The 288,358-nt window shown below is 39.0% G+C and overlaps 2 protein-coding genes across 4 annotated transcripts; one reads left to right on the plus strand and one right to left on the minus strand.

Moving 5' to 3' along the window:
- The first annotated feature begins 1,213 nt into the window (after window positions 1-1,213).
- Window positions 1,214-221,876, plus strand: Capr (Caprin). 3 transcript variants are annotated; one of them, XM_067145615.2, is made up of 12 exons: window positions 1,214-1,593; window positions 2,070-2,312; window positions 31,028-31,189; window positions 48,338-48,505; window positions 85,921-86,032; window positions 96,019-96,227; window positions 135,616-135,813; window positions 139,250-139,552; window positions 152,740-152,929; window positions 181,969-182,112; window positions 207,110-207,277; window positions 220,088-221,876. In XM_067145615.2, the coding sequence occupies exons 1-12, from the start codon at window positions 1,483-1,485 to the stop codon at window positions 220,177-220,179; spliced, it is 2,100 nt and encodes a 699-aa protein (XP_067001716.2). In that variant the 5' UTR covers window positions 1,214-1,482; the 3' UTR covers window positions 220,180-221,876. The 3 variants fall into 3 exon arrangements, with proteins under 3 accessions (XP_067001716.2, XP_067001717.2, XP_067001718.2); XM_067145616.2 differs by having other exon boundaries at window positions 1,215-1,593; window positions 135,628-135,813; XM_067145617.2 differs by lacking the exon at window positions 139,250-139,552 and having other exon boundaries at window positions 1,215-1,593.
- LOC137500440 (putative nuclease HARBI1) lies at window positions 11,637-12,989 on the minus strand. Its single transcript, XM_068227336.1, has 2 exons — window positions 12,689-12,989; window positions 11,637-12,520 (listed from the first exon to the last, which is right to left on the minus strand). Exons 1-2 carry the CDS (start codon window positions 12,987-12,989, stop codon window positions 11,637-11,639), a joined length of 1,185 nt encoding a protein of 394 aa, XP_068083437.1.
- Window positions 221,877-288,358: the final 66,482 nt, after the last annotated feature.

Genomic DNA, 288,358 nt, shown 5'->3' on the forward strand with positions numbered 1-288,358 from the left:
TGAACTTGAACATGATTATGGTGGTGATTACTGTTTTAAAAGGAAGTACAACTAGCCAATCATCCTCTGCAAGTTCACACTTATAAGAAGGAAAATTATCGAGGTCCGACACTTATCGGTAAAAAGGAAAGTGAAGGGCCATATAGGTCATGAAAATGAAAGACTTCCTAGGCCTCACAAACCTTTTACCGTCAGGGAGGGGGAGTGTAGTGGTAGTGGTGATCACTGTTTTAAGAGGAAGTACAACTAGGCAATCATCCTCTATATAACATTAATCAGAGAGAAAAATGGAAGGGATCCGACACTTCAAAAGATGAAGGTATCGGCCAAAGATAGGCAAGTGCCATGAAGGGCATGAAAATGAAAGACTCCCTAGCCATTGCAAACCTAATAGCATCGGGGTCAGAAAAGAACAAGAGTTGACCACGGGAGGTCGGATAGGATAGATGAAAGTGAGGAGCCTGGCACAAGTGAGTGGAAGCAATGCCATGACTCAGCTGAGAGCCCCGGGGTCGCCAGCCCACGCTCCAAAGTTCAGAGCTCCTGGGGCCCCTTTTAGTCGCCTCTTACGACAGGCAGGGGATACCGTCGGTGTTATTCTACCACCCCCACCCACAGGGGGGAGGGGTGCATCGGAAAAGTACAAGAGTTGAGCAAGGGAGGTCAGACAGCAAAGTTGAAAGTGAAGAGCCTGATACAAGTGGAAGCAATGCCAAACTCAGCTAGGGGATCTGTGGTTGCCAACACACGGTCCCACACACACTGAGGGCTAAAAAAACAACACTGACAGGTCTCTTCTAGCATATCCTCTGTATATTATTTGAACTGGTTAGGACCTGATCATAGAATGAAATACGATCCAAGCCACCTTTGGTTAACGCCCACGCTCGAAGAATAACCTACTCAAATAACAACTGAGGGCCAATTCTAATATGACAGTCAGTGTCACAAACGTAGTATTTCTCTAGATTGCTGTAAAGTAATATATATATAATACTTTTCTTCCCTCATGAGATGTTCAGTGGCAAATTACAATCGATACGCAGTTTGTCTGAAAGAATAGATTAACTGAAGATAAATTACGTGAAAGCGAACTCTGAACAGAGAAATTTACTGAGGCTCAATCGGTGTTAGAAGAAAACATGAGACGAACGGTTGCGAAAAAATGTTTCTAATGTTGGTTACCATGTTCGTTTCCTCTGTCTAAGGAAGGTGATGAACAGGATATTAAGGAGGAAGGTTTGAATGAAAACGCTGTTGTAGAAAAGTACTTCTAAGGTTACAGTTTATTAGATACAAGCATTGAAAACTATTGGCACGATAATTTGTTCAGATAACCTATAATATTCATGCTATAGCATTAGAGAATTGAATACTGTATGTCGCAATATCGCGCATTATGCTGAGTCTTTGTTTCGAGTGAGGGCCTCTACTGGTAAAAGCAAGTAACTATCACTTCAGCCGAGTTGTTGCCCGTGAAGGATGCCTTCTGCCGCTAAACTAGAAAAACAAGCCTCTACGGAGGCTGTTGATCCTATTAGACAAGCTATCGTAATTATTGAGCACAAAATACGAAATTTGGAGAAGAGGAAGGTAAGATACAAATAAATCATATCTCTGTGCTACTTGCACTACAGTGTCGAATAGTAACTGACATTTCGATTTTACATGAAGTCGCCATGTCTGATTTTACCATGTGGTCTCGATTATTAATCGCTTCTAATTGTTATTTCCTGAGCCTTACTGTGCTCTTGTGTGTTTCACTTAATAGTTTAATCTTTAATTTTGGTTGTGTTAGTCGCAGTTGCGTTATTGTTCCCGACAACCGTGTTTTATGGCATATTTGAAACATGGCCGTTGTTTCTCTTGAAAGGAATACTGTCTCGCCTTGTACGTCAAATTAGAGATCCTTCTTAAAGCTAATTACGTTGGAGTTGAAGTAGATCTGGGTAGTGATACGTAACCAGAAGAGCTAAGTGTGTTACGGCATCGTGCAATTTTAGCGATTGTTTTATATGATAGCTATAAATATTTCAGTTGATTTCATATGACATTCTCTTTTCTTTTAGCGAAAGATCGAGTCGTATCGTGAATTGCAGAAGGATGGGAAGGAACTGAATAGTGATCAGTTAAATGCAGTGTCAAAATATGAAGAGGTATTGCAGACTCTCGATTTCGCCCGTGAATTATGCAAACAGTTTAATGGCATTGCAGCTGATGCTGCTAAACAGCATAAAAAGCAGGCAAGGAAAGAGGCACAAGAACGAGCTCAACAAGAGATGGCTAAAGTCAAGGAAATCCTAATGGTGCAGGTGAGAATTAAACTCTGGAGACATATCTGAATCCATTAATCTTTATTTTTATGGAGTGAGTACATTTTGAATTTATAAATTAGGATTAACATTTGGGTTCATGTGAAGTAGTAAAGTAGCAATTAAATTACTGCTGTTGTGTATTTCACATTGTTTCCTTTATATGGTGTTTTTTTGTGCTTTTATTCAGCCAGGGTTGGTAACACAATGTATCTATCAGCATTGATGGCAATGACGTCTCATTCCATTCATGTTGACCAATAAGAATGCGAGTAGTTACTCTAGCCATAGCCGATGGCGGCTACTGCTGTTATTAGGTTATAAAAGTAAATGTACTTCTGGGGGCGGTATGGTGGCTTCCTAGACATCGCAATGAACACATCTGTCCTCTACAAGGTATTCCAAGTAAGACCAATCGTGTTTCCTCACAAAACTAGGTGCCTAAGGTCGCTTCGCGGCTTCTAACCTTCCAGACCAATGGTCTTGTCCATGGCAAGAATTCTAACCATCCAGACCAATTGTTTCCTCACGAAACTAGGTGCCAAGGCCACTTCGCGGCTTCTAACCATCCAGACCAATGGTCTTGTCCACGGCAAGAATTCTAAATGTCCAGACCAAGGGTCTTGTCCACGGCAAGAATCCTAACCGTCTAGACCAATCGTCTTGTCCACGGCAATAATCCTGCTACTTCCTCTTTCCTGAATTGGCTTACTTAACAACTTTATTCCAGCCTGTGGCCATGATATTTACAACTCATCTAATAGTAATATGAAAAAAGCACATGATAATATTTACAACTCATCTAATAGTAATATGAAAAAAAGCACATGATGTGCAGAATGTTGAGTCTTTACTCCTCATTAGTGCAGAACTTCAATAGTGATCTTAAGTTTTACATTTCATCACATATCTCCCACATAGTAAACACTGGCACTCTTTGTTTGGGTTATGAACGTTGCTACATATCTTGAGAAGGAAGCCGTGTGGTACTGCTAATGTGGTCACATCCCTGATCATGGTATGTAAAAGTCTTAACCATATTTCTGCCTTTTTCCTTCCTATTAAGTTTAAAGAAGGGGGCGCAGCCATATTAGAAGAACTAAGAAGAAACCATCATATAGCCATTGAAGGCATAAAATTCATTAAACCCTTACTTACTAGTATTCTTCGTCTCCCTAAGCGCTCATATGTAATATTTGCTAAAGCAAATAAACCAGAAGGGGGTGGTTGAGAATGGTAGCCGTAAGCATAGGTCTTCCAGCGGTAAAAATTGACACCTTGTCACAAGATTTTTCTAACGTTATAAGTGGAAATTGATGAATGTAATGTGTCTCAGAGGAGAGATGTTTTCATTGCGATGTCCAGGAACCAACCATCCTGCCCCCAAATGTACATTTACTTTTATAGCCTAATGAATAGCATTACACGCCATTTTCATTGCTAAAGTAGCTACTTGCATTCCTATTGGCCAACGTAAAGTGGCACATGACGTCATTCCCGTCAATTATGAGATTCTGTTCACAAACCCCTGCACAATAAAAGCACAAGTATACATGGGGGGCGTAGCTTGTCCCTATGTGACTGGTCTTCTCTAGGTCCTATCCTAACCACCCGCACAGCAAGAACCAGACCAGCCCAGTGATGTTCCTGGTAGAAATATAGAATATTATTACATAATGTGTTTGTTTTAATGCTGCTATTCTAATCTAGAAATGATTCTGGACTAGAGATGTGTTTAATACGCCTGCCAGGGTCCAACCGCCCCGCCCCTAGAAGTATAGACTGTGTCTTATTATCAAGGCTAGCATTTTAGTGCAGTGTACATTTTACATAGTATCATCATTATCTAAAGGCTTTGCCTTGTCGCTGCAATCCTTCATCTCTCCATAACCTTGGCATCCCATCATGTCATCTACCTTTTCAATGGTCTTCCGTGGTTTCTATCTGCCTGTCTTTTCCATCACCTTGCCTTCGAACAAGTTCTGTATGAAGTCATTATGCCTTTACATTACTCATAAAATGTAATTTCAGATTTTTCTCGAAAATTGGTAATGCAATTTTTCCAGTTCTAGTATTAACTCAGCAAAATTGGAAAATGCTTTGAAAAGTTAATATTTGAATTGAAGTACAACAGGTGTTACCAGCACCCTTCAAAATTATATTGTTTATTATTTTTTGGATTCTTAAAATAATAATGATACATTCTTCTTAGTTTCCTTCTCATTAAAGTGGATGGGCTTCAATTTTTGGAATTTTGGACAAAACGTGAAATGTTTGAAATTAAGGATCACGAACTGTGGTTAGAATACCTAAGATTTTGTTTTTGCTTCGGGTTTCAGTAAAAAGAGGTTCCAAAAGTTTAAAGGCGCTCGAAACGACTAGCTGGTATCTTAAATTGTGTCAACGCTTATGGCAGGGTCGGAACTATTCCCTTCTTTAAGTATACAAAATACTCTTAGGTATATCTCCTATCCTCACCCGGATTTGAACCCAGAATGTTGAGCAGGCCAGTCAAAGTTCCATTCTACTGTTGAAATGTACCTAAAAATGAAATCAGTCATCTGGAAATAGACTGACAAAAGCCTGTGGAGGGGAAATATATCTTACGATATTTGAGCTGATAAAATTATTGCTGAGCCACCTTGGAATAGTAGGAGTGATATTTGTTATTCTAACGCTTTCATGATCCCCATATAAGGATATTATTTTCTGCAACGGCTAGCACAGAGCGAGAGGCTTTCATTGTAGTTGTAACGGGTATAGTGCGCATTGGTATCACCTAAATATCACTATAAAATTTGTCACAAATGGAACATAATAATTACTTTTACACATATCAAGTGAAAAATCCCTGGCAAATTAAGAAATATATGTTTTTTGGAGAATATTAATACGTACTTTACTACTTTGCAAGTACATTTGGTGTTGCGCTCACAGTGACACACGTATGTCTTTTGTCTTACACTTTGAACAATTTCGTGTGTGATATCTGTGTTCACTGAAGTTCTTTGCTTTCGTTTCATTCTTCACTTGTTAATGACATCATTTCATGAATTGTATCGCGATATGCAATATTTAATAGGCGACAAAATGATATGGCCAATGTACATAAGAAAAATTCAGTGGACTAGTGATTTATTGGTCCAGGGATCGAGCTACTTTCGTTCGAACAGAAATAAAAATATTTATTGGCCCAGGGATCATGCTATTTTTCTTTTGACCTCCATTTTGCTGCTTGTACTGGCCAAAGATAATGAGAATCTACAGACATAGCACTCCCATTCCACGGTGCTAGCCCTGGACCTGAATAAAGTAACAAAAGACGGCACCAGCAGCGAATGGACAAAGATAATGAGAATCCACATACATAGCCCTCCCATTCCACGGTGCTAGCCCTGGACCCGAAGAAAGTGACAAAAGACGGCACCAGCAGCATAGTACGACATAAACCAGTCCTGTCTACAAGCCTTAAGTATGTTTTCATATTTCTCAAATAACGACGGTATTTCTTAATTTGCCAGGGATTTTTCACTTTATATGTGTAAAAGCAATTATTATGTTCCATTTGTGACAAATTTTATAGTGATATTTGGGTGATACCTTTGCGCATCATACCCGTTGTAACTGGAGCCGGATTATGTAGCAACGCTGCACTCCCACTTGTTTGCTTGGCGTCACGTGCTGCGAGCTGTCAGAACACGCAGATTTTAATAGTCTATAGTTTAAGGTATTAAAATGCAGATCCACAGAAATTTGTTGATCAAAAGTAAGGATGCACTATTTCACTGCATTTTCTAATACAGTGAAACTTGCTTAAAGCAGTTGCCTATTCTGAAGAAAAAAAAGAAGAAAAAAAAATGGCCGTTTATGCACATGACCTCTTAAGATTATGAAAATTTGGAATTGAGAAAGAGGACTATTTCTTCTCATGGTTATACATTAGGACCTACAGTTTGAATTGTCACATTTTTTATGGAACTTGGTAAGTGGCAGATTCAGTAAATGATTAAACCATTTACTTCCCTTCTTCGGATAATCATGAATATTTCATTGCTTATGTAACTGGGTATTTGGGGTAGGTTTCTATTAACAGGGCATATTTTGACTAATCATTGACAGCATGCTTCAATATATTTTGGATAAAATTGGAAAATAATGCGTTAATAGCAACTCTCACATGTATCGTGATGAATTGTCAGGAAGACAAACTGACCTGGTTATCTCTTAGGAGGGCTTATTGACGGCACAGATGTGCATGCTACCCACCTACAAGGCTGATCTTTCTGCAACACAGTTGCTGATTCCTGGAATTTTAGAGTTGACTTTCCTCCCTGGAGAAAGTAGCACTTCTGTACACCATTGGTTCTTCTGGGTATGTTTGGTTGTGTTGGAGCAGCTTTTTGCTCCATAGCAAAGGTGCTCTGCTGGCCTCCCGATTAGGGTTGGGGAGACCGGAACGTTCAGTTGTTCCGCAACATTAGGAGCTTGAGGCGGTGTGTTTTGGTACAGAGTGTCGGGACACAGGACTGTAACTGCGTCGTAGAGAGAACTTCCGAGAGGCAACATGACATGCTCCGCGTCAGCTGGAATGTGCCTGTACCGAACATGCTGTGTGAAGGCCGCACTAGATGGATTAGTTGGCCTTGGCTGTGTTTGTCGCTACAGGCTGTGTGCCGCCCTGTGCTGGAGTGTAAACATTATTTCATCCAATTATATCTTTAATTCCAAAGCGATGACCTATGTTTTTCTTGGGCTTAAAAGTTTCCTTCAAGTCCAAATTAATTTTTAACGTCAATTCCCAAGAAAGTGTCGAGGGAAATTTTCGAGATATTAAGGAAAGTAAATGGAAGTTGAGAGGGAAGGAATTCGAAGTGCAGAGAGCATAACAGCACGAAAATACGTTTTCATCCAGTTATATTTCTAATTCCAAAGTGATGGCCTATATTTTTCTTGGGCTTAAAATTTCTTTAAAGTCCAAATTAATTTTTAACGTCAATCCCCGAGAAAGTGTTGAGGGAAATTTTCGAGATATTAAAGAAAGTAAATGAAAGTTGAGAGGGAAGGAATTCAAAGTGCAAAGAGCATAACAGCATGAAAGTAATTAAACCGTACGAAAGACTGTAAACTTTGCATAATGTCGCATGGGAGTCCTGTTCAGGACTTTTTTACTAGAAGAAAACTGTACAGAGTGAAATGCAATTTATGTTCTATTTTGTCTGCAAAGGGACCTTCAACCGGCACAATGACAAGACATTACAAACTTAAACATCCCACGGTTTTTATTTTCGTGTTCCGCTTGCATATTGTGTACGTGAATAGAGCACTGACGAATGTTTCTTCAACTGTGGGAGTATACTTTTAGTTGGTGAAAACAACATTGTGACATTTGTAAACACCTGTACTGCCAGTGTAATCGTGACAGGTGTATTTCAGAAATAATGAAAACATTCTTAAGCTAAAAAGAAAATTTAGGCATGAATTTTTGGGTGAGTATTTCATTTAGAGTTCCGACTGGTTTCTCACGTGCCGTGAAGTTTTATCCTGGCCCTAATTACTCACAATACAGGCCAATACATTCAACTTGTGAAAATATTCTTGAATTAGTTACTTTTAAACACCTGCACTGCCATTGTAACAGTGTTATGTGTATTTCATATTGACCGGAAAAATCTTAACCTAAGAGCAGCCTTTAAACATGATTATTGGGCGCGAATTTCAGTGTTCCGACTGTTCGTTCACGTTCCGTGCAGCTTTATGCTGGACATGGCCATAACTACACACAGGCACACACCACACAGCATGTTCCGTACAGGCACATTTCCGCTGGCACGGAGCATGTAATGTTGCCTCTCGAAGTTCTCTCTACATTGCGCAGTTACAGTCCCGTGTGCCCACTGCACAGTTCAGCTAGTAGGCGAAGGGCAGTGCATAGTGCCGCTTCTGACGGGACAGCGAGTCAGTGTCTCCGTCTCGCTTGAGAATGTTTCCGAACAATTGACACTCGGTGTTCTGGAAGAGCGGAACATAACTGTGTGCCAAAACAGGGACATAGTGCCCAACCCTAGTCCCGATGAGGCTAGCCCAGTGCAGCCAGGCTGGCGTGACCTAACTGCCGGGAGCTTACGTAGCAATCATCTGTCGCATTGAAGTGAGAGAGCAAACACATTTTTCAGGGAATGGAACAGTGACGTTCCATTGTCATACCTGCCAACTTTCTCGAATTAGGCTGGAGACTTCCAGTTTTCAACAGTTCTTCCCACCTCCCGATTATTTTATTATTTCTCCTGATTTTAGTTTATTTTTTGGTGTACTTCTAACATTTGTTTTCAAATCCCGCCATTTCAGCTTTTTTACGCTAGTGGCCTTAAGTCCTTTGCTCATTGGCCGTTTTCAAACAAAATATCGATGTTTATTAATGCTAGAAATGTGCGCGAATGTGTGATGTTTATTGAAACCGGTATATCACGACGTGTATATCGATTTTGAAAGTTAGAAACTTCATTTTGTTCCGTATTGAACTGGGATTCCAGTAAAATGAAAATGTTAAAGGTCCACCTTTTCAATGCCATGAATGTTTATTGATGTGAGTATATATCACATAACGTTAAAGACGATTGGTACTAGTTTCTACGCTAATTACGCGTCATCAGCCAACGAATCAATTGTCAATCTCTCGTTCTCGCGTGCTATGTTCGTGTTCGTCACATCAGTCTAGTAGAGTCTAGAGACAGTTGCTGGATATGGAGTCTTTCTTAGTAATTTAGTGACAGAATTTTGATGATAACGACTAGTGACTTTTCTAGAGATTTGGAGAAAATTGTGACTAATTTTAATTAAACTCAGTATAGATAAAATAACAGTTTTGTCTGTACATTGCACAGAGTTTAAAAAGAATATTTCCATACCGGTCGTGACCACAGTAACAAGGCAAAATGTATGTTTTAATTTTCCGTAATTTCTGTATGTATGCACATCACGAGAAAACGGCTGAAGAGAATTTAATGAAAATCAGTGTACAACGTCGCGAATAAGACGCTACAATCTAGGCCATGAATAATTTTATTCGCACTGAGTGAAATGGTAGTTTAGGGGGAGGCCTAAAACTTAATTCTCAAATATTTGTTATTTTTGGCCTTATCGATAAATACTACGTAACTAAAGTTATATATTATTAAATATCCTATCGTTTATGTCTTATACATTTTTACCGTACCGGCTATGATAAGTACTAATGAATTTGGATTTTTGTTGGCAAGTCCATATCAGTGCCGAGGTATGAGAAAATGGGTGAACAGGATTTTATGTTAAGTTGGGGAATAAGGAACTACAGTCTACGCTATAAATAGTTTTATTCACCCTGTTTGAAGTGGTGGTTTAGGGGAAGGTGCCAAAAATGTAATTTTTAATTACATATCTTATTGGTGATGTTGAAAAGTAGTACATAACAAAAGTTATGGAGAATACAATTTCCGATTAGTTATGTCTTAATCAGTTTTACTGTACCAACTATAATAATATTGATGGTGACTAAATTGTGAAGATGATTATAAGAATGAGAAAAATGTCATGAAGGAACAATTGCTTGAATGATAACACAAGAGGGAGTCGTGAAAGAGAGGACGACTCACTTTTTCATTAGATGCTCCAATATCACAGAAGAAAACTAAAGGCCTGTTTTCACATGTAGGACTGTGCTGCGACTGTGCTTCGACCGTGCTGTGTCGTCCGCAATCGCCAAACAGTATAAAGCATTCTATTTGCATTGAACAGCAGTTGAGTATTTGTACATGTAGGACTGTGTCCCTACCGTGTTGGTACCGTGCTGTCATGGATCGCCAAGCAGAGCGATTACGGCCCACACAGTCGTCGCCTGGTCTCAGCACAGTACCACATGTGAAAATTAGAAACGGTCGCCCTAGTGTCGTCAAGCCGGACTTCCGTCTTATTTCGGTGGTAATCGGAAGCACTCGGTCGCACGTTATCCAGAGATAAACGAGGACAGAATAACATAGAGTGCGTAGTACGCTGTCTGAGTACTGTGCTCGTTGGTTGAGATACATTGCGTGATAGTTTGCAGTAATAGGTGTGGCGCAGTTGTCTTCCTTAAAAATGGAAGAACAAGTGATAATTTTAGTTCAACAACATGAATGCCTTTATAATTTGCAGCATAGAGACTATGACAACAACCATTTAAAAGACAAAATATGGAAGGATATTGCAGTGCAACTCAACATCACTGGTAAGTTTCTTTTAGAAGCCTGTTATTGTGCAGGAAGATATCGTTTAGGCCAAACTGAAGTGATTAATTTGTACTTCCCCGCTATTTTCAGCTGAAGAATGCAAAAATAAATGGACTTTGCTGAGATCTTACTATAGAAGAGCCTTGAACAGGAGAAGAAGAACTGTGAGTGGCCAGGCTGCCAAGAAAATTAAAAGATGGAGGTTTGAAATGCAAATGGAATTTCTCAAACCTTTTCTACAGGAGCGAGAGTAAGTTCAAATGTTTCTTAGGTTATCCGTAAAAATTACAAACAATTATTATTATTATTATTATTATTATTATTATTATTATTATTATTATTATTATTTTTCAGAACTCACACAAATTTGGACGAAGAACGGGAGGAAAGTGAGGGCACATACGAGTCTGCTGATAATAATGCTGATAATTCAACACCACGATCTACTCCGTCCCCAGCGGTATCAACGGTGTCAATAAAGCGTAAAAGAGCAGCATCACAGGAGTCATCTACACGTACATCTGATTTAGCGACAACGTTAAATCAGTTTATTTCATCCAGAACCACAACTCAGCAAATGTTGGACCCAGCCAAAAGGAAACTGATGACGTTCTTCGACGACATATCCGAAACAATGCTGAAATTTAATGAACTCGAACAGGCAGAAATTAAACGGGAAATTTTCAACATTGTTAACAACAAGGAATTAGAAATTCTTCGAAAGGAAGCAATGCAGAGAAACAGCAATATAGTGGGATATAATTTAGCTAATATGAATACTGGAAACAGGACCCATCACGTTTCCGCACATGGCAATCTCCCTCATCTCAGCTTGTATGATCCTGGCACAAGTACTCCAGCCATAATACCGAGTCAAGAAACTCATTACCAGTAGCCTAGCATGAAGGACAGAATATAACATTAACATTTTATTTTTTTACTAGTGTCATTTAATAACAGAGCATATGTATCATGTATTGTGCTGAAAATACAGTGAATAAAATACAATGAAGCAAACTGTACACGTACGTCTTTGTGTTATCAGTTATTAATCACACCTTCCTTCCATCACAATGTCCCTTGTCTAGGGACCTAATTTGTCATTCATGAAATATTCTCGAAACGTTTCCCTGACTCTTGTAGCCTCAAAACTTCCATGAACCCCAACATGTGGTAGCGCAGTAAACAATGATTGCTCAGAACGTATTCTGTTGTCTTCGTAATCGTTTACTACTGGCAGATCACTGAGTAAATAGTTGTGTAATACACAGACTGCCAACACTACTTTTTCAGCATTTTCTGGGTGCATATGGAGTCTTCCATAGAGTACCCTATGTCTCTGGACAGCAATGCCAAAGGCATTCTCCACTACTCGTCGTGTTCTCGACTGCCGGAAATTATAATTCGCCTGCCTTTCATCACTGCGAGCTGTGGATCCGGGGTACGGACGCATCAGATACGTTTTTAGTGGGAAAGCTTCATCACCAAGTATTACATAAGGCACAACAGGTTCATTATAATTTGGCAACGGTTTAGGACCTGGTATATTTAACGTTTTGTTTTCCAAAGATCTTCCTAAAACTGATCTTAAGAATAGTCCTCCGTCACTGGACTTGCCATAACCTCCTACATCAACAGCAATGAATCTGTATTTGGCATCCACTAATGCCAAAAGAACGATAGAGAAAGTATGTTTATAGTTATAAAAGAGAGACCCGCTGCTTGGGGGCGCTTGAATAACAACGTGTTTTCCATCTAAAGCTCCTATACAGTTCGGAAAACGCCACAGATCATAGAATTCTTCAGATATTTTCTTCCACATTTCCTCAGTAGGTTGGGGCATTTCTTGTGGAGACAAAATGTCCCAAATAGCCTCACATGTGGAGACTATTATAGAGTGAACAGCTGTCGGGGAAATTCTGTAACTGAAACTCGTGGAGATCTGCGAATTTCCAGATGAGAGATACCAGGAAAATTAGTAAAAATTAATATTAATATCTACTCAGTGTACATTTCAATGTTAATTAACTGCATATATATGCGTATAATGCTAGTGGACATGCAAGTGGCAAATTTACACCAAACGTACACTGATGTACGATCAAAATACTTCAGTACATATGAATATTATTTACCGTAATGTTAATGCTAGTCTCTCTTCTGCACTAATGGATTTCCTCCATTTTGAATTCTTTTTCGTGAGATGTGGTTTCAGTTGTTGAAGCAAATTGTCAAACTTGGAGTAACTCATTCGAAAATATTTTACGAAGTTTTCTTGGTCATTTCGTAGCCGACCGAAAATTGTGTAAAACTCTCCTTCTTCTCTCGTTGTAAACAATTTATGAACCCAGTATCGTTTCTTATTTTTCTTCTTCTTTTGTTGTAAAACAATGTACGCTGCACAGGCGATAACTACGTCTTCTTCGTTCGGATCCATGTCTCCAACCTGTGAGCACAGATGCAATGAACAAGGACCACATGACCACAACACAGTCGCAGCACAGTCCTACATGTGAAAAGACACAGTAGGCGACAGCGCCGTAGCACGGTCGAAGCACAGCCGAAGCACAGTCCTACATGTGAAAACAGGCCTTAAATGTGAAGGCCTCCAATATAGAAAGGTCATAAAATTAATCAACAATAGCATTACATTACATTGACCATAGTTTGTTAAAAGTGAGAAAATGTGCTGTTTTTCATGTTATCAAATATTTCATATGTTGACTTCAGTTGGGAAAACTTAAAGTACAGTCTTTTTGAGAATACCGTAGCGAAGCATGGGTACATCAGCTAATCCAAATAGCATTGCGCTTCACATAATTGCACGGGCGCTTGATGCAATGTATTAACCTATGCATTTGCTAAGTAATGGCATCTTAAGTGCATGACTGATTCACACATGTGGAGCATGAGTTCGTACTATTTTCGGTAGGCTTATCAGAGACCGCATCTCACTCACCTGCTTCCTGTGAGGGAATAGAGACGTGTAATTTTTAGCCTTGTAGCCTCGTATAGCAACAGTCGGGCTTTTAGACAATAAATGTTACAAATATATCATAGTACTGTATTGTGCAAGACATGTAGAATAAGCACTTTTAACCAATTGTATCTCCTGATTTCTGTTGATTTTTCCTGATTGGCAGGTATGCATTGTGCTTTACCTTGTGTCCACTATAAACATTTACCTTCTTTTAAACGAAGACCAGCTTTCTATATCGCCAAAAGCCCTTTGATGTGTTAGTACGACGTTAAACCACTAATAAAGTAAAAAAAGAGAAGAGTTCATTATTTCAATCTGATACACATTTGTATCTACTGAGAAGGATTACCCTATTTAGCCTTAATTAGCTCACGGTATGTAGGTATAATTTATGATACTGCAAAAAGTATTTTCTGATAGACAGCTGAATTAACACTATCCTTTAGAAACTCATTTATGTACTAAAAACTATTAAAAGCCTACAAGGATGTTATTTCATTCCACGGAAAAGACGCATCCTCTTGATTTATAAATTTCATTTTTCCGTATTCATAGTTTCCAATTGTCATAAAAGGAAAAGAAAGTTCCACCTGATCAATACTTTTTATTTACATGTAATGCAGATTATCACATGTCTAGGACTGGTTTCGACCTCTTAACAAGGTCATCCTCAGCTACATTAGAATCTTACTTGCATTTTCACCTTATGCCTGATAAAGATCTTTATGACATAATGAATATAGGTTATTATATATTTATACCAATATTCAGATATATATTAATACTCTATTGTTTAACAATATTATTTAAAATATTTTTTATACTCTTGCTAAAAAATTTTAAAATAATACATCATAACTGAAACTGTGACAAAACAAGCTTATATCTTAATATACACATGCAATTGTAGCGGAATAAATTCGTCTTTAAGCTTATTGAGTGTAAATGTTTATCATAGGCGTTTTGCCTATTTGTTGAAATAAGCCCCATTTTACAGATGTATAGTCATATTTGAGGGGAGCGTTGTTTATATTCGTGAATGTTATAGTATATTCAACTAAAATTTTTAATTCAATTCATTCATTCCGACTTACAGATTTTGCCAACTATATAAAAAGGGAAAGGAACCACCAACATTTACGACATTCAGAGTGAGAAAATTTCAGAACAACAGTCACATCAGACAGGCCAGAATATGTTCAAGTCAATTAAAAAGTGGTTGAGTCATACACAAAGTGTATAAGCATTGCATATTAAAGCTTGTAATTTGAATTTGCATTTATAAAATATAAGGAAGTGCTGTCACTTACTATTTGGACTTAAAAGACATTCATATATAGCATATCTTACAATGTGTCAAATATCTAATGTTTTGTGTAAAAGGCAAATTTGTGCAGTATTTTAATGTAACAACATAATATAATGCAAGAACTAAGGCCAACAGCTATTTTAGACTTTCAGTGTCACAAAGTACATTAGTCACACTTCATAACATTTTAATGTGAATACGTAACATTTTATTGAAGTCAACACGCAATTTAGTCTACTAAGTACATTATCATACTTTAATATTTTAATGTGAACATGTAATATAACATTTTATCAACACACAACTTTGGTTACTTTATTGGTAGCTCATTGCTATAACATTCACGAATATAAACAAAGCTCCCCTGAAATATGACTATACATCTGTAAAATGGGGCTTATTTCAACTAATAGGCAAAACGCCTATGGTAAACATTTACACTCAATAAGCTTAAAGACGAATTCATTCCGCTACAATTGCATGTGTATATTAAGATATAAGCTTGTTTTGTCACAGTTTCAGTTATGATGTAATGTTTTAAAAATTTTTAGCAAGAGTATAAAAAATATTTTAAATAATATTGTTAAACAATAGAGTATGTCATAAAGATCTTTATGAGGCATAAGGTGAAAATGCAAATAAGATTCTAATGTAGCTGAGGATGACCTTGTTAAGAGGTCGAAACCGGTCCTAGATATGTGATTATCTGCATTACATGTAAATAAAATGTATTGATCAGGTGGAACTTTCTTTTCCTTTTAAGACATTGTCCTCGGCGTGGAGCCTGCGCCAAAATTTGGCGGCGCCCCTGGAAACCCCAGCACACATTCGGTGAACAAATGCCCTAAATAACTGCTTGTGGTAAAACTATTTTAATTCACAAGCATAACTTGAATTGGACAAATGCATTTATTTTAAAGGGAAAAACATTATATAAGACTGCAGCATAGGTCAAGGTATATAATATTTGGCCAATTCTTACATAATAGTTTTTGATCACAATTTTTATGTCAAGGAAGGGACACACTAAGAAGTACAGTTATGAGAAACTTTATTGCAGCATCACTAACTTTGAGATATAATCATGTCAACATAGTGGAAAAAACATATAGAGCACAACCTAGACAGGAACAGCCTATCCCATCTGTATGATCTGAATCAAATAAAAGTACAGTAGAAGTCAGTTATAGCGATAATTCACAACGGCGAAAAATTTACTCGCTATAGCGGATTGTTATTATATCCGATTAAAATCTACATGAAGTGGCAATCAGTTTGTTCAAAACTTGCGCTCTCGCAGATTTCCATACTACGGCTTACTCATTAGTTTTCTAATTCTGAGACAACATGAACGTGTATGTTCAATTTCATTCTGAAAAATTGGAGTAGTATCACTCCAGTGGCTTCTGTGGTAAACATTTCATTTTCTTATTCAAACAGTGTCATTTAACCTTACTTAACCTAAGTGTGCATCTCAAAGCTATATTTCAGGCGCCAGAACAGTAATGATAACCTTTTTCCCATAAATTTACAAGGTAATAATCTTTCCAAAATTTAACCAGTCACGAGAAAATACAGTGAAACCTCGTTACGGATTTCCTCATTAAAACGATGTATTGCTTAGCATGGTGTAAATTCGAAATCCCGATTCGGGGCATATTAAATCTATATAAAAATACCTCATTCATCACGTCACAGATTTTCACTATTACCACGTAGTATGATAATTTTTCCTAGCCCTGAAAATGTTCTTTGTCATCTCTTGTGAAAGAAACAGATATCCAGCACAGATTAGAGCCCTCGCCACAGGAGGCCGCTTTGAGACAGTTGCGCGAAAACGAGAAATGGCTTTGAATTCCTGAATTTTACAGAGTAAATTACTCCTTCGGGAAGGAAGCTGTTAGCCTTAGGTGAGTTCAGTTTTGCTGTCCGATTTTCATTGATATTGCTGAATAACCTAGAAATCAAGTTTGTGCTTGTATTGCGTATTCCTTTCAGAAGTTTAAAAATATATTCCGTGTTGAGTCATACAATGAAAAGTAGGGAATATTTGTTGCGTGCAGGGTTGCCACCGGGAAAAATATTTTCGTACTAAGTTTTCCCCTAAGAAGATACCAGATTATGGAAAAAAGTACTAAATCATTTATTTACAATGGAATAGGGTTATTCATAAAGAAAGTAAGTTATAGAAAGCTAAATATACTTACCAAAAATACACATTTATTAAATGAGAACAGAACTGACCGGTTTTGATCTTCATATTTTGCTCTTCTCTTAATCCTTGGAAAACATTGCCAAAGCATTAAACTGTTTTGAAATGTGAAAATTATGGGGACAAATGTTTTAGTTTCTCCTTTGTCAGGAGCAGCCCATTCAACATACAGCATTGGAGTTTGTTTCTCAATTTGGGCTTATTGGTAGTAACAGCAGAAAGAAACCATTCTGTTGCAGCAGAAGAATGTAGTAAACAGAACACTGCCTTCAAAAAATTCATCAAATTTGGAAAGGTGTAGTCGCCTACAGGATTTTTAATTTTAAAAAACAACGGGCGAGTTGGCCATGTAGAGGTGTACAGCTGTGAGCTTGCATCCGGGAGATAGTGGGTTCGAACCCCATTGTCGGCAGCTCTGAAGATGGTTTCCCATTTTCACACTAGACTGAAAAGCTTTTAAGTTTCTGTGGACTTAGCTAACCACTATTTCCTATCTAATTTCATTAACACTTTCTGTAATTACAATAGGGAAATATGTAGGTAATGGGATTATACTGATGAAACTGCCATCTCATTAGTAATTTTCCAGGTTCGCCATGGACAGATTTCTTAAAATAGCATCACGAAAATCCACAGTCTTAAAAATCTGTTCACAAACTTCGACATGGCTCTGAAACATCTTACCAATTTCTTTTGCTGCAGTAAAAGAGTTTATACTCTACCCCCGTAAAAGGTACTAGTTTTCCATAAGAAGAACTAACGTACTAAAAATGATCAATGAAGTACTAGATCAAGTAGGCCTACTAAAGGTGACAACTCTGGTTGCATGATAGCCTACGTACGGATGAGGAACACAGTCATGTTGAGTTGACAAGCGAGGTCATATTATTGTGTAGCCCAGTTATAGATACTGAAAAGGTTGTGATATTCGCTTACTAATGAAGACAAAATTAAAATCCAGGAAGAGGACTAGCATCCACATCTTTCAACAGTGCTGCGTATGTTGAAACTTGCACCTTCGAGTTTCGACTATTCTATCAAAGTGTTGACACATTCGAGATGGTCAAAATAATCCTCTTGTACATGGCCGAGTTTAACCTCCAAATAATTCATGGTCAAAGAGTGTGACTGGAAAACAATGTTTAATAACCTACTGGTCCGAAATATAAGACTTCAACTGACATTTGTTTTAGAAAGAGGGTGATCTGCAAATAATGCGCTCATACTTTTATGGACCCCAGTGGAAATGTTTTATATTTGTTGTCTGGTATTTTACACACTTTATACACAGTCGTTATTTAATACACGCCAGTGAAAAATATTTCCGTGTTTGTTCTTATCTTTTTTACTCCTTTTAATACTCTCATCTTTAGAAACAGTAGATAGCCCTTCTCTTCCACTGTCCCCCTACATACAAGACGTAATATATACTCGCGTCGAAAAAAAGTTATCCCTGTTGGATAGTTCTTATTCGTGTATTCAATAGTAGCCTGTTTTCTCACTTTAACACATTCTCCTTCCTTCTCCCGTGCACAAACGTCCAAACGAGGTTTTACTGAATAAACCAACCTCGCATCGGTCATCCTTTCTGCGCCTTATTTTAAAAAACATTGTTATTGACTTTACGTCTCAATACGGTAACTACTTTTGCGATTTTCGGAGACACTGAAGTGCTGGAATTTATTCCCGCAGGAATTCTACTTCAGCCTTTATTTCTAAAAAGTTAACTACTACTATCAGCCGGGTTAATTATGCATTTATTATGGAAACCCGTTCTCTTTCCTTTTCAAATTTTTACTGAACAGTAAACGAGGATTACTACTCGACTCTTCACATTTCCTTAGAGTTCAAATGTCGGCGAGTGAGCTCGCTAGTGCACATAGTATGAAAACTACACCAAGGTGAACATTCACATTCATTGTGATCGCTGGAGTCCATAAATATTGATTATGGAAATAATAACGCACGCTTAATAGCTCGTAATAACGGATGCATCAGTGATAGGGTTCTCGCTGTAACCGAAGGATAATACTGAGTTTAATATAGTAAGTTTCAAAGGACAGAACAATCTTGTTACAACAGAGTTCTCGTTATTTGCAGTACTCGTAGTGGACTTCTACTGTATTCGTACAATTTTCAGGTAGCTTAACTCATCCAGATTTAACTCTGTCACCGGGATTTATTTACAGCTCTAGTTTCCCATTGGTTTCAGCTGTGTAGCAGTATCAACACTGCTAAGCCATGTTAAATATTATCACAAGGCATATCAGTTAATCATCTAGACTGCTGCCTTTGCAATTTCCTAAAGACTGCTAACCCCCATTCGATGAACCATTCGGTAGTCTGGTCTCTCGACAGATACCCCTCCGATATGGTTGCACCTAAAGTTGAGTTGTCTGCTTCATTGGGACGTTCAGGCATCCCCTCTGCGGCAGGGTCACATGATTCACAGGGGTCTAATTATAGGGGCCCTATTTTATGGTTAATACACATCGCTATTATTGGTCCTAAAATGGGTTAATTTTAAATGTTATTGCATAGAAAAACATGGAGTTGGCATTATTTTGCATAAAAGGAAACCATTTCTCTTCACTATATGAAAGAATTTTGAACAGCCCTATATCGGGGTCTTGGCCGGACGTTTTGACGCAAAATACATGGTGCGTGATTATTGTTGAAGTAAATTGTGTGTTAACATTTATAACTTTCATTTCTATGTTGACGTTTGACTTATATGAGAGTGCACCTCCAGCTTTCCTAGCGGTAGGATTACGAAAGCGAGGAGTATGGGAACGTCCACCTTTTGAGACAACATTGTTCCATACAACCAAGGCCGTACTGTCATGTAACTTTTAATATTAACAGTGTCACTTTCAAATTATAGCAGCTACTACAAGCAACGAAGGATGTTCCAACTCCTCAGCAAACTGCACATAATTCGTAAATAAGCACATCTGTTCTTCAACTTCGACTGCCTTTTCATCGGCGCTCTTACATGATTGTCAGTTTTGACACACTTTTTTTTTTTTACTTATTCGACAGTTCAGTTATGAATAAATGAAAATTTTTAACATATGTTTTTATATCCTTGGTTAGTTACATCTAAAGCATCATAGGAACTTTAAAACATCCTCACTTTCAAGTTTTTACATTCTATTTTAAAACTCTGCTTAATAGTGTGCATACATGCTCAATTAATTGTGACTTAGACTCGAAGGAAGTAACTTAAAATCAATGTGTTTTTATGACATACTAATTTTAATCATTTTAAGTGTATTTTTAAGATAAATTTTATGTAAAATATGTGTTAATCCAGATACCTGTCTGATTTATGGATTTGATTTGTTTATTTATCATCAAGAGAGTTATTAATTCTCCAATTACAGATTTATTTATTCATTTATTTATTTAATTAGCGTATGGCATGCAAATACATTATTACAAATGAACCAAACTACAAACAAACATCTAGACCTTGTATGTACTCAATACATTTTGGGGTTGCTAACAAGTCTTCATATGGACCTCCATAGGCTCTGATGCTGCATTCCTCCCTGTTGTCTTTAATAGTTTGTCGCGGTGCACCACAATCGCATACCGGTGAAGACAACATTCGCCATTTAAAAAGTGAATCCCCACATATTCCGTGTCCCATCCTGAGTCGGTTGACCATTGACCATACCTTGCGAGGTTGATCAAACCCTGGAACTGTATTATCGATGCATGGCATTTCCAGGCATGTAGCTGGAGCATTTTTCATCCATTCTTCCCTCCAGGAATCGGTGATGTTGAACCCAATGTGATTGATGTCGGCGGCAAGAGGTGGATGTCTCAAACGGAGTCGTTTGATTTTGAGGTCCGAGTTGTCAAAGAGTGTACCGGTAGTCCAGGGTTCGCTGGGATCTTGTTATATTCTCTGATCAAAGCTACTTTCCTTCGCAGGTTAGGGGGTGGTATGTTACTTAGGACAGGCAGCCAGATGGTGGGAGTAGACCTGATCGTTCTTGTAATAATGTGCATAGTATAGCTGAGACGGGCAAAGCGTACCCAGCGACATTCAAACAGTTCGGCAAACGTTTGATCTCCCTGACCACTCGCTGGCCTAGCGGGGGGTGATTTATGACGAAAGTTCGCATTGCCCTTCAGAAATCCTTACAGCTCTGTTGCCAATGCACCTCTTGTTAAATAGACGTCAGTCTCTTTTTTTGGCTCGGACAATTCACACTCGCTTTGTTCGCTGTTTGAAAGTTTTGGATTATTTCTTTGCTTCGTTAATTAATATTCGTGAAGTGTGTTGGTTTTCACTTCGCTTCATGCAGTAATGTGGAGGTCGTGGGAATCGCAGCTTGAAATTATTGCATCAGAAAATCCTGAATTAAATCTGCCAGTGCACGCAAGCAATCCTCAACCGAGCACCAGTAGCAGTGATATTTGACCGAGTAGTACTGGTTGTGTGTCCGCGAGTGATACTCAGCCAGGTAGCAGTGGTTCCGTGCCCACGATTGATATTCAGCCGAGCAGCAATGGTTCTGCGCCCGCGAGTGTTACTCAGCCGGGTAGTAGTCGTTCCGCGGAGAAAAGGCGACTAAAACTTTAAGTAAGCAAAGTCAACGGCTGGTATGTAACGCATACGAATACGTTATGAAGAACAACGTTCGCAAGGGTTATATTTCTGAGACAGCTAAAATGTTGAAATTTAACAGGAAAACTATAAGTAAAATAGTAAAGAGGGGACCTACAACTCCGAAAAAGTGTGGTAATAATAGGGTTATCTTTAATAAAATTGATGATTTTTGCTGTGACTTGGTGAGACGCGAGGTATATACATTCTTTTCTAAAGTCACCAACCGTACAGGAACTGTTAAAACATTTGAAAAATGTGTATGGCTTTCCGTAGGAAAAAACTACTCTACGACAGCTGTTGGTAAAACTTGGGTTTTTGTTTCCGTATTCTGAGGAAAAAAACGGATTGTAATGGAATCTGCTACAATAGTAGCTTGGCAATATAAATTCATAGACTATCTCCGGAAGTTTAGTTCCGAGGGGTGCAGAGTCGTCTGTCTAGATGAAACTTGGTACGATACTCATGACACTGTGAAGAAAGGATGGGATGATGGAACTTGTAATTCCATACTGAAGGCACCAACATCGTGAGGCAAGCGTATTATGGTATTGCATGCTGGAGGCAGTGAGGGCTGGGTTGAGAATTGCCTTTTTTTGTCGGCTGAAAACACTGGAGACTGCAAAGCTGATAGTTATGACTAAATGACAGCTCAAGTTTTTGAAAACTGGTTTAGGTCTCATCTTCCAGAAAACCTACCACGTGACCGAAAATGTGTAATCGTGATGGACAACGCAAGCTACCATTCACGGCAGGTGATTAGGATTCCTTCCATGAACAGTAATATTAAGGACATTATTATGTTTATGGAGTACAATAACATTCCCGTGCCAAAACCTGTATCCATCAAGGCATTTATGTTGCAGGAAATCATATCAGCCAATATCAGTAAAAGGTACGCTGTAGAGGAGATCGCAGCCTCATGTGGACACGAAGTTTTGCGACTCCCTCCATATCACTGTATTTTAAACCCCATAGAAATGATCTGGTCTCAGCTGAAGGTGTATGTTAGGAAAAATAATGTTACGCCAACTTAGAGTGCTAGTGTGTGTGTCAACTTCTGCGTGAAGGAGCTGGTACGATCGGTCCTGAAAGGTGGTCTGCTTGTGTTCGAAGCACCATTAAGACAGCAGAGAAGTACATGAAACACGACACGGATAGCAATCAAGATAAATTTGTAATTCACCTAGCAGACAGTGACGAGGACGACGAATAGAGGTAAGGTAAATACTGCATTTGTTTTAAAAATAGCTAAGTTTGCTGGCTATTTTTTGTCCGAACTGCATACTCAGAGATTTATTATTATTATTATTATTATTATTATTATTATTATTATTATTATTTCTTTTTTTCTTAATCTGCTTACCATCCAGGATTGGTTTTTCCCTCGGACTAAGCGAGGGATCCTACCTCTACCGCCTCAAGGGCAGTGTCCTGGAGCATGAGACATTGGGTCGGGGGATACAACTGGGGAGAATGACCAGTACCTCATCCAGGCGGCCTCACCTGTTATGCTGAACAGGGGCCTTGGTGGGGTGTTGGAAGATTGGAAAGAATAGGCAAGGAAGCGGCCGTGGCCTTAAGTTAGGTACCATACCGGCATTTTCCCGGAGAAGAGGGAAACCCCGGAAAACCACTTCCAGGATGGCTGAGGTGGGAATCGAACCCACCTCTACTCAGTTGACCTCAAGAGGCTGAGTGGACCCCGTTCCAGCCCTCGTACCACTTCTCAAATTTCGTAGCAGAGCCAGGAATCGAATCCGGGCCTCCGGAGGTAGCAGCTGATCACACTAACCACTACACCGCAGAGGCGGACTATTATTATTATTATCATCCCAGTCCCTAGTTTGCGATTTTACTTTTCCTTTGCTGGGCGAATTGGCCGTGCGGTTAGAGGCGCGCAGCTGTGAGCTTGCAACGGGGAGATAATGGGTTCAAGCCCCACTGTCAGCAGCTCTGAAAATGGTTTTCCGTGGTTTCCCATTTTCACATCAGGCAAATGCTGGGGAATTACCTTAATTAAGGCCACGGGCACTTCCTTCCCACTCCTAGGCCTTTCCTAGCCCACCGTCGCCATAACACCTGTGTCGATGCGACATAAAACAAATTGTAAAAAATTGTTGTACTTTTCATCTCTTTACTGAAAGCAGGACACTGATATTAGCAGCATAAAATGAATATTTTAATAGTGCACGCTACTCGTGTCCGAACGGGTCGCAAATAACTCCCGACAGCTCGGTGTAATCCCAGGGTAAATCGTTCAATCAGAAAAATCTCAAAATTATTCATATGGTTGGCTTTACGTGGGATCAGATAGAAAATTGTTCAGCCATACGCAATAGTATTTGAACGATCGTCTTCATCCAATGCTAATGTCAAAACTTCATCGCTGTCCGCATTCATATATACGCAGTCTATCAGTGAATCAACTTACAAAGTAATATTAAGAATTAACTGTCACTAAAAATTAACAGTCTCTGAATTATATAAAAAGAACCACATTTATTTTACTAGAGAAGTGCCCTAAAGAAATGAGAACTATTTTGGGAATGAGCTACAATTATCACTACATGGAATAAGTTATTCAAAAGTCGTAAGTTAGTCAGCACTGGCTTATTATAAACAAAGATATAGCATTACGTAACTTGAATTGTTTCTGAAATGAAATCAGAATCACTGTCCATAACTATTCTTGAGACATTGTATGTATCACTGGTATATGTTCTCCAGCTGCAATCATTACATCATTATGAAAATTCTAAGTTTCTTCTCAAAATTACATCACCACTAATCTATAAAATCTGAACTCAATCAAACGGATATCATTTTTGAAAATTAATCAGTAACGATTGACGTGCTAAGGCTTTACACCCCTAGTGCCTGCTAAATTCGGCTCCTAATCTATCATCTTCCTATTTAGTAACCTTTCATAAAATTCTAATTCAACTATTTAATATTTAAAATAATTAATCTTCCTATTCTATCCACATAATTCTTCATTGATATATTTTTGGCTCAATTTGCATTCATACATCATATTCTAATCAAAATCCTACTGTGCGCGTTATTTAATTCGTATCTGCAGTATGAATATCTCAATACTATGCTTTGCGTCTACCTAACCATATATGTATAATATGTCTTTTATCTCGTATTTCATATGTTTCGAGAAAATGTCGCACAACTCACATACTCCCAACATAGCAACTGTCTTGACATTATATCACCTTAGTTAAAATTGAAATAATAAATAAAGAGGTTCAACCTATTCAATACAAAAGAATAAGAAATGCAGTGATTACATTCTTAGTAGTAGTTTTACTTTGGCGTTTGAAACCACAGTGCCTGATGTTGAATATATCGCGCTGATCACCGGGAGCTAGCAAGTTACTTCAGTTGATCTACTCATCTTCAGCTTCAGCACGATTATGGATCTTCATGTGTGTTCGATTGTGTTGTGACTTTGTGCCTGACAGTGTATACAAACTAGCTCATTTAACCGTTCTTCGCTTTTCATAAACATAAGACTTTGCCTAACACTGCGTGTGCCATACTGCCGTTCAGAAAATTACTCAATGTTTCTTTTAAGTGACTTACATTTTACTTCTTCTGAATTTTACAGTGTCTACCCTCGTCATTTTTATATCGCGCCTCTTCTACTGATCCAGAGTGAACTTGATCTTTTATTTTCTTTTTCCTATGCATTGTTTTTCATGTTTTAATCGGCTGATGATGACCTGGACTAGGGTCGAAACAGGTACCACTTCTACTTATTATTAAATAAGAATATAATCACTGCATTTCTTATTCTTTTGTATTGTATAGGTTGAACCTCTTTATTTATTTCAATTTTAACTGTGACACTTTTCAATACGGAACAATGAAAGTTTTATCTTTAAATTATATCACCTTCTAAATCTCGGCTAAATATGAATATTCACAATCCATACCTTATATCTGGTCAATCCCGCGGTGTACTTCCTCTTAATTATTCGCATCGTTTCATTAGATCCATACCTTCCACATATAACGTTTATCTACCTCCTATATATATCTCGTAATTACCACAAAACGCAATATAATGCTTCATATCACTTCATACAACTTCTTGTTACCTTGTCCGACAATCAATTATCATCTCAACTACACAATGTCAATTCTTACTTCACATAACCTTCAACACATACCTTGCAATTACTGATATATAGATGTCTTAAATATGCCAATACATGTTTCCCATATTCTATTCCTTTCAATAAAATCACGATGCATAACCGTACATATGTTACTAGTGCTGCTAATAATAATATCGCTCTTCAAGGAGTACTTGATTTCAATTATTCTCTTCTGACGCGCGGTCCATCTGTGACGTAATCTTTACATACATACACCGCAAGATTTATTAATATCCTTCACTTTATGATAATTCTTTGCAATCAGCTGTTATGTTGTGTCATTCCTAATCGTATTCTCGACTACTTCATTGAATTATTTGCTCAAACACGGTGATCCAAGCGTGTCATATACATATAATTTTACACTGCCTTAATATAGCATTAACACATTGCTGTCCGGCCCATCTGACGTATAACTGGCCCCTGTGGCCGGAAGGTTTTGGCAGAGACATGGAGTTATTGCAGGGCATCATAATTTAATAATTTTGGGTTCATTTACAGTTATATCTGTCCACTTTAATGTTTTTGGTGAGGTTTTATATTTCGGTTCATTCTGGTAATGATATGTTTCATTCCTCCACCATATACACCAACAAATCATTACAAATGAGCAACTTGACGTCATAACCTATATTTTCAGGTTCACTCAGCGAAATATTAACGCCAGGCGTCCTCGAGAAAGACTACAAAAACAGTATAATATCCCGTTAGGCCACTCACTGCCAGAAATAGGGAGAATATTAACAGTATGTATATCTAGGCAATCTTTGCAATCTGAAAGAACAGGTCATTTTTCACATGCTGCAATAAACGTGTCATTCACCACATCATTTTTTGTGGCACTAGAATTATCATTAGACAATTCATATTCACTCTTCTCACAATCACGGGAAACATATGACAAATTATCAGGGTATAATTCATGTATATCACCAGGAGTCAGTCCATTGTTTTTGTTTACCGGCGCTGCCATTTTTGTTTACTGGCATTGATGGATACACGGAAGATATTCAAAGGCAAAAACAAATGCCACTGACGGACTAAAACGGGCAAAACCAGTACTAAAAGAAGCGGAGATTTTCTACCATTTAGGTACATCAACGATAATCTCCAAATAGTTCCTCAATAACCGTTAGATGGCATCAGAAAACAGACTTGCACCAACACGTATTCATACGTGATCGGCTGCAGAGCACCATGCTTGCAAACACGTATTGATACGTGAGCGGATAGCATTGTGTTAATATCTTAAATATCACACACTTCACTGCATAATATCACTTGCACACTTAAATATTATCATTTCTAACATACAGTATATTCAATTCCACTCCATATGCCAAAGAATAATATGAAGAATTATGATACTAATTGTAAGCACTTAGCTCGTCTCTCGTTACTCCGACGTCAGTTGTTCTTCGGCCCGTCACATGGCTAGTTTTGCGGTCTGGATCTGAGGTTGGGCTGGACTCCTCCTCTTATTCAGAATTGGTCTAGGTAGGCAATATCCATCTCTCATCTCGGGTAGGTGATCTGTCCGGATGATACCTCTCTCCAGGTCGGTCCATCTTGAATGCTTAGCAGATTTTGTTCCGAGAAAATCTTTAAATTCAGCTTAATTATTCTTCAGAATTATTTCCTCCTTCTCAGCTTCTCCACCAATAAAATAACTTTTTCTTAATTTTCTCCTTTTGCAGTTCATACAATACTTTCCTGCAGTATTGTTGATCTTGCACCTCAAGTTCCCAATATGCGTATTTGATTCAAACTCTGCTTATCTGGACGTATTTTATCTATTCACAGTGTTTCTATGGGTTGATTATCCCGTTTTCTTCTTGATCAGCCTAGGTTTTTTTTATGAATTTCCGCTGAAATCTCGTCAAACTTCGTCTTTTTTATAGCACGATCGCAATCCATGTTTTGTCTTTGCGGTTCAATTTTTTAAAGTGTATTTTTATAATAATCTATTCTATTTTTTTCTTTAAAACAATCTACTTGACCTTGTACTGTTCCCAGTTAGACATGGCCTATTATATCTCGATATCATGACTTCATTGTGTATTCTTTTTAGCTTGAGTGAGCTGTACCTTCCTCCGGCGCCATTTTTGAAATCGTCTGGAAAATGCAACGGGCACAATAGACCTACTTTGGTATCAATTTAAGTTTAGTCTTTGTCGAGTTTATTTGCCAATTCCTTCTTCCTGTATTTTCTTTCTTTCAACATCTGCGACCAGCGCACGGGTTAAGCATGAAACAAATTATTCTGTGATATTGGTTTGCGCTGTGGTTCATGATCAAATTTTTTTATTTATATTTTGACTTTATAGAATAAATTAAATATTAACATGTTTAAATAATCTACGCAAAATATGACAACCTTGCCTTTGACACCGCTCACTTGCCTTTTAAACGACACACGCCTCTTGTGCCCAGAGGAGAGAAACCGACTGACAACCCTCATTATCACTAGGGCGGGCAGACTGCAACCCTCATTATTACCTGTGTGGGCCAAGTTTTGAGATCAGAAGAATCCGCATGGGTATGCGTTGAGCGTCAGGACTATACTATTAAGTTGGACAGCAATTTTGTTAGTGTGGGCACTGTTCAAACATACTGGTGCGCAGTACTCCGCTGCAGAGTATACCAAGCTCATCGCAGACGTTCGCAGAGTTGTGGCGGATGATCCCCATGGGGTTCCAGAAAGCTTTTGTATGATGTTTCTTGTTCTCAGTTTGGAGCAGTTTTTGTGACGTGATTTAAACGACACGGTCCTGTCTAGAGTGACTCCCAGATGTGTTGGTTCTTTATTGTGGGTAAGTTGTGTACCATCAAATTAGACTTCCAGAGTCGTATTGGATTGTCTGTTGTTGAGATGGAAGCAAGTCACCTCGTGTTTTTGATTCATTCGTTTGAAGCCTCCATTTACGAAAATACTCTGCAAGCACAGACAAATCAGATGTTAGAGTTACTTTCATGGGTTCAAAGTGAGTGTGCCTAGTTGCAATGGCCTGATCATCAGAATATCCAAATTTTTTGCTGACAGTTTCTGGCATTTTTCAGCAATGTAAAGTCTAAAGAGCAGTGAGGCTAGAACAGAACATTGTGGGAGATCATTTTGGAGGAATTTCTGGCTACTGATTTTGTTTCCCATAATAACCTGAAATCCTCTGTTTCCAATCATGTGATCAATAAGCAGAGGGCCTTTAATTAAGATCAGATAAAGATGTGCTGAGAAGTATATGGATTTGTTAAGAACTAATGCCTCAGTTGTCAGCTTTTATGTGTCAGTGTTTATGTGTGATGTCCGTGTGTTATCTTGTGAAAACAATCTGTTGCAAGTGATTAAGTTCATTTTTTACTATATTTGTGTGCCCTAAGTGTCAGACATCTTGTTTTCCTACAATCAATCCATAGTAAACACTAGTTAGAGGGCAGTTTATTATTCATTTTTTTCTATCAATCATACTGCCCTAAATGTCGGCTATTTTGCACAGCCATGGAAACCACGATGCAGATGGGAACTCTACCCTACATTTTATGCGTTGCCTAGGCCACAGAGTTTAAATATTTTATTTACAGCTTCTGTCCTTACTTAGCCATCTGTAGGGCGGGGTCGACGTTGCTTCACGTCCGTTGGTTGAAAGTCCCCTACACGTGTCCACCGGGTGGTGTTAAGAAAGCAGCACAACTGGCTGCCAGACAATCTTTCCCGTTCTCCTGGCTGTACGACAGATACGTGCCAGACTGAATTACAGATGATATAATACATTCAGATAATAACAATATTAACAGCACTTGTTTGAACTACTGATGATTTCAAGAGAATCAAAATTAGTCTTTATTTATTGAAAGTATAAGTGGTGCTCATTTATATAAAGTGTTGAATGGTGGAATGTCGGTAGACTGATTCCTATCATAAATTATGTAGTTGTTACGAGATTCAAATTCTGTTGTTGACGTCCTATTTCTTAGTTCTAAGCAAATTCATACATCTCAATGGAGCGTGGCATTGTATGGAAGTGAAACATGGATGATAACTAGCCCAGAAAGAGATCAGAAGCTTTTGAAATTTGGTGTTACAGAAGATTGCTAAAGGTAGAATGGGTAGATCAAATCACAAATAACGAGATACTGTATTGAATTGCTGTGAGAACAATTTAGCAAAATTTGTCCGTAGAACATATCTGAAGACACCCAGGATTTTTTCAGTTAGTTTTTAGGGAGGTGTAGTTTCCGGAACATTTTTCGCCACTTGGGTGGTAGACATGCTCGGCTGAACTATAATCATGAAATCATGACACTTGGCTGTTGTAACTTTGAGATGCTCTTGATAAGATGTTTTATGCTAGGTGTTGGTGATTTTGGAATTGGGGAATTATGATAAGCCATTCTATTTTGTCAAACTCAGCATCAAAAATTTTGAGACCATTCATTTCCCATATGTTGTAATGTCACACAAAAGAAAGTGTTTTTCCCCACTTTTTTGTGCCACAGTTTTCTGAAATGCTATAATTTACAGCCCCTATTAAAAAATATTAAATTTGCTTTGATAACGCGCTATGCTGTTCTGGTTAACCGACAAGTCAGCAGTCGGTTTGACCATTTCAGAGCCCTAAAAATGTATTCTTCATTATATGCTAAGCAAAAGTTGGAAGTTTCACCAGTATTTTCAACTTAGGGAGGCTTAAAGCCGAATGTACTTGCTTTATGTACAGTATAACTGTTTTGTGAAGATTAATTTACAAACATAAATATACAATTAAATTATTTTCTTCATTCACTTTTATGTCCTTACTGTTACTGAACTTTCTCTACCTAGAGCAGTAATGTATTCGAAAGTAAATTCTAGAATTGAAGTATATCTGACATACGATTGTAACTGCCATGAAGGCATTGCCAGCTCATGATCAACAGCGAAAGGCTCTTTTTGCTTTCAGTCATGCTTGTACTCTGCCTGGATGCACACATAGTTTCAGTGAAGTTAACCAGGCTGTAAAAGACTTCATTTGTATTAGCATGTATATTTGTTACGAAGGTTTTTATGATTTAGTTCTGTTAATGACACAGTAACGAACAGTGTGAACATATAACTTACTACATTACCTCTGGTGGCCTAGCCCTCAGACTTACGAGTATTTCAATTAAGCGATCTTGTCATTCATAATCCTTGTATTTCAGGATGTGCTACAAAACATGGGCCAAGATAATGTACGGGAAGACTTCCTTAATGGGCGAAATGGTGCTGCACAACTCACTGAAGATGACCTGAAATATTTGGATGATCTGTATGGTGAAGTTTCTCCTAAACATTGTACAGAAGATGGGCTCCCTCCTTTTCAGGTATTCAGTTCTGGTACTTTCTTTCACTATTTAAAATTGTTGAATTGGTCTGAGTAGAGATGTTAGATGTAACTAAATACTTAAATGACACTTGGTCATTGGTGTCTTCCCTGGGAAGTTTCTAATTATCTTCTCCAGTTGAAGCCGTGTTCAAATGCAGTTCTTTATAATAGAAGCGTGGGACACGTGTTGTAGTGCATGGCGAGTTATCTTGAATTTGGGAGGGCATTGCTAAGGGTTGAAATTCTTGTATTTTACTTATATACAGTCAAAACTGGTTGGGACGTCTTTGTAGGGACCGAAAAAAGTAACTTCCTAAAGAGGGAACGTGCTGAAAAGTGAAAAACAATTACGCTGTTTAATTTAAGGTTTGGTTTGAACATAAAAATAATTATGATGAAGACAAAGAAACGAAGTGTTTACAGTTATAATTAATGAAATAATACATTTTAAGAACACCCACATAGCAAAACAAAGGAAAAACGTTTTTAGAGAGGCAAACTGTACACGTCGCTTACAATTATGTTCGAAGTTCTCATAGGAATGCCCTACATCTGAGCTATTTGCACACGTTTCATATGTGGATTAGCATCCGCTTTCTCAATAAACTATAATTTTTTATCATTTGTAAAATGTCTAGCTTTCTTCTTCTCCTTAACTGAATGTCCTGGCAAACCACTGTGCGTAAGTACTGGAGGCCTAATTTATGTATGTTACATAATTTTTTCTCTCTCTCTCTCTCTCTCTCTCTCTCTCTCTCTCTCGTCATCATCTGTGATGCTGGTTGGCAACAGCTCTCCATTCTTCATGTTTCAGTTTGTTGTAGGAGTCGCATCTTGTGTCAACTAATATTTGCGTCATGTACTTCAATCTTGATCGTCGTCTATAATTTTTTACCTCTATGGAACAGTCTATTATTTTCTTCAATATCCCATCATATCTAAGCATATGGCCTATTAGATGATCCTGCCATCTTTTTGTGTCATTAGTGACTGACGTTCGCTGCAGCTGTAGGCTGACACGCTAGGGCCGTGAAGTTCTGTACCAAATCCTCACCCAGGCCAGTGGTCACTGGTGCATTGTGTGTGCGATGTGGCCAGGAATGTTAATTTTCATTTCTTATGGTAGGAATATTACGACATACTAAAGAGAGACATGAATGTGCTATCCAGGTATCTTTTGCTTGTATTTAATAGGACATAAATTAAGCACGAACACGTCAGCTGTATTCGTACGTACATTATTACACAATGCACTTGCGATCATAAAATTAAGCACCAACATGTCACATGAGCTCCTGTTGTGCGGTCCAAACAAACATATGCCCACATCAAAGACTGGCTTGAGACTGACGCTCCCTGCAGCTGTAGGCTGACATGCTAGGGCTATAAAATTGTTATCCTCACTCAGGCCAGTTGCAGCTGGCGCATTGTTTGTGCAACGTGGCTAAGAATGCTAATTTAAATTTCTTATGGTGGGAATATTATGAACGTACTAAAGAGTGACGGAAATGTGCTATCCGGGTTTCTTTAACATTAATTTTGTAGGACCTAGACTGGGACTTCGGAATAATGACGTAATAACCAGGGGAACGCGCTAGTGGGATGTCTTAACCGGTTTTGATAGTATATTTTGCCTGTTTAAGATGTATTAATCATGACAATGCAAAGCTAGTCATCGGAGTACAGTGAGACACCCTCAGGGTTGCTCAGTAAGGACCTGACATGGTTAAGATTAAATACTGTATTTGCTCGCTTATAACCTGCCACTGCGTTTATCTCGCACCTCTCATTTTAAACATTTGAAATTGCTGGGGGAAATTCCCGCACATAACTCGAATTAATTTCTGACATCATATGGCTGCTTGCATAACCCGTTTGATCTTAGATCAAAGACGAAGTTGATCTCGGCTCACTCCGATTTGTTTTGTTGTATAAACATTAATCTGAGATCAGTTTGCACTGGACTAGGATTAACTGTGACTGGAGAAATTTCTCTGATCAAACTCTTTGATCTCAGTTCAAGGAGTTGTTTTCTATTCAAGATAGAAGAACAGCTGATTGTGAACATGTTACCTGTCTTGTTACAATAAATCATGAGATATACACAAAAGACTAACCTAATACATTGTTAGCTGTAGCTGTTGTCCATATATAAGGTATATTACGCTTCTTATATTGCAGTGAAACATAATTCTACAACATAACATCTATGAATTGCTTACGGTTATCTCGTTCCTGTTTTACACGTCAGTTTAGTGGGATGTAGAGGGTTTTTCAGCTAAGTTGTCCATCTCAAATAACATTTGGACCATTCAAGATAGAATGGCATCAAATTCCTCTGAGGTAATGCTATTAACTTTGTTTTTAAAATGGTACTACAGTTGAACCTCAATAATTCAAAATCGGTTAATTAAAAATGCCACCTAATTAGAAGTGTATCGTTCCTGGAAATATGAGGTACGGTTTTTCACGTTATTTAAATTGTTTAGTTCAAAGAACAATGTTGGTCCCAGTATTGCAATTCAGACGTTTAATTCAAAACTGTCCTTCATTTTGTTAAAAATAATATTTTACGGCGTAATTTGAATTTAAAATTTTCCACATCATGATAGAACGTTTCTTTCGGAACATGCAGGGGTATCTTTCCAAACTTTGACTTTGTGCCCTCAGTGTGCTTCAGAGTTTCCAAGTTGTAGTGAAATCATAGTTACTCATTTTACCTAAAATTATATTTTATTAATACTGTATTTTAGATTATTACTACAGTATTTTAAGGCGTGTGTGATCCTTTTTTGTGTTGCGATGTGGCTATGTGTCAGCATTCTTCCAAGACACTGAGCGAGAAGAAGAAAATTATAAGGGTGGTTGACAAAGGACAATAAACATAAACTGAAATAGGTAAAGGCTTGGGAATTCCTGTGTCCACGCCTTCAATGCTTTTAAAAAATCGTGAGAGCATAGAAGCTCAAGAAATGCGGGGTGTAAATACAGCAAAGCGAATGCGCATTCGAGAAGTTAAAAACTCAGATTTGGAAATGGCATTGATCGATTGGTTTCAGCATGTTCGAGCGAATAATATCCCTGTTGATGGCGAGACTGTTAATGGGAAGGCAAATTTACTGGCTCTTAAGATGGGGCTTGAGTTTTAGTGTTCAAACGGGTGGCTTCAGCGTTTTAAGGAATGGCACAATATCACGTGGCAGGCAGTGTGCAGAGAAGCAGAATCAGTGAATACTAGCGATATAGACAGTTGGCAAGAAAGTGTGGCTTACATAATCAATTCATATGTACCGAACAGTATCTTCAATGCCAATGAGACTGCATTGTTTTTTAATGCCGTGCTCAGATGGACTTATGGTTTTAAAGGAGAGAAGTGCCATGGCGGGAAGTCGTACAAGCGTAGGGTTACAGTCCTGTGTTGCAGTGCAGACGGAAGCGAGAGACTTCCTCCCCTCGTCATAGGTAAGTTCGAGAAGCCACGGTGTTTTAAGGGCATCAGGAACTTTCTGTGCAAATACGTCATCTAAAAATTACTGGATGATGGGCAAAATTATTGAGGAGTGGCTGGTATGCCTTGAGCGCAAAATGGCACGCCAGGGCAGAAAAGTACTTTTGGTATTGGATCAGTACGCTGCACACAAACATAATTTAAGTTTAAAACATGCGAGTCTCCTTTTTCTGCCGGCCAACACTACGAGCTACTTGTAGCCCCTAGATCAAGGTATACCTTCATCTTTGAAACGTGTCTACAGAAAGCGACTGGTGCGTTACTTTTTCCATGAAGCTGCTAGAAATATTCCGGCGGGAGAAATACGCAAGTGGAACATAATTGTTGCAATGTAGAGTGTGACAGTTGCCTGGGACGCTATTCCTTCATTGACAATCAAGAACTGCTTCGTCAAGCGTGGTTTTGGTTTGTTAAATGTAGTAGAAGACAATGAAGATGAATGGGAGGAGTAACGGCAAAAGTCCGATGTTTGTATAACTTTCGCCTAATACATCGCCATAGACCATGTGGAAACTACTTCAGAGGAGCGGGTTCTCACCATGATGATTGGCTGTGATCACGTGACGCCAGGGGGAGTTGAAGTTACAGCGCAGGGAGCAATTATTCCGTCAAAAATCGATGTACTTGCTGCTCTAGCCATGTTCGATTCTGTGATAAGTGCAAGTGATGCTGACGACATTACAATTAAGGCTATGGCCCATATGGAGCAGCTCGTAATGGATGTTTATGAAAAAAAAAACTTCATTCATGCTTTGTTTAAAGACAATAAGCCTAATGTGTGACCAAAAAAAACATACTGGACCATTAAGCATTTGTGAACTTTTCAGGTACTGTACAAAGTTATTTATCATTCTGGATATTTGTGTAAAATATATGTCTTGGGTTCTTAAAGTTTGTTTTCTTGATGTCATGTGTTTCCTCTTTGGACAGTCTTGTTGGCTCCCCTGTGCAAGTGCTTTATACTGTACTTAAATTGCGTCGTGCGTGTACAGTAGATCACTCTTTGAATCGTGTTTTATTGTCCCGGGTGTGAGGTTACGTTTTACAGTGTATGGCGTTATCCAAGAGCATTATTTCAATAAATGCACTTTGTTTGGTACATTTTTTCCTGCTGCATTTGAAAGGTTTAACTGTGAACCAAGGTGATTGCATGCATTAAAGGATCTTAAGAATGTTTTTTTGTTGCAGCAAGGGTAGGCAGTTGTGAATTTCGAGTTGGCGGTGGTTAATTCAAAATCACATAATTTGAAGTCCGATTTTAACGCCCCAACGACTTTGAATTAACGAGGTTTTCCTGTACACTGTTTTCTACACCTAGTCTTAAATCTACAAGCATTAAAAGTTCAGCACTGTGATTATTCCGAAAATCGAACCTAGTACTTCTCGATAAAATGCAACGTATTAAAACGTGCTTAATTTGCCAGCTGGGGACTGATCTGTTAGATTCGTGCTATGTGCGAAGCGTGAGCTAGCTGTTGACATGCAGATTCACCTAATCTTTACAGCTACCTACGTATTAGCTCTTCTGTGGTTATGAAAGCACTTTGACCAAATGTATGATTTAAAACACCTTTAATATCGCCGTAGGTAACAAAACGGACGTGACGGGATGTATGTGGCAACATTTTTTATGCTGACGTGATATTAAACCACACAAGACTGGACGAGCTAGTGCAACTGGGCAATCACACCTTCCTAACACTAATAGATTTTTCAAAGAATGAATAAAAGAGAACAGCCATGAAGGCCGTGAAAAATCAAGACTCGTTTGGCTCTTCAAACCTAATAGTCAGGGTCAGAAAGAAACAAGGGTTGATTGAGGGAAGTCGGATATCCGTTTTTCCTTTACCTGTGTTCGCTACAAGAAAAGCATATACGTTATGAAGAAACTCCAGTTATACTCGGCTACCTATATCGTTTGATAAAACGGCTGTGATCGTGGTTCAGAATGAACCAAAAACCGTCCGGATGCAGGCTCTTACGACCGACACTGAACACCAATAAACTAGTCTACTTGATAGAAACAATAGATTGAGTCACACGTATTTATTTAGGCACCAATTAATGAAACTAAGGAAAAGAAGTTGAGTAATTCTATTACAAATATATACAAACACATAATTAAAAGATTGCGGTGCAGGGCCCGTTAACACTCGTTAATAACATAGTACACCGTTCCTGCATCCAGGTCGGGTCGCGAAGAAATCCAGACTATTTTGTTTGTCTAATTTCCAATCAAACTTAGCCTTATCATGGATTCAGAGATATTGCCAATGATGAAATGCTTGACGGCTATTTCCTTTATCGATAATGTCGATGGACATCTCCAACATATCAACTAACCATTCTTATAAAAATAGTTCCGTAAATCTTAAACTAAAGATGACTATGTGATTATAATGTTTACACTAACATATGAACATAAATACCAATAACGTTTCATCACATCCATTGTTTAAAAAATCTAGAAGATTGAAGGAAAAGAATGAAATATTCTTTAAAAGAATGACTATGTTAATTTAAAATTAAGTTATCTTTTATCATTTCATCAAAGATCTTTGATTATGTTAAAATATTAATAATTATGTATAATAGAAATATAAAATTAGAATCATTCTGAAAAATTCTACCCATGTAAATTGAAATCACGTAGTTTCATTTTTCATCTGTGTAAAAGATAATATTCCTACTTTAGTTAACCTTCTCCTGCCTATAGTGTAGTAATGCGTAGCGTACTTCTAGTCGCATGTATGAGCCATCTATCAGCCGATAGACAAATGTAACTTGCTGTTACTAGCATATGCACTTCCTAGAGACCAAAGATATTAGTTTTCTTCTTTTAAAACCTTAGCAGGCCTATTAGAACACAAAATACGGAAGGCAGCGACATGTTGTAAACAAACATGTCGACGCTTAATTCGCGTGAAAATATTTTATGCGATAACGACATTGTACGTTTGGTGAACGATATTTCTGTGAAACTGTTAGTAGTGGCTTAAGTGAACTCCATGAAGTGGAAAGTGAAAATGAAAGTGACGATATTTCAGGAAATGACGACGTACACATGCGTGATGACATAGATTGTAGGGCTAACTTTCAGTGTCTTACGTCGAACCGGCAGACTTTACTGAAGAGGTAGGACCTTGCCATTCTCTTCCTGTGGGTAGTATAGCATTAGAGTATTTTTCCCTTATATTTGATGAAAACATTTTCGAATTAATTGCCCAGAAAACGAATGAGCATGCTGCTTATTTGCAGCATAGGAAAGGTATAGTTGATACGAAATGGAGGGATACTTCTATTGAAGAAATAAGATCATATTTTTGAATATTAATCTATATGGGTATTGTTCAGCTTCGTGACACACACATGTATTGGTCAGACGACCTTGTGTCTTGCCCTTTAGTAGTTCAGGCAATGCCGCGAAATCGCTTCAAAGACCAGACAAAAGATGTGTATTTGGTGTCAGAAGAGGAACAAGATAAGGACAATTTGGATTATTTGTACAAAGTGAGACCAATTCTCAACCTTATGGCAGTATTCAGAGAAATCTATAAACCAAAAAAGGAACTTTGTGTTGATGAGGCTATGATTGCTTTCAAGGGTAAGTTAGGTATAAAACAGTATATGTAAAGTCTAAACCTACCAAATGGGGGATGAAAGCTTGGGTTTTGGCAACAAGATCAGGTTATACTTTTGACATTGATTTCTACCTCGGAAAGAAAAGAGGAATAGAGATTTGCTGCTAGGTCAACAAGTTGTTCTCAAATTGAGTAGGAAATACTGGGAAAAGTATCATCACCTATATTTTGATAACTTTTTCACTTCACCAAGACTCCTGTCAATATTGAATGACAATAAGACTTATGGTTGTGGAACAGCGAGAACTAACAGAAAAGATTGGTCCTTACCCCTCAAAAATACCAAAATCCTGAAGATGAAGAGGGGATTCTAAATTTATGCAAGCTGGAGATGTCGTTGCCACAGTCTGGCATGGATAAGAGACATTGCTTTCCTCAGTACAAACAGTAACGCTGCAGTTTTTTTAACCCTGAAGAAAAAAGGTGCATGGCAATGAAAGAATTTTACAATGCTTAGTAAAGCTAAAGGTTCCACCTATTCAATACGTATTCGCAATCGTCTCCACTAGAATGCTAACAGGGTTAGTACAATCGACTTTCAAGAAAGCCTGTGCAATTCTGGTTCATAAAGGTGGTGATGTAAATGATCCCAGTAACTGGCGTCCAATTACTATATGCTGAGTTATTAGGTGATTCATCGAGAAATTTCTTGATAAACAGCTTCGGAACTACATTGTGTTTCATGACAATCGAATGGGTTTCACCAATACACCTGGTACTTACATAAACACCTCAGTTTTGGAAGCCGTTTTACAGAACACTAGGCAAGAAAAGAACGATGCATGAATTATATTTCTTGGCGTTCGCAAAGCTTTTGATAACATCGGACATGCGCTCCTCCAGAGCACACTGGAGTCGGTCAGCGTGCGCGAAAAACTGACGAGGCTGCTATTTGCTCTACAAGAGGGAAACGTAACACAGCTACAGATACGAAAACAGGGAATAAAACTCATCAAGATTAATTGCGGTGTGCTTCAAGCCTCCCCTTTGTCACCGGCATTATTTAACATCGCTACCAATCCTATTGTGAAAGAACTATCTGAAGATTCTTTAGCAGTCTACTGCCGAACTAGCCAGGATCGCCATAGTAAGATTTAAGGAACTCGGCCTGGACATCAGTGCTTCAAAATCAGTTTGTCTTTCTATCAAGAAAGGTCAGCTAACGGAGCAGAATATCATCATAAATGACGACTGTAAAATTAAATCACAGTGCTACGTCAAATCGGGTTCAGAACAACAGTGGAACAACAAACAACCACCGCTCTGATACCACTCTCACCGTTCACCACCCTCTAGGTCCCCGGTACGACCTAGGGATGATGAGGTCAATAACCTTACCCACCAGGGTGAGAGTAGAAGAGAGAGGAAAAGGACAGAGAGGAAGAGAGAGAGAGAGAGAGAGAGAGATAGATAGAGACCCTGGTGAGAAGGTTGCTAGCGTGTCCGCCCCAAAATTGGAGTTAAAGCGAACACGAGGGAGAATGATGGGCACAAGAAGAACGACAACAAAGGTTCAAGCACAATAAAAAACAAGGAACCATAGGAAAAAACCAAAGAATGAAGTTACCACACTTACCGGAAGCAGCGGAGGAAGACGACTTAAGGCCGTGGAAGTTAATACACAAGAAAATCGGTGACAGTGCTCCACCGAATGTGGCGAATGAAAACCAGCACTCAAATGAAGTTAAAGAATTTTAATTGAAGGACAAGTTGTAGGTAACAAACCAAATCATTAAGTTGATAAAACCTATGTTTATTTTAAGAAGTAAAGCCAAAATGTAAATAAATTCAACGTAAAGTTGAAAAGTGGAAAAGTAATTAACAATAAATAAAATAAATCAGAATATACCCAGGTATGCTTTAAAAGAAAAATTAATTCATTAGTAATTAACAATTAATGGTAAATAAATACTCTTTAACAGATAATAAATTGAAATTTTTATGAAAACAACGTCTGATGCTGGTCGTGTGACTGCATTCTTCGTCAACAATGGCCAGGTTTGAAATTCTCACAATTTCTTCACCACCAAAGGTATGTACCAGTGTTTGAAACATTTTAAGCGTCGTCCAGAAGAGGATTTTGATATTTTCGAAGATTTCGGGAAAAATAATAATAATTTGAACTTCGTCGTTAAATTGGTACTTATTTGGCGTGTGCAGTTGTGAAAATCTGAAAAACAGTTTCGGCAACTAATCACAGTAATGTGGAAGGTTCACAGTGAACCAAATTGGGATTTTTAGTTTAAAATTTAAAAGAGTTCTTTTTGGCACTTTAAATTGTAACTTTCCTTGTGAACCAAGGTACAGTCTCCAAGGTAGCGGGCTTTACTTTCTTCGGCTTTCTGTTCGCTTTCCTGTGTTTTGTTTTCCAATTCGTTTGGTATGTTTCCTTCTCCCCTCCCCCTTCTGGGGTTTTTGGTGAATTAAAATTTTCTCTAGCCTGTTTTCCTCCTTGTTTTTGGAGGTGTTGCTTTTGTTTTGTGGTTACCTTGGCAACGGTTTGGTGGGGGTATTGTTGTCGGGTTTTAATGTTGTCTGGCGCATTGAGCCTGTGTGGATCTTGAATTATATATTTCTGAGTTGAGTGTATCGTTTTCTGTTTTGATTGTTAATTAATTAATTTTGACCACCCTTTAAAGTTATGTTACCATTTTCTTGTCCCGGGTGGTGGGGTATTTTTACGTAAAATTCTATATGTCTTGGAAACTGTCCTTGGTGGAAACTGAACGTTTTTAATTTTGGTAATCATGAGAAGCGGCCGCGTTGAAGATCCATTTTATTGAAAACTTGTTAACTGAGTATGATATTTTTTTTTTTTAATTAATCAACTATCTGTGATCGATCACATTTTCATTTCACGGTAGTATTTATGTAAGGAAGTCAATTGGTTTTCCGTTGTTTTCTGATCACATTTTATTAGGTACGGAGGTCATCCTTTCCTTTCTTTGTTGTTTTCATAAAAATTTCAATTTATTATCTGTTAAAGAGTATTTATTTACCATTAATTGTTAATTACTAATGAATTAATTTTTCTTTTAAAGCATACCTGGGTATATTCTGATTTATTTTATTTATTGTTAATTACTTTTCCACTTTTCAACTTTACGTTTAATTTATTTACATTTTGGCTTTACTTCTTAAAATAAACATAGGTTTTATCAACTTAATGATTTGGTTTGTTACCTACAATTTGCCCTTCAATTAAAATTCTTTAACTTCATTTGAGTGCTGGTTTTCATTCGCCACGTTCGGTGGAGCACTGTCACAGATTTTCTTGTGTATTAACTTCCACGGCCTTAAGTCGTCTTCCTCCGCTGCTTCCGGTAAGTGTGGTAACTTCATTCTTTGTTTTTTTCTATGGTTCCTTGTTTTTTATTGTGCTTGAACCTTTGTTGTCGTTCTTTTTGTGCCCATCATTCTCCCTCGTGTTCGCTTTAACTCCCATTTTGGGGCGGACACGCTAGCAACCTTCTCACCAGGGTCTCTATCTATCTCTCTCTCTCTCTCTCTCTCTCTCTCTCTGTCCTTTTCCTCTCTCTTCTACTCTCACCCTGGTGGGTAAGGTTATTGACCTCATCATCCCTAGGTCGTACCGGGGACCTAGAGGGTGGTGAACGGTGAGATACGGAAGTGGGATTCGTTACTTAGATGTGAATTTTACCAATGAACATAAACTGGATCCACAAGCCGTACTTGATAAGATGCGAAACAAGATTGCCCCACTTTGTTGGCTCACCATTGCTGCAGTCTCACCAGAAATTTTCAATTTTAAATAGTTCAATATCACTTACTCTGATTTACCCACTCCGAGTTACTCCCCTAAACAAGATGCTTCAAACTTTTCTATCAGATGCTGATAAAATATTAGAGTGGAACTAAAGAATTATTTACAACTACCAGCAGAAGTTCTGGATCACATGGTGTACACCGAAAGGAAGTGTAAAGGCCTCTGTTTGTTTCGCGCCACTTGGGAAGCCATACGACGGCGTATTAACATCTGTAATAAATTATCGCTTGCAAATAACGGCTACATTAATGCAACTAGGAACTTCGAGCAAGAACGTACAATTTGTTTGCAAGATCTAGGCATAGAAATGAATGATCAAGTTTTGTCCAAAAGTAGCCATCTTCCCAATATAAGGAAGGTCCGACAGATACTACGAGACAGAAGTTCAGTCGTGGACGAAGTTGCCGCACAAAGGAAAGGGTGTTGGACTCTTCCAGGAATACACACCACGGAACACATGGAAAAGAAATCGCTGAGGCTTATCCTGTGCGGAATGGAGAGGGGCCAACAAGATGACAGCGAACGTGTGCGCCGTTCGCTCAAGTGCCGGAAGGTCCCACGACAACACCCTCTGTCAGCGTTGCCACAGAGAGCACGAACCTCTTGCCCATGTCATGGGAGCCTGTCCTCACGGGGAAGTATTGAGAAATTTCCGCCATCATACAATACGACGCATGATTGCGGCCTCTCCAAGGGATCACGGTTTCGCGGTGCACAAAGAGGTCTCTGGCCTAGCTACAGACGGGAGTAACAGGTGTATTGACATGATAGCCTGTCAACCAGCTAGCAAGCAGTGACTAATCTTAGATCCCACAATACGCTTAGAGTTGCTCGTTGGCCAGGCCGAAGAGGTAGAAGCCAAAAAGAAGTCAATTTACCAGCCCATCACCTAGACAATATTTCCGTCCATGGACTCGTGATCGGAGCTTGAGGCACAATCCCTAAATTTCTTGTATAGCTATGGGATTGCCTCGGTCTCACCCGGACACGACATCGCTATCGCCACATTACGAGGTTCAGTAGCCATACTATAACATTTGAAGAACCATGCATCATGCCATATCCCAAATTCATTGCAAACTTATTCCTGAGCCTTGTGGTGGTTATTTCTATCTGGCACACTAGCAAACTCTGCAGCAACTTAGAAGACAAAATACTGTGTAGTCAACATACTTTGTCCTTGTGGCAGCCTCCGCATGGGGGAAGTTGTATTATTAATAATAATAAAAATGTCTCTCACGAAATCTGTTATCAGGTAATTAATTAAATTCCGACACCTCACACACTGTTATTTATAAAAACAGATATAGAGTATTATTTATGAAGATTCTAACAATCGTTACCTTCTACAATGTTATGTGAAAAACTTGTCATGTTTGCGCATATGATTAAAATAAGTGCCATGTACTTGTTTATCAAATAATCATTATGGTAGAGCTCTGGGTTAATTTTTGATTAATATCCTACTCAACTATCCTTACAGTGAGTTATCTTGATTTACAGGTGCCTAAACTCTATATATAATCTTTATAATATATTTTCAATATGTTGGATATGGAATATCTAAGAATAATCACTCATCATGGAATCAAGTACAGTACTAACCCTGAATTGCGTCAACTCTCTTATTTTTATCTTCACAATAAATCATTTTCTTCTTTACCGATGAAACAGTAAATATCACTTTCATTATTCTTCTTCATATTCATTCAATATCATACCTGCCAACCCTTCCGATTTACCCGGAAGCTTTCCAGTTTTTAACTCTTCTTCCTATTTTCAGATTTATTTTTACTTCTTCCTATTTTTGACCAATATAATCTCTAGTATGTCCAATACTCTTCCCCTGGGATAAAAAATAAGCGTATTTATTTGATGCTTTATTTCATGAGCATTTTGTCTGTTGCCTTTGTGTATCGTGTTTCCCGCTCGCCTCAGCAGCATGTGCACTTCATGCAGCTGGGGTTTCGGGGCGGCAATCGTCCTGCGAGAGAGAGAGGGGGGGGCTAGCACGCGCTAGCGACTCACTTAATCGGGACGAAAGAATGAGTTTGTTACTGTATTGTTCGCGTGCTGTTAACATCGTTTCTGTGCGTAGTTTCGTCGGAGTTGTATGCCACGTGGTTTTTTTTTTCTTGCATTTCTATGCTTTCCCCCACTGTCCAAGTCTTATGTTAATAATGTATGGGACATATTCAGTTGTTTTGTATGTGGTACCGGTAGTTTCACGCATTTAAGTGCTTAATTTTAATGAGTTTTTAAGGGGGTTGTGTCGGCGACAGTTTCTGGAATTTTCGTTTCTCGTTATGGCCAAAAAATATAACAAACGTTATCTCGAAGTGTTCAGATGCACCTATAAATTTCCTTTCATTTTATTGTCCGATAAAGGAAACCACTGTATTTTCTCGCGTAATTAAGGCCCTTGCATAATTTACGTATACCAATATTTTTGGGTCCAAAGTGGAGAAAAAGAGGATGTTCACGTATTTGATGCACCCACAACTTCGGACATCCATCACGCAGCTCCGAATGCTTTTCGAAAAAAAGATGCCAAATACTCAAGTAGCAGGATTCCTATTGCGAAAGCGGGCATTCCCTGTTCCAAATATAGGGTAATGCTATTATTAGCCGGCAGGAAATCTCACCACTAGTTTTTCGAGTGTTTCGGGTGCAGGACATTCTGTGATATCAAAATTGTCAGTCCGCAGTGTTCGAGTAATACTTTACAAAGGTGAAAAATGAGAGTATCCTCCTAATTCAATACATCATACTGCATCATACAAACTCGTGATCAATTACGGCGAAACATACGGGAATAGGGCAGCAAGTATTCAGTGTCCAATTCAAACGTGTGTTACCGCCGCAACAGAAGTGCACTTCAAGTAGCCAACAAGTTTCGCATAGCATTTCGCGGACCAAAAAGCGGCAAATTTCTGCAAGTAGAGGAGGATCTGCTTAAGTATAGTCTGATTTTGTTACGCAACGTTGGATAAGCCGTTTCTCACAAAATGCTGTATTTTAAAGAATGAGAAATAACCGCTGCACATGGAATCTGTGTCTGATTTGAAGGTTAGCAGAGGTTTCGTTAATTTTATGAAGGGAAATGGACTTTCTCTTCGCCGAAGAACAACATTATGCCAAGAAATGACGAATGATTTTAACCATTTCCATCGCTTTGTGATTGAGAAGTGTAAAGTGAAGGAATATTTGATCTCCCTTACAGGAACCGTCGGTCAGACGCCAATCAGTTTCCATTGCCACAAAGTCGAACAATCGATAAGAAAGGAACATACAGTGTTATCGTGCACGCTACCGGAAGCAAAAGAACGATGTACTACAATGCTTGCTGTAACAGCTGATGGCAGAAAGCTTGCACCTTACCTTGTTCTAAAACTAAAAATAATGCCTAAAGCAAAATTTCCATGAGTGATCCACATTCGTATTCAAGAAAAGGGTGGATGGACACGCCACTCGTACAAGATTGGATACGAACAATTTGGGGTAATGTAGCAGGATCCCTTCTTCGATGCCCGGCCCTTCTCGTGTTGGACAGTTTTCTTTTTTTTGCCGGTATATCAATGTTATGACATTATATGAATTCTACTTTTATTGGTTCATGTTTATTTCACTTCAGGTCTATTGTCAGCTCGTAATGGGAAGAATATTTTCCAGTGTCGGTACCTCAAATGCACGTGTATAACTTACCTGATGTACCCTATTTGACTTTTCAGAAAAAATCTCACTCCTGAATTTTACGCCAAATGACTATAACCGCAAATGAGTTGAACAATTGTGTTTATATCATATTTGATGTATCTTTTAAATGTGAATGAATTGTTACTCTGTAAATATCTGTATTTCTTGAATAATTTATGCATCCGAAGTTTTCGCCCATATTTTTCGTCAAAAATGCGTTAATTAGTGAGAAAATACGGTATTATGCATTTTGTTGCATGTGTCTGTGTGACATAAGTATTATTATTCGTATGTAAGTGTCATAAATGAGAATGATTAGGTACCTACATTTTCTTGTAACCATTTTTATGTTTTGTTAGTTTAAGATTTTAAATTTAAGTGGTCAGTTCACTACGTAACTGTAGATATGTATGCCTTTTATCCTGACCTTTTTTTTCACCTAGACTGTGGTGGAATATATGTGATGAAATCCAAGAATTAAAAAATCTTCGTATTTTTGGTTTCTAAAAGTTGGCACGTATGCAATGTTCATATACTGTTTCCTTCATATGTCATATTTCTTTTCATTTGCAAATAACCTTCATATACACGTTGACTTGACACATAGAATTCTGTAACCATCATCTATCTACTTGATTATTCCGCTTCTTCTTAATCAATTTCCGTTTCACTTCACATTATTCTTATATCCTCATATAATCCAACTATGATCTATCTCCATCTTACAAGATATTAACCCTTATTCACTCGTAATATTAACCATTATGTCGTTACAGATCTTATAATTCACCTATGATAACCACATCATTTGATTAAATGTCATTGCACACGCACTTACTGGTTATATATATCTATATGTTCTAAATCTGTCTGTACATTGCTCAGAATTTGAAAAGAATGCTATTTCTGTATCGCTTATGCCTACAGTAACAAGGAAATGCACTTCTTACTTTTCCGTAATTTATGTATGTATGTACATACACACATCACGAGAAAATGGCTGAAGAGAATTTAATGAATATCGGTCTATAAAGTTGGGAGATGAGCCACTGGTTTTAGGCTATAAATTATTTTATTCACGCTGAGTGAAATGGTAGTTTAGGGGAGGCCTAAAATTTAATTCTCAAATATTTATATTATTAGTGCGCCTATCAATAAATACTACATAACTAAAGTTATATAGAATTACATTTCCGATCATTTATGTCCTATATATTTTTACCATACCGGCTATGATAACACAGATATTCATGAATTTGTATTTTTGTTGCTAGGTCCATATCAGCGCCGAGCCACGAGAAAATGGGTTAACAAAATTTAAGTCGTGTTCAAATTTAAAAAAATGGAAATTTGGCCTGGACAGTAAGGGAAACTGGGTGTAATTGTATAGTACAGTGGCGTTATTAGACACATATAGTTGTAAAGTACATCATGTTTTTGGCTATTTTTGTTGCAGATAAACTGTTCGTATAATTTAGTTTGAACCACTTTTTGTAATAGCCAACTGTAAATTTTTTGTAAATATTGTTACCTAAATACATTATTAATAATTGCTGCACTTATAGCTGTGTTTTCTCTTCCATGAACGTCATTTTCAGCAGGTACTGGAATTTCTTTGCATGCTCTTCTTGCAGCGAACACAGTCTCATCTCTTTCAGGGACCTCATCTACTGCATTTACAGCTATATTGTGCAAGACGAATGCTGCACCTGTGGTTGCTGGAACACAAGCTAACTACACTCTCAGCCCCGTACTGAGACAAAGAAACCGTATTTTCACAACCCCAAATGTTCTTTCTATTGCTGACCTGTTCCTTTATGGGCTCGATTATAAGCTACTATAGTTAGGGACCTGAGTCTAGCATCACAAATAACTTGGACATTTAACGAAAACCACCCGTGACGATTCCTATAAACCTCTGCGTTAATGCCGCCAGGAGATATTATAGGTATGTGGGTAAAATCCATAGAGCCTATAACAGCAGGGAAGTGTTTCACATCAAAAATCACGCATGATTTTCCTCACGTCATTTTTTTTCAGTAGGCATTTTGATAAACTCGTGTTTCACTGCAGCAATAAGATTAGATACGCGATGAATGGCTATGCAGACTGTTGCTGTGTCTACATGCAGTAAATCACCAATGACTAACTGAAAACTTCCTGTGGCAAAGAATCTCAAACTTAGTAACAACATGTGCATTGGAATTGGTAGGTTTTAAGTAGAATATCACGCAACCTGAGTTCTAGCTGTTCCACGGCATCTTTTCCCAAGTGATCCCTCAGTTTTAACTTATCACTCAATTCTCTCATTGGATTGGTAGTTACCCGTATAATAGGGTACGGTGGGATTATGCACTGTTTTGCTTCCTTGCATTAAAGTACCATTTGAACGTAGAAATTACATTATAGCCTGCTTGTTGTCGGGGTGGATTGTAATTGCCAGATGTAACAGGAAACACAGTAACAGTTATTTAAACACTAGCTTACAGTGAAACTTTTAACATTTGATTTCAGGAGCAACTTCAGCAATCAGCAGAGCATCTTCTGGCGATTGTAGATGCCAAGCCAAAGGAAATCGTCGGTACTACTTATGCTAAGTTAAAAGAGCTGGTCGCAACAATTCAGGGTTGTGGTTATTTTGACCAGACGGCTGATGAGGCTACAGAGGAGCCAGTAAATGAGGTAAGTGCAAAAAATTATCTACTCACTCTATTGTTTACAAGTTCTATTTTTAGTAAAAAGGAAGCAAAGTCATCTCTGTACAGGCCATGAAAGCCCTTGGAGGGGTGGAAGGTAAAGGCTTCCAGTGTCCGTAACCTCGGCACTTGATGGCGTAGAGTGGTTAGCTGTACGCCCGGTCGTCTTTGCCCCCCCCCCCCCAGGAATTAACCTGCTACTCATTTTTGGTGTAGGCTGAGAGAACCTCAGGGCCATATGCACCTCCGGAAGTGGAAATCTCGTTTCTTAAATTTTACAACTTCCTGACAGGGATTCGAACCCACGTCCTTTCGGGCAAACCGAGCACGCCTTTACCACCTCGGCCAGGCAGCCCCTCCATTTTTAGTATGTAGTTTTCCGAAATTTAGGTAGATGTGTATACCTTTTTATGCATGTTAAAGACAAAGAAAAACTATATCACTCTTTCTCCCAAAGAAATTCTATGAAATGCTCAATTGTAAACTTGAAATACACTCGCTGGCAAGAAAATCAAAAACACTATGCGTTTCAGACAAAATTTAGTGTTTGTCCATTTGAAACCTTTTAAAGCCAGAAATTGTGTGCAGCAAGTAGGGGCATGAGCATCAGCATAAGGACGGTAAGTACGAGGTTGTATGAATGGGATTTAAAATCCGAGGGATCACCACAGGTCCTCTGCTTACATTTAGCCCATTGGAGAAGTTTCAGCACAATAATTGATAAACATTAACTAACAGTCTTGCTTCTAAATCTGGTCATAATTGCTCTTTTACCTGAAAACTCAGCAAGGGCCATGGCATTAATGGAGGACGGGTGCAGCAGACGTTATAGGGTCATCTTGTTCTAACATTTGCAGAACTGTTTAAAGGAGCAGAGAGGACAGACAATCTACACCAGGAGGCCCGGTTCTGGTCATACGAGAAGCACTGTTTAGCGCGATGATTGCTTTCTCGTAATGCAAGTTTTTCGTGATCGACACACCAGTTGTTGAAGCCAGAAATTGTGTGCAGCAAGTAGGGGCATGAGCATCAGCAAAAGGACGGTAAGTATGAGGTTGTATGAATGGGATTTAAAGTCCGAGGGACCCACCACAAGTCCTCTGCTTACATTTGAGCACCGTGCCTCTTGTATGAAATTTGCCAACGCCCCTTTCAACTGGATTTTGGAGCTCTGTGCTGTTTATGGATGAATCCATTTTCTGTTTGAGAGCACTGAGTGGAGGGAGGAGTGTATCAAGAAGGTCCAAATAATGTTATTCACCCTGTATTTTCTCTGCGAGGACACCGTTCAGTGGATGTTCTGTGATGGTATGGGCTGGGATTACCACTGATGCGCACTTGGAGCTTGTGTTTGTCGAGACTGGAAGTCTGACAGCCCACTGTTATATCGGAGACTTTAATGGATCACGTGGTGCCTTTTGCACCTGTCATCAGCATGAACTTCATCCTAATACAGGACGGTCACCCACATGTTGTGTTTGTGTATGTGAATACCTGGATGAAGTCTGAAATGAGCGCATGGTGTGGCCTACCCGTAGTCCCGAGCGAAACCAGATAAAGCATATCTATCTGGGATATGCTTGAGAGACTTGCTAGGAGTCGTTCCTCTGACACACTGGCTCAACTTTGGGCTGCGCTCCAGAGAACATTAGAGATTGCATCTTGAGCATGCCTGATCGAATCACATTTGTAATTGCAGCTGGAGGTGGTAATACCCGTTACTCATGAAATGGAATTTTTTTTAAAACATGTGGACAAATGGACTGCATACGAAATGGTGCAGAGCTGTAGATTTGGACATTTCCAAATTTGTGTTTGTGGACTGTTGTGTTTGTCACAATGTTTCTCAATTATTGAGCGGAAACTTTTAAAATGGTCTATTAATTTAAAATACTGTTACAACACAACAGTATAACAACCAGCTCTACCTTGGTGTCTCCAAAACTTCCCAATCGGTAGTAGTTTGGCAACACAGAACCTTCCAAGAAACTACAGAAATGAATTACTTACCACTAGGTCCAAAGACAAGGAAACATGCAAACCAAAACTCGGTCCTAGAGGCTATGTGAATCAAAACCAAGAGAACGTACGGACAAAGGAAAAGACAACTTAAAAATTTAAACTAACTTTAATGAATCAGTATTTCAATTATCAAAGAACAGTAATAACCTTCGGACTTATAATACGATGATTAAAGGAAATGAAGAAAATGATCACACTAAAAGAAAAGGTAACTTGGGTTGACCCTTAAAAATATAAGAAATAATCCTTTGGATCACAATCCTTGAAAACCAAAATTATCAATCAATTAAATTAGTTGAGTAGCGGTGAATTAAATAATGGTAAGCTGAGACTTCTTTCTCGACACTTCTGATATGAATTCAGTGAAATAACCGAAGGGTAAATTAATGTTACCAAGTTTTAGGCGAAAAGAACCAAATCATCAATAAATTAAAACATAGGAAAAGAAGGCGTATTTCAATTTTAGGGTTAGTAAATCGGAGAACAGTACGAGCCCACACACAGGATCAAAGATACAATCGACAGCCATCAGCTGTTTTATCAACACAGGGAATCCAAATTAGTTTACAACAGTTCCCATAGAAACGAATCGCGTGTCACGATTAAAACATGGCTTCCAACCATTATCAGATAGACATCGACCAAACAACTCCAACTTGCCGATTTTCATCTGTGATCCACCGAATAATGCTTAACTAAATGTTACAAGAAGGTTTTGAAATGAAAATTTACACACACATAAGAAATCTGAGTCCCAGTTTTAAGAAAAATTATATCTTATTAACACCAGAGTATGGGCTACCGGGTGATAAAGGGAACTCCTCTTGATAACAGTAGTTTAAAACATACTCGCAATTCGAATCTTTTAACTTGTTCAGTCCAAACCAAAAATCTTGAGCATTGTGGAAGATACCTCGGTGGGAAAGGATATTCATGCAGATTTCATCATGCAGTTTACTTACAATTTCCCCAAAGTAAATATGAGTTGATAAACAAGCCACAAATCCTACTAGAATTTGTGGCCGGTTGGCCAGGGGTCTTAACCGGGGTCGAAAATCCACCACATCTCGCCTGTCTTTCTTCTTATTGATTAGGGTTCTTTTAATAACCAAGTATCTGGGACAAGCTTCCAAGACCTTTGCTTCACGATCTCAAACAACAACTGGAAAAACAAAACAACCACGCACATATTGTCGTACTCGATCGTTAATTGGCCGAGCTACGTTGTACTATTACGCGGCGGTCACAGATGGCAGTAGAATGCAGTTCAGGTGGCACACTCAGTCAGATAACCACTGCTCCTTATGAATAGTCTACAATTCCATCGGGCCTTGAACGACTTTTAAATAATTTTCAAATCCATGCATACTCGAAATGCGTGATACATATGCATACGCCATAAATACATTGCCACGTTGTTGTAATGTCTATTATATTTTTATCAGATTTCAAATAATGGAATGCATTAAATTTTGTCTGAAATACATAGTGTTTTGCTTCTTTTTGTGGTGGGTGTAGCTTGTAAATTTGACTGTTCCGAGGTATCTGTGGAACAGCAGAGGTGAAAGAAGGTGCGGGCTGAAATAAGTCTCAACTACCAAATTAAAGTTAATTTAGAACTTTAACAAAGGTTATATTTTCTTTTTCAAAATTAACAAATGACAACAAATAACAAAAGTGTAACAGGTACCAAGTAGCAAATCAACAAATTAAGAAATTATAGATTACAGTCGTTACAAGTTTTGGGGCTTCGAGCCCCGTTTTACATTCCTTGAGCCCTCAGCTCACAACTAAAGGGCAGAAAACCCCTTCATACCAAGGAGCAATTGCCCCTAATTAGAATGTCAAGCCTCCTAGAGGCACGCAGAGATCAAATTTGGAAAGAGCAGTCCCGCTCTCAAGGTTACAAGCCTATCAAAAGCCACAACAAACTTCACTCCTAACTGCCCTCAAGGCACCCATACAGTGAAACAGGGGTATCTTGTACCCAACCTACAGGGCCTTCACATGAAGAAAACAAAACTTTGAGTTAATTAAATGGCCCCAAAAACCAAATTGACTGGAGGCATAGCTTGCACTCCAACATGAAACTTCTTAAAACCTAGGTGGCACTCGGCCAGTTATACAGGGGCTAATCCCATACTAGGGAGGTGACTAGTTGGCAAATAAGTTTAAGACTTTAAGAAGGAAGAGAAAAATGGTTACGAAAACATAGTCGCCTCAAATTCAAAATGAAGGGGAGTTCGAGAGGGTTACTATCCCAAATTGCGGCTAATTTACATGAATACAGTAAGGTTTACATTAAAAAGGATTCGAAACTTCCCCCGCGGGTTAAAACTGCTGAGCTAGCAAGAAATGAAGATGTTAACAGGCCATTACCTTGTAGATGAACTGCTGCTTGGAGAAAGAGGTGCTTCCCGCCCCCTGCTATATATGTTCACACACTGCGAAAGATGTTACAGAAGTGGCCCCGAGACCAGAAAATCAGCAGTTTTTATACCCTCGTGGAAAATTCGAGACCTTTCAAGAATGAAAAAAACACACCCCTTCAACTTTATTGGTAGACTAGGAATTACACATGGAAACCTGAGGAAGAAAGCTATGATTGGAGGAAAATTAATTAGATAAATTAATGATTGGTTTAATTCAAAACTGGCGGAAAGAGAAGGGTTATACTGCCAACCCAAAAAATGACTAAAAGAAATTTAACAAAGAAAAAACTTATGAATACCTAATTTCTTCAAAAAAACAGTTCCTTCACTTCGCACTAGGGTGCACAATTATAGTTCTTAAGTAGTGCCATCTAGAAGAGAATGTCCACACTTCTTGCTACAGAGTAAACAAATACAAATCAAAATAGACATTATTCAGAACACTTCAAAATTTACAGTAGAGACATCTTCCGAGAAACCTTTGATTTAATACAGATTTTAAAGTTCAGAGTTTCTCCTGTAGAGGGGTTTCAACTGGCGCAATATTTGAATTCGCGGCATGGAGGTGTACTGCCTGGTACATTGACTATCTACAATAACAGGTAGACGGTGCCAGCAGTGGAAAGAGTAAGGCTTGCCGGTCATCACCAAACAAAAACCTTGCACAAATGTAGCTACATGGAATGTTTACATTAAGTTAAGACCTGTTACACTAGAGAATATCAGTGTAAAAATTGAAGCAAGAAAGTACCATGTTAATGTACTTTGCGAGACAGGATGGTTGGGTCAAGGTGAATTGTGTAACAAATGTGGTGTGGTACATTCTGGCTGGCTGAGATGCCAAGGAGGGGTTGCCTTGCTTCTCGGTAGAAAGACCGCCGCAGTTCTTAAAGGATGTAGAGTTAGGAGTCTTAAGATGATGGTAAGACTGGAGGTTTCACCAGTCAACTCGGTCATTGTATAAGTATACATGCCAACCTCCAGTGTTGGTTATAAAAGTAGTGGAAGAAGTATACAAGGAATTCCAGTCCCCTCTTGAACTTAACTGACGACTGAGGAACAGTTTGATTCTCATACGTGCCTGGAATATGAGAATGCTGTAAGCCCCTGTGTGAGCAGTTTTGGTCTAGGTCAGCGAAAGGACAGTGATCAAAGGTTATTAGGTTTGTGGGTAAAATTTGATACTTTATTAATACGGTATTCAATGTTCCTAAACACTGCCTCTATATATTGTGCCCTACAGACTCCAATACACGTCAAGAGAATGCTGAGAACGTATCAGAAGTCCTGGATTCTATTCCACAAAAGTATGGTCTTGTTCATTACAAGTTACTGGTGTGGGTTCTTGTAATGTATGGAGTTGTACATTTCTGTTCCACAAAAGATTGAAAGTCTCTTGTGTATTATCAGTGAATTGTTAAAAGTTTTACAAGTGACGACATATCAGATAAACATACTAGGTCATAGCCTGAATCAGCTGTTGATCTTCGTATCCCATTCGTTGAATTAGATTATGCTTGCCTAATTTATCGTAATATCGTATTTTAAGGTACCTTTCGCGAGCAAAGATTCAAAGAACTAATATTCCTGTGAATTTCTTAATACTACGATGTTGTTCTTCAGTTTATTTCTTTGATATAAAATTACCAGTACTCCGTTATCTTCACCCATTCTGTTCTTCCGTCATCCTCGCATATGTTCCACGATAGTCTGACATACCTCGGTCTGTCATTAGGAATCAGTTGCCGCTAATAACGATGTTCGGCCGCCAAACTTAATTGTTACGAAATTGCAAACTCTGCATGAATTGTTAAAATGATGTCAAGAGAAACTAAGTTATTCATTTTGAAGTAAATAGAAAGAAGGAAATATATTCGTTTTGGTGCATTCAGCAAAAGTCTGAAACAAGACAAAATAAATGGTTGGATGGAAATATTTGACTTGGGAAAAGCTCGTGGAGCTTTTGAGGGGAAAAGTTGGACGTAAGATATTCTGCTCATTAATGATTCCAGGAATGTCCTTGGAACATGTTTGTTCAGTATTTTCAGGCCAACGAACAATTTGAGGAAATTTTATATCATTTATTGCAGATACCACAGACTGTATTGACCTACAGACAGAAGATTTTGCCATCCCATGCATATCTGCAATACCATGGTACTGACCACCATTTCCTAGCCAATGTAGTGTTGTTAGTAACTGTTGTTTGGCAGAGACAAATTTCTGTTCGTAGGATGTTTTAACCTATGCCCAATATCTATCAAAAGTTCTTCCACTTGTATTGTGCTTAACCTAAAACGTTCATTGTATTGAAACAGTGTTAAACTGGAAGTTTATTCTTTCCCTGTACAGATAGTTTTCATTTTCATCACTATCACTACTACTACACCACATATTTACCAAAATGTGTCTATAATAAGCATATTTAAATAGCACTAGTACATTTATGTATGAACATCCTTTCACTGGTAGGGAATACTTCCCAATTCACTAGTAAGTTATAAGTGCTGGTACTTTCGTGGAACACACCCATAAAAATTCGCTGGTAATTTGTAAGTATGGAGTTGTAAAGTACAGCTGTAGAAAATTCTTTTGTGGAACGGAAAATCTGGTATTCGTACTAGTTATTACTGAATATACTTGTAATGTACAAGACCGTACTTTTGTGGAATAAGCCCCTGTAGTATCGTAGAAATAACTATGTTTGTGGGTCGGAAATATTGGCACATAGCTTACCATAATGTCCTGTCCTCTTCGGCATCAGGCTGCACAGTCGATGAGATCCATGGAAAATGTTTGCATGACTTATAAATGAAATTAAGCGGAACTGGAGATATGCCTAGGGCTTTAGTTTACACTTTTGTGAGTATCCAAAAATGACTTAAAACCAAAATAACAATTTATTGCAACATAAAGGTTGATGTGAAATAAAAATAGCAAACATTTACCGTTGAATAGTTATTTACATTAAGACTTGTACAAATAATTCTTCCGTGAAGTTGCAAACTCAATCTTCATTCTGCGTTCACCGGCGAGAATTCTCATTTGAGCTGGAGTGGTGTCTTGGCTTGGACAGACTCGATTGACTCATGAAACTAGACTTGAACAGAATACACATGCGATTAGGGAGGAATCACTTCGCATTACTTACTTTATCAATTCCCCTGTGTAGGGAAATATTTACATTGCACTACAGGACTGAAGTAACCCATTCCACAAAAGACTTAAAATCTACACATGCAGACATCACAGCTCACCCAGCTGATATATGAATACGAGACCCCCTCTCATATCCATGCAATACCTCTAAGAGTAACATTTATGCCGACGAAAGAAAACAAATACAATGACAACACACGGAACACTACCTGCATCTTCAACCACCTGTATTAGATGTACAATAATAAAATGCAGCGGTTCTTGCAGCTTACAAATATAAGAGAGCGCTTTGTGTCAAGCCTCCCTGCTTTGGGCTATTGACCTCCTTCCTGTATGAGGGGAGAGACTCGCAAACCAAAACAAATGACATCACAAACAGCTCTACCCATTCCACTCACCTCTCCAGACGTGGCTACACATCATGGCGGTAGCCATTACGATTGCCATTCAGACCCTCATAAATCACAGACCTGGCCGTCTGATCGTTCACTCTCTGGCCCTTTTCAAATTCTGATTATTTTCTTTCATAGCATACACGCAAACTAAGAGGCTTATCTGCCTGGCCATTTCCATATCATTATGTATCGTGAAGTATAAATTCTCATATATAATAAAAGTCTTCCGGGCTGTTATGCCGTGGTCCACTCCTCTCGCTTCTCCCAGACGTTTAGACTATTGCTGCGGTAGTCTTCTTCTGTGGCGTCGTGTAGATACGCTCTCCTGTATCCCGCTGGCGACTGCGAAAGTTGTTTGGGAAGCAGCTGTATTTATATGTAAGTGTGTGGCCTCCAATTGGTTCGCGTTGTGCAATCAGACATCTGATTGACTATTTGAAAGCACGACCTCCGATTGGGTCGCGCCGAGCAGCCTGACATTTGGTTGGCTATCTGAGCACACGACCTCTGATTGGTTCGCGCCGGGCATGGATTCTGACTGGGTCGCTCCGAGAAGTCTGTCATCTGATTGGATCTCGGAGTGCACGACCTCCGATTGGGTCGTGCCGAGCAATGGATCCTCTGGTTGGTTGACTGTAATGTCCCTGATCTTAGTAAACTTCGGCCGTACGTTATATAAAGGGGTGTACCAGGCCTTGCTGAGTTTCAGTCCTTCCTCCTTTCTATTAAAGTTATCCTGATGTTTATGTATTTAGATTGCTTCCCTGTAGAGACGGGCGTGAAAGTGGGATGTTGTGGCCAGTATGTCAGTATCCTCGTAACGGATCTCATGCTTTCCGTCAAGCAGTGCATGCTCCTCTACTGCTGATTTGTCGTATTGCCCCAAGCGACAATTCCTTTTGTGCTCCGTCAGGCGAGTATTGACACTTCTGCCAGTCGTGCCAATATAAACAGCTCCAGAGCTGCACGGTATCCTATAGACCCCAGTAGATGTTAGAGGGTCACGTGGATCTCTGGCAGAACGTAACATGTTTCGTTGCTGTTGGGTCGGCTGAAAAATGGTTTTAACTTCGTGACGTTCAAGGAGCCTCCCAATGCAATCCGTGACGTCCCGTACATACGGCAAATAAGCGATACCTTTCTTCCTGGGTTCTTCTCGCTTACTATTCGCTGGCTGTCTTCTGGGGTGGAGTGCTCTCCTGACCTCTTGTACCGTGTAGCCATTGGTTTGTAAGGCTAGATCAAGATGCCGTAGTTCCTTCTCGATGTACTCTGGTTCAGAGACACGAAGGGCGCGATCCACCAAAGTCTTCATCATGGCGCGCTTCTGGTCAGGATGGTGATTCGAATTTTTGTTTAAGTATCGGTCTGTGTGTGTTGGTTTTCATTATACTTGATGCCCTAGGGATCCATCATTCTTCCTCTTCACCAGCACGTCCAGGAAAGCTAATTCTCCATCCTTTTCCTTCTCCACAGTGAATTGTATACGAGGATGAATACTGTTCAGATGTGTAAGAAACCCGTCAAGTGCCTCCTGTCCATGTCCCCATATTACAAAAGTGTCATCCACAAAGCGGAACCAACAGCTGGGTCTGCAGGGCTTCCTCTTCAAAGAAGTCCATATAAAAATTAGCAATAACAGGGCTAAGTGGGTTTCCCATGGCAACACCATCTGTCTCTTCATAAAATACATGTTTCCATTGAAAAAATGTCGTCCTAAGTACATGTTCAAATAAAACTATTGTCTCCTCGTCAAAGAGATGTTGAATATGTTCAAGAGTATCCTTGATTGGTACCATAGTGAACAGCGAGACGACGTCAAAACTAACGAGTATATCCCCCGGTTGTACTCGCGAGTGTCGCAATCTGTTTATGAAATGGGCCGAGTCTCTGATGTGTGAGTCCTTAGTCCCTACGTTAGGTTTCAGCAAGTTGCTTAAGTATTTTGCGACTTCATAAGTTGGAGAGCCAGTGGTACTAACGATGTATATTCGCACACAATAAAGCAGTTCTGCTGAGCTCTCTGCAGGCCATTCAATATCATACACTGCATCTTTATCTTTTGCATAACCACGCAACCAAGGCTAACCAGCCAAGCCACCTATGGGCTAATCAGACATTTCTTTATCTGGTCTGGGCACCATCTCTCTGGACTCTGTGGTCCGCAGTTCAAGTCACGCTCATGTCTAAGACAATACTGGAGGAAATTATTGTGATGACCCTTCTGACTACAAAGCTGACATCAAATTGTGATAACTGCATCTGTAATTCATGCTCATGCAAATTTCTCTATAAATAGCTCACCTAACTCGCAAGGTCTGCCTACTGATGTTACTGGACCATACAGGTCTCTTTCCTTTAATGATCTTACACTGCAAGCCCTATCCCCAAAATAAACCACAAATCTATTTACACCAACAACACAAATCCAATCTACGTCTGGGTACAAAATATAATCTAACACTCCCTGAAAGAAAACTACGTTATCTACGCATGCAAGTCCTGAGTGTGAAAAATACATCATTCTTGCCTGAAGGGCTTAAAATAATTATTTAAGAAAACTACGTTATCTACGCATGCAAGTCCTGAGTGTGAAAAATACATCATTCTTGCCTGAAGGGCTTAAAATAATTATTTACAAACATCTACGAAGCTAGCCTATCCCTAAATTATGCATAAAATCGCAATGATCCTTGGCTGCCGGCTCCTTCACGACCATGTTGATCCTCGTTCTTCTTCTCCCGGCAGCACCTTTTGTCTTCTTACACCCTCTCGTACATCTGTGATGCACAGTGGGATATCAGCGCTTACTGATGAGTGTACATACGGTCTAACATTAACTGCAAGGAAACGCTGCATTTGTGTATGTACGTATTCAGTTACTATTGCATAGCACCGTTGTTCTTGTCATTTTCCTGATGGAAAGTTTTTAAGCAAATCACAGTGCTCAAATGCACACGCAACTCTGGTAGCAAATTATAGAGAAAAGTTCTATACTAGTTCATCCTTCCTCCTGCTAAGCTTACTACTGTTAGTGCTATTCACAATCACTGTTCTAGCTTCATCTAGCTTAGCTCCCTGTCCATCTGCACATTAATTTCTGTCCACTGAAAAGCCCAATTAACGAGACAGATACGGAACTCGAATGTGAGTGAGGTAGACTTCTGTAACGAACAGTCTCGCCACTCGCAAAGTACGATATCCCACTAGATTAGTTACAGTGGAACCTCGATTATCCGTTCCCGGAAAATACGTTTTCCCGGAATATGCGTTCAAATTACGTGGTCCCGCGAGCATCGTAATTAAATCACGTTGTAAAAGTCCCGCATTATCCGTTCCTCGAAGAAACGATTTCCCAGATCAACCGTCCAGAAATTCCAGTCCCATCAACGCTAAATCCTCGATCAATCGTATTTTAATAAACTGTATCTCACGAAAGGACGGCTATGGCATATTTACGGATCTTAGCGTTAACGCCCCGTCACTGCGATAATTAAAGCAACTAGCCTACCTTACTGTACTGGTACTGGAAAAGCGATCGGCGGTGAACTTGCATAAGGGACGATCTTAGCATCGCATTCGGGTGGTATTGTTTAGAGAATCTCAGAAAATCATAAAGCAGAGAGTGGCCACAACAACTGCAAGGAGACACGGCAGATTTCGACAGCTCTGCTTGAAGACGGAACGAGTTTCGTCAAATGTTCGCACTTATAAAACGTCCATATTATGTCCAGGGTTAGATGTTTATATTTTAACATTTTTTTCGGTCGTACTGCCGAAGAGGTTTTCGGCACTTTGCTCAGGGCACTGCAGAGTAACTGGGCTTTCAGGCAGGAATCGAAACTGCTCCTTCTTAATACAAATTCAGTATTTTTGATATTATCGTACATGATTTTGTTAGCGAGACCAAAATAGATGTTGCACATTACATTAAAAAAAAGAAAGCCATGGGAGGTCTTGGGATTGCCTATTACTGTTTAGATCCTAATGAAAGACTGGGAATTTTACGTTTTCGTGTTAAAATACCAAAAACCGCAGTCGTTTTATTTGCGCACGTTACATTTTAAATGGTTGGTAGGCCTACCTATCATTTCAAACTCGTACTGACGTGCAGCGAGCGCGCTTTCCAGATGACCTCAAGGTCACAAATAACCGTAATTTCTGAAGTTTTGATATTTCTTTTATCTTTCCTATTTGATTGGATTTGTGACGCGCAGAGTGGAATATAATGCATTCGAGAACTTTTAAGAATCGATACTTACATTCGAAACGGTCTTTGTTCAACATAACCTTTAAAAGTCGATGTAGGCCTAATTTGCGCGGTAACCGGTACGAGATTTCCAGAAACTGACTACGGTACGAACAGTATACCGGAGACCAAATTACAATGAAAGATTAAGAAATGAACGGATTTCGCCATCATTTTGGCTGCTTTTGTATCTAATGTGCTTTATTTCATTAGATGAGAGAATTAAAAACTACTTGTGGTCGATTGTCGTTTGGCTTGGCGTTATTAGATTTTTCGAAGAGTTTGGCTAGCCTAATCAAAGTTGCTGAACTGAAAGAAGTTTTCACGGGAAACTGACGAAGATTCCCCTGTAAAACTGAATATAAAGTATCGAGATTTTGAACTCGCGTACCGGTAATTAATGCGGTTTCGCGGTCTAACATGCCCGCCTCTCATCCAGAGGGCCCGGGTTCAATTGCGACCAGGTCAGGCAATTTTACCTGGATATAAGTCCGGTTCCATTTCCACTCAGCCTACGTGATTACCTTTAATTGTGGAGCTCTCTAATGGTGAGATGACGACCCCGATCTACAGAGCCGGGAATATCGGCCGAGAGGATTCGTGGCACTGATCATGCGCACCTCGTAATCTGCAGGCCTTCGGGCTGAGCAGCGGTCGCTTGGCAGGCAAAGTTCCACTGGGGCTGTAGTTTGGTTTGGTTTAGGGGTTTTTGTAAGATTATAATTATACATATTTCATTTTTGTAATGTTTAGCCAAATTGTTGATGGTTTTCATTCATTCCCGGATTTTCCGTTTTCCCGTGTTGTACGTTTTATTTTCATGGTCCCTCGAAAAACGGAGAATCGAGGTTTCACTGTATTTGCGTACCCAGCATGCAAGCAACACTTTTGAAACAAATAACGATCAAGCATCCGCAGCAGCAGTTTTCATATTTACTGCATATATAACCACATTCTTTGATTTACCATATTTCATTACCTTACATTTGGCGTTAACATGCCACTGTAAACATAGAGAAAAAAATCAATCTTGTTTTCTAGAACGCATCTAAAACACAATAACTTTTAAATGCCCGTTTTCATGTGATGTATTGAGTACAGTAATCGAATTCAAGTCTATTTCAGTACTCCATGTTAATGTAGTAAATATTTACGTGAATGAACGGCTTGAATACGACCCGCACCCAGGATTTGGAACCAATGTTTTGGGGGGAAAAGTGTGGGTGGTATTTGGGATTATACGGTATATGGCTTATTTGTAATTTGGCAACACAATCACATTTATGAGATGTCGTACAATGTATAAATAGATAAAATCGGTATACGTATGATGCATGGATTATCGGTAGTTTGACAATGTGGTCGTGAGACAGCGTACAATTTATACACCAGTGACATTGACTTCTCATTTGAAATACGTAAGGTTGTAAGTTTAAATATAAGAATTTCATCATATATTCGTATTCGCTCAGCAGCAAAGTCACCTGCACTACACACACTTGTTTTCTAGTACGGCTTTTAAAGCCTTGCAACCAGGGGTTCACTGGTATCGGAGCATGCAGGCAAACTGCGACAAAACGAGTCTATGAGAATTTAATTTATGAAAAAGAAAGTTAATATTTGCTCTTATCAATGGTAAAAATCAGATTGAATGCGTTCTTTCTTCGTAACATTGTAGTGTTCTTGTGGTCTATTAGAATACATAATCTAATGTTCCGGTACTGGGAAATTTAAGAGTAGGTACACCCCTCTTTGCAACCCTTATTCTTCACCTCTAGTGGACCTCCATATTGTGGGGGTATGTAGGTGTTCCCTTTTCATATTTACTCTCCTGGAAGTATCAACTGCTCTGGAATGTACAGATGCATGTGTTTGTAAATGCCTTGATTATTGTAGAAATGTGTGCACAAGAATTTGTTTTATTTTGTTTTTGGGGATGTTTGTAGAAATATTGTTTTTGAATACAATAATTCTGAACGGTTAAGGACAGTAATTTACATAGTAACGCATTAACCACTTGACGACTGACATTGTCTCTGAGACGTGATCATTCGCTGAGACCAAACAGCCAAACCACTTCTCTCAGACTTGATGAACTTTTCAGCTTGTGTGAGCTTATAGTTCGACATGTCACTCATAGATGGCACTTGCATGCAATTCCGTAAGCCTTCCTACTAAAATAATATCTATATCTAAGCATTTAGATTGCTGAAGTCTTTGAAAATAAGGTGGAATGTCTTCCACTAGAGTACTTCCATGCCAAGATGGCCACGCACGGCAATAAACATTTGACTCAGCTTCATATAAGTAATTATTAATGTGAAAGTGGTGACAGTGAAGTGTCATGTGAATCACAAAAGTAATGAATCTATGTCGTAAAGTGATGTAGACTCCGGCAAAGAGTTAGATGTAGCTCAGCCAATGCATATCGCAAAGACACAATGTTTCTGCTAAAACACAATCAGTTGAAAGTGACTGGAAGTGGAAGGATGAAGACAGTGTACCAGATATTTGTAAATTTAATGTATTATCTCTCAGTGCCGTAATTACTCGTAATTTAGGCGAGAGACCTTCAGTGCTAGACGTTCTAGTGTGTTCTGATGGACGAATTCTGGGCTATGATTACAACAGAAACAAAAAGATATGCTAGACAGTGCTTAGAAAACCCAGATTGTGAATAGAAACTTTATGATGAGTGGTTCGACACATGCAATGAGGACTTGAAGGCTTATTTCGCGCAAAGATAGAACTGTTGTGGAATTCTTGGAATAGCCGATTCCAGTCCATTTATGTGCCACAAGAAAATGCAGCAATTGAGTCTCTCAGGAAATTCAGAGGACATTTGTCATATATTCATTTCTATCATCCGAAGTGTGCTAGATTTGGGATAGAGTTTTATAAATTATGTGAATCAAATTCAGGTTATTGTGTAAAATTTAAAATTTATTCTGGCAATGTTTTAGTTTGGGAAGTGGGATGATTGCAAGTGAAAGTGTAGTCCTATGTCTTCGTGCAGTACCAAGGAACTTATTTTTTAGCAACTTTGGAGATCGTCGCGTGCGAAGTCGGGGATCACTTATAGAGCTGTTATGCGCGTCATGTCTGTCAAGACTTTCAGTACCTACTGTACAACTGCGAGGTGGCGGGGTGGGTATTGAAACCTTTCACTGTAATGTGGCTTTGGAAGTTCCGGCTACATTTCCAAAGATCTGCTTGTGGGACCGCGGGATTTCTAGTTTTCTATAAAGTAACTCATACCTGCCAACTTTCCCGATTTAGGCGGGAGACTCCCAATTTTCGACAGTTTTTTCCGCCTCCCAGTTATTCTATTATTTCTCCTGATTTTAGCTTTTTGAATTTGTTTTTAAATTCCGCCTTTTCAGCTCTTTTACGCCAGTGGCTGGAAATCCTTCACTCATTGGACACTTTCGAGCGAGATATTGACGTTCATTAATGCGAGAAATGTGCGCGAATGTGCGATATTTATTGAAACCTGTATGTCGTGACACGCATATCCATTGTCAATCTCTCGTTCTCGCACTATGTTCGTGTTCGTTCACATCAGTCTAGTCGATTCCAGAGATTAGTCGCTAGATATGGAGTCTTTTTTAGTAATTTAGGGACAGAATTTCAATGATAATGTCTAGTGACTTTTCTAGAGAATTTAGGAGCCATTTGCTGACAGTTCTGACTAATTTTAATTTATCTCAATATAAATAAAATAGCGTCTGTGATTTAAAAATAATATTTCTGTACCGGTCATGACCACAGTAACAAGGAGAAATGCATGTTTTAATTTTCTGTGATGTCTATGTATGTATGTACGTACGTACCTACCCGCATCACGAGAAAACGGTTGTAGATAATTTAATTAAAATCGTTATATAAAGTCGGGGAATAAGTCACTACAATCTAGGCCATAAATAATTCACGCCGATTGAAATGGTAGTCAGGGGAAGGCCTGAAATGTAATTCTCAAATATTGATGTTATTATTGACCCTTGATTAATAAATTTCATGATGTTCCCTATATTTAACAAGACAATATAAGTTTATAGTGATTGGACTTTAGCAAATAGTGGCCAATAGTGCCCCATTTGAACTTGGCATGTTCACGTGAAGAACAGTACTTCATATGAAGACTTACAAATTTGCAGGACTGCCTCTTACCTTTTAACTTGCATATTGAAATGTACCATTGTCTTATGTTGCATTTAATGTATTTTACACAGTATATATTTGAAGAGGTCATTCAATACAGGTTTTAATTACCTGGCATTTCATTTCTCAACGCAGTCTCAAATTCAGATTCACATTATTTAATTTGACAAAGTTTATATAAAGTATACTACCCCATTTGAAATTGACACATACGCATGAAGAAAGAACAATACTTCATATGAATTTCACAAAACTTATATGATTGTCTTATACCTTTCAACTTTTATATATTGAAGTGTGCTAATGTCTTCTTTGCATGAAATGTACTTTAAATAGCATATAATTGCAGGAGTCATTCAACAGAGGTTACAATTACCTAGCTTACTATTATTTCAAACGCATTTCACTTTGTTATTGTAATTTCAACTTCGAATTCACATCACTCATTTTGACAAAGTCTAAGCCTAATAAAAAATATACTGTATAAGCACATGCGGCTACATTTAAGCATATTTAGTCGACTAAAAACAACGCAATATGAAAGTCCTTTTAAAGAACTTTTACTAGTAAAACTTGAACGTTAATGCTATATTCAAGGTCAGGTGTAAACAACAAATTTTATCATGTGTTATAATTCTTTTAATGTGTTAAAGATAGATATCTTTTTAATATTCTTGATCCTCTAAACTTAGATGTAAGAAGCAGAATTTCACTTTTAGACATACTACCTAATGTCTATCAAACATGACATGTTTATTTGTAAGATACAACTGTTAAAACATGTATTCTAATGTGTATGTAAATGACAGCTGAGGATGACTTGTGATAAGTCGAAACCGGTCCTGTTTTAAAAAACATTATTAAATTTAGTATTGATAAGGTGGATCTCTTTCTTTCTATGACATATTATTGACCCTATCGGTAAATATTACATATTTAAAGTTACATATTATTAAATTTCCTATCATTTGTGTCTGATATATTTCTATTGTACTGGCTATGATAGGAGATATTCATAAATTTGGATTTTTGTTGCTGAGTCTGTATCAGTACCGAGGTATGAGAAAAGGGGTGAACAGAATTTAATGAAAATCGCTACGTAAAGTCAGGGAATAAGGAACTACAGTCTACGCTATAAATAATTTTATTCACCCTGTTCATAATGGTACTTTAGGGGAAGGTGCCAAAAATTCAATTTTTAATTACCTATCTTATTGGTCGTAGCGAAAAGTGCTACATAACAAAAGTTATAGAGGGTACAAGTTCTGATTATTTATGTCTTAATCAGTTTTACTGTAACATCTATAATAATATTGGTGGTGATGGTGATTAAATTGTGAAGATGATTATAAGAATGAGGAAAAAGATATGAAGGAACGATAGTTTGAATAATAACACGAGGGAGTCATGAGAGGAAGGAGAACTCGGTTTACATTAGATGCCCTAATATCACAGAGTTTGAAGAAAACTAAATATGAAGGCCTGCAATATAGAAAGCTTGTAAAATTGATCAACATTACATTAACCTTTGTTTGTTGTGATGTGCTTTGTGTATTCTGCTGCCATTTATCTCCGATTGATGGGATTACTGCTGTGTATCTAGTATAACAGCCTTGCCTGAATATTGGCAGGAAGTAGCTGGGGAGTTACATCTCTCTCTTCTTTAGCATGCCATTCCTCTGGTTCATAAATTTTCTGATACTACTAGTACGTAACACCTGATCATCATAGTTTTCCAGCTATTCGATCCCTATTCTGAGGCAGTGATTGGAATGAGCATTGTACACACACAAATGAAATAACCATGAACCTACTACACTGGTGTAGAAGGGGGAGAGGTGATACTCCCACATGGTGGTTGGGGGGGGGGGTCCTAAGCGGCATGCCGGCAGACTTGAGCGAAATAAAATAGCTCTCGCGGACCAAACACACACACCCTTTGGGTGGGGGACACAGGCGACGAATACACCCACAGTGTCCCCTGCCTGTCATAAGAGACGACTAAAAGGGGCGACCAAGGGATGATCGAATTAGAACCATGAGACTATTTGTAATTAGTTAAACAGAATGTTTTATTCCACCTATTAAATATTATACCTTAATTGCAATGCTTATGTTTACATCATGCGTTGCTAGGAAATTTTTTAAATTTTTATTTAATATTCCCTGCATTCACATATCAGAGAAGATTTAAGTCATTCTTCTAAAAATTGGCTGGTTGGCTTCTAAATGACAGCCTGGTACCGCACGGCGCTTGACGTAGCTTTTGGGTAAAACTTAAAAATTGTTTCTTCTTTAGAATACCATGTAATTTAATGCTTAATATTGTTACGGAATATCACAAATACAAATATCTTTGCAATAAAGTAACAAATGGTGTTTATAGGTTAATTTGCTACATCTCTTTAGGTTTACTGAAAAATAACATTAGCTCAGACATGATAGTAACCTATTTTCACTTTTGACCGGTATGAAATGACGTAAAGCAGTTCACACATACGCCCACACTACATTTGACACATTCATTCTGTGCGGACGCAGGATTCTCATCCGGCGGCTGCACATCGCCTTTGTTGATTTGTTGGAGCTATATATTGAAGTAGGCCATCGAACCTCAAGGTGTCAGATACTCTAAAATAAGAAGTGACAACAACTTTACTTATTGCCCTTCAAAATATCACTCAATTATATATATCGTAATAAATATTTTACACGTACCTTATTCCGATGGTGCTTCCACGTGACGTCAATGGACGTCCACCTGTCTTAGGAGGTTGCAAATAACACCAGGTAAGTCATTACAATATCTCTCCTAAATTTCAACTGCTTAATTTCATTGCCCAATTTCCTCAACAGCATCCACGAACTGTTCACCATGATGTCTAAAAGCCATGTAAATATTGGCCACCACCACTTTTTACCATGGATACCAATCCTATAGAGGGCTACATTTTCGTCCATACGATCGGTGCCACCCATACAGCTGTTGTACTTTCCGAATAGTTTTGGACGTGGGACTGACTTTTTTCTTTTCAGCTTGACTGTACCAAGTAACTTTTGACATAAGTTGCACACCATGGCAGGATGATACCACAGTTACTACTGCGTTGTCAACCCAGTGCGCGACAATTATCCAGTCTTCTTTACTTGTAGCGTATTCGAATGTGCCTCGTTTTTTTTTCTTCATTCTAGTAGGAGTCAGTGGACAGTCTTTCGGAACTCTATTTTCTTGAATGGTCCCAGTAAATCTGTATCCTTGAGAGCGAAGGTGATTCACTAATTTGAAACCGGTGAACAAATTATCACAATACATTCTATAGGGCAATTGTTGAACGGCATCAGGTAGCTGGTTCATCATAGATACTAAGGGAGCTGAAGTTTTACTGAATTTGGTTTCATAGTGTGTATTGGCAAAGGGATTTTTCTCTGATAAACTTGAAAAGACACCAAATATCCAGCAGCTGTGTTTAAACACCATACTTTGAAGCCAAATCTGATCGGCTTCCCCCTTATGAATTGCTTACACCCGTGTTTTCCGTAGTATGGTATCATGCACTCGTCGAAAGCCAAGTCCTTTTCCGCTGTAAAATACTGAAGACATTTTTTCTCTACGATATTTATGAAAGGTCTTAATTCTCCACAATTTGTCATCTGTAACCATAGTGTTATCGGCACAGTGAATGAATCTCATCATTTGAAGAAAGCGATCTCGGCGCATGGCACTGCTGACGAACTCATGGTGAACGTCGACCTCATTCTCCCAATATCGTATTTTCCCAGGCACTCGCACATAGCCACTTAGAAGTAAAATGGCAACAAATACTTTCATTTCTTCGGGGGTTACTTTAGGATTTTCTTCATTTTTAAAAAGGGCATATTTGCTAGCCTCAGAGCACAAGAAATTCACAATTTCATCGTCAAAAAACAACTCAAATGTTTTGGTCGGCATCATATTTCGAAAAGTGGAAAAATTCCTACTAGGGAGGTGGACTGTTGTGGGAACTAGGTCATCCGCCATCCACGCAGCTGGTGGACGAGGTGCTGATTTTGCTCTCTTCGCGGGCCGTGGATCATTATCAGACATGGATTCTCTACTGCTGTGTGGAATTTGCTGCTTCAGCACCACTTCAGCTTGTGCTCGGAGTTGGCTTCCCGTAAGGTTACCTGCGAGACCGCTTTCTTCTTCCCCAGAGCCGAATCTTCATCGGATAATTCGGATGGTTCAATGTATATACAAAGTATGTTACAAGTGTTTATTTATATATCCACCTATTCAATACAAAGAGATCTTTTTAGAAATTAAATATTATTATAAAATGTTAAGGGACATGTTTCGCCCATATTAAGGGCATCATCAGCCTCAAATTCAAACCTGTATGGTGAAAAATCAGGATCCTGATTGCTCTTACAAGCCATAAAAAGAGGATATCATTATAGGTGTCAGTCTAAACATACAAAATATTAGAATGTCCTTGGCTAAAATTGCAGTATCAAGCTGCATGTCATAAGTTCACATGAATATACTTTCTGGAGCGTTGAAAAACTTGTTGGGGTAGGGCAGTAAACAGCTCAGTCTTTATAATGAAACAGAAATGTGCCTCCTTGAAGATGATAAGAAAAAGCAAAGCTGATACACTGTTACAGATGTCAATATCGTATGTTGTGATAAGACAACAGATCTCTTAAATGGCTGTTCAGCTGCCTATAGTCTATTTAACTGGCTGAAGGAGTGAAAGTCGAATGTGTTATGATAAGATAACAGTCTTCCTTACATAATTGTGGGAGTAAGGAAAAAGCATTCAGTTGTCTATCGATGTATTTATCTTATTTGAAGGACGAAAGTTTATCGACGTTGATAGAGCTCTTTGGTGTGAAGTCCTTTCGTCTGTGAAGATGTAAATCAGTTATGGAAAGGTTAGTTGAAGAAAAATAACGTTATGTGTAGGTTCATTTATTTCTTTGACTGTTAATGCAGTTGCTATGGTAGCGTTGAATGACTGACATTTGTACTTCTGGTATTGTATCGATGTGAGATTGGCGGAGGAGGGTGTGGTTGAGGGGAGGGGGTAGGCGGAGCGTTAAATTTATGTGTTGTTGGTTGCGAGAGATTTACATGGTCGGACAGGGAGGGAGTCGTGTTGGGTTGCGGGAGAATTGTGGGGGCGGGCATGAAGGGAGTCAAGTTAGTTAAAGTAGTGGAGGTTCTAGAAGATGTTAACTTAAGATTTTTAAGAATGTAGTTATGTTTTGAATTTAGAGTTTGCAATAATTTGGGTAAACTTTCGTATAATGGATTCTTGACTTCAATTAAATCATTGAGGTTTAGATTTTTGTTGTAGTGTTGGTCCAAAAATATATAGATGGTTTCAAGTTCATTCATCAACTTTCCTTTGTCTACTCTTTTAATAATTGTGAGGTCTCTTTCTATTGTTGTGAAGTGATGTCCTGTTTCTTTCATATGGGAGCTCATTGCTGAAAATTTATTGTGCTTAATGGCATTATAGTGTTCTAAGTACCTAGTTTGAAAACTCCGGCCTGTTTGACCAATATAAGAGGCGTTGCATTGCGTGCATGTGAGCCTGTATATGCCTGATCCTGAGTAAATGTTTTTGCTTGAATTGACTGTGTTGTGATTAAAAAATAATTTTTGGTTAGTGTTTGTTGTTCTAAAAGCTATGCTGGTATTTTTGTTTTTTATTGGGTTCAAGATCTGGTGAACATTTGGATTGTTGTAGGTGAAGGTAACGAATTTGGATTTTTTGGGTTTGTCAGGGATGAGGTTTGTTGTTAATTTGAATTTGACCTTATTTATTAAACGGTTAATCATTTCAGGTTTATATCCATTGATTTTTGCTAAATCCTTTATATAATTTAGTTCTGTTTGAAGGTTCTTGGGTGTGAGAGGGATTTTTAAAGCTCTGTAAATTAAACTGTGAAATGTGGCCAATTTATGGGAGTTAGGATGTAAAGAAGTACTTTTGATTGTTAATGGGGTGTGAGTAGGTTTTCTGTAAATTTTAAAATCGAAGTTGCCATTAATATGAGTTACAGTGAGATCTAGGAAATTTAAGGATCCACTGACTTCATCTTCCTTGGTGAATTTAATATTTTGGTCTAGGTTGTTTAAATAATTTAAAATATTGGTACTGTTATTGAGATCCTTATTGATTATTACGAATGTGTCGTCTACATACCTAAGCCATAAGCTAAGGCCTTTTATTTTATTTATTATTTTATGATGTTCTAAAGAATCTAAATAGATGTCAGCTAAGATGCCTGATAAGGGATCACCCATAGCTAGGCCATCTTAGTGGTAAATTTTACCATTAAAGGTGAAATAGTTGCTTTTTAGCACAAAATTTAGGATTTTTATGAATTCTTCTAACTCAAGCTTGCTGAGGTTGCTGTGTTTTGCGAGGTTGTCTTTGATAATATTTACAGTTTCTTTTGTTGATACTGCAATTTTAGCCAAGGACATTCTAATATTTTGTATGTTTAGACTGACACCTATAATGATATCCTCTTTTTATGGCTTGTAAGAGCAATCAGGATCCTGATTTTTCACCATACAGGTTTGAATTTGAGGCTGATGATGCCCTTAATATGGGCGAAACATGTCCCTTAACATTTTATAATAATATTTAATTTCTAAAAAGATCTCTTTGTATTGAATAGGTGGATATATAAATAAACACTTGTAACATACTTTGTATTTACGTACATTTCAATACGGACCTAACATGAGAATTATAACATGTAATGGTTCAATGTATGTCGCTTCAGCTTCGGTATCCTCCTCTCAAGAATGCACAGAACTTCATCAAGCGTCAAGCCACTGAAAAGACTTTCACGCGTTATTAGGCGTGATACATTGCGCTCTCCACATGCATTATGACATGAACTTTTGAGTAAAATCCACAATTATATAATAACTGGCCCATATAAATCACTAATTGCGACTACAGTATGAATTGTTTTTCTAGAATCACACTTAGGAGTAAGGAGGAAAAAAGAAACAAGAAGGTATGGTGAGCGCCGTGTGGTACCATACTGTACCTACAAAATAATTAGTGTCATAACAGCAAATAGAGAAATTCAGACCAATTGTTTGCTATTTCAAGTCATGCACTGATATTTCTAGATGATAAACCCTGGGATACATAATTGTATCATCAACATTTATAAACAAAATAAAGCAACCTGCCTTAAATGGGCAGTCATCTTTATTCCTCTCGATACGATCTTAAATTCCAAGCCGTTGTCGCCGCCATCAAATAGTCCAATAAAACAGTCTGTTGATTTCAGGCATTGTAGGTAGTATCACCTTGACAGTGTAAAGCAGAGGTGCCAGATATATGGAGCAAGTAACGATCGGTAGGAGAAAATCTGAGATAATGCGCACTGGTACCGTACGGAACCGCACAACGTTCGCGGGTTAAATGAGACTAAAATGTCGTGGTCAATGAAATGTCCAAGTTTATTGTCGTTATGATGTAAACATAAGCATTGCAATTAATGTATAGTATTGAATAGATGGAATGAAACATTCTGTTTAACAAAATATGTAATTTCAGTTCAATACAGAACCAAAAATGTAATTTATAGCCCTTGATACTTGTAATTAGTACCACCACACAGGTCGCTTTTGCTTGCGTGTAGTATCACTTATGTTAGGTACACAATAGGTTTGTGATTAGTAGCAACAGTGTGTGGATCAGGGTGAGTTTTAAAATACGTGTGGTTAGTACCACTCTATGAGCGACACCATTTTTCTGCCTTGCCTATGATAAGTACCCACTACGTGAGGAACACCACAGGGTACCAAGAGTCCCTGTGATTAGTACACCTATGTGAGGGACACCATAGGTTTGCGTTGCCTATAACTGGCGCCGCAGTGTTAGAAACACCATAGGCCTGTATTACATGTGTGCATTACATTATCTGTGAGTAGTACCATAATGTGAGGAATACCGTGAGTTTACTTTACTTTTGATTGGTACTGCAACACAACAAATGCCACGGTAGTACTTTTCTTTAAAAGTGGGAAAATGTGCTGCTTTCATTTTATTGAATATTTCATTACAGCATTACTCTTAATTGTGACATCTGTACTGACGTCATTGTAATGACCTATGTTGACTTCAGTTGGGAAAAGTATAAGGACAGTCTTTCTGAGAATTCCGTAGCGAAGCACGGGTACAACAGCTAGTTATTTGATACAAATAGCATTGCGCTTTGCATAATCGCACGGGTGCTTGATGCAATATATTAATCTATGCATTTCCTAAGTAATGGCATCTAAGTGCATGACCGATTCACACCCGTGGAGGCAAAGAAGAAAGCTTATTATTACATGAACCTAAGAATCAAAGTAGGAGAGCCAATCAAGGACATAGATTTCATTAAAAAGTGCATTGCACATAATCTCACTCCTAACTTCTTAAAGTATAACAACCAATGTATTCTTGCACATCAATATAAAGTCCATAAAAAAACAAATTATGGCTCCAAAACGAACTAAAATTTCTAGATAAGTAAAAATCAATTTGAATAATCGATTATATGAAACTCGCCTTGAGGTTACCACACTGATATCAGATGCACAATGGAACATATTCCAAGAGAAAATTTATACTACTGTACTTGCTCAAAAACAGCCCACTTTTTTCCTTTCTAACACAAGATTTAACGAAGCAGAGATTGATATTTTGGCAAAGGGTCCTAAGTATAACTGGCCCTACTATAACACATCAAGGCCCGGTTTCATCAACACATGTTAAGTATATACTAACAAGTAGTTAGTTAATACGGAGTTAAAATTTTAACATCTTGCTAGGTTTCTTGCATTTCATCAAACTTTTCTTGTGAAATGTAAACTAATCAACTGTTAACTCTCCCAATATTACGAACTGGTGCGAATCAAGGAGGCAGTGGTACGAACATGCTGTTTTACAGCGCGCTCCGATGCTTTTGTTTGCGTACAGCTGTAAAATATGGCGCGAGAAGTGAAACGGAATCGTAGTTCTCATTTTTCCTCCTTCGAAAAAGAGTTGTTAATTGAATTAGTTAGTAAATATATATAAGTTATTGAGTGCAAGCGCACGGATGGCTTGACGATAAAACAAAAGGGCGAGGCGTGGGAGAAAGTCCGCGATGATTTCAATGGGGTTAACAGATACTTTTTTAGCGGGTATCCACTGTCACCTAACAAAATCCCTTCATTAATTGTCCAACTTCAAACTGTGCTCCGATATGGGAGTTATTAAATATTGTATTGTCGTGTGCAGAACCAAACCACCTAGCAAGTATATCCCTGATTTGGAGGTTCGGCTCATTAATCACCTGAACATTAACAGAGAAATATCCCTTCCGATTACGATATATTTCGGCCCAATTGCCTCCAGGTGATTGGATTCTTACATGTGTGTAATCTGTTGCACCTAGAACAAACACTAGGAAAACGGCTTATTTCATAGAAGTCGCGGATAATTTGCTGACGCTCTTCTACTGAAGGGAATGTAATATTGTATGCCTCCTCCTCATGGATGCTATTGCTGCAGACACTCGTTAAACAACTCTACTAACAGTGGCTTTAGAAATCCCAGCATTGACTCCGACCATTATGTGAAAATAACCAGTAGCCAAAAATCGTAATATCAGTACCTGCAACATTGGAGAAAGAGGTTAAGTTTCTCTTCGTAGGATATTCTAACCTCACTCGAATTTCGTCAACAACCTTAGCAACGACTATTTTTTATAACCTGTATCTATGAAGAAATTCCGCATGCGTCAAATTTTCAAAAGTCATTACGTCGCTGAACTCTTCTTCGATCAGGATTGTTTTGTAAAAGATCTAAATAGAGCAATTCCGCATCGAAAGCGAGATTTACAGCAGCCATTTTGGAACAGGTTGCTAAATGCTAATGTTAGCCATTTAACATTGGAAATGGCTGATGTTAACTTTAATACGCAGTTTAGCATTTTTTTAATGTTAACAGTTGTTGATGAAACGCAAATTTTCTTAAATCGTATGTTAAAATGATTTGCGCCTTGTTAAGTACTAACATGTATTGATGAAACCGGGCCCAAACATTACTAAAACTCTCGTAATAGAAACAGGAGCAGCAATTAACAAAATGCCCCACTACACTCAGGATGGACTTAGACACAAAGCTAAAAAACAAATAAAGAAAACCTTCATTTCATTTGCTCCGATCATAGCCAAGTCACAACTCGAAGACAGAAAAAATATTGTTAAACTTAAGAACAAAATAAAACATAACCACATCATTATTTTACAAAGGCAGATAAATGTAACACTACTGTAGCCATTAATCAGACTATGTCTCAAAAACAAAAAAAACTTTTCTCGGACAGTACCTTTACATTAATCAAAGACCCAACCTAAGTTATCGAACGACAGTTTAAGCAGACACTCAAAAACATATCCTTTCTCCTGACTGACACAGAAAAAAATAATCTGATTAACATGAACCCTAGACTACCCACTGTTAAAGCACAACCTAAAATTCATAAAACTGGTGTCTATACACCCAATTGTAAATTTTAGACCAAGCCCCTTGTATAAAGCACCTCACTTCCTAAAAAACCTTATACTTTTCAGGCAAGTAAATCTGTTAAGAACACTAGAACTCAAAAACTGGATGACTTTAAACTTCAACCATACCATTCTCTTCATTCGTTTGATATCACTAACATGTATACAAGCATCAAACCAGAAAAACTTCTGCATATTATCCCTCAAAATCTACACAACCAGTCAACTAAGTCAGCTTGAAATTCTTGATTTTATGTCTGTCTTGAAACACTTAATAATTTCTTTACATTTGACAAGATCTTATTTTATTAACAAAAGATGTGAATGGGCATCTAAAGACTTATGCTTTGATCACATATCAAGAAAACCTTCTTTTGATCTTTGAATAGTAAAAAACTATATACATACTTCAATCTGTCATTATGCCAGTTTTAATTTTTATGCCATTGCTCATTTGTTTGACGGTTTGTTCGACACAGGATGTAAATAGGCAGGTAAAGACTTATACTCTGATAATATGTCGGAACCTTTTATTAATCTTTGATTCGTAAGAAAACATTGTACATATCTCAGTGTGTCACTAAGCCAGTATTAACATAAGGTATCTGTGATCTCGTTCTGGTTGAAATTAGGATTGGCATACTGGTCCATGCTGACATAAAATTCTTCCAATATATTGAGCAATGGGCCCTTGGGATTCACGCTTAAAATGTCCGTATCATTTTCAATACTGGTAAATTTATGTTTATAATCTTCAACATGTTGCCATATGGATGAAAAATGGTTGTTTTATGGCATTGATATGTTCATTATACCTGATTAAAAAAAGCTTCTGCCGGTATGTCCGCATAACTGGCCTCGTAATTATTACATTTTATTCTATATACTCCTGAATGACTATATTTGTTTTCTCTGACGGATATAGTGTACTGCAAAATATTGGCATTATTGTGTGTGGCTTTGTAGGCTATTCTTAAGTTGTCTTCTGAAGATGTTATGAGGTGGATGTAGGTGTTGTTGAAAGTGAAGAGTGTCTTTCTTAGGTTCGTTGTCTCTGGTTAATTTCGATTTCGGCTGATGTTTTATTTTTTGAATGATTTTGTTGATCATATCTTTGTTGTTATTTTATTTATTTATTGACTTTAGCAGTGGTGAAGTTAGGCCTCATGGCCCTCTCTTAAACTTAACCACATAATTAATCTACAGATAATACATATATAAAAGAAATGTACTATTCTATCTTAAGGGGAAGGAGATTGCAGGCTAAGGGCTCTATTCAGGATCAGAATTCAGGACAGGTGTCTGTGCGAAATCGGTACGAGTCACTCCAGGTAGAACAACAGAGGGAAGATGAGGGACAGGGAACTGTTGCTGAGATGTGTGGAAGTAGGAGGAAGGGAAAAGGTAGGAAAGGGAAATGTAGAGTAGAGGACAGGAAAAGACAGGTGGAACAGGGTCATGGGAAGTAGAAAAGGGAGGAGGAAGTAGCTTCTGCAGCTATCAGGAAAGATAGGGCTGACCAGGAGGGGAGGGGATCAAATGAGGTGGGTAGGGTTGAGGCTCTGGTCATGGGGGATTCCATCTTTAGACAGGTGGGGAAAGTGTGTGGAGGAAACGGAACCAGGGTAGAAAGTTATCCAGGAATTAGCTTAAGGCAGATGTTGAGGAAAGTAGAAGAGAGGGAGGAGGGGAAGGAGGAGGTGGTAGTGTTTCACGTTAATACCGTAAGGCAAGCTGATATAAGTACCAATATAGTTGGAGATGTGTGGGATCTGGTAAATGCAGCACGGGTGAAGTTTAAGAAAGCGGAGATTGTTATTAGTGGAATACTGTGTAGGAGGGATACTGACTGGAGAGTGATTGGGGATTTAAATGAGACTATGGAGTGGGTATGTGGGAAACTGGGAGTAAAATTTCTAGATCCTAATGGGTGGGTAGGAGATAGGGATCTGCACTCTGATGGCCTTCACTTAAACCACAGTGGTACATATAAGTTAGGAAATTTGTTTGGAAGGGTAATAGGGAGGTACATTCAGGGAAACAGGGTGGCCTTTGGAGCGGTGATAAGGGAACAGGGAACTGGGGATGACATAAATTTGTTAGTGTTGAACTGTAGAAGTATTGTAAAGAAAGGAATAGAATTAATTTAATAGATACATATTTACCAGATATTGTAATAGGAGTTGAATCATGGCTGAGAAATGATATAATGGATGCAGAAATTTTCTCACGGCACTGGAGTGTGTATCGTAGAGATAGGATAGGAATGGTGGGAGGGGAGTATTCTTTCTGGTGAAAGAAGAAATTGTAAGCTACGAAAAAGTTAAAGATGAGACACATGAAATTCTAGGTGTAAGGCTCATTTCTAAAGATATAAGCAACTTGATATATTTGGAGTGTACAGATCGGGAAAGGGTAGCACTGACGCGGATTCGGAATTATTTGATAGGATAGTCGGCTATGTGGGAAACGACATGGATAGAAATGTGATTGTAGCGGGAGATCTGAATTTGCCAGATGTCAATTGGGAAGGAAATGCGAACGACAGGAAGCATGACCAACAAATGGCAAATAAGTTAATATGGGAAGGACAGCTGATTCAGAAAGTGATGGAACCAACCAGAGGGAAAAATATCCTGGATGTGGTGCTGATAAAACCAGATGAGCTCTATAGGGAAACTGAAGTAATAGATGGTATTAGAGTAGAACACAGCCCGGAAGGCGGTTTGAAGAGGGTTGCGCAGTAACATTCGCGCGCTTTGTAGTATGTCGTGTTTTCCGCTGAACCAATAGAATCATTTCAGTAAGAGGTGCCGGTTTGTGCGGGTCACGAGTGAATGTTTAGAGTTTTATTTGTAAATATCATGATCAACGAATTTAGGGAACTATTTGCATGTGTACAATAGATCCAGGAAGAGCAAAAAGACAAGTATTCCGTCGACAGGCAAGGGAAATAATTTTTAAAATGTATTTGGTAAGCATGCAGCAGCAGGCGTTCATAGGTGGAGAAGGTGAGGAACGCCATGTTGCCACGCTTCAAAAGAAGGCAGCACTCACGTGTGGTATCGGCCTGCAAACAGTACAGAGGATAAAACAAGCTTCGGAAATAAAAATAATGTGGTGTTCAGGTCGCCAGAGAAGAACCCTTAGAGGAAGAAGCCAGTGACGGTCCTCAATGGTTTCAATAAAAATGTTCTGCGTACAACAATATTTGATATTTATAAAAATGGCAAAGATCCTGCGGCATTGAAACTGGACCATCCATTTACCTTCCTTAATATCTCGAAAAATTTCCTCAACACGCTCGCGGGGTTTGATGTTAAAAATTAATTTGGACTTTCACAAAACTTTTAAGCCCACAAAACATATAGGTCATCGCTTTGGAATTCAAGATATAACTGGATGAAAAAATGTTTACACATACATGCTGTTATGAGTAACCACATTGGCATCACCGCACCTCATACTTCTGTCTCTCTCTGCCCAACGAAACCGCCTTCCGGGCTGCGTTCTACTCTAGTGATCATGAAGCTGTTTTTGTCGTCGTCAAAAATAAATGTGATAGAAAGGAAGGCCTTAAAAGTAGGACTATTAGACAGTACCATATGGCTGATCAAGCAGACATGGGGCAGTTTCTAAAAAGTAACTATGATCGGTGGAAAACGGTAAATAAAAATGTAAACAGACTCTGGGATGGCTTTAAAGAAATTGTTGAGGAATGCAAATACAGGTTTGTACCTATAAGGGAGGTAAGGAATGGTAAAAACCCACCTTATTATGTATGTATGTATGTACGTATGTTTAGTCATCAGCCCGAAGGCTGGTTGGATCCTCAACAGTTCCGCCATGAGCTGTCATAGTTGGCCTGGGCATCACTGAAGAGGCGTACTACGGAAATGAGGAGTGAGGTAGTTTCCCGTTGCTTTCCTCACCGAGCCAGAAGTTGCTATTACGTATCAGTCTGCCAAGCCCACTGAAATGCATGCACCAACCGACCCTATGAGCAATATTTTCACACCATTCATAGCAGGGACTGGCTGCGTAAGGAATGGCATTACTAGCATCGCTCATACCTCAGTCACTTTCATTTTGTCAAAGCCAAGGATAAGACAGAGACAGATCAATGAAAGTAACAAAATTGCTCTAGCCCATACCAGAAGACTTAGTGCACTGTAAACACTAGGTCCCACCAGCAAAGGCATCACCTTATTATAATAGAAAAATAAAGACTAAGAAGGAGGTGCAGACTGGAAAGGAATAGTTAGAAATGGCTGTGGAAGTAAGGAGAAATTGAAGGAACTTACTAGAAAAATGAATCTAGCAAAGAAGGCAGCTAAGGATAACATGATGGCAGGCATAATTGGCAGTCATACAAATTTTGGTGAAAAATGGAAGGGTATGTATAGGTATTTTAAGGCAGAAACAGGTTCCAAAAAGGACATTCCAGGAATAATTAATGAACAAGGGGAGTATGTGTGTGAGGATCTTCAAAAGGCAGAAGTATTCAGTCAGCAGTATGTAAAGATTGGTGGTTACAAGGAAAATGTTGAGATAGAGGAGACACTAAGGCAAATGAAATATTAAAATTTACAAATGATAACACTGACATTTACAATAAGATACAAAAGTTGAAAACTAGAAAAGCGGCTGGAATTGATCATATTTCTGGGGATTTATTAAAGACAATGGGTTTGGATATAGTACCATATCTGAGGTACTTATTTGATTATTGTTTGGTCGGAGGAGCTATACCAGATGAATGGAGAGTTGCTATTGTAGCCCCTGTGCATAAAGGAAAGGGTTATAGACATAAAGCTGAAAATTACAGGCCAGTAAGTTTGACATGCATTGTGTGTAAGCTTTGAGAAGGCATTCTTTCTGATTATATTAGACGTGTTTGTGAAATTAATAACTGGTTCAATAGAAGGCAGTTCGGTTTTAGGAAAGGTTATTCCACTGAAGCTCAACTTGTAGGATTCCGGCAAGATATAGCAGATATCATGGATTCTGGAGGTCAAATGGACTGTATCGCGATTTACCTGTCTAAAGCATTTGATAGGGTGCATCATGGGAGACTACTGGCAAAAATGAGTGCAATTGGACTAGACAAAAGAGTGACTGAATGGGTTGGTATATTTCTAGAAAATAGATCTCAGAGAATTAGAGTAGGTGAAGCTTTATCTGACCCTGTAATAATTAAGAGGGGAATTCCTCAAGGCAGTATTATCGGACCTTTGCTTTCTTATATATATAAATGATATGAGTAAAGGAGTGGAATCGGAGGTAAGGCTTTTTGCGGATGATGTAATTCTGTATAGATTAATAAATAATTTACACGATTCTGAGCAACTGCAACGTGACCTCGACAATGTTGTGAGATGGACAGCAGGCAATGGTATGTTGATAAACAGGGTTAAAAGTCAGGTTGTGAGTTTCACAGCTAGAAAAAGTCCTCTTAGTTTCAATTACTGCATTGATGGGGTGAAAGTTCCTTTTGGGGATCATTGTAAGTATCTAGGTGTTAATATGAGGAAAGACCATTGGGGTAATCACATAAATGGGATTGTAAATAAAGGGTACAGATCTCTGCACATGGGTGTTTAGGTGCTGTAGTAAGGATGTAAAGGAGAGGGCATATAAGTCTCTGGTAAGACCCCAACTAGAGTATGGTTCCAGTGTATGGGACCCTCACCAGGATTACCTGATTCAAGAGTTGGAAAAAATCCAAAGAATAGCAGCTCGATTTGTTCTGGGCGATTTCCGACAAAAGAGTAGTGTTACAAAAATGTTGCAATGTTTGAGTTGGGAAGATTTGAGAGAAAGAAGAAGAGCTGCTCGACTAAGTGGTATGTGATATACTAACAATTTGTTGGTTATTTTGATCCACTTTTCAATACAAATTAATAGTTCAATACGGGCCTAATAATGAGATTAGTTACATGTAATAAGTGATATGTTCCGAGCTGTCAGCGGAGAGATGGCGTGGAATGACATTAGTAGACGAATAAGTTTGAGTGGCGTTTATAAAAGTATGAAAGATCACAATATGAAGATAAAGTGGGAATTCAAGAGGACAAACTGGGGCAAATATTTATTTATAGGAAGGGGAGTTAGGGATTGGAATAATTTACCAAAGGAGACGTTTAATATATTTCCAATTTCTTTGAAATCATTTAGGAAAAGGCTAGGAAAACAACAGGTAGGTAATCTGCCACCTGGGCGACTGCCCTAAATGCAGATCAGGATTGATTGATTGATTGATTGACTGATTGATTGATTGATTGATTGATTGATTGAAAATCAAAGATAAGCTAAAAATTACAGATTTGGACAACATGTAATGAAGAAAGAAAGCAGAGTTCAACAAATAAAATAGAATAAAATTCGGAGCATATTGATAATGAGAAAGAGACAAAGTCATAATGAAAAAGTAAGATACAAACTGGTAAAATAAGCAATGCATAAAGAGAACACAATAAGTAATAAAGTAAATGGAAATTTAAGTATGGCCATAGAAGTGATCTATGTACATGAGTAAGAAGCTAAATATTATGTACATTGCACTATAATAATAATAATAATAATAATAATAATAATAATAATAATAGTAATAATACAAGAATAATAATCACAATCACACAACCTATCATACGTCGTCATACACACGAAACAATCAGCAGTATTCAACAGGTAATCTCTACATGCAGTCTTGAAATTTCGATATTGAGTTTGAGTTCCTAACAGCAGCTGGGAGTGAATTCCAAAGTCGTGACCCTGCCACAACAAAGGATCTGTTATATATTGAAGAGTGGTTGACTGGAATAGCGAGGGAAGTGCCAGATCTAGTGTTACAATTATGGAATGAGGATAATAAATGGAATTTTGAAGAGATGTATTTGGGTAGATTTTCTTTGAGTTTGATATATCATCGTAAGTACATGGAATTTCCGTCGCCTCTCGGGTTTCAATCAGGAACGAAATGTGTAGCAAGGGATTATGAGAGCTTCATAACTCAAGTTCAAAACAAATCGAAGACCAGAGTTCAAGGCTCGTTTAAGTTTCATGGTTTGTTCACGGGTTGCATCAATGAGGACAGTGTCGCATTAGTCAAGTATTGGTAGCATCAAAGTTTGGAGTAGTTTTATCTTTACGTCTTGCGGCAAAATGTCCCTATGTCGTTTCAGAGGGCCGGAGGAATAGTATAATTTTTATACATGATGTTTAATAATTTCTGAGAACTGATAATAATTGTTTGAGTTCTTTAGGGGTTGAGGAGGAGGGAGTTTTCACTGGCGTACACACAGAGTTGTTGAAAGAGTTAAAATCGCTTATTGCATTCGATATATCATTTATATTAACGTGGCAGTAAATTTGGAGGTCGTCGGCATAGAGGTGATATCTATTATACTTTATTTTAGAGGAGATGTCATTTATATAGAGGACAAACAAAACGGGACCAAGAACAGAACCTTGGGGGGTTCATGCCTTCCTGAGTCTCCACGGAGAAGCAGTATCTTGTACTGTAACACGTTGCATACGATCTGTAAGATATGCGGTGAAAACTTTTAAAGCAACATTACCAAAGAACGATTTGAGCTTCATCAGCAATTGTGGACGTTGGGATGAGTAGTCTATTTTTATTGTGTTACATGTTTGTGTAGGTTTCCTGTATATTTTATATGTGAAGTGATCATGCTTGGGAACAGATATGTCTAGATAATTTACAGTGTGGTCATCGTCAATTTCCATTGTAAATTTTATGTATGGGTCTATTGTGTTTTAAGATATATTATTTTAAAGTGTATCTATGCTTGGCAATGACAAGATCATAAGACTTCTTCTTCTCTGCCACAACAACACTATGCATATGTGCCCATTTCCACGTTCATCAAGACTGTGAATTTTGAATTGTATCTACATTCTTGTATACTACGAAGAATATTTCTTCTTCTCATATATTCCTACAGCTAAGTGAACTAATTTCTTACAACAAATGTGTTTTCCAGAAATTCTATAAAGTTCTTCATAGTTGCCACTAATGCTTTCACGGCCCGTACATATAGACATGATATTGTGTAGGCTTTTGGCCTTTTGCCGTGTCAAGAAAATGAGATGAATTTCTTAACGTTTTGCAGAAAACTGTGCTCTGTGTCCATAGAATAATTCTCGACTGTCCACGAGAAGGGCTTCTTAAACAATGAACCTTTTGAATTTGGAACGTTGTAATAGAAGTAGAAGTGGAAATGGTACGTTCGTTCACAACTAGATGGCCCCCAGAACGTGGCACAACGCTAGCGTTCAAAGTGGAAGCTGACCGAACCATCACAATCAGACTAAGCGGTACACATAACGTGTTTGTGTAACATATGACATGGTAAGACATAGACGTAAGCCTGGAATGAAACATATCACGAGGAGGAACGTACGAATTTGGAAAACACTGCGACGGAATAACAATAGTGAAGAGGGGGAAGGGAACTACCTGTGTAAATTCTTAATGGCAGGCAACCAGGTATTACTTAATTGATAGCCAGTGTCCCTGTTGAAATTATTAGGATTTCTACGTATATCCACAGCTTCCTGTATAATCCTGGACCTGTGGTGTCTAGTTTGGGTAAGAGCTCAAGCATCTTGGAACATGACATCGTGACCCGACGATAGAGGGTGCTCTGCTATTGCCGATTTGTCAGGCAAGTAGGCAGTTCCCTTCAATTCTTCCTTCTTTGAAATTTGCTTGGTTGTTTCGCTGGGATGTAGGGCTCTATGAATCTGCAAATCGCTGTAACCATTACCTTTAAACGCGACTTTGAGCGTGTCCATCCTCGTCTGGATATGTGATGGTTCACAGATTCGTCTTGACCTCTGGGCGAGTGTCGTGAGGATGCCCTGCTTTTGTGCTGAGTCATAGTGTCAAACTTATGTTTTAAGACCATCTTTAAAACAACTGTGTTTCAGATACTTTATTCTACACGCGAAACGGCTGAAGATGACCTTTAAATTGGTCGAAACTAGTCCTGTTAAATGTTTATTTAATAAATGCTATTTATTTTGTATTGAAAAGGTGGAATAACTCGCTTATTATTTTATTTGGTTTAAGGAAACTATGTGGAAAAATAAATTGTAATTGCCTTGTGTTTTTCAATAAATTAATTTAAATAAAAAATAAAATCCCGTTTATATTTGATTCCCATTGTACTTCGAACTTCTAGTGTTCTATTGCTCATTCCATATTATGTAACAGTGGACTTAGGCCTACCGCTCAGTTGCTGTGGACTTGTGGACTGCCATGTGGGTTTGTGACGTCATGCGGAATAGAGGGCTCACATGCACTTTCACGCTAATCCAGACCCCACTCGTGCCTGACACTATGTGGTGGTCAAGCTAATCTTTTGATGCAATTATTCTGACAATAATTATCATTTAATTTTACAGTATTTGCATGTTAATCTGGAGCACCCAGTGACTCAAATATGTATTAATATTATGTAATTAGCACATATCTAGGTTATTTTATCAACCAATCAATCACTACTGATCTGCATTTAGAGCAGTCACCCAGGTGGCAGATTCCCTATCTGTTGTTTTCTTAGGTTTTTCTTAAATGATTGTAAAGAAATTGGAAATTTAACATCTCCCTTGGTAAGTTATTCCAGTCCCGTGCTCTCTTTCCTATAAACAAAAATTAGACCCAATTTGTCCTTGAATTCCAACTTTATCTTCATATTGAGATCTTTTCCTACTTCTAAAGACACCACTCAAACTTATTCGTCTACTAATGTCATTCCACGCCATCTCTCCAACCGCTCGGAAACATACCACTTATTTCAAGTTAAAAATATCCTTAATTAGTAATCTTATAAGTACATACTACTTAATCATGCAGCTAGTCTCCTTTCTCCTATGTCTTCCCAGCCCAAACTTTGCAACATGTTTGTTGGGGACCCTCTCCTTTACATCCTTACTATACTACAACTGCAGCACTAAAGCATTCTAACATTGGAAAACAGTTCCGTACCTGCCGAACTTCAAAAAGAGTTTTTTTTAAGAGACTATGGGAACCTTGCATCACCCACAATCCGATGCCAAAAAATCACACTGGCAAACAGTAGCCTATGTAACAGAAAATATCAAACTTTCCTTGATTCAATAATCCATATAAACGGTTCCCAAAATTAAGATAATTGTATTTCTTAATGATATTAAAATAACAAACTTTGAATTATCGCATTATGCCTTATCTTAATGATAACCAACATGGCAAATTAAACTAACTTATAGAAAGATGCACAACCTCTGGTACTGTTAGAAAACATAGAACTCTTAATGCCACTTTTTGAGAAAAGAAATATTGATGAAAAAGTGCAGTCATGGATAACTTTAATTTTTTATTCAAAATGAGCAAGTTTGGTGTATTTTCATTGGCAGGTGGCTGAGGCAGTTGTCCCAGTTGCTTCAGAGGAAACAACAGAGGAAGAGGAATACGTTATTGAAGGACAGGCGGTTGTAGTGCCTTCAGAAACGCCAGCATATCCTCCAGGTTAGTTAGAAAGTCCTGTGTTGCAGGAAGCACCATCTTTGACTATTTTGAAATTGTTGGATTATGCCTAGCTTTTACACTATTTTGTTTGTGTTAATCTTGATAAATCCTTAATGTCTGCCACCCGTTTTTATTCCTGGAAGTTGTGGGATGTAGAAGTTCCAAAATGTACTTCAGAATTGTTTAATTATTGTAAAAATATACTGTATTTCACCACATAATAGTCACCACCACATAATCATTGCATCCTTTATTTTCAATACAGTAATTGGATTGTATTTCATTGCATAATCTTCACGTATTCAAATTTTATTCATCAAGCTGCTTAAAAGGTAAACGGACTGTGATGTAAATTGTATATGAATGCGCAATTTAAATACTTGCACAGCCGGTGGGCAGTTAAGCAGCGTAATCGTATTTGTGAGATGGCACACAGCGTATTAACTACACTGGTATGTGTGACGCATGGCTTATCAGTATTTTGACAATATGGTCGTGAGACGGTGTACAATTTATTCACCACTGACATTATGTTTTGTCTTTTGAAATACATAAGGCTGTAAGTTATCGCTTGTTGGTAATGCCGCCGGGAAATACTGGAACCGCACATACTTTTTTTTTGCTTTCTAAGCCTTACAACCAGGGGTGCACTGGTATCAGAAGGCACAGTAAAACAGCAACAAAATAATTCACTAAGAATCAAATTCACGAAAAAATATATTTAATACTCTTGTTCTTATTGGTGGTAAACTTTGAAATGAATGAGTTCTTTTTTCTTAACATTGCCATGTAACCAGCCTCGTGGTCTGCTCTAATACTTAATGAAATGTTCTGGTTTTGGGAAATTTAAGAGTAGGTACACCCACGGATTGCAACCCTTGTACTTCTCCTCAAGTGGGCTTCTCCACGTCCTGGGGGTATGTAGGATTTTTCCGTATCGTGTTTATTAGGTACTCTTGCGGAGGTATAGATTGCTCTGGAATGTACAGATGCATGCGTTTGTTTGTGAATGATGTAACTACTGTTCACTTGTGCTTGAAATTAGTTTTATTTTCCTTTTTGTAGAAATATTTTATTTTTGAATGCAATAATATTGAACAGTTATGTGCAGTAATTTCATAGTAATACATTAATGTGTGAAGCATTTAACTGTGATTATGGGCAGTTATAAAAGCTATTCTGTGAGATTCAAGCTAAACGTAATTGAAATAGAGCTTCGGAAAGACAATTTCTCAGTGAGTGGAAAGTTGGCGCGTGACTGGTGGAAATTAAGACATGCTAAAAAACACACAGTACTGGTAAGAGCACTCTGGTGGAATTCCCACCATTACTGCAGGGAGAGTGCATCCCGCTGGGGTTAAGACTTGCGCTACAATTATGGCAGAAATGCATTGTGTCATCAAGATATCAACAAATTAATTTGTGTGTTATACACACACACACACACACACCACGGCCTTTTCGAGACAAAGAAAATGAAAAAAATCTTGCATAAAAGACCCCACCAATGTAATTCGTTGGAGAACGATTCTGCTACGAAGTGGGTACAAGCCTTACTGCAGCCCCAATGACGACACACAAATTTGTGAACAGTTTCGTCCGTACGATCCGCGCAGTGCATACACATGTCAAATTCATGCGGTATATCTGTTTTGTAGTTGTCCATCTCCTTAGTGTAGTCCTACTGCAGCTCTGATGACGTTGCACAAATAGGTGAATAGTTTCATGTTCGATCCACACATTGCAAGCATGCTATATGTCAGTTTTTGTAGTTAAGAATGTTAGTCAGTGTATTGGTAAGCACAATAAGCTGCCGTTCTCGGGAGCCTGAGTTTGTTTCCCGGTACCGTACTGCCAGAGATTTACGAATGGTAGGAAGGTTGATATGCGATAAAATGGTATGTGCAGCTCCTCTCTATTGGGGGCTTATCTAAAAGAAGCTGCACCAGCTTAGGATGAGGAAACTAGTTTACTTTAGTTAAACAGTATTCACGGTTGTTGCTGTTAATATAGCAGGCATGGTCATTAACGAAATGATCATTTAATATCTTGTAACTCGGGCGAATATACGTCATTTTTGGAGAGAAGTAGGTTTAAGACTTGATCAAAATACAATCATAAGTTGTTTTACTCTCCAACCTACCTACCAAAAAATAATGTTATTCACTTTACTTCTCAACTACTTTCACGATTTTCGGAGATGCCAAACAAAACATACTATGCGTTATAAAAAAGTTGAGACAACAAACGTACGAAATTAAACATTATGATAATAAAATGCATTATAGCCATGGTAAGCTTTGCTGTTTCTAATTTATTCCATCGTGGAACTTCTGGTACTATCTGGGCACTTGATAGCATACCTAACCTAAACAATGCAGTCTCTCTTTTCTTAAGTACAGCTGTTGAGGTAAATACTGATGTGAAATGTAGAGAACAAGCCTGAAATATACTTAAAAATAAGTTGGCTTTTAACAGCCACAGTTGTCCAAAGAATGCTTCCAGTCACTATGTTCTACATTCAGAAGTATAATTTGTAGCATACACTACTTATCATCTGGTGGCTTGGTGCACTTTCTACAGCGTGGCTTTATTCGGAAGGGGTGGCTTATGCTTTACGTACTACAGCTGGGAGTAACAGAAACAGTTCGCGAATAGATTCTCACTTTTTGAATTCTATAGTCTAGAACAAAGGACGGAATCTCAAATGCTCTCGATGGCAGTGAAGATGGTCATTTTGGAATGGCGACACGCTGTTAGCAGGGAAGTCAGTAGTTCAAGGCAACGATAATTCAAATGAAAGCAGTGATCAGGTTTACTGTGTGGTGGGCGTACTGCTTACAGAGACAAATGACTGGCCATTAAGTTCTTTTGATTAATATTCCATAATACACTAATACGAACTTTGCGTGTGTTGTGCTACTATTCAGAAGATTGTGCCTTACTTCTTATAAGTGACTGACCTTCTCCTTCTTCTAGATCTTACAGTACCAATCCCCATTATCTTATATTGCCTCTTCAACTGTTTTTGTGAAACATTCATTCTTTAATTTCTTATTTACCTATGCATAGTTTTTGAATTTTGTTCGGCTGATGACCCAGATTGGGGTCGAAACCGGTACCGCTTCCGCTTATAATTAAATAGGAATGTAACACTACATTTCTTATTTATTTGTATTGAATAGGTTGATCTACGTTATTTATTATTTCAATTTAATTGTGATACATTTCAATACGGAACATCATGAAATTTTTATCTTTTAATATATATTGCATGCGATCGATTACCTTTGGTATCGTTTCCTCACTATGTCCACTAGCGAGTTCTCTCGCCGACATTCGAAGGTGATGTCTGAGTCGATTAGTAATACCGTCGACTGCCATTCTATAAAGAAAAATTCGAAATGAAAGAGAACATGTTTTTATAATAAATGCTTAAATAACATGTCTGATAATAGTTAAGTAAATACTGCAATTTAGTAAGAATGGGATACACGTCAAGATATGGCGGAGTGCAGATTTCAGAGGTTAGTTTATACCTTTTCGCGTCTGGTTAAATTACAGAAAGACTACTATGTTAATTCATAGCGAGAAGGTTATCATTTCTCTACTGGCGCTTGAAGTATGTGTTCATCATACGTATAGTACGATTAAGGTAGGATAGGTGACTCTTTGAATAAGAAAACTGAAAAAAGTTTCCCACAAAATGCGATCGATTATCTTTGGTACGGTATAGTTTTCTTGCTGTGTGCATTTGCGAGGTATCTCGTCGACAATCAAAAGCTATACTAGAGTCCATTAGTAATGTCCGTCGACTGCTGTTCTCTGAAGAAAATTCGAAACGAAAGAAACTAATATGCCTTCATAATGCGTGAATAACGTGGCCGATAACAGTTGTTAATTTGTTAAAAATAAAGGCTGAAGTAAACTATCTCTTAATTTAAAGTTATATACTGAAATTAAGTAAGAATATCATACACCTCAAGATATGGCAGAGTACATCATTGATTTCAGAGGATAGTTCATACTGTCTCACGTCTAGTTAAATTTTGGAAAGGCTATTCCCATGTAAATTTTTAGCGAAGAGGTTATAATTTCTCTGCATGCGTTTGAAATATGTTTTCACGGTATATATACGGTGAGGTTAGGTGGCTCTGTTTGAAAAAGAAAACTGAAATGTTTGCCACAGAAGCCTCAGGAGTAATACCGTATTTCTCCAAATCCAAAACGACTGTTTTTCTCTCAGAATCGTATGCGAAAAATCAAGGGTTGTCTTGCATTCGTGGCCTAACAGTCATGAACATCACTCGCAAATACTGTGGTAACCACGCTGCTTCTTTCCCCCCCCCCCCCCCCGCGCAGACACAAAACCCCTTGACAATAAACGACCTCCTCTTTATTATACTTATTAAGAGATAAGAATTTCATATTGTTCCATATTGAAGTGAGTTTACATTCCTATTTAATTAAAATTGGTACCGGTTTCGACCAGTATTTTTGGTCATCACCCGATCACAAATAGGTGTAAAACCATGCACAGATAAATAAATTGCGAAGTATAAAGAATTCTGTAGGTTGCTGATAGTGAAGCACTAAAATCTTTAGGGAGTAATGTGGGTTGAAAGATGCACAGGTAAAAATTTGAAGTTATGATACTGTCAGATGCAGTTTATGAAGCACTAGAACATAGTTTATAAGGCACTGTTCAATTTTAAGGATACTGCATGTCAATCATAAACGTTAGTAAGACACAAGCGTTAGAGAGCATTGTACGGGAAGAAGTCCATAATCAAATAAGTATCCAAATATAGTACTGAACAAATTCTTGAAAAGTTAAATTGCAGTTTGAGACGGTGTATAATTTTAGGGAATAGTACTGCCCGTTGATAGATCCAAAAATTATGAAGAAGTCGCCGATCAAATACACAAATGTATTACGGAGCAAATTCCCGAAGAGTAGATCAGCACTGTGCTTCTAAAAGTCTCTTAATTTAGATGTGTTAGAGAGTGCTGTGTGTGAAGAAGTCCAGAATCAAATACGTATCTAAATGTAGCACGGAGTAAATTATTGAAGAGTTCAGCTGCAGTTCATGATGCACTGTATAATTTTAGGAATTAGCACTGCTTGTCGATAGATCCCAAAATTATGAAGAAAGTCGCAGATCAAATATATAAATATATTACGGAGCAAGTTCTAGAAGAGTAGATCAGCACTGCGCTTCCAAACGTTTTGTAAGTTAGATCAATGAAGTTATTAAAACATATGACATAGAGAAAAAACAATTATCAAGGGGAAAAAAATACTAAAAAGCGCCATGTTCGAACAGCTGAGGAGCGTAATGACTTGGCATGAGATATATTTGAAGGTAAGAGTTGAGGTCGAACTTACAATAGCGTAAAATATAAATTTGGAAGTTAGAGTGGTCAAAATCATGAGAGATGTTAGAAAATGTGATTCAAATGGGAGAATGAAAAGAGGAATGTAATGAGGAAAGAAATAGTTGAAGCAGAAGAATAATGAATAAAATAAATGTAAGAATAGGGAAATAAATGAGGTGATGTAGTTTAAAGTGGATCAGGAGGGTGGGTTATAGGAAGTGGAAAATGGTGGGAACTATATAAGGACTGTAATATTGAATTTGGATTTGTAAATTTAACATTTTTGAAAAAGCAGATTAAGAAGTCTAATAAAATATTAGGATTTTCAGAAATGGCATTTAAATTCAAATTGGGGTTGAAGTATTGGTCAAGATGAATAAAACAATTTTCAGTAGTGTATAGAAGGGGGCCCGTGTTAATAATTTTAAGTATTTTTATGTCTTTATTAATATGGGTGAGATTATTATTAGAATCTTGTACAGTCGAACCTGCCCTCACGGACACCTCCCTAAACGGACAATTTTCCTCGGAACCGATTTAATTTTACATAAGACAAGCATTAAATTGGCCTCATTTAAGCGGGCACCTTGAACTCCGGACAGCGGACATCGCCATTTGTCCCGTACAGTTGATTCAAGTGGACACTTTACACATTGCAGGACAATTTATTACGCTGGACCACATGCCATCCTTTGTTTTAAAATCATTCTTCAGACATAAGAAAATCCCTTTTGAATGTTTGTACTATTTCGAGTGCAAGGGGAGAGAATGTACATCGGAATGGAGTTCTACCTAGTGGTGTATAGGCCTATTCCGAGAATTCTAATCGCCCAGAAATGCTGTCAGAGACTGTTGACTCACAAGTTACATGGGGATTTTCTTCCCTTCTTGCATCATTCTATTCATAACTCGGAGTGTCGCTGATAAGGTCGAGCTCAGGTAGTCAACTTGAAAAGGTAAAGACAGTACAGGCGCCAATTATTGAGACAGAAATACCGTAGCATTTCAGTTGTCTGTTAAACATGAGTAACAAGGGATTACTTCACGAAGCTGAAATGTTTGTAAATGATGTCAAATCGGTTATAATAATTCTCTATGAAATACTAACACAGAAATGACAAAGATAATAAAAATAAAGATATGTATGCTTATATTTAAGGTGTTACGTTCTTTAACGTTTCGATTATTTTTTACAAACTTGTTTTAGCGGACACCTCTTGTAACGGACATTTTTCCTCGGAACCAACGGTGTTCGCAGAAGGGAGGTTCGACTGTATGTGTTGTCCTATTGCAGAGAATCTGTTGTATTTTATGGCATTGATGTGTTCAGAGTATGATATTAGTTACGTCCTGTCTGTCCAATATATGAAGAGCTACAGTTATTGCAGTGGAATCTATACACACCAGATATAGAAAAAAACATTTGATTTATTAATTGATTTAGAGTTGTGTAATACATCAAGATTTCTGTTATATCTACCAGATATTTTGCTTTAGCTATACAGAATAGACATTAGATTGGTCAAGTGGTATATGGGAAGTGTGTTCTGGTTTATTAGTGTTGCAGTAGTAAGTGGTTGACTACTATAACATAAACATAAAAAAGCAGCAAGGAGAAAAATGTATGTATTCTCTTGTACAATTTTGTTAGGAGACTAAGGCAGGGAAGGTTGTGAATCAAAAGCGTAATTGATCAGGTGCCAGTCCAATTCTAGAAGCCAGTCGTAAAAAGTTGCACCAAGATCATTCCACGATATCAAGTTAGATGCATGTGGACACTGGCCTCAGTATGGAATGAAGATAGGCCAATGTAAATTTTGTCCTAGTGGAATCACCCAGCTGACCTGCTCTAAATGCGGAGTTAATTTATGCTTGACAGGAGCTAAGAACTGCTTCTTCCAGTTTCAAACCAAATATTTGAGGAAACATTACATTTTGATGCATGATTTACTGCTCTATTCACTTTTGTAGAATTATATGAGACAATGTCAGATATAGCTTAGTTTGTATGCCAGATATAATTTTGTGTACAGAACAACATCATGTAAATTGCTCTGTGAAATATTTGTTGCATTTGAGTGTTACCACAGGCTCCCAGTGTTAAACAAGAGCAACATGCTGGATTTTCTAAATTTATTGGGAAATTTTGAAAATGTTGTCACTGTGTTATAAAACTACTGTTCTAAAGGAGAAAAAAATATTCTCCCAGAAATAATAATTTGGGGCTGAAAGGATAGAAGAGATTTTTCCAGGCCATTACTGCTTCTTTGCCCAGTCGACTGAGTGGTAATAAGAGGGTTGGCAGACCTGACACTGATTTGTGTTTGTTTCTTGTTTTATTTGTAGTCTCTGGCACATTTTATTTTCTTGTTTAATCTTTGAACGTTTGGCGCTGTACGAGTCTTTGCTGATTAGTCCTAGTGTTCACAGTTTCTTTTGGTATGGGCTAGAACAAATTTGTTACTTTCATTCATGTCTGTCTCAACCTTGACTTTCACACTATGAAAGTGACTGAGGAATGAGCAATACTAGTAATGCCATTCCTTACATAGCCAGTGCCTGTTATGAATGGTGTGAAAATGTCAATCATAGGGTCGATTGGTGCATGTATTTTGGTGGACTTGGCAGACTAATAATGTAATAGTAATTTTTTGCTTTGTGAGGAAAGCACTAGGGAACCACCTCATCCTGATTTCCCTAGTATGTCTCTTCAGTGACACCTAGGCCACCTATGACAGCTTATGTGTGAAGCTGTTGAGGATCAAACCACCCTTGAAATACTCAATATACTCTGTGCATGGTAATGTCTAACCGTCTTACTAATAAAAAGTCGTTATACAGTTGCTTAACTCTTGTTTAGTTATATAGTGAATAAACCCTGTATAAGCGTTTTACATTTTTCTTACTAATAAATGAGGTATACGCATTGTATTACTATACAGCATGTATACACTCGTTCCAAGGTGTAGGAATGTCTTCCTGCAGTTCACTGACGTATTTCGCACGTTCACCGCCTTTATGATCGCTTCTGCTGGTTATCTACAAGCAAAACTTTCCGGAAAGTCGCCCAGTAGCACGGCATATCGAAAAGGCAGTGGCAACACTTAAGTGACACAGCTGGAAATTGCTTATACTGATATCAACATTTCTTCAGCTTGCTTGTGTAATGAACGCCAAAAAAAGGAATGGAAAGGCTTAAGAAAACTTCAATAGCTCCTAACTGGGATAGTACGGAAAACTTAAGCAATTGTAATTGAATCGGCGAGTTGAAAAGGGTACACATTCCAAAATCCTTACTTTTCAGGAGAAAGGAAAACCTGTTTTGTAGCTAAACGAAAGGTTTGATCAAAAAAGTTTCTATTAGGCATTTATACATCATATTTCTGCATATTCAGCTACAAAGTATGGAAATCGTATTACGTATGGTTTTCAAGTTATGCCATTTTTTATCTCTAGGAATATGTTCCCTTTTATAGGAACGGTACTCAAATTTGAGAAAGATCTTTGTAGGGGCAGATAATGTATAATAAACTCGCGCTATCAAGAGTCTATTAAGCAGTAACACATTATTATACAAAAATACGCCCAACCATCATTTGTTTTATAGTTATTCATTGTCATTCCGTCTTTCTAAAGTGTTTTGCTTTACGAAGATGTCTAGCCTCCATAACCTCTGAATGGTGTATGTCTTCTATGTTTAAAATATCGTGAAGATCGTTATCGTATATTTTTTCAATGTGTGTTCAATGTTAAATGGATAAGTCGAATATTTCACCACGATTATATTCTGTAGACAATAAATACCACGAAAATAAACTGCTCATTCATTTCTTTTTCCGCTACTCACTGCTATACAACGCTAATACAAGGGTCCTGGTCTGTATAAGCAATTCAATGAATAACTATAACAGATGTATACACAGGAGGCTTATACACTGTTTATTAGTAACGAAGTTCACATAAACGGTGTATAAACCTTGTAAAAAATGTACACACTTTTTATTAGTGAGACGGTAAATCTCTCTTACCATCGCGGAGTCAGTATATTGGAATTGGAAGAAGCAGGAAAAAACAGCTCACTAGGAGGATTTGAACCTATGCCAGCCAGCTCCCAATTGCCACACTGTCGATTCGGTGCAATCTCTTTACCTGCAAAGCTAACATGTGGCCCTCTGATAGTTCTTGAGCCCAGAGCCAGAACTCTAAGGAATGGGTAGATTAACAGCTTAATATTTCCCCGACACTGCTGTAAAGGTTCTGGTGTAAACCTGCTGTTAGGACTTGGCCGAAATAGTTATCAAGAGTGCACTCATTCTTTTCATGAGCAACTGTATATATGACCTCGATTTTCATTTCACAGTATTCATTCAGTTTTTATCATATCCAATTGATCAGCATCTGGTCTTTGTGATTTGGAAGAGAAAGTATTTCTTCTTTTGTCAATGTCTGTGGATAAATCACGTGGATTTTGTGAAGTTCTAAGAGGGGAAAATATATGTTGGTGTATTGACGCCCTAAAAGTTACCATTACTAGTCATAGGTTTGAAATATTGTAATCGCAATGCAAATATGACTGCTGTTAGAATTACAGGTTGTTTTCTTTACAGCTGTTGCACCTATTGTGGCTGCTGCTCCAGTGCCAACAATCGTTCAGCAGGCTCCAGTTGTCCCTCCCGTTCCAACACCTGTGGCAGCCGTAGAAAGCTCATTCTTTAGTACTTCTGCCCCAGCATTTGTTCCTGCTCAGGCTGCAATACCAGCGCGCCCCCTCAACGAAGTAATTGGATCTGTTACTGGAAGTTTCAACTTCTTGCAGGTAATATATTTGATACAGTTGTTTCTTCTATCATTAACCATGTTGATCAAATCACAGATTGAGGGACTATGTAATGTATGGTATATTTTTAGGGAAACTTTTTTTGTGACCCATGTCCATAGACTTGGGCTGTCTGTAGGTGCACTGCAATCACAGCAGTTCAGCTGCCTTTATTTTCTACTGCAATTCATCTATTCTCACAGTTCTCTCTCTTTTTTTTTCATTTGTATGTTTGCCTTGAATTACTGTATATAGATACATTTCATATTTTCTATTAAAATATGGTTAATGAAGGATTTAGTTCCTCCTCCTTTTTCCCTATTCAATGACGTATAAACTTTTTTGTTCTGTCTGCCTTCTCCAAGTTTCGTTTATTAATCTTGTCATTCCACTGTGCTGTTTTCTCTCTGTTGCTCCACATGCTCTTTCTGTACTGTCACCAGAAATACTCCTGAAATTCTTCTATTCCAATATCCATCCATGGTATTAATTGTTCAGAGTTCCTTAAAAAATTCATCCGGTACTTTTTCAGTATCTGCAGTCATATTCACCCTTGTCTTCTTTCTTGTAATTGAAATACTGTATATACACGAATAATCCGCACATCCTAATATTACGAGAGAATTTTTACAACAAAAAATAAAATTGGTTTTAAATTGTGAGTTATTTAAAGGAAATTCTATATTATAATGTACTCCAAAACTGGATAAAATATAAATTTAAGAAACTCATCATAATCTTCACATGCTCTTCGATAGGCAACCCACTTGATCAGAATTGTTTTGCGGTTTCTTACCTTCCCCTGATATTTGTAATCTGTTAAGTCTCATTTTTTTCCCTCACCAGTTGTAAGTACAACTTTCTCTGACATCATGCTTTCTTCCTGCTGCATGTAGTTTCCAACGTACTCTGAATCAAGAACCCAAAGCCCTTATTTGGCCATGAATGAGGGATTGCAAAGGCATCTACAGAGTCTTATCATATAAACCCAGACAGTTCAGCGGCGTTTTTCTTCTCAGAGACTTAACCCTCTTGGAGCCAGGCGGTACTGCGAGCACCTGCCCTTTAAATTGCCACAACCAATCAGGTCGGCTTTTAAAAATCCATCGTAAGTTGCCAGAGCCGATTACATCGGCTGGCTTAAAATTCTATGATAATCATTTTGTGACAACCTATAGTTAGGGACCTGAAAAATTAGCATCTATTTGTTTCAAAATTAGGATCTATTTTTCCAAAATTAGCATCTGTTTATGAAGTGCAATTATTGTCCTTGGTTCACACACAATACAAATTCATTGTTCAAACGAAAGCATTGTCTGTCTTTCGGCATTGCTTTTTTCAAATTGCACAGTCTGTCTGTAACCACTCTCTTGTATTGAGACAACACATGCTCGCTATCTACATTGTTCGTTGGGGTCCACAACAACTCAAGACAGTATTTAGCAAATATGCTGAACTTTGTCTGAACTGCAGTTAATGCAAGCATGGCATCACATTTTTTACTTTCTTTCATCTGGGTTTGAATTACATGTTGGAGAGACCAGATATTGTTTCGTGAGAGATCTGTTACTCCAAACAATTTCTCAAACTCATCAGTGTTATTCAAAATTATATTTTTTCGATGCAAAACTTGAGAAATTGACACAAAATGCTTATGGTTGGTCTTAAGCTTTCAATGTGGCTAGCTTGCACTGTGAAGAATGAGCAGCTTTGACAAATGTGGCTCTACATGCAGCTTCTGTAGAGGAATTAGCTTAATCAAAGCAACATTAGTGCTGCAGAAAAATTCCCCTCACAAATAAAGGTAAAACTGGCATCGAGGTTATGCAGTTTGGGGTAAAGGAGATAAGAGGTAGGATACAGAGACCCTTCATGTTCAGTAAGGTGGTCAACCAATCCGCTGCATGATCTGTGACAAAAACCATGCGGGAGTGAAGCCTATTCACTTCTCGGTTACTCGGATCAGTCAGGTACTTAATACCACGGTTGTTGATGTCTTTCATGTCAGACATCTTGAAAAATGTAACATCAGTAAAGTAAGCATTCAAATAAGACAGCCTGAATCCAGCTCTTCCATCAGGTTATGACAGGTGAAGGAAAAAGTTTTGCTTCCTGTGAAGCACCATACTTCGATGTTAAGAATTGTAAATAATTATATTTTTGCTTTCTTGTGTTCAAATATGCAGTCTTTACCATCGCAACCACACGATTTAACTCGGTCATCACTGCGACCCAACTATTGCCAACCAAGCTGATCTTATGTGCCCAACACTGTGCATGCATTAAATGATCCCTTACGACTACACTTAATGTTTCATAACACCGGGTCATGTACGGGACACTGTCATTAACAAACACTTTAACTGCATCATGTTGTTGTTTGAGTCATCAGTCTATAGACTGCTTTGATGCAGCCATCCATGCCACCCTATCCTGTGCTAACCTTTTCATTTCTACGTAACTATTGCATCCTACATCTGCTCTAATCTGCTTGTCATATTCATACCTTGGTCTACCCCTACCGTTCTTACCACCTACACTCCCTTCAAAAACCAACTGAACATGTCCTGGGTGTCTTAAGATGTGTCCTGTCATTCTATCTCTTCTTCTTGTCAAATTTAGCCAAATCGATTTCCTCTCCCCAGTTTGATTCAGTTACTCTTAATTCATGATTCGATCTATCCATCTCGCCTGCAATATTCTTCTGTAACACCACATTTGAAAAGCTTCTATTCTCTTTCTTTCTGAGCTGGTTATCGTCCATGTTTCACTTCCATACAATGCCACGGTCCACACAAAAGTCCTCAAAAACATCTAATTCCTGTATCAACGTTTGAAGTGAGCAAATTTTTCTTAAGGTTCTTCCTTGCTTGTGCTAGTCTGCATTTTATGTCGTCCTTACTTCTGCCATCGTTGGTTATTTTACTACCCAAGTAACAATATTCATCTACTTCTTTAAGACTTCATTTCTTAATCTAATATTTCCTGCATCACTGCCTTCCTTTGACAGCACTCCATTACTTTTCTTTTGGAGTTGCATGGCTGAGTGGCTCAGACGGTTAAGGCGCTGGCCTTCTAACCCCAACTTGGCAGGTTCGATCCTGGCTCAGTCCGGTGGTATTTGAAGGTGCTCAAATACGACGGCCCCGTGTCAGTAGATTTACTGGCACGTAAGTGAACTCCTGTGAGACTAAATTCCGGCACCTCGGCGTCTCCGAAGACCTTAAAAAGTAGTTAGTGGGACGTAAAGCAAATAACATTATTATTATTATTATTATTATTATTATTATTATTATTATTATTATTATTATTATTATTATTATTATTATTATTATTATTTGGAGTTATTTATTTTCATCTTGTACTCCTTACCCAAGACTTCGTCCATACCATTCAGCAGCTTCTCAAGATCTTCTGCAGTCTCAGATAAAATAACAATATCATCGGCAAATCTCAAGGTTTTATTTCCTCTCCTTGGATTGTGATTCCCTTTCCAAATTCCTCTTTGATTTCCTTTACTGCCTCTTCTATGTAAACATTGAAAAGGAGGGGGGGCAAACTGCAGCCTTGCCTCACTCCTTTCTGGATTGCTGCTTCTTTTTCAAAGCCCTCGATTCTTATCACTGCAGACTGATTTTTATACAGATTGTAGATAATTCTTCGTTCTCGGTATCTGATCCCAATCATCTTCAGAATCTTAAATAAATTGGTCCAGTCAACATTATCGAATGCTTTTTCTAGATCTATGAATGCCATGTACGTGGGCTTGTCCTTCTTGATTCGAACCTCTAAGATCAGACGTAAAGTCAGGATTGCTTCACGTGTTCCTACATTTCTTCTGAAGCCAAATTGATCTTCTCCCTACTCAGCTTCAACTTGCTTTTCCATTCTTCTGCAAATAATACGTGTTAAAATTTTGCAGACATGAGATACTAAACTAATGGTGCCGTAGTTTTCTCACTTGTCAGCACCGGCTTTCTTGGTAATAGGTATAACAACATTCTGCCGAATATCAGATGGGACTTCTCCTATCACATACATCTTACACACTAAATGGAATAACCTTGCCATGCTGGTTTCTCCTAAGGCAATCAGTAATTCAGAGGGAATGTCATCAATTCCAGGTGCCTTGTTCCTATCTAGGTCACTCACAGCTCTGTCAAACTCTGACCTCAAAATTGGTATCAAAATCATTGGTACATTGAAACTGTGCAGAGCTTCTAAAACAGCACGAGAGCAGTTTGTAGCATTTCCTGCATCAAGATAGTTCATAGAAACAATGTGCAGCTCTCTTTTCGATCCAGTTGGGTCTTGGAATATGATTATAAAAACAAAACAGCCCATTTTATCTGTAATTTCATCACAGAGTATGTTGATGTTCTTCCTCACTAGAGGCTGTGCTGTTCTTTTCTGGTGGTCAGATGCAACTTCTAGAAAGGAAGAAAGACCTTAAGTTACAACAAAATAATTTAAAATCACACTCAAATTCGGTATCCTTCAATTTTGCACGTGGTTTCAATGTTGTAATACCTAAACCGTACCCGATCAATGAAATCTAAACTTACCCGGTAAATGTACTTCACGTAGAGTTCTCACACAGGGCAGCTCTTCATCTGAAAACTCGGTAATCCAGGCTCTTATCTCGCTTTCCAGCTTTTCCAGAGGTATATTTGCTTTGGCAAATACTTCAACTGTGCATTTTGAGAAGTTATCTCTGGAAATTTTTTGTCGTTTACAACCATCTGTGTAAGCACAGAAAATTGTTTTCTTTGAGACGTACCAGCAGCAGGGCTTGAACTTTCGTTATCGCTTCGCTTGCTCACTTGTTTTTAAGATTTAGCACATTTCACAATGCTATCTCACCCCCCATTGAACTCGGCAATTACAATACTTGCAAAATACCGTCGCTGAATCTGTGGCATATAAACCATCCTTTGCGTATTGCTGAGGCCTTTTGTGCGCAGTTTTTGTCATACACCCCATAACCTAAACTATCGCTAGACTTTCTACTCTTCACTAGTTTCAATTTTGAACAACGGGAAAACAAAGCAAAACGTGACACTCGATTTACATTTCGATAATAATCGATACAGATCTTGTTCCCAAGCCCAACTACAATAACTCAGACCTAACCGACCTATCGAAACTGTCCATAATGGCGGCAGCTGGAATGCTAGCATGCGTTTGTTTTGATTTGTGTAAGTCGTGTTGTTACCAAATATTTACAGAAATTTGAACATTATTATTATTAATCATACCTTATATTTATAGTCTTACGAAGGTTATAGATCCTCTTTCAGTGCCATAAGAAGCTGTTTGTTCTCAAAGAGCTTATTTATTCCAACAGTATCGGTGGCGATTAGGTTAATGTTGATTCTCTTGTTCTTCTCTGAAAGTATTTTCTTTATTTTTAGTTATCTATGCATGATGTTTTTAGTGCAATGTGCTGTGTGCCTAGAAGTACCATATTTCCCGGCATAATCTTCACCGCCGCATAATCGTCGCATCCTTTATTTTCAATTAAAAAATCTGACTTTAAACATTTAATCGCATAATCGTCGCATGTCCAAATTTTGTTCACCAATCTGGTTAAAAGGTAAATGGAACTGCAATGTAAGTCGCACGTGAATGCGCAATTTAAATACGTGTATGGTTTATGGGCAATTTGGGCAACACAAGTCACATTTGCGAGATGTTGCACAACTTATAAATAAATAATACCGGTATATGTACGACGCATGGCTTACCGGTAGGCTATCGGCAGTTTGACAACGTGGTCGCGAGACAGTATACAATTTATTCACCCCCTAATTATTATGAGTTCTCATTTGAAATACATAAGGCTGGAAGTTATCGCTTATCTGCAATGTCGCCAGCAAATACCGGTACCAACACACACTTTTCTTCTAGCAGACAAGAGGTCTGATAGAATTCTGCGTTATTACAACCACGCAGCGCAACAGTCGCGAAGGACCTTGGCCTAGCAAGCGACTGCTCTTCAGCCCGAAGACCTGCAGATTACGAGGTTGCGTGTGGTCAGCACGACGAATCTTCATGACCGTTATTCTTGGCTCTCTAGATCGGGGCCACCATCTCACCGTCAGATAGCTCCTCAATTGTAATCACATAGGTTGAGTGGACCTCGAACTAGCCCTCAGATACAGGTAAAATTCCCAGACCCGGCCGTGAATTGAACCCGGAGCCTCCGTGTAAGAGGCAAGCACGCTACCCCTACACCATGGGGCCGGCTCCTGCGTTATTGCGCACGAATTGAAATCCAAGACGATAACGCAGATTTCCACGGAATTATTCAGCTCACGGTCAGCCGAATTATTTACAATGTCTCAGTTGTCGTCGCTAGACCCTTATCTTACTACTACGTCATAAGTGTCCGGGCATGTGATGAAAACTTTTACAGAAGCAGTCAAGATAATTATCATCCAATGGTATTAGTTTTATTTTATAAACTCGTCAGTGATGTAATGTAAAATCATCAATAACTGGGAAGAAATATTAACCTAATTACCGTATGTTTAAAAGAAATTGAAAAAATGAATGTTTGTTACTGACGTCTCGGAACACGGTCAACTAGAGTAGATCTACACCGCACTAGCTAGAGCAATATATGAAGACGTCCGTGCTCCGGTTTGCGAGCTTTGCGCAACTGCACTTCTGTGTCGCAACCAACGAGCTCAACGGATAACAAATTGCTGCCTAACAGTATTGGCTACTCTGGAATGGACTGTTCACGGATGCATTTATCTGTTTGTGACTGACGTGATTACTGTAGACATGTGTGCGTGAGAATTTAAGTTTTTAATTTGTGTTTGGGATGTTTGTAGAAATTATTTGTTTTAATAGTGAACGATTACGGAAAGTCGTTTTTATTGCAAAACATTAATGTGTGAAGCATTTATAAGCGATTATGGGTAAATATAGAAACTATTCTACGGGCTTGAAGCTAAGCGTAATTGCCTTCGCTGAACAGCACGGGAACAGAGCTGCAGAAAGAAAATTTTCAGTGAGTGAAAAGTTGGTGCATGACTGGCGGAAATTAAAAAAACAAGCTAAAATGCACAAACCCTTCTAGTCGCGCGTTTAATGGTCCTAAAACAGGGAAGTTTTGTTATAATTGACGAAGTGTTTATGTACGTCAGTGAAATACGTAGCAATGGCTGCAGTGTATCATGTGATATGTTACAAATTAAGGGACGGGAGGTACTGCGCAAACACAACATAACTCAGTTTAAGGCGAATCGTGGGTAGATTAAGGGGTTCATGTGTTGACACAATCTGTCAGTGCGAAGGAGAACAACACTAAGTCAAAAGTTGCCTGCTGATTACATGGACAAGATTGTAAATTTTTACCGATTTGTCTTACGTTTGCGCAAGGAAACTTCGTATTTGTTTTCTCAAATCGGTAATGCCGATCAGGCTCCAATCTTTTTTGATATGCCTTGCTACAGCACTATTGCGCTAAAAGGACCATGGAGTGTATTAATGAAAACCAGCGGTAGTGAGAAGTTGCGATGCACGGCAATACTAGCCATTACTGCTGTCGGAAGAAATTTGCAGCCTTACATCATTTTCAAGAGCAAAACGATGCCGAAGAACATACAGTTTCCCAGTGGAATTCATGTACGAGTGCAACCAAAGGGTTGGATGGACTAGAACTCACGCTGGACTGGGTTAAAACTGTGTGCGATAGAAGACCCGGTGCACTACTAAAATAACCAGCTCTGCTTGTTTTAGATAGTTTCAGAGGTCACCTCTTGAACGAAGTGAAGCAACTTCTCAGTAAAAATAAGACACGACAGATAGTCATTCCTGGTGGCCTAACATCTGCTTTGCAGCCACTAGACGTATGTATTAATAAATCCTTTAAAGACCACTTACGTCAGTTTTACAATGAGTGGATGATGAGCGGCGATCAGCAATTGACGCCCGCTGGAAATATCAGGCGTCCACCCTTGGACTTGTTATGCTCGAGGGTGATGAAGAGTTGGGATCTTGATACCACTTGAACTAGTCTCCAAGAGCTTCAAAAGGACTGGAATTTCGAATGCACTAGACGGATCTGAAGATGACGCAGTGTGGCAGAAATCTGATACTGGTATTAACAGCGGCAAGGATGGCGCATCAGATACTGAAACCTGCAATAACGACACAGAAGATTTGGAATAAATTGTATACCGGCAAGTCCGTATTTCACAACAATGCGATAATTTTTTGCAAGTGTAATATTTTAACTTTAATACTCATATTAATGACAATTAACTTAATACGTTCATTTTTATTTTGAGGTTGGAAAAACCTTCGCCGAATTGTTGCGAATAATTATGAATTTTGTTTTAGACTATTTTAATTATTTTGATGTATAAACGCAAGTATTACATGCATCTTAAATTTGTATCAAACACAATTTAGTTATAAATAAATGTTTTGAGTAATACAAATACTGGTATTAAAAATTCTTCGTATAATGGTCGCACCCTACTATTTTTTCAAAAATGTTCGTATAAAAAGTGCAAAGATTATGCTGGGAAATATGGTAAGTAAGAGGTAGGCCACAAGCTTCATATACCCATAGAAGGTGGGTGATCTAATTCGAGTGCCGCTCAAACTTACAAAATTAAAACTAATGATGCTTATCCTAGCATTTGCCCTATCAGCCAACGTACCTTACTACAAAGAAAATTAAATTGGTCCTGGAAAGATCCGGAAAATCATGACCAATGCCCAAGATTTATGATTTAGAGACTAAATTAATCTTAAACAGTGGTGCAAGAATGATGCCACAATTGTATTTTATATAAAAAAGAACATAATCCTAATGTTCACTCACGGGAATTGGGGTTGGGTTTAGTTTACGCATGTTCGTTGTAAAAACGTTGAAAATTAATTACAATTCTGGTGAGTTTTAAAGTGACGAGTGTTTTAAATGGCCAAGTGTATCATTCTCTTGTACCTACTCAACAATACAGGTGGATTTTGGAGGTTTGAAATTTTGTTGGAGAAATTTGTTTGCATGTTTTACATAATGGGCTGTGGTTAATGGTGGTGTTGCATAGTATTTCATGTAAGATTAATAATGTTCTTTATTGACATCTGTATATCTTATTTGCTGACCGGAGTTTCATATGTGAAATACAGTAAAACCTCGTTAATTCAAAGTCGTTGGGACTCAAAAATCGGACTTCGAATTACGTGATTTCGAATTAACCGCCAATTCGCAATTCAGAAGTACCAACCCTTGCCGCGTTACGAAATATTCTAAGGCCCGTTACTGCATGCAGTTAACCTTGATTCACAGTTTATACCTTTCAAATGCCACGAAAAAAGAAATATTTCCAAAATTTATCCAAAACTGTGCATTTACAGTATTCAAATAATGCACTTACATATCTCACTGGCAAATATAACCTCACGCAATGAAAGAAAGAAAAAAAAAGCACGATTCAAAGACGAGGAGAAATCTATGCTGGCTCCCATGTGCAAGTGCTTTATTCCTTGGAGTACTATACTGTATGCATTTTAGATGCCTTGTATTTACACAGAAAGTACCCGATGCCCTTAAAATCAAACTTTCCTATGACTCCATCCTTGTACGATTTCCCGTCATGGCACTTCTCTTGTACTTCAGAAATATAAACACTTGCCGCGTCACAAAGTATTCTAAGACCCATTAATACATGCCATCACCTCGATTCACAGTTTAAACCTTTCCAATGCCATGGAAAAACTATTTCCGAAATGTATCCAACAAGGTGCATTTACTATGTTCAAATAATGCACTTGGATAAATCACTGACGTACATAACCTCACGCAACGAAAGAAAAAAAATCACACAATTCAAAGACGGGGATAAATTATGCTGGTTCCCCTGTGCAAATGCATTATTTTTTGGATATCAGTAGGTACTGTTTGCATTTTTAGATGCTTTGTACTGGGATGGAAAGTGCCCGACGCCCTTTAAACATTGTAGCTTATCGAACTTTTCTATGACGAGGAGATAAAGTTTCTCGCTTCCAAGGCCCCACACCACTGGCTGCGCAGTAGCGTATGACTGGGGAAGACATGTCCATGAGCGTACCGCCATGTTGCGGGCGCTCCTCAGCTTGACGCGGAGATCGTATGGAATTCGTGCTTTAACTGAAATTTCGCACGCATGAAAACATCCACCCTACAAAATTAATGACAGCCTATATCGACTACCGTGTACACACGCAACAAACATACATAATATGAAGACTGTGGTAATATTAAAATATATTTCTACATCAAAACTGAGCAATCTACACAAATCCTTTGGATAGCCCATAGATGGCGCACCTAAAATAAACTTTAGCAGACTGAATAAGAAGACTGAAAAATACACTACTACAAAAATACACTTGCGGTACCTCGAAAATCATGTCCCTCACTTTAATATAAGGGTCATGTTTGTAACTGATGTGTTTGAACATGGATATGGCAAGAAGGCCAGACTCAACGGACGAGGATCACGTGACAATCTGTCTCTTGAGAAACCTACACTCTACAATTTAGCTTTATTGAAAATAAGAAGACATGTTAAAAAAGCAGTCTACAACTTAAGTATGATTACATGGCGTGAGATAAAAACTGCCTGTCTCTCAGCAGACTGGAGAACACATATTTACAAACTCCTGTACCGATAACAATAATCTTCAATATCAACAAAAAAGGAAACATGTGAAATAAAATCTTTCTATGAAAGGTACATAGCTTATGATTCCTCTTTGATAAATCATTAGGCCTACAGCAAATTTTACTCAGTTCTCTGAACACATTGTTTAAAAAGTAGATGACTGCAGAAATCTTTCTAAAACAATCAGATACATGTTTTATCATTTTCTGAATATGAAATGCCGGCTCTGCGGTATAGGGGTAGCGTGTCTACTTCTTGCCCGGAGGCCCCAGGTTCAATCCCCGGCCAGGTCAGAGATTTGTACTTGGATCTGAGAGCTGGTTCGAGGTCCACTCAGCCTACGTGATTACAATTGCGGGACTATCTGACGGTTAGATAACGGCCGAGAAGATTCGCCGTGCTGACCACATGACACCTCGTAATCTGCAGGCCTTCAGGCTGAGCAGCGGTAGCTTGGTAGGCCATGGCCTTTCGGGCCTCTTGTGTCATGGGGTTTGGTTTGGTTTGGATACGAAATAACGTAACTGGATGAGCAGAAGTTATCATTATTGTGTGATTTGGATTTAGGTAAATGCTGCCTGGCATTTGTTACACTAGTGCTAGTCTTCTATTGTGTATTTCTTAAAATGAAATGAATGTCTAAGGTTAACTTGAGTTTCTCTGCGTAAGTTTAGGCTTAAGTTTTATCTTTACCAATTTGCTTTAAGTCGCAATGACACAGATATGTCTTATCGCGACGATGGGATAGGAAAGGAATAGGAATGAGAAGGAAGAGTCCATGGTCTTAATTAAAGTCAACACCAGCATTTGTCTGGTGTGAAAATGGGAAACCACGGAAAACCATCTTCAGGGCTGCCGATAGTGGGGTTCGAACTCGCTATATCCCGGATGCAAGCTCACAGCTGCGCGGTCCTAACCGCACGGCCAACTCGCTCGGTTAGGCTTAAGTAAGAGTGCTATCATTTAAGATGTAAAACCCTCCTCATAATATTATCTTCTTAAATATTAATGCTTTTACAAACTCATTCTGAATTAACATTATCTGAGCACATAAAAATTGAAAGTGCGTTCTAATTTTTCCCTAATATGCGCACCATGATTTACACCAGAAAGAAAATAGATGAAACTGAAAGCACTTGCAAACAAAAAGATTAATATCATAGTGAACAGTTATTTTGACTAGCGTTTTCTACTGTAGACTAGGATTGACAAGATTGTAATGAGCTTTATTTATACTTTATATTGTCAGATTTTTCTGAAATAGAGTATTAACAATTGTATTATTTTATTATAAAGCAAATGGGAAAAATTGGAGAAATGAAGATATACGATACTCGTTTAAGTGCAGCCAGTATCCAGTATTCGGGAGATAGTAGGTTCGAACCCCGCTGTCGGCAGCCCTAAAGATGGTTTTCCGTGGTTTCCCATTTTCACACCAGGCAAATGCTGGTGCTGTACCTTAATTAAGGCCACGGCTGCTTCCTTCCCACTCCTAGCCCTTTCCTGTCCCATCGTCGCCATAAGACCTGTCTGTGTCGGTGCGACGTAAAGCAACTTGCAATAATAATAATAATAATAATAATAATAATAATAATAAATCAGTTTTCAGATAATTGATAATTTGAAGCAATACCTTATCCTAATGTTAAAAGGTTTTATCAAGTTCTATCAATCATACCTTACGGATTCTACGCCCAGGTTTATCAAATTTGTAATACCGCAACACAGTTTGTGTGAAAAATATGTAGCCTTTCTCAGAACAGCTGTTTAATTCTAAACAATTATCTCCGATGAATTGTCAAAAGGCAACAAAAAAAAAAAAAAAAAAAGAAAGAGAAGAAGTCTAAATATTCTAAATTTCATGCCCATGCGTTCCCTGAATCAACCACCTTATAACCTGTTTAGTTCTCGATTAGGCCCTATGGTAAATGAAAGTTATTTTATAACAGTTCAATTTCTACTCAAATGTGAAAAGAAATACCAGATCCCTTCCGATAGCAACCTGTACAAATGAAGGCTGCACACGAATTCACCCTCGTAAATATCTTTCCATCCCACAGGTAAGGCCTAACTTTAGGCCTAATATTGCCGAAACTACTGTAATGTATCATCTTCCACATTCCTTGAAAATATTTGACAATATATTATCACTCCGTCACATATAATACAAAAACAGATCCACTAACAGGCATGATTCAAATCGAAAACATACAAGGGTCTGTAAACATTACCACGTGCTAGCCATGTATTCGAAGCTGAAGCGCCTGCAATATGGCGATGCGCGAAAGTGTTCAATATTCCGCATAGCATCAGCGCGCTCTGTGAGTCTAGATAAGTAATATTAAAGTCTTTGCTCGCTTCCATGTGCATTGCAATTGCAACGCACTACTATGACCCCCATCCCCGACCCTTGTACCATTCTCCGGCTGGCACTTTCTCCTTTAAAACCATAAGATCGTTTGGGCTCGCATTAAAATAAAGAAATGCAGTTTCATCGGCAATGACAGTATTATTCGGTGCCGACGAATTTATTATATGAGCCACGCTTTTTCGTCAACTGTCGGCATCACCAGTGTTCGCGCATTCTGTTTTCCCGCACACTGCCTGTTGAGTGATATTACGGCGTTCCTTAAAAGGTTGAATACCAAAGAATTCCGATTTCATTCAACTTGGCAATCATGAAGCACACTGTAGACCCACCGAAGTGAGTGTAAGTGCGGAAAGCTACCCCTCCACGTTCCGGAACACGCGTTCTATTATGACGCGGATAAATTTCGAGTTGAAATTACTCTGTAACATACTATTGTTTTAAAATGTAAAGGCAGTTTCAAATTAAAAGTCTGAATTTCGGTAATGGGGCCGACAATGTACTTCGAATTACGAATTATCCGTATTTCGAATTAAACAATTCAAATAACATGCAAAACTGTATCTCATGTTTCCGGGAACGAGAGCTTCTTCGAATTACGTGGGATTTTGAATTAACCGATTTCGAATTGTCGAGGTTCTACTGTATTTTTATACTGTCTCAACCGGACGTTGATACAATAATTCTCTCTTTGTTATTTTCCTCTGAAATTACATTTAGACTTACAATATGCGATGACACTACTTTTGATGTTTAATTATTCATATTTTGAGTTAGTGAGTTGCGTTTCATGACGTTCGACTTGTGATCATTTCTTTAGGTGACTCGGAATAAACATGCATAACCTTGCCCTCAACCTCTCATGTCGCCCACCGATGTCCACCATGTTTTTTCTGGATTACGGTCTGATATAATTTTAGTTGGTCTTGTTATTCCCCTTGCTATTCCCATTGTAAATATCAATTAGTCAGCAAGCAGCAATCAATCGGCTACTTTTCTTCATCGATCAGAACGGTCGAAAGATTTATGCGTCATATTTTGAGTCTTTCTGGCGATTTTGCCGAAATGTTGTTTTCACCAGTAAAATAGCACATTTTCGCAGAATTTGGAAAAAAAATGGATATTCATACCAATTTCGCATTTTGTCACACTTCTATTTATGCGTAAAAATGATTTTATTCCACATTAGAATTTTCGTAGGCTTGGATTCAGTACAAGATTCAAAAACTTGCATTTATGGCAAATGCGATTTTTTTTCAGGTACTTACCTGTAGTAAAAGGGCTCTACGTTGTGTGCCTGACCTTGCTTGGAAATTCTAAGAGGGTGTTCTAGCTCTCACAAGAGGTGTTTCCTGTGTTTACAAATACCGCTAATTCGTCAGTGTGAGATTGCTCCATGCAGTGAGTGGATTTGTGACAGGAAAATGGCAAGTGGTTCACGTGATTTCAGCAGGTATTGAGGACGATAAATTAATGGAATATTTGGAACAATGCGAAGTTAACGCTGGTGATTTATTGGATAGCATTGGTGAATTTAGTTCAGAGAGTAGTGATGAAATTTTACTGGACACGCCCCACGGGATCACCGCAGCTAAAGAAGAGGCGTTTGTTTCTAATGGAACTAAAGCTATTTTGAATATGGTGGTAGATGAAACTAGTGATGACAAAGATGATGATATATCTGGAGAGCATTTTGTGGAAATTTCTCTCTCAATGAACCTGACTACGTTCCTCAGCCTCCTATCTCCTTCATGGAACTTTTTGGAGCTAAGCATGCCTCTCCGTTTGATTCTCCGCCCATATTATACTTCAATTTATTTTTCACTTTCTCTCTGCTGAACCTTTGTCACAGAGGCCAATCACTACGCTGACCAACTCCTTACTTGTAATGAACTGTCACCCAGTTCCCTCTCTCGATGTTGGAGACGCACCACAATAGATGAAATAAGGGCGTTCATTGCTGTCATCCTGAATATGGGACTGATAAGAAAATCTACCGTTGTTTCGTACTGGAATACTGTAGATCACTTCATTATCCCTTGGTTTGGCGAAATGTTCTCAAAGAATGGGTTTCAGCTTCTTTTAAATTTTTTTCATTTAGTTGACAACAGTAAGCTTTCTCCTCCTGGCTCTCCAAACGATTATTCATCACCAGCAACTATCCATAGACGAAAGTTTAGTTGGAACTAAATGCCATACACAACTAGCCCATTATATGCCAAATAAGCACCATCACAAGTTGGGGATAAAATTTTGCATGTTGTGTGACGCAGTAAGTAAGCATTGTGTTGATTTTTATACGTACCAAGGAGCAAGATACACTGAAGACGGAAACAAAATCAGAATTAATGGACTTGCCTACACTCTAGTGACGAAACTTCTGTCTCTAGGGAATTATTTTATGAAAGGCTTTCATATTTAGGCAGATAATTATTTTATGTCAATCCCCCTTGCAAAACATTTATATTCAGTTGGAACATTTATCACCGGCACTATATGAAGAAACAGGAAGGGACTACCAAAGGCTGTGAAAAACCCATTTAAATTAGTTTGTAATAAATATTTCAGACTGGGGCCAATTTTACTAGTGGGATCCAAACAGAAAAAAATCAGGTGGTGGTTATAAGTACACACAGAGCTGCAATAGAAACAGAAGTGTCTGCAACTGCTAGAAACAGTAATCAACACAAGAGGAAACCTAATGTGATCTTAGACTGCAATTGTTATAAGTGGGGCATTGATATAAATGACATGATGGTGTATTTTTATTTAGGTGAACATAGAACTTTGAAATTTTGGAAAAGGACTGCATTCAATATCATTTTGAGAATGGTCTTCAATGCTTATTATTTGATGTATTTAGAAAACTGTAACTGAAAGGAAATGGCTAGGCTCCAGGTCTACTCCAGTATAATTGAATCTCTGAGTGCTGAATGGTTGGAGAATAGACAAAATATTATCACAAATATTCCTCTGTGTGGCTTAAAACTTTTGTCAGCTAAATTAGAAGGTGCGTTGTATGTAGCTCTCCGCAACAGCGGAAGAGGTCGCAAACTGTGTGCATCAAGTGCAATAAAGGCCTGTGTACTAAATGTGCAGCTCTTCACAAGTGCCCTAAATAAACAAAATATATTCAAAGTTCCATTTCAACAAATCGCACAGATTTTTTATATAGTTGCGTTCCTATTAGTGTTAGTGATAAGTAAGTGATAAGTGATTAGTGTTGTATGACTATACCCCTACGTGCTTCAACAGTGGTCTCAAACTTTGAACAACATTATATAGCTGGTGATAAGTCTTCTTGTCACAATTTTCTGTGAGTAAATTTACTTTGTCATTTTCCTTCTTTTTACTAGCGACATACTAAATTTGAATTTGTATTTTTGTTTTACCTTTTTTCTCGTTCAGAGTAATTATTATAATCCTGTTCAGAAATAAATTCTCTGTCATTACGTAAATGCCGGTCCCCGTGAGTAAAGTGCAGTGTGCCTGCCTCTCACCCGGAGGTCATGGGTTCGATTCCTGGCCTGGTCGAGGAATTTACCTGGGCCTGAGGGTTGGTTTGAGGTCCACTCGAACTAAGTGACCCTAGGTGATTAGAATTGAGGGTGAGAGGGTGACCTTGGTGTAGAAAACCAAGAATGATGAATGAGAGAATTTGTCTCGCTGACCATGTGTCATCTTGTAAACTGCAGGTCTTCGGACTGAGCAGTGGTCTCTTGGTAGACCAAGGCCCATCAGGGCTTTAGCGCCATAAATTTTGTAACTACGCATATTCTGTTGTATTGTAAAAAGGTTTTTTCAAATAGATACTGGAACCGAAAACGAGGAAAGGTTTTCTGTGAAAATAAAATCTATAATATCAACTTTTATTTTTTAATAACTCAGGATTATTTCTATACAATCTTGTAAGTACATAGAAAATTTCTTGTCAGTATTTGCCATACATCGATATATACATGAATTTTTTCAGTTAGTAAAATTGTTAGTTTCATTAGTGACATACGTTTGAATTTTTACCTTTTATGTTTCTATTTTTCTCATTCAAAGTAATTATTTTATAGAAGTATATTTAAAAATACATTCTATATCATTATGTATAGTCTTTTCTGTCGTAAATAATTTTTTCAAAGTAATTATTGACAGAGAGAATGTTCAAAAAGCTTTCCCTCTTCCTGAAAATAAACGTCATAGACAACCATAATATCAACAATATAACTTCTTGACTCTTTATATCACTCTGAGTCAGTTGTTTATTTTATGTGGTCAACGTGGAGAAAATTTCTTGCCAGTATTTGCCATACACCAGTAGATATACGCGAATACCTGTTTTTCCACTGAAAACAGCCTGGCACTTTACAGTAGTAGAGTGGAGGCAGAGCTCTGGCCTCTTCCAGCTGATGGTGAGCGACTGACCAGTTCGGCTCCTGGCTCCAAGAGGGTTAAGCAGCCTTACGGGAGGTATGCATGTAGTTCTTGACCTTGTGAGGAGCGTGCACGTGTTCGAGTTAGCAGTCACCAGTCTGAATCTCAGCTGTTAACATGGTGAGACAGTGATTTTTCATCTGTGAAAGTTATTAGTCAGGACAACAGGTATGCGATGCATGTGTTCAGCAATTTCCTGGTGAAGTGCCATCTTCACAAGCTCAGATTTACATAATTGTAAATAAATTAGCAATTACTGGCTCATTGCTCAGTTAAAAACCATGTGCGCACATGAGCAATTTTAGCATTGTTTGAAACCTGCTGATCCAGCCACAATAGTGAGAGATTGCGAGTGGTATCTTGCATCATTGAATGAGTGTTTATTTCACCCACAGCTTGTGTTCTTTTCGGATGAGGCCTAATTTCATCGTAATGGTCGTGTGAACAGTCGTAACTCTTACTATTGGTGTGTGGAAACTCCCAATGGTGTTTATGAAGTCCCTCATTATGATAGGAAAATTGGGGTTTGGTGTGGTGTTAGTGAGAGACGAATAATTGGGCCTATTTTTTCCAAGACGGTATGTGCAGTGTGTTATTTTTACTTGTGGAGTAAACTGAAATCCTGACACATTGGAGGGACTAATGGACATCATTACGAACGAAATCAGAAATATTACCGTGGCAGAACTCACTCGCGTCAGCCGGAATGTGGTTAAGGGATACAGTGCCTATATAACCCAGGTGACACTTCCAACATCTTTTGTAAGGTAAGAATGTATGCATGCTTTACTGGGGGGCTAAGAAGATTGGCTAATTTTACGACAGAATTTTCACAACAACAAAAAATAAGATTGGTTTAAATTGATGTGTTATTTAAAAGAAAGAAATTGTATATGATGATGTACTCCAAAACTGGATAAAATATAAATTTGTTCAGAAATCATCATAATCTTCATATATGCAGTGTACAAACACTGTGCGCTCTATTTGGGTTTATATGAGAGAAGACCCTGTAGTCATATTTAATATGTGGTTCACACTTCTCATCTATTGTAGTACCGACGCCATACAAAGACCAAGACCAGACAACGCTATAGTAAGAGGACAAGGCAATAAATATCTGCAATAAATGTTTATAATTTATTACCAAAAAGAGTACACACTTTTTATTGATATCATTTTTCAACATAGTCACCCTGCTTTTCAATGCACATGGTCCACAATTTCACAAGTTTTCTGATACCCTCTGCAAAAAATAGTTTTTGTTTGCTTAACAGCCACTTATGCACCGCTTCCTTCACCTGTTGATCCGAGCTGAATGTATGGCCTCTTAAGGCATTTTTAACCCTATAATGGCAACGCAGGGTGCTGCTAGACTCCAGTGGTCAGTTCTCAAACTACTGCATTTATTTAGTTGGCTGAACTGCTAAGGCTTTGTCTATCTTCATTCACATGTTCGCTTTACACATTACTGCATATGTCTTGAGTGTTGTTTGTATTGGAAGAAGTAAACAGCTAGTTAAAGTGACTGGGGTGCTCATGGATCCTCACGTTACCGTTTGTGGTACATTTTTGTGTACATAATTTTGCATTGCTGTGCGTTGTTGTGCATTTGTTTGTGGGTAAGTAATATTCCCACTACTAAATAATGAGGTTGTATACGTATTGTTGTGTCGCTGTTGATATTAGGCCTATTGTATTCTTACTATATGTAGCTTTGTCATTCCTTAGATTTCTTAGATTATTGCTTTCTTACTATATGGTCCTTTATTGTTCCTTGGATTCAAGGAATGGATGAGGACAATATCAGAGCTCTTCTGCAGGAAACATCTAACAATGATGAAGGTATTAATGATTCAACTGACAGTGAAGAAGACTGTATTAGAAACATCTGTCTTAGACACCTCAAGCGAAGAGGGAGTGCCTTCCTTCGGAAGTACAGCCCAGCGTTATATAGGCAGGGTCAATGTGACGAAATAGTGCAAGCCACCTGTAAAGAAATATGACACTTGTGTCTTATGCCCCCCCCAAAAAAATTACTGCTAATGTCAGCAATGCATTTCAAAGGTGATAGCATAGATTTGTCTACAGGTGACCACAGCAAACAGAATATGAGTACCTGTTACAACCTCACCAAGTGTAGTGTGGATGTCGTCAAAGAGTTAAGCACCACGTCTTAGAAAAGTTAATTGCTGGCCATTGGTGATCTTCAGAGTTCTGGATATTGCGGGAATTAATAGCAATATAATTTAACAACTGTAACATGCCAGATATGAAGATGAAGTACAGTATATAAATTTCTGGTAGAAATTGGTTTGAAAACTTGTTGACAATCAACTCAGAAAACGAGCACTGAAACCCAAAATACCTAAGCAAATCTGCCAGAAAGCAGCCAAGCTTGTGAAGATCAAACTAAATGGTGGTTCACAAGCAGAGCCAGGTCCCAGTGGCAAGTCAAGATGCACTATTTGTCCCAGGAGTAAGGACATAAAGATTAGGTCTTTCTGTAGTAAGTGTTTGATATATGAAAGCACATGAAAAATGTTTGTGAAACTTGCATTGATGTTGGTGAACACACAACTAGTGAATCTGAATGAGACAATGAAAAAAATTACAATAGAAATTAATATGATTGCAAACTGAATTAATGTTGCATCACTGATTTGTATCTGTTTGTGTCTTATTCTGTGTTAAAATCTTTTACTGTTTTTTTATGAAAACATAACTTTGCATTATTTCCAGTAACAAAGAGGACAGGAAACTGATAGGGGTCCGAGGACACCCCACATTACTATTAACGTTACAAAATTCCAGTTTTCACTCCTGGGTTAAGTGGACCAAGCAGATGACGGGATGAAATCGGGACATTATGCAGGATCCTCCAACCCCTCGAAGCAGAGCATCTGAAGAGTTTGGAGAGAGAGAGTGTGTGTGTGTGTGCGCACGTGTGCGTGGACGTACAGTGTCATGCAACAAAAGAACTCCTTCCGACAATCTACCTCTGCGTTTGATGTGAATTGCAGGTTTCAGCTTGTTTAACAGCATATCACTGTAACGTTCACTGTTTACTGTTTCCCCCCTTTCCTGGTAATGTTCCAGGATTGGCCCTTGAGAACACTGTGAGCACATAATTTTTCCTTTGACTTGTGATCCAGGAAGCTTCCTTTCCATGCTCTGATGTCTGCTCTCTGGTTCGAAGTGGTGAACCTATGTTTCATCTCCAGTGATGATCCCTTTCAGGAACATTTCACCTTCGTTAGCTTGACTGTCCAGTAGATGCTGACAGACTCTCACACGATTGCGATTCTGCTCTTCATTGTGTTCTTTTGGATCTCATCTTCAACAGACTTTGTGGAAGTTAAGCCAGTTATGCTTGATTTCATATGCAGAACCATGGCTAATATGTATATGGTTTGCCACTTTGTCAACAGTCACTCGTCTGTTATTCAGGATCATATCACGCACTTGTTCAATGTTTGCATCGGTTACTGCTGCAGATGGACGCCTGGATCTTTCCTCATCCTTCACGTTCGTGCGACCACTTTTGAACTGTTCGGTTCACTGGTAAACACTTTGCTGATGCAGAACATTGTCCCCGTATTGTGCTGAAAGTCTATGTATTTCCGCTCCTGGTACACCCTCAGACCACAAAAATTTAGGATTACGGAATGCTGCTGTTTGGTGCAAACAGAGAGTGGCGCGGCCATCTTTACATTGCAACAGTGCAATCTGTACTGCTCCGATAATGCTGAAACCTACCACAGACGTAGACAGTGGTGCAATCAGGTGAGCACACAATGTCATAGGGCCAACCTAAAGACACTTAGGGTCGTATTCATGAACGTGACTTTGACTTCGACTTACGTAAGTTCGCTTAGTTGAGTTTCGTGGAAGTCTGTTTCATAAACGCAACTTTTACAAAGTAGACTCTGGCGTAAGTAGACTTTGGTAAGTTACGATGTGAAGAATTAGATACGAGGTTGGCAATGAAAACAATGGAAGAGCAGTGTAGCATCTCCCATCACTCAATGTTTTTTCTTAATAAAGAGGTAGAAGAAGAAGAAGAAATTCAGCTGTTTCCTGCGTTATAAACCCAGTTAATACAGTTAATTTTTATTTCTCGACGATGGATGGAAAGAAGAAATTGCCTTCAACAACTATGAAAGGGAGGTGTTACTAGAACTATGAAAGAGAAGAAAGATATGGCTGAAAACAAAATCAATAAACTTCATCTCGTGGTTGGCTATGCCCTGATAATTGAAACTAAAAATCCCTTTCCTATCACGGAAAACCTCAGCATGGTTGCCACCTGGACTTATTATTGGTACATGGGTGCAATCAATAGCTCCAACCACTCCAGGGAATCGGGATCTTTCATACAAACGTCGCGCATCATTTCGACATTCAGCTTCATTTGGGAACGAAACAAACTGTGGTCTCTTTCGGGCAGTCAGGATCGATATTCGATATTCTTTTGATTATTCTACATACTGAGGGCTGGCTTACTCCTCGTAAATGAGGGGAATCAATTTGGAAGTTACCTGAAAACCATGGAAGTGTGAAAGACTATTGTATTTACCATAAGAATGCATTAATCTGTGCTGATCATCCCTTAACCTAAATAGATAACACGATGAGTAGAAAGTGCAAAAACTTTGCACTATAGTAACAATAATTTTACCTGTAGCATAATATCTTAACGACCGGGCGATTTGTCAGTGTCGTTAGGGACGCGCGGCTGTGAGCTTGCATCCGGGAGATAGTGGGTTCGAACCCCACTGTCGGCAGCCCTGAAGATCGTTTCCCGTGGTTTCCCATTTTCACACTAGCAAATGCTGGTGGGGGCTGTACCTTAATTAAGGCCACGGCCGCTTTCTTCCCATTCCTTGGTCTTTCCTATCCCATCGTCGCCACAAGACCTATCTGTGTCGATGTAACGTAAAGTTAAAAAATAATCTTAACGAAATTAGCAACTGTATTATTGGAGGTATGGGTGATCCTCGATTATTATATTTCTGTAATTCGTTTTCAAACATGGTTAGTACATCTAATACTGTACGTTTGTCGAATCTATATCGTTTTCTGAACTCATTATCTGTATTAAATTCAACTGGGTTCCGTGCATCTCTTTATAACACGCCGAGGATTGGGCACAACGTACCAAATAATTTCCTGGATCTCTTCAATTTCGTCTACAAAATTAACTACACCAGCAATATCTGCCATTTTATTATTTTTCTGATCTCAGAGTCTACTTAAGTACGGAACATCGGCGACTTGGAAGTGAAGTCGCCATCTAAGTTTACTTACCTCCAAGTAGCGATTATGAAATGGAAATGGCGACTTACCACCTTCTAAGTCTAAGTCAAAGTCTCGTTCATGAATACGACCCTTCGAGCAAAATTGCAGGTACTTATTGACGTGCCAATGTGTCACACGATCAATCTTATTTCTGTTATTGTGCACACCCATAATTTTCTGTGCTAAATTCTGGGGAAAATATGCTTACTACTAACAATAATTTTGTGTGGCTATTACTAGCCTAAGACGAGACCTTCAAAGGATTGGTGCTGTCTGCTGTTTACAAGAAACTGCATTTTAATGTGGAGGAAATAGTGCACGACTTGAAGGAATGTTGGCGACAGCAGAAACACACTATCCCCAAACTAAGGGAATTAACCATTCATATTTGAAATCTCATGACCCAGCTGGGAATCAAACCTGAGACTACCAAGGACAAGAAGCTGACCTGTCGGCCACCGATTCAAACGTCCTGCCTATTATCAGTTGTGCCATCACTGCCCTGTGATTACCACCAAAAGCTCCCTCAAGAATGTCTGTAACATAAGTTATTTACGATGCACATTTTGTATCAGAATGTAGTCTATGAAGATATTCATATCTGTCCCTTCCCCATGCACTCGGGGTAATGCTATATTTTTCTTCCTAACTCGTGCATTCTCTGCAATCTGCTGGTTCCTCTGGCAGATATCAGTATAGCACTTACCCTACTTGATTCTTAAACTGTCACATCCATTAGATCCATAGAATTCTTTTCCCTTTTTGCTGCTTATGCCTCTTATGTTTTCCATCATTTTTTCCTTATCTCTGATTCTATGACCTACTTTTAAGTTCTTTGTTTCCAGTTTGTGGAGCACTTTGTTGCTTTCTTCAGTTGAATTGTCCATGTAATGATCTTACTGTTAACATATTTCACCTGTGTGTATCCCAGTATGTCCTTGTCAAAGATCACACTTAAAATTTCTCATTTCTAACTTCTTGTTTTTCCACCATTAACTAACATGTCATGTTTCAAAATCCTGTCTCTTCCTTTCCGCTTATCAGCTGAGTCCGAGAATGACTGTATCCCTCTTTCAAATTCAGCAAATGTGAGATGTGGTTTTACACTAATCATCCACTTTCCTTTTATTTTATGTAAAAGAAATGGTAGTAACAAAAGTTTCAAGATGTGAGTTAGAAAACAATGATCACTCAATACAAAACAGCCGGTGTACACTGGGCACTAATACACCGGCACAAAATAATCTGTCCTCAGTAGAACTGTCCAGACAAGAAAGTGAGGTCTGTTAATGGTATGGGTAACCAGTAAGAGAAAATAATTTTTTTATGGTATTTTGGGATACTTACAAAATAAAAATGAAATGTTACGTCAACACATCGTGAATACCAGAACATCTAAGATACATACAACTTACAACAAGAAATAATTAATGAAAAATTTAGTTTGCTGAGTTATCGAAGTGTCTCAGGCGGTAGAGCGTTGACCTTCTGCACTTAATTGACAGATTCGATTCTGGCTCAGTCTGATGGTATTTGAAGGTGCTCAAATACGTCAGCCTCGTGTCTGTAGATTTACTGGCACTCCTGCAAGAATAAATTCCAGCACCTCGGCAAGTCCGAAAACCTTCAAGTAGTTAGTGGGATGTAATGCCAATAACATTGTTGCTAGTAGTTGTAGTAGTTTTCCAACACTTCGTAAAGACAGTGTGAGAAATGTTGTACGATATCCAGTTCTGGTCTGGAACAAAAAAAATGCAAATAATTTTACAATTTCCTGACTACTGCCATATTTGCTTGCGTATAACTCACACTTTTTTTGACTAAAAGTGTGAACATTTTCGGTGTGATATATGCGGGGATTTGCGAGCAAAAGTTCGTATTCCCAGAAAAACATATTTGCGCTAGGCTATTGAAACAAGACAACTGGCATACTTACCCTATTCATTGTCACTGCCTTCAGTCTCCGAACTATTCCTGCATGCATTATTCTGGTCATCATCCCATACTGCATCATCCTGACTTCTGTCCCAACGCATTTGCGATGGCCGTCTCCAAGAAACACTTCACAATAACATCTGTCAACACCATAAACCATGGCCGCATAACCCAGTCACACACGAGTTCAACTGAAGGCCTCTTTCTTTTGCCTGCTGGCATCAGCTCATGCTCCCCTCTTCCATACATTTGGTGTACATTTTATGTATGTTGTCCTTGAAGGGCTTGTTGATGGAAACATCTGATCACTGTAGACAATGTGTGAGTCCACCTGGAACTACGAGATCAGTTTTCATTTCCTGAAGGCATTTCTTTGCATCTTCCAAGTGTCCACAGAAACTCTTCCACAGTAGCATTGCTGGGCATCGAAGCAGCGCCCCTGGTCGTCCTCCCCACACCGTATGGATCCGGTCCTGGACAAGAGCTGTATCCATCCAGCCTTTCTCTTGAACCCTCACACGAATGCCATTGGGAAACTTTGCTTTAGGCACTGTTTTTCTTTTGAAAATAACGTACGATGGCATTTTTCTTCTATCGGTGGCAGTGCAATGCTGTTTTGCACATCCAGTTGTTCGTACAAGCAACCTAGAATCTCCCTTTTTGTTGGTAGTGGTATTGCATGGCATTTCGAAGTTTATCGGGGTTTCATCTGCATTGCCAATTTGAGATAAGAGGTAATTGTTTTTCTTTCGCATTGCTATCACATGGCAATAAAAATCTATTTTGTCGCTGAAATCGATTGGCATTATCTGCCAGAGAGATGTTCGCCTTCGCAGACACAATCCGTTTTGTGTCGCGAATCTATGAATCCAACCCCGGCTCACTTTCTGATCCAAACAGCTGATTCCTCCTTTAATTGCTGTTTCGCACACTTCAAAATGTTATAAAACAATTCCTCGTCCAACTCAGAAAACTTGTTTGAGCAAGGCAAGGCCGTATTGAAGTGGTACTGGAAGTACGAAAACATGACAGGTACAATGGCAATGGCGTAATGTGTATGGAACTCAGCCACCAACACGTACAATAATTTATCGTATTCGGGATAAATTTGACGTAGACGGTACTGTTCAGGCTGTGCATAACGAAAGGTCTGGCCAACCATAAACATGAAGTGCAGTTTCCAGTGCTGCTGTGTTGCAACATTTTACTTGGTCACCTCGAAAATTTGTGAATCAGAGTGCACGTGAAAACGGGGTCAGCCGATCAACTGTACACGTAACTGGGCATATGTCATATCCCTTCTTCTCCTTGCATGCCTTTCCCTTTCCTCTCTTTTAAAATCCTCATTCTTTTTTCTTCTCGCAATACCATTTACAACATTCCTTGTAAGTGGCATTATTAAAAATATCCTCAGTGTGAACACTGATTGCCATTCTAAAATACGTCCTTTGCAAGTGGTTGTGATGCAGAAACTGAATCCCTTGAGCAGAGTGTTGTGTAACATAATGCATTCTTGTTCACATGGCTCCATGCGACAGGGAACTCCTGGGTTGCCTGCTGCTTGCGAGAAAGTCATAAACACACTACGTATTGTACTATCAGCTTCATATGAATCCATTTGAAATTTTAAATGAATGATGTGGCCTTTTTGAAAGGGTGTAATAGTATTGGCTTTGCATACCAAATTTTATACAAATTGAGCCACTCACTTTTTGTCTACTGAAACTTTTATACCTTTTCGTCGCGTGTTTACATGGCCGGCGACAATAAATTTGTTGCCTTATTATACTTATATAAGCTGTTAATAACCTAAATAAGTACTAGACTATGAAGAGAGAGAGAGAGCATTAGAATTAACATTTACCATAATTATTTTGATACCTTCTCATCATAATAAACAGTAATTCCTAAAACCATTGAGAAATATTAAGTTAATCTAGACTGCACATAAAGGGGGTGATTAGGAGTTGTAGTAAGGAGGTAAAGGAGGGGGCATAAAAGTCTCTGGTAAGACCCCAAATAGAGTATGGTTCCAGTGTATGGATCCCTCACCAGGATTACTTGATTCAAGAACTGAAAAATTCCAAAGAAAAACAGCTTGAATTTTTCTGGGTGATTTCAGACAAAAGAGTAGCGTAATACCAATATAAATGGTCCATTATTGGACGTTATAAATTTTCCAGCTAACTCGTTCCTGGTTGCCAGCGTTTCGCCCCAGTGTGCTAAGTTGCGCTCATCAGTTGGTAAATAGCACACCCACCAAGACTCATGGTTAGTGCATACTGTGAAGTCCATTGCTTAAACTAAAATATCGGGACATGTTTCGCCTATGATTTTATAGGCATCTTGAGCCGTGCTATCCTTAACATTCCCTATGGGAATCTAAATCTACATCAAAAGAGTAGCGTAACAAAAACGTTGCAAAGTTTGGGCTGGGAAGAGTTGGGAGAAAGAAAACGAGCTGCTCGACCGGTTGATGATGAAATATTTGGAGAATTGCATGCTGATAGTCCCTGATGTCCCTAGTGATTATGAAAGTGTAAGTATTAGTGATCGTGAAGATGTGTGTTCGTCAACATCAAAATATACATACGAAAGTGAAAGTGCAACATTCAGTTCAGACGAGTCTGTTGACGGCGGCAATAATACAAGCGAAAATGCCAGTGATAGAAGTGACATTGGGGTTGATTGATGAAAACAGGGGCCTAGAACCATTTACATGCATTTATATTTCATCCTACTTCTGTTGCTGGTCCACAGGAAAGAATGGAATAGCACATACCCGGATGTGTTAAATTAGCTTAGTGTATTGATAAAAGCATGATACCGTAACTGTGATCGATATTGTATTGTAGAATTTTGAACATTAATGCTTCCCTTAAGTTGCAACGGCCACACCAGACTCTCGCATCGACAGCATCGGAGACACGTCAAGCTTTTGCAAAGAAATACAAGGATATTAAATCAAACTTCTATACTTCTTGGGTGGACTATTCTGTGAACTCAAAACCTGTTTGGAAATGTCAAATGGGTTTTAATTCTCTAATTTTAATTTTTCAGTTTTCAGGCACCAGGTATAAGTCAGTACATGTACCTATGCTACTCAAAGTGTTCTCGTAGAATAATGGCTCGCACTCTCGCTTCGTAATAAGAGGTATGCAGGTTCGAGTCTTTATTATGTCGAATATTTTTTCTTTTCATTATTAGTGTTGTATTCATCTGTATGCCTCTTTTCATACGTTCTATTGTTAATCGTGTATTTCATTAAAATGTTTTATCACAATCTTATGTCTACTAGGAAAATGCTTTCTGTGTGTGCTACTTATAGAAAGTGATGTTATGCTTAATTCCAGTCATAATTGTAGTAGTAAAGCATATAGCATATAGAACTGTCGCCCAGGTAGCAGATTCCCTATCATTTGTATACCTAGTCTTCTCGTAAATTATTTCAAAGAAACTTGAAACTATTCCATTCCCGAATTCCTCTTCCTATGAATGTTTATCACGATTGGTTCTTTACATTTACAGTATCTTCTAACTTCAGCTTCATAAAGTTAAACATTAGAATGAAATGCATTATCAATAAATGGAAGCATGTGGAACTAAACGAGGTCACAGAGCTAGTTGCAAATAGGGGATCGTGGAGAAACTTAATCGGTTCACAGAAGGCTGCAGATAGAATGCTCAAAGGCAATAAGTCCATAAGGGTGTGTGTGTGTGCGTGTGCGCGCGCGCGCGCGTGTGCACATGCGTATATGAAAGCGCATAAAAGAATTAAGAATAATGGCAGGGAATGAAAATAAATTTGTTCATGTAAATTAGAAAGGTAAAGAGAAACCTTCCTATCTTCTATTATGGAGCGAGCGACTTGACCGATCTACTACGAGAATACTTTCCAAAGCGCTGCCGTACATGACAGGTTATAACTGGCATAAGAAAACAATAATCTTGAGATTTTAATTCCAATTAGGTATTGATTTTGAAGCTTATAGATTAAAATCACGAAAGCTTTATATAAATCATTGTCCATAAATCTTAAAAGACACGCCTTATTGGGATTTTTGGTGATAATCAGCAGATGCAAGCGCAGGAAAGTAAATCGAGCGTCATACATCTAACAGTAGATAGCATCTCACTCGAAAGCGAGAAGTCTATGAAAATCAGTCTATCCAACCCTCTATATCAGTGTCTAGCTCCGGGTGGCTACCTAATGCTTTGCCTGCCTTCTTTGTCTGCCAGTGTATTTCTTTAAATTGGTCTACAATATGGAATTACTGCATGTTTAGGATCAACTTACTACACAGCAGTGTTCTCCGCAAAAATTTTCGTTAGTCAGATCGCAGGAATGAGTAGCTGGACAGGGAATACTACGTTTAAAAAAAAGGGATAAAATTTCAATTTAGTCTCTTCAGGGCATTATTAATAATAATATCAAAAAGGTAAACATTAACTGAAAAATTGAACTGTTTTAGTGTTATTAACACAAACCAAATGTAACAGAATATTTTTATACTTCTAGTGTTCTACTGATCATTTATAATCGTGTAACACCGGGTCTTACCACTCAGTTGCGTTGGAGCGCCGTAGAAGTTTTTGATGTCCTGCGGAATCGAGTGCTTGCACGCAATTTTACGCTAATCCAGACACCGTTCGCGCACGACACTAAGACGCTAAACATTTAAACTTACATAAAATTAGTTTCGTGGTCCGTATCGCACTTCAATAGATTCACAACTAAGTATTTATTTATTTTCCACCTAGTCGATACGATGATTGCCTAAGGCAATTTAATGGTTAAAAGTGTTACATGTTTCGTATATTATTAACATCTTCAGCCACATAACATTCTTTAGATGAAAAATACATAAATTGACAAAGTAATGCTTTAGAGGAAGTGTCCTTAAAATTAACATAAGATTGACAACATTAAAACAAACAAAAATCTCAAGAGAAAATATATAAATTATTTCTACAATTGAAAGCAGTCATCAAGGAAACACTTGTACAATATTCCATAGAGAATATGTCCTAGTGAATATTCTTTTCTTAGTAATTCATGAAAAAAATTAATTTATAAATTAAAAATTATACAATTTATAAGTAATTGTCGAAATGAAGAAATCCAGTTATCACAATGTGGCTCTTATTATTAATGCAGATGAAAATATTACTAATTCCTAGTTGTCAATTCTTATTAAGCCTGCTTTCCTTTGGAACAGTAACTCCTGTCATTCTTTCACAGTCGTGTGTCTGGTGTAATATTGATGATGCGTTCTTCCTTGCTCTTGCACCTGAGAAGGTGGAGGAGCGGGGGATAAATTTACCAACTTAGAACAAGACCTGACCATCATAAAAAAAATTAAAAAGGGCAGCTTAATGAACACATATGAAGATCTATACATTCATCTAGACCAACTTATAAAGAAAAATGATAACCTGAATGAGGCTGTAGAATATAAAAATCCATTATATTATCAAATTCTAGTATATTTGAAAATGCTTCAGAAAGATCACGAAAAAAGAATTGGAATTTCTCCACCTACAGATAGGCCTACAACTTATTCCTCCACAGTTGAAGCTATAGGTGACAGCAAGGAGGTTCTTGACACACCTATATCCCCTGCTCCTCCACCTTCTCGGGTGCAAGAGCAAGAAAGAACACATCATCAATATTACACCAGACGCAAGACTGTGAAAGAATGACAGGAGTTACTGTTCCAAAGGAAAGCAGGCTTAATAAGACTTGACAACTAGGAATTAGTAATATTTTCATCTGCATTAATAATAAGAGCCACATTGTGATAACTGGATTTCTTCATTTCGAAAATTACTTATAAATTGTATAATTTTTAATTTATAAATTATTTTTTCATGAATTATTAAGAAAAGAATATTCATTAGGACATATTCTCTATGGAATATTGTACAAGTGTTTCCTTGATGACTGCTTTCAATTGTAATAATTTATATATTTTCCTGAGATTTTTGTTTGTTTTAATTTTGTCAGTCTTATGTTAATTTTAAGGACACTTCCTCTAAAGCATTACTTTGTCAATTTACATTTTTTCATCTAAACAATGTTATGTGGCTGAAGATGTTGATAATATACGAAACATGTACCACTTTTAACCATTAAATTGCCTTAGGCAATCATTGTATCGACTAGTGGAAAATAAATAAATAGTAGTGAATCTGTGAAACATTTAAACTGCTGTGTAATTGATGCAATTATGCTGACAATAATGATTTATCATTTAAATGAACAGTTTTACAGCATTTACATATTAATTTGGAGCACCCAATGGCTCAAATATATGAGGAGTTGTGTTCAAAAGATGTTATTTCTAGCTTACAAAAGTTGCGAAAGTTGTGTGAAAACCGCAAGAAACCGCCACATGGAAAGTCCCCATTATCAAGTTTGGCACAAATTGTTAGGAATTTCGTTTTCCTGGTCTTGATTGCTCATGGCAATCGATAACATTCAAATACTGTAATTTAGGTGGACGAAATACTGATTTAATTTGTGGAAATTGAAATGGCACCTTTTGAACAGACACTACTCATATGTATGAATATTGTGTAACTAGCACATATCTAGGTTTTGTTAACGGGGCGGTGTGCCCATTCGTTAAAACGGTCCTACGCAGATCACTATACACAGCTTACTTTTAATATAATAAATGCCCTCTTTGAGAAGAATTTTAGAATTTGGTTCCGAATCAGAAAAATTCTGCCTGTAACAAAAACAAAGATTTGGTAATGGTTCTTTTTTTTTTTAATATACAGTTTACCAAATGAACTTCCCCTGTCTCATTAATGGTATGATAGAATATAGTCAACATTTTCAGGCTGTGTTGATATTTTTTTGTTCGCTTCAGCTACCGTGCGCGGGCATTTTGACTTGGAATCATCTAGCTTGCCCGTGTATCAATTTCGATATCCCATCTTAGTCTCCAGGTAGCGGAGTAAACCGGATCTCTTCTGGGCGATCTATGGCGAAGTTTTATTTCATTTTGTCATGTGAACACAATGAAATGCAAGAGATCTTTCACATGTTGACTGGATAACTTGGAGTGTCGAATAGACTTTTTTCCAAGCTTCATAAATCTGTCTACCTCTGCTGGGTTTGAACTCATGATCTGGGATCTGGGGGCTGTTGTACTACCACTGATCCACATACAGAGCCGAGATAATGCTGGAACATGATGCACATGATCTCGGCTAGACTTTCTTAACTAGTGGTGATGTTGGGTAAGAAGTGCGTGCATTTTTCAGACATGGGCATTGGATTGATGTTCCTACCTTCTTTACCAACAGGGCTTTCAAATTCAAATGCTATTGTCCACAACGAACTCATACTGAGCAAGCCCTCCCAGTCAACACAGCAACCACCTACCCCTCAGTGGACTGAGTACTGACTTATTGACAGACGAATATTTCCTGTATCCTTTCTGTCTCGGGGTTCAGTTTGTTTCTTGCTTCAAGATGGTTGGACGGCTTGCAAAGAAGTATACATTTCTCTACAAAGTGTATTTTTAACTTTATTCCGCTCGTAGTATTCTTAATCCATTATCACTGTGCATTGCCATATGGCAACGATTTTGCGATTTTTTTTCTTTTACTACTGTTGGCAGCATGAAAGAATTTGGAAGGCTGTGGTGTCATCAGACAGAGAAATTTTAGTAGAATTGAGTAATCACGTTCATTTAATTTTAAAATCTGTTGTGACACAGAGAGTGGTGAACTATTGGTTGATTTCAGATTACAACGAAATGGTTGCTGGCTTCGTGTAAGTAGGGTATACAATTTATAAATGAAGTTGTTTCTTTAGATTATGTTTACAGTAGTGTTGAGCACACTTCATAACATATGTTGTGAGCATTTGAAATAGTACGGGCGCACAAAGTGCTTGTTATATCTTTAGCATTGCCATATGGAGGGATGTAATCATTATTGCGTGTTTCTGTGGTGGTTGGTAGTGTGGTGTGCTGTTTGAATATGAAGAGGAGAGTGTTGGGACATACACAAACACCCAGTCCCCGAGTTAAAAGAATTAATCAGAAGGGATTAAAATCCCTGACGCGGCCCAGAATCGAACACGGGGCCCTCTGAACTGAAGGGCAGTACAGTATAAAACGTAAGCTAAAGGTTTCCACCTATTCAATAATGTTCGTTGTAACCTTAAAATTACATATATTTGTTGAAAACTAGTTTCGGTCTTGCCAGGGACCAATTTTTTGCTTTACGTCGCACCGACACAGATAGTTCTTAGGGCGATGATGGGATAGGAAACGCGAAGGAAGCGGCTGTTGACTTAAGGTTCAGCCCCAGCATTTGCCTGGTGTGGAAATGGAAAACCAGGGCTGCCAACAGTGGGATTCGAACCCACTATCTCCCGGATGCAAGCTGACATCATTTTGTTCACACTTGTTTCAGCTGAGCTGAGTTTTAGAAGATTCCTCTAGTGCTGATACTTTTAGTGTTTCACCTGGTCTTCTGTGAGGTGCAGTCTTCGAATTGAAGGAAAGCCGAGAGCTTGCACAGGACATGTGATTGTGATGAGTGTTTTAAAATCTTTACTTGTCTTGAATTTCATGCTTGCTTCTTTTTATTCATGTCTTGCCTTTGCTTTGATTTTGACTGATGATGGTCTCTGGTAAGACAAAAACTAGTTTCAACATATATATGTAACGTTTTTAAGATTACAACAAATAGTATTCAATGGGTGGAAACCATTAGCTTTTGTTTTACGATATATTGCTCTTCGGTATGGATTAATATGAAATTTATTACTTATGAAGGGCAGTACGCTGACCATTCAGCCAAAGAGTCGGACAGTGCTAGGCATTTATACTCGGTAAAATACCTACAGCTGTCAGATCATGTTACTTTATTCTAATTCATACATCCTCCTTCAGAAGCACTGGACATGCTAGCAACTGAAGATTTCGATGGTGATATTTTTGTTGAACCTCCCGATGTAGGTGTACGTACAGATGAGGACTCTGGTGGTGAAGGTGTCACCAGAGGACTAAATGCTTTTTGTATCTACTGATGCAAGATCTATTTTAATACCCGCAACTGGAAAAGAGTAGATAAATTATAGAGAAAATAATAAATTAAATTATAGATGAAGATGGACCGAAGGAGCTGAATTTGATATAGGGCGTCTGTCTACATTTCCAGAACCTAATTTTAGTGAATACAAATTCATGACTATTGTTCAGTTTTTAATGGTTTGTGGATAACCTGCTGATAGAACATTTAGTTCTAGAAACCAAAAATATGCAGGGTTTTTAAATTGTGCAGATCCACAAATAACTTTTAATGAAATTCATAGCTTCATTTCTGGATAAAATAAGTTGCCTTCCAAGCATTCTGATTGGGACTGTCATTCTCTAACCTTGTGTCTAAAGCACAAGTATTGAAGGTAGGCTTTTATCTGCCTCAGAGAATATTGACTACTGCAGTTAGTCTATGGTGTGTAACTGCATCTGAAGTTTGTTGGTTCTTAATTGTCTTTTTTTTAAATTATTCTGTTGTTCCAGTATGGGTTTTGTTTTGACAGGCAACAAACCATGCATGTGTCTGCATTGCAAACAAATATTTTTTCCTTTGTTCAGTAAGTTTGTTTAGCTGTGATGTGAATAAAAAGTTATATTCCGTGTTCTTATAATTAATGCTAAAATTTGTCAACATTGCTATTGTATGACAAACAGAAGAACTACCTTTTAACTTAAATTCTTCTTCCAAAACTCGTTTAAAACAGATGATGCAAGTGCCTAGCATTGTGTATGGCAACATCAAATATCTTATGACCTAGCGGTCCCAAAATTCTGAAACTTCTTTCATTAGTTTATTTTTGTCTCGGACATGCAGTAAAACACAAGAAATATAATAATCTCAGAAAAAAATTAATTCCAGCACTAATGGGTTAAAGGAATTTATTAAAACCTTTCCTGAAGCTAATCTACCTTCAAGAAGTGTGATGAAAGATTGGTAAGGAAATTTGAATCTACCAGTCCAGTGCTCAATAAAAGAAACATGTATGACAAAATTTGTGCTATTCAGACTTGTCCCTTGCAGAAATTTCTTCCTGAATTTCCACAACTTAAGTTCTGCACATAAGGTGACCAAAGTAGCACCTAAAACCATATAAAGTAACCGATTTTCATGCGCTGAAACCTCTAGATTTTGCTTGCGGGTCCGAGTATGCGAGGGGTTCTTGCAGTCGGTAACTGTAACTGGCGGCATAACTTTGGTATTTTTCTGGTGTATCCCGGTTCATTATAATAGTAACAAGTAAAGCCTGGATGTTGTTAATGTAAAGAATATTTAAAAATGCACTTTCCAGTTTTTAAATGGCTTTATGAAATGACCTATAAGTCAAGAAAATGCATTATAAAATGTTTAAAAATGATGAAAAATCGTTGAAAATAATAGGTTGGACACAAACTTACAAAGTATGTACTGTAGGTCTTTTATTTGGAGGCTGCTTGTAGACAATGATTACAATGAATGTTTATTGAATAAGGAATAGTTGGAAAAGAACTCGAAATAATATGATTTGTGAAATTAAGATATAAATATGATTTGGAAACAGATTCCAAAAAACAAGAATAAGGCTACTTATGTTATTTTAATTCACCTTAATGTGGGTTGTACTGAACTACAAACATAACTTTCATATTCTGGAAAGTGAAGGATCTACGATTATCTGCCAGGTTTTTATACCTCGAAAAGCTGCGTTCTCCATCAGTTGTGATTAGAGCGTACTTCAATTGGGGAAGATCATTGGCTGTTAAATCTTCCTCACTCCCTTGCATGGAGTAGTTTTTGCCCCAGAGTACATCCGGGATTTGACACGAAGTTTTAAATTTTGTATTTTTGTCTGGCACTTTTTTCAGTTTAAATTCAATAGCTGTAGCAATTTCACCATGAGTGTTATCATACTCCAGCTGTTTACAGTGAATTGGAATCTACCATTGCTTCAACTTTCTTTTTCAGTGAAGTGATAGTTATCGTCAATAATGCAAAGTTCGACTTGGTTCAGAGAGAATACCTTTAGCCATTTGTATTGAAGCAGCTTCTTCACAGTCAAAACACTGTACCATTCTTTTCACTACGTGGAAATTTTTGCAATAATGTAAGCACGCATTTAACCACGTGCCCGTGTGATTGTAGATTGTGGTAGTAACACGATGTCGAGAGCTTCTGCTGTGAATTATGTAACTCATAAGGGGGCTTTTAAGAAAACCTTTTTAACGTTCGCCACAAGCTTGTCGCTTCACAAACCCTCTGTAGGCAATGCGCTAGGTTTGTGAGTACCATTTTGGAGTAAAATGCCTTCAGTGAATTGCCTGCTCGTATGGTGGTGTGTCACTTAAAAATAAAAGCACATTATCATGTTTTATGCCATCAGGCCACAGAAATAACATAGTACCATCAAACAATTTGGATATTGTTGAGTAATTGGCCCTTCCTAACAGTCTGGAAGTCAATAAAATTATTTCACTTTTCTGTCCAATTCCAATGTTTTAATCACAAAGTTGGCTACATAGTGCCCCACAGCATCAGATGTCTCGTCCGTAGAAATCCACAGATTCTTCCCACAAGTACCAGGCCATATTTTATTGAATGTTTCTTCGTACCATTGTGGTAAATAATTCTTACAAATACGTCTGGTATTTATTGGTATGTGTATTTTTCCAATAAGTGCATGTAAATTTTGGATTAGAGAATTTAAATAGTGTAATATTTGTTGACACTAACACATCGCACAACAGTAGCAAGCATTAAACTGCGGCTTTCGTTGATGAATGCTTGAGCGTGCACGTGCTTCTCGCAGCCAATATGCTATGTCAGTAAACCTTTCAGCCGATACTTTGGTTTCACACAGCTTACAAATGCTTCCATCACTAGAAAACACACTGTCACCCACTTCTGTTACTATTTAAATAAAATTATGGAAACTCAGTCATCAAAAATTACCAGTGTTTCGGCCCAGTGCGGCATGGGCTCATCAGTTGGATACCACACCTTCCCAAGACACTGGCCGGCTAGCACATCGATAGCGACACCACTGCAAGCTGTACGCTTAATAAGCACAATGCAGTGGCGACGTACTAGTGGAGAATTGCATCTCCACTTGCTATAGCATGATCACTGCACTGTGCTTATCACATGTATAGCTTGCAGTGGTGTCGCTACCAGCATGTTAGCCGGCCAGTGTCTTCGGAAGGTGCGGCATCCAACTTGTGTGCCCATGCCGCACTGGGGCAAAGCACTGGTAATTTTTGAAGATTGAGTTTCCTGAATTTCATTTAGCTAATATCTGTCGGAAGCCATATATTAAGGTCTGTTACTATTTGTTTTAAATGATCTGAAAAGTATGGTGTAATTTTATGCATTTTCAAAGTTGTACTTGAATGCTTCCAAGTACTGCACGATATGGGCTGTGTGAAACTGATGCAATACTGCTCCTGGAAAATTCACACTTTCCCCTTCCGTTCTTAACTTTGTGGCTGTAGGTATCAAGAGAAGTATTGGCAACTCGAGGTAACATTCCAGACATTCTAGTCCCCGAATATCTTGTTTCCTGGAAAAGCGAGAGTATACCGTGTGTATTGTGAAAGAACAACGGTGACAGTTGTTATCCGCTCACGAGTGCGAAAACTATTGCTTCGATCACTTCATAGCCACACCACAGACGTTTTAGGCATGTAATTGTGCAGCTATCTACTGTAACCTTCTGTGCCATAAAACATTTCCGTTGACATTTACTGCATTAGCAAAATACTACTATATTGAAATAAAACTTTTCAACGTTTGTGTAACTACTAGTTAAGGCTTTGACATAATTTCATAAAATAATATGGTAACAGGACAAAAGGGACAAAATGACAAAATTCTCCCAAATCAAAGCAAATGCTTTTAATTTTTTTTTTTTAAATCTGCATATAATCCAAAATAACGATGTATCTATAATCAAGCTGCCATGAACAGTTCGTATATACTGGAGGGATGCACCAAACCACTCAATAAAATTGGCATGTCATCAACATCCGGTCCTTGGTAGTAACAATTATACTAATAATGTTACTGTTTTAATGACTCATCAACTACTTTTACAGTTTTAGGGGATACTGAGGTGCTGCAATTTTGTCCTGCAGGAGTGCCGGTAAATCTACAGATATGAAGCTGATGTATTTGAGCACCTTCATCCCTATTGGACCTTCGGGAAACCAGATAATTTTCTTAACAGAATTGTGCTCTGTGATTTAAAGTTGGTGTTAGGTGTGTCATTAGTGTTAGGAGGGGGTATCAGTCCAATATTTTCGATGGTAACCCTGATTTCAGAGAATTACTGTATGTAGCACAAATTTGAATCTGTATTTCGCAGAACTAACAGATGAAAGAGATTAGTTGTTGCTTATGGCCCTCTTATTGGCCCTGTCTTACACTGAGTGATTCTTACTTGTTGGGAAATGTAAAGTATATCAATCAAACCCCTACACATTACAAGAACTCGCCCTCAACATTCAATGTGAAATTGAAACGACATCTCGAGCAGAGCTTCAATATGTTTTTCAGAACGTGTTCAAGCGTTGTGAGATTTGTATTGAGTGAGAATTCTCTGTGGCTGGCAGCATTTTCATTTTAAAGCAATGTATTTTGAATAAACTGTATCCTGTTGAATACATAGAACCATTTATTTATAAATCTATGTGGACTTCTGAATAGTTGGTGACAAGTCCAAAGTGGAGACCCTTAATGTTTAAGGCTAGAATGAAATGTTTTTAGGAATTACCAGGCTTTTTGTAGCAGCAAGACACATTACAGCAGTAATATCTAAAAATAATTTCCTCTATATTCTTTCAATTTTATGACTGTTTAGGACCACTTTAGTCTATTATCAAAGTCTCTTTGTAGGGACTTTTAGCCTTGTGTTCCTCCTTGTGCTTGTTGATGTGGGTCTTCGTGCCTTTTTTTGGTGTTGAAAATATTCTCCTGCCTATTGATTAAAATGATTTTTCCAATTTGCTTTACGTCACACCTAGATTGAAATGAAGACAAAATATGAAAAGTAACTAGGTTGTATATACACTATTCTCTCTCCTGGTATACCATTGCAAATGTAATCTGCAAACTTTCCAGAAGACTGTTGAGCTCAGTTTACATTTCCAAGATCAATCATTGACAGAATGTATTGCAAACTTTTAGGTAAATAAGCATTCTGTTGACTATCCATTTTAAATGATCGTGCTTTCGTGTCAGAGTTTGACTAAGGTGTACAATAAGTGCTCTCGCACAGTGTGTAAGAGTACAGACATGTGTAATGGCCAATGAAGTGTTGTATTGAGCCACTCTCAGAAAGCAACAGGCGACCTAGTTTCAGATGAAGATAAACTTATTTCAGTATTTTCTGAAGTTGACAGGAAGTTATTCTCTGGAGCTCTGTCCTAACCTGCTGTTTTAGATCTGTTTATTATGCAAATGCTTGTTTATGCTAGTCACTATAAATAGCACATTTTTCTCCCTCTGAATTTAGTTATTTGAAATGGTTCCTACTACTCATCAAATTGTTGATACGTTCTGCTTTGTTCCTCTTGTAAACTGATAACTTCAGCTTCTTACTAATCCAAACGAAAAGTTGTGCAATTTTATAGATATGGATCATGTACTGTAGCATTCAATGCAGGAATCGGAGTTGGACTCGCCTGATCTGTCAGTGATGCTCACGGGTGCTGCAGCTGCCCAGCAACCCCAACAACACACAGGGCCAACTCCTCCCCCGACCGCGTCTGTGGCAGTTGCACCCATTCCAAGCCAAACGTTCACAAATCAGAACTTCGCTGCTGTATCAACTACACCTGTTCAGCCAAAGGTTAGTGATAAATGGGTTATAATGAAGTTGTGTATGAACATGTTTACAATAATCCTTCGTTGCTACTGATCTCGAGACAAATTTTTTATTTGCTGTACTTATAATTCATATTAGATAGTTCAAAGAGTGAAGATATCACGGGTGCCAAAATATTGGGTATTTTACAAGTGCAACTAGTGTTGACTTCATATTTTGCACCATTTCATGACTGGAATTGACCTCTATGTTGAGGTCCACACAATGCCTAATGCTATGATATAGTCTAGCAGAGGTAATATAATGCTTCCTGTTAGAGAAATTAACCCAATGTCCGGACTAAGTAATGTTCTAAAAAAAAAAAAATTCGTTACAGGTACCATATTAATGCTAGTATTGGCTACGTCCTATTTTCAAAACACACATTTCGGGTAAACATAGTTTTCTTGGAATTTCAGGTAACTATGAATGCAGAAACATAAGTACCAAGAAATATGTCAAAATCAAAAATTCCTAATCTTGCACTAACGTACTTGAAACAGGTTGAAATGTAGTTCAGCATTCCTTTCTTAATCCGTACTAGAGTTCACTGGTAACTGTCAGTGAAACATTGGTTGCATATGAATGAGTCACACTTCAAATTTTAAATTAAAAATCATGCATTGTGTAAAAGAGAATGGAAAGCAGGAAGGGAAATGAACGTAAATTTTTTAAAAACTTCAGGAGATGGGTACAAGAGAGACGCAGGGGTATATTGTGATTCTTCTTGGACATGGGTATGTTCATAGCTCTATTAAGCCTTTCACTTTCAAGCTCTCAGCTGGGATGTGTGAAAACTGTCAGCCATATTTACCCCACTATGCACACATTTCTTTTCAAATTAGATGGAAGCCTCACCAATAAAGATATAAACATGAAAGTTTGTAAACTTATATATATCACTTATTATCACTGCAAGTAAGTCATGTCCCTAAACCAGAAGGGTTCAATTTAAAAAAATAAAAACTGCATAAAAAAGTTACAAGTTTCAGATTTTGAAAGTGTTGAAGTAATTGTAAGAAATGGTGTTCAGTGCACAAATTTCTGATCGATGTTAGTAGAAAGGCCATATTATTGTTTACTAGCACGGGAAATATCAAGATTCTATGTGCACTAGTTCCAAGGATAGATTTAAATTGTGTAAAGTGATGTATTACTGAAAAAAAAAAATTGGCCTTTTTGTATAATATACACATTTCTTACTGGAGGTGCTGGATTGTTTGTCATCTACACTTTGATTTGGACAAAGAAACATCATCACTCGAATAACAGTAAAGATATTCAGTGAATATCGTCAGCTAAATGAACTCTCTTCGCTATGTCGCACATGATAAATAACTAGGCCTAACCTAAATGAATTATATCCTACTAGGCTGTATCTAACCCTTTGCTTACAATATGCACCTAATTACATAAGAAAACTGTTCAATCATGAACCAGCAAGTAAACTTCTGTAAGTATAATGCATATGATTCTGCTTAATTTCACTAATTAATCACTATCATCAACAAAAACAGAGAAATATGTTTGCCACCAACTGTGATGTAAACAAAACACCAAACTGAAGTGAGGACATGCTTTAAACTCTACAGATTGTCGGCAGTTCCCGCGGAGTATAACGTGAGTTAAAACTGTGCTCTTCTTATTCCATGTGCAAAATGCTGCTATCTGGCATGTAAATAACAAAATAATAACAAAGGCTTGTAACAATGGATCGTTACCATGTTAGTTTTCGCAGGAACCGTGGGTACCTTCTTCTTTTCTTCATGCGGCCTCTAAATATTAGTTCCTAATTAGCGTCGACCTCTAGGATCTTTTGCTACCATGTTTTTCCTTCATTCCCGCCTAGATATACCTGCTCCCTTCACAAAGCTGCAGGTTGTTCTTATTGGGTCTTCTTGGACTTTCTCTTCACCTGGTAGTCCTAGAGTGGAGAGTCTGATTCTACCCAGCACCTCACATTTGAATAGTATGTGTTCTGCTGATTTCTCTGCTTCATTGCATTTCCTACATATATTGTCTCTTATTAATCGAATTCTATGTAGATGTTTTTTCAGATGTAAGTGTCCTGTCAACAGTCCTATCAGCCATCTTATATTTTCTCTGCTGAGTTTCAACAGTTCTTTAGTATGCTTCTTGTTTGGTCCTTTTATCAGTTCCTTTGCAAGCCTACATCCTGGAGTACTATGGAGATAATACGGGAAGTTTTCGAAGATAGTGCGGTTAATTATCCCACTACATCTGCCGATTTAAATCCCTTGATTATTACCGGTCAGGGATGAAGGGAAAAGTGTGTGAGCAACCCTCGCATAAAAGAGCTACTACAAGAGAACATTGTACAAGTTATTTTGATCACACGAGCTAGTATTCGCATATTTTCTGTAAATCTGTTTCTGCGGTGTCAGGCATGTTTGATGGCTGAGGGACAACATTTTGAACATCAAATGTAATGCCAGGTAGGTTTTAGACCAATTGTTTCGTTAGAAATTGCCGCGATGTATTGGAGAGGAAAGGCATGCGTTATACTGGACAGCGACCAAGTCTCATTGCGCCAGCTGTGCCATGCTCTTGAATGGTGCTGCGACCAAAGCTAAAAAAAGGACCCCTGTAGTAAAGATAGCATGAATGGTTATAATAGAATATAATCTAGTTAATACAGAAGGTGATATAAGACAATGCTGATAGTCAAATAGATGAAATGTATTTGAAGGTATGAATTATAAATAATTTCAAGTAGGCCTAAATCTTAATTATTTCTATTTTTACAGTTTACGTAACACTTGTGCACTGTACAGAATATTTGAGCGCACTTAGTGAGATATAAATGTAGAAGACTGCACCTTTCAGGTGATGTATAACAAGTTAATATACATTGAGTAGGTACAAAAATCGCTGAAATTGCTGATTTCTGGGGACAAGCACAAAATATAGGCTTGGTCCTGAGAGTGTAAAACTTATGAATAATGTAAATATGCTGTTGAAGTAACTGTAAACATTTCTGATGTGAATGTGGTGCAGTTTTTTAAGAGTTGCTGCAAAATAACACTAAAGTGTCTACAAATCATAAAGAAACCAACTTAAAATACCGATTTAGAAGCTAGGGTAGTTTTTGCCTGTGATATTTTAAAATAGTGATTTCGGCATTCTAAATAATGTGATTGATCTTCATTTTGTCGATAGCTGCGTTGACAGTGTATTTGGAAAAAAATATGTTGGCTTTATTTGGACTTCAAAAGTAAGTGGATTGTGTGTTGAGATATAGAAAAAATAATTTTACCTAAAGCCTGCATTTGTGCAGAAAATATCTTAACATGTCAAAGAAAATGTACTTTTTATGTTAATGTAAATTTCTACTGCACTACAAGAGGGAAATATGTGGTGATGCCGTCACTGTACTCCTGAAGTAGTGTTTACCTTGCAGGTTGTGTACCAGCCTACCGCGGCTGATATCTCCCAGTCCCACATACCAGGCTTTGTGACTGCGCCAAACCCACCTCCCCCCATCCCAATGCCCCCCTCACATCAACAACCACAACAGCAACAGCAGCAGCATCGTTCCATGAGCCCCGCAGTCACATACGGTGGGCAAGCTGTTGCACAGGGTCCCTCTTACGCCTCGCAAGCACAGCAACAGCAGCAACCTGCCACTCTTCAATATGCTGCATCCCAGCAGCAACCTGTTGACCCAACAGTCTACGGTGCACACCATGCTCAGGAAATTGTGGTAACCGTACTTAAATTCTGTAATTGTTTGCACATGTAATACCATTCGATGTAAGAAGAAAGAACTTTACGTTGGTTTTTTTTTTGTCAGAAAAGACTTGCATGTATGTGTCGTGCTATTTCTTTTGCATTTTCTGTCATACAGTTGGAGTTTCTTTTCCAGCAGCCACAAAATCTCTCGTGCGGAATGGATTTTTCATTATAAGGAATAACATTTTCTTTGAAAGTAATACTTGGTATTAGATGTGTGTTCATTACTATAAACTACACTTCCAGTGGAATTCCCTTTTGATGTATGTCATTTGCAAAAATTTTGGCATATGAGCACATCCCTGTGCAGAGCACAATATACAACACTGTCAATTTTAATCCAAAGAAAATAAATAACATACATCGGGGTTGTCAAAATTTTATTTGGTGTGGTAAAGCCAACGATGCAGAGATTTTATTTTTAAAATCATTAAATGTCACCGGCTTCATTTGGGATCAGGAGACCAGCAACTAACTGACTGGGCCACTGACATTAGTTTGGTTTAATTTATTAAGAACTAGGGTCTGTCCTTGAAAAAATTAGTGTGAAACAGTTTTACTTCATCTGTTACAGAGACTTTTGAAATTAGGAATATTGAAAACTGTAAACCTACTACATAATTTATTTAGTGAAATCAAAACAATATCTTGGCACTGAAAGAAATACAAGGGTCCAAAATTATTTTAGGTGAAATATATTTTAAAAGGATTAGTATGTTGTGAAGTACTGTAGTATTGTTTTGCATTGGCAACTACCTCTGCCATTTATTTGATTCAGTTCCCGCATTCAGGATAATTCAGAAGCTAGAATTGGCCTCCCTTTCTAATAAAGTTAACGTTAACAATAGCCGAGGTGGTGGCTGTGCTAATGGCAGTCTATCCCTTAGTGTAATTTTACTGATTCTGTTTGCCTCACGGTTGGGCATTTGTAACTTAAATTGAAATAAAATGCTTCTTTCTATACATGAGAATAAATAAAATATAATTATATTGATCAAAATGTCTTTAAATTTGGGTGCTGGAGTCCATCAAATGGATCCTATAAATGAAATAAAAGTGTGATTATTAGGGCTCGGATAATTACGTACCTAAAATTTTGTGATTAAGTTTCCAAAACATGTTGTTACATTTTTAATATAATTAGCCCCTCCACACTTAAAAATATAGTTGAAACGTCCAGCTGCTTGAATAAACTAGTCCACAGTACAAATGTTTTTTAAGATGTACGTCGCTGCTTAACAGGGTGACTGTGCCATAGTTTCCGAATCATACAATGCTTTTTGCGGGTGTTTGATGTTAAGGCACGTATATGCTGTTGTCGAATTTTATTCTGAAGAATTTTCGGAACCTTTCTTGACACTAATTGTTCTGTCTGGTACAGGTACTTGAGTACCTAAATATGCTTGATTGACAGGTAAAAGTAAATTCAATTTCACCCCTCGCACACCTATACAAATGCACACAGACCATTAAACACAGCATTGATATCCATGAATACCCCTCAAATGCAGTAAAATTTATTTAGTGTTGATCAGCAATTTACATTTTTACAGAAAAAATACAACAGTATTTTCCGTGCACAAAGAAAGTACCGGTAATTCCACCATCTGACTGTCAAACTCCAGATAAAATAATACAAAAGAAAAACACCATTTAAGCCACTCAGTTGCATGCATCAAACTGCTTTTCGATGGCCTAGAATGAATACCTCGTAACTCTTGCAAACTCTATTTTGTAGGAGACACAGAAAACCATTTTCCTGGTTAATTATACTATATTACGTTTTGTTGTGCTCTCAAATTATGAGTTTGTATTTCAGAGCTTTCTAAAGAGATTATTTTAACATTTTTGGTAATTACAAGCACATTGACTTACGAGGTTACAAGCACTTTATGACTTACGAGGTTTTCTTATATACGTGGAATTCATTCTTACATTCTTAGTTACGAGGTTTCTTATGTGGAATTCACTTTTTAATTTTTAGTTATGAGGTTCGCTGCATTTAACACAAATTGCCCCGATCTTTTTTTTTGGGAGAGAAATTTCCGAAATTGTGAGCCTCAAACACTTCGTGGAATGTAAAGCCCGATGCAACTAAGTGTTCTTTCTCCTCATTTTTACAATACAACTGGTACTCCCTGAAAAGCTGTGCTTTAGACTGCCAATGAGGTTCGAGGTAAAGTTTGTTCGTGTCTTTTCGGCAATAGTGTGACTAGTTTTGGGAGATTGAAAAATTCAGTTAAAAGTTTTTGTTCATTACTGATACATTTTCCCTTTCTAGCTGTTACTGTATCCTCGGTTTCTACATCTTCATTGTCCTGTTCATGAGCGTCGTTAATTACATTTTGATCACCTTGTCCTTGTATCTTATTCTGGAATACCCAATTCCTTATCATCCATTCACCTACACATAGGCAGTTTAGGATCATAATAGGCGCGCATTGTCTTACATGTATTTTTGGTAAGTTTTTTTGATGTTTAAGATGATACAACAGAGGCACTCCTTCTAGATTTTGTACCAGATACTGTTCTTTGATGCACATCCTTCAAATCCACAAGATGATGTGCTTCAACCTTTCTTTAATCTAATGCCCTAAAGTTTCTGAATATTTGTTGGCTTCTTTCGTCAGTGATCTATGTACATTTGAACTTGTTCTTTTGTTTTCTGTCGCATGAACAGCGAGGTTGAATACTCCTTTCGGGTCTTTTGACATCAAACGCTGTTTTTCCCGTCTCAGACTTCCTCCGTCCTTCGTATTCTTCTCCTTTCATTCTTTTAATTTGGTTTTTGGTAGCTGTCCATTTACTTTTGTCAGCTCTTCCTCATTTGCCACGTTTTTGTTTGAGGCAGTTCCTTACTATGGTTTACTCCATAATAATTGTCATCAAGATTGCTTTCACTTAAGGGTTCATATCTGTTATCAGGTAAATCATTTTCTTTCTGATGGTCATCCAACTCAGCATCACTCAACTGATGAATTGGTTCTTCATGATGGTCAACTTTTTTAAAAATAGTACTGGTCCCAGATTCTCTCTGACATTTTTGCCTTATTCACTGAATGACCATTGGTACTCTCACTTAATGCTTCAGAAATCAAATTAAATGAATTATTCAATACAGTATGGTCTATTGATTTACTTCCTGGTTCAACTGGCAGAACTAAATCACTGAATATGACTGGCAGTGACAGAATATCTTCAAATACATTAACTGGATTAAAACCAAAAATACTATAGTTTAGAGTCATTGAGAATGAAAGGTTCCAGTAATGGAAAGCTTTCTACTCCTCTTAACAGTCTGAAGATTGTCTTGTGAAGTGTGGAGATAGGAAGCATCTCCTATATTTTGAGGCAGAATTTTCTGAAGGTAGTTACCACTTCCATTGGCTTCTGGGATAGTAAAGCTGTTTTCATTTCTGGGCTGAACTGAGTCGCATTCTTGACCTAGAATAACAGTTTAGGATTAGAAAAATTAAAAAAGCAATAACCCAGTAACTTTTCCTACTTATGCAGAAAAACTCACAACAGGGGAATGGTTGTTTACCAATACATCCTGTGAAACTGTATTGATGAAAACTAACCTGTATCATCTTCAGATTTATCAGCAATGATTTCGGTGTCTGCACAAATAGAACCAGTATTGTTTGATTCAGCTATTCTTTTACCATCCTGGTCCTTAAGAATCTCAAGAGCCATCTTCACAAGCCTAGAACCCCTTGAGTCTGCCTTCTGAAAAACTACCACCCACTTCATTAAACAGTTGACGATAACATAAAATACTGTATTTAGTGTACTTAATCCATAATTAAATAATTATCAACCTGTAATTTAATGCAGTACAAACTGACAAGCTCAAATGAATTGGTGAGTGCAAAAGTGAACATATTCTTTCATATGAACAATGGTATATCATGAAAACCGTATGTAATATGATTTTCATACTTTGTAGTTGAATATGCAAATATATGATGTACAAATGCCTAACAGCAACTTTTTTGATCAAACCTCTCCTTTAGCTACAAAACAGATTTTCCTTTCTCCTGAAAAGTAAGGATTCTGGAATGTGTACATTTTTCAACTCACCGATTCAAATACAAATGAGACCATGTAACTCATTAATAAATCACAAGGGACCTAACATCAGTGGCCAATTTATAAATGAAACGCTCGTATCTTTGACTTACGAGTTTTTCATACTACACTTTCGCTTTGTAGCCTACATACGAGGTTTTCTATTTTATAGCAGCAATTCACGTCATCAAAAACGTGTTGTTACATGGGTTTTAGTTATTTAAATGAAATATATAGAGAAAACATTCTTACCTGAGTAAGTATCCAGCATGAAACGATGCTGATTTCTTCTGGAAGTTCAGTAGAATTTCGTATAAACAAGTCAGTAGTTCTCACAATATACGTGCCCTTCACACTCGGCATGGCTACCACACCGAATACAAGGTTTGATTTTTCCCTGATAGAGGCTAGCACTATGTTAATGTATTCTTTTTTCTTTTCCAGGAACATGAGATATGAGGTTTTACATCCAAAAGTGCAAAAAAAGTAATTTCTGAAAAACTTTGAGATACGAGGTTTTTATTCTAGGCCATCGTTACACTGGAGCATTTTGCTTGTCTAACGTATAGGCCTACATCCATGTACACATACGAAAAACAAACTGCTTTGATTTTACACAGGTCGAAGCTTCTTTCTGCTTTAGAAGTTTTTGAAAAGAAGGCTCTGCCTGTCTTCAGTTTAAACGGTTTTGTATTGCGAAAAGCTTCTTTCCACATTGGATGAAGTTACTATTGCATATTTAAAATGCACAGTGTCAGACAGTGAAAAGTACATCTTCGTTGGGCTCCAAATCTCCATTACCACTGAAGACATCACTTATTTACACAAGTTTATTGTACTCCATATTCTTTTGATAAGATGTTCCTTAATTTCACCAAAATTTGTTTCCTGGGCTCTCCGGGAGAATTATCAAGCATGTCCTTGAGAGCTGACAGAAGTGGTACACTTTGCTTTAAGTTTCATGATTGTGGAACTTAAGAAAGCAAAGCAAAGTTAAGTTGAATGTATACCAAGTCTCTTTGAACTCCCATCAGTGATAAAATCTTTAAATTAAAACAGTAAAACACCTCTAATTTGTTGCGGAGATATTGGTGACTGTATTACAAAAAAAACCTTTAAGAATTTTTGTTATGAATGATAAACGGAGACTGTGGTACATGAAAACATGTATGCAAATAAAATATTACCCATTTCTTGATTCAATAAAACATAATATACAACAAATACACTTTAAGTAAATAACACTAATTTCCTAAAATAATAACCAAGTTCAAACTAAATCTAGAGACCTTTTTATATGCATATTTACAAAACCTTAAGTAACTAAAATAAATAAATAAATAAAACTCAATTTTCTTAAATAAATTACATTATTAAACTAAATCTAGTAACATTTACATATCTTACAGATAGGGCCTTACATTCACGAGGTTATTAGGGCATGTCTGATTTTAGACGGGGGTGAGTGAAAAGGGTCCAGTGATTCACCCACCTCATTCAGTGATGTTAGTACCCTCACAAGCCATGAGTTAGCCCCAGCCACAGTTCTCACTTTAGGCAGATGAAAAGTATACCTTTGCCTAGTATGTAATGGAATCAGCTCCAGTAATGTTGAGCAATCCACTGTATTCATCAGACACTTATAAAGAAAGAGGGCATTGGCACATCTGCGGCGTAAGTGCAATGTCCTCATGCTCATAGTCTCACAAAGAGACTCTTAATCAAAGAGAGAGGAATACCCAAAGTCTTGTAGCTGATCCATTTCATGAACCTTATTTGGACTCTTTCCAAGTTTTGTATTAAATACTGCTGAGAAGGCAGCCACACCTCGCAACAATATTCTAACGATGGCCTGATTAGAGTGCCAAACAATGTTATTAGAGTTCTAGGAGAAACAAATTAGGCACAATTTCTTTTCAGAAAGCCAAGTAATTTAAACCCTTACCTAGAAATCTTGTTCAAATGTTTCTCGAAGGAAAGACCGTAGCAGTTTGAAAGTGTCACACCAAGATAATTTATTTCATTCACACGAGCTATTTGGAAATTGCATAAATGGTAAGGGTAATTTAATGGTTCCAACTTGCGTGAAAATGTAATTGCGCTGCATTTTGAAGCATTCAAACCAAGCAGCCACTTTTTACACCAGTTAGTAAGTTTATGTCAGACTGTAACAACTTACAGTCCAACTCACTATTAATTAACTTAAAGATCTTTAGATCGTCAGCATAAAGAAGGCAATTACTGTGTTGTATAACTGATGTTACATTATTTATGAATATGACAAAGAAAAGAGGGCCCAGTAAGGAGCCTTGGGGGATACCTGAAGTGAGGTGGTACGGCTTTGACATAACACCATCAGCTTTTACTACGCAAACTCTATTAGTGAGATAGCTTCTAATCCACTCCAAAGCACTTCCTCTTATCCCATATGCTGACAATTTGGTGAGTAGAGCATCATGTTGAACTGAATCAAAGGCTTTGGAGAAGTCCATATAAACGACATCCACTTGTTGCCTCCTGTCGAGAGATTCTGAAATGAAATTGATATACACCGCCATATTGGACACGGTAGAGCGTTTCTGTACAAAACCGTGCTGCACTATATTAATATACTCTGAAACTGAACTGTACAATCTCTTATACACGATCTTCTCTGCCACCATTGAAATTAGGGACAATAACACAGCAGGCCTATAGTTATCGAACACAGTGGTTTTTTTTTTTTTGTTTTTTTTTTTGTTTTTTTTTTTTTTTTTTTTTTCTTTCTTGAACAATGGTATGACGTAACCTTTCTTCCACTCACACGGAAAATACCCTGATGAGAATGACATAACATGATATAGCATTCAGAAGACCATGATGGAAACCTTCCGAATCAAAGTGGGTGGCATTAGTGGTTTAACACGCTGAATTGTGTTTATTTATAGGCTGATGCATGTACTTTGTGGCGTATTGAGGTGTATAGTACCCCAGTTGATGTTATCTATCATACCTGTGCTCCCATTATAGAAAATTTTCACTAAATAAGTGTGCTGAATTTTTGCCAAGACGACAGCTATTTTGATTTATATTGTTCAGCGTTGATTTATATGTCCAGTAGCTTTAGGTTTATTCAGAGAAGCTAAAGATAAACCAACCCCATCTAGGCGGTAATTCCAACAAATTACTAAGGTAGCCGCTTGTTGTCATATAAGTGTTCTGTGTCCATTAATCATTCAACGTATGAATTAGGCTACGTTCTCAATATTTTTGCTTCTCTCTTCTTGCCATCTTTAACTGTCTTTAAATATCCTACTATGATACCTTCAAGTCATGGTTTGCATTTACAAGATGAATTATTTTACACATCCCTACTTTCTGTTATATTCTACAGTTTCATAGTAATAGTGTCTATAGGTCTAATAAATCATCATCATTGACAAATATAATCTGTAACTATATTATCGAGGTTATACATCCTGTACTATGGCTACAAATGACACCAATAAGAGTACCACTGATAACAAAACACAATGTCAATTTTGCAGGCAAATGTATAAAGGCCTTAAGATGCATATAAGTAAATCACACCTACCCAGTCTAAGATTCCACCTTCAGATCCTATTCCTATTTCTAGTAAAAATGGTCAGTCAACGAAGTTGGAAATAATCTCTGATCAAAGAGAGCAAAAAAAATAAACCTTACCATGATGAAGTGAGTAAATGGCTAGGTATTTTTCAGCATGAATTGAATGATGATGAATTCAATGAACAAGTCACTAATTTTGTAAACTTCCTTGCCACAGCTACAGACCTACTGCCAGGTCCAAAGAGTCCAGTAACTAGGGTATATTGAAGCTCGTAAACGTGGCACTTACAAAAATAACAACCGACAATATAAAACCTCCAGTAACCCACAGAGATCCTCTAAGAATGATCGTGAACTCGGAAGGCTAAATTTGAGTATGAACTGACTCAATGTGAATATTTTTACCAAAGGAGGAAAGCAATTAGAAAAATTTTAAGTGGCAAAAGAACTAATGATTTGAAACTAGAGAAAGATGTTGTTGAAGGATATTTTAGGAATAGATTTGAAAATCCTAATGATTGCATGAGAGACTCCTATATTGATTATACGAATGATACCTTAGATGATACAATTTCAATGTCTCAAGAGTTAGTTTTCTCTATTATCAAGAGCATAGCAATTGACACTAGCCCAGGTCCAGATAAGGTTTTATTGAAATCTGTTTATGATCCACTTGCTGCTAATATTTTAGCCCATATCATCAGAAGAATATTTGAAAGTGGGTTCATTCCTGAGGTTCTCAAGGCAGCGAGAACTGTTCTTATAAATAAAGGCGGTGATGAGAACGATCTGTTCAAATGGAGATCAATTAGTATTTGCTCCATTATTCGGCACATAGTAAGTAAGATCCTTGATAAAATTGTAGGGGAATATATCCCTTTGAACCAGTTCCAATGAGGTTTTGTCATGACCCCTGGCTCTTTCATTAACGTGAATGTTGTTGATGGCATTTTACGAACAGCTGTAGTGAAAAAGATTTCGGGTTGCGTAGTATTCCTCAACATCAGCAAAGCGTTCGATAGTATTGGACACAATCGCTTAAAGGCGACAATGGAGAACTCTATACTACCCAGATCCATTAAGAAGTTACTAGTCAACCTTTTCACAGAAAACACAAGTTCAAACAGATAAGATAAACATCTAATGTGGAATGATGCAAGGAGATCCCATTTCACGTTTCTTATTTAACTGGAGTATAAACCACATTCTTAATTAACTCACAGACATCAAAGTATCAGAAATGTATGGTTTTCAATTGAGTCCTAACACTGTACCTTTAACATCCCTATGCTTTGCCGACGATCTGGTGATCATAGCTAAAGACCAAGCAGCAGCTTCAATCCTAGGCACTTCTGTCATAAATCTGCTTCAACAAATAGGTTTGCATATAAATGCAGACAAATCAAATTCCATTATTATAAAAAGTGGTAAACTTCATTCTGATGATATCGTGACGGTCTTTGGAAACATTACAAGTATAAATGATAGTGAAGAAATAAAATATTTAGGGGCAACTTTCAGCAGACTTTGGTCTTCAATGAAAATCAGGTACTTGAAAAATTGAAAGCCAACTTAGTACAGATTACCAGGATTCACTTACTCCAACCGCATCAAAAACTGACTGTAATAAATCAGTTTATTGGCCCTACACTGATATACCCCTTCCAGACTGTTTCGGTTGAGAAAATTCCCAAATCAAGTCTGTTAAAAGCCGACAACGTGATCAGAAGCACACTTAAAGAAATTCTATAACTTCCGAGTGATACACCGACAAGTATGATCTAGAAGAAGTAAGTATAAATAACCACCTAATCGATACTTTATTAATGCCTCAGGCAAAATTGAATAAAATTAAAACTTACAGGACATGTTTCGACCACTTAGTGGTCCTCTTCAGCTGTATAAAGAAAGAATTGAGAAAAAGAAACATTAGGACAATAAGCACAAATAATAAAAGTTCTTTGGAGACTCCTTTGATAAAAATGGAGGTCATCAGAATAGGTCATCTTGCCTCTCGTTCTTGTTTGGAAAAGATGTTTATTCTGCGCTGTCTAGAGGGTCTGTCTTTGAGCGCGACCTGGTGAAGTAACGATGTGATACAGTTTGACAGTTCATGGAAAGCTCTGGAGAGAAGGGAAGTAGAGTTTTATCGTCATCTAAAATAACATGTGAGGGAGGAGGGAGATTGGGCTGTGCTTCTGCGATGTCGTGTTTGATTATATCTCTTGTTCGTCTAGTCTTGTTTCATGTCTACCCATTCTAAGTATTTGCTGAAGAGGACCACTAAGTGGTCGAAACATGTCCTGTAAGTTTTAATTTTATTCAATTTTGCCTGAGGCATTAATAAAGTATCGATTAGGTGGTTATTTATACTTACTTCTTGATTAAACATCGATACGGTCATGAAATGGACAACTTGTAATAAGTATGATCTATTCGAGCCACAAATATAAAGGGTTAGCACTAATGCGCGCTACTTGGGAAGCGTGCCTTCAACAGCTGAACATCAATCTTAAGCTAGAAGCTGTGAATGTTTCGCACGTAAATGCTGTTCGAAATTTCACAGCAATAAAAACTCGCTGCCTATCTGAACTTCAACTCAATGAAGAGACATCAACGAAATCTGTTAGACAACTGCGCGATATACTTAGAATGCGCGAATTTGAAGCTTGGTGTGCATATCCACAAAAAGGAAGAGGTGTTGAGTTATTTGCTCAAGTTCCTGCTGATAATTCTTGGGTTACCAGAAGGGATGGTTTAACTTGTTCGGAATGGAGGGAGATGACCGCGATGGTTGCACCAGTACGTACTCTGCCAGGACGTTCTACCAGCACAGGCCACTGCAGACACTGCAGTGAGTATGAAACCTTACCACATGTGCTGGGGAGTTGCCTTCAAGGAGAACTGCTTAGGATCAAACGCCATAACATCATCAGAAACCTGATTGCTAATGCTCTTCGTCTCAAAAATCTAGAAGTGTACGAAGAAGTCCACTGCATCGCCGAAGGAGGTAGCACTCGCAGGATTGATATTATAGCGATTGACAGACGGAGGAACGAAGCAGAAATTGTTGATCCTACGATACGCTTTGAATCTTCAACCTCTCAGCCGACTGATGTAGACAATGAGAAAAAGGATATCTATAATCCAACCATCCCTTTCTTTCTTGAGTCGTATAATCTTAAAAAAATTACGGTGACAGGACTTTTCTTTGGCGCGAGGGGAACAATTCCCAAATCTTTCGTCACATGGCGACAAAGATATCATAAAATACTCCGTTTCGATTCTTCGTCACCATTTATATGGAGTTCATGCCATTTAACATAGTTAATTGTAACCTATCATTTTTTAAACATTAATCTTCTTTATCTTCCTGCAAAATTGTTATTGTGTATTATTCTGTGTCTTATGGCAAATCTAGGGTGTCCTGGATCAGACTAACTAGCTCAGATGCACATTCTTTCAATACTATTGCGGGTACATCATCTGGACCACATGATTTGGAGGTATCCAAAGAAGCAAGAATTGAAGATACCTCTGCTGGAGAGGTCACTATTGAAGTTAGGCCTATATCACACACGGACGAAATGGATAGATTACACTGTGCGGCAGGTGAGTGATACTTTTCAAAGGTATCTGCAAAACTGCCCCAAGATGCTCGTCTTGTCCTGTAATTCTTTCCCGTCCTGAAGCATAGTAGATGGCAGGCGAGATGACCTCCGTTTGTTGTTTACAAAATTCCAGAAACACTTCGGGTTAGCAGCTAATATAGTTTCTGTGTTTTTTGGGCTGAAGACGCTCCGCGTATGGTCGAAAATTGCACATAATCACTAGTATGGCCCATAACTTCCTTCTTGCCCTCTCCTTTCCTTTAAATTTATCTATTACCTCAGAGTCGTACCAGCATGGGTACTTCCGCGTGCTAACTATCCGGGACGGTACAGTGTCTTTTATTACAGCGCGATGGAGATCGTAGAAAAGGGTTAACGCCTCGTCGACGGAGGGGGAGTCCTGGATTGAATTCCAGGGACACGACGAAAGGAGATCTCTCATTTGACGAAAATCGGCCTTAGTCCATGCGAACATTAACTTCCTCTGCGGTATGGGGCGCATAACTCACGGTGAAGATAGAGTGAATTCTACAGTTCGATGGTCGGATGTAATTACTTTTTCCGTCTCAAAGCAGTCCAGGTGCCCACAGTATTGATCCGATATTAGAACAAGGTCCAGGAAGTTCTCGTTTCTTATTGGGAAGCGACACATTTACTTGAGTCCGAATTCACTGACAATTTCAAGAAATAAGACGACTTCCGCACATCTTTGTTTTATAACGGGACCAGGATTCCAAGCCAATTGTCTGATGTTAAAGTCTCCGCAAACTACAAGGATATCCTGTGGGTTTAAAACAGCTGTGACGTTGGCCAGTGTTGCTTGAAGATTACTCATCCTAGCAGTCACTTTGTTCGGTAGCAGGTAGCAGCACACTACAAACACAGACCTCCCTGATGTTAGGGTGGCCTTGACCACGAGACACTCCCAGTCTCCCGCCAGCTCTGGCCGGGAAACTGGCCTTGGAGCAGATTTCACAGCAACCATAATCCCTCTCCCTTTCACTTGTGACATCACCAGATACATAGTTCCATTTAAAGCCAGCACGTGGGCCGAAATACGAAGCTCTGAACCATTCACAAAAACGTTATCCCAACGGTTTTCATATTTCACGTCGAAGTCTAGCACATTCTCATCCTGGAGGCGAACTCGGACCTGATACTACATTTGAACCCTACTAAGAGACAAAAGACATGGAGCGATACCGATACACTGCTATTCCCGGATGCCATTGTTGATCCATTTGACACTCCCTGTCCTAATTCGGAGGGAAGCAACAACACAGCAGATGGAACTGAGGGTTATCATTGTAAATAAGAGCAGTAGCTCGTACCACACGGTCATGAATGACTTTGTTAAATGTTAATGGAAAAGGCCAAAAACAAAAATACACTGAGATGCTGAACCCTCTCAAGCAGTCCCATGACATTATAGCAGTAAAACATAATGGGGCAGCAGGCTGGACGACAAAGGATAAGTGACATTGCATCTGGGGGGGGGGGGGGGGATTAATGGCTGGAAACAAGAGAAGTATTTAATTTTTAAAAATTTTAGTTGCAATAATACAAAATAAATATGAGAAAGGGGGGGTCTACACTCGTGCATCCTTCGTAGCAAAAGGCCTAAGAAACCTATGTTTTACTAAAGTAAGTTAAATTAAAGAAAACCTTTGTTAAAATGAAGTAAGTGCGGGGTAAGAGTTGCATGCTAGAGGAGAACGTTGGTATCTTCCCGTCACCACGCAAGTAAGTTCACGTTTTGTTTCTTTACGTCAGAGACATGGGGATTGCAATCTAACATAGCACATTCATACTACTACTACTATAATTATTACAAATATGGAATCAGTGTATTGAAAAAAATATCCATGAAATATTGTGCTGAGTTCTGCATTTTGTATTCTTGTTATAGGAGTCTGTTGAGCACCAGCAAGTTCCAGAGCAAACAGCACTTGTTGCAGATGAACCTGTAGATGATTGGGGCACTGGCGATGTTAGTCTTGGTAGTGGAGATTGGAGTCAGCAAGCTGATACAAACCAGTCGACTGATTGGAACCAACAAACTGATGATTGGGCCGGCAGTTCAACGAATCAGAATGACAGTAAGGTCTATTTATTTATTTATTTATTTATTCTAATGGCATCAAGTGACTTCAAGGAATTTCACCATTCAAGGGTACGTTCTCTGTGCTAATTGATTAAAAGTGGCTGGTTTGCACGTAGCCATATTCCATTCTATAAAATTCCAGTATACAGGTTGTGTTATTGCAGCTCAGAGGTAATTTGTCTCTTGTGCAGATATAAATGGAAGCATTCTTTGTCTCCGTTCTTGGTCATTATTTAATGGCCATTCATTCACTGTTTCAACTTGTCAGCTTACATGCTGGAGAATCTCTTTATTTTCTGTTATCTGTTCAGAAATGTTCATGTTACTTGTTGCCAGTATGTGTAAATAGTGAAGAGTGTCCATTAAGTTGATCTACCTTGTTTTGCTTGATATCAACAAGCAAAAATCTGACAAATGTAAACAAGCGAAAACCTGAGTTCATGTTCCTGGAAATAACTGTGAGTGAAGTAAAATGTCTTCTGGGTGTAGTATATAAGCCACCGAAAGAGTTTTTTATGCGATCTAGAGACTGAAATACAAGATTTAGTCACTGATTACTCAAATATAATTATAATGGGCGACTTCAACATAAACCATACATTTAATACATCTAATATTTTCGGCCATAGACAAAATCAGGATCTAACATCGTTTTCTTCTTGGTCTTTGAGATGTGGTCTTAGGTTAAACCCAGCAAAAACACAAGCCATCATCCTTGGATACCCGAAACTACTCACGAAAGTCAATCGACCAGAGATTCCATCTATAAGGTTGTGTAATACTAACATACCATTCATGTCATCAGTAAAAGTCCTAGGCGTTACTTTCGATGATGACATGTCATAGAAAAAGCATATTACAAACATCACTCAGAAAACATTCTCTGCATTGCACATGCTGCGCGGGTGTAAATATGTATTTCCTGAAAAACTAAAAAAAAATACTGGTAGAAGCTCTGGTTTTCCCTCATTTCGACTATTGTGAGGCGATTTATAGAGATGCTCAGGGCAAGTTATTGAGCAGATTACGTGGTCAAAATGCATGTGTGAGATACGTCTGTAACCTACGGTTCTATGACCACGTAACTCCTTCATATAACCACCTATCTTGGCCCGGCTAGAAATCCGTCGCACTGTGCATACCCTATGCCATCTCCATAAAATCCTTCATATTTTCACAGCCATTTTACCTTACTTCATATTTCAAATACCTATCCTCTTATCACAGTCTTAACACCAGATCTGCTAATAATTTCATCCTTCCTTTACCTACCCATAGAACTGCTATCTACGATAAATCATTCACAGTAATTGCCTGCCGTGAGTGGAACCTCCTTCCCGAAAGTATCAGGGGGTTAAGCTCTATTCGCACTTTCAAGGAAGCACTTTGGAGACATTTTATGCACCAGTAAGGATCATCTGTAAATTTGATGCTGCTACGTACAACCATTCTATTGTTATGGATGTCCTGGCAGAGAGTCTAAAATTCAAAAATTCTTATCCGATTTGTTTTTAAATTCAAATTTTATGTACTGCCTTTTTTACATGTAGGATATTAGTTTTAAGAATTTATCCTTTTATTATATCTGATTTATTTCATCTTAATGTAATCCTACCATCCTTACCTTATTAATTTACTTTGTATTAGATCTAGTTATTGTAAATAATACAATGTAATATATGTATATTTCAGTTCCTGGTTAGATGGAAGAGAAGGCCTGAAGGCCTTAATCTTGCCAGGTAAAATAAAACATTACTAAACTAAACATAACCTTTAAAATTCGATGTAGGCCTAATTTATGTGGTACAAGATTTCCAGAAACTGACTATGAACATTATACCGGAGACCAAATTACAATGGAAGATTAAGAAAAGAAGGGATTTCGTCATCATGTTGGGCGTTTTTATATCTAATGTGCTTTATTTTATTAGATGAGAGAATTAAAAACTACTTGTGGTCGATTATCGTTTGGCTAATCAAAGTTGCTGAACTGGAATAAGTTTTCACGGGAAAGTGACAAAGATTCCCCTATAAAATTGAATATAAAGTAATGAGATTTTGATCTCTCGTACCGGTAATTAATGTGATTTTGCTGTATAACATGCCTGCCTCTCATCCAGAGGCCCCGGGTTCAGTTCCGACCAGGTCAGGCAATTTTACCTGGATATAAGGGCTGGTTTCAGGTCCACTCAGCCTACGTGATTACCTTTAATTGAGGAGCAATGTAATGGTGAGATGGCAACCCCGATCTAGAGAGCCAGGAATATCGGCCGAGAGGATTAGTCACACTGACCATGCGTCCGCTCGTAATCTGCAGGCCTTCGGGTCTAGCTATGTATTGTTTTCAATTTGTTTTTGAACGTCTAAGTAACAGTTGTTGTGAACATTGTAATTGGGACTTTGACCTGTTACGTTCACAATAAAGTAAATAAATAAATTTTAAAAAGGCCCATTGGGGCTGTAGTTCGGTTTGGTTTAGGAGTTTTTGTAAGATTATAATTATACATATTTCATTTTTGTGATGTTTATCCAAATTGTTGATGGTTTTTCATTCATTCCCAGATTTCCAGTTTTCCCGTGTTGTGAATTTTATTTTCATGGTCCCTTGAAAAACTGAAAATCGAGGCTTCACTGTAATATACGAGACATGTACCACTTTTAACCAATAAATTGTCCTTAAGCAACTAATGTGTCGACAAGGTGAAAAATAAAAAATACAATGGAACCTCAATTCTCTGTTTTTGGAGGAGCCACAAAAAAAACGACCAACACGGAGAATACAAATTCTTATATTCTTATAATTTGTATCACAAGTAGATCTTCAATACGGACAAAGAAGATTAAATTTATAACCTGCAACACGGAGAATCAGAGAACGAATGATCTATCAAACAATTAGGCTAAACATCACAAAAATGAAATATCTATACTTTTAATCTTACAAACACCCCTAGACCAAACTACAGCCCCAATGTGCCTTCTGCCTACCAAGCGACTGCTGCTTGGTCCGAAGGCCTGCAGATTCCGAGGTGACGCATGGTCAGTGTAACGAATCTTCTCAGCCATTATTCCTGGCTCTCTAGACCGGGGTTGCCATCTCACCATTGAATAACTCCTCAATTAAGGGTGATCGTGGAATGAGTGAACCTAGAACCAGCCCTCATAGCCAAGGAAAAATGCCTGACCTGGCTGGGAATCGAACCCGGGCCCGCCGGGTGAGAGGCACGCAAGTTAGACCAGGGGGCCGGCTTCAAACATTAATTGCGGTACGCGACTAAAAAAACTCGAAACTTGACATTCAATTTTACCGGGGAAACTTAGTCAGCTCTCTCTGAAAACTTCCTTCAGTTACGCAACTTTAATCAGCCAAATTCTTAGAAAAATCTAAACACCAAAACAATCAACCACAAGTAGTTTTTAATTCTCTCTTTTTTTTTTAAATCTTCCATTGTAATTTGGTCACCGGTTTACTGTTTGTAGTCAGTTTATGGAAATCTTGTACCACGTTAATTAAGCCAGCACCTCCAGGAGGTGCTGATTAGGCCTACATCGACTTTTAAAGCTTATGTTGAACTCGAGAATATGGTTTTGAATGTAAGTGTCAATTCTCAAGTTCTGGAATGCATTATATTAAATTCTGCCAGTCACTAATAACAATCAAATAGGAAAGAGAAAAAATATTAACACTTCCAAAATTACTGTTTTTCGCGACCTTGAGCACGGCTGAAAAGCGCACTTCCTGTACAAGTCGGTACAAGTGCAAAATGTTACAAAGTTTTTAAATGCAACGTGCGCAAATAAAACGACTGCGGTTTTTGTAACATTTTAATATAAACCCTTGTAATTCCCAGTCTAATATTAGGACCAAAATAGCAATAGGCAATTCCAAAACTTCCCTTGGCTTTATATATGTACGTTGCAACATCTGCTCTGGTCTCGATAACATAAGTTTCATTTTCCGTATTGATGGGATGCACTATACAAACAAATGTGTTCCACCTATCAATACTTTATTTTATAAACGGATTTATATCAGTACCTGTTTCGGCCTTCCACGGCAATCATCAGCTGGTATATTACAATATTGTAGCCATTAGACATATGTCACAAAGATGTTATTATTAGATCTGGATGTCTAATGGGGTTAAAAATAAAATATATTGTAGTAATGTTTGGTCTATGTGGGGTTAAAATAGTATCTATGATCAATGTGGCAGTGAAGGCTACAGTAAACTAAAACTTATTGAGTGTACATTAGACATATTGAGCACCTTAAACATATTAAAATACATAAAGCACAGTATAAAACACTTCATAAGTTTGAACACTAAAATATATGGTACATGTATGTTAACACACTTGTTAAAATTTGAGAGTTCGTGTTGTGTGGAGTTCCTTCTTCAAGCTTCCTTATAATTCTTGCACTTCTATGTCTATGTTAATTTAGTTGCATAAAATGATCAAGAATATTCCATTTGGCTGATATATGTCATGTTAATTCGTGGTGAAAGCCCTTGTCGTAAAAATTTTTCAAGTACTGTTGTGATTCGACCGTTGATATACTTCAGTAAGTTTTGTGACAGACTGCAAAGTCTTGAGTTTTAAAATTTTTGATTAAAGGAACTGTTAGTAGCGACATCTCTCTCGGCAATATTCATGTTGTAGATATTGCTGTTATCTGTAAAGATAAACTGGTATAAGTATAGTGTGCATATGAAGGAATGCTTGAGGTGTGTATGGAGGTGAAAAGGGTACTTGTTGTTGTGTATCGTGTTTGGAAGCTTGCTGTGTACACCTGCGAGTGCGTCTGGGACTTATGTTAGCTGTGGAGAGGGATATAGATGGAGGGATAGGAGTGGCTATTGTTGGGGTAGGGGTGGGTTTAGGCCTGTGATTAGTCAGTCTTTTGGGGCGTGCTATGTTCTTTTTGTTTACTATTTTGAGATAATCCTTTTTTAATGCAGGAATGGCTTTATCGAAGATGATGCTGGTTTTCTCTGTAATGTCATTAACATTGTGATTGGCGTATTGGTCCAGGGAAATATAGAAATCTTCAGTTATGTTGAGCAGGGGGGCCATTAGAGTTTGTTTAATATCATATTATTGATGTCTGTGAAACTATGCTTAAATTCTTCTACATGCTGCCCTATTGATGAAAAAATGGTTGTGCTTTACTGTGTTTATATGTTCATTGTAGCGGATGGCGGAAGTTTCTGCCTGTGCGTCCAATATAACTTGTGTCACAGTTGTTGCATTTGATACAGTAAACACCTGATTGGTTATATTTATTGTTATTATTGACTGTCCTGGTATTGTGTATGGTGTTGGTGCTGTTGTGTGTGGTTTTGAATGCTATTCTCAGATTATGCTTCTTGAAAATATTCGTTATAGTGTATATGTGGGTATTGTTGAAGTTAAATAAGGCATAATCTTTCTTGGGTTTGACTATTTTTGTTAATTTGGTTTTAGGTTGGAATTTTATTTTGTGGATGATTTTGTTGACCCTTTCTTTGCTGTATCTGTTATGTTTGGCTATTACATGTAACTAATCTCATTATTAGACCCGTATTGAACTATGCTATGATGTACTAACAATTTGTTGGTTATTTTGATCCACCTTTTCAATACAAATTACAGTTTGTGTTGCTAAGTTGTAATGTTACAACACTAATTTACCGGGACATGTTTCGCTTTTATTCACAAGCATCATCAGCCTATACAATTGCCTCAAGGTTTGTCATATTTGGGTTGTTACAAATTTTATTACATTGAATGTAAATCTAATTTCAGTGATAACAATATTTTAAACAAGAATAATATACACATTAAAAAATTTTTTTTGACAATATGATTTGCAATGTTAAAATGGATTAACTCTTAATTCTAAAACACATTGACATCCAAAACACAGTTTTTACAATTTGAAAATTTGGCTAAAAATTGTTTGCAATGTTAAAATAAAATTGATTCAACTATAATTTGGCATTAAAATTTGAGTCATACATATAAATATAAATATTGGATGTTAATATATAGGAGCCATAGTTTCTGAAGTGCGTTGGTATCTAGAATACAGTAACATTTCAGTATTGAGAATTTTAGTTAAAAATTGTGCTCTCTAAATAATGTTATTTAAAAAGACTGTAATTTTGCATTATGCGTGATTAGTTATGATGATAATCTAGAATTGAAGTCTTGAGTTCGTTGGAAAATGGCTTCTAGATTTGATGAGGCTTGCTGCTGCAGTTTGGCAATTTGATCAGAGGAAATATTGACATATTTAATTCTTGTTTGTAGCGACCAGACTCTCCGTTGGAAGTTGATTGTTTTGATGTAAGTTATGGTTAAAAGGGGCTTCAATCCAAATTTTGAGTATCTGATTATGTTTCTTTCAATTTATGGAATGGATGAAGCATCTGGAACAATGGAAATGAACTTAAGTAATATTGTGTGTGTGTTTTTTTGTTTTTTGTGCTTATAATGTGAGTGTTGATGTTGCTTTATCACTTACCCCTTTGTCTGCTGCTACAGAATCTTGTGGGCCTTATTGCGTTACTGTGACTATTGTCTGTTGTGGCTCTAGTCCTTGTGTTGTACGTATGAAAGAGCTCTTGTGAAGGGCGGGTAGGGGGTTGAGGGGAAGAGATGTTGGGCGGGGCGTTTGCTATTGACGTGCTACGTGGTAGGGAATTCTTATCTGTTGTTGATTTGGGGGTAGAGGACGATCCTGTAGGCGGGGCGTTGAAGCTTTGGCATGTTATGTGGAGGGGGACTTTTTTGCGTTGCCGAAATGGTTTCAGTTGTGAGTGTATTTAGATTGAATATTTTAAAGAATTTACTTTTATCTGATTTGAGATTTCGTAATAATGTTGGCAACTGCTCTATTAACGGACTTTTTATTTTGACCGCGTCATTCAAGTTTTTTCCTTTATTAAAGTATTGATCCAAATAAATATATATGTTTTCGAATTCTGTCATTAGCTTCCCCTTTTTGATTCTTTTGATTATTGTAAGATCTTTGTCTATTGAGGTGTAATGATGGCCGGTTTCTTTCATATGATTGCTCATTGCGGAGTATTTATTGTGTTTTAAGGCATTAAAGTGTTCCATGTATCTGGTTAGGAAACTGCGTCCAGTTTGGCCAACATATGAAGATTTACACTGCGCGCATGTTAGTCTGTATATTCCGGAGCCTTGAAATTTGTTATTGTAGGTATTTACTGTGTTATGGTTAAAAAATAAGTTTTTGTTAGTGTTATATGTTTTAAAGGCTATTTGCATATCTCGTTTTTTGAGTGGGTTTGCTATTTGGTGAATCTTTGAACTGGTGTAATTGAAGGTTGCGTATTTGGATTTTTTAGTCTTTTCCGGTGTGAGGTTTGTGGCTATTTTGAGCTTTACTTTGTTGATGATTCGATTTACTATGTCTGCTTTATATCTATTGGCTAGTGCTAGTTCTTTTATAAAATTTATTTCTTTTGTAAAATTCGCGGGTGATAAGGGCATTTTGTAGGCTCTGTAGACCATACTGAAAAAGGTTGTTTGTGGGATTTGGGGTGGAGTGAGTCATTTCTTATTGTTATTGGCGTGTATGTTGGTTTTCTGTATATCTGATAATCAAATTTGGATTTTTAGCGTGTTACAGTAACATCTAGATAATTCAATGAGTTGGTTTTTTCGTCTTCTTTGGTAAATTTTACGTACCTATTGATGTTTAAAAATTCAAGGATTTTTTCGCTGTTACTTTTTCGGTTGTCTGTTATTACAAATGTATAGTCAACAAATCTCAGCCACAGACAGATTCCTTCTATGTTTGGTTTTATAATGCTATGTTCTATGTTATCCATATAAATATCCGCTAATATTCCCGAGCTGGGGTCACCCATGGCTAAACTTAATTGGTGGTAAATTTTATTGTTAAAGGTGAAATAGTTATTATTTAGTACGAATTTAAGTAGTGTAATAAATTCATCTACTTCTAGCTTACTTAAGTTGCTATATTTGGAAAGGTTTGAGTTAATAATTTCGATCGTTTCTTTAATGGGGATATTTGAATACATATTGGAAATGTCAAACGAGCTCATTCTATGGTGGGGTTGTAAGTTGAAGTTTTTTAATCTTTCGCAAAATCCAATTCAGTTTTTAATTGAGGAGTTACTCTGGAACTTATAATGCTTTTTGAGGAATTGATGTATAAATTTTGATATTTTATATGTTGGGCTATTTCTGCTGTTTATAATTGGTCGAATGGGTGTATTGTTTTTGTGTACTTTAGGTAGTGCCTTTGCCTTGGGTAATGTTGGGTTCATGTTGACCATTTTTTGTTGTTCTTGCTCGTTAAATAAACAAATTGAATTTTTAAGGATTGTTTTTAGATTCCTTTGAATTCTAGAGATCGGGTCTTTATTTACTATAGTGTAAGATTCATTAGAAAAGAATTCTTCGGTTTTTTGATGTAGTCACTTTTATTTACTAGGACTATTGTTTCGCCTTCATCTGCCTTAGTCACGATAATGTCGTTATCTTTTATTTTTGTCTTTAAATCTTTTATTTGTTTTAGGAGGGTCTGGTCGGAATTAGTTTTCTTTTACTAAACTTGGGAGTTTCTTTTTTACTTCATATTTAATGTCATTTTGTATTTCTGCTGGCAGTTTCCCTATATTTGCTTCAGATTCCGCTATTGTGATAGTTAATTCTTCCATTTTGTACGGGTTAGGCCAATTGAACTTAGTTCCTTTGTTGAGTATGTTCATTTCATTTTCAGAAAAAGTGGTGTCTGATAAATTGTCGGGGGGGTTGTTTATCTTTAAAGGAATTGAATCATTTTTTCCATTAACGGTTAACTTTTTTTGATCTTATATTAGGTGTTTTAGTTTGTTTTCTAGAGTTTTTTGCTTTCTGTCTAAGATGTTTGAGAGTTTTTAAATAGTATGTCGTTGAATGGAGCTCCAGTCTAAAGGCGATGTAAAATGGGATATACTTAAGTGTGCTTTGTAGAGCTGTAAGTTTAATAACGATTTTTTTCTGTACAGTAACTTTAATTCGTTTTTTAGCCATATTTTGTTTACTCTGCTTTGGGTGTCAAGAGATTTTGAACTTGATATGTTCTTTCTTTGGGTAGGCCTTAAGAATTTCGGTATTACACCGCACCTTAAACATTCTTTCAAAAACCAGATATCTTTAGCAATCTTACTGACTTTAACCTTGGGGTTAATATACCTGTTTGTCTTAGTTTTTGCCTGGTTGGCTATCACATTACATGTAACTAATCTCATTATTAGACTCGTATTGAACTATGCTATGATATACTAACAATTTGTTGGTTATTTTGATCCACCTTTTCAGTACAAATTACAGTTTGTGTTGCTAAGTTGTAATGTTACAACACTAATTTACCGGGACATGTTTCGCTTTTATTCACAAGCATCATCAGCCTATACAATTGCCTCAAGGTTTGTCATTTGGGTGGTTGTTACAAATTTCATTACATTGAATGTAAATCTAATTTCAGTGATATTTAAAACAAGAATAATATACACATTAAAAATTTTTTTTGACAATATGATTTGCAATGTTAAAATGGATTAACTCTTAATTCTAAAACACATTGACGTCCAAAACACAGTTTTTACAATTTAAAAATTTGGCTAAAAATTGTTTGCAATGTTAAAATTGATTCAACTATAATTTGGCATTAAAATTTGAGTCATAAATATAAATGTAAATATTGGATGTTAATATATAGGAGCCATAGTTTCTGAAGTGCGTTGGTATCTAGAATACAGTAACATTTCAGTATTGAGAATTTTAGTTAAAAATTGTGCTCTCTAAATAATGTTATTTAAAAAGACTGTAATTTTGCATTATGTGTGATTAGTTACGATGATAATCTAGAATTGAAGTCTTGAATTCGTTGGAAAATGGCTTCTAGATTTGATGAGGCTTGCTGCTGCAGTTTGGCAATTTGATCAGAGGAAATATTGACATATTTAATTCTTGTACTGCTGTGATTCAACCGTTGATATACTTCAGTAAGTTTTGTGACAGACTGCAAAGTCTTGAGTTGTAAAATTTTGATTAAAGGAGCTGTTGGTAGCGACACCTCTTGTCTGTATTCATGTTGTAGATATTGCTGTAAAATGATCCCATAATACATCAATAACATTCATAATAATAACCTAAACATCAATTCCACCACTAAATCACACCTAAACAAACTCAAAAACAAAATAAAACAGGACAGTCTACTAATAACAAAGGCCAACAAAGGCAACACTACGGTCATTATGGTTCAAAATGAAAACATAAAGACTAAAGAAGGTTTCCAAGACAACACTTTTTCAATCAAACGTCAAGATAAAACCAATAACATACAGAGGAATCTACTCAATACACCGAAACAGAATCTGCTAAACTTATAACAATGAACCCTAAATTACCAACCGCAAAAGCCTACCCTAAAATACACAAAGAAAATGTACACATGAGACTGATCATAAATTATAGAGCCAGTCCAACCTATAAACTATCGCAATTCATTCAAAAATTTCTGAAAAAGCATTATTCATTTTTAGCAAACAAAACAATACAAAAAAAAAATAGATTTTTGCAACAGAACCAAAGAACTAAAGATCGAACAGACCATACCCTTGCTTCATTCTATATAAAAAACATGTACCCTAACATTCCTATCAAACAAACAATCAAAATAATAGAATCCAATTTTAAAAACCACAGCAACTTGGGCACCTTAGAAATAGATGAATTCATGAATTTACTTGAATTTGCCATAAACAATAATTACTTCAGATTTCATGATACCATATACCAGCAACAAGAACTACCTATGGGATCTCCTGCCTCCGGAATATTAGCAGAAATTTATAGAGATTACCTAGAACACACGTCAATCAAAAAAAATATATATATATATTTTTGGCGCAGATTCGTTGATGACATCTTTGTAATAACAGATAATAGATCTTCTGACGCAGATACTATACTAGACAAACTTAACACATTGGACCCCCAAATTAAATTCACCAAAGAGACTGACAATAACGGTATCTTAAATTATTTAGACTTGACAATAACCAGACACGACAACCACTTATCTTACAAAATCTATAGGTTACACACACAAAAGAGCAGCCTATTATAACATGGTATTTAGAGCCTTTAGTATTCCAATGACAAAAGAAGATATAAATAACGAATTAAAATGAATCCACGACATAGCCAAACATGATATACTAACAATTTGTTGGTTATTTTGATCCACCTTTTCAATACAAATTACAGTTTGTGTTGCTAAGTTGTAATGTTACAACACTAATTTACTGGGACATGTTTCACTTTTATTCACAAGCAACATCAGCCTATACAATTGCCTCAAGGTTTGTCATATTTGGGTTGTTGTTACAAATTTCATTACATTGAATGTAAATCTAATTTCAGTGATAATATTTAAAACAAGAATAATATGCACATTAAAAATTTGTTTTGACAATATGATTTGCAATGTTAAAATGGATTAACGTAATTTAATTAGGATGCTCGCGGGACCACGTAATTTGAACGAACAATATGGTAAAACGTAGTTTCTGGGAACGTATAATCGAGGTTCTACTGTACTAAGTTGTGAATCTGTATGAAGGATTGCGAGAGCACACGTGAGCTGCAATACTGTTAGGCAATTCAGGTTGCGGGCTTGTACCTTGGCTGCTAACTTCTTACCAAAATCCAATCTACAAGAAGAAAATTACAATCATTTACAATTACAATGCTCTAAATGGAGTAATTATTGAAAGATATTTTGGTCAGCTGAAGAGACTTTTTCCTCTACTAGCAAACAGTCAGAATCTCTTTACAGAAAATTTCACCCATTATCATGGATTGCTTTCTACTGCATAACGTCTCTAAGCATTTAAGAGATGGCAATTTTAATGTTTATAATGAAGAAAACTAGGATGGTGATGCACCAAAAAGAAATGAAATCACTAATATTTTGGTTCAAGTTGTTGTAAATTAACCCATTGAACTGCAATTTTTCTTGAAAATAAATATACATTGATTGCAATTTAATCTGGCTTTAAAGAGAACACTTTTGCTACAGCAAGTCAACACACTGAAACACAGTTCACATTCTAACAATAGTTCAACACAGTGTGCTAGATCTTAAAACACTCATAAACATACATTGCCACCTTACACTTATCACATTCATAGCAGGATTCACCCCTGTTCTTTCCCGTGGGATTTTTTCCTCTGCAGTCATAGCAGACTTTGCAAGAAAAGCCACAGTGAGAAGATGAAGAGATTTTGGGAGAAGGAAAAGGCAACTACATCAGCTAAATAAGTTTAATTGCGCTCATTAGTCAGGCATAACAAAATAATAATAATAATACTAAATACAAAACTGACCAACCGCATCAATACCTTCTTTCAGCAGAAGAAAAACTATGGCGCTTGGAGAACTGAACTCTGTGGTAGCAAGAAGATTACACCACATATTATTTGGTACATTGTCTGTTTGTGTACACTTTCAGTCTTCTAGGTTATGCACACGCCCACCTGCGTCCCCATCTTCATTTTCTTCAATAACGTCATCTAATTCTTCGGAATTACTGATGCTAACGCCACTTGATGGTAATTCAGTATCACTTTCATCGGAAAAACAGTCACTGACATCGCTTTCCTCCAAACAAACGTAATATTCGAGCTTCATCCGACTCGGCCATGACGTTGACTTTACCTTCACTAAAGCTTTACGCGGCAATTTACTCGATCATATTTAGACTCTTTGGCAGCAAAATACGTAGCTGAAGGGCAAAGTTAGCTGAAATGCGATTACCAACATCTCGTAGACATGTTGGGATTGCAAAGATATACAGTAAAACCTCGTTAATTCGAAGTCGTTGGGACTCAAAAATCGGACTTCGAATTACGTGATTTCGAATTAACCGCCAATTCGCAATTCAGAAGTACCAACCCTCGCTGCGTTACAAAATATTCTAAGGCCCATTACTGCATGCAGTTAACCTTGATTCACAGTTCATACCTTTCAAATGCCATGAAAAAAGAACTATTTCCAAAATGTATCCAAGAAGGTGCATTTACAGTATTCAAATAATGCACTTGGATATCTCGCTGACAAACATAACCTCACGCAACGAAAGAAAGAAAAGTACGGTTCAAAGACGAGAAATCTATGCATGTGCAAGTACTTTATTCATTGAATTACTATACTGTAAGCATTTTAGGTGCCTTGTATTTACACAGAAAGTGCCCGATGTCCGTAAAATCAAACTTTCCTATGACTATCCTTGTACTGTACGATTTCCCGCCATGGCACTTCTCTTGTATTTCAGAAATGTAAACACTTGCCGCGTCACAAAGTATTCTAAGGCTCATCAATACATGCAATCGCCTTGATTCACGGTTTAAACCTTTCAAATGCCATGGGAAAAAACTATTTCCAACATGTATCCAACAAGGTGCATTTACAATGTTCAGATAATGCACTTGGATAAATAACTTACAAACATAACCTCACGCAACGAAAGAAAAATATCACACAATTCAAAGACGAGGATAAATTATGCTGGTTCCCCTGTGCAAATGCATTTTTTTTTTATTTCTGTGCTGTTTGCATTTTTAGATGCTTTGTACTGGCATGGAAAGTGCCCGACGCCCATAACATTGTGGCTTATCGATCTTTCCTATGACGAGGGGCTAAAGTTTCTCGCTTCTATGTGCATTGCAACGCACTACAATAACCCCCATCCCTCACACTTGTACGATTCTCCGGCTGGCACTTTCTCCTTTAAAACCATATGATCGTTTGGGCTCACATTAAAATAAAGTAATTTATTATATGAGCCACTTTGTTTCCTGCCCGTTGAGTGATATTACGGCGTTCCTTAAAAGTTTGAATGCAAAAGAATTCCGATTTCATTCAACTTGGTAATCATGAAGCGCACTGTAGATCCACTGAAGTGAGTGTAAATGCGGAAAGCTACGGTACCACTCCACGTTCCGGAACACACGTTCTATTATGACGCGGATAAATTTCGAGTTGAAATTACTCTGTAATATACTACTGTTTTAAAATGTAAAGGCAGTTTCGAGTTAAAAGTCTAAATTTCGGGTATGGGGCCGACATTGTACTTCGAATTACGTATTATCCGTATTTCGAATTAAACAATTTTAATAACATGCAAAACTGTATCTCATGTTTCCGGGAACGAGACCTCCTTCGAATTAGGCGGGATTTTGAATTAACCGATTTCGAATTATCGAGGTTCTACTGTATCAATATGTGTCCTTGGAAACCTCAAGAAAGCAATAAAGAGGGTGGCCGGAAATTTCCGTCATAAATTTCAGTCATTGCAAGGCAATGGGTTAACCATGAGTCACGCACTGTGATCTGGAAATGACAAAATTTGACAATTGTGTGGCTCGTATTTGTCATTTTAGGATGCTCGCGGGACCACGTAATTTGAACAAATAATACGGTAAAACGTTGTTACTGGGAACGTATATACTCTATACTATTTAATCATTATAAATTTGTGATTCGTTTCATCTTGTAGGCGAGCGGAGGCATAAAAGAGAAAAATAATTTTTATCTCCTCAGTTGGAAGCTCTTAAATCTTTTAATAGTATTTTAGTTAAGGTTAAGTTTTAATTACACTTTAATTAAATCTTAAGTAGTTTGTAAAAAGTTAACTAGTGTTTTTACAAATATGCTTCCAAGCAGAAGCAATAAGGAGACTCAAAAATATGTTTTATCTTCTTAATTGGAAGCTGCTGAAGAAAAATTGAACAATATTTTATTTAAGGACAAGTTTCTAATTGTATTTTTAAGCATTCTTCCTCACACACTCACACACACACACACACACACACACACACACCGCCCACTCTCCTCCCCCCATGCTCACCGCCACAATCCTTCCCCATTAGACAGTCAAAAGTTTCCCATGGGAAGAGATCACAGCGGTTACAAGAACATATATTGTGTATACTCTACCAGGAAAAGTTCGTGGGTTTAGGGCATGAGAAGGATCTCGGGTAGTGGAAGTTGATTTTGGAGCCGGTACAGAGCAGGATAGAATCGCAGGGCGAATAATAGATGGTTATACCTTTTCCAAACAATTTATTAATAATGTTAAATGATTCAGCACCCTGCAATATCAATATAGGACTCAGATATTTTGTTGAAATCAAAAAAGTGTTAACGTAAATCTTCTTGTATTCAGATTGTGAAAATAAATCTCACAGGTCCTATAGTCTTTTGTGAAAACACGAAGTGTCAGTTCTTCACCTAAAGTCTTTCTAGGTATTAATTCATGAAATGAACACACACTTATAATTGAAAATTGAAATAAGAATTTAAATTTCTGTTGAAAGTTTCTCAGTTTGTTAGCCTTGAAATATAGAACACTTGAAAATCCTAGAGTTCTTCTATGTAATATGAATATTAAATTTTGAAAAATAAATTTATCATTAAAGATGAATTTCTGAGAAATTTTAAACCTAAGAATTTCATTTTTATCCGTATTGAACTGAGAATGGAAGATGGGAAAACTTAAAGGGTCCACCTTTTCAATGCAAAAATGTTATAGTTTATTTATAACATGTATTTGCACTTGGAACTAGTTTCGACGCTGTTTGGCGTCATCATCAGCCAAAATGTGGGAAATAGGCCAGCATGTAGGCATTTATATTACACAAGGCGTTACATTAAACAATACACATCTTACAAGGAGATAAAAACAGGGACGAATATAGAAACAAATGAATCGTTGAGAAAGCAAAAGTTATACATATTAAAATAACCTTAACCACACATCTTGCAGTGCGAAAGTAATCTTCTTGAATGATTCCTGAATATAAAACACACACGCACACATTTCTGAGAAATGATGAAAAACTACGAAATATCGTCACACGTAGCACTGAGTAAATCATTGTTCAAGATTGATTAAAAAAAAAAAAGTCAGTCAGTTTGTGAATACTCGCTCAATAAAGAAAATTTGGCTTACAAATGTTGGTGGGAGTCTGGAACATTCCGCGGGGTGCGGACGAAGACTCGAACTCGATGTTCCACGAAGAAACCACGTTGACGTCCCTCGATGGGTACCATAGATGAGATGATGTTGAAGGTAGCTGGATCTTGTAGAATTTCATCAAGATTTCCGCTGCTCGTGGAGGTGATTTTAGCACACGGAACGTTCATTTGGCGCAAGTAGTATTTACAGATGCTATCATTCACTGTTGAACACAGTTCAGTTCGTGTGTTAATTTTATGACGTTAAATGAATGATTACAGTCCTTGCTGCATAAAACACTATTTTAAATTGTCACTGAGAACGTCCATAAATACAGTTCAAACACTTGTAAAAGTTACGTGTAATATTTCTCATTACCGTCTCTCACCACAGTCTTTGAATCATTATCCTTGCAGATAACACTGATTTTCTGGTGGTGATAAAATTATATTACTTTGGAAAAAGTTGTTAATATTCACCAAGTTTATCACTGTAGTATGTCATGTCCTAATATGACAAGTAAATAAAGAGACAGTTCAAGGATGTACTGCATTAGAAAAATGAGTCTTAGAGTAGTTAGAGTTATTGTACACGACAGTTTCTGTTTATTGTGGTAATTATGTGAAATTAATTAAGTCCACACGTCATGTTCTAGTTTGTGAATGTCCAATATTTAACTGCGTACTTCAATGATTTCACCCGTGTTATACTTCGAAATGTCTGTGAATTATATCGAAGTTGCGGCACGCTAGACTAGTTACGGTGCGACGTCTTTTACAAGTACGACGGCAATTGATTATTCCATAATTTTGTCTCCGCAAAACGCGACGGAAAGTACTGTCTTCGAGACTGCACAGACATACTGTACGAGGGTCAGTCTCCCCTCTGTTTCACTCGCACACACATTGAACTGAACTGCTTGTTAGCCTTGACCTAGTGGCATATATATCTGCGCCAGGAGGGGTGGTGTTCTTAGTCATGTGACCGAGAGTGCTCGATCTTCTTAAACTTTATATTGTTATAACTCAGAAACTAATGGACAGATTGCTTTGAAATTTACAGGATTTTGCTTTTGCGGTGTCTGCTACAATTTAGCGTTGGTCCTGTTCAAATTGGTTGAGGCGTTAAAAAGTTCACGAGAGAAAAATTCTTTCGAGAAATATCTCTAGGGGAGGCAACTTTCAAGCGGTAGGTGACGTCACTTGGCCTCGCCTAGTCGGTCGTGGCGTCTGGTACGTACCGGAATGTTCCTTCGCTCAGCTGATCGCATGGCGGACGGAAATTGTATGCTGAAATAAAGTTTTTCAATTAATATGTGCCAGGACCTAGGCCTTCCTGGTACAATACTTTCATCTTTTTTTTATATCTAAGCGTAAGGGAATGTAGGTGATGACTGCAAAGCAGTCGAAACATGTAATACTACGGATTTCATAACATTGCCAAAGGGAAATAAAGTTATCGGTTAGGTGGTTAAATAATTCTATATTCTTAGATTGTGGTGTCGATACAGACATGAAGTGGATAGTTTGTAATCAGCAGGCTTGTTAAAATCTTCATCTCAGAGTTTTTCATTGGTGTGGGTGGGGGAGTCTATTTATAGAGGTTAATTTGTACAATAGGCACATGATTTCAGTTAAAACCTTGTTAATTCAAAGTCGTTGGGACGCAAAAATCGGACTTCGAATTACGTGATTTTGAATTAACCGCCAACACATACTTTGGGAATGCCAACCCTTGCGGCCTGACAGTATATTCTAAGACCTGTTACTGCATGCAATTCACCTTAATTCACAGTTTAAAGCTCTCAAATGTCATGGAAAAATCTGTTTCCACATGTATCCAACAAGGAGCATTTACAGTATTAAAATAATGCACCTGGATAACTCACTGGCAAACATAGCCTCATGCAATGAAATTTGTGCTTTACGTCGCACCGACACAGATATTTCTTATGGTGACGATGGGACAGGGAAGGGCTAGGAGTGGGAAGGAAGCGGGTGTGGCCTTAATTAAGATACAGCCCCAGCATTTGCCTGGTGTGAAAATGGGAAACCACAGAAAACCATTTTCAGGGCTGCCGACAGTGGGGTTTGAACCTACTATCTCCCGAATACTGCAATGAAATCGGAGGAAAGAAGACATGATTCAAAGATGATGAGATATCTATACTGGCTCCCCTGTGCAAGTGCTTTATTCATTGGGTTACTGTACTGGGTGCATTTTAGATGCCTTGCGCTTGCACGGAATGTACCCGATGCCCTTAAAACATTGCGGCTTATCGTACTTTCCTATAAGGAGGGGAGAAAGTCTCTCACTTCCGTCCGCATTACAACAGTACAGTGACTATACTTGTACGATTTCCTACCATGGCACTTCTAAGACCCATTAATGCATGCGATCACCTTGATTCTCAGTTTAAACTTTTCAGATGTCATGGAAAACACTATTTCAGAGATTTATCCAACAAGGTACATTTACTTTATTGAAATAGTGCTCTTGTATAAAACAATGACAAACATAACCTCACGCAACGAAAGGAAGAAAAACACAATTCATAGACGAGGGAAAATTATGCTGGCTCCCCTGTGCAAATGCTTTATCTTTTGGATTACTGTACTGTCTGCATTTTTAGATGCCTTGTACTGGCATGGATAGTGTTCGACGCCTTAAAACATTGTGACTTTTCAAACTTCAAAGGAAGTCTCTTGCTTCCGTGTGCAATGTGCACTGCATAGCAACACAGTACTTTTGCCAGCTGGCAATTCTCTCCTTTATAACCATAAGTCCATTTGGCCTCAGCATTAAAAAAAAAAAAAACAAGCAATGGAGTTTCATCGGCATTGCCAATATTGTTTGGTGCGTACGAATTGATTATAGGCTATAAGCCACGCTTTTTGCCAACTGTCTGCATCGCCGGTGTTCGCGGATTCTACCTCTCCCCACACTACTTCTACGTGATATTGTGAATTGTGGCGTTCCTAAAAACGCCAAATACAAAATAATTACGATTCCGCTCCAACATAGCAGATTTGAAGCACACTGTAGACATGCCGAAGTAGGTGAAAGTGCGCCAAGTTACCCCTTCACGTTCCGGAAGACGTGTTCTTTCATGATGCGGAGAAATTTGGAATTTAAGCTACTCTGTAAAATACTTTTTTTTTTTTTCAAATTATGAAGGCAGTTTCGAATTAAAAATCTGAATTTCGGTAACGGGACCGACATTGTTCTTCATATTATGAATTATCCGTATTTCAAATTAAATGATTTAAATAACATGCAAAACCGTACACCATGTTTCCGGGAACGAGGGCTGCTTCAAATTAGGCGAGATTTTGAATTATCGAGGTTCTACTGTATATGATAAGTAACTTGTGGTAGAACCAAACATGTTATTTTTGTTTGATAGCTACTGGTTTTGAATCTTAATTCCAATTGACAGTGTGACTGTTGACTTTACATTGTTAATATCCTTTACTGGTGTTATGATTCCTTGTTTGAAGAGTTAAACCAACTTTCTAACAAGATCTTCTGTAACAAAATTAGATTGCAAACCACTGTCAAGAAGAATCGTCCCTGATTTCTGATTGCCTGTGTTGTCCTTGACTTTGATCTTAGCTGTTCCTAACAGTACACGCAGTATGCTGTGTGTCTCCTTAAATGTGTACAAACCTCTTGTGTTATTGTCCACTTCGTGATTCCTCACTGCAGTGTTATAGAGTAGTGCCACTTGCCACATACTTTCATCTGCTGAATCTGCTTTGTTTAACCACATGATCATTACCAAGACAATTTATAGATAAGTTATGATATTTAACCATTTCCTACCTGGCAGCATTCTGTGAAACTTTAAATTCTGGACACTGGTGAACAGTATGGGAATTGAAATCGAAACAGACTTTCAACCTATTAGGTCGTGTTACATACATTTAGTACGTGTTGAAGGGATGTTAAGTACAGAACAAAAATGGCCAACCAGACACCAATGGGATCAGAACCCACAACCTCCCGATTTTGCGCCAGTTGCTCTACTAATTGAGCTATGGTGGCCTAGGCTATCTTTGTTCTGTTGGAAAGGATCTACGCTACAGGTCTGGCACTACTGCCATTACTCTGAAGAGTGCGTTTAAGTTGCCCGTTGAGGGCCAAATGAATATTGATCCTTGACACTAACAAATGACAGTAACTGGCTCTTAGCAAGACTTGCCCTGTTGTCATATTTCTGGTTGTTAGCTCTGATCTTTCTATATGAGCTTTCTAAAGCATTGCATTTATGTTGTAAAAATGTGTACAGTTGTTATAAAGTTGGTAACTGCCTATCTGAAATGTGAAGCTCCCATTCCTTCCTTGTTCTACTATCCAGTCTTTGCACTAAAACATACATGATAATTGCATCCCAGCTATCTGTATCTTGCTTCATAGATTTTAGCATCTTTAAATTACTTCTTGTAATATCTACAAATTATTGCAATTGACTTACGTTCTCATTTAACATGGAAAGTACAGTCTGTTATAGCATGAATTCATAACTGCGATAAATGTACTCACTACAGCGGATTGTCATATCAGATTTTTCATAGAAGACGGGAAAAGCCCTATACACGTTAAAATCGATATGAAACTGCAATGAGTTTAAATTTCATTTTTGCGGATGACATCCGCACTATGGCTTACTTGTTTGTTATTCTATGAAATTCAATACTACGTGGAAGTGTGTGTTTAATTTTATTCTGAAAAATTATAGTACCACTCGAGAGGCCTCTGTGGCAAAAGTTTTTCTTCTTCAATCAGTCACCTAACCTAACTCTATCATGGAAACATATTTTAAGTGCACGTAGAGAAATGATGACCTTTTCAATACAATATATTAAGTAAATAATATTACATTAGTCTTGGGACTAGTTTCTGCCACTTTGTGGCTATGTCAGCTAGGGGTGTGTTGGGCTAAAATTAGTCATAATGTGTTCAGCATGTTGAAGGATGAGAAGTCACATGTTCCTAAAGTTCAGGTATGTCCAATATTTAGTATTCACGTATAAATAATGAATATATATATATATATATATATGTATGTAGGCCAAATAGAGTTGTTAATGTATTTAATTATAATGAATTAGTACATGTTCTGCCATCAGTGATGTGTCATACGTTGCGATTCGCTGCCAAATTTCTCCTGATTTTTTTTACTTTTGAAAGTTGGCATGTCTGCATTGTGTTTGTCCTGTTGTGTTCCTTTTTTGCAGGTTCTAAAGAATTTTAATTAATGAAGCGTCATCCCAATTTAGTTCATCTACCACTGATTCAAAATATTCAAAATTGTCAACATAATACACCACTGTTTCTAACCAGATCTCTGAGCATTTAACTAAAAGTCTCGGTTGAAACTTATAATCTGAATTTTTGGCTTTTAACAAACCAGGTTGATAGGGCTTTCATAAACACTTGTTTGGTATTGGAAATTAATTTTTCCGCTTCAGGATATTAGATGCAATTTAAAAGCTTTTCATTTTGTCGAGCACACAAGTTCAGTTGTAATTACACTATAACATAATGTAAGAAAAAAACCCACAGTATTGAATAAGGAATAAAAATACACTACTAAACAAAGACCTAAAAATAACATGTTAAAGAACTCTTCATTAAAAAATTATAAAAAAGTTAATGGTGATTAGGGCTCGGATCGATATGCTCGATAAAATCTCCAGATGTGCTCGAAAACCATGTGTTATGTGCTGGGTAGATATGCTCGAAAAACCCATTATGTGCTCCATAGATATGCTCGCAAAACCCATTATATGCAGTTAAATATGCAGAATATGCTCGAAAAACACCATTAAAAATTATAGAAAGGAAAGTGAAACGAAAAAACCAATAACACACTGCGATGTACTCGCATTCAAGTTTCAAGTATACTGTATATATGGGAGATTTATTTACCAAATGTTCAGAAATAGGCGAGCAATGAAATAGATCTGCATTTGTACGACAAGAATTTTTTTTCTAAGGTTTCAGTTTTGAATGATTTTCTTAAATCGGTCCAAGGTTTTAATGATGAGAACGATCTTTCGACGTCGGCTGACACGAGAGGTAAATACTTCAATGATTCTGCTTCTTGTGCAGATTAATTCGGAAAATCCTCTGGTGGTGCAGACTTGCCACGCAGCATCCTCTCCCAAGTCCAACGCTGCACTCCAACTGGGATTTCGAGCCAGCACGAACTCCAACTTTTGTTTCACGGTTTTCCCAGTCTCTCTAGGCCACAAGTTGGCTTCTTGGATGACCCCTTGTATTGTAGTGACCACTTCAACCAGCTCCATCCCTCGCGATTCCAACTTTATAATGGCCTCAGGAATGACGCTCATGTAGGCTTTTATGAAAGTCAGGGGATGGCATCACGCTCTTCATTTTAAAAGCAGCCTTAGCTTTCTTGAGGTAGTGGCTCATCAAACGTATTGATCATCTGGAAAAAATATAATTGAAAAACATTAGCCGAGGAGAATAACTGAGAAAATCACAAAATTAGGTGCCGTATAATGGAGTAAACATAAAAGGTATGAAAGGAATGATAGAGAAAACCTCAAAAATTAGAAGATTTTAAACATTTCAAATAGTCTTACCTCTTCAATTGGCCTATGATTTTCAGCGTAATACAAGGCAGCCAAGATCCAAGTTCCCCATCGCGTCAATATGGGCTTGGGAGGTAAAGGGAGCTCTGGATGCATCGTCTTGAAGGTACGGACGCGAGAAGGATCCTTGACGAAAATTTACTTCACTGAAGAAATTAATCTGTTGACGCTGGGCGATTTTTCGTGCAGCAACTCAGTGCATTTCATGGGCAAGACAAGTAACATGTAACATCTTCGGGTAGAGAAGCTTGAGGCTCTTCCCAGCCTTAATCATGTAGGGAGCAGCGTCAGTCACCAATGCGAGTACTTTGTTTATCTCCTCATCTGAAAAGGTTGGCCACAGCAAGCCTGAAACGGGAATGCATAAAATGAAGGGTGAACCGTTCAGTTAATGGGATTCTGACGTGTACCGCTGTAAGAGATATTCAACTATCGGAACTGTCAGACTTCACTGAGCATACATAGAGTGCATTGAAATTATAGCCAGACTGTACTTATTCTTTGGCAAAATGCTCGAAAAATAAATTAACAAAAATATACTTATGCCCAGCTGCTTGCACTGTTCGCACAATGGTACCATCGTTTGTCGCATCTAGCTCCCTGCACAGAATTAGGTGGCCCTTCCCCGGTTCACTGGGACCGAGTTTTCCAACAATAACTTTGGCCATGTACTTCAACAACTGTCTGTGGTCTCGTCGATAAATAACCAAATTGGGTGGCTACCGATGTCGTTCCTGATTGCGTGTAGAATCTGGTGAAAAAAGTACCTGAGTGAATATTCTTTATGGAATGAAGGTATTATCGAGAGACTACCTTCATTACGACAGAGCCAGATCCATGTTAAAATTACTTCTAAATTGTTTGAACAAGAACGCGGAGTACGGCAGTCATGCATGAATTCATACCTTTTCATACTCTGAAGAAACGTAATTTTACCTAGGGTTGACTCGTGGGGCAACTCTCTTCCTGCAAAGTCCTTGAAGAAAGCTCTTATCTCAGCATGTTCGACCTTGTAGAGGGGTATGTTGGCGCTTAAGAACGCCCTACCGGGCGAGTTGGCCGTGCGCGTAGAGGCGCGCGGCTGTGAGCTTGCATCCGGGAGATAGTAGGTTCGAATCCCACTATCGGCAGCCCTGAAAATGGTTTTCCGTGGTTTCCCATTTTCACACCAGGCAAATGCTGGGGCTGTACCTTAAATAAGGCCACGGCCGCTTCCTTCCAACTCCTAGGTCTTTCCTATCCCATCGTCGCCATAAGACCTATCTGTGTCGGTGCGACATAAAGCCCCTAGCAAAAAAAAAAAGAACGCCCTACAAACTCTGGAGTAGTGCAGTAGAAATACGATCACCCTCTCAACGATCCCATGAAAAACCAGCAACTCCAAATGTCAATTTCCACCTCGGAAATGTAAAATCTGAGGATCTAACGGGTCTGCACTCTGAATTCTTAGACTTCTCTCTACTTACCTAGTAGGTAGGCACCATATGTTGCACATGGCTTACTTGAAATTTCAACCGTTTGACCAGTAATATCTTTAAGAACGTAGATGTGAAAGTGTCGATAAGAACTTACCTCTTTTTCACACATTTTGCAGAAAAGAATTTTCCAGTCAGAAGAAAACGATTATATAAAATTAGGATGACTGCTTTCAATTGTAGAAATAATTTATATATTTTCTCTTGAGATTTTTGTTTGTTTTAATGTTGTCAATCGTATGTTAATTTTAAGGACACTTCCTCTAATTATTATTTATAAGTTTCATATTCCGTATTGATTGGATTCAATGTAATAGACAAGAAAAATGTTCCACCGATCAATACATTTATTGTGAATGCATTATTGCACTAGTACTGGTTTCGGCCTATCTTGGCCATCATCAGCTAGCACACAAATTTACAGTCATTAGACAAAATTACACAGATTTTACGTAAGAGCATCCGGATGTCTAATGAAAAATGGAAGTAAAATATATTGCAGTATGTTGCGTTAAAATATATCTGATTAAAAGTGGTGATGGTTAGAATAAACTGAAACCTATTGATTGAGCATGGACATGAGTATATAAACACATTAAAATATATGCCACATCATAAGACACTAAAAAATATAGCACATTAAACACATTAAAACATGGTATATTTTAAAAATGTCTATTAAAATTTGAGTTCATGTTGCGTTGCATTCATTCTTCAATCCTCTTGTAGTTCTCGTGTTGATTAAGTTGTATTAGGTGAATATCGAGAATGTTCTATGGCTGATATACTTTGTATTGGTATGTTATAAGAACTCTTGTCATTAAAATTTGAAAATTGAGTACTGTGCAATTCAACTGTTAATGTAGTCAGATAAGATTTATATATACAGCAAGATAGGGTTTTAATTTTAGAGCAGTTGGTGGTGACACTTCTCTCGTCTATGCACGTTATATGGTTGTTATCTGTAAAGAAAGGCTAATATGAGTATAGCGTATGTATGAAGGAATGCCTGAATGTATGTGTAAAATGAAAAGAGTACTTACTGTTGTTGCTGTGGTGGTTGTGTACCGATATGTTTGGAGATTTGTTGTGTTCTGCTACGAGTACGTCTGGGGCTCATGTTAGCTGTGTGGAGGGATGTTGGTGGAGGGGATGGAGGAGTGGCTATTGTGAAAGTAGGGGCGGGGTTAGGTTTGTGATTCGTCAGTTTGTTCTGACGTGTGTTTACTAATTTGAGATAGTCATTTTTTTATTGCAGGAATGACTTTGTCAAAGATACTGGTTTTCTCTTGTAATGTCGTTAATGTTATGATTGGGGTTAGCGTATTGATCCAAAGAAATATAGAAATCTTCGGTTATGTTGAGCAGGGGGCCCTTAGAGTTCGTTTAATATCATCATGTCATTATGGATGTCATTATGTCATTAGATATCCGGATGCTCTTACGTAACATCTTTGTAATTTTGTCTAATGACTGTAAATTTGTGTGCTAGCTGATGATGGCCAAGATAGGCCGAAACCGGTACTAGTGCAATAATTCATTCACAATAAATGTATTGATCGGTGGAACATTTTTCTTGTCTATTACACTTCCTCTAAAGCATTACTTTGTCAATTTATGTATTTTTCATCTAAACTGTGTTATGTAGCTGAAGATGTTGATAATATATGAAACATGTACCACTTTTAACCATTAAATTGCCTTAGGCAATCATTGTATCGACTAGGTGGAAAATAAATAGTTGTGAAAGAAGAAAACGAGTCAGGGTCTTCCTTTGCATATCGTTGGAGTAAAACACTTGGAGATTCCTTAACATTAGGCATCGCATACTTAGAAATCACAAGAACTCTATAGGTACGCACGGATACGATTACGAATTGAGAGTAGAATGCAGAAACTTCACTTGACCGGGTCGGATCTTCCACCACTTCATCGAAAAAGTCATCTAAATAATATTGTTTCCCAAAATAGGCACACCACTAAAATACCTCTCCTTTCAAAGTGAAAGGATGTTAGGGGCTTCCAGAAATTATCTGACGAGTCGCACCCTAAACCGGCAGAGGCCAATTAGGGTGTGTGAATGACCTCACTAAAGGTAAAAAAAAAAAAACCTGTGGTTCTATTATTCACACCAGATAGGCAGTTATAGTCTAAAGGGATCAAATTTTATACTCCTTTACTTATTTATGAATGGGAGAATTCGAAGAAAAACAAACTATTTAGACGAAAACTATACTATACTACAAGGAATAATAATGATGACAATAATGATAATACATTTTTAAATAACTCCCCCTATTCGCCCTACTTCATTAACATCTGTATTAGGACTTAATGAATCCCACAGGAGGTAATATCTGACAAGGTCTGGAATGTGTGTTACGATATTCTTAACTGTAGTTAATTCCGAGAATTTACGCAGTCTTCGTCACTCGAGACTCTTTTGGATTATCATTTGTCACTAAAAAAAATCTTACAAGACACTCTTTTTAAAAAGTAGTAAGTTAAAAATTACCGGTTTAATAGGCAGACTATTAAATGCCCATTAAGAAGCATTGTAATACAAGAAATAATAATGATAGAAACAACAACAAAATACTAAGGGAACACTAGAGGTAAAGCACCTAAAGGGGAAGTGCAGCGTTATTGACCTGACCGCGGGGGGGGGGGTGACATGAGGATCAGTGGACTGACAGTCGGTTTGTATTCGAGCCAATAAAATGGCAACTTTTTTCAAATGCCTAGCATTGTATGCTGGAATGGAAGAACGAAATATCTCATTCTTTGTTTAATAGTGTGTGTACTGTACACTGATGAACAGTTGAATTAGAGATGGTTGCTTAACTGCATGCAACACCATTTTTTGCTCTGATGATTGCGACTTTGCACGACATGGAGTCCATTGACACCTAAAGTGTTGGAGAAGTCTTTAGACTATAACCGTTGCACCTTCTACCTTAATGCAGAGATCGATCAAAACGAGGTCCAAGGCATTTGCATTCCTCTTAGCATCATCCCAGATGTGCTCAATGGGATTGAGGTCAGTTGACCAGGCAAGCATCCTTGTGTCCGTAGAATGTTAATCGAACCACTTGGCCTCATATTGGGAGCGATGAGCTGGTGTATTGTCTCGCTGTAGGCACAAGTCTCTTGAAGGGTGCTGGAGGTAAATAAATGGATGGCGATGATATGTTTTCCTATATCGTTCACCGGTCAGTGAGGTGGGCAGATGTACCAGGGATCTCATTTCATCCCACCTAAACAGTTCCCATATGAGGATAACATTGCCGCTGGCCTAAAAAATTTTACCCTGTTGGTAAGAGCGGTCCATTACCCCGTACTTGCTGACGCACTTGTACCCTGTCAATAGCTGTATGAACTGGTACCTTGACTAGTCTGTCCAAGAGATCTTTTTTCCCATGTTTCAGCAGTATAATGGCAGTGTTCCTGTGTCCGTGTCAATCTTTGTGCTTTGTGACGTGCTGTGAGCAAAGGTACCCAAGTAAAATAGTGGCTTCTTTACTCCGTTCTGAGATGATTCACCTGGCAGTGGTGGTTTCTCCCACAAACAGATGCTTACGCACATTCTTGACAATTTGACATGTAGAAAGCCCAGTGCTCGTAAATTTTGAGGATGGGTTGATCCATCTGTCTGGTACAGACTATCAAGGTGCTATCAAATTATCAAATGCGCTGAGATCTCGTGTCTCGCCCATCTTGTGCTCAGCTGTTACTCACATGGTCACTACGAGGTCTGACATCAGAGTTACATGCCCCGTCGTGCTGTTACATTCACCAGGGCGAGCACCACAATTTTGTCAAAATTGACACTATCCATAATTCAGTTATTCATCAGTGTGTTACTTGTCATTTGGGAAGCTCGCTAAAAGGGCTTCTGCTGCCTTCATCATATACGGAGCACCATTCATAAATAAGTGAAGGAGTGTAAAATTTGATCCCTTTAGACTATAACTAACGAGATTCATTGTATGAGCGAGCCAAGTTCCATGATTACTAGTAGATGCTGACAGTTATCTTTGTGCTATTAGGAAACACCATTTGGAAAATGTTTCTTCTGTTGCGTCAAAAACTGTGTATAACTTTTTAAGCTTTGTACTTTTCTGTTATACAAAGGAATATAAGATGTAAGGAAAGGTGTCCATGAATATGCATGATATTCAGAAACTTTTTTCAAAGTGCGAAATGTAAAATAGAAGTAACTTTGCTTAAAATTTTACTTGAGATCACTGATCCTTATTTGCAAGTTTCCCACAGTTTTGACGGACTAGAATTTTAAAATTATAATAATGATATGCACTTTACGTCCCACTAACTACTTTTATAGTTTTCGGAGATGCAGAAGTGCTGGAATTTAGTCCCTCGTGAGTTATTTTACATGCCAGTAAATCTACCGACATAAGGCATCTTCAAATACCACCTGAGCCAGGATCGAACCTGCCAAGTTGGGATCAGAAGGCCAGTGCCTTAACCACCTGAGCCACTCAGTCTGGCAAACTAGAATTTTTGTATTGCTTGTAAAAATTCCACTAAATTCAGCAATATCTCCAAACTGGAATGAACACTTTCCTTCACTTTCAACATTGTATCAGCAGTCATTTCACTTATGTACCAGTGCTGTGTAAGTGGTCTGAGTTAAGACAATGCAAAACACTGAGGACATGGCATTGCTCTTTTTTTCCACCTTTGAAGGGAGAGTGAGTGAGACTTCATGCAGTCAAGGTCATGGTGTAATACCTTTGTGAAATTCATTCATATTGTGTTTGCATTAATATGTACAGTAGTTGAAACAAGTTTTTGATTTTAATTTACAAACCTGAAATTACAGCAATTTACTTCTTTGTTTTGTTCCATATGTTACAGCTTATGTAACGCAAACCAGTAGTCGTGGCTACAACCGAGGTAGGGGCAATCGAGGTGGAAGTGGGCGTGGTGGTGCACCTAATGGATACTCTGGTGGCAGAGGACGTGGTGGCAACTATCAGAATGGACGTGGTGGTGGAGGAGGTATGATTTTTCATGACATTTGGATCATAATCATCATGCACAGTTTCAGCCACTGGTTGGGTCTGTTTAGAAAATAAGCTGAGGATTGTAAAGTAGCCCAAACTAGTATTTTATACCTCTTATTAGGTTACTCAAGGTTGCAATGTTCAACACCGTAAGATGCAATGGGATGAGGCTAGTCAAACAATACACTTTGACTAATATTTAGAGAATGCCTATACTTTTTTTTGCTTTCGGTCCTACCGACACAGATAGGTCTTACGGCGACGATGGGATTAGAAAGGTCTAGGAGTTGGAAGGAAGCAGCCGTGGCCTTAATTAAGGTACAGCCTGGTGTGAAAATGGGAAACCACGGAAAACCATCTTAAGGTCTGCCGACAGTGGGCTTCGAACCCCCTACCTCCCGGATGCAAGCTCACATCCGTGTGCCCCTGACCGCATGGCCAACTCGCCCGGTTGCACCTATACTTCTATAATGAGACGACTTAAGTCCAGGTTCCTCCTAAAGGAATAATGTGTATGCATAAGCGTAATGTATCACATGATTTCGAGTTATGGGAACACATTTTACTTTTGGACTTGAGATTTCCTTCACGGTAACGAAAAATTCTAGTAATAGACCCTCGAGTTAAGAAAATATATAACGCACAAAAGATACAAAATTCCACCGGTAAAAGAAAATCCCTTCGAGATATCGAAAATTTGAGTTATGACTTTAGTTGTGGAAGTTTGACTGCACTTACCTGGGCCGAGACACAGAAAATGCAGTCCCGTACGTGTTCCCTGCCTATCCTAGCTACTTACAGCAATCGGCTCCTAAGGTATTTATAGCTAGAGAACTTAAATTATGATAGCGGTTGATATGCTTTATTGTTCCGTTTAAGTGATATTCTAAATAATAATGGTTTGCAGAAACAGTAAGAATCCAGGGATGTAGACCCTCTCAAGCCAAGTAATATTGAATTAGAGGGTGCTACCGGTGCCTTTAATACTGTTCAGGTGCAAAAGGTGAGTACATTTCTTATTTTATATCATGAAGAGCTTTGAACACAATATTGTCATAGTTTGGTATTTCCCTATTAATACCATATTTCCTCGAGTATTAGGCCCCCCTGGCTTTACGAGACAAAAAAAATGAAAAATAAAGATTGCATACGACGTAATTCGGTAGAGGAGGACAATAATTCCGCTTCAAATGGGGTACAGGTCATACTGCAGCTCTGATGACATCCAAATTTGTGAATAGTTTCTTCTGTCTGACCCATGAAATGAAAACGCATCAAAATCATGCAGTACATCTGTGTTTCATTGGTAAATCCGCCTCCGCCACGTACTGTAGCTCCAGTGGTGTCTCACAAATATGTCCATCCCGCGCATTGTAGGCACACATCAGTCTTGCGATATGCCTGTGTTGCCTTGTTGTAAGCATGTCTGCCAGCATAATGGTTAGCACAATTAGCTGCCATTATCGGGGTCCCCGAGTTCAATTCGCAGTACTGCCAGAGATTTAAGAATGGCAGGATGGTTGATATGCAGTGAAATGGTATTCATTCATTCATTCATTCATTCATTCATTCATTCATTCATTCATTTATTTAGCTTCCATAGGCTGTACAATTACATATTTTGAAATATGCCAACAGTATAGGAGTTGTTGAGTGATTTCCTAATACTAACAGTAATATATGCACAATAATGAAAATTTTGAAACAGGAGGGAAAAAAACAAACAGAAACACCAAATACCTCAATGTTGGAACAGCACATCTTAAATTTTTTAACCCCTTCAGACTTGATTTTTTTCTGACCTGATAAAAATAATTTTGAATGTTAAAATTTATATGTAGTCTTTGTAGAACATGTGTACCAATTTATGGCTCACTTGAATGTCTGGTGTAGAAAATACATGTACGGTATTCTGTACATCTGGACTCAACGGTCACAAGATAGCACTCTATGCTCAAGGATAATCATGTCAATGTAGGTGAAATATATGTAGATACCGGACATCTGGAATACACAGATTTCATTTAAATAAGTGCAAAATGAATAAAAATCAATTACATTTTTATTCTGTAAAACAAATGATCGTTCAAAACATGCCAAATTATTGGAAATCAGACAGTCAAATACTGTCTTTATTATTAGCACACACAATTTTACTGAATATTATTTTTTGCTATAAAGAATGTCACTGCAGCTTTCTAGTGCCTATGAAAGTCGAATAGGCAGTTCCGCCCCGTGTTCAGACATAAGCGTACACAACATTTGCAGCAGAATATATGTGTCCTTTGCTTGCAGTTGGCCTCCTTGCATCACTTTGCTTCTTTTCTCTTATCATGCTCGGCCAGATGGTCGACATTGTCTTGCTGAACCTCTCTGATGGGTCTCCTTTCAACTTTCTGCGTTTTGGTTGGCGGAAGGGATAATGTGGGGCTAGAACTTGGCCTTCCTCTCTTTGCTCCCTGTGAAGTGGTTTTCCAACTTTCATCAAAGCTCTCCAGCCCGAATTCGAAACTCTAGCAATTCCATCACCCGCTTTCTTGGGATTCCAGCTTTCAAACAATCTTTTCTGTACTCTTGCCAGCTGTTCACAACTGCAAAGTCAACCGCATAGAACATCATTCTCAGGGTCCACTTTCTAGATCTTATGAAAATACTGTAAATGCTGACGAGTTGGTCGAACAAATCGACCCCACCCATGCCATGGTTGTACCTCCTTACAATTTCTGGCCTTGGTATCTGGATATATTTGGAGTTTCCTTTGTCCCACCTTTGTACTGTGTCCTGTGTTCCAATACCAACAAAATTAGATGCCAGTACAACACCTTTGTTGCTGAACCATTTTACAACCACATCTCCATCACCACTGCACACTTCTTCACTGAATCCCCTTTCCTTTTTCTTTCCTTCTGTATCACCACTCACTGGAGGTTTTCTTAACCTGTTGATCCTCATTGTTTCTGCAGCAAATATCTTTCTCGCTTTGAGTGCCTGTAACAAACTGTACGAAGAAAAATATTTATCATAATATAGTTCATGTCCAGGCACAGATGCCCTTTTGCAGAGGTGTGCTGGCCCCAGACCATATAGTTTTTGGGATCCAAGATTTATTTCTGTTGTGCTGCTCTGGTACAACAGAAAGTAGTACGCAATTCCAGATTTTCCGCAGAGTGCAAATAATTTGATGCCCCAAAGATTGGTCTTACCCTTTACATACAGTTTCACATTGAGATGTCCATGCAAGGAAATCATCTGCTCATCAGTGCATATTTCTCTTCCCATATTCAGCTGCAAGCACCTTTGTCTAATACACTTTCCAGAATGTGCCTGAATTATCACTTTGTCTAACACACTTTCCAGAATGTGTCTGAATTATCAGGCTTCTTCAAAGTGTCTACAATATGCAAGTTATAGTGAAGATGAAAGAATCTATCTCTTACCATGTTATCCTTGAAGAGATCTATTCCTATAACACTGTCCCAGTACATTCTAATTCTAGGAAATTTGAGGGCTCCTTTTACTATGTGCAGTTCAACAATAAATTCATCACACGACACATTGACAGGAGATTCAAATTCAGCATCAAAGGCAATAATAGATTTACATCGCCATTGGATATTTGAACGTTCAATCAGCAAAAATTCCACCTCTGAGTGTTATCTATCATCTGATTGATCACTCCCATCAACATTTAAATCCTCCTCAGTAGTACCCTGGGTGTCTGCACCTGCAGATAAATGGAAAATATTAATAATTGCAAAGAAGAATATCTAATTAAAATGTAACACATTAGTATTTAGGCCTACATTCATAAAGAGTATATTTTGTAGTGCCATCAAACATAGCAATTTCTCTGAAGAATTTTATTATTTTATTACTTACCTATTCATTGGCTTTTCTGGAGGGATTCATCCTCTGCAATTATCTCTTCTTCATCACTGCAGTCAAGGTTTTCTATATCTCATGTATCACCTTCTTCAAGCAAACTTAGGATCAGGTCAGCATTAGTGGGATAAATCACGCTTAATAAACCTAGAATTAATAGCCACAGTTTTACAAATGGGCAGGAAAAGGATTCTCCATTGAACTAATGACAGATCAAAACATGTCAAATTGTTGGAAAGCAGAAAATTAATCAGTTACTATCCTTATACCGAACTTCCTTGTACATTAGCTTTCACAACACTTGAGTCCTATTGTACAGTATCCTGTCCATGAATTTTCTGCCAAGTGCAGTGTTAAGAGTTCTTTAGCATACACATCATAAAGGTGCAAAAAAGGTAGTATAACCTTTATTACTCATATTTCAACAAAAAGTGGAACTTAGAAAGGCAAAATCGCCTCAAATAAAATATTTGCTTTACATACCATGCTTCATCCCATGCTTATCAGCCATGTTGTTTGTTTTGATCAATAATGTAGAAATAATGCACTAGAGTGTACTGTAGTCACTGAAATTGTACAGAGGAGTCAGAGGTTCATACTCAAGAGCAAGAAATAAATGATGTACTAGTGAATTAAGAGTAAACATTAAACAAACCTGATGTACAGAATACTGTACAACTGGAACGAAAGGGTTAAATAGTAAATAATATTAATAACCAATATTCACAAGACAGAATAAAAATCTATGTTGTGGTGTTAATTATATGTACATAATCAATGTGACATTAACATATTTTAAGATATTAAAAACATTCACAAGTTAATAAGTAATAGCATCATTACCAGCACTTCATCCTGTATTCTTCTGTACAATAGAAGCAGCTACTCGGCAGGAGATTTTTTAAAGCTGTGGTAATTAACTGACGGGACTAATATCCTTAATCTTATTTGGAAGCTTATTATACAATCTGATTCCAATAGTCTACATATCTCATGGCAATGGTTTTACTCTTGTGCTCGATAAAAATATTTCTTGTTTGCCTCTGGTAACTGTGACTGTCAAAATTCTTTCTGAAGTGATCAATATTTTTTTTCACGTGTAGAATGCATTGCATGATGTATATGCTTGGTAGTGGGAGTATCCTTAGTCTCCTAAATAATGGTCTTCAATGATCTAACCTGTTACGTCTCGATATAATTCTGATAGTTCGTTTCTGTATTCGAAAAATAACATCAAGATTTGATTTGTAGCAGTGCCAGAGTCCAATTAGCATATGTGATGACTGAATGGAAATATCCAAAATATGCTATTCTAACATATTCTTCGCTACAACTGTTAAACAAAATCCTTAAGGCAAAACAAACAGAACTCAGAGACTTCCCTATTTTTTTTAATATGACAATCCCATCTTAATTTTTCATGTATATGGACACCTAAAAATTTTGTAGTCAGCGTATTTTAAATTGCTTTTGTATTTAATATAAGGTTGTGTTTTTTTCCAGTTTTCTCATGGTAGGTAGATGCCTTGAATTCCATGCATTGGGTCTTTTTTTAAGTTCAGTGTTAATTTGTTTTTCTTGAACTATGATTCTAACCTAGACATGACTGTACTTGCTGCAGTTTCTATAGACATAGGGTCTGGATTATTAATAATTATGTTTGTATCATTAGCATACAGAACTGCAGTTTCTACTTGATTGTTGAGAGGAAGATCATTCACATAGATCAAGGAAAGAACAGGCCCCGAAATACTACCCTGCGGAATACCTCTGTTTTTTACCCGAGTGTGATCTGTCTCATTATGCCCTTTACCGTTACAATGTGTAATTTCAACATACTGGGATCATTTATCCAGGTATGATCTAAACCAGTCGTTAACAATTCCTCTAACTCCAGTCTGATATAATTTGTGCAACAATATTTCATGATCAACAGTATCAAACGCCTTTGAAAGGTCAGTCCTATCACAGTTTCATCATTATCAAGAGCATTTACGACCAACTGTGTTAAATGTGATGCAGCAGACAAAGTACTTCTGCCAGCTCTGAACCAGTGTTGTGCCTTATTTAACAAGTTATATTTCATTAAAAATTTAGTAAGCTGATCTTTCATAGCACATTCAAATATTTTTTAAATAACAGTAAGTATTGATATTGGTCTGTAACTATGTAAATCGTGTAAGTTTCCACTTTTAAAGACTGGGATAACTTTAGGTATTTTTAGGAAACTGTCCGCTAGAAAATGATTCATTGATGAGATAAGTTAAAGGCTGTACCAGATAAGGAGCACATTTTTTAGTGAGTTTTGTGGGAATTTCATCTACACCTGTGGAAGTTTTATTCTTCAAAGACTGTATTATGTTAAAGAACTTCCAATTCTGTTACTGGAGTTAATTGCATAGAGTTTTGCACAAAGGTTGGGAGTTCTGGTAATACATCTGATTTATTTGCATTTTCAAGTGTGTTTGGTAGGGATAAAGAGAAATCATTTATATAGGTAGCCAAATGATGAGGGTGCTGCTATTCCTACCGAAAATGTTATGAAGGACTTGATCTAATTTTCCTAAGAAAATCTCCACATCAGCATCTGGTGAACGGTACACAGTTAACAGAATTACCCTTTTACCATACGGAAGCTTAAATTCCACTGAAGTTCAGATTCTAATTGAGAATTATGCATTTCAAGATCCTTCCTTTCTTTACATTCAATTCCTGACTTAGCAAAAATACAAACTCCCCCATGCTCTTTATTAACCCGACTGTAATAACTTGCGAGACAGTAACCTTCATTATTAATGAGTTCAGGTTTATTATTATTACACCAGAGTTCATCCAAACAGGTAACCATAACATTGTGTACTGAATTTAGAAATAACTTTTAATTCTAAAATTCAGTTTTTAAGACATTGAATGTTCTTATGAAATATTTTGAACTGTTTATTCACACCCTCCAAGTCATTACCGGTATTCAATTCTGGACTCACATTCTGGATTGAAATGTTATTGGGTCCAGAATCCAACACATTTTTCCTGGAGTAGGTAGTTCTAGGACAGTCTTATCCTGTTCTTTACTTGTAATGATGTTACTTATTAACTTGCCAACATATTGCTTCCCCAGTCTATTGAAGTGCATGCCATGCCTCATATGAGAAGTTCGGTTTAATTTACTAATGTCTAACAGCGTAACATTTTTGAAATGACTACATATTTGCCTGAATTTCTCATTTGTGACCTTGACATCTTTATTCACAATTGACCAGTCAGTTAAATCACGTCTATGGGGCACATTTGTCACTACAGTAGAACCTCGATGGTACGTTCCCGGAAACTATGTTTTCCCATATTATTCGTTCAAATTACGTGGTCCGCGAGCATCCTAATTAAATCACGTTGAAAACATCCCGCATTATCCGTTCCTCGAAGAAATGATTTCCCAGATCAACCGTCCAGAAATTTCAATCCCATCAGCGCTAAATCCTTGACATGCATTTTTCAAGAAACTGTATCTCACGAAAGGACGGTTACGGCATACTTAAGGATCATGATGTTAACGTCCCGTCATTGCGGTAATTTGAGGAAGTAGCCTACTGTACTGGAAAAGCGATTGGTGGTGAACTTACATAAGGGACCATCTTAGCATCGTATTCAGATGGTATTGTTTAGAGAATCCTTAGAAATTATAAAGCAAAGTGTATCTACAACAATTGGAAGGAGACAGAGCGCATTTCAGCAGCTCTACTAGAAGACTGAACAAGTTTCTTCAAATATTGGTACTTGCAAAACATCTACATTATGTCTAGGTTTAGATGTTTATTTTTTTAATTTTTTCGAGTGTATCGCCGAACAGATTTTCGGCACTGCCCTCAGGGCACTGTATAGTCACTGGGCTTTCAGGAAGAAATCAAAACTGCTCCTTAAGCAACACAAATTTAGTAGTACAATATTATCGTATACGATTGTTATCGAGACCAGAACAGGTATTTCACCTTACATATTTAAAGCCAAGGGAGGGTTTGGGATTGCCTATTGCTGTTTTGGTCCTACTATTAGTGGGTATTTCACATGTTTGTGTTAAAATGTTACAAAAACGCAGTCTTTTTTTGCACACGTTGCATTGAAAAACTTTGCATCATTTCGCACTTGTACCAACTTGTACAGCTATCGCGCTTTCCATCTGAGCTCAAGGTAGTGAATAACAGTAATTTTGGAAGTTTATATTTTTATTGATTGATTGATTGTGATTGGTGTCTGGCAGAATTGAATATAGTGCATTCCAGAACTTGAGAATCGATACTTATGTTCGAAACCATATTCTCAAGTTCCTCATAACCTTTAAAAGTCGATGTAGGCCTGATTTACGCGGTACAAGATTTCCATAAACTGACTACGAACAGTATACCAGTGCCCGAATTACAATGAAAGATTTAAAAAAATTAAAGGGTTTCGCCATCATATTCGCGCTTTTGTATCTAATGTGCTTTATTTTATTAGATTACAGAATTATAAACTACATACTTGTGGTCGATTGTTGTTTGGCTTGGCCTTAACGGCTATTAGATTTTTCGAAGTTTGGCTGATCAAAGTTGCTGAACTGAAAGAAGTTTTCAGAGGAAACTGACGAAGTTTCCCTGGTAAAACTGAATGTAAAGTTTCGAGATTTTTTTTAGTCTCGTACCGGTAATTAATGTTCGAAGGCTGCCTCTCACCCAGCGGCCCCAGGTTCGATTCCCGCCCAGGTCAGGCATTTTTACCTGTATATGAGGGCTGGTTCCAGGTTCAGTCATTCTACGATTACTTTTAATTGAAGTGGTATTTAATGGAGAGATGGCGGCCCCGGTCTAGAGAGCCAGGAATAACGGCCGAAATGATTAGTCACTCTGACCATGCGTCACCTCTTCATCTGCAGGCATTTGGACCGAGCAGCAGTTGCTTGGTAGGCGGAAGGCCCATATGGGCTGTGGTTTGGTTTGGGGGTGTTTGTAAGATTATAAGTATACATATTTCATTTTTGTGATGTTTAGCCAAATTGTTGATGGATCATTCATACCTGGATTCTCCGCTTTCCCGCGTTGTACCTTTCTTTTTTTTTTCCCCTCCGTGTTTCCTCCAAAAACGGAGAATCGAGGTTCCACTGTATCACATTTGTATGGGTCAGCTTACCTAAGATTCCTTTTCAGAGTACTTGCAGCCTGATGGCCTTCATTTCTCGCTACGTCGTTGGTTCCGCCGACAATAACTATGGCGCCATTGGACGAGAGTTTATCAGCATTCCTCGAGGGGTTTTACTACTTCTGAAAAGGGGGCACCTGGTTGAATAACACCTGTCACTTCACTGTCGACCTGCAGTTCTGCTGGATTTGCTGAAAGGCCTCAACTGTGACTATCACCAAACATTTTCACTCTCTTCTCCTTCCTTACTTTCTTGATCACGTTATCGGCATGAATTTGACGGGGTGGGGGTTCCGTTGGAGAACTGTCATCTTGGGAGAAAGAAGTGCTTCCTTGCTCTTCGCAAACGTCGTGTAAAACGTGAATCTGTTCGTTACTGCAGGATGATTTCCAGATGAATTAGGCCTAGTTAATGACACTTTCCCTTGCCGCAACATAACCTCACTCCACAGCACGCCAACACCAACACCATTGCATTTTCTTAGTTTTTCCACCTCTTCAATCAGATTTGTCTTTTCAGGCTGTAATTTTTTAATTACAAGGTTTGCTTCTACCAAATCCTTATGTAGCACTTCTATTATTTTGTGTAGTGATTCAACAGTTTCATGGACAGGTGAAGGCATCATTTTAGGCCTACACACACTCGCTTTCATAGATATTCACAATTAAGTATTTAATTTATTTTCCACCTAGTCGATACAATGATTGCTTAAGGCAATTTTTAATGGTCAAAAGTGGTACATGTTCCGTCCTCTAAAGCATTACTTTGTCAATTTTATATATTTTTCATCTAAACAGTGTTATGTGGCTGAAGATGTTGATAATATACGAAACATGTACCACTTTTGACCATTAAAAATTGCCTTAAGCAATCATTGTATCGACTAGGTGGAAAATAAATTAAATACTTAATTGTGAATCTATTGAAGTGCGATACGGACCATGAAGCTAATTTTATGTAATTCATAGATATTATCGGTACAAATGTCTTTTTCTGGAGAGGAGGAGTGATTACTTTCACTACTGAGAATACCTTGTCAGCCCTGTGGTGTAGGTGTAGCGCGCCTGCCTCTTATCTGTAGGCCCTGGGTTCGATTCCCGGCCAGGTCAGCGATTTTCACGTGGACCTGAGGACTGGTTCGAGGTCCACTCAACCTACATGATTAGAATTCAGTAGCTATCTGACGGTGAGATAGCGGCCCCGGTCTAGAAAGCCGAGAATAACAGCCGAGAGGATTCGTCGTGCCCTAACAAAATCTGGGAACACTCATTAGAAGCTTGTACTGTACGTGCAGCTCACCTCCGTTGAGGGCACGGGTAAAAAGAGCTGTACCATCTCGGGATGAGGACACGAGTTTACTTTAGTTAAGAAATATTCACGGTGGTTGCTGTTAATATACTGTAGCAGGCGAGATCATTAACAAAGTGATCATTACCCAAGTTTACAGATTTCCTTTCTAATAGCTCACTTCAATTCACAGCAGTTTGTGTTTACTTCCGGTGACTGTACAGTTGAAATCTTGCGTAGAACATACACCCACACATCGCGCAGCTTAGGGATGGGGGAGATCTTGGCTGGGTTTGGCGAAGTTTGCTTTCCTGTTACTTAATATCATATCTGCAGCGTTCTTGTTCAGAGTGTTGAGCTGAGGCACAGACACTTTGCTGCCGAAGTAAACGGTCCTTGGCAAGTATTTCCCAGATTTGTGGGTTTATTTCTGCTATCTTTAAGGTTTGTTTTAGGTGATCTTTTGAAACGTCTCAGTGGGGCACCCCATGGTCTTGAACCGGAACCAAGTTCACCATACAGGATCTTGCGCGGTAGTCTGGTGTCATTCATACGGCCCATGCTCTCGAGATTTTCAACATTAGAGACGTAGTTTTCCCACTTGATGTTCATGATGGAGCGTAGTAGTTTTTGCTGGTGAAAGCGCTCCAGCTTTTTGATGCCGCAGCGGTATAAGGGTCCACATTTCCCATCCATAGAGTGTACAACCTGATACACTATTAGTTTTGTACGAATTATAAGGTTTTTATTCCTGAAGACTCTGTGTGATAGTCGCCCAAAGCCACATGGGCAGCACGAAGCCTGTTTTTCACATCCTGTTCGGAAGTACAGCTCTTTGCCTAGATACTCCCAGGGTAAGTTAAATGGTCAGTTTGTTCTAGTTTGGTGTTTGAGATGGTAATGTTAAATTCTGGGATGTTAATCCCTGGTGCAGGCTTAGCATGTGGGTTTTTTTCGTTGATGGTGAAGCCAGAAAGGTCATATCTTAGGAGTTGTTGTTTTGATGGAGAATCTGTCCAGTCATACCATCATGAAGTGTTTGCACATGTTCCCAGTTTGAAAGGACGAGGGTGAAGAGCCTCGTTTTTAGGGTAAGCCTCCACGATGAATTAGTTCCAGAGGGATGTTGTTTGGTCCAGATGCTTTCCTAGGTTTCGGCCTATCAAGTGCCACACACAATTCCTGATAAGTTCATGGCATTGCCATCCATGGTTGAGGGGGAATTTGTGGGACATCTTGTAGAAACTCACCGGCTGCAGTGGAGCTTTGGTTTAAAATAGTGGAGAAGGGTTCCTTGCAGCGCTCCAGGATGTCTCTACCATTGGTAAGGGTTTCACTTTACAAAGGAAAAAATTAAATTTATCCTACTTCAATACAAAACGTGAAAACCGTCAATACGGAATGATTCTAATATCTTTTAATCGGAAAGGGTGTTAGCACCATTCTGTGTTTTCAGAGTTCCAATTGAAGAGCGACATGGACCATAGATCTCTTTTGTTTCCCGCGTAGAAGTTGCGCAGGTCTCTTGCATCAGATAGTCTTTGGAGTTCTGGAGCCTTCTCCTGCCACCAGTTGTTCTTCATTTCTCTTATTTGAGTCCAACACTTGATGATGGATATTGAAGACTGGATAGTTGGGCTTCCCGTTTGGCACTGATAAGGTTCAGAATTTCATTGTTATCCTCGAACCAGTCTTGCCTCTTTCTCTTCTCGTAGCCGATGATTTCCTCAGCTGACTCGATGATATTCCTTTGGAGTGTTGACCATTTTTGTTCCATGTCATTTGTGCATACTGGATTGCTTGCCAATCGGTTCATGATCGCATTTTGGAAGTCTGACAATGTTAATTTATCTGAGAATTTGAAAGTGGCAGACTTGCATCGGGGCTTGCTTGGGTGATGCACAGTTGGTTTCCGATGGAAGGATATTCTGAGTTGACAGATCAGACGTTTGTGATCTGTCCAACAATCATCAATACTTCCCGCAGTCTTGGTGATGAGAACATCTTTCTTTTCACACTGTCGGGTGGTGACTTAGTCGAGAATGTGCCAGTGCTTAGATTGTAGGTGCATCCATGTTATCTTGTAATGGTTAGGTGGGCGAAACTGAGTGTTAGTGATGAACAGCTTGTGTTCTGCACACAGGCCAACAAGTAGCAGACCGTAAAAAATATATATATATACACACACACACACACACAAACTCCACATCAAAAAGGTTAATGTGGGGGGTCTTTCAGTCTCTTATAGACGAATGTCCAGCTCTTCCAGCCAAGAGAGTGCCTCAGGAGTCACTCGATGAATGTCCTCGATGGAACCAGCAAAAGCTTGCAGAGGGCAGTCCTTCAGAATGTGCAGGATGGTTTGCACTTCAGCACCACAGTCACAAGCTGGAGAGTCTTTCTAGCCCCACTGATGCAGAGCAGAAGCACTTCTTCAGACTCGCAGCGTATCCTATTGAGTGGTGATGGAGTTCAGCTGGTGGTAGGAATAGTTCTTAGTTTCTTCATTGGCTTTCAGGATGGGGGAATATGCAGAGATGAGTGTGAAGAACTTATCCCTGGAAAGTGGTATACAGAGTGACATGAGCCTTTCACTGAATGCAATGGGTGTGAGCTGATGATCATTTAACAGTTTCGTCTTGACTGCGAATCCAACCTCATGTATAAGATTCTCTCCATTCTCCTTACCTTTCCAAAAGATGGTATAGCCAGATTCAGACTGAAGATCTTCCCTTCATCTGATAGTCTAGTTTCGCTCAGTGCAGCAACGTCTTTGTTCAGTCTAGCAGGCTCATGGGTGATGAGAGCAGTTCTTCTCTCTGGTCTGTCGTTTTCGTTATCAAGCAATGGTCTGACATTCAAAGATCCAGTTATAATTTGATGTTCACTTGCCTTATTTCGACCGCATGTGGGGTTAGCCGCTGGACGCAGGACTGAATTCTTGAGTAGCCACTGGGTCTCATGCAGACAACCATCACTCATCTGCCGCCAATGTTCACGTCTGGACTAGAGGCTCCCAGTTTACCCAAAACCTGCCTCCGCCATCCTTGCCCCATCGCCGTTGGGCTTGATTGAAGTTGAGAAAGTAGCAGGAAAAGTGCCACCGGTGCAGATTTGTTTAAGGAGGATCCCGACTTGCCAGGAAGTGACCCTCACACTGTGGTCTCAAAGCCATATCCTGCGGCACATGTGAGATAAGACGTGCGGTGTTAGGCACAGAGATTGCAACAGACAGCCACAGACTTCAGTTATGAATGAGTAGCGCCTTCACACAGCCAGTCCGTTTGGCATGACCTCCTCCGCTTGTTTGCCGTTGGGTCTTCAAGTGATGGATTCCAGTGTCATTTCCTCCACTGAAGGGAGCATCACTCCACCTAAGGGAGTTAATCCGCCCGAAGCCGTTGTTGGCTCCTTTAGGGAGTCAGGTTATTTACCGCCGCCTAACATTCGGCGTTAGCAGTTTTACAGTTCGGTGTCTGGCCAGCCAATCATCCTTTCTTATTCCGGACTTGGGACCGGACAATAGCGGAGTTAACAAATAATAATAATAATAATAATAATATTGATTTTACATCTCACTAACTACTTTTACAATTTTCGGAGACGCCAAACAAAACCTCCTATGCATTAATTAAAAAATGGTGACAATGACTGTACGAAATTAAACATTATGATAATAACACATTACCTCCACAAATGCATCACGCTGTCCTGTTATTTACCTCTTTGTCGTGGAACTGCTGGCACTATCCATGTACTTGATAGCATACCTTACCTAAACAGTGCGGTCTTTCTTATCTCTGTTACAACTGTTTAGGTAAATCCTGATGTGATAAATGTAGAGAACAAGCATGAAATATACTTAAAGGTCTGGCTTTCAGCGGCCACAGTTATCCTCAGAATACTTCCAGTCACTATGTATTACCATATTTTCTCGCATAATTTACGCATCCCAATATTATTTGGTCCAAAGTGAAGAAAAGGAAATGTTCATGTATTTGACGCACCCAGTTCTTCTAACATGCATCACGCAGCTCTGGATGTGTTTGGAAATAAAGATGTCAGCTACTCAAGTAGCAGCCTTCCTATTGCAAAACTGGGTATTCCAAATACTGGGCAACGTGCTGCTATCAACCGGTAGGAAATACCACTGCACTAGCTCAGTGAGAGTATCAGCACAGAAGTGACTGGTGACTCTGTCTTCCAGTCTGGTACAACATAACTTCACGAATATTTCGGGTTCGGGGCATGCGTTTTCTGTGATCTCAGAATAATTTGTTAGTCCACAGTAAGCTAGTATTCGAGTAATACTGCATCATATAAACTCGCGGTGATCAGTTACGCCGACACATACCGGGAATGGAGCAGCGGACTGCAAGTATAAAGTGTCCGAATGCAACAAGCGCTACCGCGGTGACAGAGAAGTGCACTTAAAGCGGCCAACAAATCTCGCAAAGCATTTTGCGGACCAAAACGCGGCAAGTTTCCGCAAGTAGAGGAGGATTTACTTAAATACTGTCGAAACTATTTAAGACGTCCTTAACGTCCATCTCTAGCGCGTTTGCCTGGTTATTACTTCATTATTCCAAAGTCCCAATCCATGTTCTATTAAATACTTGTTAAAGAAACCTGGATAGCACATTTACGTCACTGTTTAGTACCAATATAGTTGGTCCATTATTCGACATACGTTCGTACCAGGAGCGTTGCATATCGCAGCCTTAATGCATTGGAATGCTGCCTCTTCCTTGCTGCTCCATTGGAACGAGCGGTTGTTATGGAGTAGATCGGTGAGTGGTATTGCCTTCTCTTCAAAGTGTGGCACGAAGCTGCTATACCATCCACACAAGCCAAGGAACTAACGTACTTGTCGCTTGATCCGCGGGCGTTCAGCTTCTTCGATAGCTCGATTGTTCTCTGGTTGCCTTTCTAAGCCTTCAGATGTTAGGACGGCCAAGAAATTCTCTGCGGGACTGGGCGAAGTGGCACTTCTCGAGTTTTCAAGTCAGTCCATGAATCTTCAGTCGCCGGGCTGAGTGGCTCAGACGGTTAAGGGGCTGGCCTTCTGACCCCAACTTGGCAGGTTCGATCCTGGCTCAGTCCGGTGGTATTTGAAGGTGCTCAAATACGTCAGCCTCGTGTCGGTAGATTTACTGGCACGTAAAAGAACTCCTGCAGGACTAAATTCCGGCACCTCGGCGTCTCCGAAAACCGTAAAAGAGTCGTTAGTGGGACGTAAAACAAATAACATTATTGAATCTTCAGTCATTCCAGTACTTCCCTCAGATGTACAAGGTGTTCTTGAAAATTCTTGCTGTGAATTAAAATAAGAAATGTAAGTTTTGAAAGATATATGATGGTTCAACCTTATCTCTTAATGATCATGCTAACCAAGCAAAACGAAAAGCCTTCCATTAACTCACTTCAGTGCAGAACATTATGAAATTCTTATCTCTTAATGATTATGCTAACCAAGCAAAACGAAAAGCCTTCCATTAAGCCACTTCAGTACGGAACACTATGAAATTCTTATCTCTTAGTGAATTAATGTCATCGAGATACACTTTGCAAAAATCTCCAACATATCCTGATAAAACCTTATCCATCAATCGCATGAAGGTGGCAGGAGCGTTCTTCAATCCAAAAGGCATTACTGCAAACTGGTACAATCCTCTCGGTGTCATGAAGGCGGTCAGTGGTCTAGAACTTTCCTCGACCTCCACTTGCCAGTATCCAGAGTTGAGATCCAGCGTGCTGAAAACCCTAGACCCACTTGTTTCAGCAAGTCTTTTAGGTCACTAACAGTGTTCTCGTTCTACCTAAAGTAAATTTAAATAAGGAATTGAACACCATTCCATTGCTAAATACAATGGATACAATAATTCCTTCATAGAGCGAATCATTAATAAACACACATACCTTTTAAATTCAACGTTTACTAAATAGAAGAGTGACTTATGGCTTTTCTCAGAAATAATAATTTGGCTGATCAAAATTTGTTCCCAGTTTTAATTAAAGGTACTTCACCAAAGCAATTACCGTCACTCCCTCATCCTTCAGCTCTGTCTTAAGTTACTCCCCTTCCCCCTTTTCACTTCCCTTCCCACGCCACCCTGCTCAACCCGTTTCCTCCCTCCACCTCCCCTTCCTCTTCTTTCCCTGTTCAACACACACTCACACTAGTTGCACCTTACCAGCCAAGCTGCACACACTGCCGCGCAAGGTGAGTATTTCTCACTTCGTTTTTCTACCCTCTTCTTTTTCTTCGAACTTTGCGTTAATTCTGACTGTATTTTTTCTCATCAGGTTCCATTTGTTTCCATTATGGACTGAGAATTCCATCCACTCAATCCACAGTATGCAGAGCTTTCTTGCAATTCCATAAGACTTTCAAGGATTTGTTTATATCCGGTCTGCAAGCTACATTACCACTAGGACTTCAAGCAAGTTATCTATTACCTTCTGCGCCAACGTCGTAAAAATAAAATGTCACTCACCTATTGCAAAGTACAATCGAGCTACAGAACTTACTAGAAACATCTGGATATTGTACTCAGACTGTTAACAAAATTCTGTACTTTTATCATGATGCAATATTTTAATGTTTGTGTGATATTTCAAGCACAGTCGTAAAATTGATGCAAAGTACAATTGAACTACAATTCACAGAACTCACTGACAACATTTGTACATTTGAACTCAGGCATTTTAATGAAAATGTATACTTTTAACATGATGAATCTGTGTCACAAAATATTTTAATATTCATGTAACATTTCATGAATCTAACCACGTATCATAACGAATGTTATTGCACTGTACATATAGCTCATATTAGTAGTTTTATTACTTTATAGGAAGGTATTGTTTTAGGACATTCGACAAAAAAAGTTGTTTTTTTTTTGCTAGGGGCTTTACGTCGCACCGATACAGATAGGTCTTATGGGGACGATGGGATAGGAAAGGCCTAGGAGTTGGAAGGAAGCGGCCGTGGCCTTAATTAAGGTACAGTCCCAACATTTGCCTGGTGTGAAAATGGGAAACCACGGAAAACCATCTTCAGGGCTGCCGATAGTGGGATTCGAACCTACTATCTCCCGGATGCAAGCTTACAGCCACGCGCCTCTACGCGCACTTCCAACTCGCCCAGTTAAAAAAAAAAAGTTGTGTATTTAAGACTGATGATGACCCCAAATAGTAATGTAATGTAAACATATGCATTGCAAATAATATAAAGTATTGAATAGGTGGAATAAACAGTTTGTGAAATTAAATTATATGGCTAACCTTTGTCAAAGAGGAATCCAATATAATGGTCCGTTATTGGACATTATAAATTTTCCAGCTAACTCATTCGTGGTTGCCTGTGTTTCGCCCTCGTGTGCTAGGTTAGGCTCGTCACTTGGGACTTCCCTATGGGAATCAACATCTGCATCAAAAGAGGAATCCGTCGTGAGGTCTGATGCAATGTACTGCGCATGACGTGACAGTGTTCTTCAATTCAGTCACTGCCCTTGGCAAGTTTGAACCACACAATTTATGTAGTAGTGGTGTAATAAGTGAAGTGTAAAGGGATTGTGATTGGTGATATAAGGGCAGATCAGATATAAACAGGACTGATTTTTTTAAATTTATTTCATCAGCCAAAAAAACTCTTATTGAGATCACTTTTCTACATAGTATCCTGCCTTCGATACACATTTTCTCCATCAGGTTGGTAAGTTTTTTTGATGCCGTCCTGATTGAAAGAAGAGGGACATGTGCAGAGCCAGTTGTGCACGAACTCTTCTGCATTTGTATCATTGAAGCGCTGTCCTCCTAGGTCTTGTTTGAGGTGTCCAAACAAATGGTAGTCGCAGGGCGATAAATCTGGACTGTGTAGAGGGCGTTCCGGTGGTGTCCAGTGAATTTCGTCCAGTTTTTTTTCTCGTGTTAAAGGGGCAGTATGCAGCTTTGCATTGTCGTGGAGAAGAATGTTGTTTCGGATCGGTTGCCAGCGTCGCTTGTTGCAATACACAGCTTTTGCTTCATCCAAAAAGGCAACAGTAATAGGCTGCTTTAATTGTCCTTCCTTCGTGAAGAAAATCCACCAGCAAAACGCCTGTGGAGTCCCAGAAAACGGTTGCAAACAGCTTTCTACGTGTGTGTGTGTGTGTGTGTGTGTGTGTTTTTTTATTTTTTTTTATTTCACCGCCACTCCATGCTTGCTTGCTTGCTTGCTTTGACTGTGGGGTGTTATGATGCACTGAGTTTCATCATGTTGCAATGTGGCACAAGAAATCCTCTCCTTCCTCCTTGTAGCGACGCAGGAGTCTCTTCATACGTTATGAATTTCATTATGGTCCGTATTGACAATTGATCGTTATCAAAGGGTAGAGAAGGGTCACAATCTATAAGTTTCGTTTCCGTATTGATTTTAATATTCACAAATATGATATTTTTGAAGCTTCCATATACTACTTCATATACGTGTAGAGAAGGGTCGACCTATTCAATACCATTAACAAACTTCCTGGCATAAAGTTTTTTGTTCCTGGTCGAGGAGACTAGGAACCCACCTGGCAGGCAATTTTCAGAAATGGACTTCATCTTGGATAATGGTTTCAACACTTCCGTAACTTATTCCTACAGCTACAACAATTTACAAAGATTTTATTCGCCGATCTTCACCAATAATGTTACGAATGGCAACAATGTTGTCTGCAGTGATGCTTGTCCATGGTCTACTTTTATGAGGTTCATTTTCCATAGCTTCTCTTCCTGGCACAAATTTTTAATCTCATTCATACACTCGAGTCTGCAAAAGTGTTTCTTCTCCAAACTGTACGCGGAGCAGTCTCAAAATTTCGGAAGATTTGGTGCTCTCTTTTGCAAGAAATACGATAATGATTCATTCCGCAACAAGACGTGTGCACCTCTTGCTCACTCGTGGTGTACTGAAGCAGCCCAGCTCTTCACCGTCATTCGCGCATGCAAACCCCTTCTCCAGACACCCCCACCATTATCCTGGCAAAGCCCCGCCTTACCAACAGCAGCTGTACATTCAAATTCCCATTTATTTGATCCACCTTCGTACAACTTCAAAAGGAAAGTGTATGTTCTAGTTTGCAGCAATGTATTGCTGAATTTAATGTAATTTTTTCAAGTAATGGCAAAATTCTATTCTGCCAAAAATGTGGGAAACTTGTAAGTGTGAAATAGTGATCCACAAGTCTTGCAGCATTTAGCAGGAAATAAACATAAAATAGCTGCTTCAGGTGCTACTCGGGAAAAGTTCTTTTAGGTGAAGCGGGTTCCTCTTTACGTACACTAGTTTCTAAAAGTTCCGAATATTATGCTGATTTGTGCAAAACTTTTCTTTCATATGATATTCCTTTATATAAATTAACCCGCTAGGGGTCGTGTCGTGGTCTTATAGACCGGGCACGTACAGATTTATTCTTTCAAAATAGTTTAAAAGTATAAAGCTTCCTCACCTCCTGTGTCTTTCAGTGAACTCTTCCACTGCATATATTTATGTTCGCTGTGCCCACTTCCATCACCAGTCAGTGGAGAAATTTGTTTTTAAGCGCGGTTGTTTCCACAGTGCGAGACTCCTGGCATTTCCTTATTACCCGGTCCCTTTACACTGTGCGCATTTTTTGACATTCGCCGTGCACTGTCTGTAATTATCTATTTAATCAAAGTGAAGCACTTCAACCAATTTTTTAAGACAGGGTATGTTATTGGCGTTATTTTGTGAGCAAACAATGAAGTGTTGATTGTTTATTGCACCAGCCTCAATTGTTTTTTTCCGCACAACCTGGAGAACACATCGCTGGATTGATGCAAGTGTAATGGAGTAGTATAACTTCGAAACAATTCGCTAACCATGGGTAAACAATGGAAGTATTATTATTACGACTTGTGAGTTGTGGCTATGAAGTTGTTTATATCTATTAGTATTACCGTATAATCTTGAATACCACATGCCACCGAGTAAGACTCGCACCCTTATTTTGATAGAACAAAATTTTAAAAACAAGTGAAGTCAAAATGATTTACAATCTTTACTAACACACATCAAATGATTAGAAAATACAAATAAAAGTAAATAAACATTACCAGAACAATGTCAGACAAGTTCATTCATCATCATCAGTATCAACTTCCCACAAAATGTCGTCATTGCTGCCATCCATAGCATTAGAAATGTTAATTTCCTGAAGCTCTTCCGTATGAGGTCTCCAGGGATACTATTCCATGCCGTCAAAATCCACAAACACAGCAGGTGAAGTTCCGGACGCTGAATGCGACCAGTTGGCATCAGTTTGTGTTGATCAGCCACCATCCATTCTGTATAGAGCTGTTTCAAGGCTGCTTTAAATGGACGGTTCACGCAGCCATCCAACGGCTGTAGCGTAGACCCCATCACGCCCGGAATGACTGCTAGGTCGGTTTTCCCATCCTTGATATGTTTTTTCACAGCGTCTGTTGTGTGGCCGCGGTAACTGTCGAGAACAAGCAAGCTCTTCTGTCCCAATAATGCACCAGGGTGACATTGCCAGACACACTTTACCTAGTCTGCCACAAGTGAACTGTCCATCCAGCTGGAGTTCTGAGATCTGACGATAACACCAGCGGGTAGATTTTTAGAAAGCGTCTTTCGCTTGAGAACAATGTACGGCGGCAGTTTGGTTCCATCAGCGAGAATACACAACATTACCGTACACAGTTATTTTTCATTACCACCTGTTCTAATGGGAACACCTTTTGCACCCTTAACATTCACAGTCCTGCCCACTGGATTTCAAAGTAGACTGGCGTCTGATCTGCACTGCCACTTTGGGAAAGCAAATATGCATTTTCCTTCCGCAGCCGAATTATGTGACGCGGAAACTACTATAACTTCTCATCGTATGCACCAGGAAGACGCTGTGAAATTGAGGTACGCCTTCGTATGCTCAACCCATTTCTTTTATAAAAATTACAATCCTCGGCTTGCCTTAAACCCTTCCTGTGCGATCTCTAATGCCTTTAGCTGACACATTTCAGTTGACACACCCTGTCCCATTTCCCACCTTTCTGTCACATATTTATAAAGTTTGTTTTGTTTTTTTTTTCAATTTTTGGAAACTGTACACTCAGTCCACGAAAAGCTCTACGGTCACCGCTACATGTTAATAGCACATTTTTCTTCTTTTCTCCAATCGCGAATACATGAATCGTCAATATTGTATTTCCTACTGACGGCGCAATTTCCAATCATTTCGGCTTCCCAAACTACTTTCAGTTTCTCACTCGCAGTAAAAGATTGCAAGCGCTTTGTGGAATTCGTGTTGATACTATTGAGAACCTGCGTGAGACTGACGCCAAGCGTGGAAGTAGCGTATACTGAGAGCGGAGAGAGCATTGTTGCCTAGCTGCGCCGGCAGTGATACCTGATTTACATGCATTCAGAAAGATAAATTTCCCAAAATTTTAAATAAGACCAGCACCCGATTTTGGAAGCGATATTTTCGAAAAAAAACAGTGCGGGTGGTATTCGAGATTATACGGTATTTATGTAGTTAAGTCCAGACTTTTTTTTGTATAAATGATGATCGTATTATTTGTGAGGTTATGTCATGAAACATTTGCTGTATGTATATTAATATGAGTCTATGTAATGTAAGAACACGTAATGGATAGTATATAATTTATTATTATATATATATATGATGTATAAATCCACTGCAGTGTTGTGCAACACACTGTAATAGTCCAGAAGAACGCACCTTGCCAATGGAAGTGTGTAGAAAAATCCATTCATTGTAAACAGGCTATTGGAGACTGAAAATTATGAGAAAACATGTCATATTCTTCTAGAAACCTGGCCAGGCAGTGTATATAAAGAGGCAGTCTGGAGGGTTGAGTGTCGCCGTTTAACAAGAGTTATGAGTGCAAGTCGTTAATAGAGTATGTGAATTCGTTACGTCGGAAAGTTGGTTGACATGCAAGTGTTGCTGTCTTCGTAGTAGTAGTAGTAGTAGTAGTGTTTTGTTTTAAGATGGCAGTTTATCAGTGCATGTGTGCAAAATATGTGTATATAATTTGTAAATAAAATAGTATACACAATTGACAGCATTTTTTGTGTGTGTCGTTGTGGTAACAACATTGGCGAGCGTGGCAGGATTGAAGAATAATTTTTGGTAGTGATACAAGTGTGAGTGTATCAGAACAAAATGCAAGTGATGGTAGAAAATATGTCCGTACAACAACTTAAGGACTTACTCGCAAAGAGAAGTCTTCCGACGGTCGGCAATAAAAAATCACTGAAGACGCGGTTACGAGAAGGTCTCATAAAAAAACGGCGAAGATCCCCAAAAGTTTATCGCGCTGGACGAACATCCAAACTCATCATCAGAAGTGGAGGTAAATATGACTACAATGAGCCGATGGCAGAAACAGTGTTTAGATTATGTCTACAGTTAAACAAAGTATGGCTGCCGCATTGCAGAGACGTTATTTATCACTTAGACACTGTCTAAAACCGATGTTCAACCGGTCATGTTTGAACACTGCCGAGATCACTGTCGTGTTAAGACTATTCCGGGAAGAAAGGTTAGTCCGACAGCCTCTCTGTGGATCGCCCGCTGCTAAATTGCAGCAATTTATTTGACATGTACAGGGAGATAGATCTTAAAATAAGGTATCGTTTTTCAAGAGGCTTGTTTCTTGAGACCAACAATACAATTCTTGGCAACCGATATATTTTATTATATACATGGCGTAATTTCCATGGAATTATAGATCACTTCACTACATACATATCAGAATTATGTATCCCGATTTTCAGAGGGCTGTCACGTACATCAACCGGGAGGGATCACATATATTTACTGCCGAGTAAACACACATTATAGTGTAAACTAAAAAGTAGCTTGTAGGCCTATGTGGTTTTTGTATATGTACTCGGCAACTATCAGATAGGAAAAGGCAAATGGTGGTGATTATTGTTTAAAGAGGACTGGGACTGTTTCTTCTACGCCTTCCGCCTCACAGTCACCATTATTCTCCAATGTGTCTGTATGTAGTTCTGTTATAGATCCATTGTATTTCCGCGTTATGTTATCATATAACATGCCTGCAAATGGCCCATCCTCCACTCCACTTACATCTTCACTATCCAGTGTGTAGCGTTGGCGTACCTTTTCACGCAGCAACTTCTTAACATTCACAGGGTTGATTGGCTTCCACCTACTCATGTCGGAAATTTGTGTGTGCACTGTACTATGACACACTGCAACTGTCAAACAGGCATTGCGTGTACAGCTCCAGTGCAGCGCGACCTGTGCGCTGTCAGATGGCGCTGGCGACCGAACACGTACTTTTACATATGAACAAAATAATGTTATCTGCTTTACATCCCACTAACTACTCTTTTACGATTTTCGGAGACGCCGAGGTGCCGGAATCTAGTCCTGCACGAGTTCTTTTACGTGCCACTAAATCTACCAACACGAGGCTGACGTATTTGAGCACCTTCAAATACCACCGGACTGAGCCAGGATCGAACCTGCCAGGTTGGGGTCAGAAGGTCAGCGCCTCAACCGAGTGAGCCACTCGGCCCTGCTTTTACAGATGAATGGCCTTGATAGTTATTGACATAGGTACAACTGTATATTTTAAGCCCACTTTCTGTCGGTTTTAGCTGTTCAAGCCGGGGTACTTACCTCGTCAGGTGTATGAGTACTCTATTCGAGCAGAGTTTGTTTCTCATGTTAGGGGCGGCTGCAAGTGTGTGTTCACCACGTACGGGGTGGCCAGAATAACTGCTATCAGTAGTTCTAAAATGCCTTCGGGAATGGCAACCCCATCATAGTGATAGCCTTAAAAATGAGTGATGGTCTATCAACTCCCCAACCTGGCTGGAGGTGGACTAGAAGAACTGAAAATGATGATGATAGCTAGAAGTTGTGTTCACTGCGCAAAATGGGAAACTGTCACGTATTGGATACCCTCTTACTTTTTTTGACTCCAAAATCCATAAAAGTAGTTAGTGGGATTTAAAAGCAATAACTCTTTTGCGGCTATAACAGCAGGAAAAAACAGGGAGAACAATATGCAAGAGGATATTTCACAGAATTAAGAACTACATATTGGTCATTTGTACATTATTTGATATTTGACCTCAAGATACTTCCATATAAGTAGGAACTTTGTTAGCAATAAAATAGTAAGGAATTGCTCATATAAAATAAAAATCTTTAAACCTTCCTTAAAAAGCTATTATTAATAAATGTAGTCTCTGCGAGTTTTATCATTTTTTTGTATGGATATTTCTCTGCTGATTAGATGATTTCTTTTAATTATTGGTATCGAAGATCCTTCACATTGTTAATGAAATTTAGTTCATAGTCATAGAATACTGAATTGCTCTTGAAGCCCATGAGTATTTACCACACATTGTAAACTGCTTGTACCTTCAAACACTAAATTACTTTGAGAGATAATGAAATATTCAAAACAGATAATCAGCTAAATTCTGATGATTATTGTTCTGCAGGGATAATACCTTATTTAATCTGTTATTAGCAAAATCTTTTTCTTTCATTAACAGCTAACACAGTTTGCTTCTCACATTATGCAAAAGGTTTCGTATTGAGGTTTAATTATTTTATTTCCATTTCAGGTTACGGGTATCGGAATAGCAGTGATGGAAACAACAGTTACTACCAAAATGGTTACCAGCAGCGTGATAATTTTGGTGGAAGTGGTGGTGGCAGCAATAATTACAAGCGTGGTGGTCGAGGTGGAACTGGTAGTGGTGGTGCGCCTCGTAGCGGAATGGAAAGGGGAGGTTAGTTTCATTACTGTAGTTTACTACCCGTTAAGAACGTTCAACCTCGGCAATCAGTTGTAAGTATGGGACTTAGGAATCATTTCCTAATGGATGACAATTATTGGTTTCCTTGGAGCAGCTAACAACCAAATCCTTCCAGCTTACATTTAATTTTGGAGGAAGTTTTATAATCCAGTGATATACTTGGATCAAAACTGTATACGTAGACTCCTTTTAAGTAAGGATTGGTTACCAATTAAATGAGTACTACTACATACAGTGGAACCTAGATAAATTTTGAATCACAGTAGTAGTCCGTTATAGTGAGAATTCATAACGCCGAAAAATTTACTCGCTATAGCATATTGTCGTTATATCAGTTTCCGTAAAAGTTGGGAGAAACCCCATACACATTAAAATCGGTATGAAACTGCGAACAGTTCGTTTAAAGCTTACCTTTTCTCGGATAATATCCACACTACAGCCTACTCGTTATTTTTCAAAATCCGATACTATGTGAAGGTTTTTAGTTTCATTCTGGAAAAAAATATATATAGTATCACTCCAGAGGTCTCTGTGGCAAACATATCAGTTTTCTTCTTCAAACAGCGTCACCTAACCTAACCGTGTGTGTGTCATGAAAACATATCATCGTTGCCGGGACGAAATCTCTTATGTGATAATATTTTTAGAGATATACTGACCCGCAGCACATACATTATGAAGAGCAAGAATGCCTTGACAATTGTCACACAATATTGCACCTTAGATGACAGAACCTTACCGGCCGAAGTTCTAAGATAAAATATTTTACGTAGGAGGTTTTGCCCCGGCAACGATGATATTTCAAGCGCACGTAGAGGAATGGCGACTACTTCACTACAAATTTACATGGGAAGAACCTTTCCAAAATTTAACTACATGTGATAAAATCAGTGATGTACTCTGCCGTATCTTGAGATGTATCACATTCTTACTTCATTTCAGTACATAACATTAAAATTAAACGATCGTTTACTTCAGGCTTTATTTCTAACGAGTTATCAACTGCTACCGGTCACATCATTTATGTATTTATTACGAACACGTGTTATCCTCTTTCATTTAAGAATTTTCTTTTAGAGAACAGCAGTTGACGGGTATTACAACATAGTTTCTGTTAGGCACGTAAATGAGCGAATGATGTGGGTAGATTTGTCAGTTGGAAGAATTAGGACTAGAATTATCTCCGTGTATTCACCATGTGAGGGTGCAGATGAGTTGACAAGTTTTATGAAGCATTGAGTGACATCGTGGTCAGGGTCAACAGCAAGGATAGAATAGTGCTAATGGGCGATTTCAATGCGAGAGTTGGGAATAGAACTGAGGGATACGAAAGGGTGATTGGTAAATGTGGGGAAGATATGGAAGCTAGTGGGAATGGGAAGCATTTGCTGGACTTCTCTGCTAGTATGGGTTTAGCAGTTATGAATACATTCTTCAAGCATAAGGCTATTCACCGCTACACATGGGAGGTTAGGAGTACCAGATCCATAATAGATTATATCATAACCAACTTTGAATTCAGGATATCTGTTAGGAATGTACGAGTTTTCCGGGGATTTTTCGATGATACAGACCACTATCTGATCTGTAGTCAACTAAGTATCTCTAGGCTTAGGGTAGAGAAAGTGAAATCTGTCTGCAAACGAATAAGGGTAGAAAATCTCCAGGACGAGGAAATTAGACGGAAGTACATGGATATGATTAGTGAGAAGTTTCAAACAGTAGACAGTCAGCAGGTTCAGGATATAGAAAGTGTATGGGTGGCATACAGGGATGCTGTAGTAGAAACAGCAAGGGAATGCCTAGGAACAGCTGTCTGTAAAGATGGGAAAAGGCAAACATCTTGGTGGAATGATGAAGTGAGAGCAGCCTGTAAACGTAAAAAGGCTTATCAGAAATGGCTCCAAACAAGGACCGAGGCAGACAGGGATTTGTACATAGTTGAAAGAAACAGAGCGAAACAAATAGTTGTTGAATCTAAAAGGAAGTCGTGGGAAGATTTTGGTAATAACCTAGAACTCATAGCTCAAACAGCAGGAGGGAAACCTTTCTGGACAGTAATAAAGAATCTTAGGAAGGGAGGGAAAAGGGAAATGAACAGTGTTTTGAGTAATTCAGGTGAACTCATAATAGATCCCAGGGAATCACTGGAGAGGTGGAGGGAATATTTTGAACATCTTCTCAATGTTAAAGGAAATCATCCTGGTGGTGTTGCGAACAGCCAAGCTCATGGGGAGGAGGAAAATGATGTTGGTGAAATTACGCTTGAGGAAGTGGAAAAGATGGTAAATAAACTCCATTGTCATAAAGCAGCAGGAATAAATGAAATTAGACCTGAAATGGTGAAGTATAATGGGAAGGCAGGAATGAAATGGCTTCATAGAGTAGTAAAATTAGCATGAAGTGTTGGTAAAGTACCTTCAGATTGGACAAAAGCAGTAATTGCACCTATCTGCAAGCAAGGGAACAGGAAGGATTGCAACAACTATCGAGGTATCTCATTGATTAGTATACCAGTTAAAGTGTTCACTGGCATCTTGGAAGGGAGGGTGCGATCAGTCATTGAGAGGAAGTTGGATGAAGACCAGTGTGGTTTCAGACCACAGAGAGGCTGTCAGGATCAGATTTTCAGTATGCGCCAGGTAATTGAAAAATGCTACGAGAGGAATAGGCAGTTGTTTGTTTCGTTGATCTAGAGAAAGCATATGACAGGGTACCGAGGGAAAAGATGTTCGCTATTCTGAGGGACTGTGGAATTAGGGGTAGATTATTAAAATCAATCAAAGGCATTTATGTTGACAATTGGGCTACAGTGAGAATTGATGGTAGAATGAGTTCTTGATTTAGGGTACTTACAGGTGTTGGACAAAGCTGTAATCTTTCGCCTTTGTTGTTCATAGTTTACATGGATCATCTGCTGAAGGGTATAAAATGGCAGGGAGGGATTCAGTTAGGTGGAAATGTAGTAAGCAGTCTGGCCTATGCTGACGACTTGGTTTTAATGGCAGGTTGTGCCGAAAGCCTGCAGTCTAATATCTTGGAACTTGAAAATAGGTGCAATGAGTATGGTATGAAAATTAGCCTCTCGAATACTAAATTGATGTCAGTAGGTAAGAAATTCAACAGAATTGAATGTCAGATTGGTGATACAAAGCTAGAACAGGACGATAATCTCAAGTATTTAGGTTGAGTGTTCTCCCAGGATGGTAATATCGTAAGTGAAATTGAATCAAGGTGTCGTAAAACTAATGCAGTGAGCTCGCAGTTGCGATCAACAGTATTTTGTAAGAAGGAAGTCAGCTCCCAGACGAAACTATCTTTACATCGGTCTGTTTTCAGGCCAACTTTGCTTTACGGGAGCGAGAGCTGGGTGGTCTCAGGATATCTTATTCATAAGTTAGAAGTAACAGACATGAAAGTAGCAAGAATGATTGCTGGTACAAACAGGTGGGAACAATGGCAGGAGGGTACTCAGAATGAGGAGATAAAGGCTAATTTAGGAATGAACTCTATGGATGAAGCTGTACGCATAAACCGGCTTCGGTGGTGGGGTCATGTGAGACGAATGGAGGAGGACAGGTTACCTAGGAAAATAATGTACTCTGTTATGGCGGGTAAGAGAAGAAGAGGTGACGATGGTTAGACTCGGTTTCTAATGATTTAAAGATAAGAGGTATAGAACTAAATGAGGCCACAACACTAGTTGCAAATCGAGGATTGTGGCGACGTTTAGTAAATTCTCGGAGGCTTGCAGACTGAACGGTGAAAGGCACAACAGTCTATAATGATGTATGTATGTACAGTAGAACCTCGATAATTCAAAATCGGTTAATTCAAAATCCCGCCTAATTCGAAGAAGCTCTCGTTCCCGGAAACATGAGATAGTTTTGCATGTTATTTCAATTGTTTAATTTTAAATAAGGATAATTCGTAATTCGAAGTACAGTGTCGGCCCCATTACCGAAATTCAGACTTTTAATTCGAAACTGCCTTTACATTTTAAAACAATAGTATGTTACAGAGTAATTTCAACTCGAAATTTATCCGCTCCGCGTCATAGAACGCGCGTTCCGGAACGTGGAGGGGTAGCTTTCCGCACTTCCACTTCGGTGGGTCTACAGTGCGGTTCATGATTGCAAGTTGAATGAAATCGGAATTCTTTTGTGCTCAACCTGTTAAGGAACGCCGTAATATCACGCAACATGCAGTGTGCGGGAAAACAGAATCTGCGAACACTGGCGATGCCGACAGTTGACGAAAAAACGTGGCAAATGTAATAGATTCGTAGGCACCGAACAATATTGACATTGCCGGTGAAACTGGATTGCTTTATTTTAATGCGAGCCCAAACGGTCTTATGGTTTTGAAGGAGAAATTGCCAGCCGGGAAATCGTACAGTGTGAGGGATGGGGTCATAGTAGTGCGTTGCAATGCACATGGAAGCGAGATACTTTATCCCCTCGTCATAGGAAACTTCGATAAGCCACAGTGTTTTAAGAGCGTCGGGCACCTTCCATGCCAGTACAAAGCATCTATAATAAAAATGCAAACAGTAAAGAAATCCAAAAAATAATGAATTTGCACAGGGGAACCGGCATAATTTATCCTCGTCTTTGAATTGTGCGATTTTTTTTCTTTCGTTGCGTGAGGTTATGTTTGTCAGTGATTTATCCAAGTGAATTATTTGAACATTGTAAATGCACCTTGTTGGACCTACATTTCGGAAATAGTTTTTTCCATGGCATTTGAAAGGTTTAAACTATGAATCGAGGTGATTGCTTGTATTAATGGGTCTTGAATACTTCGTGACGCGGCAATTGTTTACATTTCTGAAGTACGAGACAAGTGCCATGATGGGAAATCGTACAAAGACAGGGTCATAGGAAAGTTCGATTTTGAGGGCATCGGGTACTTTCTGTGTAAATACAAGGCATCTAAAATTCATACAGTATAGTAATCCAATTAATAAAGCACTTGCACATGGGAGCGAGCATAGATTTCTCCTCTTCTTTGAATCGTGCTCTTTTTCTTTCTTTCGTTAGGTGAGGTTATGTTTACCAGTGAGATATCCGAGTGCATTATTTGAATACTGTAAATGCACCTTCTTGGATACATTTTTGGAAATAGTTCTTTTTTCATGGCATTTGAAAAGTATAAACTGTGAATCAACGTTAAATGCATGCAGTAACGGGCCTTAGAATATTTTGTAACGCGGCAAGGGTTGGTACTTCTGAATTGCGAATTGGCAGTTAATTCGAAATCACGTTATTCGAAGTCCGATTTTTTAGTCCCAACGACTTCGAATTAACGAGGTTTTACTGTATGTATGTTTATTCAGGTTAACTTCATGGACACAGCATTGAATTGCGAATGTTTACCAGCTACAAATTAAGAACGTTCCAGTTATTTAACCATATCTTTGTGTGCTGTCCTCGATTCAACCATTGACAATGTCCATCAGAAGAACTTTACAGCATTTTCATCATATTTTAACAACATGATGCAACACATCTAAGAATTTTAGAACCTGGTTTTAATTTAGTCATATTTTACATGTTGTGCACGTAGTTCATCCCAGATGTTTTTAACTCTTCTTAATGTTATTTGTGTGTGTTTGTACATTTGTTTTTCTTATTGGATGTGTATAGTTTTGCATTAAGGCAGATGATGGCAAACCAAGGCTGAAACTAGTTCCTAGATTAGAAATATAATATAAACATTGCATAATGTAGTATTGAAAAGGTGGACCATTAAGACATAAGTTTAATTATTATTGAGATGTCTGATATTTCACCATATAATTCTTTTATTTCTAAAATGTTCACTAATTCCACAGTTTGCTTTGAAATATCAAGCCAAAATAGGGCCTAATTTACTACCATGATTAGAACAATCAGAGTACACAGTCCCACAATTTAGACTCTAGGTCAGTTCGCAAACATCTCATTTCTTCAGGCTAAAGTAAATTTGTCACAGTAACTTGAGATTTTGTCCTAGCACATGCGTATTGTGATTTAAAACACTTCTTAACCGATTTAGAAATGCAATCAGTGGATCAAAAGGAGTGACTATGTACTACTGAAAAAGTGGCCTCTTGTAGCTGCTAATTTATGATGTCTACTCTTGCTGCTTTTTAATAATTTGCCTACTGGAGCTAGAAGCTCTTATACCTGCTTCCTTGTCCTTAACACTTTTAAAATGTTGAATATATGCCCTCTCACAATGAGAAACAGAAAATTTAGAACTTCACTTTAAACAATATACCTCATTTTCTGATTTCTTCAAAACATACACCAGGCTGAGTAGATCAGGCAGTAAGCGCTGGCCTCCAGAGCTCACATTGATGGGCTTGATTCCGGCTCAGTCTGGAGACATTTGAAGGTGCTCCATGTCAGTAGATTTACCAGCAACTAAAAACTCCTGCAGAACAGAATTCTGGCCACCTCAGCATCTCCAAAAGCTGTATAAAGTAGTGAGTGGTACATAAATGTATTTATAAATTGGTATGTTCCCATTGCTGTGCCGTAAGGCGGCTTTCACACTGCAGGCAGAACGGAACATCTCCAAGCCGAACAGATTCTGGTAGCAGCATGAGGCTATTCAAAGTGGAAGCCGAGCAAGGTGAAACAAACTTGTTGTTTTTAGGGTGTTTTCGACGTCCGATTCTCCTTCCATGAACAGAGGGTTGATTGCACAATCTTGAGCTGCAAGTCATACATGTTGCCATGATCTTGCATGTCTAGTGTGGATTACCTTGCCACCTTAGCTTTTCCTCTTGACTTATGGCTCTTTGAAAGGTCTTGTTGTGTTTGACTATGGTAGCACGTGTAGCCTGAACTATGTAGTCAAACTTGTAGGTACTCATTCAGAAGTACCTCCAAAGACGTTCTTAGTCATTCCAAATACCCTCGTTTATAACATATGAAATAGTCTGTATTTCTCACGATTGGCAATTGAAATCATGAACCCAATAACGCCTCCCTTTTCTATCGTTTTTCCGCCATGGACTATCTAGGAGCGATAACACTGGATGGTGGTAGGGACATGTATCACTTCTTGGACATGTCCTGATCGGTCAGTCAAAGCAGTTTGTCTTGTGTGAAAACAGCTTAAGATTTACCGGAAGTGTGAGATCAGCAGATGCACATACAATGTGGGTGTTTTCTTTCTTTCTTGAAGTCTTTTTCTATAATCTATTAGCTATAAGTCTTTTTAGCAAATGGAGAATTGAATTCCATCGTGTAGGTTCGTCTCGAATCAGGGGGTAAGGAAAGCTGTTTCTGTGCAGTTTTGAGTGTAGATTTTGAGCAATGTTTGAAACTTTCTACTTATTTTCTACATAATGCAATGACATTCTCAATATTCTTTGAACTGAAAAGTTCCTTATACAGAACAAGTTGTGTAGTATGAGCTGCACACGACAAATGGGAGTTTTCCCTAAGTCTTGGTACTTGCTACATTACCCCCATTGTTATGAACCACAGCTGCTATTTTATCCTTTAAACCCCATGTTTTTAAGTCTTCTTCAAGAAATTGGCAATATTTTCACCTGGGTATCTCATTTCTTCATATGATATCACCTCATTACATATGTGTTGAAAGTTTGTAGTCCTAAACTGCAAAGTGAACGGTGATACTTCAGTAGTCATTGATAGTTGTTGTGGTTGTTGTCTACAGTCTGTCATAACAGCTATGATATCTGCTTTTTGGAGCTCATCCTTTGCTTTTGTTTCTACTTGATACAGTTCAGGAAGGATATCATTTGATATGTGTTTACGACTAGGCATAGTGTATCTAGGTTGAGGGTGATGAATCAGTTGCTGAAATCCTCTTCTATAATGCTAAATGGCTGGATTATCTTTGCGTATCATGTAAGCTATTTTCCTGGTAGGCTGGCTGGTATTTTGAATATTGTGATCAGTAATCTGAAAGTGGTGTGAACAGCATAGGTTCTTCTTCTGTCATTTCTTAACTTGTTACACTTAGACTGTTCAGATATTTTGTTGGCATGCTCACGTTCAGTAAAAGCAATTTTATGTAGCAATATGACATGCTTCTTCAGATTGATAGTGTTACGGATTTTTGAAAATTGTGAGTTGAGACTTGTGCTACTTGTGTGACCACTTCAAAATCTGCTATCTCTGGCAAATTGACAAGTATTAATTAAAAAGTTTAGTATTCTATTAACATAGTATCAAAAAAATATTAAGTTAATCTGTAATAGTATCGTTCGATATCAATACATCTTCAGTATAGAAAGTATCGAGAAACCATCTCTAGTGAAAACTTTTTCCACCAACAGGACTTGAACTGGCTATGCACAGTATTAAAGTATAGACTCTTGACACCTTAACCCCTCAGCGCCGACCTCTATACGTGGTATAGACCCATACATGGTTTCGCATTTACGGATATAGCGCGAAGAGTTTTGGTGTTATGGATATGCAAATTGTTTTGTTTCCAAGAAGACATTTTCGGGTTTATCAGTGTTCTAAATAAGAATTGAAAATAGTTAAAGTGTAGTTGCTTTTGCAAGGATAAGTATTTGTCAATTATATCTGAGCACCAATCCCTGCTTTTTTTATAGTCCGTTTGCTTCATTCTTTCCCACAGAATAAAATAAATGATGATCTGAGAAGTTTGTCTTTTCGTGTGATGTTCTTTGCTCAAATTTTGTATTAAGAGTGTGGTTTATTTATTATATTTGTCTTTATTTCTCAGCTTGTAGTCTTTTCGTAACTCTCCACGAGTGCTCTGTGTAGGCATCAGTTAGTGCTGCTTTCTGTCATACGACATGAGAAGCAGTTGTGCATGGTATATATCACGTTTGAAAGACGATGTATCGACCTTTTAATCTGAAATATGTATCGAGTTGGTTTGATTCGTCATAAATGTTATTCCCCTTATTCAGTTTCGTCCTGCCGCTTTCGGTCCCGCTGCAGCTTCATCAGCTTGTGTGACGCACCGCGCTCAATGGCTAGCTCCTGCTGAGAGTAACGTGCTTGAAATATTGTATAATTCAAATGAAAGTTTAGTCGGAAGTAGTAGTGGCAGTATTAGCAGTAGTGGTAATGAAATAGATGATGTGGCTGTGGCCGATGCAGTAGTAAATGATGAGTGACGATGAGGAGGAACCAGTACTTGGAAATTTCGTGTAGGAGACTATAGATACGCATACAGGTCAAAGGGAAGTTTTCAACAGTGAATTATGATTCCTAGATTCTCCAATAATATTTAGACAAGTCACAGGGACAAACATTGAGCAGTTATCTTATCAGTTTCAGCTGATGGAAGGTTTGTTTACGTAGTACAAAGTACGCTTCTCGGGCGGGAAACGAAATATTCAAGGCCGGCGCGCATCAGATAATACAGTTCCAAGGTTGTAGGAAATACATTTTATCAGGAAATTAGCACCCAAGAGTGAGAAATCCAAACCTCAGAGACATATCGCGTGTTCAAAACACGGTGAAAAGAAGACATCGATGTACTGCTGCCAGGAGTGTGCCTTCGGTCTCTGTCTCGAAGAGTGCTTCGAACTCTATCACAGGGAACTAAATTACTAAGGAAATGTGAAACAATTATGTAATTATCGTCATGTACATAGTTCTACCATAAGGAATTCCAAATTTCGTGAATATCAGGCTACTCTTATACTAGTAGTAACGCTTTAAGTGAATCAGTGTATTTCAGTCACGCGTAGTTGAAATCTCATCCGGCCGCGGGGTAGGAAGCTCTTTAAACGGCTGCGGCGCTGAGGGGTTAATGATCACAGCCATCAGGCAGACTTACTCTACTGGTTAATGAGCTATATCAACATTTTCGTCCCTCTTTTTTTTTACTTCCGGAATATGTACGTGATTTTTCCTCATTTATTTCCATGATCTGTTCACTTTTTGGGGAGCTGGATAGTTCATTCACAAAGTGGCATATCAAACACTTGAACAAATAAAATGTGGCACAGATTCTCACTTTTCACAATCAGTATATCGCTTACGATCTACCAATGCCAAGGTCCAGGGCTCAAATAACTTGGTCATAAACAGCAGAGAAGACTGTCTGCTGTGTTCCCTTTAGTGTGTAAACTCCCCGTTCCTATCAGCATCTCGATTGCATATATATTATGATGGATCAGAATGTCAAAATATGTGTGATCTAGGGGAATAGCAAGGTTCTCCCCACTCTTGCACATCAGTATACAGACAGGCTGTTTCACATGGTGAGGCAACTTCCTCTCCCCCCTCAGCCAAGGCCTGTTTTAGGACAGACACTACTTTCAAATTTCAGGAATGGTAACTTTTCCACAACTACAATAGAAAGGCATGGAAGATCAGAATTTACTGTTACTCTTCTCTTTGTTACATAAGATTTTTGGTAAGATCCAGGAAATAAATATAAAATTCTAAGTATCCCATCGTCGCCAAAAGAGCTATCTGTGTCAGTGCAACATAAACTCAATTGTAAAAAAAGGGGGGGGGGGATGTCTGAGATTATTTAGACCTTTCCCTGAGATACAGTCGGCCTGCGTGAATAAAATTATAGCCTAGGTTGTAACGACTTCTCCCCTGACCTTGAATACAGATTTTCATTCACTTCTTCTTGACGCTTGTACATACCAGCAGATTGGGCAAAAATTTAAACCTTAAATTTCCACCTGAATTCGTAAATCTGTTTCTTTATTTTTTTATTAATACCAAAGTACTAACTATGTATTTATATAGGTATGTAAACATTTGCCCATTTCAATATATACACTGAGCGGCACAAAAAACGCAACACTTCAATTTCTTTCAAAAACTGAAAATTATTCTAAATTTATGACACTTTTATGATACTAATCCACCATCTTATGATGGAATATTGTGGTACGGTCCCATCTAACGGTCTAACAATGAAAAGAAAAGACGATTATAAACAAATTGAACAAATTAAGCGAGAGATGCACATTTCAAGGAAATTTTGAGTAAGCTCATAAAGGTAAATGCACTCTGTTTTAATGTTACACACTTCACACTTTCACTTCACAGACCTCGGAGACTATCTCGGGGACCTCTGTTCGGATCTTCAAAAGCGTGTATTGCCACCTCTTGCAGCAATGACGGCATTCAACCTTTCAGGCATGCTCCTGATTAATGCGGTAATGTTCTGTTGAGGAATCATCTCCCATTCTTCCAGGAGGGCGTTCCGTAGGTCTGTAGGGTCTCTGTATAGCGCTGACGGACTCTTCTCCCCAGCTGGTCCCAAACATGCTCAATGGGATTCAAATCGGGGCTTCGATCAGGCCAAACCACAGAATGAATCTCTGTTTCATCCAAGAACTGCTGCACAATTCTCACATGTGGGCGTGCATTGCCGTGCATTAGTGTAAAACCATCACCAATAAACGGAGCGAAAGGCACAACATGCTCCAGAAGGATTTCCTCCACATACCGATGTACGGTAAGGCTCCCATGCTCCACGAAGATTAAATCCGTCCTTGCAGCTGTATTGATTCCTGCCCACTCCATCGCAGAACCACCGTGAAAAGGCGTCCTGGATGAGAATGTGCAAGGGGAATACCTTTCCCCTGGCCTTCTCCAGACCCTCTCTCTTCCGTCAGGTGATCGGAGGCCAAATCGCGACTTGTCAGTGAACAATCCCATTGTTGTACTGTCCAGCCAAGATGTTCGCTTGCGAAACGCAGTTGAGCTGTGCTGTGCTCTCTGGTGAGTTCCGGTCCTGTAGCAAGTCTTCTGGACTGAAGATTGGCTTCTTCCAGTCTTCTTCGAACTGTTCTCTCACTAACATTGACCCCTAGAACTTGGCGGAGTCGATTTCGTGCTTCAATAGCGGTCGTGTGACGGTTGCGGCGAACTGGAAGTTGTAAGAAGCGGTCATCTTTCTCCGATGTTGCTCTTCTCGGGCCTGATCCTGGTCTCCTTGCAAAGCCTCCAGTTTCCCTGTACCTGCATATGGTTCTGGAAATTGTAGAAGGTGTAGTACTCAACACTTCTTCAACGTAATGCATGCTGCGACCATCTTCCAACAAAGCAACAGCTTTCGCAGCTTGTTCAGGGCTTAACAGCATGTTTACTCCAGAAAGTTGATTAAGAGAATCACAGAAAGATCCTACAAACACCTGTGATTGAAAGGGGAACAATTAAAGGTACAACAATAAGCGCTACAAGAGCGGGAAAACAGTATTGACTCACATCCAGCGATGTGTTTTCCAGGTTGCACAGGAAAAAACAATTGGGGCTAGTGCAATAAACAATCAACACTTCATTGTTTACTCGCAAAGCAACGCCAATAGCATACCCCGTCTAAAAACAAAGGTTGAAATGCTTCACTTCGATTAAATAGATAATTGCACATCATTTATTGGGTGTTGCGTTTTTCGTTCCGCTCAGTGTATTTTTAAGTTGATCTCTGTGGATAAAGGTACTGTCAGCCAGGAAAGGTTTATAGCTATGGAGTTAAAAATATATTGAAGTATGAAGAAAACTTAGAAGTGATGTTGATTCAGGAAGATTTCTCTCTATTCTTGACAATTAATTTGGAATTGCCAAGTGCATGGCTCAGACAGCATAGCAGTGGCTTCTGAACCAAAGTTGTCAGGTTCAATCCTAGTTCAGTCCAGTGTTATTTGAAAGTGCTTAAATATGCCAGCCTTGTTTCAGTAGTTTTAGTGGCGCATTAAATAACTCTTACGGGACCCAATTAGACATACGTTCAGAATATTCAAATTTCAATTGTGAGTGATAGTAATCATTTTTATAAAATGATTTATTCATCTAATTTTTTCAGGTGCACGAGGAGGCCGTGGAGGTGGTAACCCACGAGGTGGTAATCGAGGAAGTGGCAGCAACTATGTTCGAGGGGGTGGCAGTAAGCAGTAACCCGTTAGAGATTGCAACATAACTACGCAATACAATATTATCGCACCAATACTTCCACTGTTAACGTTTTATTTGAGACTGAGAAAGAAATAAACAAGTGGAACTAATGATTGTGAATGGATAGTTGTTGGAAGTGAAAAAGACAGATGCCGATCTCACTGTGTGATTTTTTTCTTCCACTTTATTTTTGTGCCGTTGGAGTAAAGAAAGGAGCGATTCAAAAGTGAGCCATTTTACTTTATACATGTAATATCTTGCATGTTCACTGAACGTGAGTGTAAGCTGGCATTTCAGTTGTTTGTGCTAAGTTGCGATAGAGACTTTGGGTGATGAACATTGTATCCCTAGATTGTCTTGTCGTAATTGGATGTGATTGTGGCAGCCGGAGGAAGAGTATGTGGAGGAAATCCGCAAGTTCTCACATTTTTCAAAGTATTATGTAAGTAAATAAAAGTGTGTCAGAAGGCAGTTTTCACAGGGCAACAACCAAGAAAACCGTTCATAAAAAATATATAATTTTATTATAAAAATACCAAAAAAAGAGTACATAGTATGGAAAAATAACCAAAAACATGCAAAGAAGTGACTTTCTTCCTATGAAGCTTATAAACAATTATTTGCTTTACTATTTGTAAAATTTATTTCGTGTTGAGTGATCATTACATCAGTCTCCATTTCTTTGTAAAAAGTGTATAAATAAACAGAAAAGCAAGAGGAAGAATTCTAAAAATAGAAGAGCTACTGAATGTTGCTACATATCGAGCAATGAACAGCCAGCTGTGATGATGAGAGTAAAATCTGATATTTTTAAAAGTTTTCCAGTACCGAATTTTGAAGAATTATGATTGACTTGGCAAGCTTGACTCTTAAATTATGTGAAGTGGCCTTGTCGGAAAAAGTGTTGTTAATTTTAATATTGTTGTATGTAAATAGGGTAGTTTTAATGGTGTTAAAGAAATGCCACACGAGTTAGCCGCCATGTAAATTCATCATTATTTGTTTACAAACTAGGAATCACTTAGGTGGGAAAGAGAAATGAAAAGGACTGTCCATAGACCAGTCGTTGGAAGAAATAGGAACATTTCATAGCCAACCAGTGACTTTTGATTTTTCTTTTTTTTTCTAAAATAGGTATTACCCATTGCATGGTAAGTAGCAATTTCATAAGCCTTGTATTTTTATATTTTTTCCATATGTGTGTGATAACATTATTGCTGTACACATATATATTTCCATTCCCCCTCTTTTAGGTTTTATCAGTCCGATTATATACTTTTTCAAAGTGTCTGGGGAAACACAATTTGTTCTGATCACATGTGTAAGAATTAGGAAAACATTTATATTCAGTTACAATCAGAGTGATTTTCAGTCATTACTAAAACATTCTGAATCTTCCAATAAAAAATACATTGCAACAGGTTAAGCCTTAGCATTGAATCATTCACCTTGTCCTAGATGTTGTCCCTGCCTTTTTCCTACTTTCAGACCTTATGTAACATTTGTTTTGTCACTTTGTATTGGTTTCCTTTATGTAGAATTATTACACAAACTACGACTTATAGAAATGTGTACTGCTGTTATACTGTGTTCATTTGTGCATGATATCTGTGAATTTATATTATTTGAAGATGACATGCTGTTGCAGGAAAAAATACTGTATTTTTAGCATTATGAAATAAAGTTAATTTCGTTATTTATGTGTGGGCACAAATTCGTTATTTCGAAACACTAAGCATGGAGCTTAGTAGTGAAGATTAGTAAATAATAAAGAAAGAGCTACTTTAATAAAACACAATATGGTACCAGGAAAATATTGTCTTTAAGCTGGAGGGGAGACTTCAAAAGATTCTCTAAAATTTTTATTTGCGTGCGCATAATAAGAAAATTACTTCAGCAGGTGCATTTACTTCTATTTTGTTCCAATAACATTGCTTTATTTTGAAGCAGCGATTTTGGAATTTATAGCGGTAAATACATTAGAATAAAAGGGTAAATGAGTAAGCAAAGTTAACATTTTAAAAGGCAATAAAAGCAACAGTAGATACAATGAAACATTCAGATATCAGATTTCTGGCTGTAATCTGCTGCTGCTTTCGTGCTAGTAAACAACAATAACATTGCTTTATTTTGAAGCAGCGATTTTGGAATTTATAGCGGTAAATACATTAGAATAAAAGGGTAAATGAGTAAGCAAAGTTAACATTTTAAAAGGCAATAAAAGCAACAGTAGATACAATGAAACATTCAGATATCAGATTTCTGGCTGTAATCTGCTGCTGCTTTCGTGCTAGTAAACAAATCATATTCCAATGTATTTGTAAAATATACACTGCCAGTATGAATTATGTAATGATGTTACATAATATATTTGTAGTACATAGAGTACCATTTCATAAAGTGCTGTTGTGGGATACTAACATACCTTAGTTGGAACAATATGTGCATTTGCATCATTCTTGCTTACAGGTTTTCATTACCTTCAGGATTTTTCCTTGTTATTAACATGCAGGTGTCCAACTGCTGTATATACAATGAAAATCTACTCTTACGGGTTATAGAGTACTCCATTATGACAGTGTTATGATTCACTGTCGGTTAGATTTTGTTAAACACTGAGAAGAATTTTTAATAAAGAGGGCATTTTGAAGACCTATTATCTTAAATACATCCTGACATAATCCTTCATTTTCAATGCATAAAAGGAAACTTAGACAGGAAGAGCACTTAACCAAGATTAAGACTATGTGATCAAATTGTACAGTTATATAAACACCTTGAGGAATTAAGTTTACAAATAGTGCACTCAAAGTAATTCTTAATTTGTTTTAATTAATACATCAACTAATATGGAGGAAATGTTACGTACCTTATTCAGTATTCTTCAAGCATAGATTATTCATCTCTGATAATGGAGCTTTTTGTTAAGAAAATATGAAATACCAGACTTTTAAAAAGTTACTAATGTATTTCTTGTTGTATTTTCATACCCCAGATTTTATAATATGTTGGGAGGTTCCTGGAAAACAATTTTCTCAGGCTGAAGTACTGTTCAGTGTACCTGCCCCAGTAGATCGGCTGTAGTGTGTGTGACAGAGGAAGAAAAAGACTGAGAATCAGACCCAAGACATGATCTTTGTTATTAATACTTTATGTACGTATTTAATCACTGCACGTTATCGCTATCCATTTGTAGCTTATCTGATCTGTTCTGCTGCCTATACTAGACCATTAATAGAAATGAGATGGTGTCTGCTTGTTTGTTGTGGATAGGCTCAAAAACTACTGCACCACCGATTGATCTGAAATTTGGTAAGGATATAGCTTAAAACCCTGAGTCGTGCATGAGATACGCATTTGAAATGGGAGATTTTATGGGGGTATGTCCCAGATTTGGGCAATTTTTGCCCTACATCAACTAAAATAACTGATAAGCGGTTGTCCCTATGGAAAATGAACTGCACTGCGTGGCTACATTTTCTTTGTAACTAATGGTTTTGAGAAAATTTAGCTTTCTTGTGGTTGCCTTTACTAATGAATAGGTTACTTATTTCGCCCGTGAAAAGGGGTCACGTCATTCGTGTGAAGGCATTCTTTGTTTGTTAACAGGCCAGCTGAAAAATGAGCGCTTCATTCTTCAGAAACCTTGTGGAGCCTACAGTTGTATTCTTGAGAATTCTAGGCGTGCTTATCCATATTTGAAAATTGCTGTGGGCTATAATGTACCACCTCGGACGATGCCTCCATTTCCTGCCTGAAACATCCAGCTGAGCTCAAGTGGGTAGAGAGTGGGTTAGATTGTTGTGGGTGGAAATAAAGCCGAAGTTCAAACTTGTATCTAAATATATTGACAGGAATAATGGAGGTTAGTCGAATGAGAAATACATCAAAGTTCTTGGTTTACATGGAGTCACGACGCAAACAAAGTTTACGGAGTCATTCGGTTGTGAACATGCATCCGTTAAATGGCACTGTCCAGTGGTCTAACCACGATTGAAAGTGCTTAACATGAATTTACGACATATGATCAAATACTAGTGAAGTTCAATTATCCTATATATACATCCGTAAATACGGTAATGAGAATCGAATAATATACACTGGAGCAAGGTTGGTAAACTATAACTTATCCTATAACTGATTCTACAAGTGAAATCCGGTTCACAGCAAAGATCTAGACAGAACTAGAAAAACCATCAGTCATCAAAACAGCGTACGGGCTGTGTCCCCAATTTAACAAGAAGACAACATAAATTTCAGCGCATATCACAAACAATCCTGAAAATAAAACAAGGCAAAAATAACACACTGCACAATAAGGACGCAACGGGCAATATTCCCGTCTCATCCAACTACATGTGGGCGTAACACAACGCCCACAGTCGTCTCTGTATATCACGCCACCTGCTGGGCTAACAGCTGTAAATGTCAAAATCAAATCTACTCTCTAGACTTGGTTAGCTGCTTGGGAGCTGGTATTGCGGTGGAAGCGACCTTTCATTTCACAACACGGCTAATATTTCTCTAAGCTGATTACAGTACGTGGCTTGACAGCATGCTGATCCATCAACAGCCTCTCTCGTGGGCTCATTTTAACACACACACATTACGGGGAGACTAACCTCCTTATCAAATACACATAATATTCTCATAACCTGACAAATCATTCACAGTCTTCTTTCGCGTTTCAGTAATAACCAACCCCGTTCAAATAATGGGCTCCCTCTAGCCTCTTATATTTAATACATTGCGGACGGGTGACGAGTTAACTCATCTTCATGAGACTCGTGTTCAGTGACATCTGTCGAAATTTCTGAAACTAGCTGGCGGTCAAAGTTACTAGAGTCTCGGTGTTGAAGCTTTTGTGTTATTCCATGATAACTTTGCATTACGTTCTTCTGTTTTATGATTCATTTGCTAAGTTTTCCGACCTCATGTTTACATCGTTCAAGGAGCCATGTGGTTAGTAAGTGGCACTTCCCAGACTAAACACGAACTTAGATACAGACGAGATTTTTAATTATGTCTGGTCTAGGTTCACCGGATTGTCCGGCTCCATGGCTAAATGGTTAGCGTGCTGCCCTTTGGTCACAGGGGTCCTGGATTCAATTCCCGGCAGGGTGGGGAATTTTGACCATCATTGGTTAATTTCTCTGGCACGGGGACTGGGTGTATGTGTCGTCTTCATCATTTCATCCTCATCTCGACGCGCAGGTCGCCTAAGGGAGTCAAATCAAAAGACCTGCACCTGGCGAGCCGAACATCTCCTCGGACACTCCCAGCACCAAAAGCCATAAGCCATTTCATTTTTCATTTCAGTAACCGGATTGCCCCAGTGATGTTGATGACCGCGAATTCGATGTTGAAAGCTATTGTAACAAAAGTGTTTGGGTTGATAATGATGTACGCCTTCCAAAACGACGTGACGTAGAGGTGGTCGAGAACGAGGCTGAAAGTGATATTGTGAGCGTAAATGGAAATATATGCCTATTTATTCGGATGAATGGGTAGAAAATAATAGTTCTCCGACTTTAGAGGATTTCCCAGGAGTTACTGGCAAAATGGTAAGACTTGATGAGCCTCAAAATATTGAGTAGTTGGGCTTACTTTTTGTGACAATTTCTCTGAACATGTTGCCGAACATACAAAATTGTATCGCGAGCAAACTTCATCACACAAAATATCCCCTAAAAGCTTGAAGTGGGCAGATGTAACTATACGGCACGATTTTTTTGCTTTGTTTATATTGATGGGACAAGTAAAAAAGTAGTGTTGGAAAGACTACTGGTCAACTGATCCCCTCATTTAAACTACCATATACAGTGAGTAGAAATAGATTTGAGCAGATACCACACCAGGAAACGTTATTAGGACTCGTAAATTTCACCATAATCAGTGCAAGGTTAGTGAAGCTCGACTCGTTTATGTGCATGCACTGTAGCAATATGTTACACAGAAAATGGCCGGGCACAGGGTTTGAGCCGTGTAATCAACATCCGGTCCGCAATGTGTTAATACAACATTGTCCAATGTGCACACCGCACATGCCCTTAAATTCACTTGCATTGCATTTCACTTGCTTGCATTTCATTTTCAACCAACGTGCACTATCATAAGCCCTTCTATAACAATCCACGGTTCGACTTCCTGCTCTACCTTTTCCCAAACAAGCCTCCAATATAATTCAATGAACCTGGTTAAAAAACGGCACGCATGCAACACCTTCCCTCTTGTAGACACTGAAAACACATGCAAACAAAGCATCCTAGCTGAATCTTATCTTCTGTAATTACTAACTGAAATTAATCAACTCGGCAAGCGTGTTACTCTTAAATATTCCGATGATTGAGACTATCTAACCCTTCACTCGTAGAACTCGGGAATAAAAATACATAGCCATGCACAAAAGCATACAAAACATACCAAATGAACCTACAATTCCCTTGGTTCCCAACTATCTAGCTATATACGGAAAATAAAGAACACACGCACTCCAACCCTGCAATTAAGAAGACATCATGCCGCTTAACTTCTGCAGGTCACATCACGCAGCCAGCGACTTACATTGCCACTGTGTCACAACTCCTTACTCCATGATCATCACACGTAGATCAGTTCTTCATTCTCCTCTTTGTGTAGCCATCTTCTTCAAACACATTACTGTAGCACTGCAAATATTACAGTTCGTCTTCACCGCTAAGTGTGCTCGGTGCACAGCATTGAACCGATACAGGCTGTAAGTAGCAAAGCCTATGTGTGAAAATTAATGTAAGCCTATTGTTAAATTTAAAATGTCAGGTTCAATGCTAGTCCAGGGTAGCGGCACGTTTCACGAAACGCACTCAAACAGTTTATCGCACGTTCGCAACCCGACCGATGATAATATATGTAACCATCTCTCACGCTTTATCATCAGTTTGTGGTAAAATAGTTAATTGTTTACACAGTTATACAAGGAATAGTGCCATTACTGCACATGACAAATGAATGCAATTACTCTTAAATAATCCACAGTTCACTCGTGTAAATTATACTTTTACTGGTCTGTCTGACCACACAAAGAAGGCTCTGCCCACATGGCCGCCGACTTGTGTCGCGTACACTTCTCACAGCACAAACAAGTAGCAAAAGGAGGACGCTTCACCTGGCAGTGAGCTTAAATATCCTTCCTGAGGCTGTTAGCTCATAGGGGAATCCCCTAGCGTTTGAACAAGCAACCAGTCCGAGGTCTGGTCCTGATTAATGGCTCTGTGTTTCAAATAATTAATTATCAAAAGCGCTCAAGACTTCAGTTTAAATACTTTGTTGGATTTCATCATTTTCTCCCAGATATTTGTCGCACTGAGACCTGTGGAATAGCTACAAACGACTGATTTTAAATATCCTATTACGATGATCACAGCACTGTCACAATGAAGCTGGTCATTCTGGATTCATCGCCTCGTGCATCCCAACATTCAAATCAACCACTCCCCTAACCTCTCATTGGCTAGATTCAACCGGTGGTGTGATATTCCCTTACACGTGCGTACAATGCTGGCTTGTTTCAAAACTTGTAGCTTCATGCGGCCGGTGGAAAATTACTGGCTAGTCTCTCTCACACTATCACTCCGCTCAACTTCCGGTCTCGACTCTAACTCGCTACATTTGAACCATCAGACTGCAGCTCACATTAAATATATGAATAAATGTACTGAATGAGCCGTCTGGGTACGGCTCAATAGTTTATTCATTCAGCCATTTTCATTATCGTCATCGTATTATTATATTTATATTCCATGTTCATATCTTTTTAATATTGTGTAGGTTTAGGATTCATATTTAGTGGGTTTATATCTCGCATTTCATTTTGCATCATTGTCATTGTACTATATGTGTTTCTAACTTTTTAATATTGTGTAGGTTTATTATTCATTTTAGTAGGTATAGATTTCATATTTCATTTTGCATAGCCTTAGATTTTACATCTCGTATTCAGTTATTTTTATTATTACATTCATTAGTCTGTTTTTCATTTTAGATTTATATCTTCTCAAATATTTAATTGTGAGACGTGATGCAACAACCACAGGTCCCAAGCTGAGACAGACATCGGTGCCATTTACTTGTACCAGGCTCCTCCTGTAATCCTTCCTGTGCAACCTCCCTTCCCCAATCTTGTTGTTTTTGCTCCCCTATGGTATTAGATTATTTGAGGCCTAAAGAGTATAATTTTCCCACCCTTCACAGCTCTTCCCCCTTCTTTGCCGATACCTTTATTTCTCAAAGGTTCGGAGTTTCTTCCTCCAAGTTGTTTAATTATTCATAATCTTCATTAATATGGGATTATTTCACTTTGTCTAGTCATAGAATTTACGTCTTTCATTCAGGTATTTTATTGTGAGACGTAGTGCAACTAGTACAGGTCCCGAGTTGAGGCCAGCATTGGTGATATTTACTTGTGGCAGTCTCCTCCTTTAATCATTCCTGTGTGACCACCCTTCCTCAGCTCTTGTTCTTTTCTGACCTCAGGCAGTATTAGAGCATTAGGCTTTCATTTTTCTGCCTTTCACACTTTCCTTTTCTTTGTTGATTCCTTAATTTATCGAAGGTTCACGTTCAAGGCCTGAAGAGGTTTTTCATGGCTATTTCCTTTCTATTGCGATCTTAATTTGTCCAAGGTTCGGACCTTCTTTCTTTTTCCTTCAAGTTGTTCTTCCTCTTAAAACAGCAATCACCACCATCACCAAATATTTTACAGTAATATAGGCCTATAATGTAGCTTTAGGAATCATGCCAAAGAAATCAAACCCTACTCTTGCAGCACAATCAGCTAAAGCTAGAGCTATGTCCACAAGGCAGTCAGCTGAATCTCCTGTCCAGCACGAGGCTCTCTAGTCAGGCTTCGAGACTGGCTGAATTGTGAGGATCTGAAACTCCCGGCCAAGGCGGTGTTAGTCTTGCCTGTCAGGCCCCGGGATGGGTGAATTGCGGGGATCCGAAACTCTGTCAACGCGAGTTTCATCATGCCGGTCAGGCCTCCAGAAATTCTGAATTGTGAGAGTCTTAAACTCCTAACCAGCACCAGGCTAGCCTCCCAAATTATACTATGTCATTCTTCACACCGAACATCTCGGACTCTGGAGGAGCATCAAGCCCTGCTCTTTCACAGAGGGGAGCACAAAGATAACTTCATGCGTATGACATGGTACCCTTTCAGAGGCATAGGGCATAGGATTTTGTTACAATCAGTTAATACTGCATAATATGCACGGAATTCTCCATAGGGGTTGTATCATCGTAACCTGCAGATTCTGTGGTGCTCTTTAATGCAAAGGCAAGAGTGCAGGAATGTGCTATAAATAGATAAAAAAGTGAAGTTGGATCAAGGGCTAATGTGCATATATTGCTCGTAAGGGACTGTCGGCCCAACATGGTAGCTAATGCGCATCCATTGCTCTTATGAGAATAGCTCGCACATGTCTATTGTGTTTACATTGCTCTTATGGAAGCATCATTTCTATATTTTTTACAGAAAATTTGATGACTTTGACTATGATTCTCAAATGGAGAGGGAGGGAGAGAGGTTGCAGTCAGCTGGTGGTGGGATTATTCCTGCTTTCCCAAATACCAGAAGTAATGCAACGTGACCTCAAAAGTTTGTCATTTTTTAAAGTCAAAATAATTAAGTTTTATATAGTTAAAATTGTGTTAGTTTAGTCCTTCATAGTCTTATTTATAAATAGGATTGAACTTAAGTGCCATGAAGTTGTAAATGGATCAGTAGCAATGGCTAATTCTTTATCATTCCTGTTGGGAACAATGGATATCAAATCTACCAATATTGGTAGATGCCATTATGTAGTTAGATCAAAGAAGTTAGGTGAACAGTAATTATTTTAATGGCATTCTTTCATATGAGCTCTGTCTGACGTGAGGACACTAACTGCCATACTGAGTAGTGATCATCATTATAATTGTCACAGTTTTTGATATTGTACAATTACCAGGTGGTTTGTCCAGGGACAAACTATGATGCAGCGTACCCAACTAATCAAGCCAGCAGATACAACCACGGTAAGAAGAAATGCATTCAGCCTCACCTAATAAATGTATACAATAATCACATGGGTGGCATAGACTCATTTGATAGGTTTGTATCTCGACACAAGCCAGTAATTACTTCCAGAAATGGTACTGAGGTATTCTCATGAATACACTCAATATAGTAAGATTAGCAGCATGGTGAATCTACCCCTCTTGAACCTAACATGAAGATCGATCAGCTTCAGTTCACACAAGGCACATTGTTAATGGCACATTCAACTTATAGTGAAATTGGGCCCATTGGTTCCTTTCCTTCATGCTCAAGATAGGGCGTGGACATCATTTGATCTCAGCAGGACGTCGGGGACAATGTAAAGAATGCACGAGGAACACCAGAATGCAGTGAGTCCAGTGTAAAGACTTGCTACACATTCATTTCACTAGAACATACAAGGGCATTGCCCGTTCTCATTTGAGAAAAATGTTTATACGGTTGATCGAGTTTGATGGTTTTCGTTTTTTCGTAACAGTATGAAGTATGTAGATTTTAATAAACAAAATTCTTGCCTACATATGCCCATTCGTTTTTCACACCAATTCCCATTTTTGTTGTCTCACTTTAAAAACTCTATTTGAAATAGAATTATCCTATTTTTGGCTTAATGTTAGTTCCAAATTTGTACATTTAATGTAATTACAAATAACAATATCAAATTCATAATCAGCGAGCTTGAAAACCCTTCTATACCATTTTTGTTTCACTCAAACGAATTTGCGGCGTTTTTCGGGAATTGGCCTACTGTGGATTGTACAGACCGGGAAAGGGTAGCACTGACGCAGATTCAGAATTATAAGATAACTAGCTGTTACCCGCGGCTTCGCTCGCAAGGATTTGGTGAGTTGATAAAAATTAATTGTTCCTCGGTACTGCACTAAGACATCTGAAATTGCCTAAAGTATAAAAAACTCACTGAAAAATTGCATTTCATTTACCCCAGAACATTTTTGTAAACCACGTTTGTGGCATTGCCTTTTGGGGCTAAGATGAACAGGCTACTGGCAGAGCTAAATCTGGAACATGTGACATGGAGCTCACATGTGAGTAACAGTCCTCTTTTTAAGTCGGGGAAAAAAGGGTTTCTTTATTTCTAACGGAGATTCCAAATACAGATTTTCACGTCTGTAACACCTTAGTTTTTGAGATATAAGTACCCACATAAAGAGAATTTAACTCCTTCACTTATTTTCAATCTCCATTTTAAATTGATTTTCTGAAAACAAAGTGTGTTTTTCTTTGTTTTAAATACCAATTTTCATGTCTGTAACTGTTAGATTATGAGATATACTCTAGATATAGCTACTCATCTTAACTGCCCCACTCTTTGGCAGAGTGAACAGCGTTGAGGCCTTCGGTTTGCAGGGTTCTGGGTTCGATTCTGGGCTGGTTTGGGGATTTTAATCATGTGTGATTAATTCATCTGGCTCCGGGACAGGTTGTTTGTGTTTGTCCCAACACTCTCCTCTTCATATTCACTGAAAACGCCACATTACCAACCACAACATGAACACGCACTAGTAATTGTATCCCTACACACGGGGTTGGCATCAGAAAGGGCATCCAGCCGTAAAACAGGGTCAAATCCACATGTGGACACAGTTCGCAATCGCACAGGTGTGGAAAAAGCTGTAGAAGATAATCATTTTAAAATTCACCCGCTTATTTTATTATTTCACCACCTTAAGTGGATTTTCATAAAAATTGTGTTCATTTATTTTTAGAAGAGATTCCAAGTACCTACCAGTTTTAACATCTGTAACATCTTCAGTTTCTGAGATATGTATCCTCATATAAAGAATTCAACTCCTTCCTCACTTCTTTTCACGCCCCCGCCCCCTCCCCCCCCCAAGTGGATTACTGGAAACAAAAATTTGAGTTATTTTTAAAGGAGATTCCAAATACCAATTTCCATGTCTGTAACATGTTAGGTTTTTGTGATATATTGAGTAGATAATCTCGCTGCTGTAAGAATACTGGAGCTGACGTTGCCATAGTTACGGCAGTTCAATTCTTCATCCGATTCCTAGATCAGGGGTAGTGAGGTGCCAATATCTCCATAACTGTTGGTTTTAGGGCCTTAAAACATGGTTTTCAAGCCCGTAGGGCTTACCAAGTTTTGTTCTTTGTGTCAAGGGACGTAAAATGAGCTTTGTCTCGTCCTTGTACGACCAATTTGATTTCGCTTAATTAGCCTATTATTTTTATATTCCCCGTCGCTCCCCCCGACCCCCTACTCGAGTTGTTTTGAAAATAAAATATAGCCCATGTTACTGGCAATGTAGCTTTCTATAGGTGAAGTAATTTTTAAAATCGGTTCAGTAGTTTTTGAATCTATCTGTTACAAACATACAAATTTTTCCTCTGTATAATATTAACTAGCAGAAGTACCCGTTCTTCGTACGGGTTATCAGAAACTGGCTTTAGTTACTCATACTATCGGTGTGAGAGACTTAATTAGATATTTATATCACTGGTATATTTACTTAAGTTAGTAGAAATTATTTGTCATGTTTGGAATTATAGTGTATCTTCTTCTTTTCTTCATGGGGGCCTGTAAATATTAGTTCGTAATTAGCGTCGACCTCTAAGATCTTTTGCTACCATGTTTTTCCTTCATTCCCACCTAGGTATACCTGCTCCCTTCACAAAGCTGCAGGTTTAGTGCAAGTATACTTCCGCTAGATAGGACCACAAATATAAATATAATTGAATGTATTTGTTTGATCCGACCTTTCGTAACTATTACAAATGATCAAGGAAATACGCGATGCATAAAAGAAACTACTATAATTATCGAGAATTATAATTCTCAGGTCTTGTCACTCATGTCGCACATCATATAATGAATCTGAGTGTAAATGTTGAGAATTTTTTTCAAGTCAAGGGCACACCATCTTGACAATTGTGTACCGAATATAGGTTGTTTTCATGGTTACAATGGTCGTAAAAGTGGACCAAAATATCGGCACTAATAACATCATTGTTCTTACTACTCCATGATTTGACAGAAAATAGTTTAAACTATAGGTAACAGACTCCGCAAAATACTGAAACCTAAGCCAGTACGTACAAACGGAGGCCCGTCGGTAACCGCTGGTCGCTGTACTACGGAGATCTCCGGGGCTATTATTTTTATACTCCACTCCCTTTCCATCCCCGCCCAAAGGAGTGCTATGAGCGTCTTACACAACAGTTTATTTTTTCCAGATAGTAAGTCAATTTTGGTTGGCAGCTATGCCCAAACGTACATGCATAATCTAGCTGCTGTAGAATCCTGGAGCTGACGTTGCCACGGTTACGGCTTTTCGTTTCTTGATCCGATTCCTAGAGCAGGGGTAGTGTGGTTCCAATATATCCGTAACGGTTGGTTTTCGGGCCCGAAGGGTTTACCGAGTTTTGTTCTTTGCGTCAAGGGGCTTAAAAGGAGCATTGTTTCGTCTTTGTACGACAAATTCGATTTCGCCTATATTAGCCTATTATTTTAATATTTTTATATCTCCCCGTCGCCCCCCTCGAATTGTTTTGAAAATAAAATACAGCCCATGTTACTCATTGGCAATGAGCTTTCTATAGGTGAAGTAATTTTTAAAATTGGTTTAGTAGTTTTTGAGTCTATCCGTTACAAATAAATATACAATTTTTTCCTCTTTGTAATATTAGTATGGAAGTATTGATTACATAGATTACATCCCTACACATACGGTTGCCGTCAGGAGGGGCATCCAGCCGTAAAACAGGGTCAAATCCCCATGTGCGACACAGTTCGCACCCGCAATCCCACAGGTGTGGGTAAAGCGATAGAATAAGAAGATACTCATTTTAAACCATCACCCGCTTTTTATTCTTTTCACTCCCTTAAGTGGATTTTCCAAAAAGAACGTGTTCATTTTTAAAGGAGATTCCAAGTACCGATTTTAAAGTCTGTAACATCTTCAGTTTTTGAGATATATGTATCCTCATATAAATAATTCAACTCCTTTCTTACTTCATTTCACCCCCACCTCCTAAAGTGGATTTTCTGAAAGCGAATATTTGTATTCTTTTGTTTTTAAAGGGGATTCCAAATATCAATTTTCATGTCTCTAACATGTTAGGTTTTTTTATTTATTGTTGTAGATAATTTCGCTGCTGTAGAATCCTGGAGCTGACGTTGCCATGGTTAGGGCAGTTCATTACTTTATCCAATTCCTAGAGCAGGGGTAGTATGGTGCCAACATCTCCGTAACGGTTGGTTTTAGGGCTTTAAAACATGGTTTTCGGGCCCGTAGGGCTTACCGAGTTTTGTTCTTTGCGTCAAGAAGATTAAATTGAGCTTTGTCTCGTCCTTATACGACAAATTCGATATTTTGCCTATATTAGCCCATTATTTTTATATCCCCCCCCCGTGCCCCCCTCCCCACCTTGAATTGTTTTGAAAATAAAATAAATAAAATACAGCCCATGCTACTCATTGGCAATGCAGCTTTCTATAGGGGAAGTAATTTTTAAAATCGGTTCAGTAGCTTTTGAGCCTATTCGTTACAAACAAATTTTTCTTCTTTATAATATTAGAATAGATATAGATCAGCTATGTGGGAAACGACATAGAAAGGAATGCAATTGCAGCCGGAGATCTCAATTTACCAAATGTCAATTGGGAAGGTAATGCAAACGACAGGAAGCATGACCAACAAATGGCAAATACGTTAATATAGGAAGGACAGCTGATTCAGAAAATGATGGAACCATCTAGAGGGAAGAATATCCTGGACGTGGTGCTGGTAAAACCAGATGATCTCTGTAGAGAAACCAAAGTAATAGATGATATTTGTTATCATGAAGCTGTTTTTGTGGTAGTTAAAAATAAATGTGATAGAAAGGAATGTCTTTAAAAGTAGGACTATTAGGCAGTACCATATGGCTCATAAACCAGAACTGAGGGAGTTTTCTGTTGTACATATCTGTAGTATTAGACGCCGCGACTATTCCTCATGTCTCTTTCCTACACAACCTCTCCCAATACACTAGTGTGTACTTCCGTTTCCCACTTCCCTCAAATCTATCCCTTTTTGTAACAGACACTTTGGTGAAGTTTAAAACAACCCAGTGACTGGACGTAGTGCGCTGCGCAGAGTCCAAGAACAAACAAAGAAGAAGAAGAAGAACTGAGGGAGTTTTTGAAAACTAACTGTGATCGGTGGAGAACAGCAAATAAAAATGTAAGCGGACTCTGGGATGGGTTTAAAGCAATTGTTGAATGTGAAAACAGGTTTGTGTCTTTAAAGGTGGTAAGGAATGTTGAAGACCCACCTTATTATAATATATAGAGAGACTAAGGAGGAGGTGTAGATTGGAAAGAAATAGAAATGGTTATGGAAGGAAGGGAAATTGAACAAACTTACTAGGAAATTGAATCTAGCAAAGGATAACATGATGGCAAGCATAATTGGCAGTCATACAAATTTTGGTGAAAAATGGAAGGGTATGTATACGTACTTTTAAGGCAGAAACAGGTTCCAAGGAGGACATTCCAGGAATCATTGATGAACAAGGTGAGTGTGTATTTCAGGATCTTAAAGGGCTAATCGCATAGTTTCAGTACCGTACCCACTTTCTCTCCACACTCCTTTAAAACAGCCCCTACCTGTTTCGGGGCACTAATTTTTGGATATCGTTTCACATTCGGAAGCACAAACCACTACTCTCTTTCTGTTAGCCTTCTTTGTCTGCCTGTCCAGGGAACTGAACCAATTCTGTCTTCGTTTTGTCAGAAATCACCCAGAACAAGTCAAGCTGCTTTTCTTTGGAATTTTTCCAGTTCTCGAATCAAGTAATCCTGGTGAGGGTCCCATACACTGGAACCATACTCTATTTGCGGTCTTATCAGAAACTTATATGCCCTCTCCTTTATGTCCTTACTACCCTGATAAATATGTACAAAGATCTATAGCCTTAATTTACAGTCTCCAATGATCTTCCCTTAAATTAACACTGTGATATAAAAAAAAAAAAAAAAAAAAGGCCAAGCCGCAGAAGCTACAATGTCATTTCATACAGTTTTCCATCACCAGTCGAACAAATCAATGGACTGCACAGCTAAATTGAATAAGAGTATGTTCTTAGGTTCTGAAGTAGCACAGAAACTGACCTGTGCAAGAACTAAAACAGAAGCCATAGGGTGGCGTGCACCATCTTGGAGTAAATTACTACGGAAACAATTGCTTGTTAACAGAGATAATGACGATCTATGCAAAGGATATAGGGTGTAAGAAACACAACATAAAGATGCTGGATACGAAAAGAAATTCATGGAAAGTCGTGACAGAAGAATTCAATGCTTCGAGTGACGGAAAACGCAGTGAAGAACAAGTTAAGATTCTGTAGGAGGACTTAAAAGCGAAGGTTAGAAGCAAAGCAGAAAGTCATGGACACGCGGGAAAAATTAAAACTGATGGTAGTTTCTTCATACAGATCGCCTACATCCACAGCGAAATTTTCCCATTTTTACACCAGGCAAATGCTGGGTCTGTAGGCCCTACCTTAAGGCCACGGCCTTTCCTGCCCTATCGTTGCCATAAGACCTATCTGTGCCGGTGCGACGTTAAGCAAATTGAAAAAAAAAAAAAAAAGAAAGATAAATACCTCTTCCGATTTCTGAAAAGTTCACCGTTGTCACCGAGAGGGCAAAAAATGGGAATATGCGCGCATTCACAGTCAATTGCACCCACGATGTGTGGAAACCTGCCAACGTGAAGAATATCCTTTTATTTTCCGAACAATCATCATCATTTGCAGACGCACCTCCCTCTTAGCCTCAACTAGTGCTTTAACCACGCGATGAATGATACGATAAACGCTAATTAGATCACCGGCAACTGTACTGAAATGCTCCGGTACGAAACACTCGTAGGGCACACGGCAACTGTAATTTGAGATATACAACAAAATTAAGACAAGAATTCAGCTGTAAGTGATCTCCAACTAGATTTAGAAGGAAAGTAAAGGATTCCTTCCCAAGACTAAAAACGTTCCTGAAACTCTCCGTGTGCACATTATACGGCTCTCGCCTTTCACGCACTGTAGGCCTACGCACTATTGCATTTCCCATCGTTTTCTGCGTCGAGATCGTCAATATAATTTAAGTAATCCATAAATACGTTTGAAACGTCTTTCCTCTCATATACGCCACGATATTATCATTAGTCAGCAAGTCTATGTTACTCCATGCACGACGTGAGAGTAAATTCTAACCTATATTCGTACGTTATTTACTGCTTTAGTAATATACTACAAGATGGTGTTCTTCGACATTTTACTCTTGTAGTAATTTAATCCAGGAATATCTGAAAGGACTAAAATACTTCGGAAGTAACTTACTCTCGTATGGAAGTCGCCGAATGCTGACTTCAAGAGTACTTTACTACGGAAGTAGAACTTACTCTTGGTTGGTGCACGCCACCCATAATAAATAATGTTATTGCTCCTCACTCGACAGATATTATAATTGAAACTCTTAACAATAAAATTCCATTTTTGGCCTAGGAACATATTATGCAAGCAATCATGGTGCACTAAAGTTGTTTCCAATTGTCATCCAATTCTTTGATTACAAAAATAATGGCATTCAGATAAAAGTTCTTGATTTACAAGCCTATCCAAATGAAAGTTCTGAATGTATTTCATCCTATATTTCAGATACTCTCAAAAAGCATAAAATTACTTCTAGATGCATTGCATTTTCTGGAGACAATGCCAATGTTAATTTTGGAGGCCTTGCACGCAAGGAAAGGAAGAATGTATTCTCTGCTCTCAAAAAAGACTTTAATGAAAACATAGTAGGTGTTGGATGTCCTGCTCACATTCTACATAACTGTTTGCAATATGGAGCAGATGCTCTTCCTGTTGATATTGAGTCTGTGGTGATGAAAATTTTCAACTTCTTTCATATGTATATGCAGTGCGCACTCAGGAACTGAAAGACTTTTGTGAATTTGTTGATGTAAATTATCTGCAGCTTTTAAATCATTCTAAGACTAGGTGGTTAACATTGTATCCAGCAGTTGAAAGAATCCTGCAATTGTTCCCAGCTCTGAAATTCTACTTTCTTTCTCAGGGTAGGAAGTCAGTGCCTTCATCAATTAGAAACTTCCTTGAAAATGACTTTTCAGAGCTCTATCTTTTGCTTCTTTCCTCATCCATGCACATTTTTCACTATAAAATTTTGTCACTTGAGAAAGAACATAATTCAGTTGTAGAAGTGCTTGAACTATTAGAATCTGTCCAATCATCACTGAAAGGCAGACTTGAAGGTCAATTCATCCCCCTTAAAGTCATACAGATGTTAAATATATTTTCAGAAGATGGTTTGGATAAAGAATGCAAAGTGTGTATGGAGAATGTATCTTGTTTCTATGAAACCTGCACTAAGTACTTGAATAAATGGATGCATCCTATAGAGGAATTACGTGTTTCAAATGGTTGGAACTTCAAAACATTAAAAACCTCAGCTTTGACGATATTGTACCATGTATTCAGTACTTACACTCAAAAGGTGTAGAAATAGATGATTCAAAATTATTAGACCCGTTCTGCAACGTAAGGGCTTATTCTAAAACTTCAACTTTGGATAAAGAGACAACACTAGAGCAACAATAGTCTGTTTTTTTAATAAGTGCCAGAACATTGAGGTATTTTCTGAACTTTTGAACATTTGCCAGTTTTTCTTTGCCATACCAGGCAGCAATGCCTCCACTGAACGTGTGTTTTCATTCATAAATGCTCAATGGACAAAGGAAAGGAACCGTTTGTTAGTAGAATCAGTGAAAGGAATGTTACTTGTGAAGTTCAATTTCAAAGGTGTCGTGTGAAGAACTTCAAGGAAATGACTCGCGTCTTCTTTCAAAAGTAGGTTCTGTTGAAAAATACAGCTTCAAGGAAATGAACTGCAGCAAGGACTGATTATTAAGTAAGGTATCTCCTTTTGTAAGAAGTTGTGTGTAATATATGTATAACTTTGTTATCGATTGAAATTGTCAGGCATTATTCTTAAATGTCCTGCTTTTTGCTAAGCAATGTCCTGCATTTGGACATTTTTCAGTTGGTAACCCTATATGCGAAGGAATGAGTTCTTTGGGAGAAGAGCTAACAGGAAAGCATATATTAGTGCGGTAAATGAAGTGATGCGGCTAGAGTTCGCAAAAACCTTCGTAAGCAAACCCAGTGCTTGGTGAGAGGATGTGTTATTTGTGTATGAGTCAACGTTCGTCATTGGGTCCGATGGAAAGCAATTAGCATGGCGGAAAGGCAACGAAGAACTGAAAACAAGCCACGGTAAAACATGGTGGAGGATGTACGATTGTGTGGGGATGTGTTGCATCGAACGGGGTTGGTGCACTGAGTTTCATTGAACATACTTTAACAAAAGAGGACTATTTGGCTACCCTCAAAAACAATTTGCGACAATCTGAGGAACAATTTGATATACAGCGTACTTTCAAGTTATAACAAGATAACGACTCCAAGCACAAGTCGTACGTTGCCGGAGACTGACTGCTGTAGCTGTCCGAAGCTTTTGGAGACTCGACCACAATCACCCGACCTGAACCCCACACTTGAAATAAAGACACTTCTTCTTTAGATATTAACACCAGTTTTTGTGAAGTATGTTGCAGTTACACTGTACACATGTAAGTCTCCAGTTGCCAGTAATAGCTGAATATGTGTGGGTAAGGGAAGCCGAAGGTGCACAAGGGTAGCTAACAATTCTCTGCGAAAGGATACAGTCTACTGCACTTGAAGATGATGTGGTTCACATCTCCCGTGTTTCTTGGGCTACACGGACATCGTGCTGATTGGAGAACTCCAATCCTGTTGAGATGAGTGGGGAATCAAGCATAGTTGAACCCCATCCGAATGATGGTAGTTACTTGGCCTCGGGCCCATCTGACGTCTTGATACCATGGTTTATGGGGGATAGCTGGTTGAATGCAGGCATAGTATTGTCCTTTGTGTTGAGTAGTCCTGTTCCACAGAGCTGTCCATTCAACATACGTTTTCCTTCTGCTAGTAACATAAAAATCAGTACAGGGGGGAAGTGTAATGAAAGGAATAAGACAGTACGTGCACCTTGTTTGGCCAGACTGTCAACCAGATCATTGTATGGAAGTCCTGAGTGTCCTTTCACCCATAGAAATGACACACATTTTCCGCGCGATTTCATGAAAGACGATAATTCTAATATTTCATAGATGTAGGAGTGTGTTCGTATGTTGAATGACGAGATCAGCAGTACTCGCGTCATCGGCTAGTATGAATTTGAGTGTCTCCTGTAGGCCAACGTTTTATGTTAGGCCAGATAGCTAGCCACTCCGACTCCCAGAACGCCAAGCTGGTTCGACGTAGCTGAGAACGAATATTCAGGTACATTCACAGGTCTGGGAAGTGAAATTAGCGCTTTCTTTGCAGCTTCATACGCAAGTTCATTTCCTGCAATCCCAATGTTGCTTGGAAGCCACGGAAAGTGATTCTAGTGCCAACACACCACAACCTGACTAGAAGGTCATGGATCTGCTGTACCAGTTGGTGTTCCGTGAAAAAACAGGTGTCAATAGACTGCAGAGGACTTAACGAGTCGGTGCACACGAGAAAGTGGTTCCTTTCGTCACACAGTGCAAACTGCAGAGCTTTTAAGATGCCGCAGTATACACGCTACAGACAGTAGGAAGGGAGATCTTCGTGCTTACATTATCGGTGACAAAAGAACAACCCACATTTTCTCCGATCTTAGAACCATCCGTGAAGACATGTCTCGCGGCCGGATACTAGTGAACGAAGTCCTGGGAATACCTCCGATGAACAGAGTATCCATGTTTACCTTGGGTTTGCGGAGTAGATCTAGCCGTATATCCGGTCGTGGAACTAACCACGGAGGTTCCTCGCTAGAACTCCGCTGTAGACAACCAGCGATAGCCATATCTAACTCACGACACAACCTATCAATTCAAAACACAACCGATCGTGTGGTATTCGGCCGGTTAGGTACCTCTGGTGGTATTGGATACTAATGAAGCATTGATAGCTTGGATGCAGCGGCATTTCACGAATTTCGGCAGCGTACGTGAGGAGTAACTGTTACCACCTTATTCGTAAAGGTGGAACTCCCGTTTAAGCGAGTAGGCTGTGAAAGGGGCTAGTACGGAAAGTACCTCCTGTGGGTGAGGGACACAGACGTGGAACTAACCATGGAGGTACCTCGCTAGAACTCCGCTGAAAACAACCAGCGATAGCCTCCTGTGGGTATCCCTTGCCTGTTGTAAGAGGCGACTAAAAGGGGTGACTAACGGATGATTGTATTAGAACCATGAAACTACTTGTGATTAGTACCACCACGCGGGGAACACCATGGGTCGCTTTTACTTGCGCTTAGTACCACTATGTTAGGTATCAAATAAGTTTGTGATTAGTAGCACGCAGGAGCACCGTGCGGTCGGCCCCCCACTGAGAGTGCACTGTCGGCTTTTACAGTACTCGTGATTAGTACCACTATATGAGAGACACCATGGTTCTGGCTTGCCTATCATTAGTACCCACTACATGAGGAACACCACGGGATAGTTCGAGTCCCTGTGGTTAGTACACTTATGTGATGAACACCATAGGTTTGCGTTGCCTGTAAATGGCGCCGCAATGTGCGAAACACCATAGATCTGTATTACATGTGCGAATTTCATTACCTGTGAGTAGTACCATAATGTGTGGAATACCGTGAGTCTACGCTGCTTTTGATTTGTACCGCACCATGACAAATACCATGGTTCCACTTTCCTAGCGATAAGTACCATTATGAGGGGCCGATGACTTGGATTTTGGACCCCTTTAGACTGCAAGTATCATCGATTCAGTATTGTGCTTTAGAAGCAGTCCCCTGGTCAGTAATATTATTGTTTTACGTCAGTTTCTGTCAATGTGAGGCACTGCGGGTATGATCCACTGATTGTTTTAAATTCATATCCACCCATTCATTCTTCGTCCTCACGTTTTGAATTCTGGTCAGTGGAGAATTTTGGACTTTTAATTTGTCATTACATTTCGTCTCATTTCGTACCATTAGGGGCCGATGCCCTAGATGTTAGGCCCCTTTAAACAACAAGCATCAGCATCATCATCATTAGTACAGAAAGCTCTCATTGCCAGCCTAACTCCGCTATAGTGAACACTGTCCAGAAGGTTCGGTGTAGATCTTGATGCTGAACCATAAGCCGCACTACCATAGTCCATTCGGGAGAGGACGGTTGCCGTGTAGAAACGTAGCAGCACCGCAAGGTCAGCCCTCACGAGGTGCCACTGAGAAACTTAAGCATGATTAGTCTCTTCATGCAGGCAACCTTCAGCTGACGGATGTTGGGTTGCCACGTTAGTCTCTCATCAAATTGGAGACGCAGGAACCTGCAGGTGTCTACCGCTGGTAAGACACTGTTTCGCAAGCGGAACCCTGGTTCAGAACGCACAAGCCGACGTCGACAGAAGTGTACAACTGAGGTTTACGCCGCTGAAAATATAAACCATGTTGCAGGGCCAGTCCGTCGACTCGGGTAATAGCTTGCTGTATCTGTCTCTCAGCAAACGCCATCCTTCCGGACCTGTAACGTAAAGCTAAATCCGTCTACGACTGCGGGCCCAATAGCGGCAACTATGCCGTTGATGGCTATTGCAAACAGCGTGACATTCAGCTCTGATCCCTGTGATACTCCACTTTTTTTAACCTAATATTAAGAAAATGCATTTCCTATTCGAACTCGAAAGAGAATGAGGGACGTGACGTTCTCAATAAATTTTGGCAAATTTCCCTGAAATCTCCACTGGTGTAGTGTGGAGATAATCCTATATCACCAGGTAGTGTAATAAGCTTTCTCCGGGTCAAAAAACATGGCGACTAGGTGTTCCCTCCGGAGGAAGACCTCCTGAATGGATTGTATAGTCCTAGCCGCCTGAGCACAAGGAGGGCCATGACTCAGAATATGTCCGAGATACCTACTCCTAATCCATAGCAACTGGTATCCCGACTCAGGACCTCTTACTAATAGGCCACTCAGCCGTTGCCCATAGTTCACGAGCTAGGGTGTGACTACAGCAACCCACACCATAAACCACTAGAGATTTGTGAAATGAAATACGCTCCCTCGCTTGCACCTCAGAGACAATGGGTCCAATACATACGTACATCTTCTATATGTTTGTTACTTCCAACCCGTCCGGCTCCATGGCTAAATGGTTAGCGCGCTGGCCTTTGGTCCAGAGGATTCCGGTTTCGATTTCTGGCCGACTCGGGGATTTTAACCATCATTGGTTAATTCTAACGGCTCGGGGACTGGATGTGAGTGCTGTCTTCAGCATTAGAATTCATTATAGGTAGGGCTCCATCCTCACAGACGCTCAGGTCGTCTAAAAGGGTCAACTCGAAAGACCTGCGCCAGGCCTCTTCGGAGGCCACACGCCATTATTATTATTATTATTATTATTATTATTATTATTATTATTATTATTATTATTATTTATTGCTGCTGTTGTTGTTTTGTTGTTGTTCGTTCAAATATTTTTGATAGCTGAAAATAACCTTCCACTGACACGTATTTATAGTAGTTATTCCTCCTCCGTAGTGACAACAGATAGGATAATTCTAATTTTGCGTGAAAGATTTAATACAATTTTATTACTGTAAATATCCAGCTCCTTGGCTGAATGATTAGCGTAGCGGCCTTCGCTTCACAGAGACCCAGGTCCGTTTCCCGGTTTTTATTGTCCTAATCCACACCTCTTCAAATACACTCAACATATCACACTATTTACCAACAAGCACAGAAACACACAATAGTGAATACATCCGTCCACACGCGGTTGGCGTCTAGAAGGGCATCAGCCGTAAAACAGGGCCAAGTCCACACGTGCGGCACAGATCGCACCCGCGAATCCTTCAGGGCGTGGGAAAAGCGGCGAAAAGAAAAACAAAATTATCAGTGTAGTTGTCATCATAAGAACTTGGAAAAATGGAAGCAATATGTCAATGCTTAGAATTACTTTTTATTTTTATTTTTTGCACAAGAGCAAAATTTTAAAAAGGCAAAGGTAAGAGCAACGGAGTAACCAGTTAGTTGTTCTCCTTCTGTATTCGAGATAGTGGGTTCGAGTCTGGCTGAGGTCGGTGGAATTTCTTTCTTTCTTTCTTTCTTTCTTTCTTTCTTTCTTTCTTTCTTTCTTTCTTTCTTTCTCTCTCTCTCTCAATCCGTTTACCCTCCAGGGTTGATTTTTCCTTCGGATTCAACGAGAGATCCCACCTCTATCGCCCCTCAAGGGCAATGTCCTGGAGCGTCAGACTTTGGGTGGGGATAAGAAACTGCGAAGGAGGACCAGGACCTCGCCCATGCGGCCTCACCTGCTATTCTGAACGGAGAATATTGGAATATTGGAAGGGATATACAAGGAAGAGGGAAAGAAGCGGCCGTGGCCTTAAGTTAGGTACCATCCTGGCATTTGCCGGTAGGAGAAGTGGGAAACCACGGAAAATCACTTCAAGGAGGGCTGAGGAGGAAATCGAACCCCCTCTACTCAGTTGACCTCCCGAGGCTGAGTGGACTCCGTTCCAGCCCTCGTACTTCTTTTCAAATTTCGTGGCAGAGTCGGGAATCGAACCCGGGCCTCCGGGGGTGGCAGCTAATCACGCTAACCAGTACACTATAGAGGCGGAACGGTGGAATTTAACGTTGTGTAAATGCGGCAATTCCATGGTGTTGACCAGCGGTATGATAAAGAATTTCTGTGAGACAAAATAATTCCGCCACTCTGGAGTCTCTTAAAATCTATCTCAATCGAAGGAATGTTCTACAATTATTATTATTATTATTATTATTATTATTATTATTATTATTATTATTATTATCCTATAAGCTCGATTTCATGCGGTTGTCGTTATAGTTCAAACCGAGACATTTTCCATTTACCGCGACGTAAGGTCGGAAAAAAGAGACCACAATTTTATGAAAGACTCTGTACCTAAAATACACACATTCAACATTCCATTCAAGACCATCTACGTAGTTGGTCTTGTTCTATTCTTCACACGATCGATTATGTTCAGTATCGTTCCTTTTCGTGGCATCACAGCACCTGCACTGAGCTCAAGATTATAAGAGATGGTCTGAGAAAAGCTATAAACCAACACGGTCACCTGTTTTGCAAACGCGGGTGCAGGTAAGCAAGTTTAAGTTGTTGAGGGGGATGGGGAGAGGTCATCTTAACTTTACCCTGTGTTCACAAAAGCTTGGCCAATTGTTCACGTCCCGTTATTTATGTGAATAGACAGGCACGAATTTTCCAAAACCATATCCAGTCATCCCTTGAAGTTGTGTTTAGCTCGTAGTCGATAACAGTTATTGACTGTAATGCAGAAGCTCTCTATGCCGTTCATCACTACATTATCCGGCTCCATGGCTAAACGGTTAGCGTGCTAGCCTTTAGTCACAGGGGTCCCGGGTTCGATTCTCGTCAGGATCGGGAATTTTAACCATAATTGGTTAATTCCGCTGGTGCGGAGGCTGAGTGTATGTGTCTTCATCATCATTTCATTCGCATCGCGACGCGCGAGCCGCCTACGGGCATCAAATAACAGAGACCAAGCGGTGTGCGGTGAACATATTCATTGCCCTCAACTGCAAAAAGTTTTTTTTTTAAAATATAAACAATCGTAACCCCACTACACTCTCTAAAGTCAACATTACCGGTACCATTTTATAAGGCTGTATTTTTCGTGGAAAGGTCTACCTGAGAAAGATCCTTCAAGAATATTTTCAAAACCACACGCTCGCACATACTTCCAAATTGATATTCACGGCAGCGACGAAACCATCATAACTTAATCTATAGCAGATTTTAAACAATGTACTTACAGTTTCATCCGGTGACGCTTCATGATAGTACAGTCGTGGTTTTCACAAAAATACACTGGGACTAACTATTTATTTTTAACTTAAAAAGCCTAATCTAAACAAATCATCAAAATTTAATTGGTCTTTTACCGTCGTTGAAGTTTTATAGTTTCACTCGCGTGCAACGACAAACGAGGGGAAATATTTGTCACGACGTATAACACACGTTATATTCATGAAGAATGCCACAGAACTCGCGAAACATTCACCTATAATCCAAGAGGAACACTACAAAAATTCACTATATACCACCATCACAGACAACCAAATACAAACTTTGTGTTCATGCTGGGCAACCTAAATATTTTTCTGCGGCTATCGGAACACATACTCTACTCGTGCCATCAATGAATTGCTCGAAAAAACTGTATACAACTGATTTCATATACTGGCTCTATTTTTATTAGCAAGACGATATGCAAGTGGCTGTACTGTTAAGATATTATTATTATTATTATTATTATTATTATTATTATTATTATTATTATTATTATTATTATTATTGCAGTCTCTAGTGTGTGGCGTTGAAGACTTCGAGTGTCAAGTATTAAAACTAACACCGCTTACCTAAGCTAGCTGGCCTGTAGCCGTAAATTGCTGTCGGGGGGAGGGAGCACAGCTCCGCCTCGAGGAAATTTCAACTGCATGCGTCACCCAAGCAACCTGAAATTTCGCTGGGGGTAGCTCTCTATCGCGCCAGCAAGGAAACCCAGCTCACTGGAGAAGCAGAACTGCGGTAGTGCGAGCGGATTGTCGAGACAATCAATCAATCAATCAATCAATCAATCAATCAATCAATCAATCAATCAATACCGATCTGCATTTAGGGCAGTCGCCCAGGTGGCAGATTCCCTATCTGTTGTTTTCCTAGCCTTTTCCTAACTGATTTCAAAGAAATTGGAAATTTATTGAACATCTCCCTTGGTAAGTTATTCCAATCCCTAACTCCCCTTCCTATAAATGAATATTTGCCCCAGTTTGTCCTCTTGAATTCCAATTTTATCTTCATATTGTGATCTTTCCTACTTTTATAAACGCCACTCAAACTTATTCGTCTACTAATGTCATTCCACGCCATCTCTCCGCTGACAGCTCGGAATATACCACTTAGTCGAGCAGCTCTCCTTCTTTCTCTCAATTCTTCACAGCCCAAACTTTGCAACATTTTTGTAACGCTACTCTTTTGTCGGAAATCACCCAGAACAAATCGAGCGGCTTTTCTTTGGATTTTTTCCAGTTCTTGAATCAGATAATCCTGGTGAGGGTCCCATACACTGGAACCATACTCTAGTTGGGGTCTTACCTCTCCTTTACATCCTTACTACAACCCCTAAACACCCTCATAACTATGTGCAAAGATCTGTACCCTTTATTTACAATCCCATTTATGTGATTACACCAATGAAGATCTTTCCTTATATTAACACCTAGATACTTACAATGATCCCCAAAAGGAACTTCCGCCCCATCAACGCAGTAATTAAAACTGAGAGGACTCTTCCTATTTGTGAAACTCACAACCTGACTTTTAACCCCATTTATCAACATACCATTGCCTGCTGTCCATCTCACAACAATATCGGCACGTTGCAGTTGCACACAATCTTTAACTTATTTAAAATCATCCGCAAAAAGCCTTACCTCTGATTCCACTTCTTTACTCATATAATTTATATTATATATACATATTATATATAAGAAAACATAGTCCGATAATACTGCCTTGAGGAGACTGCAAAAAAATAACAACATCTTAACAGAATATTTTCAAAACCACACGCTCGCACATACTTCCAAACTGATATTCACGGCAGTGACGACACCATCATAACTTAATCTATAACAGATTTTAAACAATGTACTTACAGTTTCATCCGGTGACGCTTCATGATAGTACAGTCGTGGTTTTCACAGCTGTACTTGGCTTGACTTAGATGTTCGCAGTGTTTTAAACATAAAAAGCGTTCTAAGGAATAATTAGAAAATGTTAATACAAAGTTCTTTACCCCAGCAGCGCTGGGGTAGATGGCGTTCAGTGCAAGCCACTGAAGAGATCTGTATCTGGCGAGCCGAACTTGTCCTCGAACACTCCCGGCACTAAAAGCTATACGCCATTTCATTTCATTTCATCTCTACATTCAGTCCGAATCCGCGGTGAATTGGACCGCGCTTAACTGGACTTCCACTGTATTATCATTATTACTACTATTATTTAAAAGGCTATATTTGCTTTACGTCGCACCGACACAGATAGGTCTTGACGGGACAAGAAAGGCCTAGGAATGGGAAGGAATCGGTCGTGGCCTTAATTAAGGTACAGCCCCAGCATTTTCCTGGTGTGAAAATGAGAAACCACAGAAAACCATCTTCAGGGCTGCCGACAGTGAGATTCGAACCCACTATCTCCCGGATGCGAGCTCACAGCTGTGCGCCCCTAACCGCACGGCCAACTCGCCCGGTTTATTTAAAAGGAAGCCAAAAACTGTAAAATGTTTTTGTTAGCCTGATTTAACACAATATCGCAAACATGTAATAATATTCTCCACCGTGAATTTATTGTTAAAAAAGTGAGGTGCAATGTACATCAGGGCCGATATCAGATACAAGTCTGTAAGTTACTACTTTATATACAACGGAAAAGTGTTCGCGTATCGTCCGGTACCTTGCTGATACGGTAGTGTGTCTTCTTGTCCATTATTAATTTTGTCGTAAGCTTGCGCCACTGAAAACTTGCCTAGTGCGTTTCGAATTCGCCAGTCGGAAGGGAAGAGTAGGGAGGGAGTCGGCCGCTCACAGCTGTTCTGAGCGGACAGACCTGCCGCAACAAAAGGCATGGCTGGCAGTCGGCTTGGAGCTGTGGTCGGGAGTGCTTCGTGTGTGTTAGTGGCGGGAATTCGTGAGTCCCCACGCTAGTAGCAGCGTTTCTGGAAAAACCGTGGATGTACTGTTTGATACACTTTGGAATCAAATGACAGCTGATTTATGTGCATTAAAAAGTGTTCTAGTATTTCATCAAATTATATTCTGCTTATCTTCACGGTGTCTGAAGTGACTACTTACGAGTGCTCCTATGCGGCGTGCACCGCAGTAAACATTGATCCAACGGAAGGCTTTTCCATAAATTCTTGTCACGCAGAGGTACCGTAACCTCTGTTAGAAATATCAGTTGTTTTATGCAATACATCAGTGTATTAACTAAATATCAGTATTCACAGAATACATGCAAAACACACAGTTCGTTTCTACTCGTCAACAAAAGTGCCGGTAAATATACGCTTGCATGCAACATCACACCATTGAATATAAATGTTGTCAATTATCAGCCTAACTAAGCAAAGTATTTTTTTGTATGTTATATATTTTGCACAAATTGCTTCGAAGACTGCATCATTTTACAATTTTTTTACACTGTAAGACTCCTTGAAGTGAGCGCGTCCAACACACACTACGTCATCGACTCACCACAATCAGCAGCACGTCCAACATAACCAAATTCACGAACCATAATATGAATAGAAATTACAATCTATAAGAGTCACTGGGATCAAGTTTTCCATGTAAAGACCATCATTTATGCAGAAAATAAAGTATTTTAATTAGGTCACATTTGCTAGTGTATGCTATTGTGACTGTATGCCTCTATTTAAGAAGCCTTTGAGAAGTGTATAGTGTTCCATATCGGCTGTGATCTTGTGCCTGGATTAACATTCCTATAGCGAGTAAGCTGTAAACGTCAAAATGACTGTCACCTACACGGCGGAAGTGGCGACATGCCGGGGATTTGGATGTTTCCTGCAACTTCTCTGGCGGTAAGTACGTAAACAAGTTTTCATTCAAGGTTCCTAAGTGCTCGTGTTTGTGGAATGATAAGAATGTATTTTTCCATCTCAGGCTTGGCTTAGAGTTAGTTCGGAATACCAATTATGATATTGTCGATTCCTTGATAGACGGCTATTGCTCTGCTTAAAAAAAAAAAAAGGAAAGAGTACAAAGCACCTCACCGAAGCAGTGACATTTATTATTAATTTTCCGGGCGCAATGCTCTAGGAGTATATGAGTTCGGTATTTCCAAGCAAGACACGCATTTCATCGTTAGGAAATTTACAGGCGCACAGCGTAGGAGTTAAAATATAACAATTATGTTATTATCTATAATAATCATGTTATTATTTGTCTGCTGATGGTATTCAGCATTAGAACTATTTATCTCGGGGAAACTTGGTTCAGTTTTTGTAATTACTATACTCTGAGGTTTCAGACTTATGTATTTTAATTACCCGTTGATCATGGGCGCCCAGAGGATAGTTTGTAGTGGGGGGGGGGGGGGGTTGGCTAGACCTGGGGGTATGTAGTATTTTTAATATTTTGGAAGATGAATGGGGACGGTAGAGTACCACACACGGTATCCCTACCACTTCTACGTAATACCGATTTTAAAATCATTTTCTTGAAAGAAAAACACCTGACTATATTAGATTTTTTCCTTTCTCTGAGAGTTGGGGGGGGGGGGGCGTCTCCACCTTGCATTTAGCCTATTACCTTGCTTGAAAAAGTTGTTCTCATGTTTGAACTGCGTAAAAACGCTTAGGAATGTAAGATAATGTCCCATTCAAAAGGAAGATTTACCTTTCTTCTTCTTCTTCTTCTTCTTCTTTTGACTTACAGCAAAAGCAGTAAACGCTGCAATCGGTGCATCTCGTTTGGAAGTAAAGATACCAATCTGACAAGTGACAATATGCCCAAGATATGGAATTTGATTTTTTAAAACTAAATACACGTGGTGCAGTAAAAGTATATATTTTATATTCAGTAATTGTATTTGATGGGAAAGAAAATTATTCCTAAGGTTGGGCAAAAGGATTAACTCTTAGCTACGATTGAAGTATGCTTTTAATGACAGTTCAGTCACCTCTGGCGAGGTTTCTCTTTACTACTCTTTTTTATAGTAACATGCATCCCCAAATTTGATCATTTTCGTTGTACACAAGAACGTCGTTTATGCGGCCCACGTTAATTCGGATCTCCGTTTTATCCGGTTCGAAAATATTCAAAAATTATTTTTATTTGTACAGTACTTATTTTACGGCGTCGACTCTTCTTGAATGTATTTTCCGCCAAGGATAGTTAAGGACAGGAATTGCAAGTAATTCGACCACGGTCTATCAAAGGTACCGTCCCGGCGTTCGCCTGGAATTGAGAATGGGAAACCGTGGAAAACCATTCCCAGGACGGCCGAGGTGGGATTCGAACCAGCACTCTTCTGAATGCAACGCACTATTAATTCATTGATGGTGAATTCGAAAATGAAACCAGCGCTCTATCAGAAGAAACAATGACTCGTGGAGAGGCAACAATGCAGCTGGACAAACTGATGGCTTTAAACAAAAAAAAAAAAAAAAAAATGAAATGGCGTACCGTATGGCTTTTAGTGCCCTGAAGATGGTTTTCTGTGGTCTCCCATTTTCACACCAGGCAAATGCCGGGGCTGTACCTTAATTAAGGCCACGGCTGCTTCCTTCCACTTCCTAGGTCTTTCCTATCCCATCTTCGCCATAAGACATGTCTGTGTCGGTGCGACGTAAAGCAAATAGCATAGAATAGGCTTTTAGTGCCGGGAGTGTCCGAGGACAAGTTCGGTTAGCCAGATGCAGGTCTTCTGATCTGACACCCGTAGGCGACCTGCGCGTCGTGATGAGGATGAAATGATGAAGAATACGACACATACACCCAGCATACGACACATACACCCAGCTCCCGTGCCAGCGAAATTAACCAATTATGGTTAAAATTCCCGACCCTGCCGGGAATCGAACCCGGGACCCCTGTGACCAAAGGCCAGCACGCTACAATTTAGCCATGGAGCCGGACGATGGCCTATTTAGAATCCTTGATTGAAACCACACCGGCAGAACTGTTGTTAGTAAAACGTCTTCGTGATCGTGCTGTGCGCAAACACTTTACAAATGTAAAGCAGAAAAGCTCACATTATTTTAGCGCATAAAACAGTCATGAATGTACGAAAAGTGTCGTGATATTTTTTGCACAACTGAAAAAAGGTATTACTATACAACTTATGTTAATGGATTATCTAACATGTGCTGTATTTGTTTTTTAGCTTTCAGATAATCGAGAGGTTTACTGAAAAGGGTTGTTTTGTATTATTTTTAATTTGAAGCGTTCGGTCTCTTGGACCATTTAGCAGAAACAGCATTTATTGACATGTGCAACCCTTCGTGACTTGATGGCATTGAACTGCGCCTGTCGGCTGCATTTGATAGGAAATCTGTAACTGCATAGGACTTGTCACCCGAAGGTCATGGGACGCGTCTCGCTGCTTTGATATTCTTCCTTGGATATTTGTAATAATTCTGAGGCTGATCAATCATTCACCACTGTTCTACATTTAGGGCTCTTGCCCAAGTGACATATTCCCTCATTAATTGTCTGCCGAGTCTTATTCTTATTTTAAAGAAGTTGAACATTTATCGAAGATCTCCCGTAGTAAATTAATTGCAATTCCTAGTTCATCTTCCTATAAACGAATATTTGCTACAATTTGTTATCAAGTAGTAAGCAACTTAATTTGAGCCCGGCTCAACCAATTCAAGCTTGGTATACTCTGATGACAGTGTTCTAATCTTATGTTGAAAGTAATGTCAAGGTCTCAGTTATATAGAACATTTGTTACTGAATTGTATAAACGGATATATTTTGGTGCTAACTGTGAATAGAGACGTCTTTGCTTTCTAATAAGCAGCTCACAATTCGTAATATAGCCTATTCAAGGTAAAATTATCAACAGGTTGTCCTTGTGATATCCTCCTGCATCTTCCATACTGGTAACGACATAAATTGTGTTCATATTTAGGTTGTGACTTCCCCTCTCGGAGAACAATCATCGAACGAGAAATGCAACCATTCAAGCTAAGGGCGCCAATCTTTAAGTTGAGGACTTAAAGATAAAAATTTATAATCAAGCTTGAACGGACTCTTATCACAGGGGTGGGGTGATAGTGCACTAATCATTAAGCAGGAGAATTAAAAATCAAAAGGCTAATTAATGCAGATTGATTAAAGTGAACTAGAAAAATACTATTTATTATATTTAATATAAATGACGACGGTTTAACGAGAACTGAATTTAAAATAGAAAATGAATTTAACAAAAAATTGAATGACTCTACTTCGCGAAAACTTGCAATATCTTTAACTCGCTTGCTCACCATGTAGTCTTGTTCTGCTGGTCCTTGGAAAGCTTCCATCCTTGTAGCTGGAACATCACCGGTCGTCTTTGAGATCTCTTCATCTGCAGCTAAGTACCATTCCTGCCTTGCAAATTGCACCCACCACTAATTGGAAGATGACTTCAAAACTAACACTCCCTATTATGCTCTATCCCATATATTGGAGATAAGCCCTAAGTCATAGTTAGAAGAACCACCTTGGGTTATATGGAGAGGATACTCAATTAAGAATCCTTCCAACTTTACTGAAAATGTTCTCTGAAGTTTCATTTCTATCTAGATTAAAACTATCTATTGACTTAGACTGGTTCAAACCGGTCTTGTAGCCGTGCTGTACGTACTTCCTGATGAGAGTGGCTCTACACCCCTCATTCAGAATTTCTAAGTATCGAGACGAAGAATCAAGTAGAAGATCAATAAGAAAATCACGTAGAAGATGTAGAATAACTCGTAGAAGTCCAGTAGAAGATCAATAATAATGCAGAGAGAAAGAAGCCAAGAGCTCCAACACGCCCTTTTATAACCTTCTCTCGCGCTAATTACAGGTCGCTACACGTGGTCCAATCAGATGACACGTCTCTCCCCACTCCAGATATTAGAGTTGACGGGCCATAACCAAGATATCAACTGTTCTTCTATTCGTCCTTTCACTCAGTATCCATGGCAACATGACGCTCCTTTGAAAATATAGGCGTTGATCAGTTTGAATAATTCTGGTCGAAATACGGTAGCTTACGTTACCACGCTTGAACACGTGCTCGCTTTTCTCAGAACTTGATGTCTAAATTTGTCCTTCCTTCTTCCTCGGTGATGTGGCAAGATAGAGGAAATCTACTGCAAGTTAATTTTAACCGACTGTCGCAAGAATCTAAGTGAATATTAGGATATTCAGCCCTCGTTTACAAGTCGTAGTTACAAAGTAATAAAATGATAGTGAGCAAATGATTAAACATGAATTATAATACAATTACATACCAAAATAAATATCATGACGTTAAATTCCTGAATTAATTACACATAATAAAATTAACATAATTACACTGTAACGTCTGGAACGTTACATACGCCCCCATGAGTTCTTAACAAATATCACATGAGTTGAGAACTCACACACTTACTCCCACATTGACTTGAAATACCTCTATTACCTGCCCATTACGAGCGACAGTATTTTCATACAATTAATTATATCTCACTCTTTCCATATCTCTCTTAGACTGCTTACCATTGCGAATGTCTGTTATTTCAGTTCATCTTGAGGTTTAGATGCTAAATTATGCCCAACACAAGCAACTTTCCATTTTTGTAAAAAACAAGATTATCCTAGAGAATATAACATAATATATATACAATTCAGATTACAAACTCTGCCGAGTGTCTATTTGTCCTTTTACTCCCCATCTCTCCGACATTCTTTGCTAGATAGCAGTAACACGTTCTCTTCCAATCTTTTACATTAGAACCATGGAAAACAAATGATACAAACAATTTACACTTTTATCACTCTTTCGAATGTTTCAACCTTATCTTGAAGCAGGATGCAATGCACTTCACACGAATACACCCGTGATTTAAGCTCACGGTAAAATTATTGCAAGTTAGAAATGCACATACGGGAAAATCAATTATTTGCCGTCGTCAGCTTTAATTAGCCTTCTGTAACATCTCAGAAAACAAATATATAAAATTTCATGGCCTCACATATGGAAAACAGATGATCTATCGTCAATGAACGAGCGTAACTCTACCGCCACACACAAACACCTCCCTTGTTTACAAACACAACTAGGAAATACCACCACAATTGAGACGTAAACACATACCGCTCGTAGTCTGACATAACAAGTAGCAACTTCCCCGAGCTACTGACCTATATCTCACAATCCGGTTCAGCCACCTCACACGACAGGTATCTCCGTAAACTACGAATGTTATATGAACCATTCATTATGCTCTCGCCATCCGCTAACTTGTAAGCACAGGGTCCTAGTTTTCTATGTACTTTATAAGGGCCTTGATATAAAAGAAAAAATTTCTTTGTTACCTTATCCTCACTATTTGACAACATTGGAACTCTCACCAAAACCATATCACCTACCTCAAAGTTATCAAGTACTTTACGTTTCTGTTGCCTTTTACGTTTATCTCCAGATTTAATCAGGTTCTCCCGTGCCAGTCGGACGTAAAATTCAGCATTACGAGGTGGTTCCTCAGGCAAACCTAACACTCTCACTACGCTCTCGCATTCAATACACAAACGTATTGATCTATCAGACTTAGGCACTACAATTAAGGGATTAACATATTGACTGTTTGATAATTCAATCACATCGTCTGCTAACATAGCTTGAATTTGATCCTCTACGGCTTTTGCATATTTGTGTGGTATCGGATACCGCGGTCCGCTGAATGGAGTCTTATCCAGCACAGAAAAAGAATGTTCATACAGATGGGTAACACCAGGTTTCTCGGAGAAAATCTCCACGTGTTCACATAACACTTCAAATAACTTGTCCTTCTGGATTTCATTTAACTCATTTCTACTTACGGCTTCTTTCAAGCCACATATTTTATCCTCATTAATCCACAACTGACACAACTTCAGGCCCTCACTAGCCTCTTCATTAACTTTAGAAACCTCTCTCATTCTCCACACTGTACTAACTTCCGTTTTCCTCTGAATTTCCTCCTCAAACTTGACCTTGATATTCTCATTATTCCACCTCAAATTTAGCACTAGATCATTGTAATTTAACTGAGCCAATTTTAACGTTAACCAGTCAGATCCCAAGATAAGATCAAATATCAAATGCGGAATTACCAAACATATCTGAACGCTAATAAAATTATTAATACAGATCGGAACAACTACTTGTTTACAAATTTGCTTAGACCTCTTTCCAACAGCCGTAATGATGAAAGTAGACTTAACAGGCATTTCCTCCAACTGAATACCCTGTTTCACTAATGACTCATACCACTGAGAACTAATACATGATATTTGGCTACGAGAATCAATCAAAACTTTAACCCACGCCCCCCAGACTTTCAATTTAACAACGGGATTGACTACTTTATTACTTGAATCTCCATTATTCTGCTCGGGTTCATACAACAAATCGTCTTTAACATCTAGGTCATATGGTAACACTTTCATGGCAAGACACTTCGCTACCTTCGTACTAGGCTGGAATTCTGACCTAACATTACAGCCTCTAGTTAGTTTAAAGGTTCCCTTTGTGTATTGACGTTGGACTCATTAGTACATTGCTCTGGCCTCCGTTGGGAATTTCCTGTCCTATATTCAGGTGCTCCGCTCCTGCTGTTCTGCTGAGTTCTGAACTGATTACGAGCTTCGTGATTCTGTATTCTACCGTTGTGTCTCATTCCGTTGTGATGACTAAAGTTCTGAATATTCTCCGTTCTACTCCTAAGGTTACCTAACGCATCAAAACTGCCTAGTAGGTTCTCCATCTCCTGAATAGTTCCAACTTTTTGCATGCAGGCCGCTTCTCTCACCCTGTCCGGAAAATGTCTCAAAAGTAGTCTTACTACATCAGACCCCTCGGTTATACCATCTAAGTTCTGACAAATCATGACATGTGCCAGGAAGTACTCGGTCATAGTAACTCCCTCATGCTGTTTGTACCTCCCAAATACCACCCTTTCTCTCTCCCGAGCTTGTATCGCTTCATTCCAGAATTTCTCTCTAAACTTATTTCTGAATTCTTTCAGGTTCGTCATCATCTGCCTATATACCATGAACCAAGACCGAGTTTCTCCTACAAAAGCATGGTCAATATTTTCCATAACGTCTTCCCAGTCCATAGACCCTTCCTCTAGACGCTTTTCAAATCGTTTTTCTATCATCTTAAGGAAATCTAGCGGGTTCGTTTGTTTCCCATTAAATTTAGGTAGTTCAATTTCCCTAATGTAGCTATTTCCTAGACATTGCCTTCCCGTGAAAACCTGTTTATCCTTTGCCACCTGTTTTAACTTATTTTCTGCTTTCTCCATCCGGCATTCTACATCTCTGTCTCTCCTATCAATTTCTCTCTCCAAATTAACCTGCTTCTCTTTCAATGTCCTAATTTCAATCTTATTCTCTTCAGCTATCGCAAACCTTTCTTCACTTGCCCGGGTCTCATCTTCTATTCTAAGCTTTACCGTGTCAATCTCTTGTTGGACGTGGTCTTTAAATATCCGTATTTCCCCTCTTTGAGTCTCAACTCTCTTATCAATACTAGTGACCTGCCTCATTACTTCCTCCCTAGTAGAGTTGTTTTCCTTCCCCATTAATTCCAAGAATTCACTTCTCTGTTCCGCAAACTTTTCTTCTACCTCTTTCCCTTGTCGTACATATTCGCTTTTCTGGTCCTCTAATCGCTTATTAAAATGTTCATTTTTTACCACCAGATCGCGTAACTGCCTACTGTGTTCGTCCATTCTCCGATTCGCTTCCTCCTTATTTTCCCTCATCTCCCTACTTAATTCAGCTTTAGTTTGCTCTAACTGTTCTTTAAGTTCATATTTAATATTCTCAATTTTAGTGTTAGTTTGTTCTAATTCACTTTTTATTTCCGATTTACTGTCCTCTATCTTACTTAACATTAACTGCATCATTCCCATTAACTGATCATTATTATTACTTTCATTGTTAGTGTTTACTTCCGCTTCGCCCCCCATCCTACTATCATCTGACTCCATACTGACTTCTTTCTGCTTGCCTTCACTCTCCATACTACTTACACTTCTATCTTCAATTTCCTCTACAAGACTACACAACTCTTCCTCTGAACTCAATACGTTATTGCCTTTTATCGCCCGTCCACTGCGCAACATCCTCTCCTCTTTCGTCTGATCAGCCATGACCCTTCCCACAATCAAACACTCCTAATGAAACGTGGATATCCAAATTTTGCCCATAATACGAATTCTAATATCGTTACTGTCATTAACTGCTCCGTACTTAATGATTTTCTCGCCACACGTTGGAGCGGCATTTATGTGACTTCCCCTCTCAGAGAACAATCATCGAACGAGAAATGCAACCATTCAAGCTAAGGGCGCCAATCTTTAAGTTGAGGACTTAAAGATAAAAATTTATAATCAAGCTTGAACGGACTCTTATCACAGGGGTGGGGTGATAGTGCACTAATCATTAAGCAGGAGAATTAAAAATCAAAAGGCTAATTAATGCAGATTGATTAAAGTGAACTAGAAAAATACTATTTATTATATTTAATATAAATGACGACGGTTTAACGAGAACTGAATTTAAAATAGAAAATGAATTTAACAAAAAATTGAATGACTCTACTTCGCGAAAACTTGCAATATCTTTAACTCGCTTGCTCACCATGTAGTCTTGTTCTGCTGGTCCTTGGAAAGCTTCCATCCTTGTAGCTGGAACATCACCGGTCGTCTTTGAGATCTCTTCATCTGCAGCTAAGTACCATTCCTGCCTTGCAAATTGCACCCACCACTAATTGGAAGATGACTTCAAAACTAACACTCCCTATTATGCTCTATCCCATATATTGGAGATAAGCCCTAAGTCATAGTTAGAAGAACCACCTTGGGTTATATGGAGAGGATACTCAATTAAGAATCCTTCCAACTTTACTGAAAATGTTCTCTGAAGTTTCATTTCTATCTAGATTAAAACTATCTATTGACTTAGACTGGTTCAAACCGGTCTTGTAGCCGTGCTGTACGTACTTCCTGATGAGAGTGGCTCTACACCCCTCATTCAGAATTTCTAAGTATCGAGACGAAGAATCAAGTAGAAGATCAATAAGAAAATCACGTAGAAGATGTAGAATAACTCGTAGAAGTCCAGTAGAAGATCAATAATAATGCAGAGAGAAAGAAGCCAAGAGCTCCAACACGCCCTTTTATAACCTTCTCTCGCGCTAATTACAGGTCGCTACACGTGGTCCAATCAGATGACACGTCTCTCCCCACTCCAGATATTAGAGTTGACGGGCCATAACCAAGATATCAACTGTTCTTCTATTCGTCCTTTCACTCAGTATCCATGGCAACATGATGCTCCTTTGAAAATATAGGCGTTGATCAGTTTGAATAATTCTGGTCGAAATACGGTAGCTTACGTTACCACGCTTAAACACGTGCTCGCTTTTCTCAGAACTTGATGTCTAAATTTGTCCTTCCTTCTTCCTCGGTGATGTGGCAAGATAGAGGAAATCTACTGCAAGTTAATTTTAACCGACTGTCGCAAGAATCTAAGTGAATATTAGGATATTCAGCCCTCGTTTACAAGTCGTAGTTACAAAGTAATGAAATGATAGTGAGCAAATGATTAAACATGAATTATAATACAATTACATACCAAAATAAATATCATGACGTTAAATTCCTGAATTAATTACACATAATAAAATTAACATAATTACACTGTAACGTCTGGAACGTTACAAGGTATACTTTATAGTTCCCCTTTTTATGCTATCATATGAATAATTTTATAGAAAATAGTTTGTCCCTCCAAACATGAATAATTGCGTCGTCATAACCGATATTCTGTAATAAACAGATATTAATATACAGTAGATGTATATTTAGTAAAGTACACACTGCTATTTTAAGGGTGGTTCATATCGCCTGAACGAAGTATTTTTCTGTAAATGCTATATTTTCCTGTATGTTGCCATTCTGATATAGTGTATATGCTTGGGTTTAAAATCGCACTGATATGTTTTCGGTGACGATAGAATGGGAAAAAACTGCCTGTGGGTGGGGGACGCAGACGAAGACTACACCCACGGTATCCCCTGCCTGTCGCAAAAGGCGACTAAAAGGGGGCGACCAAGGGACGATGACATTAGAACCAGGAGACTACTTGTGATTTAGTACCATGGTAACACCATGGGTCGACGTTACCTTGCGACTAGTACCACTTTGCGAGGAGCAGTTATGTAGGATCAGTACTTTTATGTGAGAAACACAACGGCTCTGGGCGTTGTTTGTGGTAAGTGTCAACGTGTGTATTCCACTAGTCGGCCCCACCGTGTTCAGAACGGGTCTGAATTACCTATGAGTAGTACCACTTTATGAGGAGCACCATGGGCCTGCGTTGCCTGAGATTAGTAGCCGACTACTATGGAAGAAACATCACGGGTTTGGCCGGCGCCCGTTTGGATTGGGACTAATCACGGGCGCCGGTATTCGCGTGTAGTGATGCGATATTCGATTCATTTGATTCCGTTCACGTTACTGAATCGATACATAAGCCGATTCACGGCTCATCAGAGTCATCGATCCTATTGCATTTGTGTAGTGTGTACTGGTAAGACAGCAGCAACACCATTCAATGCTTGCTGCTGCCATCTGGTCTTCATTCTATGAACTGCTTTCCTATGCGTCATCTAACTTTTAGATTCAATACTATACTTGCTTATTAGATTACAGCACAAAACTTACGTAGTTAATAATACTAATAATAATTACTGACATAACTCAAATTTTATACACTACCTAATGGTTTTCCACAGTTCACTGAAAGTCACAACTCTTATAGACAGTATATAGAATTAGATGTAAAAGTACCAGCGTCCACAATAAGTAGCCCATATATTAAATATAAATCAAATGAGTTGCTTTACGTCGCACCGACACAGATAGGTCTTATGGCGACGAAGTGATAGGAAAAAGCTAGAAGGGGGAAGGAAGCGGTCTTGGCCTTAATTAAGGTACAGCACCCGCATGTGCCCGGTGTCAAAATGGGAAACCACGGAAAATCATATTAATGGCTGACGACGGTAGGATTCGAAACCTCCATCCTCCGAATACAAGCCCATAGCTACGCGACCCTAAACGCACTGCCAACTAGCTCGGTCATCTTTGAAAATGTCTTTTTCTATCAGCAGAGGATTTCTTAAATAGTCATATTTTGTATAGGCTACACGAGATGTACATTGTACAGTAGCCCACTGGTTTTCTGATTAAACATATTTTTATTTAAGCTATTGCATCAGTCGGCTCACTTACTCACTGTCCACGTACACCGGTGATCTCGTGATTCGATTATTGAAGTATTGTGCAATGATGCAACATACGAACTGACAGATTACAGAGCGGTTCTTCCGAATATAAAACAGACAATTTCGAGTGGTCATGAGCATGACTCATAGTCATAGGGTAGGCTAGATAATAATGTTATTCGCTTTATGTTCCACTAACAACTTTTATGGATTTTGGAGACTCCGAGGTGCCGGAATTTACTCCCGCAGGAGCTCTTTTACGTGTCAGTAAATCTACCGACACGAGGCTGAGCACCATCAAATACTATCGCACTGAGCGAGGATCGAACCTGCCAAGTTGGTTTCAGAAGTCCAGCGTCTCAACCGTCTGAGCCGCTCAGCTAGGCGGAGGGAAGGGGGGGGGTAGAGAGCAGAACTGAGTTTAATTAATTGTCGAACGTCAACTAGTTATAAAAATACTGATTGATTAAACTAATACGGTAAATAGAATAACCTAATAGCCTACCTACTTACAAGCTAGGACCGAGCTCGATAGCTGCAGTCGCTTAAGTGCGGCCAGTATCCAGTATTCGGGAGATAGTAGGTTCGAACCCCACTGTCGGCAGCCCTGAAAATGGTTTTCCGTGGTTTCCCATTTTCACACCAGGAAAATGCTGGGGCTGTACCTTAAGTAAGGCCATGGCCACTTCCTTCCCACTCCTAGCCCTTTCCTGTCCCATCGTCGCCATAAGACCTATCTATGTCGGTGCGACGTAAAGCAACTAGCAAAAAAAAAAAAAAAAAAAACTTACAAGCTAGGTACTTCGAAATTATGTTTTGACTACCTTTTTAACCAAAAGTAAAACCAAACCCCACGGCACTTAACGCCCTTGAAAGGGCCCTGGCTTGCCCAGCGACCGCTGCTCATCCCGAAGGCTTGCAGATTACGAGGGCCTTGTGGTCAGCACGACGCATCCTCTCGAACGTTATTCTGGGCTTTCCAGATCGGCGCCACCATCTCACCGTCAGATAGCTCCTCAATTCTAATCACGTAGGCTGAGGGGACCTCGAACCAGCCCTGACCTGGCCGGGAATCGAACCCGAGGCATCCGGACGAGAGGCTACCCCTACACCCCGGGGGCCGGCTACCTTTTTAACACTGCAAATAAATCCATCTATTATTTAAAACTCCCTGTAAGAAGGGGATAGTGAATGCAAGTGGGTATTACTTTCAAATGAGCTGGGCTCGGAAGTCCATTATAGCGTACGATTCTTTCAGTATGCCATGGGTCTCTATGTATTGCTTCAGAGGAAGTTCGGCTCCCCGCCAGTGTCCAGTGTACCGATAATGAATCGTGTATGTGTTGTGTCTCACTGATCCGTGACTGCGTACGATTCATTCGGTGTGCCATGGCACACTGTATGTCTCGCTGCAGTGGAAGCTCGGCTACCCGCCAGTGTCCAGTGTGCCGATAAGGAGCCGTGTGTGTTTTGTGTCTCACTGAGCCGTGATTGCGCACGATTCTTTCAATGTGCCATGATTCACTGTGACTCACTGCAGCGAAAGCTCGGCTCCCCGCCAATGTCCAGTGTCCCGCTAGTGAGCCGTGAATGCACCGTCCGCTGCGAGTCAGCTGAATCGTGAACCGTGAGCTCGCCGTTCCTGTGAATCGATTCACTTGGACACTTGAATGAATCGATACACTGCTTCAAATCAAGCACTCAGTAGCCAACACTATTCCCGTGGTGTTCCTCACTTGGCATGTTGCTTGTGAGTAGTGCTATTATGTGCGGAACTTTCCAGACCACTTACTAGGCCACTCAGCTGTTGCCCATTGTTCACAAACTAGGGCGTGACTACAGCCACAACATGAACCATACGTGTTTTGCAGATTCCGACAACTGAAAATGTATGTGAGGTTGTAGCCAAACAGAGAAAAAGAGGAATTCGCAACATTGTATCCATACGAAAGCCACCAGAAACAGACTCCTGTTGTTCACGGCCGGATCAGTGGAAAGAGGGGGGGGGGGGGATGATTAACGGTAAACTAGAAAGGCCGCGACTGGAGGCAAAAACACATAAGCTCTTCACCTATCTGGGCATAAGGGCCGATGACACAGAGGCTAAGCCACTAGGTGACTAAGGGAAGAAAAGTTTAAAAGCCGAAAAGATGATTATGAATTTAGAAAACTAGACAAACTTAGTGGCCCAAAAATGGAATGAGAAGAAGAGAAACGACGGTAGACACTCGTGCGTCCTTACATTTTTTCTGTTTGCTTTACGTCGCACCGGCACAGATAGGTCTTATGGCGGCGATGGGACAGGGAAGGACTAGGAATAGGCAGGAAGCAGCCGTGGCGTTAGTTAAAGTACAGCCCCAGCATTTTCCTGGCGTGAAAATGGGAAACCACGGAAAACCATCTTCAGGGCTGCCAACAGTGGGATTCGAACCCACTGTCTCCCTGATGCGAGCTCACAGCTGCGCGCTCCTAACCGCACGGCCAGCTCGCCCGGTTCCTTACATTTTTACCATTTTTCCCAATTAGAGGAGGAATTAAAAGTCCGGAAATTGCGCAGATAAACCTACGTTAAATTAAAATAGAAATGGAAAGCCCTACATAAAAATTAAAGAGCCACCGGATGACCTAACAGTTACATGCTAAAGAGTAACGCAGGAACCTTCCCTATTTTCACATGCAGCAAGGTTCACATAGTTAAAATTCTGTCATACTTTTGTTTATTGCCGCCTTTTCATACCAGCCTCCGCCCCAGCAACCCCCCGATCTTCTGCGTCACATACAAGACTCAGTAATACACAGCAGCAAGACAACTTTGCTAAAAAAAAAAAAAAAAAAAAAACTGTTCACAGCATTTATAGAGGCTGGCAGATAGTTCCAGATCAATGCTGCAATGCCATCTTTGATCGGATGAAATTTTTTTTATTTTATTGGCGGATCAATTTAATTACAGTGGTGGTAACTCAAAAATGATAAATAAACAATTTAATGTTGATTAGGTTACCCAACTTGCAAATGCAAACATTCTCGATAATAGTTATAGTTAATCCACACAAGATAACACTAGAAGATTAATGCTAGGGACATCTGGTCCCAAAAGGTAAAACTTCTACAATATAAGACAGTTCAGTCTGAATAGCTAGCAGCACAGTCGGAAATACGGTGGCAAGTTAAACAGACGGGGAGGCCTAACTCATGTAATAATATTTTGAACCCAGTCCGAATTAAACCGATGTCAAATGTGGAATTTGTATTGAAGCTTTGGCATATATCCAGGCAGATATTTGTTTATTTTATTTCAGTTTTCATTGAGGGTTCTGGGGTCTTCACCCAATACCCTGATCTTGGGTCCTCCATATCTGTGACCCCTGGAGAGGAGCGCGTCCCCAGGTGGCAGGTAGTGGGTTTACTGTTGCAAGGATGGTTTCGCCCATATCACGGAGTCGTTGAGTTGTTTTGATGTGTAATGTGGCTGTACAGCGTTGACGTGTGTATAGTAGAAGTGTAAATGTCTATAATTAGAGTGCAGTCAGTTTGATTGTTATTTCAGTAAGCTAACTAGAGCTGACATCTAGCTAAGATTAGTAACCTTATTCAACAGATTATAAGTAACAAACGTTGTTCTAATAAATTTGTGATTAAGTTGTTAGAGTATTTACAGTTGATTACTCACAGCTGAACAGGTCAGCATTAAAATGTTAAGGTTTTAATAACTTGATAAAGAACAAATCGAATGAAGGTTTTAATTAATTAATATGAAATTGGAAACTATAATTGAATTTATTTACCCTCGGGGGAGCCTGTTTATCCCTAGAGGGTGTCCCAGTATTCTAAAGCCCCCAGGAATCTGGCTGTCTGTTGGTCCGCGGGTGGTATTGGCTATTTCAGCCAGCCCTACTGAATTGTAGGATCCCCCTATCTGCCGCCTGGGGACGCGCTCCTCTCCAGGGGTCACAGATATGGAGGGCCCAAGCCAAGGGTATGGGTGAAGACCCCAACGAGATTAGTGGCAGAGAAGGTGGACTTCGGTACGGCATCAGGGGCGGAAAAGGGAAACTTGTAGCGTTTGTACTTCAGACGAGCGGCTACAGAAGGCGTCTGTACTCCAGTGAAGCGGCCTAGAATAACACCTGGCAGTAGGTATAAAATGCCTTCGGGAGTGACGACCCCATCGTAATAGCCTATATATGGTATTGTACTAGGAAATCAACCTCGGAAAATGTTAGGGCGTCCCCTGCTTAAAGCGACGTACAGTTCTCAGGGTACTGGGGGAATTGTGAGAAATGGGCGACCAGTAACCAACATTAAGATAGCAATAGTACATCTTATGACCCTGACAGGAAAGGTGGAGGAAGTAGTACACTAGTGTCCAAAAGGTAAGCATAATCACTAAACGAGGCCATACCGCCTGATAGAAATGTCAGACGGATTGCTGAACAAACGGAAGTTGACTCACACACTATATGTCACACAACTTGTCCAAAACAAAAGAGTGTCAGAAGGGTTCTGATAGCTAAGGTACACCTTTGACAACAACTAACAAAACTTGGCAATGTCTTCCACAACAAAATATGCTATTAATAGGGTGTATGGTTACCCCTAACGGCCACACATGCTTCGCAGCGACGTGGCATACTCACTATCAGATAGTCCAAGAGCTCTTGTGGCAATCGATCCCATTCCTGTGAAAGGGCAATGCGAAGGTCTTAGAGGGTCCTTGATGGGGGCTGACGGGATGAAATTCGCCTCCCCAATGCATCCCAAGGCATGTTCTATAGAATTCAGATCCGCAGACCTCGCCGGCCAGTCCATGCGATGAATGTCTTTCCCAGCCAGAAATTCATCCACCAGAAGAGCGCGGCGCGGTTAGGCATTATCGACCATTAAGAGGAAGTCTGGAACCAACCGCACCCCTGAAGAATCGAACATGTGGTCTCAGTATCTCATCCCTGTATCTCCGAACGTTAACAGTGTTCCTCGGACCACCCATGAAGATGTACAGGTCCGTACGGCCATTCAACACGATGCCGCTGCACACCATGACGCCATCACCACCATACTGGTCCTGTTCCACGATGTTCCTGTGGTTGTATCGGCTACCCGGTTCTCTCCAGATCAATGTGTGACGGGAATCGTTCTGCAAACTGAAGCGGGATTCATCTGTGAAGAGCACATGCCTCCATTCATTCATGGTCCAGTTTCGATATTGACGGCTCCAGAGTAAATGGTGCCGTCTCTGTGCTGGAGTGATCGGGATGCACACCGCTTGACGTCAGACAAGCAGCCCTGCTGTTTTGAGCCTCCGTTACACAGTTTGCCGGGAAACGGCAACCCCTGAGACGGCTGCAAGCTCCGTCGACAATTGTCTTGCAGGTGCACTCCGATTTCGTCGGGCGGTTAAGGCCAGATATCGGTCCTGCTGTTGGGTGGTTACCCTTGGTCGACCTGGTACTGGCCTACGACTAACATCTCCTGTGTCTCGAAATCGTCTCCAAAACGTGGAAATGACACTTTGTGGCACATTAAAGGATACGGCGACTTCGGTCTATGTCTGGCCTGCTTCCAGGCAGCCGAGCATTCTACCCTGCAAAACGGGGTCCAAATGGCGTCGTTGTGCCATTATGTTGTCACGTTCACCACGAAGCTACACTCCGCACGCTATAACAGGGAAAATACGACTGAGGGAATATGGGGCGCAGGCACTGGCTGTATTTACCTTGCGGTTACGCCGCTAGTCAAAGCAGGGAACACTCCTTTCCTATACAGAGCGAACACGTAAGGTTGGTAGGTGCATATGTCGTGCGATTTGCGGTCTATTTCCTGTTGTCTTGCTTACTCGTAACTTATGCTTAACTTTTGGACACTAGTGTAGATTCATCGAGAAGATGGTTGAAATGATACTGAGTGAAGTGAAGTGGAAAGGTAATGGGAGGAAGAAATTGAGGAAAACATACACATTATACTGAAGTGGTGGCCAAGTGGCAATAAACGGATTGAGACTAATCATTTCGAAGCAATCGGAGGAGTATGTTGAAGTGGTAGAATGTGTTAGTGACAGAATAATGAAGATTGGACTAAAGATGAAGAATGAAGTGATGGACTTCATACAAGTGTATGTACCACAGACGGGAAACAGGAAAGCAGATTTGAAGGATTCTTGGAGAAGGTATAAAGAGAAATTTCAGGTGTGGAAGTGGTTATTATGGGAGATCTGAATGCACAGGTCGGAAACGAGAGACAAGGAAAGGAAGAAGTCATTGGACCATATGGATATGGGATAAAGAATCACGAAGGAGAGGAACTAGCGGACTTCTGTGAAAGGAATGAACTTACACAGGGTCTTTATTTAGGCTTGGCAAGGACTTTCCTCGCTCGACCTTGGCCGCCAGTGACGGTTCAGTTGCCGGCTACCGCGCGTGCGGATGTACGACAGAATACGGTGCTCAAAATCATTATAATACATTTTATTCACCATGTTTACAGTTTATTCTCAAAATCATTATCATGCATTTATCATGCATTTTACTCTCCGTTTTTACAGTTTGTGCTGAAAATCTTCCCCATGCGCTGCCAAACATAACCGGCATCTCCTAATAAAATTTTCGGTTAATCTACCAAGTTCTTCAGCACTGATGGATGGAATTGCAGCTCTTATATTGTCTTTAAGTTAATCTAGTGTGTGAGGGTTGTTCCCATAAACTACATTTTTTAACATTGCCCACAAATAAAAATCACATGCCGTTAAATCTGGGCTTCGAGGGGGCCACAGATTTTTACTACGATCCTCGTACCAGACACGCTTCACTAAGGAGATAACGACCTTTACGTCTATTTTTATTGTTTACTGAACCTGTACGTTTGAATCTCTTGGCCAGTTGTTTTATTGTCCGATTGATAGGAATGGGTCTCCCTGGAAATTTCGCTCGAAACTTTTGTCTTGTCCTAGCGCACGATTTTCTGCACTTAATGCAAGTATTGGGCAGATATACACGTTGACGTAACGACCGTTTCACATACATTACAGCACTATACACAATCACAATAAAACACTATACAATATGACATACAGTACGCAGTAGCTTCATTGAACACCCTACTATCTCGGAGCTCAGTCCTCAGCTACTGCGGGAAGTGCCGGAAACCGGGCGCGAGAGCGGCCGGTGGCGGCCTGTCATCGGCCGCCAAGGTCGAGCGAGAAAGTCCTTGCCAAGCATAAATAAAGACCCTGTAGTAGGGAATACATGGTTTCGAAAGAAGGGAAATTACGAGATATGAATGGGGTGACAGAAGAACAAAATCAGTAATTGACTAATTTTTGGTGGAAAAGACAAATCGCAGGAAGTTGGATGTGACATCTTTACCAGGAGAAGCGTCCGGCTCCATGGCTAAATGGTTAGCGTGCTGGCCTTTGGCCACAGGGGTCCCGGGTTCGATTCCCGGTAGGGTCGGGAATTTTAACCATAATTGGTTAATTCCGCTGGTTCGGGGGCTGGGTGTATGTGTTGTCTTCATCGTCATTTCATCCTCATCACGACGCGCAGGTCACCTACTGGTGTCAAATCAAAAGACCTGCATCTGGCGAGCCGAACTTGTCCTTGGACACTCCCGGCACTAAAAGCCATACGCCATTTCATTTCACCAGGAGAAGCATCTGATGGGGCCACAGAGTTGTGGTGGCAAAATTACGGTTGGGAGAAATGGAAAAACTAAAGGAGACAAAGTACGGCCCCGCGGTGTAGGGGGCAATGCGTTCGCCTGTCATCCGGTGCCCCCGGGTTTGATTCCCGGCCGTTCAGGGGCTTTTAATTGTAAATGATTAATATCCCTGGCCTGGGGACTGGGTGTTTGTGTCGTCCTTAATGTTCCTTTCCTCACATTCGACATTTTACACTTCCGCCATTTACAAATATACGCAGGTTTACAACATATGGTGCAAAGTTGGGGCAAAAGATCTTCTTAGGTCGACGCCCCGAATAAATAGCATTAAAAAAGGAGACAAGAGAAAGCAAAATAAAAGTATGGAGATTGAAAGACAAAAATGTACAGGAAGATTTTCAGGAGAGATTGAAGCAACAAATCCCAGTTACTGAAGTGAAAAATGTAGAAGTGGAGTGGGCCAATTTCAGAAAGGCATTTGTTAGTGCAGCAGAGAGTGCTTGTGGCGGGACATCTACAAGAGTTAATGTGTTTGACGGCAGTTGTCCGTGGAAAGACCTGTCCTGTATGTACCTGTGTCCGGTTTAGTACGGGGTCAACAAAAACATTAATAAAAATTGTAGCGCGAGTTCATTTCAGTGTATTGAGAGTTGCCTGAATTGTGGAAAGTGAAGAGTGAGGTGTATAAAAATATCAAAAGTTCTAGCCCTTTAGGCAAGCAACTCAATGATGAAAATATCCTAGGGATATGAGCTACGATTTTTTTTTTTTTTACATCATCGTTATCCGGTCGATTAGATTTGCATTTTCCCTTTTTCTGCCACTACGAGCGCTAATTCTTTTGAGATTTTTGGCTTCGTAATTTGCCTAACCGGCTGAATAATTTGTGAAGAAGGAAGCCATATTGTTTTCAGTGTCAGTTAAATGTAACTTAAAAGCAGGGTGATAACAGCGTTGGTGATTTTCTGTTCGCTATATTACTGTAAATTTGGTTTTCTGAATGTTTCCTTTAAGACCAAACTCCTTCCTTACTTTGTTGATGCTTTTACAAAGAAGTGAAGATTTTCTGAACCTTTAGCAAGTATCACGGTGTCTTCTACATAGCTCATGGTGTTTATTTGCTTCATTAGTTTATTTATAAATGTCAGTTAGCATCTTCCTCTTTAATAAATAGGCGATTGTACGTGAGATTTCCGCGCATTGAGCCGGGCTGAGATGGTTGAGGCGCTGGCCTTCTGACCCAAACTTGGCAAGTTCGATCCTGGCTCAGTCCGGTGGTATTTGAATATGCTCAAATACGTCAGCCTCTTGTCGGTAGATTTACTGGCGCGTAAAATAACTCCTGCTGGACAAAATTTCAGTACCTCGGTATCTCTGAAAATCGTCAAAAAGTATTTAGTGGGACGTAAAAATATTATTATTACTATTATTAAAAGCGTTGATATTTAAGATGCTTTTCTGTACAGTTTTTACTTCTGTTCCCCTTTACTAACTACAACAGTACATGATAATGTGCAAATTTTGGACTTGCCCGTTAAAAGAAGTGGGCCAGGCTGAGTGGCTCAGACGGTTGAAGCGCTGGCCTTCTGATCCCAACTTGGCAGGTTCGATCCTGGTTCAGTCCGGTGGTATTTGAAAGTGCTCAAGTACGTCAGCCTCGTGTAGGTAGATTTACTGGCACGTTAAAGAACTCCTGCTGGACTAAATTCCGTCGCCTCGCCGTCTCCAAAAACAGTAAAAGTAGTTAGTGGGACGTAAAGTCAATAACATTGGTAAACAAGTGGTCAGATGGTCAGAGCTTCGACAACGCTGCTACCATGTTACCTTACCCCCCAAAGAAATCCTGGATACAGCATTGCATTCAAACATCGGATGATCTTGGTCTGACCACTCCACACCTGAAAATAATTTAATCGAATGGCTTTGTCTCTTCTTTCTGTTGTCCTTTGAAGAAATATTTGAAATGACACTGGCTGCGCCTGGAGATGAAGAATCTCGGTGCTAGTGTTATTAGTCTGAGAAGGAACAGTTCTGGCAGGTGAAGTTACACTGTTCGTGATTTAGGTAGGAGGTGCGACGGACTGGAGCCCAATCCATTAACTCGTCTACCCGTTATGTAGTTAGAAAGTGACACTGGCGTGGGGGTGCAGCAACTGACCCTATTTTCAAGACTCTCTTTGCCACTAACGCAGTATATTGTACTCACCTGATCCTAATATAGACAGTGCGACTCGCATGCAAATTCTGCATGAATTATTTTTCGTTTCCTTTTGGTGAAGACAATATCAAGCTTTAATATTCAACATACGCTCAGTGTTTTAGATGTATCAGCAATTCTTAACTGGGCCTAATAACTTAACACTCGTATGTGATGTGGATTGCCATATTGGAATATATATACGTTTTTTCACGATTTTACGCTAAGCTTTTAACATTCAAAGACCGAACATTACTGCCTACTGGCCATGGGTATTTATTGCAAGGCGCAAGTATACTTGCACGACCGTAGGTCGGTAATGTCTTTAAGGTTGAGCCAGAGGTACTCCTGAAGCCTGTGGTAATATGATGGGGAGGGCCCACGTAAAATAAACGGTGGTTGGTACGCGTGGATGTTGACGGGGTGGAAGGAGTACCTTTGGTTGTAGGGCTGTTTTGTCTTAAGTTATGTATATAATAATAATAATAATAAAAAAGAAGACAAGGCATCACTGGAATATATGTTTAATTGATTGTACAGTTGAAGTTGTGACGTAAAACTCCCTCTGCCTACAATATTTATTCACGTATACAGGTGAAAAGTTATTTGTTGCCTAATGGCAACAGTATGCAGTAGAGGGTTAAGGCGAGGAATCGGGTATTAGCCTATGTTCCAGGTTTACAGTAGTCCTTTCCCTGAAATACGACTATCCATCTGTCCGAAAAAAGTTGTGATTTAACCTAATGTTGGGGGACCAATTAATCCTGAAGCACACGCGCCAGATCTTAGGACGCAGACACACGCGTGGGGGTGCTTTCCACTCCACATATCATTGTATTGTAAAATATGAATTACTGTATTAATTGGAGATTTTAAGGTAGATTATGTAACAATGACTCTTTCTGCGGGGATCCAGCCAGAAAGGTACAAGAGCGGGGAGAGCACAGATAAGTTATTTGTACATTTCACTAGGAAATAAAATGACCTGGGGTGGATTCCACCCCATACGCTTGTGTTTGAGGGTTAACATTACGCCTTAATGTTTTTCTTTTCCATACGAGTACTGTGTTAACACATATCATTTGCAACAGTATGGATGCAGAAAGTCAAATGAAAGCAGATAAGAGTAATATGTGCTGGGACAAGTTACACAAAGGATGACTTACAAGACTCCAACGACGGACATCCGTTTCCGCTACACTGAACTTGGTACTGGCGTCGTGGTTTCCATTTTTGCATCGAACGACATGTGCTTTTTACATTTCTGTTTATTTTTCGTCCATCCCAAGAGCATGCTAATAAAACCCCTTCTTTAAATTTGACAGTGGATAATATACGAGTGTTATCCTTTGTTAGTCTAGTTCAAAGTTGGCTGGGCTAAGTGGCTGAGGCGGTTGTGGTGCTGGCCTTCTGACCCCAGTTTGGCAGGTTCGATCCTGGCTCAGTCCGGTGATATTTGAAAGTGCTCAGATATCTCAGCCTCGTATCGGTAGATTTACTGGCACGTAAAAGAACTCCTGCGGGACTAAATTCCGGCACCTCGGCGTGTAGTCAGTGGGGCGTAAAACCAATAACATTATTATTATTATTATTATTATTATTATTATTATTATTATTATTATTATTACCGGCAGTTCAAAGTTGATAACGTGTTATCTTTTCATTACAATTGGCATTACGTCGCACCGACACAGACAGGCGACAATGGGATATGAAAGGACTAGGAGTAGGAAGGAAGCGTCCGTGGACTTCATTAAGGTACAACCCCAGCTTTTGCCTGGTGTGACAATCGAAAACCACGGAAAACCATCTTCAGAGCTGCAGACAGTGGGGTTCGAACCCGCTACCTCCAGAATGCATGCTCACAGCTGCGCGCCCCTTACCACATGGCCAACTCGCTCGGTGATAACTTATATTGGCAATGCACTTTTGACACAGTATCAGTTGCACCCCCATTGGAGTTGGGCTGCATCTATCATTTTAGCACATACCAGCCCTCCTGCCATTCTTAAATCTTTGGCAGTACCAGGAATCGAACCCGCGCCTCCGAGGAAGACAGCTAACCGTTTCGCTACGGAGGCGGACATTCAGTTGGTAATATACATTTATCGACGGGAGCGTAATAACGGAGTGGCACCCACGCAGGCTTCTCATCAAGACGGTTGAGGTTGGAATCCGGCCAATGCTTGTAGGATTTTTGAAACAGAAGCGTATATTTCAGTTGTACTGATTCCACATAAAGCTAGAAGACGCGTGATTGTGTACGTTATCAACTGTCATGGAAGACAGGCGCTTGTGTACATTTGTGTGTTTTGAGTCATCAGTCCATAGACTGGTTTGATGCAGCTTTCCATGCCACCCTATCCTGTGCTAACCTTTTCATTTCTACGTAACTATTGCATCCTACATCTGCTCTAATCTGCTTGTCATATTCATACCTTGGTCTACCCCTACCGTTCTTACCACCTACACTTCCTTCAAAAACCAACTGAACAAGTCCTGGGTGTCTCAAGATGTGTCCTATCATTCTATCTCTTCTTCTCTCACCAATTCGATTCAGTATCACTTCATTCGTTTTTTTAAATGTAGTATTTAATCGTTCAGCATAAATACATGCTATATCAGATTACTGTTGACAAGAGATAAAATAAAAACAACCAAACAAACAAAAAAATCTTAGTACAAAACAAAACAAGGTAAAAATAATCACTTTCTAAGGACGAGATTTGAAGTCGACCTCCTGTAGGCCCTTCTGTAACTAGAATAAGTGAGGAGAGTTTGTAATAAAGTGCTGGAAAAGATACACACACAGATAATAAAATAAAAAAAATAAAAAAGCATTTGGTCACTAACACAAAGGGATGTTCCAGTTTTTCTAGTCAAGTTAACTCTTATTTTCTTGAGAATACGTGTTATACTAATATTTCATTGAGAAGTAAATTGGCAGTTGAATAAAAGAAGCACTGAGCAACAATAGCACTCGAGTGGAAAGTCGTACACGTTAATTTATTTTATTTTTGATATACACAAACACTCACTGTTCATCTTCAGATTCTTCTCTTGGCGAAAGTAAAAGATCTTGAGGAAGTCTACTTTTAATCCGGCGTGGAAGTGTGGATCGTTTTCCAAGGGCGAAGAACACAGCAGCAGGCACATTTTGGATTTTCTTGAAGAACGTCTTGGCGTGCATTGAAATCGCGTGTTCCAAAGTGTCTAACTGAAGTTCACGATGTAACTGTTTGTCTTAGCATTCCAGTTGAGAAATGTGAGATGGGAAAACAGAGGATTGGCACTAACAACCATTGTTAAGGAGTTCTGAGAGTAATTTCATGATAAATGATTTGATTTGAGGGATGAAAGGCGTAAGAAAGGCTATAATCTGTTGGACAAGGCTGGAAGACGATGCAGGTTGAGAAGAATTTTGCGGTGGATTCTGAGCTGAATATACTGGGTTTTGCGGAGAAGGTTGAGAAAGCGGGCGTTGCCATGCTGATGGGTTAGGGGTTCGAACGAGCGAAGGTCGAGATGGTAGCGGAGGAAAGTTCGTACCATTATTCGCTGGTGGTGCGGAGGTGATAATGTTGGGCTGGGTGCTGGTGAACATCGGTGTTGGAGGAGAAGTACTTGCACGCCTAAGCTTGTTCTTCATATTGAGATAATATGGGCAGCCTTTGTAATTTGCAGGATGATCTTCGCCGCAGTTGACACACGTTGGAGGTACTTGTCGTGGCTTAATGCATGCTGAATAGTGATGATTATTAGGGCATTTGACGCAGCGTGGACTTAACTTGCAGAAGTTTTTAGTGTGACCGAACCGTTGACATCGGGTACACTGTGAGATGTCTTGTGGTTTGCGACGAAGTTCGACCGAAATAATGGCACGCTGAATGTGTGTCAAGTCAAAAATTCTTTTTGCATCTTCCGTGTTGTCCAATTTAACGGCGCACAGGGGCATGGGCTGCTTATCTTTGAAAAGAAGCCGAGTAACTTTGCGTACCGGTAAGTTAAGCTCTTGTAACTCTGAGTGGAGTTCCGAGTCATTAACAGAGTATGGGACATCACGAATGATAACTTCAAGTTTTTTGGTGGTAGGGTCCTGGAAGGTATGAAATTGAAGTTCGGATTCTTCTAGAAATTTGGTGACGGAACGATAATTGCCGATAGTGGTAGTATTTATCTTGAGAACTTTGCCGCGCTGTTGTGTAGTGTAATCACTGCTGATTACAGTACTCAAGTCTCTAATAATTTGCTGATAATTATTTACTTCGTGGAGAAAGATTGGTGGCACGTGAACTTTAGGTGTTAATGGGGCAACATTGTCACCTGCAGTGTTATCATCCATGCGTTCAAGAGGAGCATACTTATTATGAACGGCTGTGAGATCTACCATGTACTTATTGTTTAATCTTGCAGCTGATACAGTTAACTTTTTATTGGGAGTCTGAAAACCATCGTCCTGTTGTAACGGGGGATCGGGAGAAGCAAGTGCTTCGTGCGCACGTTTAAGTTCCGCAAGTTTACTTGGTTGTAAAATAGGTCGTGATGAGGTTGAAGACATAGAACGTTGATTAAGAAGTTCTGGACTTACATGATGTTGTTCCCGTCGTTGTGAATGCTGCTGCTGTGAAGCTGCTTGTTGCTGTAGATTTGAAGAAATTTTCACTAAAGGCTGGTTTGTGTTGACTTGTTGACTGGGTTGAATTGGTTGCGTTGAATCCGTGTTCGCTAACGACGAATAATATGTTAATAAACTTTCTTTTAATATAGTCCCCGTATCAGGGTTTATTCCATGAGCCATGTTGAGAGAAGTGTAAGTTCGTAGCGTGAAAGCACACGAAGTTTAATTACACAAACACACTGAAGAACGAACACACAATACACGTTATGCTACACTGTCAACACAAGCGAGAGGTAAGAGCTCGGAGTGACTTGCTTCGGCTGAAGCTCGCTAGCGACGCGTTCTTCATTCGTGATTCGATCTATCCATCTCACCTTCAGCATTCTTCTGTAACACCACATTTCAAAAGCTTCTATTCTCTTTCTTTCTGAGCTAGTTATCGTCCATGTTTCACTTCCATATAATGCCACGCTCCATACGAAAGTCTTCAAAAACATCTTTCTAATTCCGATATCAGTGTTTGAAGTGAGCAAATTTCTTTTCTTAAGAAAGCTCTTCCTCGCTTGTGCTAGTCTGCATTTTATGTCCTCCTTACTTCTGCCATCGTTAGTTATTTTACTACCCAAGTAACAATATTCATCTACTTCCTTTAAGACTTCATTTCCTAATCTAATATTTCCTACATCACTTGCCTTCGTTCGACTGCACTCCATTACTTTTGTTTTGGACTTATTTATTTTCATCTTGTACTCCTTACCCAAGACTTCATCCATACCATTCAGCAACTTATCGAGATCTTCTGCAGTCTCAGATAAAATAACAATATCATCGGCAAATCTCAAGGTTTTGATTTCCTCTCCTTGGACTGTGATCCCGTTTCCAAATTTCTCTTTAATTTCCTTTACTGCCTGTTCTATGTAAACATTGAAAAGGAGAGGGGACAAACTGCAGCCTTGCCTCACTCCTTTCTGGATTGCTGCTTCTTTTTCAAAGCCCTCGATTCTTATCACTGCAGACTGATTTTTATACAGGTTGTAGATGATTCTTCGTTCTCGGTATCTGATCCCTATTATCTTCAGAATCATAAATAGCTTGGTCCAATCAACATTATCGAATGCCTTTTCTAGATCTACGAATGCCATGTACGTGGGCTTGTCCTTGATTCGATCCTCTAAAATCAGACGTAAAGTCAGGATTGCTTCACGTGTTCCTACATTTCTTCTGAAGCCAAATTGATCTTCTCCCAACTCAGCTTCAACTTGTTTTTCCATTCTTCTGTAAACAACACGTGTTAAAATTTTGCTGGCATGAGATACTAAACTAATGGTGCGATAGTTTTCACACCTTTCAGCACCGGCTTTCTTGGAAATAGGTATAACAACATTCTGCCGAAAGTCGGATGGGACTTCTCCTGTCTCATACATCTTGCACACTAAATGAAATAACCTTGCCATGCTGGTTTATCCTAAGGCAGTCAGTAATTCAGAGGGAATGTCATCAATTCCAGGTGCCTTGTTCCTATTTAGGTCACTCACAGCTCTGTCAAACTCTGACCTCAAAATTGGGTCTCCCATTTCATCAGCATCAACAGCCTCTTCATGTTCCAGAACCAAATTATCTACATCTTTACCTTGATACAACTGTTGGATATGTTCCTGCCATCTTTCTGCTTTGTCTTCTTTCCCTAGAAGTGGCTTTCCATCTGAGCTCTTAATATTCATACACCTAGATTTCCTTTCTCCAAAGGTTTCCTTGATTTTCCTGTATGCAGCATCTACCATTCCCAGGACCATACAGCCTTCGACATCCTTGCACTTCTCCTTCAGCCATTCTTCCTTAGCTACCTTGCACTTTCTATCCACTTCATTCTTTAATCGCCTGTATTCTTTTCTGCCCTCTTCATTTCTAGCATTCTTGTATTTTCGTCGTTCATCAATCAGGTCTAGTATTTCCTGAGTTATCCACTGATTCTTAGTTGATCTTTTCTTCCTTCCTACCATTTCTTCAGCAGCCCTACTGACTTCATTTTTCATGACTCTCCACTCCTCCTCTATAGTGTTTCCTTCAGCCTTTTCATTTAGCCCTTGTGCAACATGTTCCTTGAAACAATCCCTCACACTCTTTTCTTTCAACTTGTCTAGATCCCATCTTTTTGCATTCTTTCCTTTCTTCAATTTCTTCAACTTCAGATGGCTTTTCATGACCAACAAATTGTTGTCAGAGTCCACGTCTGCTCCTGGGAAAGTTTTGCAATCCAACACCTGGTTTCTGAATCTCTGCCTAATCATAATGAAGTCTATTTGATACCTTCCAGTGTCTCCAGGTCTCGTCCAAGTATACAGCCGTCGTTTGTGGTGTTTGAACCAAGTATTGGCAAGGACTAAATTATGTTCGGTGCAGAATTCAACCAGCCGACTTCCTCTTTCGCTCCTTTGTCCCAGTCCAAATTCTCCTACTGTACTACCTTCTCTTCCTTGGCCTACCACTGCATTCCTGTCTCCCATCACAATTAGATTCTCACCACCTTTTACATATTGTATTATATATTCTATCTCCTCATATATTCTTTCGATTTCTTCATCATCCGCTGAACTAGTAGGCATATAGACCTGCACTATTGTGGTGGGCATTGGTTTGGTGTCTATCTTGACGGCAATAGTTCTTTCACTATGCTGGTCGTAGTAGCTTACTCGCTGCCCTGTTTTCTTATTCATTAGTAAACCAACTCCTGCATTTCCCCTGTTTGATTTTGTGCTGAAAATTCGGTAGTCGCCTGACCAAAAATCTTGTTCTTCCTGCCAACGTACTTCACTTATACCAACTACATCTAATTTTAGCCTATCCATCTCATTTTTCAGATTCTCTAACTTACCACAACGATTCAAACTTCTAACATTCCACGCTCCGACTCGCAGAATGTCAGTATCCATCTTCCTGATGATCGTCCCCTCTCGTGTAGTCCCCACCCGGAGATCCGAATGGGGGACTAGTTTACCTCCGGAATATTTTACCCGGGAGGAAGCCATCATCAGTACATCATTCTTACAGAGAGAGCTGCATGTCCTCGGAAGTTAGTTACGGCTGTAGTTTCCCGTTGCTTTCAGCCGTGTAGCAGTATCAACACAGCTCAGCCATGTTGAGTATTATTACAAGGCCGTATCAGTCAATCATCTAGACTGCCGCCCTTGCAACTACCGAAAGGCTGCTACCCCCCTTTCGATGTACACTTATCGTTGAATAAAGAAAAGCCCATTGCAGTTTGTGCACTGGTACCACCACTAGTGTTATATAAATTTAATATTTGTAATATTTTCTCCAGCAATACCTCCCCATGTTTGTACGAGAACGATGGAGTACCAAGGCTCAAATTAGGACTTGGTCGGGAGTTTAGAACCGGATATCCTTCCTACAGACACGCGCAGGTCCTAGAGAAAAATATCCAACCGGTGACCGGGACTCGAATCTCGGGACCCACACCTTAGGAGCCGAATGCTAGATCACTGCACAAGCGACCTTGTCCCCCTACCTTTTTCACTCGCTATTTGTGTAATTTTGGGGTTGTACCTTATATTCACATTCGCATTGAAAAATGAAAATCCACAGCCTGTTTCCAGTCATTCGACCGGGTCAGGAATTAGATGAATGAAGCTCCCATCTAGAGACGAGAATAGGAAATGTGCTGGCTGCCGAAGCCTGTCGCACTCCTCTGGGTCAATGATAAATGACTGACAGGTGAAATGAAATATTAATGGAGAGTGTTGCTGAAATGAAATATGACAGGGAAAACCGGAGCAAACCTGTCCTGCCTCCGCCTTGTCCAACACAAATCTCACATGGAGTGACCTGGATTTGAACCACGGTATCCAGCGGTGAGCGGCCGGCGCGCTGCCGCCTGAGTCACGGAGGCTTCACATTCGCCTTATACTGGGAAATATACTATCTGCGCACTTTTTATCGATAGATTTGTGTACGGGTTTGAGGAGTAAGGAGGGAGCAATTCCGGTTCCAGTACTGCCAACTGAATGGAAGTGAAATCTGAATTGAATCGATAATATGATCGACCGATATGAATTTTGCTAAACCTTTGTTATCTTAAGTCAACAACACACATTATATAACATTATATAACATTTCTCGATGCGAATCTTATTCCTAGAGTGAATTCTATAGTTTGGCTTTGCTGTGTAAATAACAACAGTACTAATACGTAAAGTGTACGCCAGATGTCGCAGAGCGATGCATAAGTTTGTGTTTCAAAGGTTGCCAGTACGATCTCGAAGATTGCCGAGGTCGACCAATTCAGCACTTGGGTGTAAATCTATCCAGAAAAGGTGCGCAGATAGTACAACATGCTAATTTTATTGGCACATCAATATATTAGTCGGAAAATGACCAGAACGACCTGGACGGAAAGAAAAACCAACCTGGAAGTCTTAAGGGAAGTTAAAGAAGAGCGAAGATTTTTAAACGAAATGGAAAACAGGAAATGAAAATTTGTTGGACATGTCATCATACACAATACTTTCATCACTAACATACTTGAAGGGAAAGTGCTAGGAAAGAAAGGGAGAGGAAGACCTAGGATGAAGTATTTGGACATCAAGAAGAGGTTAGGTTGTGACAATTACATTGAACTGAAACGAACAGTCAGTGAAAGAAAAGAGTGGTTGCATCGACAAGGTATTAGAGTATTGATGACCAACACAACCTACTGTGTGTCAGATGTTCTGGATGATTTCGACAAAGGGCAAAGCACCGTACCGCCGCCCAGTGCTCCGTCCGTTGTTTCATTGGTTACTATTTCTCTCTCTTTTGCTCTTGCCTTCCAGTTTCAGCTTATCGTCCGGCTGGGCCATTCTGCTGGTTCATGTAAGAGGCTTGGAATATGATAATTACGCCGTGTACTTCATGCATATCGAGTACGTCTGTACGCGGGGGTATGTTTATTAAGACTTATTATATCTTGTTATTAAAGGGCACACGCTTACCCATTTTTGAGTTGAATAATTACCTGTGTTAATATGCCATTTATTATCTTTAAGATTACTAGATCGTCGAATGGAGGAGGTACGACAACTATGATAAAGTCAAGGTAGCGCTGGTATCAACAACAAGCCTGTCTGCTCTGTATTGATGAGTGTATTTGAACATAGCTGGGAAAATACTGGGAAAATCGGACGTGCCCTTTATGTTAGACAAAAAATTAGTCACCCCTGGATAAATTATTGCAAGGATAATTTAATACCGTGTAACTCGGCCTCTGGACATTTTAACCGCCTGGATTCGGTTAGGAAATGAGTCCCCAAGGTTGTTCAGGTACGTCGCAACCAGATTAAGCCATTCGCTGAAGATTTGATCGCGCAATCCGCCAAATTGCTGTGATGCTGACGTCTGCGTTTCACCCCCTGTTCCAACATGTCCCGCAGGTTTTCAATGGGGTTTAAGTCAGGTGATTTTGCAGGACAATCGAAATGTAATAGGGTGGGGGAGTTTTCATAAAACTGTGATGTTTGGAACATCACAGCATGTGATAAATTATTGAACTGTATAATTAATTGATAATATGTATATATTTAATCACTGATAGGTCATTTTTAAATTAATATGTATGTATAGGGGTTTAATCATCCATTTCACGTCATTTCATTTCTTTGTATCGCGGCTATAACGTATTCTGAACGAACCACATATTGGGTAAAGTATTTCAACGTCATTCATATTAATAGCTTGCAGTAAATTTTCCAATAGCCGTCAGCAGGCTAATTTCAGCCCATTTCCAGGAAATGTACGTCATCAAGGTTACGAGAGACCTCACCCTCTCCACCTTCTGAAGAGACAGTTGAAAAATTATGAACGCCGACTTTTCGAAGTTCGCTACCTGACGCTTTAATTTCGCGGGAAAGTTTAGCCTATGTGAATGGACGTAATGAAGCAACGTGATGGATTCACAGCAATACATAGGAGAAGGGATGAGATTTGACTAGTATAGGGGAGGAGAGCTTTTATTATGAATTTAGTTACGCTACTGTTTCGTAATACGGAAGAATACAAGAGTATTCTCTCCATGAACATAACCCATGGTGGTTTTGCTTTTAAAATTAGGACTCGTTACGACTTTATGTAAGGAGTACAGTAGGAGTGTTAAGGCAGGAAAGTCATATTGCAACTAGTGTATTATGCACGAAACAGAAGTAGGACTGGAATCCAACAACAGATGACGCAGTCGGTACGAGAGATCCATCATCAATCATCAGCTTCCAGATAACAGAGTCTACAAATGGTGAGATAATGGCTTAAATTACTGCAAGTCTACGCGTTACAATTCATGTTCTTAGAGTTCATTTCATTTAATTTTTCGTTTGCTTCCTTAAGTTCAGATTTCGTTAATACGTCGCTACGTCACGTTTTTCATCTTAATAAATAGCTGTTTTAATTTGTATTTTCTGAAATTATTATTATTGATCCTTAAATTCCAAGTAAGTGTACTTAATGATTTGTGTTCCGTCACCTTACCGCTGGGAGATTTTTGAGTCTCATTACGTATTATTATTATTATTATTATTATTATTATTATTATTATTATTATTATTAATTATCAGCTTTCGTTTTCAAGCCATAAGCTTGAAGCCTGGCGCCCATGGGATATTGTTTATGGAGAAACAATGAGATATCATTTATTTATATTAATATGAAAGTGAACCGCCACGTTATAATTTTGTCACACATCTGTGGCCCGAGTGGGTACGTCACAAAACCAGTCACATATGCGCCCAGCCCGATGAACTTTGCTGTTGTTATCTTGAGAAATCGGGGTATCGATTGCATACTCATCATGCAGATGTAGACTGAAAGGCAACACGTGATCATCCAGAATATTTTAAATAAACATGCTGGTTCATAACTTAATAGTGTTCACCTGTACCGAGCTCGATAGCTGCAGTCGCTTAAGTGCGGCCAGTATCCAGTATTCGGGAGATAGTAGGTTCGAACCCCACTGTCGGCAGCCCTGAAGATGGTTTTCCGTGGTTTCCCATTTTCACACTAGGCAAATGCTGGGGCTGTACCTTAATTAAGGCCACGGCCGCTTCCTTCCCACTCCTAGCCCTTTCCTGTCCCATCGTCGCCATAAGACCTATCTGTGTCGGTGCGACGTAAAGCAATTAGCAAAAAAAAAAAAAAAGTGTTCACGTCAGAGAGCGGGCCCAATCCATGATACTAAAAACACTCCCAAATCATCACAGATCCACCCCCGGCTTGAACCTGACCTTGCACACATCCAGGATGAAATGCTTCATTTGGCCTTCGGTACACTCGACGACGTGCGTATTTGGAATACCGGCAAAAACGTGATTCGTCAGACCACATTACGTTCCGCCAGTCAGCTACTGCTCACGTTCGATGATTTCTAGCCCATGTGAGGGCAGTGGCCTCTTTCGTGGTGACCGACTCCAGATGTTCATAGCATGCAGTTCCCGTCGCAATGCTCTCTCGCTAACAGGTTGGGATGGATCTTCATTCACTGACTGTAGCAATTTTTGTCGAGATTTTGATTCACGAGGCGGGAAACGCGTCTCCGGCCCCTCTCAGTCGGGATTTTTTTTTTCCGACCACAATTCTGACGTCGTGTTTCGTGGCCACGTGTTGTACACCGCTGCTTGTAGATACGTTGAACAATCCGCTGCGAAACACCAACACATCCAGCAACTTCACGCACCGTATGGTCATGGACACGGCCAAACACGAATGCCGCTTTGTCACATCCTTACATCTATCCATGTTGACGTACGTTGTCCGCTTGAAACGTCATGTCTCGCTACTGCCTTATGCTGACAGAGAGGCAGTGCGAACACGGGATTCGTTCGCTGCACCATCTGTACAGGCTTAACGATCCATCTGTGCGTGAACACTAGGGTGAATAATTTTGTGTCCGGTGGAGCTTATCATCCTGGAGAAGTAGAAGGAAATTCGGTTGAGGAAAGGTTATGTCCGCCTCTGTGGTGTAGTAGTTACTGTGATTAGCTGCCACTCCCAGAGGCCCGGGTTCGATTCCCGGCTCTGCCACGAAATTTGAAAAGTGGTACGAGGGCTCGAACGGGCTCCACTCAGCCTCGGGAGGTCAAATGAGTAGAGGTGGGTTCGATTCCCACCTCAGCCATCCTGGATGTGGTTTTCCGTGGTTTCCCACTTCTCCTCCAGGCAAATGCCGGGATGGTACCTAACTTAAGGCCAGGGCCGCTTCCTTCCCTCTTCCTTGTCTATCCATTCCAATCTTCCCATCCCCCGCAAGGCCCCTGTTCAGCAAGCAGGTGAGGCCGCCTGGGCGAGGTACTGGTCATTCTCCTCAGTTGTATCTCCCGACCCAATATCTCACGGTCCAGGACACTGCCCTTGAGGCAGTAGAGGTGGGATCCCTCGCTGAGTCCGAGGGAAAGTCAACCCTGGAGGGTAAACCGATTAAGAAAGAAAGAAAGAAGGAAAGAAAGGTTATTCCAGTGAGGCTCAACTTGCAGAATTCCAGGAATACATAGCAGATATTTCAGATTCGAAAGGTCAAATGGGCTATATTGCTATTGACTTATCCAAGATTTTTGATAGGATGTATCATGGGAGACCGCCGACGAAAGTGAGGGCTATTAGACTTGACAAAAGGACTGTCGCCCAGCGTGCAGATACCCTAACAGTTCTTTACCATCCGAAAGCTAATAATAAAGGTTCTTTACCTAGCCTGTCCTTAAATGATCTCAAAGAAGTTGGACATTTGTCAAACATCTGCCTTGATAAATTATTCCAATCCTTAATTCTTCTTACTATAAACGAATATTTGCACCAATTTGTCCTTTTGAATTTCAACTTTATCCTGTAATGGTAAAGATGGTGGTTACGCAAGGCGGTATCATTGGGCCTTTATGTTTTCTTATACATACAAATGATAAGAGTAAATAACTGGAATCAGAGATATGGCATTTTGTGGATGACGATGTGCTGTGTACAGAAAGAAATAAGTAACAATATTGTGATCGACTAGGAAAAGACCTCGGCGAAGTTGTGAGACGGACGACAAACAATGGCATGATGGTAAATTGGGTGAAAAGTCAGGTTGTAAGTTTCACCAACTCTTCTCAGTTTTAATTACTGTGTTTATAGGGTGATCACTGTGAATACCTAGATGTTAATATAAGCGAACATCTTCATTGCGGGTAAACACATTAACAAGATTGTAAATAGGCCTACACACTCAATAGCCAATACATATCTCTACATGGGATTGGTGTTAGGAAGGACATCCCGGCGTAGAACTGGGGCAGGTCCCCTTGCGTGACACACATTGTACCCGCTATCCTAGCAGAGTGTGGAAAAGATGGTGGAAGGAGAAAATTCATAATGTGAGATCATCATAAATATATGTCTGTTGGTCAACGCCATCGATCAGCGGTTGCTAATTTTAAATGACCGTCAGTCATAAGACATAGTTGGTAGCTGTTGCTAGTTTACACTTCCGTTACACACATTTTGTTACAACACTAGTTCGTTAACCGGACGAGTTGGCCGTGCGGTTAGGGGCGCGCAGATGTGAGCTTACATCCGGGAGATAGTGGGTTCGAACCCCACTGTCGGCAGCCCTGAAGATGGTTTTCACACCAGGTAAGTGCTGGAGCTGTACCTTAACTAAGACGACGGCCACTTCCTTCCCACTCCTAGGCCTTTTCTATCCCAACGTCGCCATGAGACCTATCTGTGTCGGTGCGACGTAAAGCAAATTATTTAAAAAAACTAGTTCGTTAAGTAAATTTTCAGAGACATGTGTCAGTATATTTGATAGAAACTTACATGGAGACTCCATTATAATTATTTAATGTCCCTTTGGGAAAATAAAATGAACATAAATATGTCTTCCAATAAACTGTGTGGTGCGATGTTACCTAGCAAGTGTCCAAGCTATGATGTGAAGTAATGATGGATGGCCATGACATACAGATCCACGGCCCGTGCAGCTCTCAAGGTACTGCTGCTAGGATACACTTCCGTCAAACATTTTGGTAGTCGTGGTGGTAATGAAATGCAATGTCGTATGGCTTTTAGTGCCGGGAAATCCCAGGACGGGTTCGGCTCGCCAGGTGCAGGTCTTTCTATTTGACGCCTGTAGGCGATCTGCGCGTCGTGATGAGAATGAAATGATGATGAATACAACACATACACCCAGCCCCCGTGCCATTGGAATTAACCAATTAAGGTTAAAATCCCCGACCCGGCCGGGAATCGAACCCAGGACCTTCTGAACCGTAGTCCAGTGCGCTGACCGTTCAGCCAACGAGTCGGGCAGTGGTGGTGGTGATGATTATTGTTGAAAGAGGAATTATCATCTACGTATTTTATTACTATTACATGACACTATTTCGTTACACAAATTTTTGGATAACGCGCCCCCCCCCCAGCTCTAAGACATAGGCTATTTATGTCAGTAGGCGAATATTGTCCATGATCTTCGAAACTGGTGTAATGGTCGCGCTTATCTCGGTTACGTTTGCGTGTTTGGAGCAATTTCATCGTCTTTCCATCCTGAGGAAAGATATAATAATGTTATTAATTTTACGTCCCACTAACCACTTTTACGGTTTTCGGAGACGCCGAGGTGCCGGAATTTTGTCCCATAGGAGTTCTTTAACGTACCAGTAAATCTACCGACACGAGGCTGATGTAGGCCTGTTTGGACACCTTCAAATACCACCGGACTGAGCCATGATCGAACCTGTCAAGCTGGGGTCAGAAGTTCACCGCCTCAACCGTCTGAGCTACTCAACCAGGCTGAAGAAAGAAACTTGAATTATTTCGTCCTCGTTATTTGACTGGGGATCAGTGCCGTAGCGTGTGTGTTGCCCGTAACTGGATCAGTAGTTAACATCGCCATAGAGAGAAACCTACCAGTTTTGTTGTTAATTGAGGTACGCGGAAGTACGTTTATTAACGACTTATTATATCATGTTATTAAAGGGCACGTGTTTACCCATTTACGAGTTGAGAAATTACCTGTGTTAATATGTCATTTATTAAGACCACTAGATCGTCCAGCGGAAGATGTACGACAGCCATATTAAAGTCAAGCTACCGTTGGTATCAGATAAAATATTTAATTCTTAGGGTCATTTCCATTACCCAGAGAATATTTTGTGTGAATTCAACTCATTTTTGTCTCTTCTTCTTCTTCCTGCTGGCCCTTTTTGCTGTCTACACAATATACAAGCAGAACACGAAAATAAAAATTATAGGATGTTTAAGTTTCAAATGTCTCCTCATTGTGCCGGTTGAAGATCCCTTTGCAGACAAAATATAAGAACATAAATTGCGTGTCACTCTGTCTGGTTTTATTCTAGTAGAAATGTCGTAAACAGGACTCCGGTGCAACATTATTCAAAGTTTACCGTCTTTCGTACGGTATATATTACTAGGCTCCAAATAAAACACTCTTACAAAACAAAACGCATTAAGTTATCCGCATGTACCGAAGGCCAGTGCAACGGAACTCGCAGAACAAAGAGGATACGACCGAACACGGAACACTCCAGCACATGTAGGCACACTGCCGGTATCGACAGTCAGCTAGTAGGTGAAGGGCAGTGCATAGTGACGCTTCTGACGGGACAGCGAGTCACTTTCTCTGTCTCGTTTGAAAATGTTTCGGAACAACTGACGCTCCGTGTTCCGGAACAGCGGAACATAACTATGCACCGGCACAGTGTACCGAAACAGGGACATAGTGCCCAACCCTATTGCTGTGTGGATTTAGTGCAGTTTTATAGCCGGATGCTATTCGCGACGCCAACCCTATAGGCCTATATAAGGATGCGTTCCCTAACTGTGCATTTGTGCTGGTTTTTAGTGTGATATGTTGTTTGTAGAGATGAAGAGAAATATATTAAGACTAACATAAACACATAGTCCCCGAAGCAGCGAAAATGAACTATACGCAGTTAAAATCCCTAGCCCGATCGGGAATCGAACGAACAGAATATTATATCGTACAGCGCGTTGTTACTGAGTTAAGTGCGACGGGGTAAGGGGATTTACATTGGCGACATCATAGGAGATGCTCAAAGTGTCCGCCATTAGCAGCCTCAACATGGACTGGTGAAACTGTTCGAATATACCTGGGTCCTGTCGGACAGCTGCACAGGCATTATTGATACGCCGTTGCAGGTCGTTGATGTCGTTAACCTCACACTTTCCATGCATCTCCACAGTTCAAGGTCAGGTGACCGGGCAGACCAATGCCCTGGACTACGATCGCCGAATGAATTTCTGTACTACTGAACAACGTTCTAATGCATAGGGGGAAAAGGTGACATTTCAACTACGTCCGCCCCTTAAGTTATCACTATGTGCTTGTGATTCACTCTACTGCCCTGACCTTGGTGCAGGTGTGTACTGT

This window comes from Anabrus simplex, chromosome 4 (genome assembly GCF_040414725.1).
Source record: "Anabrus simplex isolate iqAnaSimp1 chromosome 4, ASM4041472v1, whole genome shotgun sequence".
Classification (NCBI taxonomy): Eukaryota; Metazoa; Arthropoda; class Insecta; order Orthoptera; family Tettigoniidae; genus Anabrus; species Anabrus simplex.

Bases quoted from the DNA above. Each gene is read 5' to 3' on its own strand.
- Capr (XM_067145615.2), top strand. From the start codon at position 1,483: ATGCCTTCTGCCGCTAAACTAGAAAAACAAGCCTCTACGGAGGCTGTT. The intron at 2,313-31,027 runs GTGAGAATTAAA...CTTGTATTTCAG, and splicing joins AGGAAATCCTAATGGTGCAG to GATGTGCTACAAAACATGGG. The intron at 182,113-207,109 runs GTATGATTTTTC...TTTCCATTTCAG, and splicing joins TGGACGTGGTGGTGGAGGAG to GTTACGGGTATCGGAATAGC.
- LOC137500440 (XM_068227336.1), bottom strand. From the start codon at position 12,989: ATGGATCCGAACGAAGAAGACGTAGTTATCGCCTGTGCAGCGTACATT. The intron at 12,521-12,688 runs GGTAAATAATAT...ACTAATTTTCCT, and splicing joins GAGACTAGCATTAACATTAC to GGTATCTCTCATCTGGAAAT.